The 243,793-nt window shown below is 38.0% G+C and overlaps 3 protein-coding genes across 5 annotated transcripts; 2 read left to right on the top strand and 1 right to left on the bottom strand.

Annotated features, from left to right (window-relative positions):
* Positions 1-6,228: 6,228 nt before the first annotated feature.
* On the bottom strand, positions 6,229-110,815 carry VPS50 (VPS50 subunit of EARP/GARPII complex). 2 transcript variants are annotated; one of them, XM_026098664.2, is made up of 29 exons: positions 110,601-110,815; positions 107,515-107,583; positions 96,920-97,042; positions 96,247-96,318; positions 92,213-92,266; positions 87,852-87,922; positions 87,312-87,429; positions 87,192-87,227; positions 84,366-84,448; positions 78,617-78,659; positions 75,460-75,558; positions 72,712-72,852; positions 67,200-67,335; positions 60,673-60,770; positions 59,517-59,611; positions 58,679-58,777; positions 55,337-55,427; positions 53,624-53,800; positions 46,652-46,770; positions 45,155-45,261; positions 35,341-35,462; positions 34,296-34,352; positions 31,511-31,591; positions 17,872-18,020; positions 16,740-16,836; positions 16,431-16,589; positions 13,863-13,984; positions 10,304-10,493; positions 6,229-6,977 (listed from the first exon to the last, which is right to left on the bottom strand). In XM_026098664.2, exons 1-29 carry the CDS (start codon positions 110,631-110,633, stop codon positions 6,858-6,860), a joined length of 2,961 nt encoding a protein of 986 aa, XP_025954449.2. In that variant the 5' UTR covers positions 110,634-110,815; the 3' UTR covers positions 6,229-6,857. The 2 variants fall into 2 exon arrangements, with proteins under 2 accessions (XP_025954449.2, XP_025954450.2); XM_026098665.2 differs by lacking the exon at positions 34,296-34,352.
* A 264-nt stretch (positions 110,816-111,079) lies between these two features.
* Positions 111,080-141,313, top strand: HEPACAM2 (HEPACAM family member 2). Of its 2 annotated transcripts, XM_064506073.1 has the most exons (10): positions 111,080-114,122; positions 119,569-119,919; positions 121,302-121,586; positions 128,494-128,790; positions 133,361-133,486; positions 133,571-133,595; positions 133,719-133,756; positions 135,153-135,226; positions 137,255-137,367; positions 140,689-141,313. In XM_064506073.1, exons 1-10 carry the CDS (start codon positions 114,044-114,046, stop codon positions 140,696-140,698), a joined length of 1,398 nt encoding a protein of 465 aa, XP_064362143.1. In that variant the 5' UTR covers positions 111,080-114,043; the 3' UTR covers positions 140,699-141,313. The 2 variants fall into 2 exon arrangements, with proteins under 2 accessions (XP_064362143.1, XP_025954335.1); XM_026098550.2 differs by lacking the exon at positions 140,689-141,313 and having other exon boundaries at positions 137,255-137,371.
* Positions 141,314-151,664: 10,351 nt separating this feature from the next.
* On the top strand, positions 151,665-163,035 carry LOC112982286 (sterile alpha motif domain-containing protein 9-like). The gene is made up of 4 exons (XM_026098540.2): positions 151,665-151,734; positions 151,914-152,014; positions 152,924-152,997; positions 155,275-163,035. Exon 4 carries the CDS (start codon positions 155,277-155,279, stop codon positions 160,059-160,061), a length of 4,785 nt encoding a protein of 1,594 aa, XP_025954325.2. The 5' UTR covers positions 151,665-151,734; positions 151,914-152,014; positions 152,924-152,997; positions 155,275-155,276; the 3' UTR covers positions 160,062-163,035.
* Positions 163,036-243,793: the final 80,758 nt, after the last annotated feature.

Below are 243,793 nucleotides of genomic sequence, written 5' to 3'. Positions count from 1 at the left end.
GATGCTTGGAGGGTGCCTATCACCTTAGTATCTAACTACACCCATGACTCACAGGGAAGACAGGAGTTTTTAGCTGCAGTGACAGCCATCAAGAAGCATGTGTGCATGTATTTTTAATAACCTTAGGTATTCTCATTAAAAAAAGATAAATCTCACTTGAATTTTATCCATGATCTTGCTTGTCTAATCTCTCCTGGCTGCCTTGTTACTATTTCTGGCGGTAGCAGACTGCTGCATAGGCAATGCATAGCTAATGCACAGGTTCATCTTAGAAGATTGCTACCCGTACCTCAAGCAACACTTCCTGGTGCATAACCGGATCCCTCACCAGACAGCCAACCACACTGCCTGGTGCAGTTTGTAGTGCAATGTCAAAAGAGAAAACGTACAAGAGATTACTGCCTTCTTTCTTAACGTAAAGGAAACAGTACCTAAATAGTCTAAGAGAAAAGGTAGGCAGTTTCCTTACACGTTTTCTTCTCCACAAAGATTTCATGTTTCTTCCTTCCCTGGGGTAGGGTCACTGACCCCCATTAGAAAGTACAGCATGCCTACATAACCACTGGCTTCTAGCACTTTATAAAACACGGTAAATAACTTTGGTTTACGTGGTAAATTCCCTTTATAGCTAGGGGAACAGAAGTATAGGAAGATAAAACACACTTCCCTACATCACACACTGACACAGAGCAGAATCTAAACCAAGGCCCAAGACCGGTCTGTGATCTGGCCACCACAATATGCAGTTTCTCTGAGTATTACTAAATGTACAATCCACAGCGAGCTGGTTTTCCCTAGAGTCAGGGCAGCAGTTAATAGCAAAAGTTCTAGTGCATACTGAGAAAAATAGATATGCACCCCCCAAAGCACAGTCTCTATTGCAGAAATTCTGAGCAATATAAAGACAGCAGCGGTAAATATCTCACTAAAATTTAACAGCTCTCCTATTGCCAGAATAAAGGCTCTGTGAATACTTGGAAACAAAACCCTTGTCAAATAACACAGAGACACCAGGACAGCTCAGGGTTGTGGTGTGTGAGGCAGGGAACGGAGAGTTTGCAGCATTATAGCCATGAGGCATTACTATCCACAGCAACAATTCTGTGCAGTTTGAAATGCAACACATTATAAAACACCTCCAAACATTCAGCTGGTTGGATCATTGGGGCTGCTTAAATATTCAAACAGCTCTAGAGGAGACAACTGTTGGCAGCTCAGGGCCAGGAAGCAGTTCCTGGTCAAACTCATTTACATCAATGACATTTTCCTACACTTAAAAAAAAAAATGATCACGAAAACTGACAGGTGCTTAGTACTGTGCTAATACTTTATCCAACAATGACAATTCTAACATTTATTGAGGTTTGACATTTGAAGAGATCAGCAATCTGTTCTAGAGTGAGCTGCGTATTAATCATATTGATATGCTGTACCCCTGTTCAGTCTGATTCTGCCTGCCCTCTGACCCCCAAGTTTTATGTGTTTGTAGTGGGTATTTCCCCAAACAGGTAGGCCAGCAAGTGCAGCTATTCGTGAGCTCCACTTAAGAGCATGAACTGTACTATACTCCATCAACAGATACTAGCAATATTTTCAGCAGGTTGGAGCTCCTGTTCGACTGGCTTACACAACAAACTTGACACACAGCACACACGCAAGAGGCATACACATCCAGCAGCAGTGGGAGCAGTATAACAACTCAAATATTAATATGTAAACCAAGCTCTTAATTCAGACCTTGATTATGATCCTGTCATCACTGGACATCAGCTGCTCACACAATGAAACACCTCTGGAGTAACAATGCTGGTTTAAATATCAGTTAATAACTTAAGTGGTCCCAAAGAAACCAGTAATTAGCTGCTTACTGTTAAATGCTACAGTATTTTTCCATGGCCCTCATGTCCAGTGTCAAATTACATCGTACAGTGCTCTGTGCATCTGTATGTATATTTACACTATAATACATGCATGAGTTTCAAATGGAGCAGCTTTTACAGTGCATATTCTATGTTAAACCCTGCAGTATTCAAGAGATCAGCCTGCAGGATAATCCTCTCTCAATGTTGTTCTTATACAAGGATCCATTATATTTTAAGACTGAGGTGAGATTTCTATTTTATTCTTCACTGAAATACAATGCATGTGTTGACTTCTTTATTTATGAATAGTTGTATTTATGAATAGAAATATACATAAATTAAGGACAGGAGATAAATACAAGTATGAACTTTGAATTTACCATAAAAAAGATCTTTAGAAATACCATAAGTCATTTCGCACACCTTATCATTTATTAATTTTGTGCTCAGTGAGAAGAGGTACTTCAACAGCAGAAGAGGTACATCAACTGCATCTCTTCTCCTGGATCTTCAGCTTGCTCATCTATTTTGTTTTTCAAAGCTCAATACAAGTTCAGGCAGATGTTTGCCAGTTTCACATTCTAAAATATTGAAGTCTATGCAAGAAAATCTACAAAGATAGTATATAAATGTCTATATCTCTGCCCTAGAAGTTGTTTTTCTTTCTAGTAGCATTCGCACATGCATACAGATCAAAAGTTTCAGACCAAGCAAGTCCAGCTGAGGGGCTACTGTAGATACTTTGTTTTGTAGGACAATCAAACAGATTCAAGTTTAGCTCACATCTAACTATTTTTAGTTTAGCTTATATACATAAGCCTTAGGGACCGGATAGAATATGCTGCCTAATTAAAATTTAGCCATGTTATCCACCACACAATAAAAAGAGGAGGTTACTCATCTTCTCATTAGCTTCTCAGATGTGTACTTTATCATATGGCATCTACTGATCTAATTTCTATTAAAAAAAAAATTCTCAAAAGTCTTAGGTATAGTTCAGAGACATTGCTCCTCATCGCACTTAGGGATCTCACAGAAGAGCAGGAGGTCTTTAAAAACTGAGTTCCCACTATGATGAGAAACAGCTCTGGCACTGCAAAAACACTACCTTCCAAAATATCCTTAAATAGCCAGCAAGAAGGGAAACATTGTGGTTTGCAAATGGCGTTATTTCCATACTTGCACCATAATCAAAGTGTCTGACGCAATGTTTAGTTTTTATGCTATGCTGTTTCAAACAGTAGTTATAAATATAATAGATACTATCACCCACACACAATAAATCTGCATTTTTTCACCATCTCTGTTTGAATCATTCGTAATGTAACAGGTGCCTGCTGACATCTGGCAAGAGACATTACATTTTGGTAAGAGACAGCAGTATTTATCAATTAATTCCCTCCATCCTGGTTTTATTCCAGGTTCAAGTTACCAAAGTCCAGCTTGCAATACAGAAATTTCATAAACATTAACCATGAGCCAGTTCTTGGAAGTAAAGACCTTAGACTTAACACTTTCACAGGAAGAGAAAAGAATCCTTATACTTTTATTTTTTATGTTCCAAGGCAGGAGATCGAGTCAAGAGGATAAACTATGCCCACCATTTTGCATTAAATAAATCCCATCTTCAGCATCACAATGCATTTGTCATTCACAAATATGAAAAGTGGATGCAAACAGATAGCTTTGAGTCAGCCACTGATCACCCTTCCCCTTTTCTCCCATAAAGGGGCAGGGAAGAAAGAAGGAATAGTCTTCTTATGGGGGGAATCTCCAGCTATAATCTATACCCCAATATGAGGCTTTGCTAAGCAGTTCTGGTCAGGAACTAGTTTTCTCATTCCAGATCAGAAGAAAGTCAAGCAGTTTCCTTCACATGTGAAGACTTTCGCCCACATGGGAGAAACAAGGGACCCCAGAACAGTGAATTACTTGGAAACTTAGCTACTTATCTACAACATGGATGGTTCACCATACTCATATTAGACACTAACTTCAGATATCAAGTGGGTGCTCTACACACTATTGCATCAGCTGAACTAGTGCTGGTCCAAGATGGTCTTTCTTGCCAATGGCTTTCTACTTTAAGTAACTAATAAATAATAATAAATAATAATATTAATAATAATAAATTCACTGGAGCAAGGACTTGAACCTTACATCACAGTCACAATCACTGATCAATAAATTTCATCCTATTTTGTCCCAATAGCTGCTTCTTTGTAGAACAGCAAGACCATGAGATGTGACTGAGAGAAGCTGACTGTAAGAAAGTCAGTTATATACTCATCAGGGCAGGTATACGCTTTGCCTAACCAAGGACTTGAAAATTCAACCATCTCTGCTCCAGCTGAACTTAGTGAATATCAGAGTACTTGTTTTCTGGAGAATAGGATTTTCGAATTCTTTATTAGGCTAAAGAAGGACTGACAGATGAGTGCTGGTCAACCTCCTCAGAGACTGAAGGAGGTATCTTCCCTTATTAGAGTATTTCAGAACACTCATCTAAAATATAAGGAATGTTTTAGGCCATATTCTCTTCATATTTTAGTAAAAGCAGTGAAACAGAGGCCTCTTACTCCACAGAAGAATGAGGAGGTAGAGAAATGGCCAAATCAGTGTGAAGAATTCTCATACCAGAGGATGGAAGCTATCAAATAGACCTTTAGAAAACTCTTAATTTTACATTCAGCCAAAACTTGCTTTTAGTGGTCAGTAAGAACCAAGTAATATAAAGGCCATTTAGCTACACACAGCTTAGTGGGCACCACCAATCCTGGGCAGGGTAGGTTCTTTTGGACAAAAATAATAATTGCTGAGGCATACAAGAAAGGAGTTCAAACAATTGTTGCAGAGGTTCAACACTGCATCTTACATGTTCTTTTATTTGGGGGATGACTTAAAAATATAAAAGTAAAATTACAAATATACTGTAAAAAAAATTCTCCTGGCTACAATTCATGCAAATGCTCATCTCCTTTGACCCTACATTCCAATCAATGCTTATACTCCTACCTTTAAGTAAGTAATTGAATTAGAGCAACCTAAATAGTTAAGGACAGATTAACCATTTACTCATTCACCAGGACTACGGTAAAGACATTTAAATTTGTTACTTAATCCATGAGAATGAAATTGAAACAAATTTTACAGTGATTGTCTCTGACGCATTTCTATTTCTTCCAAGAGTTCTTGTTCAAGATCTGACTTTAGGGCATATGCACTGACGCAAGTGTCCACACTTTCAAAATGAACTACACTTTTCTTTTTTTGAATCACCTTTTTAACTAGGGTAAAAGTGATTCAGCCTTGCCATACACATTAGAAGTCTGCTAAACAAGTTTTAAATGGAACTCTGAATGACAATATGGTCAGTACAGAATGGACTCAAATTTTGTTTTATCTCTTATTTCCTTTCAGATATGGATGAGCAAGGAAACTGAACACTACCCAGGCAGTATTTAAAATGTAAATTTTGCCACTCTTCCAAAAATTGTACATAGGCGTTCACTGAGCTCAAACGTTGATGCTCATTCCTCTTTACTTCTGAAGAAGAAATTAAACTATAGAAAAGAGCAATAATCATGATTCCATGAGGCATTTTTCTGTCACTGGGTACGGCCGTCCTTCAGTAAGTGCTGATGCTCTTGTATTCAAATTAAAGGTTTACCAATAAATACAAACATGAAGCTGAAAATTTCATGTTGTATATATTAATGCATTGTAGCTTATGTAAATTATTTTACCTATTTGCTCATTGCTAGCATGTTCCCTTCTAAATGTTTGAGAACTGCAAAAATTCTATTATGTAATAAGAAAACTGAAACATTACATGACTGAAAAAATATACAGAGATGGAACAGATCTTGAGAGAATTTCAGAAAGTCTTAACAAATATTAAGGTCTTTGCTTTAGTTCGTTCAGACTGCTTTGAGTTTGCCTGGTTCTGCCACCCCAGTATCTGAGCAGTCTCCAAGCACCTTTTGCAAACCAGCTGTAAAGAAAGTAAAAAGGTACTTGAAAGGCAGATTCCTCAGCTGAAGTCAGACCTGAAACTTCAGTGGAGCCAGTGATGCTCTGACAAAACAGTCTTTAGGAGACAAGTCCCCAGCCAAGCAATTTTGATTCACTGAGGCTCATTCACGAAGCCTACAGCAGAGCAGAAAATAGTAAGATTATCTTGGTATCAGTCCAAAATATCAGCCAAAAGTCATCATTCCTATTCACTGGCATTATTGCTTGGGAATAAGGAAGACTGGCCGGGGGTCAAAAAGTAAGTGATACGAAAGAACAGTACTCATTTTCATTGTAAATGACACTTCACGTTGTTGAATTAAGCAAATAAAATCTCACAAATCAAGCCATATTAGTGTACAGTATTTATTACCTTCTTATAATCTGAAGTCAATTATTTTGATTTGACTAAATTAATTCTGAAATAAACATACATTTTAAAATACATACGAAGATGAGAGGCTTTAACATTAGAGTATTTAGCTGAAGCGCACTCTTAATCCACATGCAAGATTCATCATTCAAAGATATTGTACATTTTCTTTCACTTTACATCGGTCCATAATAAAGCACAAATTCTAAGGATGAAAGCAGGAAGGAAAAAAAAAGAATCACATTTTCAAATAGCCCTTTTATTAAAAAGGGCATCAACTATATATTAAGCCAATGTGTTTCTCTGATTTTGATTTACTTACAGTATACAGTTTTGCAAAATATACAGCTCACGAATGATACATGAAGAGCAGCCCTTTACTAAGGGCAAGTAACAAAAGAAACAAGAAATACAACAGAAAAAAATTCTACAGGTTAAAAAGTCATATTTTAGAACGTTATGCCAATTTAGAGCATCTCCAATGCTGGTAAGAAAGGTCATGCACAACATTTTTTAAGAGAAAGTTGTCATTAGTCCATGAGAGATGTGTTTGCATGCTCACAGTAACAGAAAAGGGTTCAAGTCACAAGGAAAGTAACTTTCTCCAGTTATCTTTTAGGTCTGTCTATGTCATCAATAGCAGCTAGCAACTTCTGTCTTGCCTTTTTGTTGATGTGGGATCCCAGACAAACATTCACCAGATTGGTCAGCTGCTTAGTGGAATATTCCTGGCCAAATAAAAGCAGATCATATTATGGCAAACAGAATAAAAGTACCAGACAAAAGTACAAATTTAAAAAACACACACAGGCATACACACTGTAGACTTCTCAACTGATAGAAGTAGTCAGTACACAGATTTAAAATGCTAGTTAAGCCAAGCCTGTATATTTTCATAGTTGAGTCAGGCAGGGACAAAACAGTATTTTGCTGCATGGCAGGTTATAATGGAAAATGCTTACAACTTCAGTAGTGTTGGACTATGTTCATAGAAAGTAATTCTGTGAATACTGGCATATCTAAAACCATTTTTAATGTATTTTCCATTCTTTGGGAGGTATGGTGGGAAATATATATGCAAATGAGGTAAGCGTTCAACACAAAATCATTTTTCTAAACAAACCGTGACAAAAGTTTGGGGTTTTTTTTGAATTCTCATTTCCAATAAGCTTCTAAATACTTCTGTCTACAGGATCTTTGAATAACATTAATTTCACTACATGATAAAGGAAGAAAAAATAGTAAAAATGCTAACAGAAGAACTCTTAACACCTGTAAAAACACCACATTTGCCAGTACTACCACATACTTCACACTGTCCAAAACGTTGCTTCCGCCAATAGGTTTAAACAACAGCTTTTAATGTAGGTCACCAAACAACAGCTTATAATCTCTTTCATGGCTCCAGGTATAACAAGGAAAATGGTACAAAGGAAGCATTTCTTCCATCCATTTCTAGCTATGTTTAAAGTAATCCCAAAATACAGACTTCAAAATGCTCCATTTTAACAGACTTGTCATTTTAACAATGTGCCAGCTCTAACAGCATATGACTATTACTTACAAAGTCTTATAATTACTGTAAGATTATAGTGGCATGAAAGCATGCTAAATGCTTTCAAAACACAAAGTCTTATCTCAGATAGCAATATTGATCCTGAATCAGTATCACTGGATGAAGGAAGTAAAAGCAATGATTCTTTCATCCATTGCGCCTTACAACTTAGTTTAAGCAAACCACTCCTAACAAAGTAATACTTTATGGCCTAACTTCAAACCATACTTCCTGATAAGGTTGTGCACTTTGGCATATTACAAATAGCATGCAAATATTTTCAACTTCACTGAAGGATGGAGGCTCATTATATGAAATTTAGCCCAACTACTTCAGTTTGTTTTTGCAGCTCTAGTTTTAGCAGGATTTGGTGTACTCATTTATATATGTATTCCTTATGCTCATTCCACTCACACATTTTTAAATGCCTCCTGGTATATGAACTAGAGCAAATAACCAGAATGACCCAATTGGCAAATTTCTTTGCTGTATGGTGGAATTACAGAAAGATTTTTCAGTATCTTATAGGAACTTTCTTCATTCGAGTCATATTGTACTAGCTTCATCCTCCAGAGCACATTTGTCTACACTAACACATCTGATGCACTGATGGTGTTTGACTAGAATACTGTATCCACTCACACAGCTCAAACCAGATTACGCATACTCAGTGATGATCTCAGCTTGTTAATTCACCTGAGTACAAGAGCAGCTTTTATGGGGATGGTGTCTGAAGAGCAAGTTGCTAAGTTACTTGAACTAACTCTGAAGATTGTATATGGTTAAGTATCTGACAACAGAAATATCTTCAAGGTCAAAAACAAAGTCTTAAAATACCAGACAGAGGCATTCTGAAGAAATCTTGGATTCTCACTGAAACCGGGATTAAAGATGAGGAAGCCTTAGTAGACCACCAAGCCTGTCCACCTTCCACTGAAGCCCTGGTCTTTAATGCACTGCTCTTAGTGGACTGTCCAGATGCGATTACACTCCCCACAGTACAGACTGGGCATGATCTGTCAGATCTCAAGTTTATCTTCAGCCTATAATTTCCCTGACAATGAAAGTTATCAATTCACTCTCCTTAACAGCTGCATATGCCACTGCAGGCATCTCCTCACCCACTTTACTGTTTTACCCTCAGAGCTAATTTAGGTGCAAGCTTGGGTCTGTGCCTCAGCTATGAAGCAGAGTTTACAGTACACAGCTTTCCAGTGCCTGTGATTTATCGGCCTCCTTTATTGTAGCTGAGCAGACAGCTGTGCCCTAACGAAAGGAAGGAAGAGTTGCCTTTGGCTCTGGCCCTTCGCAGAATATTGGGTAGATGAGCAGTATTCCCACACAGGATTTCCCTGTACAGCAAGTTCCATATGGCCGATTTTCACTAAAGCCAGAAGCTGTATCTATGGTGGATCTTCCTTAGACAAACTCTGTCTTTCACAGACTAAAGGGATATGGCCTGAACCTAGTAATGGTAAATAAATTTAAATTCTCCTTTTTAGTCAAAAGGATGACAACTTTTCCTAAGAAACCACCTGTGAAGCCTGTTCTTAATCCTGAAAAACCTGCTAACTACAGATCCATTTTTAAACCTTTAGGTCTTTATTTAAATAAAGTGAGAAACTATTAGCCTGCTAAAAGCTCAGACTTCCCTGATATCTGTCAGTTAGGTTACAGAGCTGGGCATATGGTAGAAACCACACTGGTAGTATCAGGTTGCAGACAAAGAAACAAAGGTAAAGCTCAAAGCACAAACAGGTGCCAACTGCACTGTCTGCAGCTACGTACAAACAAAAGGCTGTGGACTTACGGCAGACACATGAAAGAATGATAAATTTAGCTCTCATTTGAAGATCAGAAGCATTTGAATTGTAACAGATCAATTCATTCACATAACCTTGGCTTGAGCTGGCTCAAATTGCATTTTTGTCTGCCATTGCCCTAATCATACTGCTACTGCTAAAGGCCTGAAATGGTATTTTACCGGTAAGCAAGGGGTTTCCATTTCTGCTTGTATTTATATATGTGAATTAATAAACAGGACAAGTAGTTTAAAGATTTACAGCAAAAAGTTCCTAGGTTTGAAGACTATATGGAGAAACTTGTTTATTTATATTAAATTATGAGTTTACAGGGGAAAACAAAGTGACATACTACATTGCATCTCAGCCACACAGATGACACATAGCTTTAATTCTCTACATTTTTTGATATAGGAGGTAGATTTGACTTGGCTTGCTCATCCTCCCCATTATCAGATCTTGAATCAGTACATATACATACTAGCTTCAACTGATAATAAATACAACAAACACACAAATATACACAAGCATATATATTCATACTGCACCCCATACAGATTTTATTGTATCATATGAATTTATACATATATATGAATATATTAATTCTTAACACATGTAAGCACTGATCATATAGAGTTATCAGCATGATGGTGAATCTCCCAGATAGAGAGTAAAAGAATGAAACTTCAGCTCCTACCCTATGTTCTTTGATCCAGCGTTCCATGTCATTTTCTGTTAGGTAGTATGCTTTAATGTAGGTCTCCACAAATTCTTTATCTGGAATAGGCCTGATGTCTGTTAACTTTTCTAGTTTCATTAAGAATTGCTGAAAGTCCAGTTGCATCAAGGCACGTCCTTCATTGCTGCATTTCTTAACATTGGCATAACTGAAAAGAGGAATGAATTAGAAAGTAACAAACAGAAGGAAATGATAACGAATCTCACTCTTCAAAGTTGTTTAACTTAGTCTTTCAAACATTCAAGAGGAATATAGTCATGACTTTAAATTAAAAGCTGACAAGAACTCCTCATAGGGTGTCCGCTGCAAGGTTATTAATTCCATCAGTATAACACCTTTTAGACCCACTCATAGAACATGACCCCATCGTAACCAGTGGGGTACTTAAAAAAAAAACAACAAAAAAAAAAAAACACACAAAACCTTACACTGAAGAACTTACAAACTAAAGTGGGTTAAAGGAAACAAAGTCAGTACTGATCAGTACATTAGGCAGTGGCATTAGTGAACCGATCATCATCACAGAAAACTGAAAGGTAACATGGCAGCTTTAGGAATGGTCACCAAGAGCTTGCTGAAACAACAGTGGAAGCACAAGAGAAAGACACAAAGCTATCTGTTCAAAAACACAAACAACCACCAGAGAATAAATGCTGGCAGCACTGGCTAATCACTGACAAAGGATAATGTTTTAATCTACCCCAGCTGAGGGTAGATTGACAGACAGGTAGGTGATAGGTTTGAGTTCAAACGAGAGGAGGCAGAAGCTAAGCTTAGAGCAGGGAGATACCAGGAAGGATTACAGTGGGGTGATAGGCAAAAAATGAGGAAAACAATCTTTGCAGCTTTTGAAATGGGTAAGAGATTGCATTTGTCAAGATCGACAGGCAAAGACACTGCAATAACTCATACGGTACCAATCTCAGCTGTGGCAGAGAATAAAAAGCTTCGGTTTGGGCCACAGTGTCTTGATAGATTTAATCCAGGCCACCCACTGGCTGCTGCCAGAAGTGACAATTCTGTCCCAGCGTTTCCACTCTTCCCGTGCACCAAATCAAGAACAAGATTAGTCTTCCATTTGTTTATGAAGTTGATCCTAATTATTGTACTATCCCACAATTATTAGGCCTGATGCAAAGGACGCAGCAGGAACATGCAGCACACATGCAGGGTGCACAGCAAGATCAGGTTAAGAATACTATGAAATTGCATCCTTACAATTGGTATGCAGAAAAAATTTTTAGACAGGTGCAAAGAATCAGGGAATCTGAAACACTGATTACACTAAGAAGGAAAAGTAGGAGGCAGAAGAACTATATGTTGATATATTACTGCACTAAGAGAGGCTAAGCAGAGGTTTCAAAACTGTCTTTTAACCATATTGATCTGGATATGATAGCAAGAAATCCATTAGGATGCTGATCAGACAGAAATGTTAGTTATGCAAGGTAGTCACAGTGAGATGGATGCTGATTTGGATTTGTAGAAAGCAAAACTTGTAGAATACAGAAATAACACAGGCAAAAAGAGAGGACCACCAAGGGAAGAGCCTTCTGGAGCTCTACAGAAGGCTGGATGATAATCCTCAATAGGACATACTGAAGCAGCACTTCAAGAAGCCAGATTGAAAACAGGGGATAACAGAACAAGGAGAAAAGAGAAGAAAAAAAAATTAAGAAGGATATGGCTGTCTTGAATATGAGTATTCACTCAGGGAAGAGCTTAATGAGACCAATTTCAGTTGACTGTCTGACTGGAGGAGAAATTCCTTATTCATGGCCTATCCATGGAATTAACCATGGCTTCATGGAATTTGGAGATGAAAAGATAGGCGGGTATTTCCTATCAAGTCAAGTGTTCAGAATCCCTTCCCTCCCTTCCCCCATGCTAAAGGAAACTTCACTGTGTGTGAGAAAAATGAACTGTGCAAGAACAAGAAATTACAGGCAGACATTTGGGAGGAGATGATGATGAGTGCTCTTTATACTTTGAGAAAGGGTATAGGACATATCATGTCAGCAAGCTATTCCCAGTCTATTCTTAGCAGTCAGTGAAATGTTCAGGTGAAGGTAAAGCCACATGTTAAGTGCTAAGTGTGAATCAAAACTGCAGGGCAAAAGACGACATGAATGAGGAACCTCACAGCTAAGAATTTAAGTGGTTTGTGAACACTGAAGTCCCAAAAGATGAGTAAGATTGTTAGGTAAGGGAAAGAGAAAGAAGCCCAAAACAGACACAAGGGCTGACGTACAGGAGGTTAGTTGCACCAATTATGCTAGTCCCTCGGGAGGGGGAGGGGGGAGGGGGAGGAGACATGACACAAACGAGAAAACAGATGCCTTGCTATTCAAAAGAAGAGGGAAAAAACGTTGAAAGGGAGATGGAAAGCAGAAACAGACACGTGGCCAACAATTGCTTTTGTTCTAATTCATTTGATTTGGGGCACGACGGAAAAGTGGAAAAGATTTCAAAAAGGCAGGATATTTGTATAGGGCATCTGTCATACTAAGGAATTCAAAAGCTAGCAGGAGGTCATGGTTGGGTCTGATCTCCCCAAACACAAAACTAGTATCTCGGAGACTGCAAGAGGTAGGCAGGAAGAGAAATGGGCCTGAGGTTAAAAATGATGGCTTGACAGAAGCAGTAGAAGCTGGGGGTCCCTAACAGATAGCTAACAGTTGGGGAAGAAGTATGTTGCTGGGTTCCTGGACTTGAACAGGCAGCAGAAAAAGGGACAGAAAGAAGTGAAATAAGGAGTAGGAAGAGCATTGGATAAAGGTAACCAGGAAAGAAATATGGAAATCTGAGTGGGAAGAGTGGAAGACAGTACACATTCTATGATGCAAAAGAAGGTGCAATGAGAGCCAGGACAGGTAGCAAAGGGATAAGAACAGAAAAATATATGCAGTTTTAAAAGGCAGGCTTCAGGCTACAATCTTGACTCTGAAAAGACTGGAACATTGATGAAGAGGGAGCAGTGAGCTAGATGTAGCAGTTCCTGACTAAGGTGCTCAAGTACCTGTTTACCAAACCAACTAGAACATCTCTCTGTTCCTGACCAGACTGGAGAACTCCTGTTCCATGGCTACTCTAATGTAACTGTTAGCTGGCCACTCCATCTTTCTTCCTGGCAAAGACAAAAGGCCTGACCATAGAGATGTCAACAATTACACTTCATCTGTCTTCATTGCTCTGCTGGAAAATGACAGTTTAAAGATAGAAGTTTCTTTGAAATAAAACTATGTTGTTTTGAATGCTTCAATAAAATACTAAGATAACATCAGTCTTCAGCAGCATCTAGGTACAAGACTATTCACTTTAAGGTTCACACTGTACCATACTCAGCGAAACGAACCTCTGATGGCTATCTTAAGTGTTGGTATCATTTGGGCTCCCTGAAAGCTCAAGAGCTTACCAGCATATAGTACATTGCAAAATTAGAAGCTTTAATTCCATGAAATTAACGTTGTCATTAAAGACACATTTACCCAAGATTGAGGCTTCATGAACCACTTACCCTTCTACGAGAGTTCTGTTGGCTAAGCGTATGCAGTGCTCCCACAGAATATTTGAGACTGGCAGTGGAATACGGACTCTCTTAGACACCTCACTCAACCTTCTGTTATATTCTTCAAATTCCTGATGAAATATAAAAGATTATTCCATCAGCATAAAAGGGATCATGCTGTATATGTCCCTAGGGAAAAAAAAGGTGAGAGGGGGAACAAACCAGAAAATGCACATGAAAGAGAGCACTGAAAAACAGGAGCAAAGCAGAGAAGCTTAACAAGCACAGGCTACAGAGACAAGCTTACTGTGTAAAGTAGCAAGCAAAGCACTTTCTGGTATATCATTCACAGTATTACCTCCGTAGTTTTACTTTAAAATACTAATCTATTCCACAGAGATGTAATTCCCAATGAAACTGATGCCTCTGAATATTAACCAAGTATTTAATCCTTCAAATATAGTTTTCATTGCCTCACTCCCTAAACTCATCTTTAACTTTTAGAAAGCCAATATACAGCCACTGAAGAATATCTAGTGATGCTGTCTTTATTCTTCTATGTTCCTGCTCCATCAGCTTTCAAAGAGAAACTCAGAAATACTGTAGCCACTTTTCATTCTTCAACATTTCTCTCCAGACAGTTCCCAGGTGCTTTAAAAGGGGCTAAGAGCACCCTCTGAAAAGAAACCAAATTTAACAGTTTAGCAGGATGCTGCAAAGCTAGATAACGATTCAGTTTGAGGGAGGGCATCTGTTTCCACTTGAAACATCAGTAGACTAGATGAATTTGAACCTTTACCACAAGTGACAACCTAGTCATAACTGCATGTAATTGCCATTGTATCGCTACAATGATTTTGTGACTTATACAAAGTGAAATAGAAGTCTCCTGTCAGCTTCCTTGAATAATGCATCTATCATAAAAAAAAGTATCAAATGAACTGAAAAACAAAGCAGACCTTGATAATGTGCTGCTCTATGTAACTAGCAAAATAAGTTTGCATTGCAGCTGATTAAGACCATACTTGTTCAATATAGTGCTTTCATTCTAAGGCTGTTAATACTGAATTTTTAAAAAAATAAAAAGTGTAAGTGAAAAAGAAAACCACTCAGAATGGAATTTCAGTAGCCAATTTAAACTGGTATCTGACCAAAATAATCAGTGCTTAACACAAATTTTCTGAAAGAGGAATTTGGCAAGAGAAATCAGGATACCAAAATGCCACACTGTAACTGTCATACAATTCACTCTTGTGCGGATGAAATTCTTGAACAATCTCCTTTCCCCAACTTACCCACTTCTATACATACTAGGACTAAGTATGGAATTTTGTGTATGTGTGTATATGGCTAAAATCCATAGGTTATTACATTAAACATTTTGCTTACATCTGATATACCTGGAGTCCCAGGGCATTCAACAAATCACCAATTATTAAGTAAAAATCTAAAACTTCTACATAGCAAATATTATTAGTTGTATAATAGAGGCCAAAAATGGTTTTAAATTGTATTCACTCTTACTGTCCTGAAGCAAATTCATCAGCAGTTGCACATTCACAGAAGAGAAAAAGTTCTGTCACAGAGATCAAATGTCATGAGTACAAACTGCTTTTTAAAAACGACAGCGTAAAGGAGGGTAATTGCAAAGATGCAATAATATATCCTCTATCAGATTCTCCCTTCTTTCCATTTATTTTCTCAAAGCAGAGAACAGCTATAAAGTACAAAAGCATAATCAATTCTGTTATGAAACACACAGATGCATAACTTTTTCTGCGATATGTATTTCTTTAGATTTAGAGAGAGTCCTTTAGATTAAAATTTTCAGCTTCTCTGTAAGCAGTAGTATAATTCTACCACTGCTACAGTTTCCTTCTAAAGACTGTTATAGTCTACAATGATATACATCACTTAGGCATATATGAAATTATATAAGAGGGATTCTCCCAAGAATTGGTTCCCTGTGCAATAAGACACTGCAATTGCATAACCACTTCTCACTTGCATTCAGCAGAAGTTGGGTGCGTAACTATTTTAAGCTTCCCTTTAAAATGCCAACTTCTAAATATACCAACTTCTTGTGTTGTTCTCCCATCTCTGGGATCCTATGCAGAGCATGATCATTAGCAGCGCTGATTTGTCTGACAAGCCCTACGATACACCTCAAAGGCAATCCATATAATTATGCAGAACAGCAAAAGGCCTTTGTTAAAAAAAACCTCAGACCACTGTATTTTCTTCAATGCTACTTCCATTTTCCTGACATTTCCTTGCCATTCAAGGCTTTGACATGAAACTCATTAAACTCATGTGGTCACTTTCATGCAAGTAGTCAAAAAAAATCGGCATTGAAAACAAGCATGGAATTCTCAACAACATATATATCTTGAGGTTTACTGTATTCTCGTAGTAGCAAGAATAAAAGAAAATTCTGAACTGACCTCCTTTTAATAGCTTACTATTTGTTAGGATACTGTATTGCTCTAACCATGCTGGTTTAACAGTTTGAGTGAAGTATTACAGCAATTTAATGTTTATTTAAGCTGAGCACACCATTTCCCAGCAAGTATTCACCTTTAAAAGAGCATCTACATATATATTGTGCTGTGACATGATTTCTTTCACATCCCATTTCACAGTAGCCATGAGAAGTAGCATCTGTTCATAATCAATGGCTTTAGCAGCGACAATCCAATAAACTGGTTTGCGTAGTTCACTGGCAGTTGACACAGTCTGAAACAGAATATAAATAAAATTGAATTCAGTAAATTTCTGGCTAATAATAACAACAATATAAAACAATAGTGTACAAACATTCACACCATACTGTACAAGTTTCAAATCTTCTGTTTAAAAATCAGCTGTGAATTGCACAATTCTGACCTGAGAATAGAACTGCTGAAGAAAAGGTTTCTTGGCAGCTGGCATCACTGCATCAAGATGAGGCTGAAGAAACTCAAACTGTTCAGCCAAAAACACCCTTTGAAAGCAAAGGAAATTCACTGTTAACTAAGTGCAACATTTGGAATGTCTCTATATTTCTTTTCCTCTATGGTTAATGTTTTTGATAGCAATAATGATAGGTAACCCTGGAAAGTTTTATCTTGAAAAGAACTGTACCAGTTTTATGCCAGCATAACAACATGTATTCTCAATTCTGACAATTTTAAAATGTTTATAAACAAAAAAAAATGCTTGAATAAAGAGACTATGGCTTGAATAAAAACAATTAACATTCCTATGCAACTCAAGATATGCTACAGAAATATGATCCAAAGTCTAAGAAAGCCACTGGGAAAGTGTTCCGTAATTTCCATACTGCAGGACAGTCAACACTAATAAACCCATGTCAGGATTCCAGAATAAAATTACTCAATTAGATATTTACTGGTGAATCTTTGAAAGTTAGACTACCAGATCAATTTCTGCCTCAGGGGGCAGGATTTGTTAATAACAAAGTAATGTTATTACTTTGGTAACAACACTGTTAACAAAGATTAGCAGATCCTTTTTAAAAATGTATTTTCAATCCAACTCCTATTGTTATCCTGATCAAATAAAAATCACTTTTGTAAGAGTTCTGCACTTCTTTCAGTATAACCTCTTCCTCACAGGTGAACTTCCACACACTGCAAAGAACATCCCAAACCAGTATGAACTAAGCAGTATTGAGTCTCAGCTGTCATTATTTGAGTACTCACTAAAAGGTTTAATGAACCATGCATATTAAATACTCCCATTAGCTTCTTTATTTTTTTCCCCTGATAGATTTAGCCTTGTACTGCCACTAATTGCTCGCCCAGACACTGTAAAATCTACTTGCAGGTGGTCAGACCAGACGGTCAGGTCCTACAACCTATCGATTAAATAATCACCTCTCTCACTCATTTTTAAAATAACATTCAGAGATAGGAATTTTTGACCTCTCAAGTAGGTTTCAGTTTGTAACCACAATCTCTCAACAATCCATAGCTTCAAGTGACCACAAAAATATGGCGTACAGTAAGTAACCTACAAGGATTCTGTGGCTACCACTCTCTCTGCCAAACCATATAGCGAACTGCCAGATGTCAAAACTACGAGATGACTGAGATGTGGGCTTGGCACCTTCTCCTTTCTCTCTTCAGCAGCTGTGAGAGATCCGGTGGGATCAGCGGAGACCTCCTAAAACAAAGCATTGAACAACCGAATTGAAAAAGCAAGAACAACAACAGCTGAGCAGTTTCAGATGACAAATAAGGTGAAGGAACATTTCTAATTCTAAGATGTGATTTAAATCAAGCCTGTATTAATGGAGACCTCAGCAGTTCCGATCTGAATCCTCTTCGGTGTTCAAACAGGTAAAAAGTTAGTTCAACTAGAACAGTATCTATCTCAGAAAAAGAGACACAGAACAAACTTCTACATCTTAATTGCTCATACAGGCTTTAGCCCAACTGCTGACTGGGAGAGTAACTTTTCGCCTTTGGTGACAGTCTATTCAGTCAGAAGGCAATCATAGCGAGACAAATCAAAGGAATATTACTCATGCATGGGCTTTACTGCTTCTGTGACCTGTGGCTAACTTGGGCTAAATACAGCTTATGTTTTTAAACAACCTTAAGTTGTTATTCTATCCTGCAGATACCTCAGCTGCAGAAAGTAAGAAAACATAATTAATCATACTGTGTTTACTGCTTACACACATGTATATGCATGTATATATGTACACATTAAACACACATATTTATATATAGATGTAATATATAAAACCTGTGGTCTGAACAAGGAGGAATTATTACATCCTCCAGATCAGCACCTTAGAAAAACTAAAGAAAAACATTGTTATTTGGACATAAGCGCCTAAGCTCATGAAACATAAAATACATAATACTATGCGAGCATATAGAGAGCACTCATTGGCCACTCAACACAAATCCATCTGTACTAGTAAATATGAAAGAGTCATCAGCCTCTAGGACAGAATGGAAAAAAGGTCCCAGTGTAGACTTTTTGTGGCAGGACAAGATTTTTTGCTGCAATGCAGCATTGAGCTCATCAGCACTTCCTGCACACTATGCTCCACGGCCTTCTTTCATACCACACAAGCATTCAGTCTGCTTGCAAGGCAGACAACTATCTACTGTTGTACATAAAATCCAATTAAGAAAGCGATTGAGAACTCTAGGTCTGAGGTGTACCAATCTGCAAAAACTTAACACAGCCTATAAAATATGATAAATGCTAGAAAATGAAATTGATAAAACCCGAAACAGATAAAGAAGGTAGGCATGGTATGTCACTGATTTCTTAAATAAGAACCTTCCATCACCTGGAACAGAAATTCTGTGGCTAGTCAGCTGCTAAAACAAGTCATCAGCCTGTTGTATGGAATGGAAATTAATTTGGGCAACAACACAGTGACAAAACAGTGATAAAAATCATTTATTCAAAAGCAAGATCAGGCGCACAGAATGTCTTGTTGTAAAGCAAGGAAAGAACATGTAAACAGTATGACAACAATAACATTTGAACTATTGCATTTACGGTCAGACTATAAAACTACATTAGCAGAATTCTCAAATTGCTGTAAAACGGGACAAAGATGAAGCCAAAAACATGATAATACATAGGGCAGCTTTGTGGTCCCCATCCCCTCCCCCCCCCAGTTAGAGATAGAAATAAATTGAGAGGAAATTGTAGGGATGTAGTTAAAGAGCAGGAGGAGCAGGAAGAAAAACATACTCAAACTGACCATAATGGTCACCAAAAGTTCCTCTAGGCATCACAACAGAGGACGACTGTGAGGAGTAACATGAAAGATAACAATAATTGCAATGCACATTTTTGCCTAAGAAGAAAGGGATAGCACTAAGCATTAGAAACACTAATGGAACTCAATCATTCTAAGTGTTAGGATTTAACTTTAACTATCTTAGCCACTTTAACCACCTTAGATTTTAATTGACAGCTGCCTCCTATGATGCAATTGCTCAAGGCAACAGGGACCTGGATTTGCTAACTCAGAAAGGCTCTTTCAGTTCTATGTCTCCAGAAGACGTCAAACACAAATATGAATATAGGCTGTAGAAGATGGAACAAAGTGTGGACTGGGGAAGCAGAGTTCTGACTTCTGACTAGGAAGCATGAAGAAAGTATCTCCAGACTTCAAAATAATTCTGTAGTAAGTTACAGAAGCAGAAAGCAGATAAAGCAGGGAGCCATGAAGGACCGCCTCTCTGAAATTTTGATATTAAAACAAAGATTGCAGACTGAGCAGCACCATCAACCCGTAATTTGTAGCATTAAAAGAACTAGCAGAAATGGATAAATGAGAAGATAAAACTTCTAAAAGATGATCATGACTAGTGCAATCAGATACAATTGCGCTGAGCATGGGAACGATTATAAAGGCTTTCCACATCTCTATATGTTATTTGAAAAATCAGTTTTCTTTGCTCTGAGCTTTGTTGACGTTCAGTTGGATAACTCTGCAATTAAATTGGACGAGCACTCAATTCAGGGAAGTTGCATTCTGCAAAGTCTACCAGGAAGGCAAAACAATTACATCAAGAGGCCTGAACATTTGCCAAAACAGATGTAATCTCTTTGAGGCAGGAATCCTGCCCAATCAGCTCTGAAGATACCTAGCACATCCACAATGATAGTACAAACAAGCAGAACTATCTAGTCATCTAAGCACAACAATTAATTCTTTAAAAATACTCACTGAGCCAAAGTCATCATTAATGCATTCAAAGTCCACTCCTTATCTGCCTTCTCTTTTTCCCCATTTCATGCCATTATCAAAAAAAGTACTAGAAGACGTGAACTTTTTTTTTTTTTTTTAAACAGAAGATAAAAAAAAAAATCCCAACCCATCAACCAACTCTCTATTCTTAAGAGTAACAGTGAGCCACAGGGCTAGGGAAAGAAAAAAAATCAATGGTAAAGATTGAAGAAACTACATTTCTCTGGAAGATTGCCCAGTAGCATTACGAATTTCAATACACAAGAACTACTATTCAATATTTACACACAAAGTCATTTTGACAACACAGGTCTGTAAATTATATAACAAGTATCTCTGTTTCTTGCCAAGGCCAGATTACAAAATATGTAAAAGCAAATACATTAAGGACTTAATTTTATATTTATCTTGAGTCAACATTACCTGACAATTCAGTATCAAAATACATTTTGAACAAATTTGCTCTATCTGACTGTTTCCATGGATGTAAATATCTTGTGAAACTTTTAAATGCAGAAAGCATACACACGTGTTGTACCTGAGGACACAAAACACTTACCAGACAACTGGCTGTGACAGAGATGTTTGGGTTCAACTAGGGACTCAAACTCTGGTTCAAGTATACTGGCCATACACAGTATGACTTAACTTTTATTCTCCTTACCAAGGAGGCATTGCAGGCAGGCATTACAAAAACACGTTAATAGTAAAAAGTAAAAATAGTAAAGACAGCATGCCAATCCCCAAGGAAAACGGTACAAGATCATACTGAAAAAGTGAAACATGACGCATGCATGTTTTACTCCAGTCTTCAGTAACAAAGGTGATCAGACAACTGACAACGGACAACAATAAAGAAGCAAATATTCAGGCTAGAATAGGAAAAAAGTTACAAGCTATTAAAAAATCCAAAAAGATGGTTTCCAATGGACTGGACTTGCTAAAGTCCAGTAATTTAAGAAGATCTGCAAGGCAATGTCAGAATGTCAGCAGCTACCTCTGGATACCTAAAGAGAACAGGCAAAATTCTAGAAAACCACAGGTGCACAAAATAGTGCCAAGCTCTGGAGGAGGAGGAGGAGATAGCGTACATCAGGAAATTAAATAGCAGTCAGCCCAACTTCAATTTCAAGAAGGCAAAGTCAAATCATGCTAAGAACATATAGTAGTACCTAAGAGCAGATATGCAAGGAGCAACACCAAAGCAGAACAAACTTGCTTTGCTTCTCTCTGCACCAGCATAGTAGGTCCTCCTGATAGATCAGAATTGGGATACATCTCAATTGTATGGCCCACACAACATCCTCATAAACAAACTAAGCCAAATACATTGGCTTATAGATTTGACAAAACCACTGTAAGGTATGTGTGGAACTGATACAAGTTACCAGATACTTTTCTCCTTCCTGGCCATACAAGAAGATATCGTCGTGATCATACAATTTCTAGTTTAAACAATAGATTTCATGAAAAGCACTAAACTTACCTGAACTATAAACAGATCGGCTGTGTCAGCTACAACAGTACAGGTTAAACAACATTCCTTGCAGACACCTTATAGCAGGCCTCATCTCTTCAGCCTTCTCTAGTCTTACTCTAACTCCTTCATATTGTCATGCAAAAAGAATTGAGCTTTCTAATGCTATGTTGGCATACACAATCGGCAATTATAAATATAAACTGTTTTGCTATGAAAGCCTGAAAATAGCAGGATACAGAAAGCTATTAAAGCAAGCATATGACTGTTTTACCTGTTTATGGGTTGCTAACAATAGTGCGAGCAACAGTGTGTGACTTAGGAGATGTATTTATCCTGTGTAACATCTACCTTTGAACTGAATTTCACCTAGAATTGGTTTTTAGTATGGAAGAACATGTATTAGTAAATAGTAGTGTCGGTGTGCTACTGTATGAAATAATTGTTGAAATAATTGCACAGTTTATTTTAATTCAAAGTCGGTCAAGCAGTGTCTTTTCTTAGCAGCTACCAGTATACCCATCAAAATAACAAATACAGACAACTTTCATACTGAAACACTCTGCTTCATAACTGGAAACAAACATATGTATAAATTTTTTTCTCAGGAAAACAGAGCCTCTTAACTCCTGTGCATTGATTTTTAAGAACGCACCCTTCGCCAAAAAACAGCAATATATTAATATGTAAGTTACCATACGGTCATAAGGTTACTATGCAGAAGGTAGTTGTTCAAGTAGGATTGTATCTAGGGCTGAAAGTACATATATACTGGATGCAGCTCTTTGTACAAAGTTGGACAGACCAACATGGATGTCAGTTTGAAGCACTGAAACTCTAGTACAGGAAATACTAGAGATAGATTTAAGTGGCTCATTTAATCCATGCTAAAGCTGCAGCACTGGGGCAAAGCAGTGTTACAGCTCCACACTTTACAGGAGTTTTGGGAAAGAAGTATATCAGGTTCTTCTTCCCCAAATATATTTAGTTTACTTCTTCAAGCCAAACTTAAATTTCAGAGCCTTCTGGAATCAATAATAAATTAAGTTGTCCTTCTGCCATGGCATCATTGCAATTTATTGAGGAAAAGCTTGAGGGTAAAGAAAAAAATGTAATAGTAATAACAGCAGCACCTAAAAGAGTTGCCTCAGTTTGAAATGTCAATGAACAGAGGGCAGCATGGACATATATAATGAAAATAGACTGAAATTAAACTGTAGTACTTATTCTCAAACTGTTATACCAGAAGACTCAAGTAATCTCCACAGAGTCCATTATAAATCTAGACTTTGAACATGGAATAACATCCCCTGGCCTGCTTGCCCTTTTGCTGTCCCAATCTAGTAGTGAGTTGAGACACGTGTGCATGAGCACACACACACTCAAAATCTATCACTTGAAATGGCCAGCTTACATAAATGTTATTTTAGTGAGCATGCTCAGGGAGACTATTGATTTCAAGTTAGTGAATAAACTGGTGGTGTCTGGCAGTATGCCATCCCTGAATCTCTCATTACATAATGGTCTGAAGTACAACATGGGAATGATAATAAAAAAAACATTTTCCAGGCATAGTGAAGGGAGTCACAGGAAAATATTTATTAGTCTATATCCTTCAAAAACATATAGCAAATTATCAGCAAGGGTCTCATATCCAAGTGATGTGGCTTCACTATATATTCACTGTATAGTATATACCAACAATTTGGTCATTTTACTTTAGCATTTAATTTCTTACTCCCGAGAAGAACTTTTGTAATGAATAGAGAAGGGAAAAAAAAAAAAATCTACATAAGGAACAACCCTCTATCTCTCAGCCTCCACCTCCCAAAAAAGTATTTTTTTGGAAGGAAGTTAGATGGAAGCTAGTGCCAAACCTATGTTAAACCTTTCACCTTAACGGGAAGAAAAGACCATGAGGCAATTACCTAAATTAGAAATATAAATTCCTTAAACTAACTATTTAAGTTACAAGTTTGATGTGCAACTTGTAAGAGATTTTTTTTTTTTTTTAATTCTGAACTTAAAGGAATAAATGGAGTTTCAAAATCAGACTATCCTGCAAATGCTCTGGTAACCATCAGTCTACAGCCACACTGGGTGGCTCTGAAGTACCAGCATCTTTAAGAAGAACTTGATGTGCACTGATGGAGGAGGGAAAGCAGACTGACCCCAGATGTTTACCTAAGACAGTTTAGCCTTATGGGATAACTCCATCAGCTCTGTTTATGAAACTGTAATTGATAGTTTCTGTACCATAATGACCAGAGAGAATAACAAGAAAATAAACACTGAGAAAACCGTAACTCTTTACTGCACTCAAAAGCTGTCTGAAAACAGCTGAACTAACTCCAAGTAATTGCTGAAGATAAAATAAAATGATCCTTGATAATAACAAATGTTCTAAAAACATGTCTGTTTTTTTTCTTAAACTTACATACAAGCAATAGTTCTTGAAACGATGCTGAAAGTGACAGGTAAAGCCAATTTTAAGAGCACACTGCATTCAGGATAACATTGCTTTTTGAATATAATGTAAATATGGTAAGGTTTTAAAATTGTACTTTTCAGAACTCCTATTACTTTTTAAATTAGAAGATTAGTATTTTCTTGCTGGCACAAAGCTTTCAAAACAGGTAATCTTGATTCGGCCCTTAAGGAACCTAAATCAAACACTAAACAGCAAATTTTTACATACTACCTTGTCTAACCTAATGGCCTTGTCTAACCTAAAAGGCCTGCATCAGCAATCATTGTGTGCTGTTAGATAACTGAGAAAAGGAACAATTAAATATGTATTTAAAAATAAATATGAAATGATCCTCTGCAAAAAGCATGCCTACTGCTACATCCAGAAGAATCCAAACCAGTTTTACAAAGAGGTAAGCCAATCTACTATGGATGCATGTGTTTTACTGCAGCACTTTTCTTATCTAAAGATAGATTTTCAGTAAGGGCTGCTGCTAGTTCTCATTTGACCATGAGCAACTCTGAAAAGACACCTGTATTCTCCTAGTATTAGAAATCAGCTCAAGTTTTGGGCACCCAGCAAAAAAAAAAGCTTAAAATTAGATGGCTCTGTGACTGCCCAAAGGGAGACAAGCAACCACCAAGAACAAGAAAACTTGTTCAAGGAAATAAGCAGCAAGAGTTCAGGAAATCATTTCAGTCTACTTGGGCAATAAAGTCAAACAAAACATTGTGTGTGAAAAGCTCTAAATGAGTAATGTGAGCAAGCAACGCAGCTGCAGACATTCTATCACATTTTCAAAGTATATGTCACGTTAGAACTTTCCTTTGTATATAGAGAGTTCTGGGCCCTTGACAAGCAATTCACACAACACCTTAAATATTGTCATTATGTATGCTGTACCAAGCTTTTCAAAGATAAAAATATAAAACATGCCTTTCCTTGTTTTCTTCAGGTTTTTTTTTTTTTTTTTTTGAAGGAGCAGGAGACCAAGCAAAGATTGTAGAGTTGTAGAAATTACATTTAGCCAGGCAAAATCTGATTTAAAAAAATCAGAGCAAACAGCTACCATTTCAATAAGGAGCTTAGCTGGAGTTTTTTATTGTTTGCTTGCTTTTAGTTTAATTCTCAGAATGGAAGTTTTAGCTGTACAACTGAAGACTAAATACATACATGCAGAAAATACATGAAGAGAGATTTACTCTACTTTCAAGTCTTCTTAGCCTAGTCACTACCTGTGGACAACAGATCATATTCGACTGTGCAACATCTTCCCCATCTCAGACACTGGTCTTCGCTAGGGTTTTTTTGTTTGTTTGTTTTGTTTTTGTTTTTTTTAGGAGCAACATTCTGTGCTAGGTACTACTAAGGAACAAATTCAACAGCCTTGACTCTCAAGAGCTTACCACTGGTACGTCAAGCAGGACATAGCAGGGTACACGTCCACACTAAGTATGCAGTACTGTGCAGGCACCTTTCAACTATATCTGTCCGTTTCTGGAACTGGAACAACTATAACTGAACCCTGCCATTCAACAGCATAGACATATCTAGCTGGGTTGAAGGCAGGATGGGTTGGAAAGTCAGGCATTAGAAAGAAAAATTACATTACTTGCACTATTCCTTACTGTATCTGTACAGCTGAAAACGTCCTTCATTTTTCATCTCTGTATCATCAATTTCTAACCTACCGTTATTGATAAAAGTATATACTTTATGGGAAAAGAGCCCAAAAGCAAAAGTAAAGACAGAATCTAAAATGCATTAAACAATACTCCTTTATACTAATGATATCTTCCATCTGCTCTTCTATACATTGCATTGCAATGCGCATATACTTTTCTGCAGAGAATTATTTTCTGCTGCTCTAAGATAAAGTAACTCTGGCAAACTTCATTCTAAACCTGCTTTATATGAGCAAGCAGTAGAACATTGCAAGTATGAAATTGCAAGTATGAACATACAATGAAGTATTTCTGAATACTTCCTTTTTATTTGCCTCAAATATTTCACTTTGAAAGTAGAACAATGACTTAAGGCAGGTATTTGCATACACAGGATATTCATGAGCAATATTTAGGTAACAGTACTACCGTGACTAAATCACACTTTGTAAAGAGAAGTTGTGTAGAGATGAATAAAGCAGGGAATTAGAACTAGAAGTTTCCCTTCCAAATCACCAATTATCTTCAACCATAGTCTGATTTACCTCATGTACCTACTGTGGGATAACTTACTTGCCTCAGTGGATTAATATGAACATCATTACTATTGCAAAAATACATTCCTGTTAAAAGTGACTAACACAAGAACTGAATGTGTGTAGATATCTCTACACATCCCAGTCAGGAGAACTGTCAATGAGGAGACATAAGCCGCTCAGAAACAACACTTGTTTCGATGTATTTGGACTAATCAAAACAGCACCTTATAGTGAGGTTGAAGCAATAGGAATTCTTCCTCCCCATTTCACCATTCACCTTTGCTGTGTTCTTCTTTTGCTACTTCCTGCTAGTATGAATGAAACAGTCTATACAGTCTGGACAGTTCTGGATGATCCAAATTATTAGCTCTGTTGCTGTTGCATAGCAGAAATCTGTACTGAAGCTATCCAGTCCTAGCTGCTGAAGGCCTGGATATAAACTTCAGATATACACATAAAGTTCAGAAAATGAAATTGCAACTCAAGCTACTTTAAAACATATACTTAAAGTGCCTGTCTTTTTTATTCTTCTGAGCTTGCCTACAGATATTTCCCTAAAGCAAAGACAACTAGGTTAGATATACAAAATTTGTTATTAAATCACTGTGAGCTCCCAACACACTTCCACATTATTTACTATAAGTAAGGCAAATAAAAATAGTTTTGCTAATATGAAGGCCCTTTTAATGTATTTTTAACTACACCTATTTCATTTAAATATCAAAAAAAAAAAAAAATCCAGATTTCAAATCACACTTACACAAGTATCAATATTAGCAGTACAAGGTTTAACAAAAGCCTAAGCTGGACAGAAACTCATTATAGGTAATTCATAAGACAGTTTGGAATAGCTAGTGAATTTAAAGCAGCAGCACCCAAAGAACATGCTTGCTCAATCCTCTAAAGACCTAAGCAGTACAAACTCTCCAAGTGGTTGATAAAATCATCACACAGCAATCCATCAGATACAGTCCCTTCATTATACAAATTAGGAAGGAAATATATTTGAATGGATCTCTAAGCAAAAAACTCAAATATAAACCATAAAACTCCACAGAATGAAGTTCTGCAATCCTAAATCCCTTGGGATATGCCTGTGTGAGTAGGGACTATATCTGCTCTACCTGTAGTCCAACACATCTAGATGCAAGCCAATGCAATCAAAAGCTCTGCAGTGGCATCACTACTAGTCGGATTTTTTGCTTGAGTTCATACATCTGATTGAAAGTGAGCTTATCAATGTGACACTTTGCATGGGCTCAGTTCTTTTATCAGGGCTTATTAATTGAAGCACAGTGTCAAACTAACACAGCCATACAGCTTCTGAACTGGAGCTGGCTTACAACTGGCTGGCTCCAAGCACAGGTTTCTACCTGAAAACATCTTGAAAATGTCAATGCATCTTTTTTTCTTTTTAAACTTCAAATGCAAATTCTTCTCATTTTCCAAGTCATACAACACTTTACAGCCCAGAGATAAAGACTGCATGAGAAACATAAGGCAGTGACCAGTTACTGTATTAAAAATTGTACTGACTGCTTCACACATGCACGCACGCAGTTTTCTGCAGCTGAAACAATGATGTGCTGAGATCTTCGTTTCCATGTACACGTAAAGACTTTTCAATTTAAATCCAATTTCAAAACACAATATATAAATTCAAGCTTGTGAGACTAATTCAATTTCAAACCTGTAAGCACTTTTGGGGAACTTTTCAGAGAGAACTTTAGTTAAGAGGAAATAATCTTCCTTTCTCCTTTGCTGTAAAGGAGGCTGCATATTGGATGCAGCAGATGGGAGGAAGAATTTCAAGTGCAACTGGTTTGAAAAATATTTTGACAACTCAAAATATAGAAAGCGTAATTTTGATTATATTACATAACATCTCCAAATTAAAAAAAATGCTTGTGTATCAAATGAGGGGTGAGGGTACATTTATTTCCAAATGAAGTGAGGGTGTTTAGGTTTGCTGTTTTTTGAGTTGTTTTTGTTTTGTTTTTTACTTTAATGTTTGTTTCACATCAGTATAGGAGCAGCATACAGACACTGAATATTCTATATCACTATTGCGTTGTCATGTTATTGCCTTGTGGTGAAGTTAGCAGAACTGAACACATGTTCACATCTCCACTGTTTCCTGTTCCCAGTCTACTACATCAATCCAAACTACAGGTGGGCTTGCTGTAGTTTACAGGGTAAAGTTGGCTTCGCTGTAAGGCATTAGACTGTGATATAGAGCAGAAGCGATTCAGATACATTTGAGCACTGCTATAGGGGACGGTAACTTCCAGCAGAAGGCAGGGAGTACGTGATGTGCATGCAGAGATGCAGGGGAGAGGAGAGGAAGCGCATTAAATTGCTACAGCCTTCCTGCTCCGGGGCCACGAGTCAGAACCCCAGCTCTGTTTCTCAGTGCTCAAAAGGAAAATTGAGATAGTTTTCCCCAATTTCACTTTGCTTTTGCCTTCACAAAGAAGTCTTAAAATTCAGCTAGTACTGTAAAGAGGCATCTGGTATAAACTAGATAACAGTAATCCAACCCCAAACAGGAACGACAAAGTTTACAGAATGTTATCCACGCAATTTTATTTTTCTAGGGAGATGTGATCTAAACCCTCCAGCTATTTCTCTTTCACCTGACAATAAACATATAATAAATAGGCCTTCATCCTCTTGGTATCTCAAGAAAGAAATGGGACAAAATTCCAAGAGGAAGGCCAGGATCATGCGCACTCCAGTCTAAATTACCAAAGACTCTTGACATAGACAGTAGAGGCCAACCTTCACAGGGGCTGAGAGATTTGAGGGAATAGTTTGATCCGCATGAAATTCTGCCAGGGCCCATATCTCACACTCAGAATAAAAATTCATTTGGACTATCCATGTGAAAATACAGTATTGAAAGAAGCTGCCATCAGGAACTGAAATATGGCAGAATGGATAGCCCTTAGCAAAGTTACCATGCATAAAAGCAATGCCAAAACCCAAATTCCCAACATGCATGAGACTGAAACAGCCACTGCAAACATGAAGAATATTTTCAGAAAGCAATTTACAATAAGCTAAGAGGGAAATTGAGAGGACTTAAGCGCAATCCACACAATCACGAGATACCCATTTTATGACACAGTAAAAATTAATCTTGACCTTCACAAATTATTAAAAATTAGCAAATCAAAAGAAGTTATCCAGAAGTCTTTCTTCCTCATAAATCAAAGAGAAAAAATATCAACCTCATAAGTTCATATGATGTTAACAGGCCTAATGTAATGCCTTTGAGCTAATAGAAGTTATCTAAGATTTCTTCCTCTTTTCAAGTCTTACTCGACTTACTTACATAACTATTAATTTCAATTGACACTAACACTATCTGCAATAGCACTGTCAAGCAACTGAGGAAGAAAAAGGAATCCTGCTTTTTTCCCCAATTTACTCCTACAAATGATTTTAAAAAATTTCATCTGATAAAAAATTCAAAACATTGTAAAACACTGTCAGGACTATAGAATAAGTTTTAAAAATTAATTCGGTAACTTGCCATTTTTCAATGATCTTAAGCCGATTCATTGCAAGATCTTCCTAGAATTATTTTTGTTTCTGAATATACTGCCCTGAGATGAATATCAAGATGACTTCAGATTTTTTTTTTTTTTTTTTTTTTTATATACGGAAAAGGACCAGGATTATTAGTTATCTCATGCTCCCTCTACTGACTCTAAAAGAAACGGCCCAAAAATCCTTTAAAACGCTTCTCTAAAACAGCCATTTAGAATTTAATTGATCTGAATACTTCAAGGAGTTAAAAAGGCATAAAATACAAATCTGAGGAGTGCCAGCTCCTGGTGGAAGTCAGTAGAGTAATTGTCTCTCACTTTTGCCTTAGAAAATAAATCCTTCCTGTAGAAGCCATGGTATTAATCATTTTAATCACTGAATATATCACTATACAAGCCCTTTATGATACTCCTAGGAAATTTCTTCATAATATCTCTAAGTTTTATATTTAGGTTGAAACAAAAGAACTACCAAATTCAATTTTTGTACTTCTTAACAATATTTCTTTATAAGCTTTCCTCCTCAGCTGAATCCACAAAACCTACCTGAAGTTTTCTGTTTACCTTTTGTAACGTGATTTGAGGGAACAGTAATCTATCAGTATGACACAACCACCGTATTTCCTTCTCCCTTTTTGAAAATAACTCATAAAGAGACCGATGAGATATAATTTGTAAAATACAGCAGGAAGAATTTCGCTCAATTCAGAAACAACTTAAGAAAGAGCTTAACATACTACTATAATCTTAAAAAGTGGATAAGCTTCATGACAACCTACTGTCTTGCTATTCTTTTACCAGAATTTATAGCAAAAAAAAAAAAAAAAAAAAAAAAAAAAAAAGTTCTCTGTTGTAGTTTTCATAAAATGTCTCATTTAATAAGGATAATGTTGGAACATCTCCCTTCTTTTATTACATAAAACATAATACCTTATAAGATTAAAATACAGTAGTTCATTGTTACACATAGTAAAAGCTATTACTGGAGCATAATTATCTTGAGGAAGAAAGCGAGTTTTATATTAGTATTATTGTATATTAGGAACCAGTGATTTCATACAATAACGATGCCCAAAACACACAATGAAATTAAGTCTTTGCCACTGCAGACACTGAGTATGGGGAGAGATAAAAATCAGTAAGCCACAATGAAATATAATTCCTATACTTCCAGCACGGACGTTTATTCTGCTGAGCATTAACAAAACGCAGGTACTTACCAGATCAATCAGGCTCTCCTGGATTCTGTTCAGGGTGGTGCGTAATCTGCTGCTACTGAGGCCCAGTCCTGTTGATTCAAACTGGAAGAAATATATCCTATTTAAGTTTGGAAAGGAAAAAACATTGGTTCAAGCTGCACAGTGACATAGCAAAACTTCAGTTTGTAGACGCTGGTAACAATTTACTTACAGCAAAGTTTCAGCACATAATTGCAACATACAAAATGAAAAGAAAGTCAACAGAGGTCACTGCACTTAACACGGCACCAATGTAAAGAATGACTTGAGTGCATTTCATGAAGATGACAGTTTACCATTCATACCAATAAGCAATCAGTATCCTTTATGGTTATAATTCTGTATTTGGGTGCAGGATTCTTAATTTTTTCATTCTGGAGACCAGCCTGAAAGAGTGCAGTTTCCCACTGGGTCAAACCACACGCAAGTCAAATGTTCTCGGCTTCTCTCTCAAGCTATACAATTATTTGTAAACCCTCATTAAGTATCTAAATCGCATATGCAAAATTATATGTTTATCTTCATATAACAATCATTACTTCATGTTTATAAAGATCTACCTAAGAAATGTGCCATCTTCATGTTCATGGCTCAGAAGTATTATGGGGCAGATGTTCAGCTAGGATAAATCAACATAGCTCCAGTGATTTCCATGTAAATGCAATGACTTATACCAGCTGAGAATCTGATCCAACAGATTTAATTAACATAGCTACTATTTTCTACTTCAAATTACAAAAAACAAGGAACAAACTAACAAAAGAAAGGAAGTGGAAATGGGACAACTAAGAAACACACATTCATGTCCAGACTCTTGAAGTATGGGAATACAGTTCTGGTATGTGATTCACACCAAAAAAATAATTTGCTGAACAATATTTAGAGCACTGTTGTCCATTGAATTAGACTTCCTTTCAGTAAACTGAATTATGGAGGAGAGTGTTCAAGTTTCTTCTCCCCCTCACTCCTTTATAGAAGCAAAATGGAATAATTTAGGTTCCTATTTACTATATCTAACTTCACTGACCTGAGATTGATATCTGCCCTATTTTTCCTCCATATTTAATGAAAATTTATGTCTGAGCTAAATTCCCCTTGGAAGTGCCAGGCTTCCTCCACTGATGATGCAGAAGTCTAAAACCTGATCTAGAAGACATGAATCCCTACCACAGGGTCTATGTTTGACAAAGAAGTGTTCATGCTTTTGTTTTTTCCTGGTGAATTAAGCTATTTTACAAAAATAATTTGCATTTTTCTTCACATTTTTACCATAGAAATATCAGTTCTGAGCTGCCTTTCATTTTTCAGGAGAATGGGTGAAAAAGAGACACTTTTTTCTTTAAAAATCACACCCTTAACTTCCCAAAATTATCTTTTTTTCCTCCTTAAGGTAATGCATCAGTTTTTCAAAATAGGGTCATAAGATTTGTGAATTCAGGATTGGCTATTCCCCTTGTTAGGCATGAACAAGAAGAAAACCTTGCTTAAGAAAGAAATATACAGCATTAAAAGTGTATTTGCAAATTTCAGCCATTAAATTTCATTTTAAAAAGATTCACTTCTGTACCATCAAAACTACATATCTTACATACTCTGCCAGTAATCCTTTCTCTTCACAACTTTCAATTCCTAACTTATAACAGCTATCAATAACTTTCAATTACTTATTTTGACAGATTTTTTTTTAAAAAGGCAATTTGACATTTGAAACATATACAGAAAAGAATGTAAAAGTAAATTTAAATTTCCACAAAACATGACATCTCAAGAACTGCAGATTGATCACATGACCAGTCATAGCCTGAAGTCAAAATCCATGCATCCATGCATATAAGAAATAAAAGTTTGATTGCTCAGTAATGTTTTCCTTTAGGACAGAATCTCCTGACTTCATGCAGAATACCTAAATCATCAGTATTAAACTGTCTTGCTTTCTGGAAGTTTTTGTTACTCCTATAGGCAAAATGATAGATATTTTAATTCTACAAATTGATGACCAAGCCAGCCATACATAATGGGAAAAGCAAAATATCAAAGAATTGACAAAGTAATTTCACTAATCAGTAATTCCACGTGACTCCTTAACTAAAAAAGTGTTTTCTGTAGAGTATGGCCCAATAATTTTATATAATGTCAAAAAAATTAAAATTTAACTCAAATTTATTCTGCTAAGGAAAGACTATTCTGTGGCATGTTCATAAATGTCTTGCACTTCAGTGAGTAGTTATTAAATGTATTATGTTTTCTTATTAAGTTGTTCCATAATTTGAAGTGAGGAGAAAAAAAACAGCCTTAATTTGCATCCCAGAAATGAAAATGGTATTAAACAAGCAATTTTGGTGACAGTGATGTGTAGCGGTTACCAGTGAAGAATGCCAAATACTAAATGCATAGGATAATCATCCTAAAATGTTCTGGAAAGAGCAATGACTTGTCAACATGTAAGTTTTGAATCCTTGCTTTTCACTGAATTGGCATTGAACTATGTACAATTAATCACTTTCCTTATGTGTGCGCTAACACTGGATGCATATTTTAAAAAAAGAACACTGTCAGTGGTCTAAATCACATACCATCAACCATCTCTAATTTTAAAAAGTTTATAAACACTATGGGAGGTGAGGACATTAAAGCAGCGTTACAAGAGGGTTTATTACATTCATAGACCCTTTGTAAGCATTATGTTTCCCATGGAAAAATCATGTGTCAAAACAAAAATTAGGTACGCTACAAAAACATCACAATTTTATCCATCTGCTATGTTTACCTGCCTAGCACTGTGTTGTTCTCTGTTAGAAGTAGAAAGTGAGGAACTCTGTATGGGCTTTAAAAAACAAAACAGGAGGTGCAAAAAAATAAAAATAAATGTAATACAATGTGAATACCAGAACAGCTGATTAAGCCAAAGAAAATCAATTATATATTAAAAAAAAAATAACCACCCAGCTTCTAAACACAAACAAATTGCAAATATATTTGTCCTGCCAAAGAGAACAGCTCAAAACTATTTTGAATCATATGCTGAGAGTCTGAAAATCCATTCTGGTTTGCCAACAGATGATGATGAATTTGGAACCCCATAACATTATTGCTTGTGGAGTAATTTAGGGGTCAAGGGAGGAGAAAGTTTTTACATGCAGCTTTTCATAAATACTTTAAGACATTTCTGTTAAAAGTTGATCTATGTTATGTAGAGACATTGCCAACCAGCATTTATTTCAGCTAGAAGATCACACCCAAAAAGTGAAAACAAAATGTTTTCATTAATGCACTTAGTTTGACAGAAGAATATTATATCTGGAACAGTATATTTCAAACCTCTTAAACCTAAAGTTAGCTACTTAAACCTAAGTTGCTACTTAACACACACACCCCCTCTTCTCCTTCTTCTGCTACTTTTATCTAAGTTAGATAAATACATATAGAAAAATTAAACAACTGTTTAGGCACCAAGCCACCATCCTTTTTCTGCCCACTCTCTTGCTCCCCAGTTTTTGCCACTACTTTTGGGTAGTGTATGTTGTCTTCCGTCCTTTCGAGTACTGCTGGAAGATTACAGAATGTATTCAAAACATAACAGGATTCACATCCCAGTAATAATGATGTTTCCAATACTTATTCCCCTCATTGCTGATCTAATCAGCCTTTTCTTACTCCTGCATTCAAATCCAGGCTGATTCCACAGTTTTTCCTGTGGGAGCATATATTCAATAGTATTCTAATAATGATATATACTATCTAATCTAATAATAATAATAATAGTATCACTGTGCATACAGTGATAATCTGAAACAAATAATATTTCTACCTACCATGTCATTCCGGCCAAAAAACGTATAGACTGCATACAGATAGTAATCAAAAAGCTGAGACATGAAGTGGATCACATCAAATGCAATCGGTTTCAGAATATTCATCATCTGCATGTATTTCCCTTTAAAAAAAATAGAGAAGATCAGTTTTCTCAGCACAAGTGCTACAAAAACAGCGGTGAGCTTGACAAATTCAAAACAAGCTTTACAGAGTTTATTATTTAGCCTTGAATATTCAGTATAGTGACTTAGCAATATTCTAGAAAATACGAGGTTTAAAAACAAAGCCAGATATGATGACTGAGACATCATAAATGACTTCTCCAAAATGTGGATGTTAATATATATCAAAGTGACTTAAACTATCAATGGCGTTCTGGTACCAAAATCAAAAATACATGACCTTCTGGTTCCTTCAAAAGTTTCGGTTTCATTTAGCCAAATAAACAATAATCGCATAAAGTAGTCTATAGTAAATGATACAGAGCCACTGAAGATTTTATGTATTAGAGTGTATGCTCATACATATGTGTGTGTGTATATACATATGTATAATTTTTTTTCCCCACACATTTTTCAAGCAGTTGAAAAGTACAACATAAAAATGATATGCCCCAGATTGGATTTCATCCAAAGATTCTAGGAGTAACACAGTTCACATCTCAGCAACACATCATTCTCCTGCTTGTCTTCTTTTATAACAAGTGTATGTGTGTGTGTGTGGGGGGGGGGGGGGGGGATAAATAAATAAAAAAATAAATCAAAACACTATAAAAGGATGCTTAAAAGGTCCAGTTTCCAAATATGAAGGGATACTCCAGCGTAGATACTTCAGGAAACTGCTACGTGACCTCTCTACCACCACCAAGATAGAACAAGAAAAAAGGGTAACTTCCAGATTGTGCTGCTCCTAAGAGGGCAGCCCCACAAAACCCTGTAACTTTTAACCTTGGGGTTCAAACAAGGCCTTGACAGCTTCTGTAACAGGCTGGAATCAGCAGGCTTTAATAACACTCATAGCATGCTGCAGGCTGAAGTTCAAGCTGTACCTCTTGGACATGTAATACACAACCTTGCTTCTTCCTTAGGGCAAAAGTAAACAAGTACAAAAGCCTTGGTTCAAATGTCTTCACTGCTGCTCTCGAGACCCCCAAATGCCTAGACGCTAGATACATGCATTTTTTTCCTTCCACATCAACATAGCTTTTTGGAGCCAATTCAATTTTAGTATTTTTTGTACAAATTCCTTCCTAACATAGTGAGAAGCTTTCCAGATTTTCATTGTATTCTAACCTTTCTCTTATTTACATTGTTAATGGTGAGACCATGGCCCTATTCAGTACTAAGTAATATCTCAGCACTTTTACTTTGATCTGAGTAAAGCTCATGCCCTCCATCAATAAGCTCTTTTCACCTTATACTTCTTAGAAGCCAGCCTTCTGCACCAGCTACAAATGTTTTCTTTGCACCTGTGGATTTATTCTCAAGTATCTTTTGTTGCCACTAAAGAGCACAAATGATGAATATATAGGCTACGTTATCATTTAGAGAGAATCGGACACCGCGGCTGATAGTAGTCAAAGAAGCAGGCTGAAAAGTAATAGTGAAAAGTTCCCTACTACAGATTCATGCTCTTAGGGATAAACAACAACTTTTGCTATAAATTGAGAACTTATCAGAGATGACTGCGGAGTAAAGAGACTGGGTGAAACTGGAGCATGTCAGTGTCACGGAGCTAGGAAGAGGGCTGATGAGAATTAAGGATGTAGCAGACAAGTTATTTCAGTTGAGAAGAAGGTTCTATTGTACACAGTATTATTGATCAGGAAAATGGAAGAATTCTCAGAAGAGCTTAGCTTATTTTGCCTAGCAAAAGTGACATAGCAAACATCTCCATAAATTTACTTGAGATAAATATTAGGGAGAAGAAAAATTAAAGGATGCTACCACAAAACAGAATGAGCATAAATTTATCAAGAACAAATCAAGACTGAAAATTTGGAAGACAGATGTTCTACAGTAGTTTTACAAAAAAAGGCAGTCAGGATAAGAATCCCAAATAGTTTTAAATGTACACGTGACACATTTCTAGAGGAACAGACTGACAGAACAGGAGACTTACTGACAAAAAAGTTTGTAATAACAGTCCAGCCAGTTTTGAAGGGACCTGGATCACTATTTGTTTACTACTGTTCAACATATTAGTCTTTATTTTAGCATTTGTTACTATATACCGTACAGTAGGGGTTGACACATCCAGGCGGAAGAATAATTCCTTCTCTTCCTTTCTGCTTTCTGTTGCTACCATTTGACTTCTGGAGAGTTCTTCTCCCACATCTCTCCTAACCACAATCACCTATTGTTCCTAGCTGAAGCTCCTACTGGTCGTTAAAAAAAACAAACCCACACCAAATGCCACCACCTACCACCCTCTACACCACCACCCACCACCCGCAGGGCCTTCATCAATAAGCGAGGTTACGCACGAAAAGTCAAACCGATCACAGGATTTGGACTCAGAAAGGAATTTTTCCCCTACAAGTCTAATTTGCAGGGCCTATTTGTTTTGATTATTTTGTTTTCTAGCATACGGCACGGCTTCTTTCATGGGGTCACATGAGAAGTTAACTTAATGAAAATTTTTGTATTGCCGAGACCCAAATTTCCTTCAGGCTTCCTGCTTTCTGTCTCTGTGTCACATACTCCTCTACTGCAGAGCATAACAAGATTACTAAGTGGAGGAGCTCCTCTACACACTATCCAGGCCTAAGTGTCTACCATATGGCTGCCTGCAATTTCAAAGCCCTGAAGTCAACAACCTGAAAGGTCTCTTCTGGACTTAACAGTTTCCTATGTCCAGTAGCAGGGAACATGCTCTGCTGGCTAGCTGAAAACTGACATACCATTTGCCCTATTAGAGTCTAAAAACCAGAAAGAACATATAACAACCTTTGGGTTATTATAGTAACAGATGGCAATTTCTGGACCAAACTGCAAATGCAGTTCCTCCAGTATGTCGGATATAACAGATCATTTACCAAAACGTAACGTTCCAGACACATTTCAAAGTGACAGGTTCGAAAAAAATTGCATGAGGGTGCCAAAATCATTTCTTTGTCCTGTAGTCAGCAACACTGTTTTTCAAAGATAATTCTGTGTCCAGCAAATTAATTTAGTAATTCATACAGATTATGATGTTTTATGCAAAGAAATTGAGTAACAGAGCAACAAAATCAGCCATTGGCAGGTTATTTGTATTTTTTTAAACAATTACTTGTCCAGCTCAGTAAAGGTCTCATGGATTTGATGAATACGTGATATGGCTATCAGCATGGGAAGAATCAAGCAATAACTCGACATTACTACTTTCCAGGTGTCTATATAGCTTAGACCACCTGCTTGAGTATTGTGCATCTGAGACTGGGTTTGCTAGCATGCACAAATACACTTTTTATTTTTAGCATATGTTTTGGGGAGATTTGACTCTGTTACGGTATTAAATATTTGGCAATTTAGCCCAGTTACTAACTGCATGCTTATTAAAGTTTTGATGTACAGGATAGTTATTTACATGTATATCAGCATTACGAGCAAACTGAAAAGCAGATTCAAGAAGTTCTCTTGTCTTCCAAAAGGGAAAAATTAATGCAGCAAATTCCAGCACAGTTCAATGTGGAAATTCAGAGATGTTTGGAAAAGGATGACACCCTACGAAACCAGCTGTCATCTTCATATGCACTGTCCCAATATTCTGTATTACTACATGCTGATTTTTTCCACTTGCTCTTTGTGCTAAACATGTTTTTCAAACTTGCATGCAACCCATACACATAAGGGCAATGTGTCATATTCTGGACAGTCAGATTTCCAAATATGTGTGCAGCTGGCATAAATACTCAAGGTAGTCTCTTGGGCAGAATCCTATGCTTTTCCAAAGGGCTACACACTGTACAATTGCCCAAGTATTGTCCCTGTAAAATCTTTTGATGCCAAGAACATTTCTCTACTACTACATCACTCAGCATCTTGACACGAGTGTTCCAAGAACATTTCCTCCTAGCTTCTTTCTCTAGCGTGCCAACTTTTAACTTCTATACATTGTTCCTTAGCTGCACTGAAGTTCACATTTGGGGTGAAAAAGGGTGTGTGAGAACATTTCCAAACAGGACTAGTAGCCTAAAGCCATGCCATGCCAGAAATTTCCAGAAATATTTGAAAATACCATTCAGAGTTTCAGCAACTCAAAGTAGCTAGACTTTCTGGCGGCTCTCCCTAATAGTGTGGGTTTTTTTTCCTGTAGTCAGTATTCCCTGCACTTCTTTTGCCCTCAAAGAGGGAGAGTACTCTATCAGACTAATGTATATAAAACTGATCACTAAAAACAAAAAGCTCGCACTACCTCCTGAAAAGTAGGTATTTGAATTTTAGTATATGTATGGTCATTATTAAAATCATTTCCCACGGAGTCTCAGAATTCCAAACATGCTACTTCCTATGATAAACAGTAGGAGCTAAAATGCTATTTTGAAGGAGAAAGTGAAAAACCCATAGTAATGATATCATTTTGAAAGACTGCATGATTTTTTTGAAGTCCCATCAAGTTCTGTATTCTGTGATCTCTCACTTCCTTCAGCTACATGTTTTCTGCTGTGAGATCTTTCACAATCATCATCATTTTCGTAAAAGATAATGGATTTTAAAGCAAGCAAAGTGTAAAAGTTTCTTCCCAAATAACCCTTACAGCAAAAGGAAAAACCCCTCCCCCCCAAAACGGGGGGGGGGGGGGGGAGGGCATTAAAACACCTTTCTCAAGTCAGAATTTATGGTTTACTTTTAACTATGTGCAATGAGCTGATGCAGCTCAACCAAAAGTCATGTTGATGCAACATAGGGAAGGTAGGAATATCAGTGACGACAGGTAGCAGGGACGAAAAACGCTCGAGTATGGACATTACTGCCACCAAAACAACTCTGTTAAATCACAGCCTTCTTTTCAAGGAATAGAACTTCTAAGAGAGTACAGGTTTTCTGCTGCATAGGACATATCTATAAAATGCCCTGCAGTTTGGTACAGCCCTGCTTTCTTTTTTTTTTTTTTGTTTTTTGGGGTTTTTTTTGGTTTTTTTGTTTTTTTTTTAAATGACACTCCACACTGCTGGTACTGCATGTGCAATTCACTTTGTCCAACTTTATCTAAAAACTAGACACTTAGCCCAAGCTGGTTGTCTAGATTTCCTGTGCAGAAGGAAATGGCTCCAGAGGACAAGTGTCAAAATATCTATGCTAAGATATGCATAAAAAGATACCTAGGGCAGGTAACAAACTCCATTATCCCCTAGAGTTGCCTAGCTTTCTCCACTGATAATGAAGGGATCTTAGAAAACCAGTTTAGATTATACTCCTCTAGATGGGTGAAATTACGCAGTGCAAGTACCATGCTATTTTCCTAACCAAAATCCTAAGACAGTTCAAGACAAACTGAACCCTTTGTGGCATTCGCAAAAGAGACCGCTGTTAAAAGATGTGGTGCGCATCCTGCTGCATTCTTACCTACAAGGTGAGAATCCAGGGCACTGCAGCAAACCTGGATCTCCTAAAGCTAGCATCACACCTAGGCAAATCTGCCAAGCAGACAACATCCTTATTTTCACGTTTCATAGGGATGAATCAAGAGACAAAAAAAGAAACCTAATAAATCAGATAGTCTGGCTAAATGGTGGTACCTTATTTGTTTCTTGTTCCCGTAACCATTAACATAAAGAACCATTTCTAATGCCTCTGGGGATACAGCCTAGAGGAACTGAATTAAGTATTTGTTTACTAATGTCAATAGTCCTGACACAAGACAGAGACATTTTCAACTTCTGTGGTTGACACTCCTCAGAGAAGACAGAAATGAAAGCAAAAGTGAGGAAGACATCCTTGGGCATTACGAATGTGACAAACTGCAAAGAAACTAAAAGGAAAGAATGACTAGGACAAGGAAAACGGTGGCGGGGGGGGGGGGGGAATACATTCAGAAAGTTACATTAAGAACTAGAACTACCAAAAGTCTTGCTGAAGCTAGATTTTGCAAAGACAGTAAATAAAATATGCAGTTTTCCAATTACATAAGACTAACAAGAGCAAAACAAAACCGGGGACAGAGGTGCAGAAGTTGCAGATAAACAAGACAGAGTCCAAAAGCAAGAATGAATACTTTGCCCTGGTTTTCATTGAGGACTATGATACCGATATTGGAAAAAGAGATGAGAACGGGAACAGGGTGGTAATGGAACTGAACCAGCCACATTCAGTGAAGTTGAATGTGAACTGGAAAAGACCTCAACACAGTCAACTTAAAGGAGTGAAGGAATAAGGACATAACGAAAAATGACCATGAAATGGTAATGGAGGGCCAGGTAATCAGTGTAATGAACTGTATGTGTAATAACCAATCAAGCCATGGGTTGTAACACTGTGACTGAAAAACGGCAAGTAAAAACATATTTAAGAGGGACAATAGTCATCCAGAAAACTATTGATCCATTAGTCCGATCTGTAGAATGTGGACCATTAGATCAAGTTTTGAAGATAACACGGAAGTAACAGAAACAGAAATATGGAGGCAAAATTAGGATAAAACAAATCATGGATCTACCAAAGGTGACCTGTACCAGAGTAAGATGTATTCTTGTTAGAGAAACTATTTGATTATTTAGACAAAGGCAATACAGTACATTTAATCTATCTGGGCTTTAGTCAAAGTATTCATTTTACAATGTTGCACAGTAAAAACTGAAGCTGGAGACGTTTTTGAAATGAGCGAGGGATTAGAGAGCAGAGAATGGAGTGTGCTGAAAAGGGAAATATCTGGAAAAGCTACTAGTGGAGATCCCAACAATTGGCCACCTCTAACATTTTCATGAATATTTCTGGCACAGAAATAACTGTGTGATAATGGAAAAAATAAGGAGGCACCATCAAAACAGAAAAGGACTGACATTATGTACAGGAAGAACTGAAGGACCTTGATGACTGCTGCAATAAAAATTGGATGAAATTCAGTACCACAAAACGTGAAGCCATGCATTTGGGGACCAATTAATAAGAAACACATATTTTTCTGCTATAAACTAGAAGCTCATCACTTGAAATAAAATGGGAAAGTGAAGGACCAGCTGGCTGCACAAGCTCATTACAGAATGCTTGAACTGCCAGTACAATGAAGCTGTGAGAAATCCAAAGAGGTGCAAAAGGGAAGCAACTGTACTTGAGACCAGGAAGCTGTGACACAACCGTGACACAATGCAGTGAGATCTCATCCAAAGCATTGCACACGATTTTGATAAGCTTATAACAAGAACAGAAAAAGAACTAATGAGAAAGTAAGGGACCTTAACACCTTTGAAGGATAAATACAGAGGATACTAAAAAGCTTGGCAGATCTAGATAGGAAAACAAAGAAGAAATAGGATTGCTTTATATAAAAACAGCAGGGTAGTATATATCAAAGAACAAGGAGCTCTGTTAAACTTAAAAGATTATTTTGGCGTAAGAACAAGTGTGTAGAAAACAGCTGGATTTTTTTTTTTAAGCAATTAAGTCGATAAGGCTTTTGGAGTAGGATTCCTATTAGCTAAAAGTGGTGGGAGCAAATCACAACTATTTTTAGGGTAGAGCTCTAAATAAGTATATTTACAGACAGTATTATACGACATGTTTCCCTACAGCAGGGGCTGCAGGAGGTCCCTTTCCAATTCCGTGTTCCAATTATGGCCATCGTCAATCATTATAGAAGTAATATAAAACACCTTCAAAAGTAGAAAACTTGAAAATTAAATGCATTTCCAGGAGGGGGGGGAAAGTATATATATGAGTTTGAAAATTAATCCATAGTAAAACATTACAATAAAGAATCCTCATGTAAAACTGAAAATCAGAACTACGGCTCCATCTATTCTTACACTGTGTTGGGGTGGGGGCAGAGGTTGTGGGAAAGAGAGCAGTATACATAAAGGCAGAACTGCCATCTGCATTCTCTAGGTCCAATTTAAATTTTCTTAGAACAAAACATTATCCTAGGAGATAATAAACAGTCTGCCCAACCTAACTCACAGATCAATACCAGAAAAGATGCAACAGAATACTCAATTCATATTTCAGGTCTGCATGGTAGAATCGCCAAGAGGAAAAAAATGACAAAGAGGTTTGAAAATTAATTTCTGCACAAGATAATTTATGTGCTATCCCCTAAGACAGCAAAAAGGAACTATCCAGGTGGCAGAGTATTCTTTTAAATCAGCTTGTTCTGAAGTACCCATGATCATTTCCAAGCACATAAACACTGCAGACAGACTTCACTAATACAACATATATAGAATTCCTCTCTCTCTTCTCCTGCCCAACCCAATACATTTGGGTGATAGCTTCCAATTCTCTATAAGTAAAATGCTAGTCAGCAGTAGGAAATGACTATGTCACAGTAAGAATTCTCTGGATACCCAAACAGAAGTCACAATCACAAAAATCAAGCCCATTATACTCAACAGTGGCGGGAGAGTGTTTTCATACAAGAATTTTAGTTAGAAGAGACCTCCAGAAGTCATCTAGCCCAAACTCCTGCTCAGAGCAGGTCTAACTAGATGAGGTTGCTCAGGGAATTGTCTTATAGGGTCTTGTCCATAAGCTCCCTGGGCAACCTATTTCTGTATGCGACCACTGTTATGGTTAAGAAAAACCACCAATAAAAAATTTTTAAAAAACACCAATAAAAAACTAAAAAAACCCATTAAAATCCAGATGATCTCTTATCTGAATTTCCCATGCTCCAAACTGTTTGTCGCCTCTCACCTATCATTTCGCACCTCTGAAGAGTCTTCACTCCACTCCCTCCTCAGAACAGTATCAGTACTTGAGAATAAACCAGCTGACAGTTCTGGAAGTATGTACTCAGCCATGGAATAAATAGGAAGGCAGCAAACTTCCCAAGATTGCTGTTAAAAAGTGCCCCAACTCATTTGGAACGTTCTCTCAATGAGAAGGTTATTCACTCTACGGCCTGTACTAAGACTGCCTGCAAAAACATGCCAGTCACTTACATCAATCGAAGATGAGGACCACAGACGGCATTATAGTACAAACTGGATTGGGACCACTGACTCATTTGACTAGTGGTCAACAAAACAGCACATAACAGCGTACCTTATCAGAAAGTTACTGCATGAATTGCTGCATGAACAGCAGCAATAATGAAATACAGCCTGTGTTTGCTCTAGGCAAGTATTAGCTAAAAAAATAGGATACATTTAAGTGACTGAAATTAGCAATCTGGAAGGGCACATCTCTTAGTGGTCTACCATGACACAATAAAAAGTTATTCCCTGTGTATGCATTTGAGTAACAAAAGGAAAAAAGAAATCATTAAGTTTCTACTTTTGTAACCAGCCTGCTTTAAAGTAAATCATTTAATCCACAAGGATACATTAGCAACATAAAACACCAATCTATTCCCTTTCTGTGTTCACCAATTTTATGCATTCAGTATTTTAGATAAATAAACCAACATTATAAAATAAATTCAATATATACAAGCAGATGAATATTCAAAATAATTCACAAGATTTATCCCGATTAGACTATCTAATAAAAAATATTTTGTTTTAGTATTGTATTAATATGTTATTTTATTAACATTTTCAAAGAGTGGAAATAAGATTCCATCTAGAGGGTTTTTTTTTTTTTTTAATATTTTGAAATTCAGTGAACATATTTGCTCTAATGCATAGGTTTGCATTAAATAAAAACCACATATTCCTACAATTCTTCTACTTACCGACAAGTCTTATTACATTCAGCGTAGTATTTGTTAGAATAGGCGCATTCACTTTATTGAGATTATAATCTGATCTCTTTCTGCTCCTCAGGGTTTCTCGAGAAACACTTTAAAGAAAACAAAACAAAATACACCAAATGTGACTGCCTATTATATTCAATTATACACCAATGAAAATTAAGTAACTTAAGAAAAAAGGTACATTCTGCTCTTCCCTTTTCACAAGATGGCATGTCTTTCAGACATTACTTTGATTTATTTGATTTATTATTTGATTTATTTGATTTATTATTGATTATTTATTTATTGATGCCAAAGCATAACTGGGTTAGGATTCAAACATTTAAAGAGAGAAGCCTAACCTAGCTTGCTGAAAATAGTACTAGAGAAAGGAATTTCTGAGCTCTAATACAAAGCTTGAGTTCTGCAGGTCTCTATCTGGCCTCAACAACCACGTTACTCACTCTGCCTCAAGTTCATTGCTTGTGAAGTAAATAAAATGAAAACAGCACAAGCCATCAAGAAAAAGAGGCAGATTAGTGAGCCAGAGCTGAAAAGGGCTATCTGTAAATACAAACAGCTGAGGAAGATGAAGCTAAGATGACATTAATATTTTCATCAGAAAACATTCTACCATACCTCAAAATGTTATTTTTCCAAAAATTCAAAATATATAACAGTTTCACAGAAAATAGTTATGGACAGTGACTGCAGTTTGTTCTGGTTAAGTAATTTATAGCAACACCTCCTCAGCTTCTTTGAAATGAAGTAGCTTGTGATGCATCTTATAAAACCATGTTAACAATATTTTACCCTAAACAGTGATTTTTACCAAAAAAAAGAGTCCTCCTCTTTAAGTGATATTTTCCTAGTTCTCCTACAGTGCTCTACATATAAATGTTTGCTTACTTCAGAAAGTCTGAATGAATATTTAACCAGTACAGTGCCTTACAAAGAAATCTGTAGTTCAGATCCTTTTAAATGCCACAGTTAGCTTTTTTTTTGAGAAAGAAACAGAGAACTTAGAAATTCCAAATGACTGCCTTTGATCTATAGCAGAATTCAAGTTTTTATCTGTAAAACATTGTTTTCTACAAAAGCAGAAGCCCAAGCCCCGCGTCATTCCTTTGCAAACACTTCCCTATGATACAACAAAAATCACGCATATGCACAATAGAGACCTTCACTTAACATCTAATGCCTACTAATCCATTTTCCACTACCTGCTTCACAGAGTCCTTATCATCCTTCAAAATCTTGCCTTCCCAAGTTTTTTTTCCATGCAATAATGATGAACAGTTTAAAGCTTCCTTCCATTCTGGAATCTAACTGCTGGCACTTTCTAACTACCCAGGTAGCATAACAATTATTTGATTGCTATTCCATTATCATAGAATAGAGATTAGACAGAAAATGAAAGAATTAGAGAACAGAGATTAGAAGCATGTAAATAAGTAGTACAAAAAAAGAAGTCAGGTACTCACACAGCCTACTTACCTTTTCACAGGGGCATCTCCTGTCTGCTCATCCACATAATCTCTTTTCAACTCTTCAGGAACATCACTGTCACTATCATACTCCTGATATGCACTTTTTTCTTGTTCATCCGATTCATACTGTAAAAATGAATAAAATGACTGCCATTACTTTCCTTATAATACTGCCACCCCTTTAAAGTAGAATTTTGGTGACTGGTTGGCTTTTACCCCCACTGGAATAGAAATAGCTTTACTGGTTGACAGGTTGCTTACAATGCTCATTATAAAATACAACAGACAAATTATACAAATTATACAAAGCCATTTGTAAGTGTATTTCTAAATGAACTTCTATTCTCAGATGTCATAAGAATAAATATGTGCATCATCCTGCTTCTCCCAGCTATTGATACATTTTTTTGCCTTCTCTCAGTATCAAATACTCTTCAAATATCTTAACTTTCATTATTTGTTTTACAATCTGAAAAAAATAAATAAATAAAAACTCAAAATTGGTCCATATGGTGGCAATAAAAACAAACAAAACCTGACACCACAAAACCCTTAATTTTTAAATGCAAGGAAGGACTACATTATTGTTTTACAAAAATACTTCTTGACAGTGTATGCATTTATTTTTAAAAACTTGCAGCTCTTTTTAAAATTGATCTTAGTACACTCCAAAAGACATCTCTGCCTGAGAGTCTTTCACTCACTTAACCTGCTAGAGACCAATGCTATTCTGCTTTTGCACAGGGCACAAAATAACTGGTCAAGTGTTACTACAAAAACATGAGTATTTCTCATGGCTACTATACAGTAACCACATACTTTTTTTCCTCCACTAATTTTGCTGTATGTACTTTCTTCAACCGTAAGCTGTTCTATCTACATTAACAGTAAGAGTTACATTGCATATGTCTATACATTGTACATACATATATACAGTTTGCACCGCACATGAACCAAACAGAAGTGGCACAGCAAGCAAGGAATAGGCTTCTACAATCCATTTGATGCATCTTTCCTAGCTGTACAAAAAGGAATAATGCATTATATTATTCTAAGAAATTAATGCTGCAACTAAGCTGTATCAGTGGAATAAATGAGTGGGTTTGGGGTGGGACGTAAAACACACTGAGGTTTTTTGTTGTTGGTTGTGGGAGGAATTTTTTTTTGTTTTTAAAAAGAGAGCATCCTTTACCTAGTTAAAGGCACATGATCCTGATACTTGAAACACTTATGTAATTACCAATGAAACAACTATTTCCTCTATGATAGAAGAAAACCTCACGCATCATTTGCTTCAATCATCACAGATCCCACAGAACTTACTTCCAGAATAAGTCTTCTGAAAAATGTGAATGCACAGCTAAATTAACCATGTATACCTGCCTTGAGATGATGTGCTTTCTTCCACTGAGAAACAAGATTTGATGCTAATTACACCATTTGAAAAACTAAGAAGCTTAAGTAGTTACAGACACTTTAACTACTGTCTCAGATCCCTCAGCCACAATTTTAATTTTCTGAAACTGTTTTGCTCTGCTCAATTGTTGAATTGCATTTCATATGCTTCAAGCAACTTTCCGTCTATTTAATGATGAAAGGTTTTAACCTAATATATGATCTCTGGAAAAAATGAGCAACAAAGACTATAGGATATATAATACAATATAGGATTTCCATGGTAGACATGTAATTATCGCTAGACTATCAGTTATGAGAAGAAGTTTTATTCAAACACAGGTAACAAATGTTTCTTTATAATTAAGTAGCCACAGTCCATGTAAAACTGTGCAATTAGGATTATTTTCTGCAAAAAAGCACCTGTAAAATGCTGCAATTAAAAGCAGTATTTAACTTTAGTATCTTTAAAAAGTATTCTTGATTGCTCTGCAGTTTAGGTGCTTGAGAAGCTTTAGAAATAATTGAATAAAGTTTTTCACAAGTTTTATTTGTTAAACCACAAAACTTCACAGGAAAACAAATACTTAATGCTCTATGATAAAAGACAGTTTCCTGAGCTCCTATACAACTATCACTGCATTAAGCATATCCATTCAGCTCCTGAACGCACTTACACTTGGAGACAGACCACAGTGCTTTGTCTTTTAACTTTTCCCTAACTTGCACACTGCTTTGAAGACATTTTGTTAATAAGTGCCTTTCCTGATCCCTTGGACAAAGACAGTCTGGTTCCAGGATCCACAACAGACGGCAGGGTTTTACAGGACTCGACTGATACGAAGTACATTCACCAGAGGGAAAAAACAAGGAAGATGCTTGCACTAAGGTAATGCCAGTCTCTCAATTACACAAAACACACTAGGAAATGCTTTTCTCATCATGCACGACAATTTTCTTTCTTCCTCTCTCCCAGGCTCTGTGGCTTTCTAAAACCTAGCACTCCGAAAGCAGTGTATTATACTATGGACTTCTCACTTTTATAAACAAATCCAAAGCAAAAAGAGCAGGAGTGGAAAAAGAATGCAGGATGAGACAGAGACTAAAAAGAAACGTTCTGATCGTGAATATTCACAGGCAAAGTTTCTACTGTGTGAGTATTTCAGACAAATGAGAACTACCATTAAAGCAGCTAAGGTTATTTCAAAAGGGAACTGTCTTTAGGCTTGATTAGGGACAAAGAAGAGTCTTAGTTCCTTGGATGAAATACTAGCAGAATTACAACCACTTATTCTAAAATAACCTGCTGCGATAAGTTAAAATCCAGCGACAGGGAAATGATAAACTGACTACAAATCGTTAAAAATCTAGTAATTCCTACATATCAGTAATCTTAATCTTGAAAAATGAGTTTTACAGGGAAAAAATTTCTAAGAACCCTAGATCCACTACACTGTATATTTTTGAGATAAAAATACTATATACTTTAAAAAGCAGATAAGTAACTCATAAATATTAAATAGTGACTTCAAACTAAGCGATCTTATAAATTCATTTCTGAATATGCATAGTCTGCAGTACAATTTCAATTCAAAGTGCTAAAAGGAATTCAGTTATCCTGTGGTTAATAATTAGTTCACAAGCATTTAGGTAACCAGCCCAAACAAGTACATTGGACAGTGATAAGAATTATCAAAGCTGAAGTGTTAAAATATTCTAAGTTAGCTGTATCACAAGCAAGATATTTTAGGGAGCTATAGAAAATAGACATGAAATGTCTCACTGAACTTTAAGATATAAAATTAAGGTGGCTGGATCTAGATGTCTATTTTCCGTTCTCCTGAATAGCAATGATTATGCAGTTAAAAAGATTTCCAAATTCTTAAAAAGAAACCCTGCCAATCCTTACCATCGTTTACATCATCACATTTGACATTTATATCAATTGCTTATACACACCCTCGTCATGCCATTTTCAGCATTATTTAGAAACAAATAAAATTATACAATCTTTGCCTGAAATACTGTCGACTTTGAATGCCACACCAGAAATAAATCAGTCAAGAAACTGAAACATAAAACAAGTGTAAAAATTTTATCCCCTGTTACCTGAGCAAATTATCTGTGTTTTTATTTAAAGCATAACCAAACAAATGCAATTATTTTCAAGAGTTCTTTCTACATGCCAGCACTCTGGAACAGCCTGCAAGACGACAGGAGAGGAAAAACATGAGAAAAGGGAATGTGGAACTGTCAGCCTGGACAGCAGACTCACCCAGGTCACAAGAAATCTTGGTTTCAAAACCAGACAGATTAGACTTCCTATACAACTAATGACAAATTATTCAATCTATCCTCAATTCTCAATATAAATGTAGATAATACTTCCCTGGCTCACAAAAATATTGTGAAGGATTTTATCCTTCAAATCCTGTGGGATAGCAGGCAAATACACTGATGAAAACTATGCAAGTGCCTTCTTAGCATAGTTAAACACACTGATCTGCACTTTAAGTATAAATCTTTAGCTTTACTTAACATCTGTCAATATCAGAAGCAGTTAGTTACCCACTATCCAATGCACTAAACTCAAGTCATCATACAGAATTAGTCTCTTTATATGCAGGGCTGCTAGAAACACATGAAGTAAAGGAAATATTTACCTCAAATAATTTCCTTCCCAAGGAGGGAAGAAAAATCAAAAGTATTGTTCTCAATAATCAACTATAAATAACATCATGCACATTGAACGTTATCTCTACAGTTTTGTTTGAAAAACATGTTAGTTATATATACTGTTCTTAAGTTCTTCAAATAATACCACATTTAAGGTTAACGAAAGTGTTTATAACAGGAATGACTATAAATCTAACCTGTGCTTAACAAGACAAGTACACATAAATCCTATCATTGGTATTTTACTCTGTCCATAGAGAACACTCTGTCCTTCCGGTGCCAAAGGAAAACCAGAACTCATTACAGCTCTCCCCCAGGCACAAATTTAGTTTTTATCAATTTATGATATATTAAGGTTTCAGTAATGGAGAACACTAAATTGGCATGCAGCTTTGAAAGAGGATATTGTAGCCAGCCTTGAAAGCTGCTGAAAATGTGCAATACTACTAAATGGGACACTGTTCAAAATTAAAGACAGGGAAACCACAATATTGACTTTGCTGCGTGTGTAACACATGAGCCTACTGCTAATTCATGAGATCATTACCCCTTCCCCCCCCCCCCCCCCCCCAGCCTATTTCACCAAAAACATTGCACACTACCACGGAACTGCTAGGGTGGAAGCCCTTAGCTTGGCAAAGGAGGCTTTGACTTCCTGATATTGAATTATTGGAGTTCAGTCTCCACCATGGTGTTTCCAGTAACTGCAGCACCTATGTACAAAGCATGAGAAAACCCCTTAATAATGAGCAAACAATTATTGTCTTAGTTAGCATCAGCTTTGGCTAGAACTGAGTGTTGTACGTCCTCAAAAAATAGACAGCAGTGAATGACTAGTGTGAAAACAGTAGCCTTTCAATGTTTTAATACAGAGATTTTTTTAAATGGTTTATAAAAGAGGAAGCTTGTGTCCTTTAAATTTTCCTTGAGTCAAGAGAAACAATAAATAGATTCTGAATGGTAAAATGTTGCAATTGAATAGAATGAAGCAATTTTGCTTTAATTTGAGTGCAAAAGTTTTCAGATTTCTCATACCAGCCTACAGACAAAAGAAAAAAAAAATCTCTTAATACAGCCGTAGTCAAACAGTGAAGATAATTACAGCATTCCCAAGTATTCGACTTGCAAGTCAATCAACAAAAATATGGAGATTGTATGCACACAGCGCACACATCCATTTGCTAGTAGTGAATTGCATGAAATCATACGAGATATCAGAATTACAGCCCTTGGTCAAAATCTTGTTCAGCAAATTTGTTTTTGAGATTTTATCCAGTCTAAGTAGCTACGATTAATATCACCTTTAGAAAACAATTTCACATCTTCTTAAATACTCTAAGTGCAAACCGGGGTGGGGGGAAGTCCCCCTACAGTATCTGAGACCTATTTACAGTTTTACACTTTCTTCAGTGGCACTCATAGTGCAGGTCATGATGGTTCCATACATTTGTTTTAGAGTTGAATCTTTTAAAAAAATTGGACTGCAAAACATCACCTTTCCCTTTAAAAAATGTTTTTCTAGTTCTTTTTATTCTGAAAAATCTTTTAAAAAGCAAAGTTGTGCACAAACCTATGCAAAAGTCAGAAATGAACTCTTCAACAGAAGGAATTTTAACTTTGAAACCTCAAAAGCACCATAAGTATCATCATCATTAAGTATTTCACCAAGGGTCATTTTGGTAATTATCTAACAAATGACTATCCAGATTCCAGAAAAGCTTTGTTGCAGAGTTGGCTTCTACAAAGCACTGCAGAATGCTGCTGGTTTTGGCATGCTCTGCAGCACATTCACCTTTGCTTAACTTGCTCATTTGGAGTTATTCTACACAAGTCTGCTAATAGCAGTAACCATGCAACTCTCACCACTCTACTCATATAAGGCAGGACATATGTTCTTCAAAACTACATGACAGGGGAAGAACTACCACCAGGGAACTGGTCCGCTAGCAGGCCCCTTTAAACACAAAGCAGCAGTATTTCATGCCAACGAACCGCACCTCCTCTGCAAGTGATGCAGTAGGGAAGAGGCTACCGCCCTGCCCTCAAGGGTGCAAGATATGGATCAAACTGCTTTGCAACTGAAGTCCCACAGGGAAAAGGAGAAAGACGATGAGTTGAAAACCAGAAAGCCATTAGTGTTACAAGCTGAATAAACTAAGTTCCACACAAGCCTTATCACAGAAAATCCTGAGAAAACATTATTTTTTCAAAGGGGTAAACAGGAACAAAAAGTTTAATGAAAACATGTTAGTATTGAGCTTAAGAGAATGGTACAAAGTTTTATGTTAAAACATATCTCACAACTGCTAGATTTTGAGCAGAATTACGAGAAATAGACTGAAAGTTAATGTTCAGTTTTACAGTGGTGGAACCCATTGTAAAAATGTCCTGAGCATTTAAATTATATATAAAAACTGTTTAACAAAGATCCTTGTGAAATCATGTAACCATGAATAAATACAACAGAAGGAGTAATCCATGAAGATTCTTTCCTAAGGAGCCAGAGCTCCAGTCCTACCAAAGTGACAAAATTACTTTCACAAAGAAAGCTAAATCATTGCATCTAATTGCTTTGTAAAAGAAAGTGTGGGGGTGAAAAAAAAAAAAAAAAACACCACACTAATTTAAGTGGAACACAGTTTGCTAGCCTTCAGGAACATCTGACTTCACTAGAAAAAATACTGATTCTCTGCAAAGCAAACTAAGCTTTTAACAGGAAGCCTGGCTTTCTGGCACGGTTTTTAAAAGCAAAGCAACCTACCTAATCAAAGGAGTAAAGTGACTTGAGATCTCACCTAGCATTGTATTTAACTGATCCTCATATTAAGATATTTTGCCATCATTGATACACAAAATAAACCATTATTTAATGAGAGCTAGATTTGCTTCCTTCTGAAGCATTCCATACCCCATTGGAAGCAAGCACATCTTCAGTCTCATCATCTTTGCTGTCAGCCTGAATTTCAAATGGGTTTCCTCCGTTACAGTACTGCTCAAATAAAGTTGCTGCTGTTGAAATCGCTGAAGCAGGTTGCTTGCTAGGTGACACAGATGGGGAACGTGACTGCTCCATGAACTTAAACTCCTGTTAATATAAATAAAGTACAATTTTAATCACCAACAGTTTCAATATCATTATGACTACAACTCCAAGTTTACAGCTTAACAACAAACTTCTGGACAATTACCCAGATATGAAATCTTTTAGCCAGCAAAACTTGCTTCTTAAGTATACTTTTTGTACGTGCACCACTTAACCTTGAATTTGGCAATTTTACACAGCTTATCTTTCAATTTTTAGCAGTTACCAGCTACAACATGCAATACATCACCTGCATCCTGAAAGCATTCACTTTTGAAAACTGAGTGTTTTTTGTTTTTACAGAAATATAGCATAGCATTTTCATAAGGAATAAAACAAGACCTGAAAAATCTGTCAAAGAATGTAGGTTTCTTTACACAACTTACCTTGTAATTTACTAAAGAAAAAACTTTTTAAAAATTTTTTTAAAGTTCTTTCAGAATTTGTATATTCTTCAAAATATATTACACATCCAGTTTCTAAAGATTAGGTGAGCGCACAAACTTTTGAAAGTATGAGTACTAAGTAGGGCACACAAGGTAGGGCATTTGTTTCTAAAAATCTGAACTTACATTACTCAATTGACAGAGCATTTTTGAGCTATTAAACTCCAATTATTCATCTTCACAAATGGCAAAAATGTGAATTATCACTTATCTAAAGATCTGACGATCAAAATATATGGAACTAAATGGACTGCAACTTTAGGTTTCAGTTTGTTTAAATGAGTCATGTACTTTCTGCAATTTGCTGCTGCTCAAGTCCCATTTCTCTATTAAAAATGTTCTTTCTTTTCCTACTGGATGATAGGTCCTCTTTCCCTCCTTGCTATCACTGCCCCAATAGCTTTTTGCTTGCTTTTACAGTTAACTATACAGAAGCTGCAAAATTATCTTTTGCTTGACATTGCTCAGCTACATCCATTTTTGACTTCAGTGACAGCTCTAGGTATCCCTGTTTCAGGAGGCAAAACAAGTGAAATTCACCCAGCATATGTTAAACTTTACACCTATTACTTGTCCCTTTCGGTGGAACTTCATCACATAAACAGCGAGTTCCAACACTTTTTACAATTCAGCCCATATGACCTACATTTCCAGAAACAGGTGCCAAAACTGGTACAAGCTAGTGAGCACTCATTTAGCTACTTTTAGGAACTCATTTTTCAGCATCTTAGTGTCAGATAAATAATTTAAAATAGCAGAAAATGTGAATTTTCCAATAATACCACTTAAGCTTTTTCCTTGACATACCTGCCATATTAACAGCACATTAAAACATGAAAAGTAATAAAGGCCAGTATTATGCTTACAATTCTAGCATCTTATGTCAACTTCCATCTGCCTAAAACAGGGATGTTACTTTTTTAAAAGCATTTGAATCTTAGGTTTCCAATATCTGAAAATGAAATATAATATTTTTAAATCAGCCACTAAAACATTCATTTAATAGTTCATCCATCTTACTACTTCTCAAAACACCTGCACTCTTAGCTATTAAAACACTAATATATTTGTATGTTTTATTTGTAGAACATACATGAAGCTGCAAAATACTAAAGCTTGATTTAACAGGGCAAAGTTCCCAGGTCTCATTCTCCAAAAACATTCTTAATTCTTCAAGACGGGTTCTGAAATACAACAAACAAATACTTTTAATCAGCAGCACGAGCAAATCAGAAAGTAGACTGATTATTTAACTTATGTAGCAAAAAATGCCTTCAAGAACCACACGTCACACTTGAAAATGGATATTTAACTCATTCTTTCAACTGGCAAACCACCCGAAAGCTGTGGCTACTAATGCAGTGCTATTTTTATGACACCTCTGGAAAAATCCTCAAAGAATGCCAACCTCCAAAACTTGGAAGCAAATTTTTTTCTCAAAACCATTCGTAAGTACAGAGGAATGTTTATGACTGTGCAATACTATGCAACAACAATGGCTGTTAATCCCCTAAACTATATTTTTCTTCATAGCTTAACTTTACTTTGATATTAATACAGAAAAAGCATTGGGAAATCTAATCAAGCCATTGTTTCTCTGCATTGTCTCTGGTATGTTTTTAATCATCAGAACAACCTCCATTTAGCTGTAAGTACAAATACCTTTGTTAAAGAAAATCTTTCTGCCACGTAAGCAGAAATTCATAGGAAAAGACAGCAATGAGGGCTTATTGCTGTCATCTTTTCTTCTTCATATACATTATATTGTTTTCCTTAATGTGTAGCAGTTGATAAAATATGCACTGGGTTTCTAATCAAGCAGTGAAACATTCAAAAAATACTGTTATTTCAATAACAAACTGCAATCACAGAAACGAAGATTTTTGCCTCAACAAGATGTGCAATGTGTTGAATTATGACTACAGTTTGCTGTATGTATTTAAATTTACCAACTAAATGCAAATAAACTTAAAGTCTGACTTTCAGAGGCACAGAGTACACATAGCCCTTAGATCTTCTCCCAATAAAGTCAACAAGAACAATAAGTAAAGTAGCTCTGAAAAAAGAGCTGCAGGTTAAATTCTTTGAGAGGAAGACTAAAGAGAAAGATTCACAGAAAAGCAAACAAATATTTAAAAGCTACATAGTACCGTATTTCATATCATTTCAAAGCTGAAATTTAGCTACTGATGTAACATATTTGAACAGATGCTTTTGATTTTCACCAGCATACAAGTATAGAAAGTGGCACAAGTGGGAGGTCTGATATATTCATTCTCTGACAAGCTTGGCTGCTCAGACACACCTTTTACAAAGGTACCAGCAAATAAAAGTGAATTATGTTCTAAAATCAGCTGGCTGATGTCTTCTGCCAAAAGTCCATTCTAATTTTTCAAAATAATCAACTTCTACCCAACAAAAGGCTGCATGTTTGCTCTTGCATTACACTGTTCTTCTATGCTTTTTGAATGATGTGACCAGTTCCTTTGAATGCCTTCTCTACATTGCCAGTTCTCTGCATTACCACACCACCCAGGAAGCCACATATATCAAGCTACATAATCAAAGAACTGATCCCTCCTGGACTCTAAGCATTTCAACTCTATGAAGCTTTTGTGCACTAATGAATTCTTGAAGGGCTAGCTTTTTTTTCAATTAAATACACAAGGGGAGTGAAAGCCACATTAGCTTGATCAGAAAAGGCAAAATGTTTGCAGCTTTTATATAAATCAACCTGATGGATATAGCTGGGACACAGTTGGGTTTGATACTTTTATTTTTGAGGATGAAAAGATCAGCTAATTAATCTTCAGAATACCCATGCAGAATAAAACAGCTAAAATATTAAGAAGTCAACATATTTGAGTCCATATCAATAATATTTCCTTTTATTTTCACAAGAATGACAAGAAACACTACCTACAAAGAAACACAAATCATAAAATGATTGTTTCTATACATATTCCATCGATGTTCTTATTCTATTCTATTAAAAAAAAAATCAGAAAACTATAATTTCTGACGCCTTACACTGTTAAATAGGTCCTTTAAACATCAGCAGGATCTCATTGGTCAAAAGAGTATTTACTGTAGTGTATTAGATCATAAAGCAGAGGAGTAAAATAGGACTAAGTAGATCAAAATAGCTTTTCCAAGTAGATGAAAGCCACTAGAAAAGAAGCACACAGCAGGCTGGGTGGAGAGGCTGAGAGCGCTTCATTCAGAGGTGTAAGGAACTCTCAAACAGTTTTGGCCATAGGAATGTACAGCTGCACACTCAGTTTCCAGAGCAGTAGAGGTAATTCAGTTCAGGGTTCTGAAATGCTTTTCAAGAAATAAAGGTAAGCAGCATCTCATCTTAACTAACTCATCTCCTGACAAGACACAATATGCACCTGGTTAAGACCCAGCTTTTCAGGCAACTGAAATTGAGATCTTCATCAAGTTTCTGAAAAGAAATCCTAGATGCAAACTGACAGAAGAAATCCCAATCACATCCTTAGCTCTTGAATTTAGAAACTTTCTAATGTACTCTTGTCATATTTTTCATACTTTACAAATTTTAGATAAAAAGTTTCACACCAAATGGGTTTGGATGTACTATTTTGCCTTGGTATGATAGCTCCCATACAATGGAGGAAAACAGCTCGAGACTGGTGATGTAAAAGCTTCTCAGAGCAAGGAACAATGCTATATTTCTTCCTGTATCTTCCTAGTTATTTACACAGAGAAAGAAGATAAATGCTAGACAACTGGAATGAAAGACCTGTCAACCATCCAAACCAAAACATTTGGGAAATCAAGACAATTAAAAAAAGAAAACTTTTGAAGCTGTCACCTGTGCTGTCACAACCATGTATCATATCTGAGGCCAGACACCAGTCCAAAGTAGACCTGACTGAAACATAATCAGACACTGCCAACGAAAGGAGTTATAAAAATGTGACTCAAAAGCATGGACACACTTCTACATAACTTGATATGAGACACAAAACTGCATACTTAAAGTATTTCAGAACCACACGATCGGCTCTTTTTATGTAATGGCACAGAAAAAGAAATTTATAACAATTTTGCAAAAAAATATGGACTTCGGAGGCACTCATCTTCATTAGGAAAGAACTGTATTAGGAATTCCAGAAGACAGCTAAGAAGCAGTCTGAAAAACTACTGAAATCCCACATAAAGGTTTTCATCTTTATCCAGCTTGCTTGCTGCAGAACTGTAGTCTTCCATAAATACAGCAGAAGCAAGGGCTTCTCCACAGAAATAGAGAGTTCAGAGTCCTATTCTCATCATGAAACATATCCCACTGTGTGAACCTAATCTGCAAACCTCAGCGCAAGCATGTTATTCAGTGCCTCTGGAAACCATTTAAAACTAAAAGCAACAAAGAGTCATTAAACTTGTCCAGCTTCACAAATAGTAGTCTCACCTGTGGTATGTTTTGAAATAGTTAACACTTTGTTTTCTGATAGATTCTTGCAAAACTTCAGACTTACTGCCACAAAATTCTTCTCCAACTTGCATCAGCCTATAATGATAAAACATAGTTTAGAATTTATCTATTCAAAGTTACCTGAACAACATTGGAGAAAAGTCTAACATAGTAATACTGTTGTTCCAAGCAGAATCACAAGCCTCAGTTACTACCAGGACAGTACACTCATCTCTATAAAAGCAGAAGACCGAAGTTAAGTTACAAAAACTACACTCATTCCACAAAAGTCTATGTCTCATTTCCCCTCCAAATCCTATCATGATATCCCATACACATAGGAACAGAGAGCCATAAGCAAAGCAAATGTCTGTTTGGGATCCTATTACACAAGTTAAGCCATACAGGTCACAGCTTGAATCCATCATTTTATCATCAAAATTTTCAAAAAGGATATAATACTTTATGGGTTAGCGATACGATAATCTTTTCGCTGCTCTTGACTGAGGAATCCTGTAGAAGCTTTTAGGAACATTAAAACTGTACTGCTGAAATCTTAAAATTGGCCAATACCAAAATGATATCAGAGCCTAACTTGACAAGCAAAGCACTTTGTTTCCTCTCCCTTCCAAATACATCCTTAGAGCAGGTAGCAAAACAGAGATTGACATTCATGCACAGACTCCCACACAAAGAGGAAGCGTTCCTCACACTGTATCAGCAGATATGAACAAAGTTGGTATCATGGTATAAACATCAGCCTTAACCATGCTGTCTTATCAGAGTTCAGGTTTGTCCACAAGTAGTAACTGGCCTTATGACCACATCAGTATACCTGCTGATAATATCGAGTACAAATATGAAGTCATCGTATTTGAAGTTAGACAGGTCTGTTCCCAGAAGATATGTTTTCACTTTCAGTTGAACATCCTACAAAACAAACATTTCAAAATCAGCATTAAATCCTTGTTAAATGTCCATGCAAAAATATGAGGTTTTGTATACTTAATACTCTCAAGACAGAAATTAAGGCAAAAGGCTCAGATACCTGGTTCATCAGTACTTTTTGGTTTGTCTGCACTGTTAACTTCTTTTTGAGAATTAGGGCAGAACTCTGCAAGGTGAATAATTTCCTGTTGACTTCCTTAACTAGTAACATAATCCGTTTCTTTAACACTCTATAATGCAATGTCAGTCCTAGACTCTTTACAGCCACTGGAAAAAATAGACCTTTAGAATATAGTTCTGCTATGAAAAAGGATTACAGCTTTATCATTTGAAATTTGGGGTCTTGCTACATATCAAATTGATCTATCAATCAGACTAGGAATATTACAAAACCAGGCAGGTTCACAAGACTTCAGGTTCTCCCTAGCTCTGGCTATACCAGAATGGCTACAGAAGATCATTCTTTAGCTCTGAACTTCCATGCTTCCATTTTCAGTTTTCTATTTATTCAGGCCTTTTCTTTTTCTTTCCATTTTTCCTTTCCACACCTCCCACAAGCTATCCCAAGCTGTGAGCAGTTCAGAGATGCTATAGCACGTATAGGAGGAGGGGCCTATAAGCTCCTTATGCTCCTTGCAAAAATGTAATGAACATGAGCAATGGGGAACTAAACAGTCTGGAGCCCTCTCCATCTTTATCAGCAAAGCCCAATTCAGATATATCAGGCAGATACAAACTCATTTCAAGAGGCCTTAACCAAGCAGGAAAAACATAAGCAGCATGACTGCACTGAGAGAAGCATACGGGAAGAAAGCAGATTGCTGAGAGTCATATTACTACGTTTTAGTATCTTGACTAGGTTTGTAAGCAGAGCGACCAAGTAGTAACTGAGTCATGGAAATGAAGTTTCCATGGTTTTGACTTACTGAGCTCAAAACAAATCACTTAAAATCCCTTGAGAGATCTCCTTAAAAAGATCAGCATGAAAATAACTCTATTTTATATTGGGGGAAAATAAGGATTTAAGACAGCCAAAAACAAACCTGCCATATTCGTGAAAGCCCATGTTCCAATTTCTTTTTTACATAGCTGCGGTCAAAACTGTTCTCCTCAGTTCCAATCACACTGCTGCCATCTGAAACTGAAGTTGGAAGGTATTATAGATATTTCCAAAGGCCTTGAAATGTATTCTAGTTTTTTAGCCATAATGAAATTTCTGCCTTAGCTATTATCATAATATCCGCTATGCAGTCTCCAAGAGAACTCCATTGCTCTAAAGTTTTGAAAGGAATAAAGCACCTGTAATACAGTATATACTAATGCAAACCAAGAAAACTGATTGTTAGTATGCAAGCAAGATATCCCATTCAATAAGATCAAAATAAGGTGAGAGAGTAATTGATATTAATATCTCAAATAAAAAAGATCAGATCCGTCTTTCCATCTCATTCTGCAACCCTCCAGCTGGTTTTCAGTGCTTGAAGACTACTCACTCCTTTATTCCTAGACAAACTGATCTCATCTCTCCTACCTCCATGCACTTGCTCCCAACTCAAAGCCTCTTCTTTGCCTGACTCCTGATCCCAGCATCTACTCTCAAAAAACCTCCTCACAGTCCCAATCTATCAGTCTGCATTTGAACCAGGCTGTCCTCCCTGTTGTATAGCCATCACATGAACAGGAGGCAAAAACACAAGAGCCTACAGGAGCCCAGAGAGGTAACTGAGAGGGGGGCAGGGGGCTTTAGCCCAGGCTGAAGCACACACTCAGATGTAGATGAAATTTACAGAGTTTTTCCCTTCAAAACTTCAGTGTCTTTCTCTCACTGTTGAAAAACTACAGCTTGCACATGCTCAAAGACAGAAGTAAATGAAAACAGATCCTCACAATATCAAGGAAAAGACAGTTCTGATGATAATCTAGATAGCAAGGCTCTGTCTATAACTTGATCCTATCTGGAGAGCAACAGGACATGTCCAACAGACTAAGCCACGTCTAATCTCCTTGCCTTAGGCTACATTCTTGAGAGGTGGAATCTTTTTTAACCTAAGGGACTTCACAGTCAGGTAGACATGTCACTGCTATAATGTAGACAGGAAAGTAAGGGTGCGGGAACAAAATGTTTAACAGCTCCTCAGCTGGGAGTAGTGTCTTGGCCAGCCCTCGCTCATGGAATACATTACTTGAAAAAGACATTATTCCCAGTATCAACAAGGAATTCAGAAGCAACTCAAGACTGAATGGCCTTAATAGGATTACACGCATCTTCCATCCAGGGAGGCAGCACTGAGGTCATGAAGCGCACTCAACTGTTAAACTGTACAACTGCCAGAAGGCTCAGGTACAGCTCCAGCCAGCAGTTTTCATTCATGAGTTGATCTTATCAGCACAGAGACAAGTTTTTAAGCAGTCGTCCATGATTAGTAAGGACAAGAATGCCCTCTGCATAGCGAACCCCTGTCACAGTAATGTTCCCTACATGGTAACATGCTGCCAGGACCACAGTAAGAGTTAATCCTGACTGCTTGAGTTTTCCACTGCTGTCCTTCATACAGCTTTGTACAGAAACCCTCCTGGCTTAATATCCCTTTCCTCAGGCAAAGTAACAATTTTTCATGTCTAACTGTGCCAACTACTGGAGAAGAGTTCAGAACCATCAAGAACCTACACCTGCCCTCCATCTGCCAGGCCTAAAACATCATTTATCAACAACTAAGTGCTCTTCCCATTTCAAGCCTTGTCCTGAATCCAGATCTTGCAGTCTAGTCAGCTAGATGAGTATCATCCGAATAACTTGAAAGTGAGCCCAGTAAGGAATTACAGAAGGCCCAACACAAGACTTTAATCAACCTTCCCAGATGTGTGCAGAACATACCCCTGCAGCCTCATCCAGACCACTGCAATTAAAAAGGAGGAAGGAAAGAGTCATTCACTGAACAAGACTGTCTATTTTTGTTAAGGCTGGCATCAGCCACTGATAATTCTCTTAGACCAAAAAAGGAAGAGATCAGCACACGGTTTTATGTTTTGACCACATCTTCTTCAGATCATCCAGTGTCAAGTGAACAGTTTCCTTCTGTAAGAATCATTCATCCTAATTAGCACTTATCAGTGACCTGCCTCTTTCTACCAGTCCTAGGCTAGTCTCTCTGCAAGTAGAAAAGGCTAATATAACCCCCTCCTCTCCATCAATTATGTTTTCTGCTTTGGACTTTTTCAAAGTAGGTTCCTCAGAACAAGATCTATTTGCAGTCTCATATAAATATATAAATAAAAATATATTAGAAAAATAAACTTAGAAAAAGCATAATATAGAAGCATATAATACATGAGAAATACAAAAACGAAACCTTCGCTTTTATTACTGCACTTAAAATAAGCAAATGTAGGGAATATGGTTATTGAGAAGGATGCTGGCATCACTTAATTTCAAGTGGAGGTATTCAGTGTGTCTGGAAATGCTGTTAAATTATGATACTTATCAAACACTTAAGGAGTTTCATCTCTGAGCTAGTGATTATGATGGAGAACATCTGAATGCTATCAGGAAGAATCTTCAAGCCAGACAAATTAAAATTTGTCTGTCCATGGGGATAGACATCACAAACATAGAAACAGTGCAATATTATATATATAGCCAGAAGGTTAAAAGCTCTGGTATTTTCCATTGAATAATTCCTCCTCACAGTTAAAAACATAAAAAAGTACATTGTGGAATTTCAGTTTATGTTAGGGATACATATTAAATTTCTTCCAAGCAGCTGAACTGGATTCAACTCTTTCCTGCTTGAAATCACTGGGATTACTTCTACAATTAGACTCTGAGAATTTACCCTAATTACTCAAAATGAGAAAATAAAAGGTACTTGATGCAAAAAAAAAAAAAAGAAAGAAAAAAAAAACCCTCAAACATAATTCTACACTGTATCTATTGTTGCAGGGCACTGGAAAATTTTCCCTATGAAAGAAAAGTCATAAAACAAATATTAGCCACTTCATACACATATTATAATTTAATATCTGTACCTAAATATGCTCTTCTCCTGAAGGCAATAAACCTGACAAATGTATTTTTCCAAGACTGATTTATCATATAAGATTAAACAAAATATAAACAGAGAGAATAACTCAGGCAGAGACACACTAATCAGATTTATCCTTTCTCTGACTATCTGAGGAAACAAAAATAGCAATTTTAGTCACAGCATACTCTTTAGGAGCTTCTGTGACCTCCTTTTCTGTATATTTCTGCAGACTGAAGCCAAGCCTAAACCAGTCAATGTCTTTGACCTATTCTCAAGACTCGGACCATAGTCCTTGCCTCAACTGAAGTGTCATTTATTACCTCACTACCATTTATATGAGAATGGTCTGAAATAAAGATTCACATGGATACTATTGTTCAACAATAATCTCAGCAATATTTTTTTCTAGTAACCTTCTGGCACTCTGGTATTATTGCCAGTCTGGTTAAGGGGTCTTGTTTCCATTCTTTTAATGAACTGTGCTGCAGCTAATTCACACATACACAAATGTATGAATTTAAGACAACTTCCTTCAATATCAAGGATTGGACAAAGGTCCACAAGCATTTCAATTTTTTGCTTTGAGGAATTTTGAACAGATGGCAGATTACATAAATCTTCATGACTTCATGAAAAGATAACAATCAGAAGCATGCAGGAGTTATTCTTCTAGATGTCTGTTCTGAATACAATAATTTTTTAGGTTTCCTAGTATTTCTTTAAAATTAGTAAAGGCAGTCATCAGTCATAACAAAAGTTTTTTGTTTAATCTTTGCTAGACAGAAAAAAAAAAAACATTGTCATCTAAATTCATTCTTTGAATACCAAGCAGGCCTTGCACAGACTACTGTACTATGCAGTATTATAAATGGAATGTTTTGAAGTGGTTGGAATTAAAACTGCATCTTACATCATTTTCTTTTTGCTTTTCAGTTAATCTATTACAGCTATTAATACTGTTATCAACTTTTACCATCAGGATTATACTTGTAAAGTCAGCAGTTTAAAATGCTACAGTAATCATGCTGTTGCATTCACTTTTAAATCTTCTGTTAAATCAGTCTTCGGAAAAGATGCCTATTACACCAATTTCACACATATAATCTAGATGAAGCGCAACATCCTTTCAATAATCCATGTAGGACTTCTTTTGGATACGCTACACTATTTAAATAGACAGAGCTATGTAATTAATGTCTTCTAAGTCCAGTTTCTCACCTCTACAGTCGGTTTTGTGCTCCAGGGTCAAGAGCTGCTTGATCCATTTAAAATGCTTTGTAAAACTGCTGATACTAAATGGCACAATGAGAGAAAAATACTGGGATAGCTTTGAATTTTCAAAATGGTAATAGCCAGATACACATACAATGGTTTGAATCCTTCTTCTGTGGCTCCTATCACAACAGAAGTTTTCAACAGCAACAGGGTTTTATTAAGGGAAGAATTTTAGCAAAATCTTCTAAACTGCTTCCCTGGTTCCTTTGATGTGTCCTCCTTTCCTTAGTTATTTTACTCTTTAGCTTTAGCATATTATCCAGCTGTTAAATCAATCAATACAGAATGATATTTCCACATACAGGTTTGATAGTCACTGCACCACAAGCATTGACTTTTAAAAAGAATAGACACTTTGCAGATATTTATATTCCCTCTGAATTAAATTATACTTGCAAGATTCCCTTCTGTGTGCTTTATCATTGTTGAGGGTTTTTTCAATAGTTTTAAAGTGATACACCAGCTCAAATATGTTCTAGCTGTACAGTACATTACAGCAAAGCCACAAAGTCTCCAGCAACTTAGAAGCTGAGTCACAGAAGATCTAGTGAATTAGTAGTAAACATACCAAAACACTCCAGCATGCATTTAAAAAGGAATGTATTGTATATGCCTCATGATTGAATATCCCACTTTATTGAGCTTAATGGTTCTTTTAAAATGTTTTGCAGTGAGGATGCTATTTCTTCCTTGAAGTGTACAAAAAGTAATCACACTAATGGGAGCTATTATTAAAATTGTATATGCACCTGTGCAAGTGGTCTAGTGCCATAATGTTTTTACATAATAAACTTTTTATGATACAAAGACAACAACAAAAATAAAACAAGAAAAGGAAATACAATTATCTGAAGTTATTTTAAATGTAAAAGTAAATATTACTGAGAGTGGGCAAGTGACTCAGAACTTGCGAACCTTCCTTCACAGGGTGAATCTCAAAAAAATGAAACATTTCAACTCTGAATTTTAATTCTGTAATATTGAAAAAAAACTTTAACCTTAAATAACACTCTGAATAAAAGCACATACAAAAATCTTGTTAAAGCTTCCACACAAATCAGGAAGGACACTGAAGAAAATATTTTCATTATTTTTTTCAAGCTTAAAGTAGGAAGACAACCTTAATTATTGTAAATTTCATATCACAGATTTAAAGTCTTAAAATATAAGTCTGACTTCTGAAAGAAATGATGGATTTCAACTATAATTTAGGAAGTTTAGTGTTCCAAGATCTGTTCTTTACTTCTATTTCCATTTTTTTCCCCCTCATAGACTAATACAAAGAAAAAAAGTTTTACACAAATCAAGAAAGGACTAATTGTAGCAACATTCCTACACTCCTCTTTTGGCAGAGATGCCCCCTTTTGTATAAAGCACATAAAGCATATAAAGTAAAGTGCAATACTAACTGATTAAATAAGAAGGAGTTTTGTATAAATTTTAATATCATGAATTTCACTGTACTCCTACCAACTGCAAGTACCTTGGGTTAATGGGGAAATAGACAAAGTCTGTCTTTAGACATTTGTATTTATATAAAACATATCCAGTAAAATGTACTTCGGAGGACTGAGACAGATTAATGTTTTGTGCCTGGGTCGTAAAGACACAAACTAGAACAATATAAAACAAAGAAAGAATTACATCTAAAGCAAAGCGGTCATGTTGTTTCATTGAAAAGATTTAAGATAAAGATTTTGCCTCTTTCTGAGAAAGGGAAATTGTGGCTATGTCTTATTACAGATCCAGTAGCACAGAAGACAGACAACATTCAGGAGAATGGTTTTCCTCAAAATCATGACTATTATTTGTGACAGAATCATACCTCACTGTTTCAGTCACCTCTCTCAGCATGCAGTCCAGTATCCCAATCTACTAAGCAAAATATGCAGTGAAAGATTCAACATCACTCAGAAAATCTGGTATTTCGCACGGGGTCTTATTTTAAAGGAAAAACTCCTAAGATTTTGTAGTAGCCTACCATAGCTGACTCCTGGGTATTTTAAACAATAAATACTGTTTAAAATAAAACTGCTGTGGTAATGGCACATATACATATTCATTAAAAGAAGGACACTACCCTGAAGACAGCAAACTTTCAGTGAGTATTTAAGGCACTACTGCACATTATAAACAATAATGCTGAAGGCACTCAAGAGTAAAGATCACAAACCCATCTACATATATATTAATGACTTAAGCGCACACAAAAGAAAAAAAAATGTATTTTTTCAAATATCAGAGGTTTTATTTCCAAAATAGTTTCTTACCAGAAGATACAGTTTCTGCCCCATCTTGGTCATGCGTCTCATGCCACTGCATCGTTCGGTAATAGCTGAGCATGACTTCCCAGAGTGCTTTGCAGAGATCAGCAAGGCAAGGAATGTAGCTGTCTGATGTAATATGCTACAGAAAAACAAAACACCACTGTGAAACTATTAGCAATTGCATTCATTTTTTGCAGAGGCCAAATAAACCATACAAAGACTGCCATATCCATACAGCTGAGGTGCTTGATCTACAAGTTTTCTTTTTAAAAGCATTTGAGAGCCGCCCCATCCCTGATGTTAGCCAGCTAATCAAATAGTCTAGAAGTGCAAAGTCTACCTTTTGGCATCTCATTTTGGATTGACCCACATAATTATCCCTCTTATCTCCATGCTACAGCAAAGTAAAAACAGAAACAAAACTGTAATGTTCTAACAGTCAGCATCTCTCACCAGCAAAGAAGGGTGCAGCCACCCCTGGGACATACAGGCACTGCTTCAATTCAAAGATACAAATATTTGTACTTCGGCAGTACATAAAAGTCATCATTGCTTGATGCCCCATTTTACTGAGTGTCAAATAAAAGAAATAGCTTAAAAAAAAGTTTAGATGACACCCGTCCTACCTCTCCGATGCATCCACTGCTCCAAAGAGCCAATTACAAATTACGATATTCATTGGGTGAAGAGAATCAACATTACCAAAGCGACAGACATGCAGTGGAAATTTCTAACATGAGATTATCAGGTAAAGGGATGCATTTGTGGAGGAGTCTTGCTGAGTAAAGAAAAGTATATGAAATACATTGCTCAGTTTCTGAGTGGGAATGATAACACAGTCACCGCTGTCCCACTCACTGTCAAGAAGCATGGCCTCACAGCTTATAAACAAGGACAGACGAAGTCCACTCGGGTCAATGTGACTTCAGTTACATTATTCTTTAAATGATATCAGAGCAGTCTGGAAGTTAACATTTCAAATTAACAGCGCTACAGAAAACAGTTGACTTCTCCAAGGCTAAAGGAGTTAGCTTTTACCGTGTGGACACCTCCAAAAGAAAAGCAAGAACCCTCCAACAAATATTGCCAAATTGCTTTTTCCCTTCATTAATGCTTTCCTGACATTTAAGAACCAATGGTTAAAATCTGGGATGCCTGCGCAGGGGGGCTGGACTAGATGATCTCCAGAGGCCCCTTCCAACCTCAACTACTCTGTGATTCTGTGAAGTTCCCACCAATGAATAGCTCTATAAATTCAAAATAGCGGCACTGCTTGCTGTACCAAGCATACATTTAAGAAGATATGAAAGCATTAGTTACAACACAATACTTCACAAAACAACAGCTTCTTTAACCATGGTGGGGTGAACACAACCACTGCAGTAATCAACCAAAGCAATTTGTACAGGGGGCAAAACCTTATTCAAAGCTATCACCGCTCTGAATCGTTTGCTTATTCACTGATGTCACTCTGGCTTTCTAAGCACTAAGTGTCCTTCCTGACCAAGGAATTGCAACAAAACCTTGATAACTGACTGAATATTAAGTTTAACTGACAATAAACATTAAATCAGAAAGATTTCCTAGTAAATGCAGAGGCACCACCTAAGCCCCTCATATTTTTCAGCTTTTGGGTAAAAAAAATTATAAATCGTACATCTGTATTTTCTGTTTAGTCATACTCTCGTTTCCTAAGCCTAAATAATACTCCTGGCAGTAGTATATGTTGCTCAAGCCATTCATATTCTCCTACACTCTGCTTATAGTTAAGCACTCATGAAAATTGTTTTTTAGCATTAACAGATGTCACTAGCGAAAGTATCTGAAGGCCTCAGGTTAATCATTATGCCTTTCCCAATTCTTTTAAAAGAACTGTTATTCTGGCTCTCTCCCCTATGAAACCAGAGCTGCCTCAAGTATATAAATTAGGCATCCTGGATATACCAAAAGAAAACAAACTAATAAAAAACACCCCCAAAACCCTCTGTGCTATTAAGAAAAAAAAAAAAAAAAAAAAGCACCACACCCCCCGCCCAACTCAGAGTGCCACTTTTTCCTAAAACAAAAATGACACCTTTTATTGGAGAGTTGATCTACATTGACTGCATTATTGAGACACGTGAATCTCAGACACTAAACACCTTTGCTAAGCATGGAACACAATAGGGTAATACGTCTATCATTTAAAAAGTAATTCATCCTGCCATTTCAACAGCTGCTTCAATAATTTCCTTTGCCAACTGGTTAGATAACGTTACTGTTACTTTTTTTTTTTTTTTTTTTAAACTGTAGAAGCACCTCGTTTTCACTAGTAGAGAAAAACAAAAATAGTTTCGACCAATCAACTCTAGGAATACAGTAACAGCCCTTTCAAAGCATGGGATGTTCCTTTACAGTAAGGAAAAATTTCCTAGTTCTTTAAAAATTTTAATACTGCCCCTGAAATACAGAATTACATATTCATGACCAAAAGGATACATAATTTACTTTTCTAGGAGCTGATAGATAAGCTAAAATCTTGTAAATACATCTACCAGATACATCAGTGCTTTTAGTAGGTATAAGATATAAATTCAGGTTCTCCAGATCACTATACTTAAAGATAGATTGACTTCAAGCTGGTTAACAAGCATACCCAAGAAAGGATCACTTACTAGATCCCAAGATAATTCCATTTAGATTAAGGAATCTAACTGTTTATGCTAGAATAAAGAAAAATCAAAGTTTAAAGATGAAACAGCAGAATTCTCCCCAGCTCCAGTACTATTCAAAAGTAGAAAGTACGTAGGACTTAGGGCATGGTATATCTCTAGGAAAAGAGATGCTCAACAAGGAAACAATGACTCAAATGACATAGACATATAAATTACAGAAATGGCTAGGAATTGCTGAAAAAATTGTTCTTTAAAAAAGATTATTAAAAAATCTAGTATCCTAATTTGGGGGAGGCAGGGGGGAGAGGGAGGAAAACAAAAAAATAAATTAAAATAAAAATAAGAAAACCACCTCCCTCCCCCCAAAACACAACCACGCACACACATAACAGACATGAGCTAAATGAGTTTATTTGAAAAGATTTTTAGAAAAACACAAGAGGAAGCCTATCCAAAAAGGAAGGCTAATTTTATATGACTTCTGTTATTTATTGAGACTAAGCACTCCATAGCCACTTATATGTTAAGAGCATCCTGGCTTGACAGTGCATTGATTGTAGAGGGTCCTAACTCAAATTGGATACAGGGAAATAAGGCTGGTATTTTAGTCTTAGACATCTTTTTATCTCACAATTAAACATAAGATATGAAAGGCTAATTTTTTTTCCTACAGGAAGTCAGAAATGGAACTGCTATGATATTCAGCTTATTCAGTGCTTTGATTTTCACAGATGCACTGCAACAGGTAACTGCATTTAAGCCCAGTTGGGCCTGGTTACTGTACTAGTCCCACTTATCTTAAATGAGAAAAATATCGTATGAGCTGTTTCAGGGCAATAATAGCATTTCAGAAGCACTGGACGCTAAGGAATGTATAAATCAGGGGTGTGAAAAAGGAAAAAAAGTTGCTTCAGAAAATCAGATCTGAAAATCTAAGAATACTCAGTCGATTAGGGGAACAGGAAGCCTGAACACACAGCTTACAAACTTGTGTCAAGTCTTTTGTTCTTCGTAAGACTGCAATTATTGCAGTACAGAGTAATCGTTCAAGATCTGTGGCAATTTCTGCACCCAGATGCAGAAGTGAAGAGAAGAATGTAGTTTCCTAGAAGTCCTAGATAACTATAAGGTAGACCAGAGACCAAAAGTTAGCTTTAAGTTTTCCCTTTGCAGCCAGTCCCTGAATATGTAATTGTTACCAACACACTAAAGAAATTTCACCAAGCTTAAAGGAAATTACTACAGTATTCATCTCATGCATCTCATGAGGATTTTGCAGAAGTAAAAACCAAGAAGCAAAAACAATGAGGTAATAATGTTACTGTGTGTAAACACACAGTTAAAGCCACTCTCTTTCCGTGAATTACAAAATGTAAGATTTCTAGTAACCTGAAAAATCCTTCAGCACTCTAAAGAGTAGGCATCACACAATCCATACTTTACAAAGTGTGAGGAGGAGCTCAGTAGCACTGTTCCCAAATCTAAATAAATGGGCTTAGCATCATAAACAACGCAATAAGCAAACTGACATATAATACTAACGGGTTTTTAGAAGTATAAAGCAAAAAACTCATAAGAACTATGCATTAAAAACGGTAAGAAATGAAAATAAAAGAACCTCCTGAAGCTTTAAAGCAGACCATATGAAAGAACTGCAGAATGATGAACAGAAATCAGTTTGCTGCCTTTTTTCAACTAAAATTTGTCTCAGTGAAGTGCAATACCTGGAACCTTACTAATTCTGTTCATTAACAATTATGTCAATTACTTCCAATAAGTGAATTTTTCATAATCCACTTTCTCTCATATGAAGGTTCTTGGATTCTGTAAGCCTTTGAAGTAAGAGGGGACAGCGCCCTTTAAAATAAAATGATTTCCAACGCAGATGTGTCGTTTACTAGCTGAAGCTATGCAATCCCAGGAGATTTAAGAAATGAAAGAACAGAAGATGGATCAGAATATGAACTTTAATCTCCATGTGACTGTACTTCGAATTGATAAACTGTGATTGATGGAGGCAAGAAGTGGAGTTGATAAAGTATGATAGTATTTGACAGCTTAGTCTGTGACTGAAATATGCTTCATAAAGAACTTTCAAGATTCATTTAAAACTTGAAATTTTCTTTCTATGTTAGGACCACCTAAAATATCTCATACTCTTCCCCTTCACCCCCCTCAAAGTTTAAGAAAACCCATCAGGGTGTAGCAGTAAGACCACAAGTGAAGGAAATTAAAGAATGAACAAAAAAATACCAGTCAAAATAGAGTAATTTTTTCTAAGAACAAAACTTTCAAGAAGCAACATTTAAAGTCTACATTAAAGTCATGGTTATACCCAGTCCATAATCTGCCCATCATCAGACTTTTGCATCTTAGTATGATAACTCTCCCTTACTTTGATACCAAGAATGCAATGAACCTAATACAAACTTAGAAGTATTGGGAAGTCTCTAATTAAGTAAATATCATTACATGAAACCTTACTGAAAAGTAATATAAAATATTACAGAAATTGGGAAACCGAGTTTAAATCTACAATAAAGTTCAGAGCTTATACTGATCCCAGTAACTTTCTTCAGTATAGGAGCTGAAGTAATGGCCTCCTATTCGCATCCTATGATCTACTTTACATTTATTTAGAAGGTGTATGCACTAACATCAAAGTGCTAAGAATCAGCTTAACCAAAATTAACATTATGTTGCGAATAACCACTCTTTCACTTAACCTACAAATTGTATTAAGAAACTATAGTAACTGCACCGCTGTTTTAATAACTGAGTACTTAGTGGCATAAAGGACACTTACATTACAGTGGAAAAATTCAGATTCAAAAATATACACGTATGCAAAAATTACATACCGTACAGAGATCTTTGTACTGTAGCTTCTGAAACTTGGTGTCTGTGTTTCCTGCACAGAGCTCCACATATCCAAGGACTACTTGAAACACAGTGTTGTGAATGGCTTGAGTGAAATGCATATGTAGCTGGTCCATTGCTGTCTGAAAGAAAAGGAGGAAAATAAAATCAAATAGTCGGATTCAATTTGTCATATGCCATAGCCTTCTGGTTTATGTTTTTTCCCCCTGCTGGAAATGGGAGATTGTAAGTATGGCCTCCAATCTTCATTTCAGAAATATCTAACATAGGACTTAGCAATATTAAAATACAACAATGCAGAAAGCTCAGGTATTACTAGAAAAATCAGTTTCCCCTGCCCTCCTTCCACTACAATTGACCAGTTTTCTGACTTTATCACTAGTAAAAAGTCATTCATTCATCCTCCCAATCACTGAGGAATGCATCAAAAAGCAATTGGTTGAGATCAATGCTATCCCCCCCCACCCCCCCCCCCCCCGGAAACACTTCAAACTAAAAGAAAAATATTCCCTTTTTACTTAATAAAACTAAAACCACAATTAAAAGTCTTTAATACATTAATCTGGCATACTGACTTTTTCCTTGAAGAACATAATGATTAAGTGTTGCAGAAAGGCATATATATCACACCAATAAATTTCTCCTTACCAAACCTGTATTCGCAATAAAAACTAAACATAAAGTTTGTTTAGCAAAACTTACTTTCTTTCAGAAAAACAAAGAATATTGCTACATGTACTAAAAAGTAATATTATAATCATATAAGCTTTTCCATAATCAAGCCTGAGTTTCAGGTCGGGCTGTTTCCTGAATTTATCCTTTTTAAGAAATTGTACATAACATTAGTCCATTTCAGATACCCTGAATCTTCCATTTCAAAATTTGTTAATAATCAGTATATATAGTAAAAAAAAAAGGATGAAAAATATTTGATATTCTGGAATGTAAGTTATGAGGTCCTGCAGATTTGAAAATGTTCGGTCTGACTACCTGCTATTTGATATTCCTCTCAGCTACCGACAAGACAACTTCATTTCTGCCATAAGAAATGAACAAGCAATTCTGCTTCTATCCAATTCAGAACAGAATTGCAAATAATCATTCTTTTACCCACCAGTCTGAACTTGAATTAGTCAGACAAAGAAAACAGAATGACAAATGAAAACAAGAAGAGATAGAGTACTGAAGTTTCTCGTGAATTTGTTTAATAAGAAGGGGTCAAAATGGGAGAGGCTTCAACAATGACAGAATTAAACTTTTTGCAGAACAAGTTCAAAATGCATCCTTTAGTAACAATTAAAGGAAAGTCAAAAGCAAGTCCTACTACCATGAAGAGAGAGAGCAGCTAAAACTATGCAGTAAAAAAATAATACTGATCTTATGTTTTGTTCAGACACTCAGTTTCTCTCCAACAACAATCTGCCTTTCTCAACATACACACTGGAGTTCAGAGCAGTGCATGCATTACATCTCCTTTTAAAGTTTCTCATTCAATAAATAAAGAGATTGGATAGAAAGTACTAGGTAAAGCAAAAGTCTAATTAATCTTCTTCTTGATGTCAGGTTGCAATCTTCAGGCATTCGAATAATTCTGCACATTTTCAAAGCAAGGAAATAGAAATCAATTTATCTTCTACTGCAAAAGTTACACTGTTATCACAGTCAAGCCACAAAAAATGAGCCCAACTTTGCTAGAAAGGTTCTAATTAGGAAGAAACAGACAAACAAAAAACAAACAAAAATTAAAAAACAAATCCAAAAAAATGCATCCTGGTGTCAACCACACTTCTGAACACCGGCAAACAACATTAAAAAGAAACAGAATAAAGAATGAATGTAATTCTTTTCCTGTCTTCATCAGAGAAAAGGCACCTGCATATGATCTTCAGCAACTAAAACTTTCTGGAAGAATCTGCTCCCTACGCTGGAACATCATCACTACACTGGCACCACCATGCTTAGCCTCACCATCTTGTCAAAAATGGTCACTGGCAAGAACTGCCTCCAGGACTTCCTCCTCTCCCAACCCCACTTGTCTTCACAGCATCCAGGTGGTAGCTCCCCTCCACCTAATACTGCTTCAGAAGGCAAAGGGTTCACCATGTCCCCAGAGAAACCACCCGAAGCCTCAAGATAAGCATACAAAAGAGAACTGCATCCTGTAGGAGAGTTCAGACCTACTGCTATTCACATAAAAGGCTATAAGCTCACAGAGGTGCAACTTCTAGGATATGTCCACACTATATGCCTGACATGCTGTGTTACATCTTACTGCCAAAAAATAAAATAATAAAATAATAAAATCTCCTTTCATCTTTAAAACTCTTGATTCCTGTCATATTCAAGTACAATATAAAATGTGACTGCATACTTCACAAGGTGCAGGCTGTACACAACTCAGTAACGAAGAGCTAGCTAAAAAAGAATGAAAAAGCAAGCATTCACATGCCCAAATACATTACATGTAACATTACAAACATAGCCCAGATATGGATTTGTTACAGATAAACCATGTCTAACAAGCTATATGTTGTAGCATTAAATGGTTTACCTTTAGCAATTACTGTTAAAATAACTGAGCATTATAAAAGCCTTTGTAAATACACTCAGCAAGATTCATCAGCATTAGGAAAACAAATTTCCATCACATTACTTAAAGCTTTGCATTGTTACACCATGACCTATTTATACATGACGTTACATGACTTATACAGAACACGAGTACTAACCTGTGTTTTTCCAAGTAATCTATAGGCCTGCTGAACCTTGGTATAATGACTGATATCAAAGTTCTTGCATATTTTGGAGAGTGCTACATCCAATTGTTCCTATATAAACAAAGACAAAAGTATGTCAAACATTCAGTAAAAACAAGCCAAATAATAAATTAAACACTAGCAACTTAGTAAAGGATGTTTATTTAAGCAATGCTGACAATAACGCTTGTAAAGTAGCCAAGACTGTGTACTATTTTCAGGTGCTCAAATGTTGCTTCTTTCAGACTGAAGTGCTGCAGGCTGCAATTCTATTTTTCCTGTCAGCCAAATGGCTCCACTATTCCCAAGAACAAGGATAGTAAAAAGTGTACTGCTTTGCTGAAGTCAAATTCAAAGTGGCATTTACTTTGAGGAGGTCAAGCACCACAATATGAGAGAGCTTGGACTTGTAACTTGGTGGGAAAAGTTCATTCCTACTCCTAAGGAAAAGCCCCACTGGGCCAAGTTACAAAGCTCTGGGGAAAAAATGAAAATGCTCCATAGGTGTTCCAGCTTAAGCAATTCGTTCATAGACTTCTGAAACCTCAGACTGCTGTCTATAAAATGGGAATAACATTACCTGGCTTACAAGTTCATCATGAGAGAAAAAAAAAAAAAGAAAGAAAATATCACTTACGGAGTAAGGAGGAGGGGGAAGCACACACACATGCACACACACAAAATGACTAGTTTTGTCATCAGAGCAGTGTCTGAACAGAAATACCTAACAGTTTTGCAATAAATGAAGCCCATCCACTGTGTGCGCTGAATGAAAAAACAAAATAGGACCAGGTACTTAACAACTAGCTAATAAGGCTTCTGAGAATTTGCCTGTACAACTCAATAACATAATTTTCACTTTGTCCCTGTAAAATATTCAGAGATAGACAGCCTAACTCTAGTTATTTTCAATAAACAATGCAAGAAAAGAAACCATGAATCAGTAATATATGTAGCTAGCAGATATTCTCTCTCCTTGCTAGCAACTAAAGCCACTTCAATTATTATTAACTAAGGATCTTGCAATGCAATCTTGCTCTTGCAAGCAGAATCCACACGCAAGAAGCTCATTAGTCATTATCTACTTTTAATTTATTCCGCTGAAAAATTTTCATGAAGTGCTTGATTAGCCACAAAATATCTGTGGATTTTTAACCCTAAAGATTTGGTTCTCTAAGAAGTCAGTATTTTCTTTAAGCACAAAAAAGGGGACGAGATTACAATCAGAAACTATGCATTTATTTTTCTAAGCAAAATAGTAAAAGGACAAGCAACCTGAACAGTCAGAACTTCTTTAAAAGATTACCATACACTGATTTCAAAAAATATTTTTTCTTCCCTTATTGCACGCAGAACAGCTGTACAAAAATAGAAAAAAGGCTATCACACTGACCACAAACAGAGTTCTTAATCAGAGTACACTGATCTTTTTCGTTAGATTTTCCTATGATCTTTTCCACTATAGCCATCTTGAATATTATTTGTAACACAATATAAGAGTAATGTCAATTTAAAAAAAGTAAAGTACCTGGAGGAGAAGTGGGGGGGGGGGGGGGGGGGGCGGAAAAAGAATGTAAGCAGAATCATTCAACTATTGAGAAGAGTAATAAAAATACTAATTAGTGGAATATGAGTCTATATGAATTAGAGTATATATTTGCACAGGAACACTCTATGAATGTCAAGATGATCTGACATTAACTTCTCCTGTATGTATGGACATAATCAATTCCAGCAGAAAAAATACTTTTGGGGAAAGGAAAAAATAATTTCTATAAATTCTCAAGTAATAAACATCTCAAGTACAATTATTGAGCTAGCTCTGACTTGCTTGCACCAACCAACACGGTACATTTTACTAGATATTTGTACAGGCAAAATTTGCTCTGCAAAGCTGTTACTCAAAGGAACTAAAGATTCATGTCTCCTCTAAGCAACACCAACGTTTACTCCTAAGGAATAAATGGCAAGTAAATGAAAGTAATGAGAATGAAATCTGAGTGATAAAATAATCTTGGAAAAGACAAGTTTAATGCCTGGCATGGGTGAGACGAGGAGATGAAAGCAGTCATATCATTAACTTTTCTGAACCAGCCACATACTGAATAGAGGCACTTATCAGTGGTACAATAAAAGAAGAATGAGAAGCTTTACAAGAAATTGAAAGGGCAAAAGCAGAAATGAAGGAAACTTAACAAAATTCCAATTGTACAGGGAATTAAATGATGAGGTACAATAATACCTACATTAATCTGACTTTCCAAAGAGCACACAATTAGAGAATCAGAGATCTGCTGGAATAGTTAATCCAGTCTCCTGCTTTATGTTACACTATACATGTATATGCATTACATGCACTACAAACACATTATACACTTTTACATTATTATATTTCTTAGAAAAGCTTGCCAAGCTCAAGCTCAAAATTATTTAGTAATGGAATTAAAAGAACTTCTTCTCAAGAAGTCTATTCCAGGATCCTATTGCTCAAGAAAGATTTCGTTTTTTAAACCATCTATTTCCAGCCAGAAACTTACCATTTTATATTTATTTGTTTTGTGATGATACTATCTACCAACTTTAACTAATCCTATGCCTTTATGGTATTTTCCTAGCTATTCAAGTCTCACTTGCTACACCTTAGCATTGGCCCTATCCAGCAGTTTGCTGACCTCTAAAATCTCAAAAAAAACTCATCGCCTGCATAGCTTATCCAAACCTATCGTCAGTGGATTTGCTGCTCATGGTTACTTTCCACAACTATTTAGACGCAGTATACAGAATTCACAGGACTTCATGCACTGGAAACCACCGCACATCTTCATTATGCAAATAGCGTATCTTTGCTCCAGCATTTCAAATGCTATGTGCCTATTGTATTTGACTGCTTTACCATTAAGCATTGGCACCATATACGAGCTGGCCTCACAAGTTTGATACCGTATTATACAGCATTTAAGTAGATTTCAGCACAAAATGTTGTGTGAATGGCAAAGACTGCAGTATCCCAAAGACAATATTTAAAAGAAACACGTATATACTGTACCTGCTAATAACATCACATTAAAAGGTTTTAATACTAAAGGTTAAAATACTAACATATGCTAAACATCAAATCATTAATTCTTACCTCTATTTGTTCCAAAGTGTCAAGCAGTTTTGAATTCAATTCACTGTTAATGAAAAATAAGTGTTTAAAAACAAACTGCCAATCATATTAAAACTTCACACTAAGTTTCCTGTTTATAAAAAGCACATTTTCCTCCTACCAAGTCACAACATAGTAATTTATCGTGTATCACTAACCTGCCATTATTGTGTCAGACTAGTACCTCTGTACTACTGTTACTGCTGAGTGGCACTTACCTGCATTTGCAGTACTCTTCACACTTGAAATTAAAATATCTGCATTACAGCAGCACATTTTTCCAGGTTTATATTGCAACAGTGTGAAAAAGCCCCACACAGCACCCCATCTTGCTAGGATTTACCCAATTGCTCAAAGACATTCACGACCCCCAAGAAACTTGTGCTCTGAATGTTTTGATTCTGCTCTCTGGTCTAAAGGAAAACATACCCCAAAAGGTCAGGGCTGTCAGGTCTTTGTAAACTACGGTACAGTAATTTTTATCCATTGCTTCAGAACCTTTATAGAAATCATAGGAAAAATGATTATTCAACTTACAAAGAAAAACAAGTCTGAACTTAAACTTACACAACTCTCAGAAAATCTTTTTAAGACCATCACTTCACTTGTCTGAGCTGTATTTGGTATAGAAAGACTAACAAGAATAGCTATCATCGGAGAAGCTATTTTGGACAAACAAGCGCACAACTGTTCCTTTCCAACAATCAGCTTCTAAAATTTTGGAACACCAGTTGGAAAAAGGCACAAAATATTGTTTGGACAGGTAGGAACAACACAGAAACAGTCAGGATATTCTCTTCAGCATGGAAAGGATGAAGGTTTGAAGGGATAATCACATCATCTAGTTTTAGGCAACTCACTTGTGTGCTCTGAACCTTCTCCTAGGGGGCCCTACAGTAACTATAAAGGGATTCTCGCTTTCTAACTTAGTTCTCTCCATTTAAGTGATGCACCCATCATCCTTTTTTTTTTTTTTTTTTTTTTGTTCTGTTAGATATCCTGGACAGAAAACCATGGTTTAAATATGAAAAAACCTTTAATAGGAAGGGCTGCTATTAAACACTAAATCTGGTACCCAAGAATTCTTTGTTGTTCATCCATATGCAACAGACTTGCAAACAGATTATCTCCCATAACAACTTCACATTACTACAATTCCGACTAGATTTCAGGAGCACTTCTGGTTATTCTAGTTCTTTTATCTAGCAGGAAGAGGCTAGAACAAGCATAAGAAAACTGCTCCACACACAGAAACACCCCTTCTTTCCACCTTCAGAATTAGGCAGAACACAGACTATCACCCTCCAGTGTATAAGAATCTAGCCTTACATATTGACAGTAACTAGTCTAAAATACAGAAGCTATTGACGTTAGTGAAAAAATATGTAATTCATAGATAAACCGTGCGTAGACTGAACAAATTAAGCAATTGTGCCAGTATAAATCCTATGAAAATTTACGAAGCCCCAAACAGCAGCTGGTATCACAAAAATACAAGACTACAATTGCTTTCAAATAAATGTCATGAACACGCTGCTGCTAATCTAGCATTTCTTTGTCTTTTCTAGTTCCATTAAAAATACACATGGATTTTTCACCTCCACTGGGCACTTACATGCTTGCACAGATGAAGAACTTGCTCAACTACTGCAACATAGGGCCGAAAAACTTTCTGGGCTCCTGAAACCAAGTCTTCTTTATTGTAAGTGATCCCATCTGACTGATTTCATTTGTACACTAGCACAGGTCATCATGAAAACTAGCTCCTTATTTCCACTACTCTTAGAAACAAGCCTCAGCTTGCAATTATTACAGTAGTACATCACAGTTTCCCTTGGTGCAGCATGCCTATTTAAGTCCTTTTTTAAATTTTGAAGTGTAATTTCAATGCGTGCTGAACATGTTACATGTCATCATTATTATGGTTTTCCATTTGGAAGATCTTAAACATACAATCGATTGGTTTCTTCTTCAGTAAGAAGATTCCAGGGCTTAGTTTTACTCCTAGATATCATATGAAAGAAGCAAAGCTGGGTAAAACAAGGAAAGATATCATTTCTGTTTACAGTGTCCCAGAAAAAAACAAAAATCACCCTGATTCGGGCTGAGCATTGAAACAATCCAACCTGACTCAATGTTTAACTGCATGCAAATGATATGCTAAGAACATCATTGCAAGTTATTTCCATCCCCTGAAGAAAATAAGCCATTAATCAATGCAGTGTAAGATCTATAAATAAGAAGATCCATTTATTAGTAAGTTTATTTATCACAGTCTTCTTTCAGACCTCAATTTAACTTTTTTTTTTTTCTTTTTCCCAATCTATCAAAAATACATGTGAACTTTGAGATAGGAAGGAATACTCAACTACAAACTGATTTAGGACAAAGCACAGGAAGATTAAGTAAATTAAAGAAAAAGGGGGAGGAGAGGGAGACTAATTTTTCGATAGCTTCTGTGCCACTTTGCCACTGTGTCAGACACTACAACTGATTTACTTAAGGACATATTTCACTCTTTCATTGTTAGTATAATACATGCCCAGTACAAATGTTTGCTCTGTGATAAACAGAATAAACATAATGGAGTCCCAAAGATATGAACCCTCGCAGCTAAGATAGAGACCACAAAAATCATATTGAATTCAACAGAGGAGCCTGAAAAAAAAATACTGCTTCCTCTCACCCTTATCTCTTTGAAGCTATAAAAGAAATGGCTTTTTGGCAGGATAAATCACCTGGGAACATGGGAGATGTGGGCAGACTAGAGACTCGAGCCTGCACTGCACAATTCCTAGCAAACGTCCCTCTCCCCAGGATCTTAGCTGCTCTGCAACAGTGCACGTTTCTTTTCTTTCGGGAGAGGAGGAAGAGGAGGAGGAACTCAAATGATCTTATTCCACACAAAACACAACCAAAGTAAAACTGCCACAAGTTTATGTAGACCAAACTGGGAGAGAAAGGTGGGATCACAAAATCTCATAAGAAATGTTGCTTTGATGAAGTATTGAACAGACATGTGGAAATGCAGTGTCCAGCTAAAACAGAATGCATTTTCTCAGCCACAGTTATTCAACTAGTGCTTGGACATAATGGCCACAGGATTATTATGAAAGCCCATTTACCATAATGGAGATTTTAATTCAAGGCATTCATTTAATTCATAAAAAACATATTAGAAGTAATTTTTTGCATCCCCATCCATACAAATCTAAATTATCACATTTTTAGAAGGTACATCTACTGTAATACAACAGAAGGAACATTTAGACCCAAATGCAATAAACAAAGCAGTCCTATTATCTGACATTACATTTTCTTAAGGGTTTTTCAAGGGAGTCTACTCTCACATCAGGACTAATCAACAAGTAGAACAGAAAAGACTTTCTTCCTAAATCAAAATGGATCACATAATGCAAGCAAGAAATGCAGCACCAGTACTGATCTGCCCTAGGAGGAAGACAGTGGAAAACAAAGGTAAATAGGAGAAGTCCAGCCTATCATTTTAGAGGAGGATAAGCAGCCACTCTTAAAACTAAAAAGGTCTTAGGAGGGAAGCTGAAGAACCTGTCTCTTCAAATTATGTTTATATAGGACTAATGAAATCTACAAGCTTGATAGCAAGATTTAAACCCCACGCTGCTGTTCAGTAATAGCTACTCCCAACTCCCACCACCATCTAATAAGAAAAATCTAAAGAGCGACTGTATGAAGGAACGCACTGATTCTTGTCATGTGGACAGTGGACAACCCAAGTGCTATCGTGAAGATTTCATGGTAAGATACAGAGGTGATGGCTCCTAATAACACAGAACTGTATGGAAATCGCATTTTTTAAATGTAAGTACTTGTACGGCTTCTTGGATAACTGTTTTTACTATGAAACCAAACACAAATGCAAGAGACATTTATTCAGTTAGCCCAATACTCTACTAGCAAGACATTATTCCATACAATACATCATCTCACAGACTTCTGGAAGTAAAACAGTGCACAGGGACTGAAATGTATGTAATGAGGCTCGTATTTACAGCTGAAATGTCTTTTTGCTCTCCCAGTACAAACAAAAATAAGCTCAGTAACCTATCCCAAGCAAAGCAGCAGCAAAAGGAGACCTGGATCCATCACCAGAACAAACATTGAACAATAACTCATTCTTTATGACTTCAGCCATGAGAGTTGGAGCTCTCAGAGCAAATCAGTTTAATCAACATACAGAAACAGAATTAAGATGATTAAACCTCTATACAGCTATGAAAGCCAAAGGACAGTTTTACCAGGTACAGCGTATGCACTGATTTTTCTATCATCCTTTCTTTCAAGAAACTGTTTTCTTTGGATACAAGGACATCTTCTTGAGTGCCACAATAAAGTAAATCCTCACAGCTATTTTCCATGAATCTTGTCAGTATGCTATGAGATTTAAAATAGTACAACTTTAAAATACTTTAAAATAGTACAAACAGTGCAATAGTACTTTAAAATAGCACTAACTTTCATATCATTTATATAAAATAAAGTTTAAGTCAAAGAAACTATCTAATTAACCTAAATCTCAAAAGAGCAAGTTTTTCCAAACAAGCACTGTAAAACAGTCTAAGACTTCAAGCTGCCTTTTCAAGGTGAATTAATGTTACAAAAGAAAAAATGCAGGAGATTTGCAGAATAAATTAGATTTATGTTTGCAGCCACAGAACAACTGAAACAATAAACACTGAGGAGAGCTTACAAATGAATGAAGACACTATTGATGAGACCCAGGTATGGAAGACCATAAGGCTCATCTCGCTACAGTAGGTAGACTCAGGCAGAGCAGAAAATTGTTAGAGAGTCATCCTGCTTCTCAACAATTTAATTGTGAAGGACAGAGACACTGCCAAGTCATTTTTTTTCATTCAAATGAATAAAAAATAGTTCTCATTCACTACTATACAGGAAAGCGATTCACATTTTTAATAGAGTGGGAGTTGTTTCAAGTAATTTAGGCACTGTATATTCAATCTACATCCACACACGACTTTTATGGAATTAAAAAGAAAACAAGAAGCAATTTTTAAATCTGATACTTCAAAGTGGCATTTTAACATTTCCAAGTTTCCAAGTTAAAATTTCTAATTTTATACAGTTCTTCTGTTGCAACTTCAGATCCTGAGACAACCATACCTCAAAAGCAAACTGAAATTGAAACCAAAGGTTATGTGTAATTACTTTGAAGTTGCAACAAACTATACATTGTCACAGATTTTAGCCCTGTGAAGTCAAAGAACATTTTGACAGGAGTTCAAATGATGCCAAAACTCACACACAAATTTAAAATTCTAATTAAAAATAAGAAAACAAGAAAATCTAATGGTCATCATAGTCTATGAAACATTAAAATTCCCTTCGTTTTACTCCTTTATTGTTGTATCTATTATGACTTTTAACTTAATGTTTATCCAAACCTCTTATTTCTTTGTAAAAAGCAAGTCTTTCTAGGCTAGAAACTGCAGATATGTGAATTAGTTCCAGTTCTGAAAGCAAATTCTCCACTGCAGCATGAAACTCTGCATAAGCTGATTTCCTTGCCAAGGAGCAGGGTAAATTACCCTTCCCAAACCACCTAGCTATGGTTAGGTTAATTCCAGAGTATAAACTTCTGCTTCAGAAACTGAGAATTAATCATCACTGTTTTATAATATTTGCAAATAAATACCATCCAGAAGCTGAAACCAGCACAATATCACCTTACCTTATACAACTGTAGTGTTTGAAAGTGCTGGCTGCCTTCTGACATTCCAAGCACAGCTGAATAGCTCCTGGATAGTCCTCTTCCTTGGGATAAAATACAATGGAAAGCTAATGTAGCTTTTGAAGCAAAAATTAAAACATTCATTTTTCTTAAGCGTGTATAAATACTAAGAACAAAATAACTCTCCTCTTATACCTAGGCAGTAAAAGGACACTACTGAGGTTTTATTGCAGAACTTAACTCTATACTCAAGCAATTTAAAATTAGAAACAGGCAGCATGTTAAAAACCCTGCATGTATTATGTTATCTTACACCACTGGCTCCATTTTGTTTCATTATGCATTTGTACAAAACATATCAGAAAGTTCTTACTACAAAATAACTAATAATTTCTCAGTTAACTCTCAAACCTTTGTTAATACAATATGATCTATTCATGAGTAAGCAAATAGGCAAGTTCAGGCACAAGCAGTCTGTAGGCATGCTTTACCAAACTAAAAAAAGAGAACAGGGAGAAACTACTTCATTAAACACATTCTATTTAGTAGGACACAATCTAAAGCTAATTAGAAATGAATTTAAGGCAACTGGCTCATAGAAGACTCCAGGAAAAAAGGAACATACTTTAAAAAAAAATGGAAAAATTGCACCAATTTATAAGGAGAATATCCCATATTGCAGACAAATATATCAGGAAGTATATGAAGATGCCAGGACAAAATAAAACAAAACCAAAATGAACAGAAAAACAAAACAGCCTCCCTCACCCAAATACAGAACCACAGAATCTTCCCAACAGAACATAGACAATCACTTGGGTATAATAACTATTTTAGTCTTCTATTGGGCCAGAAAGGCTCTGGGAAGAAGGGAAACCCTCTTTAACAGCTAAGAGAACCCCCCCCTTTTTTTTTTCCTCCTAATTATATCCATTATATTATGTGCTTCAGAGAGCTCAAATGCAAAGCTGTTACGGGAATTTCAAAGTCATTGACTGAAGAGTAAAAATGCAAGGGCAATTTATATTCAGCTACTATCATAAGGGAGTTTCTGAAATGAAGTTGTTTTTAACAGAAACATTCTAATGCAGATCAAGTTTAGCTACAAAAAACATTAGCCATTAGATGAAAACAGAACAGTAAATTGGCCTAAAATGATTGATGCATTTACATGCATCTCTCTTGCATCTCTCTCCGTTGAAGACCTGGCACTTCATCCATTAAGTCTAGTAAAATGGTAAAGTAGCAAGCTTCACAGGCCAGCTCACCACAATGCAGACACATTCTTTCCTTTCCAAGCCAGCTCTATTTAGATTATATCCTCTGAGCATATGGTCTCTTAGTCGAGACAATTAAGAAGTTAATCCACTCACTTTACACCAACTTACTCATCACATATGAATGTGACCTTTAGGATCATACTCACATATCTCCATCTTGCATCAGAAAGCCCATATACATAACACACATTACTAACATATCCCAGATGCAGCTGACCCCTGTAAGCTGTTATAGCTTCCAGTCTGGTCTTTTTTAGTTGGGAACTCTATCAAACCATTCTTTTCTGAACAGCTACTAGCAGGCTTCATGCATAGTCCAAGCTACCTATCTACCTCTTAGAGTAAAGACAATAAATTGGCCAACATATGGGATACCTTATTTGGGAGCAAACATTTAGCTTAGCTCTAAAACTCCACTCCACAGCCCTTAACGTTTGCCAGTGGTTTTTAAATTATAGTAACTTGACCTTAGGGCATGTGTGGATGTAACGCCCACATGTCTGTCTGAAGACAACTTCCACCAGCAGACAGTGAAGAGCTGATTTCCTGCGCAATACACTAAAGCACAGAAATGGCAAGCTCATCATTTCACAGGGCTTCCTGAGCAAAAGACAATGTTTATGCTGTCTTGGCTGAATTAATACGTTCTTTGTTGGTAAAGAATAACTAAGTGTATTGAGACAAGACATATTATCCAAGATAGAATTAGATTCAAAGAAAAGAGTTAAAATTTGTAAAACTCAGTCCCCAGAATGATTAACTAGGGATTATCATAATGATGTTCTATCCAATAACAACCCTAAATATTTGCAAATTAGTAAGTCAGAATTGTTATACTACATGATTAAAATCTAACTGCTAATAAATTCATAAAATTGACTTTTGTACAATCTAATCACCTTAAGACAAGGTCTTATCTTTGTTCTATGCACTCTACTACACTCTTGGGCAGTAGGTATACTACAGAAGTAGAATTTTCAGTGGCATGGTCCAAATGCCACTGAATGCAAGTGTCTTGCAACCGAATATTAAAAAGTCAATCCACTGAATAAGGAAAGAAGCTCCTATACTTAAAAATAAAATACTAACAAGGGACCCTGTATGTAAATTTGTACAGTGTACTAGGAGTATTTTATCCAAACCAAACATATCAACAGTCAGCTAAATCTCAACTTCCTTTTGCTTCCAAATATCAAACCAACACCAGAAGAGAAGTACGTAGGTGTGGGAGCAGGGGGTAGAGGAAAAAAGGAGACTTCACAACACCCTTACTGAACTAACACCAGCCTCAGTACTCAGATCTAAAGGGAGGATTGAGTCTTTGACAGAAAATACTATTCTTCCTATACAGCAGTATTTAGCTTAACACAAAGTATTTTTCACATTTAAAACCTGAACAGCAGAAAAAAAGGTTTTTTAGCCTCACACATACACACACGACATAGCCTATTTCAAACAGGCAGGAAGGCAGGGACAGAATTAAACACACTGACTAAAGTAAACTTAGGTTAGCTTCGAAATATGGCAGGAACTAGCAGGAACTTACCTCCAACATTTCACTTAAACGGACATCAGTTCTTTGCTAAAAAATAAAAAGAAAACGGTGATAACTACATAGAAATTAAAGAAAAGTATTTTACCGTTAAACTAAAACAATTGTACATACCAGTGTTTTTATTGTTCTCAGAGATTTCAGTAGTCCAACAAGTAACTGTCGTTTCCTTTGATTTGCAAGAAGCCCCAAACTAGCTTGTGTAAAGCCTTCCTTTGCAATATTTAAGTGCCTGTAGAAGTTAACAACGAACTTTTGGTAATATGTAAAATAAAGCTTATTTCAAATAAGTTCTCTCAGGTACCTCAAAATACATGCTAGAAAAAATATTGTTGACATTGCTAGGAAAATCCAGAAACTGAAATGGTATCAACAGACAGTTAAGAAGGTATGTTTCCCTTTCTGCAGAATCTGTCTGGGGATCAATGGCCTACCCCAAAAGGTTTCTGTTTAAACAGAATTCAGTTCAGCTCTTCACTGAGAATTGCAAGAAAAGAAGCAACTGATATTTGTTTTAATATCTTTAACTACTATTGTTAATTCCTTTCAGTACACAATCAAGAAATTATCAGCAAACAAATTTCCTGGGTTTATGGACACCTTCTTAAATCCCTTTTTCCCCTTTCAATTTCTGCCATTAATCAAGCAAGATACCTTCTTCCATTTGTGCAAATGACAGCTGCTAACTGAAGGCCAGTCTGCAATGATGTGACACGTTCAAGTTCCTACAGAGAGGCAACAGGTTAAAAATACAAGTTTACAATATATTAGCAAAGACCAGTGATTAGCAGGATTTATCACAAGATGTTTTAATAACTTTGTCTAGTTACTTTATATTGTCATGTTATAGATACTAAACACTGGAATGTAACATTAAATAAATATCTTTTGAAATACAATTCTCTTTTGAAGAAACATACTTGACACCTATTTCAGTGGGACCCTCAATATCTATTTCCTCTACACTAATACACAGTACATTTAGCATAAGAATCTGTATACCATTAACAGAATGCACCATAATGGAATGATCAAAGCTTCAGAGACAGAAGCACAAGCCTTAATTTGCATTAATATGCCACAGAATACTTGAAAAAAAAACAAAAACAAAAAAAAACAAACAAAAAACAGCAATTTCTTTTTTAGAAGCACTTGTGTTCTAGCAATTTAATAGATGTCACTTCATAATGAACCTTAATTGTATCCTGTTGAATTTCAGCTGAAAACTCTTCAGCATAGGCAATATGAATTTAGCTTGATTTTGACTTTGTGAAGAACCTACTATAATTTGAATGCCTTAAAATAATCAAGTTTTTAATATACATACTAGGAGTTCTTTTGTTAGGAACAGCATTGCAGAAAAGTGAGCACTCACTCCATATTAAAGAAAAGCAACCTTTCTATAATACTGCTAGTCATTCTAAAATACATCAAGCACCTTCCACAGTGAGAGAGGCGACTTACTTTGAAAATTAAACTGATTATTTAGAGATATGACAAGCTAAAACCAGTTTAAAGTTTAACTTAGCTTAATATCATCTCCTGCTCAAAGTTTTCAAAAATATAAGCAATTCTGATAAATCACTGAGCTGAATCTTTCAACAAAATATTTTTTCCTTGATGTTAATAACTTTGCTTTTGGAAAAAATAGAGCTTAGTGGCTTATTTGCATAATACCTTAAGAAACCAAATTCAAACATTACTGTCCTCAGCATTTACAATATACTTTTTGTAAAAACATACTTTGAATAGCTGTGACATTTGCAAAAGACTTGTTTCCTCTTTCACGAGGAAACATTCCACTTAAGGCATCATTCCATTTAAATTTTGCCTCTTGCAAAGATTCTGTAACATTTGTCCCTTAAACGTAGCCAGATGGAGAGGCACCAGGAGACAGTGCAGCCTCAGGATCCCCAGAAAACCCTTGAGTCCAGCAGTCAGGGCTGAATAGCTTTTTTCTTTTCTGACAGTCAGACTATTTTCTACCCATTGGCTGTTCCCCTTCCTTTGAAGGGCAGGAGAAAGCTATAAACCTTGTCTCGTGTTTGTGACCTACCTTTCATAGGCCATACAGGTGCCTGCTAGACCAGTACTTCATATTAAAAGTGGGGAGCAAACCATGACTTCCACACACATTTCTTTGCACAGTGGTAACAACATGCCCAGGAGACAGAGAATGAACTGCATCTTTTTTTCTTCTAATAACCTGTTACTGTAATTTGATATTGAATTTGAGTTGCCACAGTGAAGTATCCACAGCACATCATTAAATTCATATCATGAGTTTGTGCGAAGGCCAGTCCTAAGCTGCCTGCCAGAAATCTCTGCTACTTAAGTCCACTGACAAGATGAGCTCTGTATAAGCCCATGTCCATATGTAACACACTTAGCTGTACACAGGATTATTGACTTAATCAGGCAAATATACATCTGAGATCTTTCTTTTCAAGATTCTTATTGGCATGAGCAGAAAGAGCTTTTTAGTATAAACCACACACAGAAACGTGCCTCACTAAGATATTGCTCGCATAAGAAATTAATGTGCGTTGAATGCTCTACCACAGTCCATTTGTTATGTTTGGCATTTTAAAATTACACAGCAAAAATGTGAGACGCACATTCTCCACAAAACTGTTATGGCTTGAGAGGGGACTTTCAAAGTGAAGCTGCTAGGTTCAGAAAAAGCAGCACTCGTCCAAAAAATGCTATTAATTCTGAACATGCACAACAGCAAACTACACCAATGAGGTCTGATGTCATACAATTACCCTAGTACTGCTGCCCTGCTCTACGCTCTCTTAAAAAGACTGGACCACCACAGCACTACCCAGCCTCCTTCTGCAATAGACTCCCACCCAATCCCTTTACCTAAAACCGAAATATTATTCTCCGAGCTTTTTTTTTTCCCTCCAGCTGTCACAGGAAATGAGGCAAGCAGTGCTCACCCCTCCATTCTTCCCTCGACACCAGCTTCCTTCTACCTAACAAACTGACAGAGCACAGATGCTGCACATGCAAGGGCAGTTAGGCAGGACACGTGGGCCACAGGAGACTAAAGAGGAATAGAGCTCCAGCTCCATGACATCTGTCAGAGGTTAATGCCCAGGAGGCACCAGACCCTGCCTGCAGCAAGCACATACCAGCTCAGAAGTAGGAGGCAAGGGAGGAAAGGACATAACAGGAAGGAAGTTAACCAAGGAGGAAAAAGACCTCCATCACCAAAGGCAACCATCATTGCCCTCCCGAGCTCTCTCCAGCTTCTTGAGCAAAATAAGAACTGCAACAATCAGTGCTGTCACAATGCTGTCTTCAGTATCACTGTTGTGAAGAACTCAGAAAGTGTCATCCATCGCAACTGGGAAGATGCAGAACCAGCTTCAAATATTTCCTTTGAAAGGCTGACAATTCTCACGGCTCTTGGCCTTGTATCATTTGCCTAACAGTGCAGAATGCTGCGACCTATAGAGAAGGCCTATGGCGGTCACTCCCCTCACACTATGTTCGAATGTACAGGTTCCCCAAATCTCAAGACAAGACCAAAGGGAATAGCTGAAGCGTTAGCAGCCACAACACAAGACACAAACGTGGTAAGCAGAGAGAATAATTAATTCTGCAAAGTAGCAAAGCAAATTTTTTTCTATGCTCTTCAGCAAGGGTCCTAGCATTGTCATTAAGAGCTGAGGGCATTTCACAAATCATTGCAATGGCAGACTTAATGGGTTCTGCCAGTATTAGAGACAGTAAAAAAAACTAGTTCAGCATTTTGTCTTTGAGATCACCAAACTCAAGTACTGCTGGACTATCACAGGGAGCACACTAAAAAGGCATCATTATGTGAGGAGCTGCAGACACCCAGACCTATCCATCACAGGATGATTCTCAGACTATTTTGATAACAATCCAGAGTTTTCCTCTGCAGAATTCTTACTGTCATTTCCTGGGAAGATTAGATAAAAATCAGGCTGAGCTGACCAAATGTGTAAGGGGCATTATCAGAAATAGATGGGTAGAAAAAACACCTTATTCTCTTTAGAGAATCATTATGGTAGCTGTTCGCCCTATTACGTTTAGCGAGTGAGGAGAGAGAAGCCATACTCATGCTTTATTGCAAGTTTCTAAAGCAGTTACACTTTGTTTGGCTCTCAGACTTCCTGGACACACTGAGACCTCATATCCAGCTCAGTCATCTCTTCAACACTTCCCTCTCACAACTGCCTGAGATTAGTGGCAGGTTTCTGGTTAAGTGTTCTTAAGGAAGATCATTGCTGTTTTCTTTCATGGAAAAAGATCAGAAACCACTCTCAATACAGCTACTAGAGAGGCTCCTGTTCTGTCCATTACAGGTGCCAGTCAAGCCTGTGAATTCATGTTTTCAGAAAGCTTTCTTAAAAACGCTTACATATAAAAGCCTTTAGCATTTTAATGGACCTCCAGCTCAAAACGCGCTTGGTTCTTTTCATTTTACAGATAGAGGCTTACTACACACACAGACAACTGGTTTCAGCCTGGCTGCTAGCATCTCTACTAATCAATTACTAGATTTAATGCTGTCCATCCCCATCCAAACAAGGCCAGCATTAGTACAGCACAAAATGGACTTGTCAGAATTTAGAACTTTCTGCACCAAGCTCTGAAAGCCAGTAATTCCTCGCACTGTGTATGCATTGCACCTGATGTAAAGCAGCCCTTTGAAATCTGTTCTCTTTGCTAGTTCAACAGAACTTGAGTTAAAGACACAATGTGAAATCAAGTCAGATCATTCTAGACACTTAAGCTGTGTATGTATCTAATGTATGTAGAACCACTGATGTTGACAGCCAGTCTGAATTTTAAATAAAACAATCACTAAATACCTACAGATTAAAAAAAAAAACAAAAAACAAAAAAAAAACCCAGCATCTTATTAGTTACCAGAAGTACCAAAACATAAGAAAACTCCCTATAACACATTAGCTAGAGTTATTTTAATTCATGGAAGACATTCACTGTTAAAAAGTGACTATTGGTTGTCTTACCTTAACATATGCAGGCTGCTTTTCAAGAATCAAGTCTGCAACTTTCTTAGATACCTTCGAAAGGAGAATATTAAATGTGATACACAGCAATCTCAATAAAGTAGACAGTCTCTATACTAAAGTTCAACAAGAAGTTTGTGATTCCCTATCATTTACTTCTGTGATCTTCATATTTATTAATAAATATGCTACAAAACAGTAAAAATCCTAAAAATGGCATTCAACTTTCCTTGGGAGCAAGAAAGAAATACATATATATGTTTACAGTTCCCTCTGGGAACTAGTGGGCATTTTTAAATTAATCCCTTAACTCTCTGCTCCTAGCATGTGCTAGAAACAAAAATAGAAATAATATGGAGCACTAAAACTGCTTACATTCTGCTTAGTTTACTGCCAGAGTACAAATTTAAGTTAATCATCTACCCTGGAGATCTAATTTAGCTGTGAGGATGCTTACCTTTCAAACAGGTACTGTATTAAATAAAATCCATGCCAAAATGAATATTCACTCTGCGCACATTATACCCTTTCCTTACCACACACAGCATCCATATTTTAGAATTTTATCCACTCTTCTGAACTACCAGTAGAAGAAATGCTACTGAGAACTGCCATCTGTACTGAATTTAGAAATGGGTATTTTTACCTTGGTCAGTATCTCATTCATAAATGCACAAAATAAAAAAAAAAATCCAACAGTAACAGTTATGTAAAATCAAGGTTGAAAACTGTTTTCTTCCAGCAGGGACCGCAAGCATTTAAGAAGAAAAAGCTCCACACATTTGTATAGCTCTATATTCTTCTCTCAGGGACCAATATTCCCAGGAATGAAAATCAAACAAAACTGGCAGTGGCACTCAGCCAGCCCACACTGCAATAGTGGAAAAGAGAGATGAGGAGGTTTTTATATACAGCAGGATGCAGGTTTGCATCCTGTTTAGTCAACTCCAGCACGAAGTTGGCATCTTCGGTCAGCACTCCTATAGAAAACTTACAGTGGCTCCACCTGGTCAGCTCCCAGTCTTGCTCCCACCTGTAAACAAGTGGCCTTCAAAGTACTAATACCATCAACTGGCAATCTGGACTAGGGGTATATCTCTAGCTAGGCTTTCCTTCTTCCACATTAAAAAAAAAAACGCCAGAATCACCAAATAATTTTGAACTTTCTTAGCTGTTCTACAGATAATGCAGCTTTCTTCTGCAGGATAGCAAAAGAACCAGCCACTGTGCAGAGAAAAAAAGGCAGGAAAGGACATTATTAGGCCAAAAGCCACACAGGCCTGTATCATCCTGGGGTTTTGAAGAAGTTTTCTTCTGTGCACAGTCTATATCCTGTGAAAAATATCACCTTCCCTACCAACATCTCCTCCCACATAGCCTCATACATGCAAGTACATCCTTCTCCTGAAGTTTTAACAAGTCACGTGTTCCCCTAGTTCAAATCTAATAGTTGATTCTTCACTGTAAAAGGGATTCGTCAAGCAGTACACAGGAATAAAAGGAGCTGCATTTTGTATACTGCTTTTTTTGTTTTGCAGGTTCTCAAATGCCCATAAAAAACATCTTCAACTCTATCAAGCATCTGCCACAGACAATTTTTGTTGTTTTGCCAGTCTTACTGATAGTGCCTTTCTGAGCTTCCAAGCTATTCTCTCTTTCTCTTTTGGATAAGCCATCTTACTCCAGATTACTTCCTTTCACTTGCAAATTGTACCACGCCTTTTGGCAGCCTCCATATAATTGTAATGATTGATTTTTTAATTCTTAACATTTGGAATACAGAATTGCAATCGTTAGCAATGAAACTGGCTGCAATTTTCAATCTGTGGAAGATACAATGTTGCATGAGGGGATCTTGAAAACAAGTTTCTCTGCTTTAATCAGATCAGAAAAAATGATTTTATTTCATCTCCTGATGAAAAAAAAATGCAGCTATGGACATCAGCCTATTAATTAAAATGGAGCCAAACAGATGTTCAACTAAAAAAACCCCAATTCAAATTATCTGTATCAAGATGATTACTCAGATTAAAGCCAGGACGATATACACAGCAAAAGAAGTCTTGAGTGGGTCTGAATGCATTCAGTCAAATGGAAATTCACAATGGAAAAAACTACAAGTAAAAACTGAGTCTACAGTTACCCCTAGGACAAAGACATGACCAAGATCAATTGTACGAAAGCATATGGTACAAGGCAGCAAGAAGTGAAAGCTTAGAGCTCTTTTACAAATAACTTACAGTCATTTGAGTACTGTATATTACATAAATTTTAAAGCTGGAATTATCTCTAAATCACTACTGTAAATTCATATGTCAGCAACAAATACACGCACTGAAACTGGGATACAGCTAATGAAAAAGGCAGTATTTATTCTTTTTCAAAAGCATAGATTTCAGAGATACTGTGTGATCTGCAGATGGATTTTTTTAGTCCTGTATCTAATAATCTATTCGCAATCAGGGTCAAAACACTTTTAGGGATAAATTAATAGTGTACAGAATTGTGCAATACAGTCCTGCATGAAGAACACTAATGTCCTTTAAGACACAAAATAATCTAATGGATTTATCACAAGATAAAAAGACAACAGTTGAGATAGGAGAAGAAAACATATCAGTCTCTCACTTTGCCCTGGAAACACTACACGAGGAGTTAATACACAATATGCAAAACACGTTAGTAACTCAGCACATTCCCAAAGAGGAAAATAAACCCAAATCACAATCCTTTCCTACAGCAGAATCATATTTAGACTAGATTAAGGAAAGCACAAAAGAGGCCCAATCGGGGAAAGGATGGGGCGGGGGGGGGGGGGGGGAGTTGCACACATGTTTCTTGTCAGAATTTTTGGCTTTCAGGAAAGAAAAAACAATTTAAAGAAAAACAAGTCTGGGCCATATTTCCCGGAGACCTAACCATCAGTGCTCTCCTCTATTACTCACTAGCTGCATGCACCTTCCAGTTCACATGATTCAGTAGCAGCCATACATTGAAACTACTCCCCTAGCTGCAGCTGTTTCCAGCTGTGTATGTACAACAACCGAGACACTGACAACAGGTACAGGAATTATTCAGCATGTCTCTATGAAGTAGTTTCTGAGTCTTGAGTGTGTTTCCCAGCAAAACTAGGTCACCACCATATACCCTCTAAGACTTTTTTCTGAAAAAAAATAGCTTTTTCAATCTTCTTTCTTTCCTTCTACCTTCTGAAGAAGAGTATCCATTTGCTCAACTTTCTACTGATACTTTAAAAAATTTCATATGCATAGGTTTATTCCAGGAAAAGCTATCTTAGAAGGAACTTGTTCTCCATGTAAGAGGTCCAGTATTTTCCTTCTGCACATTTCCCTCACTTAAAAACATGAACTAGGCTTATTACTTGCAGCTATTCTCCAAATGCTAATATATTAGTTTCCCATACCATGTTATTCACATTTAAAAGTGCAATGAATCAGTAATTAATGTATGAAAAGAAAAAAAAAAGCCTGAAGTGTAATGAGTACCTTTCAGAAACTGCAACTGATTATCCCCCATACATTATAGTTATTACTCATTGTTATACTTCATCAATTTTACTATATAATAATTATATACCAGTATTCAATAGAAACTCTTGAAGAGAGTTAACAAATTGGCAAATGAAAAATAATACAAAATATTTACTCTAAAGTATGAGTTTTAGAAATATTATGTTTTATGTTGCCAAAAATCCTTCAAAACAAGAGATGCTACAGCACTGTTCAGTACTGTGATGAACATTTACTATGTGTCTTCCAGTCCATTGGAAGAGCTGTACATAGAAAGTCAATTTTTTAAAGAAAGAGTCAGCACATGATTCTTCAAAACATACTTATCATCATGATTTAATTATTTTCCATTAAAAAAAGCACATCATTTACAATTAACATGAAGATTGCTCAACATCTTATGTGTTTAAGAAATGAAATTAACTTTTTCAGTTTCACTTCTTGATATGCTTATTGTCAATATAACAAATTACCCGAGGGGACAGAGGAAACAATTTTACTTACAGCAGCTTGCTGTTGCTTTAATTTGTCTCTGTACTCTTCCAGTTCTTGAAGACTAAGTACTGGAGGAAGATTCTGCATGTAAAAAATAAATTAAATTACATGAAAAATAAAATACACATGCATCATTAGCTAACCAATCCATTTCATTAAAGAAACATTCTTTTTGCCTCTGAAATCTAATCTACATTCAATGACGGATACTGAAATAAATCAGTGTTAAGTTATCAAGAAAATATCATGATTATCTCAAAGTCCCCTTATTTTAAGCAATTATTTTAACATACATAGAGACACACACCTCTAGTCATTAAAATTATTATGTCTCAATCTATTAATTCTGGCTGCTAAAAAAGAATGCCCAAAATACAGAACAGGTTTTTTTCCCCAACTATTCTGGCCTTTACACAATGGATAGTTCATATAATGAAGTGTATGTTAGCACAACAGGCCTGATGTTCTACCATGTTAAAAGACTCCATATCGATAACACACAATCACAAGAAGGTCAAAAAAAAAAAGAAAAGAAAAAAGAAAAGAAGAAAAAAAGCTGTTGCAATTTTCGTTTTGTTTCTTATATTCTGCCTTGATACAAAAGGGGATCATTAAAAGAAGCTGACTTTTGACTCTTATCTGTGGTTAAACTACTGCCTACTCTTTTAAGAAGTCAACTTACCTCTAATTCATATTTCACAATATCAAAGGAATCATTGGAAAAATACACTTCTTCAATGCTGTTAATTATTTCTTGCTGAACTTGAGGATCAGTCGGTTCTTCCCGTAGCTCTCGGAGCTCCTCCTTCACAAAACAAAAAAGGATTCCCACAATGTAATATCACATCCTAGCAGGAACGATGCTCTACCAAAGCAAGAAGTTTTTAAAAGCCATTTATCGTTTCAGCACAAGAAGCAATGGAAGAAAACAAAGATCTACCAGCTGCAGCTTGTTCTTCCTGTTACAAGTAGCAAGATAGCCAAAACTTTCAAAAGGACAAAGCGCAGACTTCACTGTCACAGATTATCTAAATACTTCTTAAGCATTATATTTTATCTGTAACATGTGACACAAACGCACAGAGTCCATAGTTTTACTCCTGAAGTCCAGAATGCTGTACAAATTCTTGTAATAAACTAAAAATGGTTTGGCAAGCTGTTTCTACGCCACCAGAGGGTATGCGAGGAAAGGACAGGAGAACACCGCACCAGAAGGTTTTACACCAAAGTTACTAAGCACAATCATGCGTGTATAAATAACATCATTTTTGTTTAGGATACACATGATGAGGGGTAAGGTACATCATAGCAAGCTATTTGTCATATTTTAATTGTTTTAGAGTGATCTCTTATCCTTAATTTATTTGGAAAAACTCAAACATCACTCTCAGCAAATTAGTTTTCTTCATTTAAATATTCAAGAAAAAAACTACAAAAATACAATGAGTTTTTTTAAAAGCCAGAGTGTATTAGGTTTTTGTACAGAAGAACGTTGTTTCTGTGATTCCACAACAAGTTATAATACTCAGAATATAATCGATATGCTAAAGTCATAAATTGGTCATTAACTCTCTAGGGGGTGGTTAAAGTCTAAAATGATAAATGAGCAATGAGCAAATGATAAATGAGCTCCATAAATGAACAAGGCCCAGAAGCTGCAACATCCTTTGCTACACAGCATAGGCCCAGACTCTGTGGACAAAAGGATATCAAAAAAAAAAAAAAAAAAAAAAAAAAAATCACACACACATCCCGCACATCACACACACTGATACATTTCTAACATTTCTGAGACATCTTGTCAACAGCCAAACTTTGCCATGCAAAACATTATTCCGTAGGCCAAAGAGTGTGACCCCGATACGGTATAATGCAAATTCTGACAAACTAGTGTCTATTATTATGAAAGTAATATCACAGAAAAAAAAAGAAAAAAGACATCCAGGAACACATAGCATACAGCTTAACGCACCCTATCCAAAAATCCCTTTCAAATTATTATCAGAACTAATAAAAGGTATCTTTACAAAAAAATACCTTCTTGCTATCCTCTTCACACAGAGGGGTCACTGCTGTGGAAGCAGTGCTTGGTCCTTCATGAATAGGCATGATTCACCCACTACTTCTAAACAAAGGCTCAAACTTAACAAGCACAATGAGAAAACTTGCATTACAAACCTTTAAGTTGCATTTTCAACCTGCAGCTCCCATGCTAAAACAAAACTGGTGACTCGGGGGAAAAAAAAGCATGTTGAAGTTCCACCTTAAACAGCATAAAAGCCATTATTTGATTCAAGATATGGGAGAAATATCTTTCCATCTGCTGCTTTTGAGGAAAAGCAACTCCGGCCCAAGCTTTTTCCATATATAACCAACACAACAAACTTAGTAACATCAAGTCAAATCAAATGTATTTATCATCTCTGGTATAAATCTACTTAAATGCAGTCAAAAAGGATTAATTTGGCACATTATTTCCAGTGTATTTTAATGAGACAATCTTCCCATCACCAAAATCTTCAGAAACTGGGCTAATTCTTCAGTCATTAACTGTAGCCTGTCTCACTGAAACAAGAGCCAAAGAGAGGGACTTGTTACTTTCAAGGTGACATAAAGCAGTAAGTTAACAAATCCAGAGAAGACTTGGCTTCATTGATCCACCAAGCCTGCTGTATTTTTAGGAGAGAACGAACTGTTTCCAGAAGAAAAAAACAACAAATAATAAACCTTGAATTTTTAGATCAGAAGAATCACCTTTGTAAACCCAGGCTGGACAGCATCACTGCAAACGCATAACCTTTCAACTCACCCCTCGTAATTCACATTGCTAAAGCCATGCCACTAAACACTTGCATTTTTACGAGGGGAAACAGCAAGGGTCTACCTTCTTTGCACAAAATTAACAGATTTCAGATTTTTCTTGAACTATTTGGGAAGTCTAAACAAAGACAGAGATACAACTCTGAGAAAATTAAAGATGCGTACAACCCTGCCCTCTGTCACAGCCTCCCACGGAAGGCTTGTCTCCATAACCCAGCACTTTCCACATGTCACAACAGACCAAGAACCTCCCCTGCACTTCTGTATTGGACTTCTCAACCAGCATTGGCACTCCCCCCTTTCCCAGGGGCTGTTCCAATAAAAAGGTAGGGAAAACTTTGGTTAGAGGCCTTAAGTGAAAAATGCCAGGTTAGTCTTTCACAAAAAGACAAGGTAAAACTCTGGTCAAATTCCTCAATGTTGGAACGTGACCCTGATAAACTGAACGAGCAAATTCAAGCATCCCACGACTCCAGGTCGCCTGACAAAGCAGAGGCGTTTCAGAGGGGCAAGGCGTCAGTATTGTCATCACCAAGGGTCCAGGGTTAATTAACTAAACATTCACCGACATCCTTACTTCGTACATCAATCAAAACAAGATAAATGCATCCATGTTATGAACAAGAGCGAGATGCCACGGAGCACGACATCGCTTTTCTACGCAGTCCCGGTAGCCAAGGGGCAACGAGCGAGCACTTGGGGATCTAGCGCCGCTAAAGCACCTCCCACTGGACGGGGGAGGCAGGAAAAGAGAAAAAGCCAAGAGCACCCGCTTGCTCTGACGCGGAGCAGACAGGATTTCAAGCTGGAAGAGGTGCAACGCCGAGCAGCGCGAAGCCGCCAGCGGTGCGAGCTCAAGCAAAGCCGAGGGCGCCGCGGCCTGCGCCCGCTGCCCGCCGGAGACGACGCTTGGGCGGCACCTGGTGGAGCGGGCGCGGCCCTGCAGCCGGAGAGGGGCGCCGCGGGCGCGCGGCTGCAGCCGGCGGGGAGGCGGCCAGCGGCGCCGAGGGCGACGCGGGGAAAGTCCACGGCACTCCCGGCTGCAGCGTCTCCTCCCTCCCTCCGACCGCACCAAGAGCCTCAGCTTTCCACAGGCGGCCAGTCTGCAAGCACTCTTGGTCCAGCCACAGTGCTGACAGCCGCCAGCCGGCCGGCAGGGACGCATGAGGCATGAGACAGCGACCTCGGATCCCGAACCGGACCGAACCACGAGCACGTCGGCAACCCAACAACTACACAAGGCTCCTGGGGGAGGCTAGGCAGAAAGGACCACACCGACAGGAGAGAGAAAAATTCAGAAGTGCGTAACACTGCACAGTTAACAGCTTGCCGAGCACAGGACAACCAGGTCATTAGTTTGTATCCAACTAATAAAGTGAATGAATAAAAATGTTTAGAGCAAGAAGATGCTATTCTTCAAGCTCCTAAAGAATGAGTTTTGAGCCGAGCACAGCTCCTAGCAAGCACATGCCTGTAGCTCCGCAAGGCACAGCCACATGAAGCATCGCTCTGCTCGGAAACAGGCAAAGACTAGTTCAGTTACCCATCACAGATAGTGGATGATACCAAGCAGAGGAGTTTGCAATAAACTGGTATGAAAGAAGAGCCTGTCCCGTCATACTGGCACTGAAGAGAGATGCACAACTCCACACAGCCACACTACTCCACTGGGCACCTAATTCACAGTCAGTTACAAAAGTCAAACCATGAAACTTGGTCAGTCCTTTTCACATCACAGTTCAGCTTTATTAATACGCTTGTGAAAAAGAGGAGAGAAGGCCTTTTCAAGATTCTTGAAAAATAGGCCCTTTGGAGTCTTTTCAGTGGGTTTTTGTTTGTTTGTTTGTTTTAAATCTACTGCTTCGAAGCTTCCATCACACGAGGGTACACATATTGGCAGATGAAGCACATGCTCAGACTCAACTGCATACTGCTCTTGGAACAATTGTGTTTACAAAGGAATGATTCCATAGTCTAACCATACGCATTTGTATCCTTTAAACACAAATATATATATTTTTTTCTTCTTCTTCTTCTTCTTCCTTCTGGGCTCCCTAACAACTGGCAACTGTGCACAGAGCCTCCCTCTGTATATTAGCTTAACATTTCACAGTACATTGAGTTTTATCTGTAAGAACCTAAATTAAAACTTACCCAAGACAGGCAACAGGGTCAGCTTAATCTGTTCACTGAAGCATTGCAAATGGAATAACCTAATTTGTCATCTGGATGTTTGGCTCTAAGTTTGTGGGTGGTTGTTCATTAAAACAGGAAAAAAAAAAAAAAAACTAAAACCAATAAGAAATCTGTAGGACCATGTGAATTTTCAGTCTATTGATACCTGTCATAGGGATGAAATGATACATCAATGCCATAGGTCAATGGTGATTGACATCCCCCGAATGTATACTAAAAAAGCCAACATAGGTACATATTATTATGTGGCTCTACATCCAGAGAAACAACTTGGGGGGTATTTTGTTAACATTTCCATGAAACCTAATCAACAAGCCTTTTACCTGTGTAGAAGACCATAGTTCTCACAAACATAAAGGTGCCAATGACACGATTAGAAAAAGAAACCCCCGTATCTGGCCTAAAAGACATCGTTCACCTCAGTGATTCTTCCAAAAATACTACCTAGGAAAATATTTATTAAATCTATCAGGCTTTATCATGTTCATTCCTTCTAGCAAAGCAGCCCAGAGAGATTGACCCTCCAGGACAATGTAATTTATGCAGCAGCTTGAGTTTATTTTCCACCTGACTTTATACCACAGTAAGTCACAGCCTCCAGTCCATCACACTCCACTAGTTTCAGATAACTAACATGCTCAAGGCCAGTCTATGCACTCACTACTGAAGGAAGTGAGTGACCTTGGCTAAAGTTTGTTTACTGAAATTTAATTTCCTCATCCCTTTAATTAGAGATATAGAAAAATTTAGAAGGTACATATGAAGACCACAGTTTCAGGGGGCCTCAGGAATGGCCAGATTTAACACTATGAAGTTAGTGCTCACACACTTTGCAGAGGCAGAGAGAGGAGCTCTATCAAGCCCCGTAAGGTATGTTCCTACCTCAAAACTTTTCCAACTACTGCTACTTAAAAAACACTTAACAGTAAATCTTATGTAAATTCAACAGTTCCAAGAGGTATTCAGAATAGAAGTAGCTGTAGAAAATTGGGATGGAGTGAATCATATAATGATAATCACGCACAGAATTTCAACACTGCTAAAACAAATCAATTAGCTATGTAAGAGAACAGAAAGCATAATGAGCACATCCGTAAGGTGGAACACACTGTTCTAATTCAATCCACCTGCCCAGGTCAAAACACATGTTCAACAGTAAGAACTCTTCAAGCAATAATGGGCCAACACAATCATCTAAGACGTCAGTTCATGGGTGAGACATTTTTTGCAAGTTTTGTTTCAGTTTTCAGTACTTTTTTTGTTTCAGCTTCAGTATTTCTCCTATGTAATATTTGGCACCACAAGTGATGCAACTGTGCAATTTTTCTTGTGAGTAGTTTGTATCATACTTTCACGGAAAGAGAATTTACCCTGTCAAATTTAGCAACACACACTTTCCTCCAGGTCATGATTAGTGCCACCCAAAGCAGCAGGTCTCTCTTACATAGTGCCACCCAAAACACATTAGTGTAGGTCAAATGGGGGGGGGGGGGAACTATGTTTGACAGCTTTGCCTCTTTGAAGTAGCCATTGCTAAGTAAAGCAGTGTTTGCATCCACACTCTTCTTACATCTTTTTGCCTTCCTGTTTTATGCAACTATAAGTTTACAGGTACAGCAACCTACAGCAGTCACTTGAACTGTATTTTAGAAGAGTCATTTCATTGCAGACACTTCTGAAAGGCAGTTCAGGAAGTTTTAGATGACCTGCCCAGCTATTTTCACAAGCGTCTCACTCCCACTCTCCCTTTTGTTCTACACCGCCTGCAACACCAAAAACAAAATTGCTAATAAAGCAATACTTACACAGAGCTGAAACAAACGACTGCATTCCATTCACAACCAGCCAAAAGATCTGGAAGCAAAGACACTGAAAAAGTTCATGATCAATAAGGCCTTAACATACTTCTCAGAGAGAGAAAAATATACCTAACTAGAAGCTGAAGGTCAGTGTTGGCCTATGCACCTCTACATAGAGGGAGCCAGTGACAAATCCTGCAGAGGGCAAATGTGCTCGGTCCTCATTTGGACACAACTTCCCCATCTTTGTCATCAGCAGAAAGAACACAGACAAACACGGTCTCAATTTATAACCCTCCATTCTGCAGTCTGCTAACATGTGTGTTCAAAGAAAAGCTCATCTTAAACTCCAAGAGGAGGAATCCTGCTTGACAGTTCCCCTCAGCAGATATATTGTAATATCCTACCATAATGAAACAAATAATATATAAAATGAATTTTATATAAATATATATATACATGCTATGTCTCATGATATCATTTATATGTATATTTACTTATACACATGTGTAGATTTATATATGCACATATAAAATAAAAACTCACTCAAGACAAAACTTTTTTTTTCTTTTTGCTGCTGATCCAGAGCTACAGAGTAAAGAGCCACAGGAAGGTTTGTGACAGTCCCTGATCTTTCACATCAAATACCCAGAACATTCCTTTGATCTTTCCTTCTCCAATGCACTACAGAGTACCCATTAAAAAACCTTCACTCTACCAAAACAAACATTACACTATGAAAGCAATTCCCTTCATGAAAAGAGAATAACAAAGGCTGATCCATGCAACAGGTACTAATCACACCACCTAATGCACGCCTGAAAAAGCACTCAACTACTGTTGGGGAAATAGAAACCCACACTTTTATATAGTTTGAAATGCATACTGTCCATAGGAAAAACATTTAAAAAATTGAGCATTGTTTACCACCATAAGCTACACAGGCTCAACTAATATTTGCATACTGAGGATGAGCTGGTTAACATCAAGACAGATACAACCTCAAAGTCATCTCATCATTAACCCCATGACATTGCTTTCAAGAACACAAATTGCCCATCTTACCCTTATGTGACGGTATCTACTAAGCAAAACCTGCTGGCTTGGGAAAGAACAAAGCTGACAACAGCACAGTGTCTTAAAAAGCAATACTGTGGTTCTGTATAATTCTCAATATTCCCTGTTTTCAAAAAACAAAGAGTATGCCAAGAATTAGGACTTCCCAGGACTACGAAGGTACAGATGAAGCAAGGTATCTCAGTCAAAAGATATAAAAATACCCCTCCAGATGAGAAAGTTATCTGCAGGGATCTTTTCTAGAAAGCTTGCCTTTAACTTCAGATTTGCCTTATCCATACACTGTATCACAGACCTAAACAATTATACACTTTTATCTCTGTGTGACTTGAGTTGGCAGCATGATTTGGCGTTACAACATAAAGTAGAACAAGTTAGCAGGTGAATTACTTGTCTTCATATGATTGAGGCAGACTGGAATTTTTCAAGGTAGTTGCAGAACCTGTTAGTGCACTGGCTAATACAAGTGCATACATTCAGAGGCATTCAGTAAAATACCCAGATAACTAATCATTTACTTGTTAAAAGCAAACAAACAACTTCGACATACTCCTTCCCTTATTCTCTAGATTCTCCATCTGACCTTCTAACTAGTTTGTCATTCCCCATTTCAAAAATATATTTTTGTCCCTAGCGTAGCCATTATCTATCAACGGCCCATGCTCCACGCTCTTTTCAGTATTTCATGCAGACTCTGCAGTCTTTCATTCTGTACATCTTTCTATAGCATTAATTCAGCTTTTGAAACTTTAGGTAACACTTGTCCTAAATCATTTTGGAGATTCCACTTCAAATGTGGAAGTGTGATGAAAAAAAGTGCAGCAACATAACCATTCCATAGTCAGAGTATTATTTGACTGGCAAGCTTGAGACTTTTGTTATTCAAGACATGAACAAAAAATGGTATTAAAGTGTAGCAGCAGGGTACAACAGCTCCACACTTTTGCTTTGGAAGAGTTGCCTGCGATATTGTGAAGCTAAGCTTTTACTCATTGCCCTTAAAATTTACAGCTTTTCTTTATTCTCTTTACCTTTGTATTCAAAAGGCAATTCTCTTTACCAATCTTGCCCATTATTATAAAATAATTATTGAGAGGCTTTAGCTTATATCCAGCAAAGCTGCTTGATCCTGTAATTATAACATAATTTTGATTTGCGACATCAGTACGTTGCTATGGCATTGAATGCAGTTTCAGTTCAAAACAAATGTCTAAATCTGAGGGCTCAAGGACTTTCAACCTCTTTGTGTGGTACCGAAACTTCATCTCCGTGACAGTTACTCACACCATAAACACAACCAATAACTCCCCCCACAAAAAAGAAATTCCTGTTTTCAAGATGGGATGTCAGAATTTATGCTCATAGTGACAGAAGACATATTACAGTCTCTCATCTGGTCTGCTGTAATTTGAAAAATAAAATCCTACAGTAAAGGGTTTAAGCAGGCTTAAAGAAGCATTCCTTCCGTTAATGGAAAAGGGCTGGAAGTAAAGTTACTGTGCTAAATGGCTTGGGGCCATAGCCAGGAGCTACCCTGTTCATTACTCAGGATTCTCTTGATCTGTGTTAAGTTAATGTCTCCACTTAGTCAGACAATTGGGAAACTTTACAAGAGTTTCACTGAAGATATTTTTTTGAGCAGGAAAAAATTAAGAGTAAGCAGCTCAGAAAAGTATTCTGAATATACTAGTTAGTTTAAAAGCTACTCACCTAAGACATTTAAGGAAGGGAAAAAACACCTTAGAAGATGGAAAAGTATAAAAATTTCAGATAAAAGCTTTGATGGAAGAGAAGGCAGTTTTCAAGTTTCATAGAGTGGTATGAAAGAGAATAATAATCTAATATGAGTGATGCAAAAGAACTTCTCCTTTTTGGCGGATTTTGCTATATAGCTGGTAATTTTATCAACTTAAAAAAATAAAATCAGGCAACAAGTTTTAGTGTTGATGCAATCTTTTCAGGCACAGAATTTCTAACAACTTTAATGAGATTCTGTTTGCATAACAGTTGCAGATTATGTTCTAGCATTACAAAGGTTTGACAGCATACAACTGCCATAAGCTTATTATTGCTGTCTGCCATAAACATATGAAAAAATGCAAATTAAAATGTACTTGTTCTCCCATTGTTAACTGATACAAGGTATAGGCTTACTAGACACACAACACCAAACTCATAGACTGAAAATCCAAACAATGCTATGCAAAAAGATGTAAGAAGTGTGTGGATGCAAACACTGCTTTACTTAGCAATGAATCCTTCAAAGAGGCAAAGCTGTCAAAATCCAAGCAGTGCTCCAATCCTGTGTCTACTTTTACCTGGATATTCCACTCGGCAAAAAAAACAGCCTGAAATTGGATTTTCAGTGGGTGACAGGAATATGCATTTCTGAAATCTAAGTCATTAGGATGAGACAGTTCTTTCAACATCACTGCAATTTAATACATTCACTCTTTGAAATTATATATTAACCACTGTTTAACAGAACATTATGCCAATTCAGATACTGTTATTTGATTTTTTTAAAACACATGGTAACACTGATTTTCTGGTCTACCTCAGCACAAGCATCATATTACACAGTACTTTTAAAAAAGAATCCTGTGCTGCCTGTAACTACTTGTAGTTGTATATTTGTAACTATTACAAAACAAGGCATCCAAATTCAATTTAACCAATCAATTATTTAAGCTACTGGATAAAAGGTAAAGCCTAAATTACTGAATAATAAACATCATCCATAGCAAGTCTTGTGAATCATCCAGTCAAATCAACAGGATAGAAAGGGCAGTCAAAAATTGTGACAAGCCTCTCCCTTCCCTCCTACCAAAGATAATTCAGCCTGATTTGAGAGGCAAAAGTGGGATGGCATCATGTAAGCCGTGAGACAAAAAAATATATATATTACTATAAAGCTATAATATTTAAAAGTCAACACAAAGTTAACTATATATGCTGCAGGTGAAAACTGTGAACCTAGGAAATGTACATATGGCACCAAATCCATGAAGAGACTGAATACCAAGACTAATACTACTAATATTACACAAGCTACCTGTATAGCATTACTTTCCAGAGTGACAGAAAGTAAAAGGCTATTTCATCTTTTTTCATTACAGAAGAAATCCTAAATAGAATTAAGATCAGGATCCCAGTGAGAACTCCAAAGTTCCAAGAAAGAAATTTTAATGAGTCTTCATTTTGAGTCAGTGCACTGTTTTGCCTCACAACTCTAATCATTTTACAGAAATACTTTGTAAGATTTTTCAGCAAGAAATAAAACTGTCAAAAAGAACAGCAGCAAATTGGTGTTCAAAAAAAGCCCAGTGTCATTTAAATATAAACTAAAAAACTAAAAGGGGGGAAAAAAGACCATGTATCATACCTTACTAGGAATCCGAAAGCTTTCAATAGGACTGAGGTCATGAACACTCTCCTGAGGACTCCTTAGACCCTTTAAAAGAATTTGAATAGTCAGTTAGGATTCATTAGTTTATGTATCTTGTTATCGAACTGCACAAGTCTTAGCTCATGTTGAAGGAAATACACCTACAAGCCCTTTAATAAATTACACTGACATAAGGCTGAAAGACTAAGGCCTTATTCCATAAACATTTAAATGAGATTATTCACGTATAAATTAATCAAACAGCTAAGCATTTGCAACTTTATGGTGCAATATGCACCTTCTCAGTAAAGTTCACTTAATTTAAAAAAAAAAAAAAAAAAACTTGTACTTAACACTTACATCCTCCTGTCAGCTCTCAGATCTATTATTTTATGCTTATGGGTTTTGGACACATTTGCATTTTTAATGTATTCTGCTCCACTGACTTTATGGATTAGTGGAATCACACAAAGTTTCATTCAAGTTAAGTGCCACCTACTCTAGCATAATTATATTTGTATGATGGAAGAGCTCTCTTTTCTATAAACTATTAGGATTGGTTTTCCTTATCCATAACAAAATGGAAAAAGGTGTATAATCCACATCATCTGTTTCATGTAATAATTACTCTTTAAAATACATAAAGTCACATAAATAGAATATGTTCTAGTAAGACTGAAGCTTTCTACGGAAAGCATGAATAAAGTAGAGAGTATGTGTTTATTGGATGTTCAACACACAATTTTATGGAACAGTGCAACAGAACATGCTTCTTAGCATGTTTCCTGCTAGCTTTCCAGAAAAAAAATCAGTAAGCTTTTACTACAATCAGAAACAAGAAGGAAGAAGTGAACTTAAACATTCAAGTTGCAAATATAATTCTGTCTGTAGCTTTCCTTGAGACTTCTGGCAATTCACATGAGCCCTGATTTCTAGACAGACTTACCTCCTATTCTCCCCAACTGATACCTATGATACTGTTTCTAAGTCCTTTCAAAAATTTCAAAAAATCAGGCCTCGGATACCTGTACTTTCTTTGAAATGAAGGGAGCTATGCAGATGTGAGGTAACTTTCAAACAAACACCAGCTTATTAAAAATCAGCTTACAATGAGAGATGTTTCATTTTAAATTGAAGGGGTTAAAACAATGTTTTTTATCTGTTGAAAATGATCAAGTGTTTTGCAAGTTCATCACTTTTGTGGTAACTACTACACTGCAAAATTGTTTCACCTTCCTACTATGCAAAACCTCTTCTTTTTGGTTTTGGATTCTCAGATTTTTCTTGCACATCATTTAAAAACAACCTCCCTTTCCAGCTACCACCAAAGACAACTGACCTCTACGAATCAGAAGTTTATGCTATAAAACAACCCAAAACAACTGCTGCACTTCTCATATTTCACATATATTCCCCTCAAAAAATTGCAGTACTTACAGATTATTTTCAAAATCAATAAAAAGGTTCATTCATTGAATGCTAAGTGGAACTTAAGTCTTCCCAAAGGCTGAAAAAATTACATGTTATATAATTTTCAGACCACAAACTTCAGTTATTCCTCCACCAGACTCCTCCATACAAGGCAGGCTTCCCAAATATCCTTTAGAAAATAATAAGATATCCACATATACACATGTATTTAGAAGTATATTTTTAAATAAATGTTATGTTTTTATATTCAAAAAATATTTTTGGTTGGTGTAAACTCATTTCCCAGAACCTAAACTGCTGGGGCACAGAACGAAAGAACTGGATTCACAGCCATTAGGGTAGGACATAATGATTCGTGCTCCCATTGTTAATTCATTGAGCAAGAGTTGCTTCTGCAGTTAATGCTCAAATTGCTCCACAAATGCCCACAACTCCTTTTAAACAGGCCGAGAACTGATCATTTACCACTGTACTGACCATACTTCCATGTGTGTATTACATTCCACTAGCATTAAGAACTACAGGCACACCAAAGGACCGAGACATAAAAGAAAACTCTAAAAGGCGGCAGGATAAAAAATTCAGAGGAGAGATGCCTAAACTCAGTGAAGTCTGGAGCTAGAAATGAGCAAACCACATTCAAAGCGATGATACAGGAAATCCTTTCAGCAGGAAACAGACTTCAAAGTGATCAGCTGCCTCTTGGCCAAGGAGTGACCTGATAAGGAGCCCTCATTACAGACCTGTAATGCCCTAACAGAAACCTCATTATCTGTTTCAGTAAAATAGTGAGGGGAACATGAAAAATCAGGTTTCCATGCTGATCTCCATTTTTAAACCCTGTCTCCAGTATATGCTTTACACCTCTGAAGATGTAGTTCAGAAAAAAATGAGGTTCAGTTACCGACTCTTCCACCATTATATATATACCTACCACATTTGATGTGGCTGGAGGGAGGGGTGATTTTTAAGCAATTTTTTTAAGGTCTTAAATTTACACACATGGGTAAACATGCTTCATTTGAGACACACTTAGCATGTCTGCATGACTCAAATGCTCTTCTAGAACATCCCTTTAAAAAAGTCAGCAATTGGGAAATTCAGATCCAAACATAAGTTGTCCACCAAGTCTTCTAGCACACATGCCACTTGTGAGCATGTAAGTATTTTCCCCAGCACCTTCAAAACCTGGCTTGCCTTTTGACCATTAACATTTACTGACAGACAAAGCCAAGTTACTGTACCATGGTCTACTGCTCCAAAATTGTGTGCAGGGAAGGAAACTTGCATGACATTTAATGCAATACATACGTTATATATGTAATATGTGTATTCTGGGACTGCATAAACTACATGCCGGCACCTGTGGATGGTTCCAGCTGACAATTAAAAACAGGAAAATGGAGGAAGAAGAGGATGTGTGGACACCAAGGGGGTGCTATTACACAGCAAGGCTCCCCTCCTCCCGGGAGCCGGCCGAGCGCAGCCCCAGCGCCGCCGGACGCGGCGGGGCAGGACCGGGGGCCCGGGCGTGGGGGGCCGCCGCCGCCGCCAGAGCCGGGGCCCTCCCGCCGCCGCCGCAGCCCCCCACGGAGCGCCGGCACCCCCGGCACCGCTCCCAGCTGGGCGCCTCCCCAGCCCCAGCCGCTCACCTGGCGGGTCATGAGCGACTTGATCTTCTGCATGATGATGATGAAGATGATGCCGCCGCCACGACGACGCGAGCGCTCAACAACCCCGCGCGGCCGCAAGCTCCATCCCCCTCTGACACGGGGCAGCCATGTTGCACGGCACGTGACCCGGCCCGCCCGCTGCACCCTGGGACGGGTAGTCCTCGCGCAGCCGCAGCAGCCCTGGCGCAGGGGGCGAGCGGGACTCCGAGAACTACAATCCCCGTCGCCGCCTCCGGCCGCCCCGCCGAAGGGGTCGGAAGGCGCCGTAGGAGAGGGCAGAGCGCGCCCCGCGGGAAGGCGGCCTGGAGGCGCAGCCTTCTCTTGCTGGCGCCCCGGGGGGAACGGCGCCCGTGGTGAATTCTTCCGCGGCCGCGCAGGGGCCGGGCCTGTCCCGCGGGGCGGCGGCGGCGCCTCCCCGCTGCGGGCCGAGCCTCCCGGGTTGCCCGCCCAGGAGAGAGCGGCCCGCCCGGGGAAGGAACCGGCGCCTGCGAGCCGGGAGGGGGGCGAGGTCGCGGAGGCGGTTGCGGCCGTTGGCGCCTACCGGCTCCGCGCGGCGCCGGGAAGGGCGGGCGGGTGGCGGCAGGCTGCTCTGCGGAGGGCAGAGCTCTGGGGAGAAAGGAAGAAGCAGCGATTCGCTTCTGCCGCCGGCCACTTAAAAGCGCTGCGAGGCGCGGTCGCCCGCGGCGGGGAGTTGCCTTGGCCACTTCGTCGTATTTGTATGTTGGTAACACTAGTGCCCAAGAGGCCAAGTATTCCTTCTGGACTTGGGGGACACGTTACAGGGTGTTTGAACATTGACATTCACTTACTCTTTAGACTTTGAAAGCAATTATCTGAAAAGACAAATAAAATTAGACAGTCTGTAGACAGACTGAAAAACACACTTTAACAATGACAATTACCTGTTTGCCTTGCGTGATTTCAGGCATTACACACAGAGATGAGTGCATGAGGCCGGCTCATTGATAATGTGATTACGCATAGCCAAAACAGATTTATGTGTCTGTCTGCTTAGTTTAGTTGTATAGAGCTCAACTATATGTAAAAAAAGGCTGGTAACTTTTTAAACAAAATTATTTTATATTGATATGTGAAAAGGAAAAGTTTTTCCCATGATCTTCGCTTTGCTAGAAATGACATTCAAGAGTAAGGCAACCAGTGTATCCAGTGCAGCATAACTCCAGAGAAGGTTGTCTTCCCCTTTGGAGATACTAGGGGCTGCACATAGATCAGTCTGGCACATATTTCTTAATAGCATTATTTAGGCGCACAGCTGCCCAAGTAGCTGTTGCAGAATATGTTTGATGAGAACGGGTGTATTTCTGTCTGTATCAGAAGGCAGAATGATGAAGTGAATTTCAAAACCAGTGGTCCCTGTTTTATTATTCTTTAACAAGAACTTATTTGTTCTGGCTACCATTGCAAATAACATTCTTAGTTATTTCTGCACAAAACCTCTAATGAGTTTAGCACATAAAAAAGTTATTGGTAACAAAATAACTAAAATCAGCTGAAATATCAAATTATTCAGAATATTATTGCCACAAATAAAGTTGCTTTAATGCAACTTTAATGCAGTTGCTTCTGTTAAAAAAGAAATTTGTGAGGTTTGATTTGCATTTAGTCTAAATGCTGTTTAACAACCAGCACAAACTAGAATCCTATAGAAAAAATAATTGTACCTTCTTACTTACATTTTATTTGTGTGAGTTATTCAGTGTGAAAAATAGCAACCTAACCTATTAATTACATCAGGAGCATATCCAAATGTTGGAAATACGGAGACACATTTATTTAAAAATATAACTATGCTAATCTGTTCTACTTTTCTAAATCTTCTTTGCCCACATAGTAGTTTTAGAACATGCAAATTGATTTTATGCAAGTGTGAAAGCTCCCATTTATTTTAGTTAGACATTAGTTGGAACCTATGACCAATATTTTATTACATTTTGAAACCAAGCAGATAATCATTTGTAACTCAGGTTTTATAAAAAGTTAAAATACGACATGCCTAGCTTACAGTTAAGTGGATTAAACAAAGAGTATAATCAACAGCAGTCAGGAGGAGCAGGAGAGTAGACACTTGAAGCCCTTGAGAGTATATAAAATGTCCTTTTCATCTGCTGGCTCATGTCGGGCAATGACATTATTTCTGCTGGAATCACTGTTACATATGCTTTTCTTAATATGAAATAACCCTCATATTTCTTACATTTGGTTAGATAAAGTTGCTAAAAATTCTGGAAGGTTCTGGAAATTTTCAGCCTCTTTTAACTTTAGTAAAAATTGAGTGTTCAGTCCTTCCAGTGGTTGCTTAGCACCTTGCAGGATCCTTGCTCTTAACACCAGCACAGGCACATAGTGAGAGAGGGAGACGGTTCCTTGCAACCAATCCCTCCTACACAAGGTAGGATACAGTATAGCCTAATATTTGTTAATCCATAATAGTCTGCCTAAGTGCCATATAGCGAAAACTTAAAGTGTGTTTTTCTATGGATAAACCATCTCTGTCGACGCAAATATTTGCTGTTGCAGACTACTATTGCACACGCAACTGTGGGAGGGTTGCCTGGTTTACTGCTGATTAGATTTGTACAGTGAGCGACAGCCTTGGACAATATCCAAAGCATACATTAATTTTAATATTAATTTAAACTGATGTAAGTTACTGCGGAATAAACAGTAATAAGCAGCTAACTCAACAGCTTTAGTAATTTGTCCACTTTCTCTAGAGGATTCTTTGTTAGAAGATTCCTGATATACCCTTCACATTACATACATGTTGTTTAGAGAAAGGGAACAAAATCATCTCTGCGTATGCATGTTAAGGAAAAACCATGAAAAACTTATAGGAAAAAAGCACTAGAGAGAGGGAAGATTTATCATTTTCCTAGCTACTATTTTTTTTTTTCGTTTTAGGCAAGGCTCTGTAATAGCTGTTTAATATTTTTTATAACAGAAAATGAGAGCCTTTCACTGGAAAAGATGTTATCTGAAAAAAAAGTTGTATGAATACTGGGATCTAATTTAATTTAAGTAGAATCATCTAACAGCACAGTGGTTTTTTATGTCACTGTGTAACTATATGACGTTAATACCTATATAACTTGCACATTGTGAACATTCACTTATTTTTATTAAATCAGAGTGCTTCATATTCTGCACCTCATTTATTATATTCTATGTCATATTTGCTGTGTCTGTATGGGGGAAGGGTTATGGTAAAGTCAGAGGCAATGAAGATGGGTACTAATCTAACAGGTGCTCCACTCCCTTTGTTCTTTGTATACACATATTCAAATCACAAAAGGCAGGGGACAGGATAGGGCCTGTTAACTCATTGCTGATTTTCCTAGCAAATAAACCAGCAGCTGCTGGTCCAAGCTCTGACTTAACATTGAGAAGAAGGTGGTATTTGTATGGGACAGGATGCTTTCATGGAGCCCTTTAGCAACTTATTTTGTGACTTACAGTGCAAAATATATTTTCTACTTGTAGGTAAGAAACAGTATGAATTATATTTGATTGTCATTGTGGGAATGTGGCTTACTTTTATACTCCTAAACTTAAAGACATTTCTATTATATTGTCAGATGTTTTATTTTAAGAAAGTAGTCTAAAAGGTTTTAATCAGAAAGTGGCACCATTTTGTGAGTGGAACTAGAAACTTTTATACACTGTCAAAACTTAGCACTATACGTATCTGTAAATAAAACATTGATGTTGACTGTGTGTATATATAGCACCATGTTTTTCTAAGTAATAGATACATGGTGCATTTTTTTAGCAAGTAAGGCTTGACAGGTTCAGAACCAAAGTGTATTATAGATGTCACTCGTCTCTTTAAAAATGCATTATGCTGTAGTGGTGCTGGCTTATTTTTCAGTTCTTCTTATGATGCCTTATTGTTAATATGTAAGATTTAGATTCAATATTTACATGTATTTGGTATTAAAACTAATTTAACCTTTTGTTCAACTGAAAATGTCGTTCCATTAATAGTACTTTAGTTCAGTATCTGGGTGCAGTTTTCATAAGTATACATGTTATTCTTGCATTTGATGAAAAATAGATATATATACATTTTTATAGCAATTTCCTGTGATTAAATGTTACATAAAGTTATATTTCTACAAACTCCTGTAATTCACTTTTGCTATACTTAATTGTTTTGTAAATATCAACAGAAGGAATATATAATTTTTAAAATTTACCACATCCTCTACTAGTTCATGTGTAAGGACAATTTTTCTTTTATCCTTTCTGTGAACTTCATATACAGTAACCTGTTTTCCTTGATTTTGAGCTAAATACTCTGTAAAGACTTTTGGTTTCAAAATAACTACAGTTTTATATGAAGATTATCAGATTTCTTTAAAAATGAAAACTAATTGATAAGAATACAGTGAATATTCACTTCTTTATCTTCATTACATCTTCATTGGACCTTTTCGATTAAAATCCTACAATAGATATTGCTGTGTTCTCCAGGAAGTCTCATCTTGTACTTTCACTCAGAGATACAAGTTTCTTAGTATGCGAAATGTGTAACTTGTATTTTTTATCATGGTAGGAATCAGACTCATTGGGGGCATGATACAAAGTCTGCTGAAGACATTGGTTTCAATGGTTAGAATTAGGGTCAAATAACCAAGCTTAACAGAACCTTCTGTTGGGTAAAAATTCCAGACTCAAAGATTATGCCCCAGTTTCTCCTTCTATAAATGGAGGTGGAAGAATAGCAGATTTCCTGCTTCATTATATCTCTGTTTTTTCATAAATGAACATATTTGCAAAAATTGTAAAAAGTATTGCCACTGATTTAATGGCAATTTACACCAAGTGCAGTGTTCTTGGAAAGAGCTGAATGTGCAAAGGAGTGCAAAGGAGTTGAGAATCCAAACTCACTTTGACAAGGAGATGTGCGTGTTAAATTCAGAGAATGATAAAACCTCGCTAAGCAGGTTTTGGTTTATGCAGTAAACTCAAAAGTTATGTCATAGTTTTTATTTAAACTAAAGCTGTAGCCCTTGTTTTATGTCAACGGTTCTGTTGTGCTTGCTAATACTGGTGATAGCAAAACACAGATCACTGAGTTGCAAAGGAAGGACATTTTGGCACAGCCCACTTCGCTTAGAGTCATTGTAGAAAAACTAGTTTTAGGAATTCCATCCTGATGGAAAAATGTGTGTTATATTTAGAAAGCTATAGAGATAGGTTTAAATAATATGGAATATGTGCCCATGGGAATATTACTGTTTTCACTGAGTTTGGCCCCATTGACTTGATTTCACTATTACATTAATTCAAAGATTACTTATAAGATTCTTCAGTTTTAATTTAATTAAAAGTCAGAATGTATGAAATCACAATCTGATGTTCCAGACTGCAGAAGAATTGCTCTCTATTAAAGCCAGAAGTCACCTGGTGTTCCTCCTATAAAACACAAGCCTTTTACAGTACAGCATTATCTGATGACAACTTCTCCAAACTTCAGTCTCTGTTTCCCCTCGCCCTTCCCAGCCTTGGGGGAGTTCCCAAGTGCTGACTGCACTTCATGAAATCAGCTTAGCAGGCTCCGAGTGAACAGCAAAACCCCCAATCGCTCCTAAGCCACTCCCTAACGGATTACAGCCCACTGGCTGGAAAAGGCGGAAACAGCACTTCTTTTCTGGTCTTTGCTGACGGAATGGCCTTAACTGCAATTCAGAATGTTCTGTTAAATGGAGCCACTTCTCTCCACAAATCACCAGGAACCAAGTTAAAGTTTATTTACTGTTGCTATTCCTACATTTTTTAACTAGAAAGAAGTGAAATTTTCCAGCCACAATTCTCTGTATCTTATTCTATATGAAAAGGTTTGAGATTCAATTTTGGTGATAGCTTTTAGTACCGGTGGTCTCCATTATCCCTGTGCTTACTAGACCTGCTTGTTTTTTTGCCAATTTTCTGTGCACACAAATCTGTGAGAAATATTATGTTATACATATTTTCTGATTAATACGGCAGCTGTCACTAGCTTCTTGTGCACAGTACAATCAGTTATTGGCAGCTACCTAAACTCAAAAATCAATCAATTTCATGCATAAGGAGTAAGATGTGGCCAGATCTTTCGATTGATCATTTAATGATTTCCCAGTATTTGCGATTTACAGGTATTTGACTTGATTTAAAGAGATTTAAAAGTTCAAATGTATTAGGCGGGCTGGGTGAAATATATTTTCAATGTCCAATATTTTGTGAAAGATTTACTGAGAAACTGTGCTCTTTTTCTATTTCTTTCAAATAGGCAACAACAGTTTAAATCTGATTTGTAATATAAAGTTTGCAAGGGGAGAATTCACCTCTGGCAAATGTTAAAAATCAACAAAACTGATCTCCCATTAACTGGAGTTTAGCAAGTCCCTAGGAGCCATGCACTGTTAGAAAATAGTAGAAGAACAAGAGGCCACAAGTACTTTTAAAAAAGGGTAGCTGGAAGGCTTTAACCTGATGTGCTTCAGATGCTTCAGGTTTTTGATCTAGAGAAAGTTAACATGTCAATATATCCCTCCTGTACATCTTCCACTTAAGTCTCTCCATCTCTTTTCTGACACTCTTCCTCCCCTGTGCCATTTTTCCCCCACCTGAGCTGGTCCTACACCTTTCCACACCAGCATCCATGCAATCTGAAATCATCTGCCCTCTTCCTCTTTATTCCTGGAGAAAGTGGGTTTGCCAGTCTTTCGGTCAGGGAATTTCACTGCCTTTACACACGTCACCCCTAGAGTGTTCTACCAAATAACTGCACCAAGCTGTTTGCCTTTGGTTTCCATGCTGAGAAGTATCTTTTGTAGTTGATAAAATATTGCTCAGCTTCATGAAATATGTTCAGGTAGGAGGCAAAAACTAGGAGCCAGCTACAAAGTCATTTTTTGTAGGCTTGCAGCTGGCTTTGTATTGACTATAAATCTTACTAGCTGCTGAACTGACAGAATAAGACCAGAGATTTCTTAGCAAATATGTGTTCTTCCTGAAATAGAGTTAGTATCCCAAAGATTTTTTTTGTGCAGAACCTTCAGACATCGCTAGCCATCCGGGACCAAGCCCTCTCCCACACCCCACCATATCTTTTTGATATGTTCTCTACTGTGCTCCTTTTCATGCCCTCCAAGAGTATCTCTGACATTAATTGCTGGCATTACATATTTCCATGCTGCATCTGTTATCCCCACCCCCTTCTCATGACCCTACCCTAATCCACAGTTACACAGCGCTCTTTTATTTGCCATTAGCTCCAGTGGTAAACAGCTGTGCAGTGAAATGTGAAGTTTCTAGCCCAAAAGACATGACATACAGATGCCATATTATGCTATCAAATTGATTTTTTATATCCTTTTCTGTTATATAACCTAAGAAATTAGACACACATGAACCTTTAACAAACATCTTTTTGTCATAAAGACAAATACTATGAAGCTAGGAAATACAAGAAAAAATCATTATAAATTATATTAATCTTTAATAGCACAGTTGCATACCATTTTTCTCACATAGCTGCCCCCACCCCCCTTTTCTCCAAGAGGCTATGTGTACTTTAGCAGGGGAGTTACTTTACTGCAGATATTGGGAAGCGTGTGAAGAATAAGACATTCGGTAGCAGGAGAATGGATGGTACATGGTGAAAGCGGCTGAATGTTGCCCTGTCAAATGCATTCTCTCTCTCAGTCTCCATCGAGCTCCTATGCAGTGCTGGACAGATTACTGAAATCAAGCTTTTTACATGTAGTTACTAATAAGAGGTTGCCTCTTTCTGGGGTTTTGACTTACTTAGCACTTGCAGTGTGCTTTGCAGAAATGCTGAGTGCTCAAAGCAACAACTGAAGTCAATAGGAGTTGTATCTTGAACATAGTAAATGCTATTTATAATTGGATGTGTTTTGAAAAATCCAGGCCTTAATATCTCAAACTGGAAATCCAAAATCAGTCGATACCTTTGCTGTTAATTTTCTTTATGCTTCAATTCCTTGTCTGCAAAGTGTTATCGATTATACTGGTGTTGTGAAATCAATTCATTAATGTCCGTGCTTCACACCACTGCTATACTTAAGAGCGCTGTGGAAAAGTTCACATAGAAATTGATCACTCAGTCTTAAGAGCAAAATTTTAATAATGTGCTAAAAATCTAAGGTTGACACAATGAAAACTGATTATAAAATAAAACATGGGAAAGCCGACAAGGAACTGAACCAGTGGCCATTTTGCCCCCTAAAGGAGGCAGGATTCTTGGAGAATAGGATTAATCATGAAACACAAAATTTTGCTTTTGTGCATATCAACAGCAAACTTTAATTCTGCGGTTTCCTACAACTGGAATAATTGACTTCTGTGATCTAGTAATGTTTCTGGAATATAGTCTTAAGTGTGCAGTGCATGCAACAATAGTAACTACGTATCATTTTATTTGGACAAATTCATGAAACTGCTACTTGTTACACTCAGTCAGTTTCTCAGTGCAGTTGGCAAAATAATAGTAAGAAATTTCTCCCTAGCTAAATGCACAAAAAAAGTATAAATTGTGTCTGCAGTCCTGGACAGTTAGACAATGTAAGCTCTAGAAACTGGGACAATTTTAAAGGGAAAATATTTAAAACTATAAGGTAAATGCACCTTTTCTCATTTTTGTCAAACTTTTAACAACAGAAAGTCCTCTGCCCAGGGATCACAAATATCTTTTCCAACTTTGGCTTTTCCTAAATTTTAAAGCTGGAGCTGTATAGTTAGATCAAACCTCACTGAAGTGAATGAGAGTTTTCCCCTTTCTTCCCTGAGATCTGAGTCATAGCCATTTAAAAAAGTGTAAGCTTTAATTCTTTTTTTCTATGAGAATTTCTCCTTTGAATTTTCCATTGTTCCCATTTGTGGTTTGGCTTTGTTTATTTTTTGTTGTTTCTTTTTTATGCAGGTGTTTGTTCTGCCTTAAAGTTGACGGTACCACCTCATACTATCCATGGTATTGAGGGGCAACCGCTCCATCTTACTGTTAACTATAATTTCAACACGACAGCTTCTGAAGTCCAGATTATTTGGCTGTTTGAGAGGCCTCAAACTAATCCAAAATACTTGCTTGGCTCTGTAAATCAGACAGTAGTTCCAGACTTGGAATATCAGCACAAATTTACCCTCATACCACCGAATGCATCCTTGATGATCAATCCATTACATATCAGTGATGAGGGCAATTATATTGTAAAAGTCAATGTCCGTGGAAATGGGACAATAGCTGCCAGTCAAAAGATTCAAGTGGCTGTTGATGGTAAGTTAGTAAAATATAGTATCTTCATTTTGCAAATAAAATTGCAATAGTTTTGAAGTGCCAGTTCTTAGGATCCAGCTACAGTAGTATATAATTTAATCCAACTGTGCATGAGTGCACAGTGTGCACTAACAAATAAGTTATGTTATTTTCTACAGCTGCTGGGGGAATGGTACGATATTTCATCTTTAAACAAAATTAGTACATTGACTAATGTTTGTCGTAAGTAAAAAACTGAAGGAGTATAAAAATAAATAATTAATATGAAATTAGACAGACTGAAAAGGCTGTACCGTGCTATCAGTCATGAGGGTGCATTAACGTTCAGATAGTCTTTTTTCCTGAACAACTGTTCCCTGAGGAAATTCTGTAGCCATTTGCCAACTCAGGATTTTATCCTGCCTGCAAGTTAGAGGATTGTGGCAAGGTATCTCTAACTAAGGAAGAACATAAGGGAATTTGGGGGGTGAAAATTTGATCCCACCTCTAGGCTCTTGTAGATCACTGTCTTCAGTCTTTTTATTGAAAGATTTGATTGCACTTCACACTCCCTATGCTGGACAGCCAGAGTCAGATAGAAAAGAGCTGATTAGCCCTTCATTCTCTCTTTTATTAGTTTAGATCTTTACTTGGGCCTACAACGTCTCTTACCTTCTGCAATTATCAAAGGGGAGACAATGACTGTTGCTGGTGACCTTGTGTCTGTAAGAAAAAATGCCAGATGTGAAATCTTAAAATACTGAAGTCCCCTCTTTGTACTCTGTTCTTTCCAGTGGGGATAAGAAAGGAAAATAGAAAAGTGATCTAAAAGAATGAGAAGACACTATTATAATTTATGGATTATATGGATGGACTGCTGTAACCATTGGGCCAGAAATAATTAAATGAATGACATGTTAGCATGATAAAATTGTAGCTGCCACTAAACTCCCATGCCTTTGCCAGTTTGCAGTCATCGTCATGAGCTGATTAACAGTGTACTTCAGTCATTCTCAGTCTTGAGCAAGTCAGGGGCAATAACACTGAGGGAGTCACATACTGTGGGCACTGTCATGCCCTTGCACGCTTTCATTCTTGTGGCTGCAGGTAATGTCTTTTGCTCATGAGGCAGAAGGTAGAGGCAAGGTATACCTGATTTCAGCCTTTGATATATTACCAGTAAAAGAAACTCTAGTTTTATTTAAGTACTTGGAACAATTCTTGCAGTCACTAGCTGAGAATTTGACCCTCTTTTTTCAATCTTTAACCATATTTCGCAAACAGAAACTGAAATATGAGTACTTTCCAGAGATGATGACTGCTATTTGTATCATCCTGGCAGTGAAGACTATAATATACTGGCTAGTCACTTCTATAACTCTTCATATCTGTTTACTTTACAGTTCCTGTCACAAAGCCAATTGTACATACTGAACCGTCTTCAGGGGTAGTGGAGTATGTAGGGAATATGACATTAAAATGCACTGTGGGAAAAGGTACAAGGGTAGTCTACCAGTGGATGAAAAATGGCAAGCGTCTCCATGCTGGCCCTAATTACACCTTCTCATCAAACAATGCTACACTTTTAATTCTTCCTGTTGTAAAAGAAGACATTGGGAATTACAGCTGTTTGGTATCCAACCCTGTCAGTGCAATGGAAAGCGAGATAATTGTACCAACCATATATTGTAAGTATCTTAAATATTCCTAACTACCTTCGTATAAATGCTTTGGCTGGAGAGAGTACCTCTAACTATGGCAAATAGGCAGTTGAGTCAACATTATATGTGGGTTTGCATTCAAAATATTTTTGTTTGTAACAGCTGTAACTTCTTATGATAGTGTAATAAATATTACTCAGTGTTATGTAGTTGTTAAGAAGGTGGATTTTTGAAGGATTGTTACTGGTCGTATTCCTCACGATCATTTTGAGTCAAGACCTGTTTAATACTTTCATTAATGATATCAGTATAAAGACTGGGAATATGTCAATGAGGTTCACATGTGAGGAATACATATAAACTAGGAGGACTGAATGAATTTGAAGAACAGTAATAGAACCGTTATGAAATTCACTAGTGAAAAATACAAGGTTATGCAGCTAGAGAATAAAAGCATGAATTTCTTCTGATAAAATGGAGATTTGTCTGGAAATAACTGAGGCAGAGAACTTGAGGATTAAGCTGATCACAAGATGTTTGTGAACTGGCGGTGAGATTCAGCCACGACAAAGACGCATGTAATTCTAAGGTGTGTTGGCAAAGTATTTCCAATAAATAAGGGGAATACTAATGCCACATACAAGATGAGACCTCATGTATAATACTGTATGCAGTTACAATGACCCACATTTAAGAACAATGAACTAAAAACAAAAAGAAATGGAACAGAATGGAACTGAGACCCTTTCTTACAAGAAGAGACCAAAAGAACTCAGTTTGGTTTAGCAAAATAAAAGCTGAAAGGAGAAGCATTTGCTTTCCACATCAAGCGATAAACATGAGGGAGAAAAAAAAGAGCTGCATAAAGAATGATGTTGGCGGAAGAATAAACCCTGAGCTAGCCATGAATGCATTTTGACCAGAAACTAGATGTTTGTACAGACGTATTGTAGTAATGAGGTTCTGCAAAAGCTCTGCAAACGGCTTTTACAATGGACTTGACAAATTCATGAATGGGATTCTATGATATGATTGTTTACGGTAGTGGAAAATTAAATTCAGTGGTACAAAAAGTCCATTCCTATGTTCCCAAGGTTTTCCTTAACTCCATTATAAGGTTACATGCTGATCCCTACAAAATTCGGAGATGCTCACGGTTTTGCTTCAGAACTATTCATTATTTTACTGTTGTTGTTTTTCACTATCTATTTGCATGGGTCCCTAAAAAGATAGCACTGTGGAAACTGTAATGGTTTAATAATATAAGAGAAACAAGTTTTGTAGGTAGTTTGAACTCAGCAGTTTAGGTAAAATCCAAGAAAGAGTGCCCAACCTCTACCTTGCTTGGAACTGGCTGTTTCTGTTTCCCACATGATGAGAGATTTGTGTGCCCCAAAACCCTTTTTCTCCAACTATATTAGTCTAATGAAAGAAATTAACTCTCTGCAGAAGTACGTTGTTCTTTAACATACTTAAAAAGAAGATTCTCAATTCAGATTTAATTTTGTCTTTATGACAAGGTAACCCTTTGGACAACATTCTTACAGACATTTAATGGTGAGGATAAGAGAAGAATCAGACTGGAGATTCCTGTTATGCAGCTCTAACAACCCAATTTCATGCTCCTGCCAGTACTCACATGCTTACTTTAGGCATGTGAGTAATCCCAGCAGTCAAAAGATGTCATTCAAGTGTCTGTGCCTATAAATAGCATCAGGATGAAGACTAGACCAGTAGCATCACAAAAAAAGTTGTAATAGGCCATGATGAGCAGGCTATGATAGCCTGAAGTAGTGCTAGTATCATTGTCTACAGGACACTGGTGTGACATATTCTGAGAGTTTTTTGTTGGTGTTCTTTTAAGATGTTTGCTTAAATGAGTTCTAAGCAAACTGGTAAGTTTGTATTTAGGTAAAAAGACCATTATTTTTGATTTTTAAGGTCTTGAAAGCATATAAAAAGCACCTGCGAAACTGTAACTATGAATGTAGATTGAGCTCATCGAAGGAGTTAGAGGAAACAAAAGATTGGCTTAATCTCAGACAAAACATCAACAATTATACTTTAAATCTTAGAAAGGGCACTCTCACTTTGTTCCTTATCCCTCCTGTAATGTCAGCTCTCAGTGCCTCCATGCTTTGCAAGTAACACATGCTTTGTATGTGACCTTGTCAGGCTATAATCCTCATGTCTTTAGGGTTCAAAGTGTCCTTTTCAGTGGAGGAGAGCTGAAAGTGGGCAGGTCAGGACTTTGCCATCATACCAGCCTTGTTCAGATATAACCATTTTACCTAATGGCATAGCATGGATGGCACAGTACAAGGAATGGAATGGGACGTGCTGGTGCTTGCTCCTGCTTTTGCCCAGCTCTGTAATATGGCAGCTGATAGACAGCTCATGCCTTACACTTGGTATGAGGTAGCTATACCTCTCACTAAGTCATATTTTCCTTCTCCTTTTTCTCTGATTACCCATTCTGCTATTTATTTATTTTTAATTATAACTTGGAAGAATCTGATGGGGGGTGTCTGGCATCTAGAAGGGGGTCTGTACATTGCACCAGGAGAGGAGAAATAAGTTCTGTCCAAATAATGAAAACTAAGAAAGACTTTGTTAGAAAAAATCTGATCCCTTAGGTGTGGCTTATACAAATGACAGCAGTGCAAACATGAAGATGAAGGAACTTCAGAAAAGAATCTAAATAGATGTGAATTGAGCTTCCATTCACATTAGATGGAGGACTCGTGATAAAATGCTCTACAAGGAAATAACCAGTAGTGTTGGAGTATTAACTTCCCTTTAATAATAACAAAAAAACTAATTCTTTCCTCCAAGGAGCACATTTTAAAATGTCTGTTGTTGTACAATCACAATCTCAACTCACCTAAGTGCTAAAGGTGCTAAGAATGAGAGCTGCATATGTATGAATGTGCTGCCTGTACCGCTTTTCTCCCTTTAATGAAACATGAATGAGCCTTCTATGCCTCTCTCTTCAGAAAATAGCTACACAAAATATTGGGACACTGTATCCAGCACAACTATCTCTTACAATGCAGTAAAATCAGATCAGGCTAAAAAAATGTCTTTCACTGTTGGAACCATTCTGACTTCTCTGTTAATTTGTGGCACAGTCTGTTCAGCATTCAGATTTCTGATTTGTTGCATGCACAGTTGGCTCCAGAGAGCTTCTTGCACTGGTGGGTGTCTGGGATGCTTGCTTTCACAAGCTATGTGCCCTTTAGTCTCAGTTCTTGTACTGCTTCCTCTCTTCTCCCTCATTGAACTACATGTATTTTCCTATGGATTTGAAAAATCATTCTAAGTTCTTAAATGAAAACCTATTTTCAACCTATTGTTTTGCAGAATTTTACAATTCCAAAGTTATTTCAATATTCAAATTTCTGGAACTTTTCTCTGAGTGATTTTGGTATACTAAAATATTTTGAGATTCAGTTTTTCTCCACATATGGAAATATTGTTAAAAGTATTTACATTTCCAGAATGTGTTTTTTCTTTCATCAGAATTGAGGGTTTTCTTTGTGCATAATTTAAAATCTGAAGAAAATATTAAGAGAAAACAAGGCAATACTGAAAGACTGCAATACTTGTAGTACTACCCATGTTCAAATCAGTAATGGGAGTGAGGATCTTGCTTCCTGAGCTATATTAAGTCCCATAATTCAGGTCCACCTCTGCCAGCAGAGGCAGTTTGTCTTCCATCAACCAGTTGTCAATAACAATCCAGAACAGGCCCCAGGATCTCTATGTACCATATGCCATTGCTGCGGGGGAGTTACTGGAAGTGGTAAAAAAAGGTCACTCACAGTAAATACCTGCCATCTGCTTGGAAACTATAACAGTCTCATGGTGATAGGAGCAATTGGAGATATTCCCACAGAGCAGTAAATTGTTACTCAGAACAGGTGATTTATTATTTTACAAGTCATTTAGTTAACTGGCTTTACTGAGACAAGAGACTTGTTGCTGTTGAGAATGATACTGCAAAGGAGAAGTAGAGCTGCATGATCCATGAAGGCAGTTACTCAGCTTTTTCACTGAGAATCAGAAGCGTTTTGTTTTGTTCTTCGTTTCTCGTTGATATTATTCCACTTCTCCATTTACTATAATGATAGTGTACCAGAGAACATTATTATTCCAGTAGTTTGATCCAGAAATAAATTATTTCAAGACTGGAAGAAGCTGCTGTCATAGAGGCTGTAACAGAAACTACTGTATTGTGGTGATGGAGTTGAATTTAATAGATTAAGTGGGATTTCCTTCCTTTAGACTTCCAAAAACCAGAATACATTTAGTCCTAAAGAGGAAACTATCAATCATCTGCTTTTCAGAACCATCCTCAGATTGGGAATGACAGCATCCTTTAATGAAACGAGGGATGCCTCTCAGCTCCCTAATATTTAGGTATTGCAGTGATGTACAGATGTCCAGGAGGAGGCAAAAGTCTGATCCAAGCACAGCAGGAAGGTTACCTGGTGCTTGTCCTAATTTCATCAAAGAATGCTACTTTTCAGACCTTGCCAAGATTTCACTATTTCTTTTTTTGTTTTTTCAAACATATTCCCCAGCCAGTGTGTGTCACAGTGGTTTTGTAATGGTTTCTTTTGATGTGCAGCTTTCATACAGAAGTGTAGTTATGCTGTTAGTGTTGTTTATTTATGCTGCACTGTCATGATATTAATGTAAAAGCAGAAGTCAGTTCTGACTCTTTTGCAGTGAGGGAGCACGGGAGACCAGTCAGATATTCCTACCATTAATTTCTATTCACATATACCAATACTTATATTATCAGTGAAAATAAAAGCTAACAGCAGAAAGAACAGTTGGATGGGAGGAGCCCAAAAAGCAAAAAATGTGTTCCTTCCTATAAAGGATGCATGAGTGGTTTTGCTTTCATTTATGAAAAAGCCACTGCTCAGTACGGCCCCCTCCCTTCCCATCCAAACAAGCAAAATATATCTCTATTATCTGTAAGCCCCAGTGAGAGGCTGGTGTACTGAAAGGCCTCCCTGTGCAGAGAGAAGTTCAGCTGGAGTGAAATCAGCTAGGTGAAAGGTTTAGCAGTGATAGCTTTGCAGTTTCCCAAAGTATTTATTACTGTATGGTGAACCGACTCTTGGGTACAGTAGAGCTAATGATCAGGAACTACAGAGCCTGTGAGCAACAGGGAGCCTTGCATCTCAGCATCGAGATTTTTAAAAATGCCTTGATTCTTCCCAGTGCCCCCTGCAATACAGTTTGGAGCAGTACTGATTCATGAAGCAGTGAATCTCTTCTGCATTTTCCAGCTAAATATTAGGCATGATGTTAGGCTTTCCTTAAAATGAGACTGGAGGAAGCTTGCCACTAAGAAATAAGTAGAGAAAATAGAAAGTTTGACAAGTTTAGATTGTGAAATATGAGCATTTAGTTAAAAAGGAATGAAAATGAGCTTGTGGTGTGATAGCCTACATTCTCTTTTCTAACCCTTCATAAATAGAGAAGAAAAAAAGGCACGCAGAAAATAGCCTGTGTGATGTTTGCCTATGTGTTGTTGAAAAATAAATCAATCTCAAAAATAAGATAAACACAAAATAAATACAATGTGTATGTTTTAAAGGCTAATGTCAGCCTGAACGTCCTGATAAGAAATGAAGTCTGAAACATGCCAGTATTTCAGTTAATACAGCAGGAAATTTCACATTCAAAACCAGCTATCTTATTTTAATGCTTCCAGCCAACCATAGGAAGGTGGAGCATTACTTGATCATGCCATCTAAAATGGACATACTATTGCATTATCAAACTTTTACTATATCATTCTGTGTGAGTCCCTTGGCAGCAGCTTTACCACAAAGATGATTCCTGTTCACTCTGCATATTTTCTTCGGGCTTCTTGTGGCATCTGTTAATATTAGGTTTGTGCATTTTTAATTATGCATGTAAGCCCTTAGGGGATTATCAACATTAAAGTGATCAGTTCTCTGGACTGGAAAAGATAATTTAGTAAAGCACTTTTCAATTATTATAGTCTCTACATTATTTTCTATACTCAGATCCTTGTAAAAGTAGATTTCAAAATGTTAAGATGTAAAAAACAGGATCCTAAATGATCTATTAAAAATAGTATAGGAAATATTATCATACTTGAATATATTATTTCCATTCCCATTTTCCTATGACGATACCCTGAAAATACTTGCCTGCTCAAATTTCTGAGTAACAAACATATGGCCATTGGACAATATGTGCCTCTTCTAATTATATTATCTGCAGAAACCTAGCTTTCTTTAGGCACAAAGGCTTACTCTTCAAAGAAACTGAAATGTTGAAATAATAGAAGCCTACTAAATGGTGGAAAAGCTAAATTTTATTTTGACAGTCATTTATGGAGAACAATTTCTGACATTATCTATGGTCATTTATGGAAAACAGTATCTGAAGTTATCTATGGCATGCCCCACTCTGTCTTATACCTGTAGTATAACTGCACGAATAATTATTACGCTGCAAAGTGTTACAGTAGCTGTTTATATATTTCAAGGTTAATTTGCTCACCTTTAAATGTGCAGAGAAACGAATTGTGCCAATGAGTTTGGCATTTAAGTATAAAGGGTCAAATATGCCCATGGAAAAGAACTGCTCCTTTACTTCATGACTCTTCCAACTGCTCTTCTGTTTTCTTTATTTTTATCATACTAAACAATACATAGACCTGTGCTGTTTCCCTAAATAGCAATTAGATCAATATTAAGTGGGTGTAGTCTGAGATAAACTTAGTACAGATCAAGTTGTTGTACCAAAAGCCTTTTAACTGAAAAAACTGAATCTAATGATAGCCATTTTAAAGACTAACCTAATTAAAAAATTCTAATGAAACTTTAAATATTTACTTTTTTAAAATCTTTCCACTATGATTTTTTTTTCTTCAATGCAGATGGACCTTACGGACTTAGAGTTAAATCAGATAAAGGTCTGAAAATAGGGGCAGTCTTTACAGTTGACATAGGAGAAGCTATACTGTTTGATTGCTCAGCAGATTCAAATCCACCAAATACTTATTCCTGGATTCAAAGGGCTGACAATACCACTCATGTAATCAAATATGGACCCCATCTGGAAGTTTTATCTGATAAAGTGGCCCAGAAGACAATAGATTACATGTGCCGTGCTTTCAACAACGTGACCGGAAAACGAGATGAAACTCACTTCACAGTGATTGTTACTTCTGTAGGTAAGAACGTTAATTAATTGCTAAGCAAATGCAGCATTGAGCATAATGTCAACCCCAGAAGGAGGAAGTAATTCTTAGAGAATATATATGAGAACTGAGTCCTGATAACAACGAAGCAAAAGGGATTTGGGCCATTCAGGGGAGTCGGGGTTTTACCCTGTGTGTGTCATGCCTTGGGATGGCTTAGCCTTGTGTGTCATGGCTAAGATGTTGGAGTTTTGTGGGAGTCTGGCACTAAAACACGTTTGGCCATTTGGAGCTTTATCCCTTGAGTAGAAATACTTTCTCAATAGGCAAACCTCATCAGGACCAATTAACGTAGCAGATTATATATTTCTTACTCTATTTTTATACTCTGTGCCTTTAAAAATTATAAAGATAAATGGAGAAAATGATGTAGAAATCTGTCGAATGCCCAGTTAGGCCTTTCTTACCATGGATAGATTTTGTCCAAGGCTCCCTGTCTCAGTCTTAGGAACTGAGAGTCAGTCCTAGGGCTGCTAGGTGATCAATACATGGGATAGTTTCAAGCACACATCACTGACCAAAGTAAGCAGGCAGAGGCTAACAGCAGTGAGGGTCCTTTAATACTTTTCCAGTGTGATTAGCAATGATAAGAATCTTAGCTTAGTGTATGACAATAATACAAGCTGTATTTGCAGTCCTGCTCAATGGTTTTATTACGATCTGCTTGTAAACACTAACTTTCTTTCATTGTTTAGAATCTATGAGTTTACTGCTAAGTCCTGCTGAATCCATGTCTCCTTTATTTCCCATACATTCCTGCATCAGATTGTGTCTGTATTAAATAGCAACAAACAATTTTTTGGGAAAATCTCCAAGAAGAGCACACAGTAAAGAATTAAAGTTGAGGAAATCTAGTATCTCTTATTATTAAGGATCAACAGAAGTATTTTCAGATAAGGAATGTATGCTGCTGGTGTTCAACAAGATCTAATTCATTGCCTTTTAGAAAATTAAAGCAAGCAGTTTTGCTTGTTGAGAACAAAGAGCTCAGCCATTTGTTAGTGAGATAAAGAAGGAGAGCAGATGTCCATTGTTCAGGCTGCCTTGCGTAACCATCACAAAGCCATGGCCTTAAATATACTGGAAGGAAGACAGGTTACACCTTTACAGTGAGAATACTGCATTTTAAAACTAAACACTGCAGTTGGTGGAGAATGAAAACACAAACAGAGCTGCTATGTGCCATTAGAAATGAAAATGGCATTTCTCCTGAGAGTTAACAATAGTTATGATTTGAACGTGGATATTCATCAATACCGTGATAGTAATAAATTAATCTGAGATTTCCTTTCAAAGCCCAAAAGAAAGCAAAATCTATAGCTTTGTAAGTTCAGTTGCACTTAAAAATGTGCATTTCCTAATTAAAAATATTTCACCTAGATAAAGCTTTTTTCAAACATTTTATTCTGTGTATTTTAATCAAAAAAATCCATAAGTTCTGCTGGAAAACTGCTGTTCATGGATATCTCAGCAAAAAATCTGAGCAAAGGAAAGAAATACTATGAATATATTTGGACCTGAATACACATGAACATAATTTATTAGCTTCTGATGGGATTTGAGCAACAACCAGACTGTCTGTGATCTAAAAATCTTTAGAAAAAAATACAATAGCTCAATTATCCCTTCCTACTATATAGATCTTACAGCTAGGAGGATTTCTCTCCCATCTAGCACAAATTGCTTGAGAGAAGTATGAATATCAATGTGTTTCAAACAAGGAATAAACCCAGAGGGAAGGAGACATGCATACAGCCATACTTACGATAGGGCCGAAGTAGTTCTAGCAGTTAATACTGTTGTCTTAACCTCTATTCCTGTGACCAGCCACTGGAGTGTGCTGTCTTCAGCCTTCAGTTAGCTAGTAATGCCATATTAACAGAAAGAGTCCTGCAGTCTGTGCATTGTACAACCTTAAAGGTGTTCAAACTATGCACATAAGGTTCAAACTATGAACTGTCATAAAGCATTGGATCTGGGCTATTCCAACTATAATCTGCACTGGTTTCTTTTTTCCCAGAAAAAGGCATTCCCTGCTTTCAACTGATGGTTTTCCACCTAGAAATTATTTGCTTGATCACTGTTATTATAATTCTTTATTCTATTGGCAAAGCCAGGATAAAAGCACTGTACTTCACAATCTTAGGCATATGGTTATAATATTAGAGACTATAATCAATCACATTTGCTGCTGTGTTATAGGCTGTATACCACTATCTTTGTGATATTTGCACTTGATGAGGTATTTCATTTTATTTATTTAAGTAAGGGCTGACAATCTGAGAGACAAATTGCATTTGTACCGGTGACCAACAAACTACCTTTTTATGCACGGAGCGGAAAATGTATACAATGCAGGCACTGCTAGTTAGATACAAGGGACCAGCTCCAACCATTCAGGAGACTTAACAACCCATAGGGAGAGGAAGAACCACTTCATTTACATGTAGTTTGCTATGAACAGGGACCTACGCTGAAAGCCAAACACTGAAACAGCGAGGAGAATATTCATTTATAATCCCTGTGAGGAGCTGCAGCACATCTGATAGGAATGTAGAATGCATGCGTGCACGTTCTGTATATTGTTGAGGTGGCTCTAATACATACCCCGAGCGTTAGTCCTTCTGTCATATAATCCACATTAAGCTTACATATTTCTAAAGTTGGAAAAATTGTACCACGTAACTCAGTGCCTATGAGCCATGCTCAGGCAGAACGCTAGCCCTTTCCCTCTAGAAATCAGGGAGCCTGTTGCCTTGTGTCTCCAGTACGTCTGAGGGAGCCCCAGAGTGAGAGGGGAGGATCTACTAACTGAAGATCAGCTATTCCATCAAGGAGTAAAACATAGCACACCAGAGAGACATCTCCAAGGCCACACTGAAACCATGCTGATCTTTTCTGGGTTACTCTATCTCAACAACTCCATCCCAGCTAGATGCAAGCTGAAATCATAATCACTGCCCAATTTCCTATTGAGAAATTAATGGCAGAGTAAACCAGACAAAAAGACATCTTACACTGACACATAAAAGACCAAAGTTCTAGCGAAAACAAAGTTAGGTTTATAAGTGGTTGTGCTTTCGGTACTGTGGCTGGAATGAGAAGGCCCTGTTCTTCTGTTCCCTGAATCTTCTGACAATCAGATCTTGAGAAATATCTTGTAAAATAGAAAAATTGCAGCTATTAAACAAAACACTATATTTTATCTACATCAAGAGTCAATGGATGTAGTTCCCTCAGCAACTAGGCATCAGTAACTGAAATAAAGAAACCACCACTGTACCTACTGAACTTGGGTCACAGATGTGCAAGTGAAGTTTTTATCCTTAAACTAACTCACCAGTTACAATTCAGATAACAGAAGCATATGTTCAGGCCACTGATTTGAAACAATTTTAAATAGCTTTTTTCATATACCATGTTATGACCAAAACAATCTGACTTTTTGTATAATCTTATATGATAGATTGTTGTTTACATCGCCAATCACAAACCTGCTACAGACATCCCAAATGATAATGTCAATGCCAAAGGCTGTGCTGGAGGTTTGTCTGGATAATACTGGTACTCACCTGAGAGTGCATGCCTTTTGACTGCCTTTAGAAATATTCATTTAATGGACCCTATTGGACTTGCTGCCCCATTTAGGCCCATAAGGCTTATGCAGAAAAGGAGCGATCAGGAGTGATTCTCACACTGCTACAAGGTGAGCATTACTGACAATCACTAAGGGAAACCACAACATGAGAGAAACCCTGACTCCTCTGTTCCTACAGGACTTCAGTAAGAGACAGGATGTCATTTACTACATTTTCGAAAGCCAGTTTTAGCAGCTATCAAATTCTAAACTTGGCTTGCAAATATAGTGCTTTGAAAGCCAATTATATTTTTGTTTTAATTAAAGCAGGTCTTTTTTTTTTTTTTGAACTTAGTTGTAACCTTAGAAGAGGAAAAATTTGTTTCACCTCATGATTTGCTTGATATGTCTGCAGATCTCAAGAAGACTGGCACAATGGAACTCCATATACTCTAATGATAACCTACGCAGGAAAGCATTTGTAGTTAATCCACAGTAACGGGATCAAGAAGACCTGATCTCTAATCTCAATTCTACTGTTCATTTCCTTAGTAACTATAGGCTTTGTCACCTACTTTCTTGGTAAAATAAAGCTTCTATGCCTAAGACTAGAATATTCATCTACTTTTTCTGATGCTGTAAGATTAAGTTCAGTAACTCTTGGATTATGTTTACTGACTTTCAGCTAGCTTCAGGTACCAATCCTTTCTGGACTCATTTCTGAAACATATATGATTATTTTTCCAATTTAAGTGCTTTGTAGGAAAAAATCATTACCAATTCAAAATAACCAAAGTTTTATATCTATTTTTTATAAATATATAGTATATATAGAGTGTGTGTATATATATGTATACATACAGTTTTACTAGTTTCAAATGAATTCCAAGATGCATTTTTCTGTGTCATAATAGCACATTATACAGAGCAGGAGACTAAACGCAGTACTCATCTTCTTTGACACAGGATTGGAGAAGCTGGCCCAGAAAGGAAAATCTTTGTCATCTCTTGCAGTAATAACTGGAATTTCATTACTTTTGATCCTAGTTATGGCCTTTCTATTCTTATGGAAAAGATATCAGCCATATAAAGGTATGTAAAGGGTAAGCACCCTGCAGCTATTCTTTTAGAACATTAGAACAAAAAGAATGACTTTTCTTTATCTCTTCTTTTCAGTGATACAACAGAAGCTGCAGAGCAGGTATGAAAATAAGTCATTTGTAGGTCTTGAAGTCCTTTCCACCAACAGAGTTGCATTTTTTCATATTAATTTTCTTTCCTTAGCCAGTGACATCAATCTGAAAATCATGTTTATGTTTTCTAGGCCAGAGACTGATTACAGAAAGGCACAGACATTTGCAGGTAATGCGAATGAAAGAAATGTGAGCAAAAGGTCAAATTCCATTTCTGCAAAAATGAGCATCTCTGGATACAAAAAGAAAGAAGGAAAGGAAGTGTTTTGAACTCAGGTTGTAAACACCTGTGTTAGCTGACTTAAGATAAAACCAAAATCCTGACAGGTCAGCATGGGTGTAGCTCTTGTCTGGAGTTCACAGCAGTATGTACATAGCCTGCTCTTGGCTTGAATTCAAGCTGCTAATGCAAGTTAAAACCGTATTTGCCTGTATTCCTGCTGTTCTGACCAAGATGAAATAAATTAGTATTGTTATGGTATAGCAGCGAGAGACAAATAGAATGGGAGGATCACACTTCTGAATGTTCCTGGCATCAAGCAATGCCAGAATCATGAAATCATAATATGATATTACATTATATATACTTTAGTCTCTACCCCATTCTGTGCTACCCCTCTCTCAGTCAGCTGGTCCCAGTGTGTTTTTGTCACTGCTTCCTTTCCCTTCATAATCCCACGTAATCCTGGAAAGGAAAAGCTGGATATAGGCCATCCTGCGCAGGAGTGGTACTTTTCTTCCCATCCCTTCCCTGACAAAGCATCAGAAAGCACCATAGCTGCTACATGTGAGAAGATAGGGAAGTTTATGGAGCTTAGGAAGGTAAGAAAAATTTACTCTAGCACAGAGGGTCCTTGACACCAGCAAGTGTTACAAGAGGAGAGAATCCCAGTGCTGTCTTTAATGCTGCAGGCTGTACCGTGGAACGAAGTTCCACGAGACTACCAAGAGTCTCAGATCTCCTAGACAGTGACAAGTTAATGAGGGTAGAGAAAGAGACCTCTACCCAAACGACAGATTGTATTTGAAGTCCCAGGTACAATTTGTCAACTGGTTTAATATTGTGACACCTGTAACATGATCCTGTTTATATCTCAGCGTTATAAGAGACTCAGGTGATACTGCCCCACACTAATGTGTAGACATATCTTGAGCTTATGGACTAGGTCCCTTGTCTACGAGGAATGAAAGTAGTTCAGTCTCATGGTCGTGGAACGGGCCTTGGTTAGCTGCACGTTTAGTTCTCCAACAAAGAGAGTCCCAATGGCTCTACCAAAACTGTTAATGAAGTTAGTGAGAGGCCTTGCTGCTCTCTGCTTAGTCTGAGGTGTTGAATACAGCCAAGCACTGTGCTAACTGGCTGTGCAGCTGCCCTGCGTTGTTCCATGGTAGAGACAGTTTAGGATCTCGGCAGTCGAATGGTTTAAAACAGTTCAGAAAAACAACATGCAGATGTTTTAAAAATTAGGCCAAATGAGTTTGCCCAGCCATATTTAAGCTGTCTTTTCTGGATTCATATTACACGTTGATACATTCTTTTAATGTTTTGTTTGTTTTAACTTTAGGACATGAAAGTGCTTCGGATGACTTTGGAATATATGAATTTGTTGCTATTCCTGATCTTGCTGGTGGTTCTAGGGTATGTGATTTTACACCATAAACTGATAGTTAATTTCTTTTTTAATTCCTTAAAGAGTACTTAGTATTCCTTAAAGAGTACTTAGTATCTGTACTAGAATCCTTTTGTCAGTTTGTTCTTGTTGCTCTTTACAGATATTTATAGGGCATCATATTCATAACTAGTGTTTACCCAATACTTACTCTTCCTTAATTATGTTATTAATTCGCTGTTTCTGTCAACATGGTGCAGCAGAGAACTACCCAAGCTCTAAAGGGAGCAATCTCAGTTCAGTTACCCTGTATTAAAAGAACATTGCTAGTGTTGGTTAGATAGTTAACACTGAAGCACTCATGTCAAACAAGCAAATTAATTACTGGGATGCCATTTTCCCCCTTGGCCCTAATATTCTTGCTCACTCAACACACTCTCCATCTTTGACAGTGCAGAAGACTCTCAAGGGGGTATTTAAATTTTTGGCTGTAAAAATATGCCAACTAAATCTCAGTTATATTTGACAGTTTCCTGTATTGCGGGGGAAGAACTAAGCACAGGCATCCTGCTAGCAGAAAAAATCCTGCTACATACGCTACTTCCTCTGCATTGTGGCTCCGCTGACATTACCCTGTGAGCGGTGATTCTTCTGGCGTGATACAAAATGACAAAGGAAAAATGAGAACTATGCCCACTGAATTTAGAGACAACTGACTGAAACTGAAAGGAAGACGAACTAAGTGTTTTCAGGGAAAATTTCTGGGAATACAATGTTGTATATCTGGAGAGCATCAGCGTAGTCAGGTAAGGGATGGCTCTTAAACAGGATCACACAGGGTCACATCAATAGTCATACCTATTTTGTTATTATTATGTGTCAGAATACATGACATTTATTAGCCAAAAACAATCATAGATTAATATAATTAATAATAATTAATATAATTCTCTCTGCTGGTGTTAGGTGATTGAAACAGATGTATATAGGGCTAGAGTGCTATAATAAAGGTTAATGGAGAGGATGGAATTTTACAGCACCAGATAGTGCTGTAAATACAGCAGGCTTTGAGAAAACAGATGAGCCAAACTGTGTCTGTGAATGTTCATGACCACAGGAGGTTTAAATACAGAGTTCAGGCTCTAAATCATCATGGTCTTAAGTACACTGTGATATCCCTAGGGCTGAGCATATCACAAAGTCCCATCCTTTTTTAAATAGCTTGCACAGTCAGGGCCTTAGTGAGTCAAGAAGTAGAGATTGTTGACCAGAACAACAGAATGGATGTAAAATCAATGAAAAACATTCTAATTTCCAGTGACATTTCAAGAAACAGGAGAAACTCCACTGGTTTATGCTGAGTCACTCAGATTTATGGCATTGCAGATAAAGTCAGTAGTTGACCCATTGATTCATTTTAGTTAGTAGAAAAAGGAAAAAATAAGAAAGAGGAGATAAGGAAGAACTGGAGGTTGGGTATAGGCAGAAAGATTGAGAAAATTCCATATGGATGCGGAGTCTGTATGTTGTGTTGACATAAAAACAAAGTTGTATACATAGCTTATTCACCAATATCATTATTACCACATTTATGGAAGTTCCTTGCAGTTCTTCATGTCCTGTATGTTTTTCTGATGGTTCTCTAGCTTTGACATGCTAGAGGGGGTTTTATGCTGAAATCTTCCCCTGAATATTTTCTCCTTTTTCACTATCTATTCTCCTGCTTCTCTCTCACTTTATTAAATATTCCTTCCTTGCCTTGTGGTACATTAATATAAATTACTTGCTATATTAAATGCAACAGCTTCATCCTAAATCTTTTAGGATCCTAACTGAATTTAAGTCTATTGCTCATCTTACTGTAAATGTGATGAAAACTTCTCCCCCAAAGTGAAATGTAAACCAATAGAGATGAACTGTTAAATCCACACACAAAAAATGTTGATGGAGAAAAGAGGATCTGTGGTTAAAAAAAGAGAAGTTACACTATCAGTTTTGTTTCTGTTGAATCTTTTCCTATTTGTAATTACAGCAGAAATACTGTTCGCTTCTTTTAGGTTTCAAGTCAATCTGTTCCTGGCTCTGACTTCATCTCAGGCCAGGATATGCTTAGTACAGTTTATGAAGTTATTCAACATATTCCTGCGCAGCAGCAACAAGACCACCAACAGTAAGTTAAAGCCTGTGTAAACTCATATGGTAACTCAAAGACAAATCCTTCTGGGTATGACAGAACAAGTTACATTTTGGGAGCTGATGTCTGATTCCAGGGAGAAGGGTAAGAAAACCACATCTGCTCCTACATGGTTTCCTACCCAATCCCTCAGTTTTCCTCAGGACTCAAATCTGCTGTTTCATCATGCCAGTCTTCCCTAACTATGAAAAAAGAAAAGCTAAGATCTTCAAACACAGGATTTCAAATGAAAATTTCCAAATCCTTTAAGAGAGTGGCTACAGTTTCATGAGCACTGATACCTCAGCACTTCCCATTGACTAGTTTAAATCTTCCATCCAAATCTGCTAACCATGTGCCAAGTAAAGTTAGAGGTTGCGTTTTTTGGGTTTTGTTTTTTTGCAGTGCTGAAACTGGTCAGCTGATCAACAACCAGTGGTGCTATTCAATGATCAGTGAACTACTAGCAGAAAATGCTTAGTTATCTTAGTAACCAATATATTAAGTTGGATCTCAACTAACAATTTAGAGCTAAAGAGTCTTTGTTTCATTAGTTAGAACTTTGCAATACCCTGGATTGGAACTCCATGAAAACACTTTTGCTGAGTTAAATACCAGACAGACAGCAACATTGGCTTATACAGTTAGTGTTTGGTAGTCATGTTTGTATTCAAATCACCTACTTCCTAGCACCTCTTGGCAAAACAAAGTGAATACCTTGTAAACTTTTTGTAATTGCAGTATAGCTGCCATAAATCTGTTCTGAGTATCAACAATTTTTCTTACAAAGTAAGAACAGCACACAAGACTTCATTTGGTAACAAACCTATTATATCACATTTTCCATGTTTTTATTATGCATGCTGGGTTTTTTATGATTGAAAAGGAAAATACGCACTTCCACAAATATCCTAATCAATTGGCTGAGTAGTCACAAATTTTATGTGACTGAATTAGCATGCAGTACTTATTACTACTAAAAATTTTGTGTACATTACATCTTCAACTGTGTGTCAAAATTATGTATGCAAACATGCAAGCATGCTTCTAAAAGCAAACTGAATAGTGGAAAATAACAATGAATTCCTAATGACATTTTAATTCTGCTTGGAGTTACTGACTTTGTACTTAAACATGAATTTTTAAACCAGATGTAAAAAATAACATTCATAAGGTGCATTTTCTTATTATTCTTCCTCTTATATGTCTCCCATTTCAACTTTCCCACTGGCACATGACCGCACTAAGAAAAGAGTAACTTTGTGGAAGTTCAGATTTCAGCTTAAACTTCACAGAATATTTTTTTTCTGTAGTTGTAAGGATTGGTTTGCATAACCACATTTCTATACTCTGTTCATATAACAAGATTTAAACAGAGAAATGTAGAAACACTCTCACTGACAAAACTAGGATGAGTTCTCCTAAACATTGTAATGGGTAAACCAGTCAGATTAGAAATACTGCTTTCATGATTTTTCCAATTCCTGACCTGCAGTGAAGGAACATCTGTAGTGAATAAATAAGGACAATTAAGTCAGTATTTGTATTTGCAGCCGGATGCTTCCGCATTCAGTAAAAGGAAAGAGCAAAATATCACAAAACAGGGAATGTAGCTGAGAAAGTACTTCCAAACTCCTATAGTGCAAAGTAATGATTGTTTATAAAGGAATTCCATGGGCATGACATGCAGCTACGTGTAGAGTCAGTGATGTGCCTGGGACAAATGACACAGAAATCGCCAGCACTCTGCTTAAGATATGAATTTCTCTTTGTGAGAAACAAACGAGCGGATGTTGTAGCAGCCGAACAGGTTTGTCGGTAAAGTGATCGTTTTGCTCATATTCCTAGTGGTTCTGACTGGAACTGCTGTGATTTCATAAATTTATTACAATTAATATACAAGCAAAAATATGTCCAAAAATTGTTGCATAGTTTAATGCCCAAATTTAGAGTCTGAGAACATTTCAAATCCTCTCTTTGCATTTAACTTCTACAGTGTTAGCTGATAATCCATCTCTTGCTATTAGAAATCCCAGTGACCAGAGTACCGGCAAATTCTCTGATTAGCCGGTGCTTAACACTCTAGCTAAGAAATACGCATATATCAATTTTAAAGTTCATCCTGGGAATATCTTTTCCTAACACTTTTCCTTATGCTCTTATCAGCATTTTCATCCACGCCCACACACATGCATATATACTTCTGATAGCCTAGATGATTACAAAAGGCTTAGGGTGTGCCCTAGCTCTTAAAGCAAAGGGTAAGAATATTGCTGGAAAGTAATTAAACTCTAATTCTCTTGCGTTTGGACTGAAGGAATACAAATCTAATCGCAGTCAATAGATGAGGTGAGATGACAGCTGGGTTTGCACATTTATACTCTCCTGGTGATATGTTTCACTGTTTACGATATTTTTTGCAGCTTCACCTCCCCTGCTCCTCCAAGGATCAAAGGGAAAACATTAAATCAGTTTTTGAGGAAACTGTTCTGTTCCATCTCTGGGCTAGACAGTCATAGGATGTTACATTACTATACCATATTCAAAAATTTTATTATACACACTCTTTAAGCAAAATTTTCATGACCTTTCACATTTTTTAAACTAAATATAAAACTTGTGACATACTGTCACAGATTTCTTTTGCATATAATCGGAAAATGGAAAATGGCAGTAAAAGCTAATGAGGAAGAACTTTAACCAGTCTTCATAGTCACTGACAGTTCATAACTCTTCTGAGAGCAGAAATTGTTTATAACTTCAAGATCATTTTTGCTTCAAATGAAGATAAATTTATAATATCTCCATCTCCTCTCATACATGCTATTTCTCTCAGATCAAGCATTACCATTTCACAAATTTCTGTTCTGTCAAATGCTAAAGTGCAGTGAGGATTCATGCCTTCCCCAGGCATTTCAGCACTGGATTTGTACTGTGTACTACCCTGACTCAGGCTATCATTGCTAGTACGCATTAACAGGTGCTCAAGTACAGTATTGTAGATAATGTACGAATAGCTTGAAATATTTGTAGTGAAAAAAAACAGGAATGTGGTGTGCTATATTAGCCAGGATGGCATAATTTATTTATGGCTCAGACCTCTCTTGCTGCTATTCATATCTTTTCAAAACAGAGATCTTATGTTTAATAAAAATTCATACAAATATCGGTGTATTGCAAATATACTCCCAGAGCTTTCATTCATGCTAAAGAACTGTTTTACTTTTGTTTTTAGAACTCCTTGTTTATTCATATATTTGCTACAGTGCTTTTAATGCAGCATTGCAGACAACAGTTTTCAATTCTGTTCTTTCCTAGATGTATATGAAGACACAGAAACAGGAAATCACAGCATTTGAAAATCCAAATTTGATTTCCTTTTCTCTATTATATATTGAAAGGAAATGCCAACAACTCTACAAACAGCAAAGGCTTATTCCAGCATTTTTTGAAATAGCAACTTATCTTCAGTCTGACAGTCCCTTTTCTTCAGTTGTTCCCAATTGCCTGTCCTTTTTTTTGCTTCTGTTTAATTAATATTTTCTTGAAAAATATATCTTTTTCATTGCTTGTATTTTTCCCCTATTCCTGGGTATAAAAATTACCTGAAAAATTACAATACAACACTTGTATTTTTATTATAATGATGGGTGAGAGAAATCTGAAGAAATCAGGCCCAAGATGCCTCCCATGCTTGTTTTATTTAAAAAATGCGCATGGGATTTTTACAAGAGATGCTCTCCATGTTGGCAAGAAAAGTAATAAATGCAATATGTTAGCACATTTGAGGTTTAAAGTAAAATCAATATTTTAACTTTTTTAAAGTAACATTACTTTTCATTTACCAGTTCATAAACTAATCTGTCAGGCAGTTACAGTTTAAAAATGTACATATATATATTATTCAAAACATTTTTATTAAATTGTTTCCTTTGCATTTGAACTGCTTTTCTATTTGTTGCCCGTAAGCCTGTTTTTCATTGACTAAAAGAGCAAATAATATATGGATAATTTCTGCATGCTACAGAATGTTTAGGCTATCTATACATTTAAGGTCATAATTCTCCAGTGTAAATGAAACCAGTCTTACTCTCTTTAAACAGATGGTATGCTACAAGTGCCTTCACAAATATAGTAATCCTCTTCCCGGACGTGCTGTTGGCGGGTATCTGAATCCTGCAGGAAAATGCAATATTATTTCCACAGAGTCAGCTATTAGATGGCTTCAGTTAGCTTCAACCAGGGAAAAGGAGAATTTCAAGTTGAATTAGAATACTCTAAAGAAAAAAGGATACTTTAGTAAAAGCTATTTATGTGGGAGATCATTGGACTGAGATACATGTTTCACCAGTGGGATTGAGTAGCAAGTGATGAGAAAGCATACAGTACGTCTGCCCTTTAGGACAGCTGGTATGGGAATGTTTAAAGCATTCTAAATGATGAAAAAAAAGATTTCCACTTATTTAAAGTACCTCCCTAATCTGTGTTTACTAAACATTCTTCCCATTCTTCGAAGAAGAGGAAAAATAACACTCCTTTCTGTAAATATTCTGATCTCTTAATCTTGAAAGGAAGGGAAAAGGACAGCTTCACCTTTCCATTTAAGGCAAAGAGCCCTTAGCACTTCATGGTGATAGCTGGTGCTTCCCAGATCCGAGAGAAGCACTGAGGGGATCTCGGAGATAATGTGGTCTCCAGATTCGTTCTCTCAGAAATAACCCTCTGACATGAAGGTGTCAGGCAGAGGCTGAAAAGTAGAAACATTTGTACAGAGCTCTTTGAAGTACTGAGGTTGTCTGAAGGATCAGGAAGCCACGCAGGCCACCCCCACAAATGCCTCCACCTTTCTTTCATTCAAAGCTGACTTCTTCTGTGTGTTTCAAATTGGGACAGAGCTTTGCAATGTACAAACTCTTTGAATTTCCCCCTCTCTTTCCTCTTCCTCTTCTTGCTGGAGTGGACAGAATATTTTAATTGCCTTAAAATCATCATATAGATTTCTGAAGTGCTCGCCACCATTACATCTTGCCACCTTTTGAAATCACTGCAGGACCACAGGGCAAAAAATGCAGATGATTTTAAAGAAATAGCAAAACTGTTTCATCAGTTCTGGAGCCCTCTATTTAAACTGCCGGTACTGTAAATTGTTCAATCTATTTTCCTGACAAACAAAAATAAACCAGTTCAATATCAGTTCCATTCTTCATTTTTTTAAGCTGACTTCAGGCACATTTGGCCCATATCTAAATGTGTTGCAAGGCTCCCGAAGCATTTGATTTCAGAATCTATACTCTTATGTCCTTTCATTATAGATCAGCACACCATTTTAAATTAAGCCATCTGCCAATAATGTGAGATGTCTACAGCAAACTGAAGTAAAAGTCTGCCCTAACAGTCTCTTAAATTTCTGTAAAATACCTGTACAATTTTTTAATAAAATGATTTCAAATATGCAACTTATAATTTCTAATAGTTCTGTGGGTTTGTGTATGGATATGCATTTTGACTGGAAAGGACATATATCATTAGTTTTACAAATAGAGAACAAAAATCTGCCTGGTGCTATGGGGAAGGTCAACTAAAAGCCCTTGTCACACACAACCTGCAGCCCAGCGGCAGAGCACACTCATTCTCGCTCTGCCCTGAGGCTCCACCACTGCCCTCTCTCTCAGTTGCTCTCTGGGCCTTGCTACAACCTCCAGGTAAAAATGTGAATGATTCTGTATGCAGGTCATTGCAGCCAAGCTCCTATTTCCCACTTACAAGCAAAACTGACAAAAAAAAAGCAACAAAATGGAAGGGAAAACCATTTTGCAATAGAAACAGGAAAAGCTCAGTGTTTGCCTTAAAGAATTCTTCTAACTATGACAGCGGAACCAGCTCTGCAAATAAAAGAACATTTTTCATGAGATTAGAGAGCAAACACAGGCAAGTTGCCTTCTGCTTCTATTATATTGTTCTCATTTATTTTTGTTTCACTTGTCTTGTGTGTTACTGGCTCTTAAACAAAAACTCACTACTGGTTCAAATTCCTATGTGTTTATTCTTTACTATTCCATCACAATTTACACAGTGCAACTAGCTACTTTTGGTGCAGAAATCAAATAGGTATAAAAATAATTAACTGTGGTGAAAAATGGTTCTCAAACACCACAGAATTTTAATGGATGAAAAAGAAAATATTTCCACACTGCATTTTGGACCTTTTCTCACAGATACTATCACATTCAAAACAGATTGCTAAGCTTTTATTTATTGCTGTAAGATCCATCCCAAAGCCTATCAAAGCCAATGGAGAGCTTGTCCATTAAACTACATGGGGTATGTGTGAGGCTGTTCAAATGTGAGATGAGGATTATGGGGGGAAAAAAGAGAAAAAGTCCTGTCACATGTTTTTCTCATTCATTCTGGTGGAGGGTTTCGCCATTTCATTTGTCCGCTGATGATGCTGTCTTTGATGAAGGGAGATTTTGGACCTGAGATCAAAGGCAGGGAAAATAAACCATAACTGAAAGCAGAGTATAGGAGAGCAGCTCTGTGCATTTGGACCTCATCACAAGTGTTGCATAGTGCTTCGTGTATTATTACTAAGGTACTGTAGAGCTTAAAGAGGATGCAGAAGAGCATTACAGAATGTTACCTTGGGCTTTCACCATTGCTCACATTAGAACGCTCTGCTCTTATGCCCCATTATGGCTTTGAAACATTAACCTCTCTTTTAGAGCAACAGACGAATATTGCTAATATCGCTGCCTGAGGAACAAAGTTCTCAGCAAAAAAGACAGAGGACCACTTACATCACGATGAGTCCATGTTAACGTAGAGAAGCTGAATACTTCCATTAACTGCAGGGAGATTCTGCCACCCTGAAAAAGCAGCGGAGAGCTGCACACAAAGGCGAAATGCAGGCACAGTACTGTGCCTGTAGTTCCATGCTTTACCTGTTGAAAGGTTAACTACTGGCTGAACTTTAAAAAGGAAAGAGCTCATTGCTTTATAATCTGAAGTAAAAATATATGTCGATTTTAAGTAGCTAAATTCTTTTTTCTTTCTCCAGTAAAATGCAATCACACTTTTTCTACAGGCTTTCTTCAGTGTTAGTATAATTCCATTTGAAATCAGTCCTCACACCACTAGAAAAATGGACTTTGCTATAGATGTACCTGTATCGTATAGCTCTCCTGGAGCAATGGTTTCCCACAGCAGATGGTAGGAGGCTCTGGGTGACTACACATGGTACAGAGAGAAACAGAAAGGGAAGGTAGCCAATACTGACAAACACTTTAACTTCTTCTGACAGAAATGGGAAATGAGCATGTCTCAGATTGCTTCTACATTTGAAGTAATCTGCCATGTAACTGGGGGCTGATTCCTCTCTTCTGTATCCTGTCAGAAGCTTTCTGATTTATCACAGCTAGTTTCTAGGTAACTAAATGGTTGTGTTGAGAATATGTTTGCAATACACTAAAGATTTTTTTTAATGCCACTGTATTAGAATGCTCTTGAACAGTAAGTCATGTTGTCTTTTTCAGTGCGTATTCTCTATTCACAGACGAAAAACTGCAAAATGTTGTTCATATGCATCTCAGTAACATCAGACAATGTGCAGGATCCAATCTTTATCACAATTTAACAGTCCATGTCAATCTCTACAGAAATGTTTGCACAAGAAGTAGTTCTTCACAAGGCTCCGGAGTGTGTGAAATAAGCCTAACTCCTACAGAGGAGAAACCCTGCTTATGTGCTGCCTTTCTATGGAGACTGCTTTCTAGACAGCAACAAAAGCGCAGCAAAAGATTTCAAAAACTACAGATGGATATAACAGGGTCACACCGTAGGCAGTAAAACTGCTGCACCTTTGGGACGGAAAGGGACGGTTTCACTGTGCCAGTTATAAGACCCTTAGAAAAGAAGCAAAGGGTCATTTCTTCACTAGGATCTGTAGTAAATAAAGAATAGACAATAAGTCCAGAAGACAAATAAAGGATTAAACACCTAGGGAGTCCATTCAAGTAAAAATCTACACCAGGATTCAGTTCACCATGCAATGCAAACACCAGGGTGTTGATGGAAATCCTGCTCCACCTAAAAAGATAATATGCATACATCTCTTCTGACTGTGTGCTGCATTCCAGGGCAAAGTACAAAGCCTCAGGTCACAGTGGATCTAATAACTCAAATGCAATTTAATCTAGAAATACAGGACAGAGCTTCTGAACTATAGCACCTCAGTACAATAGCACACCCCCAACTGAAACACATGTTCTTATTTAGAAAAGTACTTTTTAGTGTCAACGCTGAGTTTTCATCATGGTACATTTTTTATGTTTCTTGCAGTTCTAAAAATTATCTTCTATATCATTTTCCCCCACTTTTAAGTCGAAAGCATAACCCCACCTGAGAGAAGACCAAAACTGTGTTGCAATCATTCCTGTTTTCCTTAGAGCTATACGCTCCTCTTTAATTTCACCTTGCTGATTTTGACATTTATCAGACCATATTCAATTCTAAATCTGTTTTTCAAACATTTTCCAAGTCCTTTAAGCCTGTCATGCCTTTAAGCCTGTCCCATCCACAAGCTGTATATAAAAGTATAGAAATTCTGCAAATATATTCAGTTATTGCAGATCATTATTCTAAACAGAAGGCCAGGACAGTTTTTCTACAGGATTCCATTTGAAATTCATTTCAAGTGTGTTAGAAAGATACAAGCAAATAGGAAAAGCCTGTGAGAAGCAACATAAATTAGAAAAAAAGGTTTAGAAAGCCTGGCTGAACAGGGAACATTTGTTTTATCTTGGGGGGGGAAGAGACCAATAGATAATAAAATCAGTCTTCTGGTATGTAGAACAAGTTCTCCTAATAAAAGGGACAGTGATCACTTTTTCTGCATCTCCAAAAAGAAGTAGGACAAAGAAAGACCTGCCAAGTATATAGCAAAGACGATTTATGTTAGATAATAGGAAGTCATCTACCTAGGGATATATACACTGTGCCTCACTGGAGTTTTTCAAAAAGAGAGTAGAAGAATGTCTAGCTGTAATAGATTAAATAGGCTGGATCCTGCTTCTAGGAGTTCTGCATGATCGATCCATTGAGACACCTGCCAGGATGGCTTTCCCCAAGCCTCTGACTCCGTAGCACCTCAGACATTGGTGTTCAGTGTTGGCCACACAACTCAGGGATAGCCAACATGTGTTGGAGTCTAGCCCCTCAGGGGTCCTTGCTGCCTGTCAGTCCTGCTACCAACACCCAAGCTAGCCAATCCAGCTAGGTTTGCACAAGCTATAGTCATAGCAACGTGCCTCTTCATAAAATGCTGCTGAGCGTAAGCATCCAGATGGCCATCGCTCCCCATTCTCCTGCTGGCATGGCAAGGGTACACAAGATGCTGATTGTCAACCCTGCCTATTTAGGAAACCAGGAAAAAAAAGATCTGTCCTTATCCCAAGTCCATAAATCAAGAATATAATATACGCAGGTGTTTCTCTATGAGAAACATGAATAAGGATTGTGATGTATCATTGTTATATATAACAAAAGGCATAAATGAGCAGGGAAATTGTGAGGGTGAGAGAGGAGCTGTGTACTCCCCAGAGAGGCAGCTAACAGGTCATAGCAGCATTTCAGGTCTTGAGCCTGAATGCCCAAGCCTTTTAAGCAGGCAGTTCCCTCACAACAGATAATGGCAAAGAACAAGGGAAGTTAGAAGCCATCAGACCCACTTAGTAACTACCTATTTGAGCCATCCCATACCTCAGCTGACACTGCAGAACACAAAAGGATTTGTGTAGCAATTTCAGTTCTGGTTTGTGTAGATTTTGATAATCTCCAAATGCCCAGGTCCATACAAGTAGTATTTCCACAGCACCTTAAGCCACTCGCAGTGGTAGGGTCTGCCTGCCACTAGCAGGGAGCTCAAGCAACCTTGCAGAAAGCTGACTGGACCTGAGCTGTCTGTGGACTAAGCTGACATATAAAAGAGGTATTGAGCTCCCTGGACCAGCTCACCATACATTCATGCAGTGCAAGAGAAGAGGCCAGAACTTGGGGAAGGATGATACTGCTGCAAACCCAACTTCAGTCAACCCAAGCTGTTGGGGAATGTCATTTTAAGAGCCATCTATTAAATGCAGGAAAGAAATGGTTGCAAAGTCAGCCCATACAAATAGAGCTCAGGGAAATCCAATACAATACAATCAGGAAGCAGCCAGTGATCTGAGAAAATGAAACTAACACCCACAGCGAAGATATCGGACTGAAGTAATAAAAGGAGCATAGCTGCTTTTATCATGAGCACTAAGACTATGTAAATACAGGTTTACGGCAGCAAAGCTTCCCCGAGGCTGTGCTCTCATTAGTGCTCAACTGCACAAGCTTGGTTATGAATCACACTCTAAAGATTAATTCAGCTGGCCAATAAACCAAGGATAATGGGGAAATAATCTATACCAACCTGCTTATTGCTCCTAAAAATCTAGCAGGTTCCACTGCCTCTGGTCCAGTTGCTAAGGCCTGTCCCCAGGGAAAAGGATCAGGTACAGGTCACTAAATATTCTTCATTCAGCAGCGACAAATTTAAGGAAATGCCAGAGTATGTATCTTACTATAAGCCTGTGGCAGAAGGCAGAAAGTCTTCCTGTGCCCTCCTATTCAAGGACTGATAATGCTGAATCAAGCAAGAGAAAGAAATTCACTAATAGTGGGCACCTGGGGTTCTTCATACTCTTGTAATTTTTTAATAGACTCTGTTTTTATGGGGAGGGGGCTGCTGAAAAGAAATGGACTTTCCATAGGAATGTGAAAACGAGGCGGTCATGCCAGAAAAATGCACTGAGAAACTTGAAGACTCCCTTGAAAACAGCCTGTTCAGAAAAACATGTTTCTTTGCAATAAAATAATAATAAGTTAGGCAAGCAGTATGCTATATCCTCACACAGCAGCAGTTAGAGGGTCATTGAGAACTGATAAATTAATGCTGTTGATTTTTATGTTATAATTAGTATGTGCAAAAAGAATGCAGACACAATTAATCAATAAATATTTGGGGAGACTAACGCAGGAAGCAAAATGATGAAAAAAATACAGCAACCTTGTTAGATTCTTGATTATGTTTGACCCTACTTTGAAAAAAGCTAATTCCTATTAGTGCGCTATTACAAATATATATTTGAAACTGTGTTGCTCTAGAGCACGTTGAGGTGTAACACAGTGGTCTGTAAAACCTACTTTGGTCATTGTAGAATTCCACTTTATAAAACTGATATGAACCCTACAATCCACACCACATTTTGGCATTTTTTTTTATTACTCATGTGTCTTATAACAAGACCTCAATTGGAACAGTCAAATGTAGTGGGGTGGAAGTGTGTTCAGAGAGCTATGAATCTGCCGCTCAAAGGATCTGCAGTGTTATTAAACTATTACAACAGTCACATAGTTCTTTATCAGATGACGCACAATATAGGTACCAATATTTAACAAGTTTTCAACTAGGTTTCTTGACTTACCCCAGAAATACATATATTTTAATGAGTTCTATGCCAGGAAAGTAGAATGGAAAAAGTACTGTGGCAAGACACCTGAGGCAAGACACAAGAGAAATATTATGGACTAAATATCTAGAATGCCACCTCACCAGTGTTGGTATGTTGATAAAGATGGTACAAGGTCAGTCAGTCTTCAAGAATGAAAAAGAAAATTTAGATTCCATATAGCAAATTCTGGTCAGCCACTGTCTGATCACTGCAAAGTAAAATTTTTTGAGAAAAAAACATATTAGGAGGAATTAGGAAGAATATTTAGGAGGAATTACAGAGATAACAGAAATACAGTGCAGTAATAATCACGGAATGTAGCTGACAAAAGTTGGAGTAAAGGTAAAAATAGCAAAGCAATATTATATATTAATGATGTGACAAATCATAAAGAAATCAAAGGAAATAGAGATCAGTATCACCCTGGAAACTGTTAGAACTGGGAACTTGACAACTGTTGGGAGTCTGTTTGATCTACAGGTCACATTGGACATGGACAGCGATCTCTGTAATTTTAATAGGTAAAGAAAATGCAGAAGGAATGGTGTCATCATGGGAATTATTAACCTACATTAATGAACAAATCCTGTGAAATATGGTGGGAGACAGGATTTCAATGGTGAATTTCCACACCAGTCACTGAACAACAAGACACTATTTTTGACTCAGTTTTGCTGAATAATGAGACTACAGGGAAAGACCTTATATAGAAAAAGAATTCTGATTTTAATAAATAATTAAGTCATTCCAGAAGAGCTGATTATATGCTGGAGCAGAAAATCAACAGACCTGGGGTGATCAGAAATTTGAATATAAATACAGCCTCATGTCATGCTGAAATGTCTGCAAATTAGATCTGAAGAGAAAATCTTGTAGGAAAATGATGCTGTTGATAGCCAAATAGGCAAGACACATCAGATCATAACAGCGGACATGGTTAATTGGCATCGCTAACAGAAAACACACTTAGTGAGAACTGGAAGAACAACTGGAAGCACAACCCAGTGTAGAGCAGTTAAAGATGAGTCTGGCTCACAAGATTAGTAGGATTGAAGCTGCTTAACAGTAGTGATAGACAGGAAAACATAGCTAGCAAGATGTACTAGCAATGAATCTAGCTAATAGGAAGGAGAAAGGAACAGGAAGGAAATAGCATTTGCACAGCTCCAAATCAGCAACCTAGAACATGGGACAGGTATCCTGGAAACCAGGTATGCTTCCATAACCAGCAGCTGAGCTGTGACAGCATAAATTAGGATTAAGCTGGGGAAATTCAACAGTTCCTACGGGGCAACAGCTCAACTTGCTCACTGCTTGGATTCTTCTGGGTGAGAAGGGATCAACTGCCTCAGCAAGTATACACAGCTAAAGGGAGTAAACTTGAATGGTCTCTAGGGAGGCAGGCTATGTCTGTGTAACTAAAGATACTTGCCCGATAAAGCAGTCACTGTCCCCCAAGTAAAAAGGTGCAGAATGGCTCACATCCATGCTGCTCAAGACTAGCAACCTCTAAAGCAGACTGCCAGCTACCATGTCTCATGGCACTTGGTGTTTTCTGGGCCTCTGGTGCTGAATCAAAGATGGTATTATTATTTTTTATAATTTTTCATATCAGAGTGCTTAAAATAATGTGTGAGCTGCATCACAGCCCAGCAAGGTGATGTTTTTACTGCATCACGTCAAGTATTAGTCCGCATTCCTTAAGGTTGGCATGAAACTATATGCAAGTGTTCAGTGTCTAGCCGTATCACTCCACCTGCTGAGGATACCTTCCTGAAACGTGCAATGGTTAGGGATTCAACACAGTGACACAATTTTTCCCATCAGAATTTATGCAATAGAGGAAGAGTGCAATGCCAGAACTTAAGAAATATGTGTAGCTTAAACACACAGGGACAGTATACATAAATGGAAGATGGAAAGGCAATAGTATTATCATCAGTATTGTCCCCTGGAGGAGATGCTGGCTTCTCCACAGCCGGCTTTGTGGTGGCTGGAGATGCTGTTTGCTTTCTAACACAACTCACTGGCCTAAGGCTTTGATCAGTAGATCTTTTTATAACAAAAGATCACATCTTGCAGTGACCTCATCTAGTTGTTCTCAGAGCAGATATCAGTCTGAAGGATTTTCAACCTCTTCATCCATGAGACCAAATGCACAACATAAATCTGTAAGCGAGAGCACTCTCGCTGCCACCCTTCTGAACAATTACAGTCTAAAGATTGCCATTGTCTTCCTTAGATGCCAGCTGTTTATCATGGCCAACCAAGTCAGTTAAGCGCAATGGATGAAAAAACAGGGTAGTGACAATGGTCAATGGAAGAGAGTACTGCAACATTGCTGATAGCACTGTGAAACACCGGAAGCAGAAGCAACCAATGCCAGGGTATTTCTGCAGAAACCTTTTTCAGATAGTGTTGGAGGATTATGCAGGGTGCCATACAAGCACACTGCCTAAAGGAAAATATCTCTGGAGTAAACTATCGAAGAACTATACCCAAGCTACATTTCAAATGGAATTGTCTGTATGGTCCAGAGAAGGAGCCCAGGAATAGACTAACATACATGCAGCGTGGAAAAGCAAGCAATGAAGACCTAAGAGCAGGTCAGTAAGCCTGGTTATTCAAAAGTGCCTGTACTGTAGAACATTCACATTTCCCAGAAGTGTCTACTGTATTACTTCCCTTTTTTCCTCTCACTCTGGGAAAGTTCTGCTGGTTTAAGCTCCTCCTCTCCTCTGTGCGCTCAGCTTCTGACATGCCCAGTCTAACCTTAGCATCTTCGACACACCGCTGGAAGGGCAGACTAGGAGCACAGGAGGAAAAGGTAGAGAATAACAAATATTCTCCAGCAGGAGTTGTTATTTTTCTCCCCTAGACAGGGGTGTTTACCATTGGGGAAACCTGATCATATGACTGGAGATGCACATTCCCTCCCACTATTTCTGCCGGTCCGACGTCTATTAGAAGTTTCTAAACTAATTTTAGTTTCCTTTCATGGTTTAGAAGAGGAATTCAGCCAAATTTTAGCTGTTTTGTTTCCTGCTTGAACAAAACACATTTATCGAACAGCTACAGGGAAATAACTGCAGAGCAGAACAGTCATGGTAAGTACATGCATCTTTACTTAGGGGCTGGAATATTTTATGCAGAACTGATGGCTTAGTGTGATACCATTTCTTTTTTCTGAGACATTAATTTTATATATGAGATGATCTGTAGCCTACTAAAACAAACTCTTCTCATAATTTATGTCCTCTGAATCTTCTGTTAAACTTTTGCACATGAAATGTAGCTGTTACAAGATTGCAGTGAAATAATCCCAAGGAACATGCCCTCCTTAGAAATTATTCTGCAGAAATAAAGTGGTAGAGTTACTCCACGCTGGAAAAGATCATCTTTAAAATATTTCAGATGGCCAGAATCATTATCTAGCCAGTAAGGTGCAACTGAGAAACATTGCATCAAAACTAGGAAATGAAAGTACCCCATTCGGGAGCTTTCTCTCATTGTGGGGTTTCCAAACAGTTAAACATGTAGTAACTCTTTTAAGGTACATAAAAATATTTGCTTTTTTGTAAGAATAAATTGTGCCTGTATTACAGAGGATAATTTTGGTGGGCATGAAAATCATACTTTTACATGGCTGGACTGAACACAGTCTCCGAATCGAAGAAAGTGCTTTGGTTTCGGTTTCTTTTCTCAGCCTCTTGGTCTCCTGGGCGGGGTTACTGGTGAATAATATAGCAGTTTAAGTTTTGGAATAAAACCAAACAGTAAGTCTATCCCCCCCCCCCCCCAAGTATTATTACACTATGTGTTTACCATGCTATTAATGAATAATTCTAGAGCATGCCATTTTCAGTATGGCATTTTAAAGAACTAGGACCTGGTTTTCCTGTGAGCAAAGCAGAGGGTCTGTGAAGAGTAAAGGCAGCAGTGGCTCAACTGCAAGCTTCGCTGAGGAAGGCATGTTGCTAGCGTAGCTGAGATAACCACGGCTTCTTTTCTTTCAGGAAACCAAATTTCTTCACTGAGAAATCTAAGAAGTCATTTTGTCTCCAGAAGACTCAGTTCCAAATAAGAAAAGGTACATGGAGTAGACTATCACCACTAATGTAGCAACTGTAGCTGGGTGCAATTCCATAACAAAGTAAAAATTTCAGATAAATGAATATAATTCTCCCAAAGGCAGCAGAAGGATAAAGTAAAATTAGAGACATCTAAAGGAAATTTATTATTTTATTGTGCCTCTTTTTTCAAAGCTTTTGCTAAAACCAAGTGGATTGCAAGATGCTCTTCTCCCTGTCTTAGAGATTAAACAGAGTTCTAATTCCGTCTGCTGTGCATTGGACAAGCTTCATTGCAGAGCACATCAAAAACTTCAAGCAATCAGGAAAGATGCTATTTCATAAATTCCTGTCTTTGTGCTTTTCCCCCTATACTGAAGAGTAGGTATGTTAGCTGGGCACCTGTCTAATGTTCACCCGCTGTAGTGAAAAAGCTGAGGTGATTTGCAGTAGAAGAAACCTTCTGCAGATGAGATGATTCTTCCAAGGTGCATTTACCTGTTCTGGTGTTTGAAGACATAGTGCTGCTGCTCTCTTTAACTTGGTGACACAGTACAAGATCTACTTTTCCGCTACTTGATCCCTCAAGCTCCTTAAATATTAGACCCATCACTGCTTCAAAGATTGCATACAAAAAAGGCAAGAGCATGGTTCGTTATTTGGTGGGTTCAGCTATTAATGGGTCATGCCAACATGTATTAGCTCCATATTTTAGAGTTCAGTTTTAGAAAAAGCTGTTTATACTGTCAGTGCTTGTCAATGCAACAGCAGCAATGCCAAGTGCAGCAGCAGCCGCAGGAAAGGAAGCAAGAGCGGGGGTGGTGAGGGGCTATGGAGCCTGAGACAGGACAAGGCTGCTGGTGGAGCAGGTCCCATGTCAGAGAAGCACTTTCATAATTTCTGATAGGGTTGGATACCAAGCATTGGATATTAAGATCTCATCATGGGATATCCTAGAATCTGTATCAATGTAACTTCTCTTGTGCTTTAAGAGGGGGAAAACAGAACAGCTTATTACCAGAATGGTAGGATACTTAGAGTTGGGACGTGGGATTTTCAAAAGAGACTGCAATCATCAGGTAGCTAAACCGCATCATCTTTCAGGTTTTATCCACCTCAATTTTGAAAGTGACACTTCCAGGCAAAAAGGCAGCTGACAACCCCAGCTCGCAGTTATATCAAAGAACATATTGCTGAGGGAAAATGTCATTGATCTCTGAAGTCCATACTTATCACACTCCGTTTCCTAAATGAAACTATCTCTCTGTTTATGCATCTACTAGTCAAGAGTGTGTCTGCATTTTGTAAACTGATGGACGTGAGCTTTGTTAGTTCTCCAACAATGCAATTAGATGATGTAGAGCGCTCACTAAGGTGGCTTGTTAGTAGACAGGAAGCTCTAGTTTGGGCTTGGCTCTACTCTTTCACGTTCCACGGTTTCTGTTTGACTCCAAAAACCAGGCAGAGTTCATTTGCATAGCCTGCAAGTTGCCATGAAAGCAAGCCTTGCAGCACCCTGCAATTGCCCTGCATCTAGTAACCACGTGGGACAATTAACAAGTATTAGTTCTGCTTATGAGTTTATGCTGCTGTAAGTCAGAGTTATGCTACTGAGGTGAAGCAGTTATATCATTGCAAAGCTAAGTTAAGTGGGAATAAACATCTCTGCAAATGTTGCTTCACTACTTGCTTTTGTTTAATTTGAGAAATCTTAATGTATGCGAAAGGTACTGAAATGGTAGTATGGAAAAGATTTTCCTTTCATTTGTAAAATAGCAACAACAAAGTAAGCACAGCAGTATGTTTCCTCTCCTGTGTCTCTTCACAGTATTATTGATATTCAGATTCCATACCTGACCACATCTAAGGGTGAAAAAAAGTTAAGATTTCTGTGTGCATTTGATTTTGCTTTTCCACCAAACTGCAAACCTAATGACCCGCTGTGATGGTGTTTTGTGTCTGACAGACCATATGACAAGTAGGTGTCCAAATGACCACAAATCAGTCTCAATTTTTGTGTAGTGTCAGTTGCAGAACTGGTTTAAAAACAGGATTAAAATAAAATTTTCTTTAAGAAAATTAAAACCTGTATCTTAGAGGTAATTAATGCCTTATATATGATTTAACGTCACATTCTGCCTGTGTTCCCTGGCTCAACCGAACTAGTATATTCCATGTGGCAGATTACACTAATGAAGAAATTAATGGTAGATAACAGCAAGGAAAAAATGTGTTATTCAATTAATAGGCTACTGTAAAACATGTTTTTAGTAATGTTGTGGGTTTTTTTCTTTAAGGAATGGAAAATACTAACACTGAAGAAAATGAGAAATCAAAGTTATATCAAAACGTTGACAACTGGACAAAAGAGCAAGTTAGACAATGGGCTATCAAAGAAGTTAAGATTGACAAGAAGTATGCAGAAATTCTGTTTAACCAAGATATAGCTGGTTCTACTTTGAGACTGTTAACTAAAAATGATCTTGTAGATATGGGCATAACTCATGGGCCTGCTCTTCAAATTATTCATGTCCTGAGACAGAATAATATTCTACCTGACAGTTCAAACCAAGCTGTGAGACAAGAAGACACCAAACATGATCTTGATGGCAAAGGAGAAGACGAAGAAATTGCAAAGAAAGCATGCAAGGAGAAATACAGGTCATTTAATCCCAGTGTATCACAGAATTCTGAGACTGAGCCCCTAGAAGACAAAGTCGCAAAAACGTCAGATGGCAAAAAGGATGTATCAGAGAAATCACTGTCAAGCAACCAGCACCCAGCCAGAAAGACTTGTATGCCACATCCTTTTGATAATTTCAGTGATGGTGCTCGATATACATACCATAATATTCTTAATATCCCTGAAACAGGACCGCTCAATCTCATCGACCCAGCACATGAATTCAAATTACTCACCAACACAGATAAGGCACAAGAAGAAAATATTATGATAAAATTTAGCAATGAAGTCTTTAGATTTGCTTCAGCCTGCATGAACTCTCGCACAAATGGTACTATCCATTTTGGAGTTCGTGATGATCCACATGGGGAAATTGAAGGAATAAAAGTTACCAACAAAGAAGCATATATTGACCATTTTAATAAATACATTGGAAAGTACTTTCCTGAGAAGTACACTGAGATTGCAAAAGCTTGCATTAGACAACCTAGATTTGTAGAAATATTATTACAAAATGGAACTCTATCAGATAACTTTGTCATTGAAATAGATATAGTTCCAAAACACTCCCTCTGTGATACAAAATATTTCTCAACCCACACATATGAATACAAAAGTAAGGGCTGGAACAAGGCTTTCTTCATCCGGGATGGAGCTAGTTCCAAAAATATCATTCAAAATTCAAAAGAACTAGAACTGTTTAAATCTACCTTGACATCTTTAGCAGATTCTCGTAAAAACGCAGAGGCAGAATATATCCTAAAGCAAAAGAAGATAGGGAATGAAGGACTAAAACTAGTTAGTCTGCTTACTGGTAACAGGGACTTGCTAGAAGACTCTTATTATGACTACTATATTTTAGTAACAAACAAGTGCCATTCAAGTCAAATGATGCACTTAGACTTCTTGCAGGAAATAAAATGGTTTGCTGTGCTTGACTTCGATTTTGAATCAGAAATGAACGGCGTATGTAAAACCTACCAAAAAAATCGAAATGCCAAACTTTGCTTCCCAGAACATTATCAAAACAAGGAGGGTTCCATTTCTGAACAAGCTGAAAAGCGAAATCTGCATCAGGAGACCAACTGGATTTTCTGCAATGGCAGATCAGGCTTTGAAGGCAATAAGCACCCACCACTAGATCCTCCCTCATGGCAACGAGACAGGGCTGCTGATGTTAGAAAATTAATTTCATTTCTTTCACACAAAGATGTAAAACAGAGTGGGAAGTTTTTAATAGTGTTTCTTTTGCTTTCCACAGTGGAAGATTCAACGGATCCCCTTACTGAGACATTTATTACATTTTACCAAGAATTAAAGGGACTAGAAGACATGCTCTGCATTTGCACTGGCCCAGGTACATATCAGCGATGGAAAGATCTTCTGCATGCTAGAGGCATTAGTGAGGAAGAGCTTTCAGCCAAATGTGTTTCTAATTTAACCCTAGAAATGGTAAATGGTACTATCACAAAATTAAAATCAGTGACACAATCTTCTGAAAGACTTCTACCCTCTGCTGGTGGTTCTACTGTTCTTCTAAAGAAGGAAGAAGACTCCATGGCAGCATTAGAAATCCTTTGTGAAAATGAATGCAAAGACACAGAGATAGAGAAGGATGAAGAGCAATTTAAAAAATTCCTGAAAGAACGGGAAGAAGATTTTTATCGAGGTGGTAAAGTGTCATGGTGGAATTTTTACTTCTCTTCTGAAAATTATACCTCAGATTTTATCAGAAGGGACGGTTATGAAAAGCTCAAACAGCTAGTTACGTCTTCATCTAACAGTACTAACCAATCACCTGTAAAAATTATCAACCTTTATCACCACCCAGGCTGTGGTGGGACAACATTAGCCATGCACATCCTCTGGGATCTCCGGAAGCAATTCAGATGTGCTGTTCTGAAAAACAAAACAAATGATTTTGAAACACAGCTGACAACTTTAATCACCTATGGAGCAAACAACTCTACAGGCTATACACCAGTGTTACTTCTTGTGGATGATTTTGAAGAGCAAGAAAACATCTATGTTCTGCAGAAAGAAATTCAGAAAGCTATAACAGAAAAACACATTCACTGTGCAAATCCTTTAGTGATCATTCTAAATTGTATGAGATCTCAGAATCCTGATGAAAATTCAACTATCAATTCCTTGAACAGTATTTCTCTAAAACATCTGCTTTCTCAAAAAGAGCAAAGGGCTTTTGATCAGAAACTAAAAGACATTGAAAAGCAGCATTCAAATCCTGACAATTTCTATTCATTTATGATTATGAAGAAAAACTTTGATCCACAGTACATTGAAACAGTGGTAAAAAATACCTTGAATAACTTGGATACTACCACTAAACCAGCACAACTTATTTACTATTTAGCACTGTTAAACTCCTATGTAAGTACATCTACAGTTTCAATATCACTATGTGAAGAATTCTTAGGAATTAATTCTCAAGAGATTGGCTGCAATAAAGATAAACTGATAGAAAAGATGGGAATTTGTTCCAATATTCTAAAATATGCTCAGGTACAGGAATGCATGAGATACAGAGGTCTGCGTATCATTCACCCCTTGATAGCATGTCGCTGTCTAACAGAATTGAAACTAACCTATGACTTGTCTAAAAGTGAAATTGCTTTGCGGTTATTGAAAGAGGATTTATTTTATGAGACTTCATTAAAGAAAGACAAGCTTATTCGTGATATACAAACCATGCTGATTACTAGACAGCGTAAGGAGCATGGTGATGAGTCAGATACATTGTTTGCCCCATTAATTGAAGCCATTCATAAGGAAGAAGACTGTGCTAAAGTGGAATATGTGTTGAAACAAGGATCCTCTAGATTTACGCAAAATAGTCTCATTTGCCAAGCCTTAGCAAGATACTTCTACATTAAAGAAAAGAATTTTGACTCTGCATTGCACTGGGCCAAAGAAGCCAAAGAAAGAGCACCACACAATTCATACATATCAGATACATTAGGTCAAGTCTATAAAAGTAAGCTAAGATACTGGGTAGAACGCAAAACAAAAAGTGCAGACATGACAGCTGAGGAACTGAAATATATGCTGGAACTTGCTCAGAATGCCTCACAAGCTTTCAGAGAATCTCAGCAGCAAGCTGAAAATGCAGACACTGAACCAAATTTGCAGCATCCAAAGCTTAAAAAAAGGTTTCACACATACAATACTGCTGGTTATCAGGGAGAAATAGAAACTTGTCTTTATGTTAGTGATGTACTTCAGCATGTTCCTGTTTTCAGCAAAGACCAATGGTGTAGAAAAAATTTGGCAATGTATCTATCAGGAAATAGTCCTTTGAAGACAGATACCCCTGCCACAGACAATGAAATGTTTGAGGCCCTTACACTTTATTCCAGCTTTTTAAATGTTTTGCAATCACGTTTGAAAAGGGCATTTGACTTTTTTGAAGACTACTTTGTCTTTTTCAAAACACAGACCAATGAAAAAGAAATTTTAGAAGCAAAAATATATGAGAAGGTTCAAGAATGTTTTACCAAATACATAAGATTATTTTGCGATTCCAATTTTGAGCAACTGAAAAATGAACAGGTCTCAAAGTGGCCCTTGCCTCGGCGTAGGAAAGCATACCGTGACAGTCTGGAGGCTTCTAAAGCAGACTCATTTTCTGGACTTTTGGAATACCTCCACAGAAATCGCAGAAATGCTCACACAGAACTAGAAGACATAGTAGCTGCATATGAATTTTTGTGTGAGGAGAATTCAGAAGCAACTCTGAAAGAAAAACAGAATTTGATTTTGGCAAATGTTGTTCTCAAGTGCATTAAACCTAAATCCACCAAGCTGTATCTTTTTCAGGAGCTGAGAAATCAACTTCGAAATATTCTACAGAAAGTGGAACTGACTTCACAGTGTGTAGAGCCTTTCTTCCTAGCCTCCTTGTTATTCTGGCCTGAAAATAGAAAACAACTAAATGAAGATTCCAGGAAAATGGCAAGCTACATTACACATTTACATGACTCTTTCAAAGAGCACTATGGAACCCTGCGTCGTTCCAAGCTACCTCAGGCTCATTTCTATCTTGGGAAAGGCACTGGCCTGAACAGATTTGTTCACAAAGGAAAAATAGATCAGTTCTTTCCTTCACTTTCAGAACAGCAATTGAATTCCCTCTGGCAGAGTGGAAATATCTGGAAGGAAAAGGCTGTTCAAAATCTTTTGCTTCCTCTGGATGGAAGAGCTGAGGGTAAGGTTATCTATGTAGACTATGGCAGTAATGAAATCTTGAGGATACCGGTGCAACCGGTTCCCTCATGCCTGTTGAAAAATGGCCCAAACATAGAAAGAGTGTCTTTTTACCTTGGGTTTTCCATCGCTGGTCTCCTGGCATACAACACTGAAAGTCTGTCATTAAAACAATAGGTATTCCAGTGTTGCTGCCAGAAGGCTTCTTTAGACAGAGCTGTCCTTAACATTTTTTTGTCAACAATTGCAAGTGACAACTTCTCGCTATCCATTATATTTCATTCCTCATTATGTTAGTCTTTCAGTCCCATGAAGAATTGTCTCCCTACTATCATAATCACTGTTTGGACAATCAATCAGACTGAAATATTAGTGCAGTTATTTCTATAAACTTGTCGGTACTGCTCAAAGTTCTTCTTTGGTTGATGTAAACATGAGAAACCATTCAGAAAAGAAAAGAGAATTCTGAAAAATACTTTGAAAATGCAATGATAAGGTGAAATACCATCTCTTTTAAGAACCTTGCTATCTTGCTAGCTTTTTTGCCGCTATTCCTAAGGAAGGATACGTCACTATCCTCATGTTTCTGTGCAAGCAATGGACCTAAATTAATAACCCAGTTGTACATCTTGTGTGAGGACAGAAGCACTAGTCTTTTCCCTTCTCAGGGCATTTCCAAAGGTGTGAGTACCAAAAATACAGCAATTTTCTGCTCTATAGTAAAAACACACATACCAGTTGGCATTTGAAGCCAATATTAAATATATTTTTTTCTTTTTTGGTGGGTCTGCTACTGCTTTATATAAAATTGATTGGGTCTTTCTTTTCATTATAAATTCCATGAGTACCAGCAATAGATTTCTTATCAAGTTTGATCCTTGCAAATGCATGCAATTAAAATCTTTAAAATGGTCATTGATTGCATGCATTAACTTCCTCATGTATAGAATTGCCTGCTGTGTTAAGACAAAATTAATGATCCAAAAAAGTAAAATATATTGGTTTGGAGCACCAGAAACAAGTCAGTACTATCTGGGAGGTCAAAATAACCAGAGGAGTTCAATGCAATAACCTACCTGAGTAGGCAGTATCTTTGATCAGCCCACCAGCCCTCTTAGTTCTTAGACTCAGGCAAGGCGGTAGGCAAAATAAGTGACACATCAGCAGAAGATTAATACAACCAAATTGACAACAAGAAAAAAAAATAAACTTGCAGACCACAGTTTACATCTACAGTCATGTGCATGGAAGAAAATCCTTCATGCAAATGACTGAGATGCATATTGAGTCATGAAAATTCTTTTATCAGTTGAAGTCTGTGCACAGACAGATAACTCCATCTGTATGAGTAACTTCTTTCATTATTTTAGATTCGATTGCTTCAAGTGTTACTTGAGAGTATGCTCTGGGATAGGATTATGCAACATATTTATTCTGCTATAGTGCAGCTCTTTTAGTTGCAAATAAGGAAAAGGAGGTTTATTATATAATCCAGACTGCTCTTTAACTCTAGCCAAAATATATTTCTCTTGGTGACTACCTGTAACAGTGAGTTTCTCTCACTGACTCTACACGTCATGTTATCCTGTATCCACTTTGTTTCTAACTTTGTTTTTATTACATATAGCATATTATATGAACTTTTCATAGTAATTGATTATTTGTTATACTTAGTTCTTAGGATATCGCTGTACAATTTAACAATCACTAAACTATCTATCTTTCCAAACAAAGTTTTACAGCAAGAAATTTGCCATGTCTTCATGGCAAATGAAGACTTTGGTCTCCATTTCAGTCAGTCGCATCTCTTCAGTCACATCTAAGAATTACAAGGGGTTTTTTGTGCTCAAACTCAGATGAGCTGTATAGTATGGACGTTTAGTAATAAACTGTAGGATTTTGCAGAGTGTACTACATGCTAGGCACTTCACTACATGCCTGTGTGAATTTACAGAAGTATAGATTTTATTATTTTTATATATGTTTGTTATAAAATTGTATTTTTATCAGCAGTAGCTCATTAATACAAATATTTGATAACATCTTTAATTGTGCAAATTATGAACTGTATTTGATGATATGTATCACATACAACAGCTGGTACAACTGTTTTTAACTAGTATTTCCTATTACTTTCCTTTACTTTGCAAGACCATTTTCTTCTTGCTTCGTAACTCTGTTAATCTTTGCATTTTGAAAACTAAACTCTCCCATGCCAAATATCTGCCTCAGAATTATTTTGTGTTAATTAAAGCCAAAGGGCTCAGTAACTTCCAAGAGTGAGGTCTGGAAAAAAATACGTCATATTGTCCATGTTAAACAATTCTACCAACTTTTTCCAGCCTACTCAGGCATTCTTTTGAGTAGGGGTTTTACTCTGGTAGGAGAAAAAAGGTAGAGGTGAGGGGAAATATGTCTGCTTGAGCCTACTTTCACCAAGTTGTAAGGCCTGAAAAGACTGCCATTTATATATGGGCATATACAAACTTAGATTTTAACAGCAGAGTTTATACACACAAGGCAGTCCCAGAAGTTGCAGGTCTGGGCTGCAAACGGCCAGGTCCAAACTGAGAGCTCACCCTTGTGCTTTCAGTGCTGAGCCTTGAAACCTGGAGGAAAGAGCTTGATTCAAATGTACAGGAGCCAAAGCCAAGGTCTGCAAGAAGGTGGGAGGAAGGTGGGGAAGACCAAGAAGCTCAATCTGGCTTTTGTGGATCATGGTAACAGTATCTCAGCAGCTCCCTCTGGTGAGCAGCTAGGATCTCCACTGCACCCAAGGAGCATTTGCAGACTCTGAACTCCTATGCTGGGGCAGGAGATCTGAAATCTGCTCCCAGAGGACTGCAAGGCACCCACAGTCTAGGGGCTGGAAGTTGAGGGCACTGAGGCTCCTTCTCTGTCTAAATTCAGAGACAGAAGTACAGAACTTGACGGGACTTCACAACTAGTGACAGAGAGGAAAATTTCTATTAAGGAGAGCTTGAGGGAAACAGACTGGAGCATGGCTGCTGGGATTCAGGACTGGAGCAGTGACAGAGACTATGTAGGTAAGGGGGAACAAGAACTGAGAAATAGGTAGCAGAAGGAGACAGATCAGGTGAACCATGATGCTCAAGGGGAGAGATGGAACAAAAAAGCACACAAAGAATAGGGAAGCAGGAAGGGGGAAAGGTGAAGGGGGAAAGAGATGGGGTGGGATAAGATGGGACAGGAAGGGATGGGACAGGACCAGCTTTTAAGATTATAGAAATTGAGTTTGAAACTGGAACAAGGGTAACACACAGACAAGCAAGCCTATGTGGGGGGCAGGTCCAGTGGCAGTGGCCTTTGCAGTGGGTGTAAAGGTTCAGAGCCCAGTAATGGATCATGTGGGCTCTGGAAGGGCTGCCTTACGCTGAAAGAAGACTTCATAAAAAGGCCCTTCCCATGCTGCCTGTTCCTTTTTTACAGTAGATGAGAAGGGAGGAAGCAGTGAGAGGGGGAACTGAACCCAGTGGCACACAGAAATCCTCTTCCACGTGGAAACCCTGGTTTGGAGAAGGGAGAAAAGAGTTAAGCAGCACACTCTGAACAAGGACAGCTGCTGGCAGACAGACTGCCCCCACACTCGCTGAGAGAGCCAGAGGAAGAGGAATGCACAGTGTGCAAAGTCCCCCAGCTATCTGTCTGCGAGGGGTGATTTCATACAGGAATATTTCCTGGGTTCGAGACTCTCAGTATGTGCTGCCAGAGCAATGACTGTGGGACCTGTGAGGAAAGACAGAACAAACAGAAGTTCCCTAGAAAAGAGAAGGTGAGGGAGGGCATGCTAATTGTCTTCCAGTACATAAAGGCTGCTGCAAAGAAGGTGATAAAAAGGAAGGTAGTAAAAGGTTCTCAAGGCCCAAGGCGGACATAGAGTAAGGACAAGGGTCTGAACTTCCCATTAGAAAGATTCAAGCTATACAGCAGGAAAAAGACTGTATCACTAAAAGTGATGAAGTCCTGAGATAGACTGGGACATCAAGGGAATCTGCCTCTTGAAAAATGGACTAAATTAAGAGAAAAATCAATAAATGATCCATTCTAGAATGGACTAGACAATCTCTTAAGCTCTCTTCCAGACTTACTTTTCCATGATTGTTAGATAAGAAAGACCTGACAGGATCAAAATCCCCTGCCTAGGACTGCCTACTGAGCCTCCCATAAATCTTCTGTGGCTCTAAAGGCCTCAGAGCAAAAGCTTGCATCCCCCCAGCCCTCCCCATTGCAAAGAACTAGGGGCGAAATCTGACCTTAAGGAGACGTCGCAAAAAGTCCTGTTTCCTCATATATCCCCGAGGAACCAAACTGATGTGGAGAGACGGGTTTTGGGGGCAGGGAGCTATCAGCTAAAGACTGTAGAATTAGCCAAGTTCTGCACAACTTTGTATTTGATTACAGCTGAGACTATGTCTGAAATGTGGTTTTATCATTTAAAAGCACCTTTTTGGTTAAAACCGACCTTTCCTACCTGTCAGATATTTTAATGGCTCACAGTGTTGACAAACCTCAAGGGAACCAAAACAAAAAAATAAAATAAAATAAAATAAACCAAACCCCACAAAATCATGAAATCATGACATTTCCTCTCAAATGAGATTCAAAAAAAAACCATTTTTTGTTCTGCCTTTTGGCTTGTAACAACTGTCTGTCCTTTTGCCAGTGTGTGTGTGATAGTTTCAAATAAAAAAGCCAGTCTTAAATGCAACAAAAAAGTGTGCTTCCCTCTGCCCATATGAATGGAGAATCCTAAGAAAGAAATGGAGATTCCTAAGAGACTCCTAAGAGAGGGGAACTGCCAACTGTATATTTCTTATTACTGTATTAACTCTTTTACCTTGTACTTCCCCACCTGATTTCTTTATTTGCTTCCTATGCCAAGGCTATAAAATGCAGCTGGGAAATGAGCATCCAAAAATCACAAAGTAGTTTCTTTATGTATCAGATTTTCCAGTTATTTTTCAATAAAGATTCATGTGAACTCCAAAGATCTTTACACGTAAGAAGATTTTTATAACACTGAAAAGTATAGTAAGAGCTGGAGAAAACCTTAATACAACTACATTTCTTTAATTTATTGCTTTACCTATTTGTACCTATACTTTTATTGCTACTACATATACCAGTCTCAGACATCCAAAACATTTCAAGAATAGTTTTTCATTGATCCCATTTCACTTGCATCAACTATCTGAATTTATTATTATTGAATAATCATAATAGATTTAATATTTAAATAGCTAAGTTTTACGTTTAATCCAGATAGATAGCCAAAAATAAACATTTTCTATATTAAATGTCTTCTCCTGTTGCTGCCTCCAGGACTTACTTTCTTCCTGGGAACCAAGCAGTAATCTCTCTTACTGTTCTCTCTGGACCTTTTTTGTCTGGACTCTTCTCTTCTGTCTAGCTCCCAAGCAGAAGTGAAGGCCCAGGCAGGGAAGGCAGCAGAGACACTTTATGATGTTCAAGTAACTGCCCACATTCCTGTTGTATAGCAAAGTGAAAAGGGAGAGTCCAGATCTAACATAATCTGAGCTATCCTTTTCTCCATAGTGGAAACATTAGCAGCATACAGCATTTCCTTCACAATAGATTTAAGACTGCTCAAAACAAATCCACCAGGTATAAAGTACACAGTTTTTTGAAATTTTTGCACTAAACTTCCTTTGCAGGATATTCAGTATAATTTGCAGTGTGTATATGTGGTATATATACATATAACACATACATATATAGTATACATACTGTGGTATACAGACCACAGCCGTCCTTCCTAGTTTGGATTTTGTTTGGAGCTCCAGACTCTCTCTTGAATTCTTCTCAGAGTGCAGACAGTTCTGAATTAGCTTTTCTCATGCTTAACCTGGAACTGCATGCGTTGGGAAACACGGTGCAAAGATACTGAGCCACCTGTGATTGGGAAGCAGTTTAGCCATATTTACATAATATTGCACCCAATTTTTTCCCAAGGGAACTTGCCAGCCATTGACCAGCCCCACACAAATGTATCTACCCTCACCATAACTACAGATGCAACACAATGGAGTGATCTTACCCTGCATCCATGCACATGAGATGTGATACTGCTCCTGTACTATGGACAGGTACAGAAGAATCATGCTTATTTGGGTGATTATGCCATAGAGGAAACAGCTTGGTCTGGCAAGCACATGAACTGTAGCCGGGCCCCTGGTCCATGCTCAGCAAGCACTACTTTCACTTCCTCCCCTTTAAGTTCTTCTTGGCCTTTCTTCTGTGGCATCTCCCACTATGAAATGACCAAGCGCTTCCTTCCTACTCGTTCTTCCAAAAGGTTGGATCGGTGCCAACCTCCTGCCTGGATGCCACCTGCAGCTGACCCAGTCTCATGAAGAAGGGGAGCTGGTGAACTGAGTCTGTCAAATCACTGTGTGCCAGGTGGCAGCCCCAGAGTCCCGCGGCGGTAATGAACATGCTCAGTTGGTCACATCCCTGGATCTCGGACCCAGGACAAAACCACTTTAGCATCATGCCATCCTAACTGTATTCCCAGGAAAAGCATCCACAGTGGAGATCAGCTAGATTCTAGATATTGGAGATTTCACACACCTCTCAGAGGCAGAGATGAAGACTATTTTGTGGTATTTTCTTCTTTGCAATTCTGCCAGTTCCTGCTAATGTCATAGTCCCATCCCTAGATAGTCAAAGAGGAAGATTAGCTAGCCTTATTGTCACACTCATCTCCTTTACCTATGTAAAGAAAGCGTCTATGAAAATGGAGGATGCTCTACATGCCTACAGTAGCTCTAAGAAACTCAGTGGCATGTGACAAATCTATTGGATTACCACGTAACATGGTAATGAAGTATGTTGCCAAGAGCATGTCTTTCCTCTTCAGAGGCCATGGTGATTATACACTGTGACATTCTTGCTGTCAGCACATCTTTAACTGCAGCTATCCACTTTGAGATGGTTCCGCCCCAGAGTTGAGCGTATCTCTGTAAGAGTATATGATATGAGCCAAAAATATGATGCAGCATTTTTTACTAATCTTTCCTTATAATGAACATCTGCTCCATGGGAGAGAAGGGGGGAGGGGAACTGTTTTTATAAATTTTAAGTGGGCAAATGAGTGTACTAAACTTGTTATCTGGGAATGCCTGAACTGAAATCTTAAGTTTATCATTTATTCTCCCCGTGACATTAGGTAATTAATTTTATTTATTTCTGCCTGTAAAATGAACATATTCATATGCACTTATAGCAGAGATGTTAGAAGGATTCAGTATTTGCATGCTAAAATTTAAAACACTGTTGAAAAATTCATCATATAGTTCATACATTCCATTAAAAAAACAGACCAGCTCCGTGTCACTGAAGCAACTGTAATGCATGATGTGAGCATGCTGAAAAGCTGAAAGCTGACTCAATAAGGCTTCTCTTTCCCACTGCTCTTCTTTTCCACCGCTTGCAATTCATAGTGTTACATTTACTCAGATATCCAGACTAAAGCCACACTCTGGATCTGTGTGTGATTACAGGTATACTGCGGACTAGTAACACTCCAGGTGCCAGTTTGCCCCACTCTCTTCTCCGACCTGTTTGGGGGACACCACTACTTAGCAGGAATCGTTTTCAGTCCTACTCCCGTCTCTAACTGATGGAAAGAACAGTATCTCTATTACTCTAAATTTATACTTTCATATCAATCAGAAACTGTTTGGCTCAAAACCTTCCCTTTAGAAATATGCTTCTATTTATTTCTGGGTGGTGGCTGTTTTCTCACACGAGCATGTATGAGACTTACAAGACTTAAGGCTGAAATAAACTACAGTATCCCCAGAAAGTGAAAATAAGGGGGGAGAAAATTTATCTCAAATGAGAGCTGAGCTTGTTTACAGAGCTGATGAGGCTGAGACATAGCTTTGTATGGCAAGGGCAACCCGGATGATTCACACAAAAATAAGGATAGCGCAGCTCTGCAGAGGACTCCGTGCCAGGCAAACGAGGAGCCACGTGCGGGGGGGGCGAGGAAGGGCCCGGTCCGCAGGGCCGCTTTGAGCCGGACGCCGACACGGTGCCGCGAGCTGCACGGCGCTCAGCGAGGGACGAGCCTGGCGGCTTTTGGTGTGTGCGGCGACCCGCGTCACCGCAAAAAAAGGCCACGTGTATTTGGCTCTCAAAGCCCAGCCCACAGCCCGCCATAAAAGAGAGCGGGAAACGGAAGGCGCGGCCCGCGCCCGGCTCGCTCACAAAATGGCAGCCGGGCGGGAGCCGCCGCGCCCGCCCGCGCCTCGGGGCTCCCCGCGGCGGGTGGCGGGCGGCAGGCGGCGCTGTTGCCCCGCTCACGGCGGCGCCGAGCCGCTCCTCGCGCCGCGGCCGGTCAGCGGCGCGTCCCGACGCTGTGCGCGACGAGAGGGCGGCTGGAGGGAGGCAGTTCTGCCCGTGCGGCCTCTCCCCGCATAAAGTCCTTTCCGCCCGCGCTGAAGCATGAGAGGTGTAAGGAAAATGCCGCCCCGCACATGACTAGGGAACCGGCTTGGGAGCAAATCCGTTAGCGGGGGCGAAACCATCCTGAGCTGCACAAGAATTAGAGCATAACCCAGCCTCTGAGGGCACAAGGCCTGCCACTTGCTGAGACCCGCCATTGCCGTGTCGCTGACCTCCCTAACACGCCCAGCAGGAGCAGGAGCAGGCTGGCGGTGTCCCAGCCTGAAATTCAAAACAAACCTGCCCAGGGGGTGAATGTGACTGCAGGCGGCTGGCACTGTCCGTCGCCGTCGCCTTTCTGGACGGACGCTGAGCAGGACGGGAGACGGCCGGGGCTGCAGTCAACCACTTGCGTCTTTTCAGCGGGAGCGAACACGGCCCCGCGGGCAGGACACCCAAGCCAGGGTGCTTCACCCAGGGCCCCATCCAGAAGGCAGTTCAGCAGGAGTTAGCGTGTCCTGAGCAAAAAGGCCTCTGGCCGCTGTGTGTCTTCTCTGTGGGGGAGGCCAGGGAGCCCCGGGAGGGCCCTGCGCCCCGCTCAGCTGCAGGGATGCAGCTCGCCCAGGGCAGCGCCGCGTGGGCTTCCTTGCTTTGGGCTGGTCCGAGCCAGAAGCACAGCCCGCCCTGCAGCAAGGGCACTGTTGGCTGTGGCAGGTCCTTATTGCTTTAATTTGAGGACTCCTTGCTGCAGAAGGCTTTTTTTCTAGTTTCCCTTTGCCTATCTGAACCACAAACCTTCAGTTTATGTGACCTGTCACAAGACTACTTCTAACTTCCTCTTCATGGGCATTTGCTTGTTCCTTTGCTGTTGCTTAAAAGCTCAAAATGAAAAATGTGCCCTTTCCTACTCTGCAGCTGTACTCCCTGAGAGGAGCTCGGGGCACTACCCGTTCTCCAGGGTCCCGTGTTTTGGAAGCTGTGTCTCGACTGAGATGAAGCCAAACTGTAACACCAACTTCAGTGCAGCTGTAACAGCAGTGCGAGAGGGCTGGCTTAGCAGCGCGTGGGGGACTGTGTGTCAGCAGGGTGCAATAGCGAGGAGTGCAGTGAGACCTGTGAATTAATGAGAATAGTAATAATAATGTTGAGGAGTGAGAAAGAAGGGAAGAAAGAAGATCTGTCCTCTAGGTAGCTTCCTGCCTTCTTCAAAGATAACTCCTGTGTTTCAGTCTTGTAATGTAGGGCAAGGAGAAAAGAGAGGAAACTGGCTATAAATTAAAAAGGTCAGTTTATGAGTGTAATGGGAGGTGTGAGCTCCAGTACAACTGTTGATGCAATAGCTAAGAAGCAAAACGGAGAGTTACAAAGATTATCTCAGACATCCTCAATGCTATGAATGCGATGTTGTGTGAATTACCACCTCATGATAGACTGCTCAGTGAACTGCACAGCACAGGAATATAAAAAACCCACAGCTGAGACCCACAGTAAAATTTCTATAGGCATCAGCAATGAAGATTTCATCCTTTGTGTTTGACTATTGTCTCACTTCAGAACTTATGGTGAGGAAATTTCTTGAGAAATTTCATACATGAAATTTCCCAAATAGAAATTGAAATTTAAAGGTAATGATGGCCAGTGTGGCCACAAGGGTCGTTTAGAAGTTACATGTTGGAATATCAGCTTGCTCTCTGTATAGGCCGATTAGAAGGCAAGAATAAAGCAGCAATAATAGTCTTGTTAAAAGGAGGAAAAAAATGAAGTTTTAAAGTCCAGCCTAGTTGAGCTGTTTGTATCAGGTGTCACAAGTTGAGTTTCCACAAAAGAACAAGGAAAAACAACTTATCTATATGGTGAAATTTGTTCAAACTGCAATCATCACAAAAAGGCAAGTATCACAGAAAGAAGAAACATGAAATGAGTGTAATAGCAAAGAGAAATCAGCTTTCTTGGGAAGGAGCTGAAATGTCAAGAACTTGGGTTCTACAGTGTGCCAGTAGAGCACACTAATGTGTGAACTTTGCATTCCAGAGCCAACCATCTCTGTTATCACTCCCTGGACATGGTCCTGTGTCAACTTTGCATCTGCATCAGTAACTCAGTCTCTTCCACGGACATCATACTGTTAAGAAGCCCCAGTACAACACAATCTATTCCAGTAAGACAGAAAGAGAAAAGAAAAGATTTCATTACCATTTGAATTCACAGGCTTTCCTGTGATACACACAGTATTTCAGATATTGACAGGAACATGATAATTCGGTGAGTAAATACTCTTTTATGATAAAGGCATTAAAATCAGACACTTAATCCATATGCAAGAGCTATGTCCAGAGGCAAAATAATTATCACGTTAAACTGGATTTAAGGTAGTTGCTTTTCATTTTGCAGTCTTTAACTGGGGAAAGAAAGCATTCCTGCTAACTAGGATGATTATTACATCTTGCCTGCTGAAGAGTTCACCAACAATTTATGGGGTGAATGCGATAGGCATTTAAAAGTCAAGATCTCAGAAGAAAATTTTAAGAGCAGATCGTTAACAGATTTCTGGTGTGATTTGAGCTTTCTTGTTTTGTTTTTATTTATTCAAGTTTATATATGATGCAAACTTAGGATTTTTTTCTTTCAATTGACCATGTTGTCTTTCTCAGTATTTTCCACATGCTTATAAAGTTATATCTGCTAAATTCAGTGGCTTTGATTGTTTTTCTAGATTTTTTTTAGCACTACAGAGTTAAGATAATTAGGGGCCAGAGAGCTGGATTCCTTTCTGGCCTGGAAATCCTCAACAGAACTGGTGCTGACATTTCAATAACAAAATCATGATTGTGAATGATGACTGAGCCAGAGAAAACCACTGACTGACATTCAGGTTCCTAGCTGAATTTGTGAAGTGAGAAGATTTGATGGGAAGCCTGCGAGAGGCGTTGAGATAGGAGCTGAGTCTAGCGTTTTCAGAAAGCGCCCCTTCAGAGAAGCGCTGCGCTCCACCTTGCTTGGGGCTTGGGGAAGCAGAGCCTGCAGAATCCTGCTGGAGTAACATGCTCAAGCCCTGTTCAAAGGAAGTGAGGGCTGCGTTTAAAACACTCATCCCTTTGGCTAATTAACACATGATCTGATTGGTAAATTAGCCTGGATGAAACATTATGCTACCACAGCTCAACTATTTTCAGTACCTGAGGGGTTTTATTTTTTAAAGGTAGCTCAGATATTTCTCTGTAGACTTCAGCACTGTCATAGTCTCATGAGACATGCAAGGTTCAGCAGAGTTTGACTCCATGTACTCTTAACACATTATCAAATATAATCACCTGTTGTGACATAGTCCCAAATGAAGACTGCTGGATATGCAGTCTGATACAGTTTGTAACTATGTGACAAGCAGCTATTTGGATGTACTAAACACCCTAAGCCATGTGTTCAATTCTGTAATATTCTAGAGGTTTAATACAACCTTTCTATTTTTACACGATTCTCTGACCTGCTCACATATTAACAGAGTACCATGCCTGTCTTTGGAGCTGAAACTTGCTCAGCCTTGTTGCATATTTTTCATTTTACCTCTATCTTTGTTTTATGTAACTCTCCCTACACTGTCTCTTGGAAAAAAATACACCAGACTTGTGTCCCCCAACAAAGCTGTGGTCTCTAAGGAAACTTGAGAGTTAATTAAGGAATAGTATAACGGGTATCGTTTTGTTTTGTTAACCAGTTAAGGAGCATCGTTTCACTTATATTTTACCCCTTCCCTCCACCAGCAAATATCAGCATATTTCTGTTAGCTGTCATATGGGTATGTTCAAAACAATACTTCCTAGATAAAATTTTGTCTTTTGAAATAGCAAGCAAATTGGCACATAAATACAATTTCTGTAGTAACTTGGCACTGTCTTCTCTGGTTACTGGTTGTTGGCCTCCTCCTCAAAATGTTCTAGTATTGAAGCCAACACCCATAGCCACACACTGGGTGTGCTTGGCAGCTGCAGGACCCAGATGCCAACCACTGGAATGTATTTTATGTACCAGTGTCTCTGCCTGTGGCTTGGCTTCCTGGCCAGCCTTTAGCAGCCAAAGTCTCTTCTCTGGACTCATCTGGCCCCAGCGCTTGCTGCTGTTGCAGCTGTGGAACTGAAGCAAAATCAGTTTATAGATGAGCTGTCTCGCCATTCCAGGAACTGTTTGCCTGCACCGGCTCCTAGCAAGATACATACACTGAGTCCTTTTAGCATGTGAAAGAGAGATTTCCCACTTGTCTATATTGACTTCTGCGGAGAACAGATTGAGGGAATTGAGAGGGGGCTGAAATGGCAGAATGTCCTGCGTAGCCCAAGAGATACCACTGGAAGATACTTCTTGGTGTCAGCCGTGGAAGCCACAGTCCGCTGAGCCCCTCAGAGAGGCGAACCTGTGAGAGACTCCAGTTTCCCTACCAATTGTCTATTTCAAATTCCTTTCAGCTAAGGCCCCTGACAAGAACAGTATCAGCTGAGCACCAGATATGTCACTTACAGGGACTTGCATCGCTGTCTTCATCAGTTAGCTTGGTGATCTAGGCATGGATGTATCTCTACTATTCCACAAGACAAACACACAAAAAAAAAAAAAGAAAGAAAATCGACCTGGCAAGCAAACTGTTGCATTGTCTAACTATGTTTAACATGGAAGAGAGAAAATAAGAGTGTATTTCCAGGGATGGACAGTTAGTTCAGCTTGGAAATGTACTGTTCATTACCATACGTTATTTACCGGGTAGCTCTGTAGTATATTTATTAATGTTTTATATTCTGTAGAGCTTCCAATCTTAACTCTTTTATTGTAGCATTCCACTGTGGTTTCTATGCTCCAGTACCCTCCAGACTTTTACATTTGATTGGAGAGCTGGCACCTCACTAAAGACATACCAAGCAGAACACTGGAGGTGTGTTTTGCTACACACCCGTGATACCATAATTGACATAGCTGCAGTTACATGCATCTAAATCTGCTAGCGAAACGTATCTAGATTCTGTTAAGAAACTGCAGTAAGCAAATGTGAATGTTGTATCAGATAGTGAAACACTCACCAAGTTGAGATTGAATTGCAGCCATTGATTAAACTCCTTTTAAGTGTCTACAGCAATACAAGGCTTGATTTTCCACCCCTTTTACTTTCTCTGGTGCCTAAAAGGGTAAATTCATTGAAGGATAATCTCTCACTTCCCAGGTTGTATTTAAGAATGGCTGTAACCTGATACCTAATACAGTTAGTTAGCCATCTCATCTTCTGAATTATATTTAAGAACAGGTACACTGACAGTTAAAGAGAACATGTCCAGTGCATACAATTTTGGACATTGTGTACCCACAGAGGAATGAAAAAATGTGCAAGATACAACTACTTGCTCATCTGGAAGGCACCCTTTAGGAAACAAGTATGAATTTATGTTTTATTCTTTAAGTAATACTGAGCAGGGCTCTTGTGTGTCTTGAGATGCTGATGGCTGTGAGGTTGCCCAGCCAGTGGGTTGTCTTGATCACAGCACCATTCACTTTCATTTGACATGGTTGGCATTCATTCTGAATCAGAGTAGGCTCAGAATGGGACGTATAAAAAATGCTTGAGAAATAGAATGATCTTTCTCTGTCTATGCCTTCCTATGTATAGAAATTTACATTCATTATCTCCTGGTATTATATTGTTTGAGCACTCCTACTCTGTGCAGATTTTGCAGTAAAGTTTTTCAGCAAGGCATTTTTAGAATAATAAAATTAAAATATAAAATTATATAATATGATAATATTTGGTTAGGATCCTCTGAAATCTTATTTGAAGTGAGAGTTCCTTTCCTAATGCTTAACATGGAAAGAAATGGGAAGTCTTAAGAATCAGCACAAGGGCTGGTAAAAGAGTACAGCAAAATGACACCCTTCACAGACATTCATAATATTATTTAAGGTTATCAAGGCTAAAGAGGCTGGTTAAAAACCTCAAGGGAAGAAAGCAAAATGCAGCAATACGGTGACACATACAATTCAATGTAGATAAGCCAAGGAAATCAAACTGCTCATGCCTATTGGTGTGTTATAAATTAACTGTGAAAACCTATGTATTAACACAGAAAAAAATCTGTTCCATTTTAACACTCATCAGAAAGCAAGCCAGAAACTGTCATACTAAGAAAGGATTAAGAATAATACTGTAAACATTATTGTGCCCCATAGAAATAGTTAATACCTCTCTAACTTGAATGTTAAGGTCACACAAGCTCAAAAATGATATAGCAAATCTCACTTTCTTGCTATTCTCTAACTGATTCTGATGATTCTGATGATGGTGTAGAAAAAGGCATTTAGAGATCTGTATATCTCTTCTTGTATCCCGAAGAGTAGATCCAGCGAAACTACTAATAAAAAATGATTATTTTTGAAAGATATTTTCTGTGCAATGAATGGATAAAGCACACTATTAGAATATCCACTGAGACAAAAACAATGCAGTGTTTTTTAGAAAATAGCTGAGACATTTGCATCATACAGATATTTTCTATGAGGTTAAGCAAGACAAAATCTATAAGACATATCCACCTTTAGTTCGATATCTACCTTTAGTTCATAAGACCCACATAAGCCAGCCATGGGATACATTCATCTGAAAGGCCTGCTATGACACAGTTGTTAATGATGAGTGTTCCCCCTCTACAGAATTTGGTTTGCACTATTGTCAAGCATATGAACTGGCCATCAGTGTGAACCTGTACAGCAAGCTTTACATTCCATGTTTTCTTTTCATTCATTTAAGCAGCTGAAAAGGAAAAATGTGCGTCTGTATGAATATAAGCTTCTTTTCATGGGGTAGAAGTAAGCTCAATAAAAAGGTACTCTTTGAGACATTAAGTCTGTTTGTAGGCCATACCCGGTGATTACCCAGTCATTTTCCTTTGATGGGAAGCAAGGATAAAATAAATAAAAAGCACAATAAAGCACTTAACAATCCTAGGAAACTTTGTTGAATGCCCTCCTAGTGACATAAAAGCCAAACTTCTCATGATACAAGCTTGTTGTGGTTTGACATACTCCTTCTCACCTAGGGATCTCAAACATTCTTTGAGACTGATTTCAGCTTGACTTGCGTAGCACTGTCCTTCACCTGTTTGCTGAGACACCTGTTTTCTTGTTCGCATTAATCCCTAAGAAAAATGAGAAGTTACTTTACTGCTCGTAAATGCTGGGTCTCCAGTTTCCAAGAATGTCATTTGGATTGATTGCATTTGGGTACTGAATGCATTTATTTTTATTATATACTTCATTGGTAGTTACCAGACTTTCTATAAGAACTTTACAGTGGAACTCTCCCTCTGTGCAGACATTAAACACAGTCTTTTTTCCAGCATCAATCTTCTTAACCTTTAGGAGGCAATCCTCCTAATCTTTAGAGGCAACCGATAGTGAGTCTACTACTTTAAGCAAAACATGGGAAATGAAGTCAAGAAGTAAAAAATGTTGGTGAGAAAGAGTAGTTTTAAGTCACAGGTATGTTCTCTTGACCTCTAATATAAAGAGAGCTCATCTCATAAGCAGGCCTAGCCAATTTTTAAAAGAGAAATCTCTGAGGAAATGATTTTCATGTTTCAATGAGTGGTACCCTGACTTCATAACATGAGTGAATTGGAAACTAGTTTCTTCAGTGAACTGCAGTGTTCACTGTGTTATTTTCTGGTTATCCCATAAAGTGAAGGTCTACACTTCTGTAGTAATTTTAACAATAGAGTGGTTCAACCAGTTTAAACAGGCTAATCTCCAATTTAGGTAATGCCTTAACACTTTTTTGCTTACAGTTTCCTATCATTTTGGTAACATGTAGTAGTCCTTGCATTCACACGTTTGAAAGAATAAAACAAAATCCCACCAGGGAGGCATAGCGGAAGGGAGAGTCTGGGGTCTCCTTGCACTAGTTTTACCTTGTGTAGTTCTTCAGTAGACGTAATCTTGGATTCATGCCAGTTATCCTAATTTGAACTGGTAAGACTAGAAGACAGAGACAGTACATTTCAAATGTATATAGCTGCTTTTCAAGTGTGAAGAAGCCATCCTCTTTACATACTATATACAGCTAAAATCAAAGTAGGTGCACATCTATTTTTCATACAAATTAGGGGAGCATACTCTGCTGGACAAATTTGAACATGGTATGTTCATTCTTGTTTATTCTGAGTGGTTATGAAGGATTCCAGGTCACCTTGTGTTGAAGATTTGCACACAATCCCAGCCAAATTCTCCTTCCTTACTATACAGCATTGCTATCCATCAGCTGGTGTATATACATACAATATAGATGTTTATGTTTGTAGATGCTGTGTATATGGTGTATCTACATATACAGTTTTACAATATGTGGATAGATTATGTATGTGCAGTATTCAGAGATGTGTGTACAATATTTTGATGCTGTTGGTGAGCAAAAGCAAAATATGCTCTATAATTTGTGTAATGAAGGGATAATGTTACGTGGCTAATATGAAATCTGCTGGACTTCTGGCAAAGTTAGTTGCACCAGAACAGCTTGCATCTATCTCCTCTCTTTCAGAGGCAGTGACAACAGTGAGAGCAAATTTTCTAACAAATCTCAATAGACAAAGATTTTGTTCCTGTTCTTCATTCCTCGTCCCCACTCCTTTTTCTCCCTGCTACCTAGACAAATTTTTGCTTTTCCCTTTACGTTGTCACTTCATCAAATCCCCGCCTGAACCTTCACAGCTTGTCTTCTCTAATGCTCTCACTCCAGAACTTGCTGCTGAGCATGTGTATGTGTTGTATGTTGCATGTATGTGCATGTGTGTGCACATGTGCAACCATCAGAAATGTTCCTTTATATTTATTACAATGTTGAGCCTTCAAGGTGACTGTTTAAAAGGGGCTTCTTCTAAGTGCAGTCCTTTCAAAGCCCAACATGAGCATTACAGCTCACAGAAACATTCAGTCTGCCCGTATTTTTTCTTATTCGTGAAAGAACATTGCATAGCAATCGATATTTGTGCTTACTGGAGTTCACATCTCAGGAAGCAGTTCAAAACAAAATGCAGAGGAAGCTAATCTGACACTAGAGAGAAGAGTATGAAGAAGTTAAATAGTTAATTCTTAGTAGGCACAAATCACATTTCCATCAAGTGCAAGCAGTCAGCTGTTATTGTAGGTCACTAAGATACAATGAATTATTTTCTGCAGTTCGTGGAAAACATTAGGCAGCTGTAATAAAGTCAATGGTATTTCCTTCCTTACTGAAACATTACTTCAGCAAATCCCCCTGTTTTGTTAAAACACCATTTCATGCTTGATAAAATTTCATTGAGTTCATTTTATATTTTTATTTCTTTTATTGACCTTTGCAGACAGAGAAAACATTGAGGGAAAAATATTAGAAGTGGCTTTTCATGTTTAGATGGATGTTGATTGACCTAAACTAAAAAGGCTATAAACCGAAGGGAGGAGGGACCAGTTTTGTGGCCATTATATAATATAGATGTTCAGTCCAGGAAGCATACCACAACATAAATGTCTTTTTAAGACATTAAAACTAGCTTAAACACAAGTAGAGTATTTCATACCATAGTCCATCACGTTTATTTTTCTTTATGTGTCTATCTGTAGTTATCTGTAGTAACATACTCAATGCTGTTTTCAAAGTTTATCTTGCTCAATAGACATCTATTTAAGTCCTGCAAAAAATAATGAATCTAATAAAACCTGTTAGGTCAAACAGTAATACACCCTTTACTATTGGTTTCTTTTAAGATGAGATGAGAATGCAGAATTTTAGGGTTCCTGGGAGTTCTGGGTGAGTTGACTAAGGGATGGTAAGTTTTCTTTTGGGGCACTAATCAGTGGTAAATCTTTCAGAACCCTGCAAAATGGTAAACAATAGACTTTGATTGTACATATCCAAAATCTGGTCAGCCAGCTGGTCATTCATTATTAGAGTAACACGTTTACTTTCTACAGGGAAACAGCAGCCTCACTGTTTCAAAAATATGCATAGTCCTATGGATTGGCTCACAAACAGTAGCAGCTGGACCTCAAGTTAGGTAGCCACACTTTAGTAAGCAAATTAACATTACAGTAGAAGAATGAAAAAGATGTAAGAATTAGTAAGGGTTAGAGGGGCATGTTTGGATGGGAGATTACAGCATTTTCACTAGCTGGACAAGCATGTAGCTTGGATAGAACCTGCAAAGACTTTTGTAAATGTTGCATGAATATTTGGGAGGCTCACTGGTTTTAACATTGTTACCATTGTATTAATCAGATGGACTTTCCTTCTCCTGCTTCTTTTCAAGCTGTTTTAACTCCTTTAAATATATATTCAACTAAATACGGGTTTGGAGATGACCTATCACAGAACAATTTTTTTCTTCAAATTTCAGGAGCATGATCCTTGATCTAGAGAGCTAGTGATGCTATGTTTGCAAAGATTTTTAAAATCAACATTGCTGGAGTTGCTAGATGCTGGCCCCTTCCATAAGAGGAAGTACTGATAACTCTCTGTAAACAGGTCATATTGGCACCCAGGAAATAACCTGTCCAGTCTAGAAACTGTGCTCTTTCTGACCTATTTACAGCATCCCAACAGAAGTCGTGGTGACTTTCAGGAGAGGGCTGCCTTGACAGAGGGGAGCTCACATTTAAAGAGTCAGTTCAGCTGGTGTTACACTTACCTCTATTTTATAACGAGTGACTGTTATGCTCTGTTGTCCCCAAACAAGTGGAACAAGGCAACTGGTGGAAACTGCAGAAACTATGAGGAGCTCACCTCCTCATACTGGCACCTCCAGACTTCCTGGGTTGCTGCTAGCCTGAAGCTCTGGGCAACTGGCAGATAAGGAGCCCAGCTCCTTGTGCAATTAGCAAGATTTAAGTGCCTAATCAGCTTAAGAATATTTGAAACTCTTACTATAAGTCTACTTACTATCTACAATAGTATTTTTAAATATCAGCCCTCAGCTTCTTACCTCATCCAGTGCACGACCTTCCCTATCACATCACACCTTTTGTCCATCTCTTTTGTCCATTTTATCTATTTAGGTTGTCAGCTCTTTGAGGAAGAGCTTCTCTCTCTTAATGTATTTACAGAGTGTCCAGCGTCCACCCTGGCTAGTGACCTCTGTTATACTCATGATTAGCTCTCCATTTGGCAGCCTTAGCATCTGGAAAGCTAGGTACAGCTCTCATCATCCACATGCAGGAAAAACTCTAAATGAGATAGCTGCAGAAGAGGCCTAACATGATCTTAAGGGGAACAGAGTTAAGCAAAGAGGCTGGCTTACTCAGGCTAGCAAAACAGTGGTTGAGACTTGCTCCACATGAGTAAAGCACAATACTCAGGTCTGGGGGAAAAGCCGCGGGACAGTTTAACTTGCTTTAAGAGACTTATTTCCTATTTTCTGACTAGCTCTTTCATTTATGTTCAGCTGCATATTTTAGAGAGGGATTGGTTAATTTAGAAGTCAAAAACCTGCACTTGTCTTCCTGAAATAATAATACTGTTTGGTCGTCTTAATTTCCACCATTTGTAAATCCTTTTAAAAAGCATTTGTCTATAGCATACTCTACATAGAGTATGAACCAATAATTGTTACTGCTGTTATTCCAGCCACTGGAGCTTTAACGTTTTATAATTTGTGCTGTGAATTCTGAAATAGAGCAGCAATCAGCTAAGTGTAAATCTGTATTTGTCACATTCAGATACGTTTTCTTCTGACCTTGTGCTGAAAAGTTAGTTCCTATTAACAGAGTTCTGCTCAAGTTTCTAGGAAGCTGTAGTGGGGAGTGTCTCGCTATATGTTGAAGCTACTTTCTGTGTGCCGTTCCTAAGCTACTTCATGCTTCACAGGGCCCTGAATGTACGAGTGAGAAAGTTAACAGCCAAGCTGACTACATTTTCTTGCTACTTTATTGAGCATTATGGATATGAATACAACTTCATGCAATTTCGGAGCAAGATCTGATCCTTAGAAGATTCATCTACCAGTAAAGCAACCAACTCACTTAAACTGCCCAATTTTAAGGGTGGGGAACTAACAGGAGCAGACTCAGCCCACTGGGAGGTCTGCATGGACATGCACATACTCTCCGGTGTCACAAGGCAAGCCTGAAAAAGGAGCTCTCTAGGTGCACTTGACAAAGCTGTGCCTTGGTGATACTTTGTTTGATGTCATTAACAGCTCACAAGACTGCCTCTCTCTAACTGAACACTTCCAGAATACACACAGGGGTTTACTAGCCATAACTACTTAGCTAAGACAGACCAACTTTGGAGTTATCAACATTTCATTACTACTTGTCTTCTGCCTGCATTCTACAATGCTTGTATAATCCTTTATTTATATTCTATAAGGCCCCTATCCCATATTAAAGCGATGTTCATCATAACTTTAGCACCAAGCAGACCCACAAAAAGCTGTGAAATTTAACTCTAAAATCTATAGAAAAAACAGCAACTAGTATTAACTAACATGTAATAACCTCTGAATCACATGTTAAAAGCCACTAGCTTGCAGCTTGTCTTAACTAACTTTATTTGCCAAAAAGCACGCCTCCATTCTTATACTGAGAGCATTTCTCCGTGAGAGCCTTATCTGTCTTACAGTTAAACTGAGCAACTCATTGTCTCGTCAAGGTTAAGATCATTAGGGATCTTTAGATCATCCAGTCTAATCAGTATATCACAGATAATCACATTTCACTCATTCACTGCTGTACTCTATCTTGTCTTTAGCTAAAGCACGTATTCTGAGAAAATATCTGATTGTTTTTAGGGCAATAAGAGATTTCCCCATTTCCCCTTGGTAGTTTACTCGATAGTTAGTTACCACTAATTTATGTTTGTATCATCCTGTTTCTTCATTGTCTTAAGCAAGTCATTTTTCAGTCTTCTTTCTGATAAGGTAAACAAATATTGATTCTCCTTGTACTGATTCTTAGGCAGCCTGGAGTGATATTTTTTTGCATACTCTCCAGTTTCTCAATATTTGGTTGAAGTAGCTGACACTACAAATGGGATTCATTTAACCTAAGCAGAAGCACCTATAATGTGCTAGAGACAGCCACCTCTGAGCCAATTTAGGATCCCTTTTATGATGAAAAGAGTGTCAACCTTAAATGCACTCAACTAGAGGATTAACACATGCAGAAGTCTACACTGAGTGTATGGGTAAAAGTGAAATGAATTCTACCGCAGGGCTGTGGATAGTGACATAGTATTGGCAACACCAGCACAATTCACAGAGCTACCATCATCCCTCTGGTCCTGCTCACTACTCCAAATAAACATATATCCAGGAATGTGTGTATGACACTAGGTTTTCATGTTAAGCTTTGTCTCCAGCATGACCTCTAATTTCTTCTTCAGCTGCTTTAATAGGCATTGTAGTTTTGCAGTCCTGATTTAGCTAAGGATATGAGCAAGATAAGACATACAGGGAGAAGTAGTGTCTTTTTATTAGGCCAGCTGAACTAACCTTCACCATATAAAACTTGCTTTGCTATAATAGTTCCCCAGTTAGAAGGTGGTGTCTTAATTTCATATTCTTCCATGTATATCCTCTATTTAGCTGTACTGAAATGTGTCTTGCTTAGATGGGTTCAGTTTATTACTTAATCTGGTTCATCTGCATCATTCTAGCAACCACTGCTTTGCCTGCTAGCTTTAGCACCAGTGGTTTTGTATTTACTCCCAGATTGTTTATAAAAACGTTGAATAGCATGAAGCACAGTACCAACAGAAAGAGTCCACAGGGAAAATGGTTCAGCTTGGACAATTCTTTTTTAAAGCTCTCGTTAAACAAGTTCATAAACTGTTTTAATGTGTGCTGCGCTGGGCAGTGGCAGCGCTGAGCAGAATGCCAGGCAAGATTTAAACATCCTATGAATGATGCTGCTGCACCTGTGTAGTTATCTTTATCAAGCAAACTTGGAATTGTGTTAAAAATGGCAACAGTTTGGTTTAAAATCCCTAACAAATGTGAAGCTATGCAGATCAACACAAATTCCATTCCCGTCCATTCACTCTTATTAGTTGAATTCCATGACAGATTTCCTATTTTTCTGTCTGGGTGTGATGTCTGGAGTACTATAATTGCTGAGGTCACCCTATACATCCTTTTTAATATTGGTTCAATGTTAGCACATTTCTAGTCATACAGAATTTCCTCAGTATTCCAAGATTTATTAAAAAATAACATTGGCATTCCAGATGTTTCTTCAACCAACCCTTTAAGGGACTTTTGGGTGCTACTTATCTAGCTTGCTGATTTAAATGTTTATTTCTGGTAGATGTTGTTTAACATCCTCCATAGTTACTAATGGACTGGAAACTACTCCATCATCAATGCATGAGAAATGTGCAATCCTGCTTCTTTCCAAATACAGGGCAGAAGCATCTATTGAATATTTCTGCATTTTCCACAATGTACATCAATACATTTATTCGCCCTTTAGAACTGAATCATAGCATTAGTCTACTCACAGAGGTGTTCTGCCTTTTCAATAACTCCTTATTGTCACTTTTTATTTAATGGGACATTTCTTAATATATATATAAGTGGTGTCGCTGATCCCACTAAATTGAGAGGTGTGGAAGACATGCATTCTTCTAATAGCTAGCTGTGGTGGTTTTCACAGCAAACATGTTTGGTAGCTGTCTTTATGACTGGGCTTGGTTTTAGCTGTAAGTAAATGGTACATTAGCAAGTACTCTGGAAAGTTAATTTACACCACATTTAGAAATAGCCTGTAATGAATACCATGTTTAGAATCATGGATATAAAACAAGCCTTTGTATAGATCCCGTGGCTACTTTATTTTATATACTTCCTCAGGGAAAAAGAAAAAAAACCACACATGCACAAACACACACAAGCACACCCATGCATCACATTGTGCTCCCATGCCAAATGCTCCATCCTGCTTACTCATATTAGTCTGCCTGAAGTGGTTTCTTCTTCTGTCCCTGTGCCTGCCAGGGGATCTACATCACTACAGTGCTGTTTTACTAATGTGCGAGCAGCTGTAGCTCTAAGTGAAAAAAACCACCTTTAAATTGTTTTTTATAGAAAACTCAGCCACACAAGATCACAATGCATGATCGTGTTGAGTAATTTCTCAGGAGTCCATCCACAGAAATCAGCCAGCAGGAGGGAGGCTTCAGTAGTTCACCTCACCCTTGGTGGGAGAAGATGGATTTTAAATTCTCCAGTTTCAGCTGCTTAGGTACCTGGCTGGTCTCCCAAGGCTCCCTAGCAATTCATGAAGAGATGTGAGCTCCACCAGAGGAGAAGTCAGATCGTATATTTCAGTTAGGCTCCTGCTGTGAATCACCTTCTAAATCCCTTGCTCTCATCTATTGCTTACTTATGACACAGGAAAAACAGATCTGTGGTGAGCAGAAATCTGAGCACTGGCTTTGCCAAGGTCATTGCCTGCCTGTAGGTGAGTCACTCACAACTCAAACACACTTAGTCACATCAGCATGGATCTACTACTTGTGTAGCTGGAAATGGCATGTCCTCTGGAAAGCTCCACAAAGAGGCAGAATAACATATCAGGGTTGGTATTTGTGGTCGATGCTCCCTCAGGCAATCTGTTATCACCAGTATAAGGTCATTGGTCTGACAGGTCATTGTGGTGATTGCTTGAACAAAAGAAAGAAAATATAACATCCCTGGTTAGGAACAACCCATGTAAACAAGGTGTTTTTTTAGAACCAAAGTGCATGTGGGTGCACACACACACACACACCCCTGCAGGCTGCTCTAAGTGCCAGAAGGCCTGTAAGCCGGGATAAATGCATTCAGAGGATGTAAATAGGTGACTGTCATCCAAATGCAAGAAAAAGGACCTAAAATCCTTTGAAGAGCTGGAGAGCCTTTATTATTGCAGAAATTGCTTGCCCTAGAACAGAGTGTTGACTATACAACAAAAGGCTGCAGTAACTTCTTTTTCCTGAGCAAACAAGGTAAAAATTGTGCAACTGGTCAAGCAGCAGAATTTTTTAATATTCCTAAAACTGAAAAGCTCAGACAAACTTTTGAGAGGTGTGTAGTAGCCCAGGTATGTAAATGCTAGTCAAGCTGCATTAGAAACACTAGTTTATACCTGAAAATTATCTCACTTAGATTTTCCTGTTCTTTCACAGTTCCATAATCTGTGCAAATTCTTCCCCCAGCCCCCAAACTCATTTTTTAAAAGTTTCTTTCTGGACATGCAATATAGAGGGAAAACAGGCTCTGATGCATGCAGGTAAAACAAACAGTTCAGTACAATAAACCATACTGATCTCATTAGTCCTAAGAGGGCTCAGGTAAAAAAAAAGGGAACTGTTCACAAAGAGGAGGCTGACATAAGAAAAAATATATATCTCATTAACATTTTTGTGTCACAAAACTAAGAATTAATCATGCCTCTTGGCTGCCAGGCTGAGTGCTTAATCTTGCATATAGGCCCAGCAGATGGTTTAACTTTTGGATACTCTCCGTTTGAGAAAAAATCAGATTTAGCCTGTTGCTAGATGAGATCCTCCACAAATACAGGCAGTTCTTTTCATTTCAGCATTTGTTCCGGAATCTCATAGGCTCACTCACACAGCATGCGCACAGCGTCTGCATAATTTATGGCTCTAGCAAGTAGTGGATCATTTGATACAGTTTTACAGTTGATGTTTGTAGAAATCAAGGCCATTCTTTTCACATGAAGGCAAATTCAAATGAGTTTAGTTTTAAGGTGGTCTTGTAATTCATTTATGGTTGAGTCTCGCAGGCTTCGGCGTGTTTCACAATTAATGTGCAAAGGAGCAAGATGAGTCCTGTGTACCACCATGGGGGAAATACCAATCTGAGGGCAAGGGAATGCTCGCAGTGGTGGATTACGCTTGGTGGTAGATGAGGTGACCGACTGAAGCCAGATAGTTTAAGTGGTTTATCAGTTTTTGTGTGTTGGCGTGTAAAATTCCCCCCTACCCTGTAAATAATCTACAGGCCCCATCGTAGGCATCTTGCAAGCAGATTTTATCCAGCAACTTTACTCCATTGACTTCTTAGACATTTTTCCCCCTTACAGAATGGGCTGGTTATCAAAGGGAATGCAACATGCAGAATGCTTATCGAATTGTGTTCACAAGATTTTCGCCTTTCAGTTCATATTCGTGTGAGAAATAATATATCCCAGACAGCGCTGATTAGCTTCATGTCAAAACCATGCTTCAAGTGGTTCGTCTTCTTCCTGTAACAGTGAGATTGCCCTGAAAGGAGGGTGCCTGAAAAGAATGCACATTTTTGCAGTAAGGTTTTAACTAATGGTGTCTGGGTTACACAAAGCGTACCTCCAACCGGATAGAATGGGCTGTAGCATAGCATAAAGGGAATGGCGTTCCTCAGGAATGGGTGAAGAATCACTTTGGTTCATATAATCAGACTGGCTTTTGCAAGTGTCACTCTAGTGCTTGGATCCTACACTGCTGAAGTCATTGGAAACGTTATTGATTGCACGAGACACAGCATCAAGCCATTACCTTGCAGATCCACTACAGAAGTACTGTCCTAAAATGTATGAAGTCATTTACAGTTGTACAGAGTAAGTGACCAGTGCCAGGTGTGCGCCATGAACTTTACACACATTTTCAATTAGATAGGAGACGCCAGACAGTATGAAATCAGTCTCAAGGCTATGTTTTTTTAAAGATTTTTTTACTTTGACTTAATCAATTTTAGCGTACTTCAAATAAGTTGGTTTTTCTCATGTTTAGCTAGGTTTCTGCCTCCCCAGTGTTTTTCCAGGCTCTTGGGATTTGTGAGTTACCCTAACCTCCCCAAAGAAAAAAACATTTGAAACTTGAAACAAACATCTGCAGAACATATCTCCATAGGCAACTGCATGGCCACTTCCCTGTGCTTTGAACTGCCTGGGGGCAAGCCAGCTCTGATCCAGAAGCCGTGTAAGCACATTTCTCTAGTTTTGATTCCAAGCTTGTGTAACGGGATCTCAGCAGCACCACAATAATTGTTCAGGATCAGAGCTGCTACCTGTCTGGTTGACCTAGAACAACTGCCCAGTTATCTGCTGCTGCTTGCATAGCTATTGAATTCACTGCGCCATGTAACTAGTAGTTAAAAAAAAAGGTTAGGCATAACTCACACAAATATCGTACTGAGATGGTAAGTTTTCTGGGACAGGGTCCATCATTTTGTGCTATGTATGTGTAACAGCACATAGGGTCCTACTCCAGCCATGGGCTCCCGGGTGTTGCCTGGATAAATGAAAATGAATTTTTTAAGCTCTTTTAAGATCTAACTTTCTGAGATGCATTGCATCCTCAGTTAGTGCTGACTTCAGGAAAAGCTGACCCAAGCACCTTGCAGGATCTGGCCATGGGCACAGGCAATTGCCGGAGGCAGCCTGATCACATTTGTGGTCAGTGTGGTGCACAGGGATTTCTCCAGCCAAGCTTGGCTGCCTTTGTGCTCCCTGTGCAGTGGAAGGAAACTTTATGACCAGTTACACATATTGGTCATTATTCAATATTGGCATATATTCAAACTGTCTCTTTTTCTAAATTGGAAATTTAAGCTCTCTTTGTAGCCAATAGTACCTTATAGGGCAATGCCAGCATGCCAGGTGGGACATTATCTTCACTGATCAGCCGTGAGGCCCACATCTTTTTTCTCTTTATGGCTTACTTGAGGACTATATTTGTCATAACCAAACAAGAAGAGTGAATTTTGTTCCATTCTGGTTCTTATGCCAGGTGCCTTTCAGACATACAAGAAGCATTTCAGCTAGCTTTTGTCGTGTGTGAGAAAGTGAAGGTCAAAAGCAGAGAAGGCTTATTTAAAATAATACTAAGTGCATAAGGATGCACTTCTCTCCATTAAACTTTTCATCCTGAAAATTATTTAATCAGTATGTTTTATTTAAGATTTTTGCATAAATGTCAATTTCTGCAAGATTTTAGTTTCCTTGGGAATGTACAATGATATGATGGATTAGCGCTCAAAGAAGGATGATAAGCATCTAATTTATATATTGTATCAGCTCACTTTCAGATACACTTTGTCAGTGATACGTACTTTGTGCATGTTATGGATGCTGTACTTCTGTTTCTAGTGAACTTAATACTGTCAGTGGAAGAAAATTCTATTTTCTGCCTTCTCTCACTAGCTAAACTGCCTTTATGGAGCCCTTTTTGCTGCTGTAGAGCTGGAATAGGATAATGTTCTTTTTTTCTTATGTCACTGGATTCACACTTGGGATCCAAGTACTGTGGGTGTTGCATGCACATAGTAACAGCATGACTAAGTTTTAAATAGATTTTGGCTTTAAAGTGAGACTTCAGAGATTCAATTAAAAGCAAATTTAAATTAAACAAATGCTATGTTACATTCTATTCTGTTCCTTTCTCTTCTGAAGAGAAAGGAACAGATTAGTATGTTCCCTCCCTATTTTCTGACTCAATTTTTCTAAAGATTTTTCTCTTTTTCCTTTTGTTGTTACATCGTCAATTCTTTCTATTCTTCCCATAATTATTTTCTTTTTCTCCTTCTTTGTTTTCTCAATTTGTCCTTCCTTTTTTCTGTTATTAGTTTTATTTCAAATTGAGGATCGAAAAAGTTTGTCAGAAAAAAAACCCTTGCTTTTGCACAGGTCAAAGCAGCAGCACTACCCTAAATAGGCCTGATTTTCATTTCAGTTACAGATTTTATAGAAATGTCACCACTACCACCTTGCACTCTGGTATGATTTCTTCTTTTTGCAAAGGATATGCAGTGAAAGAGTTGCAGTGGTTTTCTCTACACAGGTACCTAGGGGATCCAAAGTAGAGTGGCCAAAAGTGGTAAGGAAACAACATCTGGAAAACATTGGTGTAAATGTGCAGTGTAAGCTACTGTGCTGCTCTGCACAGATACATAGAGCTGTCAAAGTACTTCCGCTGATGCATAAAGTAACTCAACCAGCAAACTAGATCCAAATTGTTGACTAGCTGGACTTTACACTACTTCTTTCAGTAGGTGCTTGAGTTCTTGGAATCCCATCTCTGCAACAGTCCAAGGTAAGGCTTGCTTAAAGTGAAGTGAAAATCCTACATTTGTTCTAGCTCCCATGTAGCTGTAGCAACGTATTTCCTTTTTCGCCTCTGCCTTACGACTTCTGCACAAATCTCACTATCACTATTGCCATGACAATTCATGAGCCATATGCTGCAGGTGGCATGGGCATGGACACATCACACAGATGTATCTTATATTCTGAAACAGTATCTGGTGTGATGACTTTTATTCTATTCAGTTGTATGATGGTGAGATCCGCCATCAATTACAATATACTTCAGCATTTCTCTTTTAAAGCTTGGCTATCCTGTGTGCCTGCTTTTCTTTGCATGTATCTTCAGGCAGTTCTATCTGGACAGTCATGGTCAAGGCAAAAGGTTTTCATGTAAAATTGATGCACCTCAATAGACAAATTCTAGTTTTGTGATGTTTTGCATCTGTATATGGTTCACTAGTGATATAGTAATACACAGCTAGAAAGCACAGAGGTTGCATTCTGCTAGAGCTGTAATACCAGCACTTCCACAAGAGAAGAATTGCACCATTTTATTTTGTACATGAACAGTCTGATACCAAGCTTAAAACAAGGAATCAGTAGAATGGAAGCAGTAAAAAGGGGTCAGATATATCGGGGGCAAACTATAATCAGATTACACAAGGATAAAGACAAAGTAATGTCTCTGAGACTGGAATATAGAATTTAGCTGGCAAAGATCTCTTTGTGAGTATTTATCCTACTCTGTTAGCCTTGTACCTAGCTTAGCGGCTCAGACCTCCTCATGAGGTCAGAGAACATTTTCTGCTTTCTTTCAGAAGAAATGTACTGTTTCTATTTAATAACTTCTGCCCTCATTATTCATCAACAACTGCATATGTTAGCACAGCAGAATGAGAGCAAAGAAGCAGGGAGACTTGTGAATGGGAGGTGTCAGACACAGCTATACCACAAAATAAAACAGGCCTGGGAGCGTTCTCTGGCTCTGAGGCCTAGTTAAGCCAAAAGGTCATGTGTTCATGTATCTGCTTTCTCCTTCATACAGCACAGGGTGCTTACATCCAAGCTGTCTCTTGTGGGTAGTCCTTATCGCAGTCATTCACAGTGCATATCAAATGCTGTTCCCAAGTAATGCTTGGGAAAGTGCTGGTTGGCACAAATCAAAACCATGCCAGGCTGACAATTAAATAGCAGGGACAAGTGGGGATCTTGACCTTGTTTTGTTTGTTAGCATAGAGCCAAAAACATGAAGAACAGGCCATAGGGAAACAAAACCAAGGAGAAGTAGTTCTGAAGACAGAACTATTGAGGGCTATGAAGCACTCGAACAGGTTGCCCAGAGCGACTGTGAAATTTCCATCCTTGGAGATATTCAAAACTTACCTAGAAAAAGCCCCAAGCAACCTAGACTAGTTTTGGTGTTAGCTCTGCTTTGAGCAGAGGTTGAACCAGATGGCCCCCAAAGGTGTTTTCCAATTCACATTATTCTGTAATTCAATGTTAATAGTCCTAGCCCAGAATAAGAGCACTTGTTTCCCAAGAAGTGTTTGAATGCCTTTCTTCAGAGACATGAGGGACTGGTTAGGACAGAAGTCCAGATTAGGTTGAGAGATTGCAGGAAGTCTGTCAGGATAGAAGAGAGCACCTAACTGAGAAGTGGACAAACAAATACAAAATGGACAGTCTGAACAGACACACAAGGGCAAGAAAGCTTAGAACAGGAGAGAGATCCTAGGACAGAAAATATGAGGAAGGGGAACTAGCATGCATATTCTTTTCCTCTCTACTATTCCGGACCAATATTTTAATAAGATACTAGGAAGATCAACCAGACACTACTTAGGACAACAAAGTGTTCTCAGCTCTCTCCAAGGGAAGGTCCTTTACTTCTAGGAATTCACTAGTCTATAAGCCCAGGAGGGAAGACAGGGAAGCAGACACACAATGAATGACAGATATCTTGGGTATCACAGCATGTTATTGAAAGAATGGCCTCTTTTGTGGCTTGCCATTATTAATCAAAACCTGTCAGGCATGGGTACACTGCAGATCTAAAACTGCACTTCACTGTAAACATTTTAATTACTACTTCCAACATTTGGTTTTCATTAAAGCCAGCAAAGTCTTTTATGACTGTTTTTATAGGGCAAATACTGGTAACCTGGCACTCCCAATAAAGACTTTTTTCAGCTTTGCTAACTTTTTTTTCCTTTTAAAGCTTCAGGAAGAGACTTTTTTGCCATACCATTTCTAAAGCTCTGAACCAGTGCCAGGATTGGAGAGGACAGAAGAACTTAGGTTGGAAGGGACATCTGGATTTCATCTAGTACATCTAGATGCCCTCCACCCCTTAAGCACTTCGATCAGTTTGCTCATGCCTTGTCCAGTCGAATTTTGAGTATCTCAAAGGGTGGAGATTCCACAGCATCTCTGGGTGCCTGTTCCAGTATTTGGCTGCTCCTACCTGAGCTAATGCTATCACGATGGATAGAGAATGATGTTTTCAAGATGCTGAAGCATCAGTCTCGGGCAAGATGTGTCTATTTGACTATGGAAATCATCAGTGGTTAAGACTGGATGTGATCTACATAGACATTTTGTTTATTGTTCTGAGTTATTGTACAAGACCATGTGTGAGCATGTGAGTGAGTGTGTGTGTATTTGCTTCTACTTCTCTGTCTTTCTCCAAAGTGAAAGACAAAAGGCAGGAACTGTACTGAGACCAGCCTCTGGCCTCACAATGAATTAACCAACGGATCTGAGTTTGCAGTTCACTTTCGCCAGGTCTACTCTAGACACTACTTTGGTCTATGAAATGAACGGGCTTGGGTGGGATGATCTTTTTAATGAGATTTTTATTTCAACAAAATCCCTAGTATTAAAAAGTACTTCTGTTAGCATAACTGATTTCACCTAGGAAGCTACTGCAAGCAGGTCAACCAAAATATTGCACCTCCATAGAAAGAATTTGCTGTTATACTCCTATCAGCAGCTGTAGTAGTGAATTTTTTTCTAACACAAACTTGATGTAGACTACTCCTGCTGAGCAAAGGTGGGCTATCAGAGCCATCGTTGCTTCTTTCAATCGCGTTTGAAGCGCAGCAGCAAACCCATGTCCTTGAGCTGTGTTCTGGTGTCATACTCCAGCTTTTCGTGTTCAAAGCTGTTTGAAAATCAGCTTTTTTTGAAAAAAAGGAGAAAGACAGTAAAAGTGCAAAATATCCTGACTGGTAGTGAGCTTAAATATTTTTGCTTTTTCTTATTTAAAATATGCTTAATACTCCAGAGACATCTTGCCTGTTATCTGTCATTCTCTGCATGGGCACCAGCCACAGCAGAACAAATTCTTTTTATTGCTTTTCTAATAGCAGGTTGAAATATTGAGCAGGCTTTCTGCAAAAGAGCAAGAATAGAGCAGCAGTTGCTAATGAATATGCACAAATGCAGCATAAACAACAATGCTAAATAATATTTATTTATTTACAATTTCTGCAGCTGGACACTTGAGAATACCTTGAAAAGAGTAAGGGCTTGCAGGGAACTGAGGGCAAAGAGGAACAATGTTAAGCTGAGAAGTTTGTTGAGGACAAAGTTAATCCAAACTGATACTATTTTAGGGATGCATGAGATGAGTGAAAACATCAAACATGCTCCTTCTTGCTTAAATAATCTCACTGTTTTGTGCGGCTAATATAAGTAGTTCATGCATTTCATTCTTCAGAAATATTTCTGAAGTGCAGCTCAGAGGAGTAACATTAAGCTAACATCTGTCTGGGGGAAAATTCATATCCTCATTACTCATCTGAGTTGGGACAAGGAAATGTCTTTAACTGTTCTTTTCACTTCTGATATTACTGTTTGGTTTTGAATACAATATGTTTGTTAGTTGGGGGAAGTCCAACAAACTGATGACAAGTTTAAAAGTACCATGCAAGAGCCAAATAGGGCTGAAAAAATTTTATACCTAATAATTGGAAATGAGGCAAGTATAACAAACAAAGGACCGGGACCTGACTGTACACCACCGAGGGTCAGAAGCAAATCCACTAATATCAAAAAAAATGACAAGTGCAAAGCCTGGGTATGTCAGAGCATAATCAGACCTAGGAGGAGAATGCTTAGACTTGAAAAACTTGATTGGGAGCTATATAAACTGCAGTTAGTAAAAAATAATGACTGTTGTAAATAGATTTTGGAATAGTATGAAAAGGTAAAGGAAATCTGTTGGAATTTATGTAATGCAGAGAAAATCCATAGCTGGGGACTGATTCAGTACAGCTGGGGATTATGCAAGTTCCAAATCCAATAAAGTGCAACAGAAACCACTGTGTTAAATCAGAGAAAATAAACAGAAACGGTAGAGAAACTTGTAAACCATTAGAAAATTTGGAAGAAAAGGAATTGAGAATTATTTCCTTAATTGGAAAAAAAGTGTAAGGAAAAAGTAAAGAAACCGAAGAGATGTAAAGGAAAATAAGTCACCAGATTAGAAGAGAAAATGGCAGGTCAGAAACATACATTTAAATACAAAGAAAATCATTAAAACAAAAAAGGAAAATCATTCTTAAATGAGACTGATTTGTGATAGGATAAATACAATGTCCCAACTCAACATTTATAGGAAGCAGATCAATATCTGTTGAGAAGAGACAGTTTTAGGTGTGTTAGGGGAAAAAAGTATGCAAACCAAAATGCTGTAGGCACTTAAGGTGGAAAATTCATTGAGGGCAAAAATCATATACCTACAAGTTTTAAATGACGTGATTCAGGTAGAATTCTCATAGCAATGACTAAAGTTTCATAACCTGGCTGGTGAAACAAAATCTATCCTCACTCTGACAGGCCTTGAGCAACTTACACAAAGTTAAAAAAATACCAAATACTACTCAGCTGTTGAGGAGAAAGACATATTTTCTGGTCCTTCTTCGATGTGAGAATTGGATATTTTTCCATGAGTATTTGTCATCTGTATTCTGAATGGACAGTGGGGTTTCATAACATACACCATACTCAGATATCACCCTGGACTTAATAAAATAAGCTTCCACTCTGCTGGCCACTGAAGACTCTTTTCCCTTGCTGTTTTCTTGGAATATGGAAGTTTTTCCATTAGATGTCTCCGTAATGGTGTGGAGAACTTCCATACAGGGGTGGTCAGTGGTGATTACCCTTTCACCAATTTGGAAGGTAATTTTATTTTTAGCCTTTGATAGTCATTCTGTCTACAGCCTTCTGCTGAAGAAAGATTTGGGGTCGGTAGGTTAGGTGTTTTTTCCCTTGTACCACACAACATCCCTAGGTGACAGTTCCAACTATCCCAGATGTATGCCAGGATCAATCAGAGTAGAGAAGCAAGTCTTGCATTTAAAGACTGAGGGTCCCACCATTGCAGCGTTGTCCAGCAGCAAGGAAACGGACTATCTAGAGCTAAGGTGTGCACCGAAATGTGCTCAATTACAAAGCATGCATCCCGTCTGCAGCCTGGCACTAAAGCCCTCATTATACAGATTCTCTCTTTCCCCCACCTCTCTTCTACCTCGTACTAAGGCGTGCTGCATGGATTCTCACTTTTTGTCATAAGGATTGCTTGCACCTTTAAACAGAAACTGTTATCTATGTTGTTCTAGCATGGCTTGGCCAACCCATCAACAACTGACTCAGATGTGGTGTTCAGAAATCACTCAGAGCCAGGGAATTTGCCAAAAGCGATGTTTGCGTTCCTCCTGGTCCACACCAAGGAACAAAAGCCTCCCGCCAGCACAGCAGCGGGTCCCCGTTGACTCTTACAGAAGCCAGTTAAGAATGCAGCTCCTCACCCAAGGCCTCATCAGAACTGTGAACATAAAATGCTACAATTTAACTCTTTAACCAGCTAAATGCTACAACTGAAGTTCTGCAGAGGTGAGTTACCACAACTTGTGCCATCATCCCCTGTGGACTGAGGTGAAAGATTTTGATTTTGGGGTTGCACACCCGTTTAAACAACAAGAAATAGAGGGCTTTTGCAAATGTGGGTATTTGCATGCACTACTGAGGTCTTAGTTATGTGTGGGAAATATCAGATTCTCAGATGGTTTAATGGAAAATGGTAGGACTTGTAACTGTACAGAGGTCACTGATTCCTTACCCCAATCAGAGAACAGTTTATACCATTTGATTTAAATACACACTAATCAGAGTTTCTTATGGCTAATACTGAGAGCAAACAGTGATTCCCTTGGACAAAGTGTGTTTTTTTGCCATGGCAATTTAAAAGCTTCCTCGTAAATATTTATCAACCTTCCAATCTGAATCTCTGAAACAACTGCTGCAAACAACTTGTTGGCTTTGCCCATTAAGTCCTCGGTATGTGGACTATTTTGCCTCTTCCTGTGTCACCCCGTCACTCTGTCTGATGCATCAAAGATGCCAGCCTTTGTTTTCCATTTATCTTACTCTCTTAAGTCTGTTTTCCATGCCTTCTTCCCTGGTGTTTCCTATATGTAATTTTCAGAACCTTTATTCCTCCACAGGGTCACAGGACCTGTGTCTTTCTGCACAGTAACTCTGCAAGACCTGTTTGTAGACCAATTTTATCTGCAGTAAACCAGCTGATTGAAAATAGCAAACCTGAGGGACAATTTAAGAGCCTCTTTCCTTTCAGTTTTAGGAAAACATTCTCAAAATCTATGTTGTCAAGATGTGGTCAGTTGCTATATGGCAACTTTACTTGTACTTTTTTTTCTCTCCTTCGATCTACCCAAGCGATTGTTACAAGAGGGCACCTTCTTTGGAATGTGTACTGTACCCAGGAACTGCTCTGCAAACAAATGATAACTATGGTAAATAAAGAAAGTTTCTACTGTGATACAATAACCCTGAAAAATGCAAGTGTAGTCATTTATATGGAAGTCGTAGATAGAAGAGTAATTCAAAGCTTTCAATTCCAGATGTGGTTTTACTGACTTCCTCTATTGCAATTTTTTCTGGAAGAGCCCGGAGCTCCACGCAGGATCAGAACTTTATTTTAAAAGCAATATGTCAAATGTATCTTTGGCCAAATTTTGTGAGTGGAGTTAGGCCAGGGGAGAATTTGGCTCTGTATATGTAGTCCTAGCCTGCCTGGAACAAAAGTTAGACACCATAACAATTTCTGTTAAAGGTCTTGGATTTGTCTTAGACATGTTCAAAAACATCAAGAGGCAGTTGTTTCTCTGAAATAACAAATACTTGAAGTCACCATTAACATTTCGTCCTTCCAAATATAGGCACAGTGTAAGGCTTCATGGGTTTTATGCCAGTTAATTCTGTTGACTTCTATAAATGACATGACTTTAAAAATCACTGCATTCGTTACCACAGTGAAGTTATACTAAACATTCTATTATATTAAAATCTCTTAGAAATACATATATAACTAGTTTACTAACTTCCTATACTATTTGTTGTCAATTATTGAAATGTATAGCAGCAGGTTCAATTATTTTTTCATGATCACATTCAAAACTGTGCACATCTGCTGTCTTTGTCCATATCCCCTAGAGAATTTCCATTTGTTGCCATAGAATCAATATTTTGTCTACGAGATGTGGTGCTAGATTTTCATGCTTGACTTTTTAAAATAAAAATTGATTACACTACTGAAAAAAGAAATAAAAAGGAAGATCTGTTCTGGTTTAAGTTTTATTTTATGAAAGAAGCTGAGAGATATGGCTGCAGCGAGCTCTCTCTAACAGTGCTGGGTTTTCTGTTCTAAGAATATCCTTCAGCCTTACCAGTTTTATTTGCAAATGCAAAGAAAAGCCATCTGACAAAACTGTCTCTAAAAATCTCTTTCTGTAACAGTTGAGTTGCGTTTAAGGAGTCATCCTTTAACCCACTCTAGTGAAACATATTTTACAAAGTTCTATGGGCATCATTCTTCCAATCATAGTCAAATAAATCAAAACATTTTGTTCTGATGTGACTTGATTTGAAAGTGAATATGTATCTTTTGTGGTTGCTGTGAGGCTGTACGTATTACAATTGTGTTGGGATTATTTTTTGTTTGCAGTCATTCACAAGAAATTAATTTTTAAGGCACTTTTAAGTGCATTTTTAAGCAGATGTTTTGCTACAAAACTGTCAGAGTTGTATTGGAATTATTTTATGTAGGATTAGATGATTTCAAATATAGAGTGGACTACATGAGTTTTCTCCATGCTAGCCAGTTTCTTAAAAAAAGAGCAATTTAATTTATTTTTGAACCAAACATTCGGCCAGCATGTCTGTTTGTTAACATAAGAGCTTCTAGAACAGCATTTAGCAGTAGACACTCAGCAGATGTGCAGCATCATGTTTAGGGACCATTCATTCAGTTTATCAGCACTTTGAGTTTTATTCTCCTCTACAGGTTTCACGATATAACCTGGTGTCATGTTTTTGGTTTCTAGTGTCAACACCACCACAGAGGATGAAGAACAAGTGTGTGATCAAAATCTCATGGCACATATCAGTATTTTAAACAATCATTCACAAATCAACACTGAGAAATTAAGCAAGTCCATCCTAGTTCTGATATTGAGAATCTTTTATGTCCACAGTCACCACTGACAGTAGCCACTACTGTGTACCATTTCAAAAGTACTGTGTGCCTTTGGCTTTTTTAGGTGCTGTGCGGTTGGATGGAAACCCAAATTATTTAAAAAACAAATATCATTCAGTTTAGCATAACTTTGTACTACTTCTCTCATACGGTTACTTCACAGAAAATCACACTGATCCTCTACAAATCACCACTACAAATTGTCATCCATGATGTGGAGCAGACACAAGATGGGATGACACACATTATCATGATATTTGTAGACAGGAGAGAGACATTCAGGTTCTGGTGGTCAGTTCCAGGTGCAGGAGGGAAGTGTGGACACACACTGATATCCCTGTTTGCTCAAACTCTGCCTGGTTCTGCCTGGTACTACTTGTTCCTGTGATCAGCTTGTCTCTCCTTGCTCTTTTCTTTGTCCTGTCTTCTTTCCTCATCATTCCTGGTATGAGTCCAGGCTGTCAGTCCCCTACTTGCTGAGCTGGTCCCAGTTTTCCATTATGTTTCCAACATTCCTTGCTCCGAGTCTCAGTGTTAGTTTTCCATCATAGATTACTCCCAAAAGTCATATGATTCATTTTTTCTCCCTGCACACTTCATCCAGGGTGTTCTCATATGGTACGGGCAGTATGTTTGGAGGCTCCTTGCCTTGATGCCTACCTATAGCAGGGAAAGTTTGCCTGTGGGTAAGAACATCTTCAGCCGTGGTCTAATCAGCATCCAGGTAGAAGATTCTTATGATCATTATCATAGGCATAATTGTAAGCATGATCAGATGAGACAGATTATTTCAAGAGTTAACTGGGAAAACCATGGATTTTTCAAAGTCCTATAGTTTGGTCACATTTTATAAGTTTTTTCTAGGCTGATAAAACACATCACTGACACATTCCTGGTGCAAAACATGAGGCTTAGACCTGTTCAAAAAAAGACCTGTAAAAATTTACAATAGAAAAATAATGTATTTTTCTTTTATCTATTTCTTGGAAACATCTGAAATGTTTTTGCTGCAACATGAAGACAAACATGAGGCAGAGAGCATTGGTAATATAATTCCAGAAATTAAATTTTAATAAAATTATAAACCACTAGTAACAGTCTTATAAAGTGTCACAAAACATCAGCTGTATGTGATGTTATTAGTTTTATCTACAATGCTAAGAAATCTTGCTATAGTTCTGTTCCCATTAAATACTGGCTAGATCACATGTTCCTGCTGCACTGTCAGTAAAAATTAAAATATTACCTCCGAAATATTACTTTTCAACTGCAATTGGTTGGTCATATTGATGATTGCTTTTCATCTTTGACAGTTTCTAACTCATCCTTACTTCAATAAAGCCAAGTTATAAATCAAGTAAGCTCCTAATAAAGGATTTCAGGTTCATTGTATGGCATCTAGCTGTATACAATAGTTCTACTGATATACCTAAAGCCAGGTGTAGCACATACCATTCAGGTCTGTAGCATATTTATAATGGTCATTAATCATTTTGTTAGTCTGTATAATCGCTTTATGAATGTTCCCTTTTATACAATATGTGAACAAACTGAAGATTGGATCATGAGAAGGTTTACATTGCCAGTCTGTCATACGTTATGTTTAAAGCATTGGTTGTGACATACAATTTTTAAGATCTTTTTAGTAGAATTTTGCAGTTTTCACCATCTCTTTCTGCTGCTATTTTTTCTCTTTCTCCTCTTTGTTGTTCATTTCACTTGCTTTGCTTTTCATTCCTTTCTCTACATCCCCTTCCCTCTCAGTACTAGATGATGCTAGACAGAGGGACAGTGAAGGAGTGTGGAAAGATGTATGTCAATAGCCAGCCGAGTTTTTGTTCAGATTTTTAATTCTTGGGCCATTCTCTACAAGTTGCCCTTTCAGAATCTCAGAGATACTCTCCCAGATAGTGGCTGTTATTCAAGTGGTTTCCAACATAAACTAGTGGAGAACTAATTCTTTTACTTAAATTAAATATGGAATTTAATTGTGTTCCCTAGCGATGACAGTCATTCTGGAGACAAGCAGCTGGATGTAACTGAGCCAGCACCATCACTGCCCACTTTGCATTTGCTGCGACCTCTCTGTTCCCTTCATAGATCTGTGACCATCCACTTCCTATAATCTGCAGAAAATCAAATCAAGTAAAGCAAAGTGTGCCATAAATGACAGGCTGACTGCTATTTGCTAGCTTGCACAGCAGAAATATGTTAGAGAAAGCTCTCACCTGATGAAAACCAGCAGAACACTTACAGAATGGGTCCCTGTTGCCCTATCAAATACCAAGTCAGATTATTGCCTTAAATATACATTGGAATAACTCAATGAGTCGTACTCAGGATTTGTATCAGGATGACCAAGGTCAGAATCAGGACTTTGCTGACATCTTTGTAGCAATTATTTTCCTACAATCTCAGTCAGTTTCTGGTGGAAAGACCACTTCCTCTCCAAAAACAGCTCCTTCTGCTCAGCTGCACAGAGAGGCCTGCCAACTGAAGTTCACAGGTTTTATTCACATGTGACACAGGGGAATTCGGAGCCCAGTTATGTGATTGGGCCAGTGGTTTAAAATTAGTAATAAAAAAAGTAGTAGGGCACGAGTCAATTACCACTGAGATAGGGACTGGAGAGAAAAAACACTAAGTGATAATAACATTCAAATAGAACTCCAGACCCGCAAAATGGAGAGGTGACACCTTTTTCCTTTCCCATAGAGTCCGCCATCTAGTTTTCAAACTCTGGCCTCTGAAACTTCCAGATCTGATTCTCATGATTTGTTTTTAATAGCAGGGAAAGAGAAAGAATAGGAGTTTATAAATAAAATTGCATTTATGTGCAAATGCATATCTATTATTTTTGTCTAGACTTTGAACCAAAAAGCCCAAATGAACATGTATTTCTACCATATGCAGTCCTGGTCACTGGATTCCTCTTAAATCTCGGAGTGGAAAATTAAGTGGTTATTGTTGGATTCTCCGCAGTACAATGTGTCCAAAACTGCACTGAGATGATGTCAGAAAATGCTACATTTTTTCCCAATTATGAAATGAATTACGGGGAGCTAGCTAACCACAGCCAGAATTGTTAAAACAGCTATTTTGGCTGATACACTGTTGTCCAGACAGAAAACACAGGTGCTTTGTTTTTAAGTATTTTTTTCAAATGCTGCATTTCAAGGTTACATTGACCATCTCTTTCTCACCCTCTTAAGAATTTAAGTAGTAAAAGCCCCATATGTTGAGAAATCTCTGAAGAGTTCAATCTCCTGCTATTTTCTCTTCTAAGAACAGATAAAAGGAAAAGCTACAATGCTCTAACAATCAATGATATCCGTCCGTGGTGGCCAGGATAAATGTCTATCTACCTGTTTAGAAAGACAGCAGTGCTAGTTAATAATTTTTAATTATTCAGCTCTTTTTGGTGGGAGATTTGCTGTGTATTTCATCCAATTCTACTCAACAAACTCCTTAAATGGATGACATTAGTTTTTCTAAGCACCCTCAGCCATGTTCATGCCAGTGTAATTCCAGAGAATAAGAGAGTTGACATTAAAAGAGTTATAGCAGAGATGAATTTTACCTAATCATTTGACTCGCTTTGAACTCAATGCTTATTCAGATGGTTTCATATCAGCAAACTCACCCAAATTCCTAAAAAAGGTTGTGCCTACTTACGCAATCAATTTGGACCCTCAGAATTCCATGTTATTTTTTGTTTTACATTTTTAAAAATCCTATTTTCACTTTTAATTAGCTTTAAATCATCCTTAAACAAGACAGCTGGTTTAGGTTGATCCCCTTCAGGAATTTGGTTATCTCATCCAGCTATGTCATCTTGAATCATGTATTAGTAGAATATTTAGGGAATGAAATTCTTTTGTTTTCAACAGGAAGCCAGTATCTCCTTGTATCTCCCTGGGTTAGGAGCACTGGGCCAAGTCCTCTGCTGGTGTAAATCACTACCGATCAGAGCATATTCTATGTCTCTGATCTGTATTCCTATCTCCTTTCTTATCTTTATCAATCACACCACATATCAGAAGAAAAACCCAGGCAGGGGTTTGGTTACCACTACTGGGCATAAGGTGACTGCTGTGGATGTAGGCTACAGTCTGGGGCACCGTTCTCCAGCTTCACGGGGAATGAGAGGTTCTTACGCCTGTAGATACAATAAAGGAAAGACAAAACCTCCAATTTCAGTGCACTTTTGCCCTTTCTCTATTCTCTATTTAGAGCAACATGTGAAGAACTCTCACAAAAAAAGCTCTATGACCCCCAAGTGCTCCTCCATAGAAAAGCCTACACATATTCCTGAACAATACATAAGATTAAGTTTCACTGCACCGGGAGAGAAGACTATGCCCTGGTCAATTAAGAGATGCTGGGCTGAGATGAGGCTGTTTTTTGGTTGTTGTTTTCCGCAGCGTTGCTTAAAAACAAGTTTAATTAACTGTTTGGTTAGTTTTTACATTTGTTTTTTGTTTTTTAATCTTCCAGTAACTCCAAACTGGCTGCATATTTTCCTAAAACTGTATAATTAATAAAAATAACATAAATAACTTCAGGTCATCATTTCTCCATCTGCCCAAATCTTTCTGATTCCTGGTTTAGTCCATGTAAACAGCAACTCCCTTTGTAGTTGCTTCAACCCTTCCATTCCATTACAGTGAGAAATGAGTCCAGCATCAGCCATGTAGTCAACAAAATTTGGAGGGGAAGATACTTACACGAATTGGACACTAAAAGTGAAATCCTGATCTTAATAAAGTCTGCGAGAGCTCCAAGAGCCATGCAAAACACCTGCAGTCTGAGTTACAAAGCTGTGAATTTGTACAAGCAGTGAAAACTTTTGATTTCAGCTTGTATATCCCTACAGGATATTTTTCATGTTTTCCCCAACCACATGAAAAAGAGCATGTATTTCTTTTAAAATAGGGGCCTACTTATCTTGAATTTTATCTCCTTGTATTTTCCCTGTTGAGAACAGACTATGTCTTGTTCTTTCAAAGACTGACTAATAATACAATCAGTTATGGAATGAACTAAAATTGGAGATACTTCAGATCTCCTCCTGAGCATACGATGGCTCAAATAGATAGTCATTGGCAGTGTTCCTCAAGGGGGCATTCTAATGCATTGTTATTCCTACTGTTCATATAGAGTAAGAGAAGATCATCAAGACATTAGTTCAAACACTCAAAACTCATATTTAAATTCAGAATAATTTATGTTTCTTCCAACAAAGTAAATTAGTAGAAAAAAATATCGAATAAACTGAAAAGTCTTTGAATAAACTACATCCAAACCTATACAATTCATAAAACCAAAGCCCAAATATAGAAATTCTTTTAGCAGAATTGAACCTTTTCCGATTTTGTCAAAAAGATAAACTGGGCAAATTATTGGAACATAGATGTACCCCTAATATGACTGAGTTTTCTTCAAAAAAGAAAACATTAGTATTTAAGACATCTGTGAATTTGTGCAGAAGAATATTGCTAAGGTGCAGAAGGTTACAGTATATGTAGTTTAATTTAGTAGACTATCCATGTTTAAAAGGAGATAAAAAATAAATTCTGATTGAGAACACAGCAAATAAATAAGGGATGAAATTAAGTCCAGGAAAATCAGGAAAACTTCAGACTAGATGGGGTCTCAGAAGTTTTTTATTAGCTGTAGAAATTTGTGCTAATGGCTGTTCTTAGACAAATATACACATCAGCGTTGGATGATGTATCTTTACAAGCTGAAATAAGAATAGTTCTTCTTAAAGTAATTCTAAATACTGGAGAAATATCAGATATTTGCTTAAGCAAATATCCAGTTCCACTAATGAATGCAGCCTCCAACCTACTGGCAAATAATCTGACAGTTTTGAAATGGTCCTCTTGAGCTTTATTCATCTTAACCAAGCAGAATTAATTAATAATACGTTGTTCTGTAATAATGTGAAACAGATGTAAATTAAATTGCTCTAGGCAAAAGTGAAGCAGAACCAATAACTGTTGTCTCTTTAGATCCCAAAGAGGCATTTGAATGAGTCAGCTGAAAGTTTGTCTTCTACGTTTTACAGTGGATACAGCATCTTATGGTGACTAGTTTCTCACAAGAGGTTCTTTCATAGGATTGGACTTCTATATAACAAGCATATTCATGTGTATCTGCATATGGGTTAACACTGAACCTTTTACTCTGTATAAACGAACGTGCCAAAAATACCACTTCCTCATTATCTGATTTTATATAGTCATCTTTTACATAAGCATAAAATTATTGACTACAGGAAGATACCGATACACTTACAGCTTTGGTATAAAAAAGTGACCATTAACATAAAGAGTGAACATTGGCTAAAAACACTTAAAAAGCACAAGTGGTTCCAGCAGCATTGGCTAGTTAAAAATGAATTCGGCTGTATTAGACATTTTAGCAGTCTCCAGTGCTTGGATTTCAGCAGAGCTTGAAGTAGTTTGAGGTATGATTTTCTCAAAAATGATAAAAATTAACTAAACTAAGTTATCTTTAATGGACTGCAGTAAAAACAACAGGAACTGGTGAGGCAAAAGGTATCATGAACAATGGAGGTAAATTCCTGTTACAGAGGTAAACTCTCCCTTTCCGTCCTGTGTGACTGACTCCACTTTGCACTAGATATGCGCGTGACTAATTTATATTATTTTAGGTAAGCTGAAATCAGATCTGTTTTGCTCTTTTCAGACCTCTCTACAAATTCTGGGCAGTTACACGAGGAATGTTACATTGGAGAAAAATTGGCCAGAAGCATTGGATGTGGCAGGTCCACTGTGTATAGAGTGATTATAAAAAGATCCCATGCTAATTTTATAGTAGTTTTGTGCTGGTAAAAGGTTAGAAAATGAAAGTGGACAGGCAGTGCCTTTCATATGTGTTACTTTACATTTACTTTAAGGGTTTTTAGGAAATACTTCACAGAAGCTAGCAATACCCTCAGAAACGCTTCTGGCAACTGAGAAAGAGTCCTCGAATTACCCTTGGATGAACAGATATTACTTGCTACTAAAATTGCCTAATCATTTGGGTGAGGAATGAGCCAGATAGCAGCTGGATCTCCTGCACTACAAATTCCCAGCCATTGGCAGTCAGGCTCAGGGAGGACTCTCTGCTTTGAGGAATACGAGGCCCTGAACAGAACCAAGCTCAGAATTAAGCATATATAATGTGCTTATAATATAATAATAATAATAAAATGGACGTAGCAGAGCATCTTAGTTCATCAGCGCTCGTACTAGCAGCTTTGATATCATACACCTGACAAGAAGCCTGAAACTGCCACTACATAGAAAAAAAGACCAAAACCCAGCTTGTCTTTCACAAAAATCTTAGAGAGATTTAGGAACTTGGGCAGTTATTTCCTGATAACCCTTTGTTACGATTTCAAAAGAAATACCTATTAAATCATTCACAACAGTAGACTTGCAGCAAACACAATCAATATAACAGAGGTCTGAGATCACTACAGTCTTCTGAGAAAGCAGAACTCCTGAAATATAGAACTACACTGCATCAGACAAGCTACAAACCAGGCTCCGTTCATAATTTGTGTTGCTAGAATACCCCAATGAATGCAGTTAAACAGAATAAACGGAAAGAGTTTCATGTGTTTCAACAGTTTCATAAGAAATGCATACCAAGGAACCTTTTTATTCCAACTGGCCTGCTCACATAATCTCTTTACATACAATTATGAACATTTCTTTTTTTAATCACAGTCTTTGCTAATTTTACATATCACTGTTCTTGTGCACACTCTTTCAGTCCCATCCCTGCTGGAACATACCTGGCCTGAGATGATGTTAGCTTCTTATGGTTAATGCAGGTGTGAGGAACTTTATTTTTTCTGAGGCCTTTTGGACACACTTGCCGAACCATGCATCATGAATATAAACTGTAAAGTTACCAGTAATAACGAGTAAAAGAATCACATGGTTGGGAGCTGTATAAAAACAAGCCAGATACAAGACTACAGATTCCTCACCCCTGCTCTAGTCCAATGGGCACACAATTACCTAGCTGGTGAATTGTGGTGGATACTGATTTCCATGAACTCAGTTTGGACCTGCTCTGTTCCTGGTAGCAGAGTTTCTGGGGCTCGTCATAGATGAACCTAAATGGAGGAAGTAGTATAAAATGGTCAAAGCGTCTTTTGTCTTTTTGGGTGCTGTCAGTAGACAGTGCGAATCAAACTTGTGAATGAAACTACATGTGGCTTGCAGGACAGCAGTTCACTCCATCCACTAGCGTAACCGTTTTCCAGATCGGAAATATCAGTGTGTGACTTTGAATCTCAGGAGTTGGAATAATTGCTCTGTTGCCCAAAAACAAATAAAAATTTGTTTTATTTGGGAGTTTTCACTCTAGACACATGTGCCAGAATTTAAAAAGCTGGTATACAACTAGCAATTAGGGAGATTGAAGTTGTATTACTCTTTCTTGGCCTTATTATAAGATACATTGTTTAACATCAACTTTTCAAAAACATAGACAACAAACATCTTTTCATAACTAACAGAGAAGAAATAATACAGTCATCTCTGGCTAGCCACCTCTTCATTTCAAAAGAAAGACCATGTTCAAACTGCGGAGATCCAGTGGTTTAAGATATCCTTGGCTTAGTTCTGTGTGGAAAATGTGTCTCGTCCTGAAAACATAATAACTGCATTCAGCAGAGTTTGCAGGACAAGTGTTGAAAAAGAAATCTAGCATTTAATGAGTGCAGAGAAGACTGAGATGCATTTTCGTTGAAGATATCAAAATATTTGTTGTGTGCTGTGTGTGGTTTTGACAACTCTGCAAAAGTGGCTACTGCTTCAAAATTCACACTGATAAATTTGCTGGTGAGCTCCCTAAAGAAACCACAACATGAAGTAACACTGCATGACATGACTAGGAGCTAAATGCCTTGGACTAATTGCTCAATGCACATGAAAAAAGGTCCAAAACTAGAACACCTACAGAGGTGTGAGTTGAGATATTTGATGCTTTTGCTCTATCTTTCTTTTGCAAATGTGAAGTTACTTAGGACAAAACGTTCTCAGGAAGAATAACCTAGAACTGCTAAGACAGAAGGGAGGTTCAGAAGCAGGATTTTTATGCTAAAGCATCAGACAGAATTGACCTAGTAACGAGACCCAAAGTCATCATAGCCCCATAAACAGACTAACTCATTTACAACTGTCAAGCAGGCAGGCAAGTAGAGCAGGCTACTCAAATGAAAAATGTGACAGTAAAAAGCAGAAATAAAAATGAATGAAGTCTCTATCTAGTATCCCTTTATCTAGTTTACCTCAATTTTTGCAGTTCTGATAGAATACAACAAAGCAATTTATCTCCCTGCCTGTGCTGAGCGAGTTGTTATGAAGACTGAAAGAATTAAAAGAGACGTTAAAAGAAATAAATTCTGAGGGAAAGACACAAGTTAATTTCAGTGTCATGGGATGCTTTCACTTGCCCACAAATCTGTCACCACTGATTTTGTGATTTAGGAACCTAATCAGAGCAAATTGTTACTTCCCTCCTGTCCAAGTGCCGAAGTGTCCTTTGCCTAGAAAGGGATGGCTGGTGCCTGTCTAGGCCTTGCCCTAACAGAGATTTTGCACACAGCTACAACATGCACACGAACTCAGAAGCACTCTAGGATCCTCTGCTGCACATAGCCATAGTTCTGTTTTTGCTTTGGGGAAGTCTGTTGAAATTGAAAAAAGTTTCCCATTTTTCGAATGTCCTCAAACATGTAATTTAGGCTAGTGTTCATTTTATTTAATACTAACCAAACTCAGAATTCATTCGATCTAGTTATCAGGCATGAGTCTCACATGCTGGAGACATCCTACTAGAGTGGGAGGAATTTCCTTCTGGAGGTGATCACTCTTCTCCAAGGAGTCAAAGGGTCCCTCGATGGCTGCCTTGAAACAGGCGCCTCACTTTAGATAGCCAAAAATCAGCTTGAGATTGCTCTTGATGCTTGAGACACAAACCAGTGAAACCAATAGAAGGATTCATGAAAGCCAATGAAGTCAGCAGGACTGCTTAAATTTAAGCATCTGGCATAAGTTTTCAAGGCCAATTTTAAAGGCAAGGCTGTTCAGCCCCTTGCAGAATCATTACTGGTTTTACACCTAAATCATACATAAAATGTAAGTACATGAATATTTATGTGCTGAAGAAAGATCAGGTCATAAAGACTTACGAGAAGAGGTGCTGGAGCCCAGCTGTCAGGAACTCTTGCCGAGCAAACCATCTGTCTATAATCACACATCTATCAATTTTTTGTCTGTAATTACACATGTCTGTCAATGCCCCTCTCATCCTGAATGCACACTTCAAAGCATTTAGGTTTTCTCCTGAAAACTGTCATCTTCCCTCTCCTTCCTCCTTTTTCCCTCCCCTCCCTCCCCAATATATAACTCTGTCTATGTACCTTGATTAGTTCTGCTCTTTTTCTTATTTGGGATGATTACACTGACATCATACAAATAGGGGATTGGTATTCATTCTAAGGAATGGAGAGCCTTTTGAAGATGCCAAGACAGCATTTATTGGTTAAACGATATTTCCATGAATCAAACTGGACTTGCCTTCTGCTTACAAAGAAACTATTATGAATGGAGTTTCTGTAGACTGAACGTCAAATTTTAAGCGATTCTCTAGGATTCTGTTATATTTTATAGTAAATAGCCTCTATATAGTAAATATGTATATATTTAAATATATATATAGTAGATGAATATTTAGTGTATATACATAGAATATAGTAAATATAGTAAATGTAATAAATAGCCTCTCAGATTCATTTAAACAGAGTTGTGAAGGTACCAGATTAGTGCAACACAGAGTTGATCTAGGATGTCTATAGTTGGTAGTAATTCATGTAATATATACCATTGCGGTGCAGACAGGGAGTTATTCCTTGTATAATTAGTTTTAAGGGAAAGCATGGAAAGCAATCAAAATTCTGTGTAGACTGATTTATTGTTTCTTAAAATATGCACCGTTTGGAGACAGGACCTTCCAGAGCCTTTTTCTTTTCCACCTGGTAATCGCCACCCTACTCAGTCAGAGCAGGATGCATGTCTCTCCCATACATCATTAATACAATTGCCAGGACCACAAAAGAGAGCTGAGCTTGCAGCATGTAACATGTTTTCTCAGTCTTTGGCCCAGTTCGGGACTCCATTTCAGGTATCCCATGAAATTTCTATTCAGCTGTCCAACAGGTTCTGGCTCTTTAAAAGATACTGAAATAAACTTAATTTCCTAACAGTTTGTATTGGATTCATGTTGAGAAATCCCATTTCTGTGCCTGCCACTTGGATTGGTTGTAACTTCCAAGAAACATGAAAAATTTCTTTCATTCCTCTGATCTAGATCCACACCCTTCACTAGCTACAGCCCTGTTTTTTAATGAGCTCCATAAGCCCACAAATGAAAAGGTTACAAACCTTATTCGGTCTTCTTCAAGGAATATCCTCACCATGGATTCCTCCTTTTTGTGAAGGTGTATATCAATGTTCCTAGAGATATATGCTAAGTATCCCAAGAACTAAGAAATAAGATAAAAATTTTGAAGAAAAAATCTTCTGAAATAGTTAAATAATTTCTAGTTCATGGGTGGGAGAGCATCTAGCAGTGAAGCATAAGAAGACAAATGAAAACTAGGATGGTAGAATATTTTGTTTACAGTGAAATGCTGGAGGAAGTACAGGTCAGAGTTTTAAAGTGCAGTAATATGCTGAAAAATGATTCTGTCAAAAGGTTATATAGGGTTCATTCACTCTTGGAACTGTACAGTCCTCCTTGGGAGAACTGAGATAGGAATTTGTGCTGTGTACAATTAGAAAAGATTCCTGCCCTTCTATTCATTAATTCTAGGGAGAGAAGATATTATTCCACTCTTTCCTTGGAGTTCCTCTTCAGCTATTTGAACAGGGAGGTGCACATGCTTGTTCCAAGTGACTTTTACATTTATCCCACTGATATGTGAAAGATAAGCTTTTCAGAGCTAGGCATTGAAAAGTCAGTCTGTGGATTGAAAATCTTTCAGCCTCGTGCAGGAGGGACACAACACCTTCTGCAGCTGAATAACACTTTTGTTGCTTCATGATGAAGCTACAAAATCTGTCCCTGATTTTGGTGCAAAAAAGAAGGAAAGGTTGGTGAGAACAGTCTGTATGAGCAACAGCACAGCTGCATCAAGAGCTTCTGGTTCCTGGAGCACACCTTCATCGTCCCAGTACCTCCCCCTCTTATAGGCTCTGCAAATTACACCATGATGTTGCAGGAAATGATTCTCATCTTTAAAAAGAATTTATACATTGAGGCTTTTTTCCAAGAAGACAATGGATCATACCAAAGTCCTATGTATTAAACCTCTCAGAAAGTGGGATTGTCTGGTGGGTGTCATTATTGATTTAGATAAATAAGTCATCCTATTGTGTGTGGCCATGAAATACCTAAGGACAAACTTCAGCATGCTGTCACTCCCCACAGAACAGGGGATTTTAATAACCCTATTTATGAATTGTGTGTATTGACCATCTGACACTTCATCTGTTTGTCAAAATACCAAGCTGATCACCTGGACCCCAGAGTACTGGTTTTGCTTTGGGTTACATGAAACTTCTTTAATCAGAAGGATAATAAATGGAAGATGCTCTTGTTTGAGTGCATTTGCCTGTGCAGAGAGCATTTGCCACATTTAATTTTAGCCACCTAAAAGCTAGGTCTCATCTAAGTTCATCACACTTTCTCCACAGTGAGTGGAGGGAAAGAAGCACTCTAAGACAGGTGTGTAAGGTAGGCTGGATGAACCAGCCTCCAGAGTTAGCCACCTTTTTTATACTGACTGTGGAAGGGGTCTAGATGACTGGCTCAGGCTAGACACAGTTCTGAGAGGGCTAAAGTTAAGTATGATGAATTTCATCAGTGCCTGCATGAGAATTTAATTTCATTACTAGTGTTAGCTGAGAGGAGGCTCGCCTCATGTTTTTCAGTTTTATCTTATGATGATTAGCCATTTTGCCCCCACTCCTCCTTCCCAGAAGAAAAACAAACAGACAAAACCCTCAAAAGTGCCTGAGTAGCAGTGTGAATAAAGAGGTATTCACAACATAAATGGCTGTGCACAAATACTCCTTGCAGTATTCACTGGTCTCTGCTGATGTCTATGTATACATAAACTAGTCAGTAGACTTTTCCACATTATGCTGTTAATGTCCCTCAAGCCTGAAAGGTTGGGCTATCTCTGAGAAGTAAAAGTGTAGCTAAATTTCCATGCCTGTCCAACAGTTCTTGAACCGTTTTTTGAGACAGACAAGATTGCCAGTGAATGTGTGGTACTTGTGGTTTCTGTGATGTGGACACCTGTCCGCTGGGTCCTGGACCGACACTCACCTTTCATCTTGCCATCAAATACTCATTAGGTGGTAATAACATTCAGTCAGCATTGCACTGTTCTACATCCAAACCTGTGACCCGGACAGGAAAGGCTTCATAGTCCATCAGTGATCCCCAGGGTGATGCCATCTCCCAGTCCATGGTCACTTATCATAGAAAAAAAAAGTTGTTCTGGGCACTGAATGCATTTTAAGAGAAAGAAACTGAAAAACTGTATGTGCATATTTGCAAAGTGTGTGTTTCAATTTAATTGCATTCATATTGCTTTGCCATTAAATCAAATTCCTAGTCTTTCTCTGGCCAGCTCTCTGCATTTCTGCCGCAAATGGACACAAAAAGGCAAATCACATAAAAACAAGACTCTGACATCTTTAATCTGCATTTGCAGATTAACCAGAAGAAATGTGCTTTGTCACTTCCAAAATATACTGTAGTTCAGTTTAGGTTAGTGGAGAAACTATTTTTTGTCAAGAGTGAAGGAAGATAACCTAAGCCGCAAAGCATTATATGTTTATTAATTAGACACTTTCTTAAAATAGATAGTTTTTGAGAAGCGTGATGGTCACAAGAAATCTGCTTTGCATGTCACTTCATTCCTTGACCTCTACATCCATGGAAAAATTCAAAGGCTTTAAATGAGTAGGTTCAAATACTCCCTATTCAAACAGTTGGGTGGAGAAAAATTAGCCACTCTAGAGTGCTCTGTGAGCTATTCTCTTCTTGGAGCAGTTGATTTAATATCCGCAGCTGCTGCTAACAAATGCAGAAACAGTCTCCTTTATAACTTGATTTTACTCTGTGTCAAACCTCAGCTGCAAATATTTTTTTTAAAATAATGCACGTGCAATCTGATATGCCTGAAAGGCAGCATTTTATTGCCACTTTATCGGCCAGAGTTCCTTTGAAGGGATGTTTGGACCAAGAAAATTTGCCAGATCAAAATGGTCTTATTTGTTCACTTGTTTAATCAGGTACTAAAACAATGTATGTAATTGTATTACCAATGATATATTATTTACAAAACATTTTGTTGCTATGCAGTTCTTCCTGCCTGGTTCTTTTCTATCTTAAGTTAGCAATAATCCACACAATCGAACCTTACTTGCATGGATCAAGAAATTGAAAATCATTAATTGCCTATTGGCTTTAATAGATGTAGTAAATCTACTAGACATAGACATCTTTGCTTTTATGTATTTCTTGTTGAAAAAAGTGGGAAGGAACAAGGATCTGCCTTCCAATTTATCTCTCCTTTTCAAGTTGACATGTAACTTTTATTAATATTCATAAAGTTGCACAGTTGGGAAAGTAGAGGCCTGTCCAGAACTTAGCGAAATATTAAAATTTTACTTAGAAACATCCACATTTTTTTAATCACCAGATTATCTATAAATGCACTATATTTCAAGCTAAATTTTCTATGTGAACTTAAACTTTGCTGTAATGGGATGCTACAGTGTTTTATTGTTACAAACACCCATAAGTGACTGTGTATTTCACATCTGGAACTTTGAGCTGGAATTGGTGAAAAGTCACAAAGCACTTTGGGTTTTCTAACTGGCTGAGCTTAACAGACTGCTTATGTATGTAAGTTTGCGGAGTCTGCAGAATGTACTTTGACTGACCACCATGCAAATGGGTTTCCTTTTCCTACTTTTTTGAGCTCATTAGAAACAAAACAAAACCCCCCAAAGAGTCCCAAATTTTAGAACATTTTTCCATTTATGATGATTGCAGTAGATTTTCCAGGAAGCTTAGCTGTGGGCTTTTCTTGTCTGCCATTCTGGAGGCTGTTGTCTATACATCTCTTTTAGCAGGAAGCAGAGAGTCTGCTTTGCAAAGGGAGACTTAAGCCTCTTACCTTTTTACTCTAACCCTGAATACTTCTTTCTCAGGTGGAAATGGTAGCCACCTTCTTGGCTGCATTCCCAAGAAAATAGTGTAGGGTAGCTGTTGCCTATGAGAGATTGGAGAAGACCAACAGACCAATTGTCCTTTCACAGAAGAAAAGACCAACTGGGGGAAGTGGAGGACCTCTCGCAGGGCCTTTTCGGAGAGGAATATGTGGTATGGAAAGCCGCAGTTCTTGCAGTGGGTAGGAGTGAGCTAAGCCTCTGGGATTTAGTAGTCAGTATTTAATTCAGACATATTCGGCCTAATCCTGAATTTTTTGTTTTCTTTGTTACTGAATTACTATATAGTTTTGCTAACCCTTAGACTTTTTCAGTGTAGGCCTCTCAGAGTCATCATAATATGCTGCAGGTAGGTCATCACGGGCTTTTGCAGATGATTCCAGACAGCAGTGGACATTGTGCTTTCACTTCCCCCTATGACTGGGCCATCATACTGCAGGTTTTCTATTGTAAGTATGGCAAGAGTGACATTCTGTGAGGTCCCTCAAATATCAGACTATTGATATATTTGAAAGAAAAATCCAACCACCTTGGGTGCAGTTGGAAACCCCCCAAAACACAGTTCAGGCAGCCTCACCTCCAGCAGCCTTGTTCTCCACATTTTCAAATAACATTCCCCAGCCCCTCAGTGAAGGGCAAAGGGGCCCATCACAGTATAAGAAAAATACATATTATTCATTACTCTGTCACTGGAAAGTGACAACAATAACCTAGAGATTTATGGAGAAGGAGAAAATTAGGTCCTTGTCCAGAGCAGCCAGAAGTCTGGAGAAGGCGTTTACAAATACTGGAGATTATATGCGAGCAAGATATGGGAACGTGGAATCACCAAAAGAGGGAGAGTTAAATAGCATAGCTCATTAATTCTGCAGTCTTTAGCTTTACTTTGTTACACTTCACAGCTGTTAATTTTGTCTCCTTGGTTCTTAGTAAGCCTGTCCTGAGGACATGCAGGCTGGCTGTGGTGGGGAACTCTGCTCAAGTTAGGTTTTGGGGAAGGTTTAAGTATGGAGAGCTACTGTTACCTCAGCTCTTTATAGAAAGAGGCCAGAAGACAGAAGTCACAGATAGAAATTAAAGAATAGCTTTCAGATAGAGATCCGAAAAGAAATTCTAACAATGAACTTAGGGAAGCGCTGGTATAGATTGTCCTGGGAAGTGTGGAATCTCTGTTGTTGACAGAAAGAACAGGTTAGACAACATCCAGCAGAGTGACACAGGTCTGTCTAATCCTGCTTTGAGGAATGATTCTTTTTGTCATTCATTAATAAATACTTTCACAATGATAAAGAAGCCTGGATGTGGACTGTCTTCAGCCTGAATCCATCTCAGTCCTGGCTCTGTAAGGTAAAGAGCTAGAGAAGGTTTTGTTGCATTTAATGCAAAAATATTAGTTACTGTAGAACAGGCAAGAGTTGATTGCAAGAGATCAAATATAAATAAGTGATTATTTTGGAGAGTCAGAAGCACACATGATCCAAGAGGTTGCCCACTCTTAAGCACAAATTTGTACAGTGTCCAAATGCTTGTTCATATCCACTTTTGAATCTTCTGTGACTTGCCTTCATATTACTTTGGAAGGGGCATGAGTTAGAAAGTAGGCAAAAATATTTTCCTGAGCTCTCTCTGTATTGCTTTGTTTCTGCCCACATCATCACTGCCTTCATTCTCTCCCATGCCTAGAGAATGGCATTCCCATCCTGAGTGTCTCAAACTCTGTTGGAGTGTTGGGAAAATGGGAAAAACTAGTTCTCTTTCCTGATTCAGATTGCAGTCTGTATGTTCAGTTTTGCCTGTTTATGAGTGTCCCAAATCTGCTTGTGATGCTCATCACTGAATTTTGAAGCCTGTACAAAGGCAGCAAAATAGATGGTCAATAGTTACTATGATTTGTGCCTTTCTAACTGATTAATTCAGTGAAACATGACATGACTGCACTATACTAGACCTATGTCAGCAAAGTGACATTTGTGAAAAAAGCAGGATAGCCCCAGCTTTACCCTGTTTTAGGGGTTTTGTTTTTGGGGTAGGGGGCTGGAGGAGTTTGTCCACTTTCATTAATTTTCTGGTCCTCTTTCTCCAAAATAGGAAGACAATAAAGTTTATCACTGTCACCAAAGTGATGAGTTTAATGAGAAATGGTGATTGCCTGCATATAGCAAATTTGTTTTTAGCTGTCCTTACCTTCTTCTTCAGGCAGGTGCAAGGCATACCTTTTCTCAAAACTAGCTTTGACCAGGGTTAAAAGCAAAGAGGTCCCAGCAGTCTGCTAGGCTTTTCTTCCACATTCGGCTTTCATTCCTGTCCACAGCTCACACAAGGAAGATGCCGAAGGTGACACCTACACCTGTTACTACTGGATTTTGCAGTTAAGTATTTCTAACATAGGTGACTGTCTCTTTCACTTCCAAAGCGGAAAATGTCAATTTGGTTCCAGATTTTCAGGGGTTCAAAACCTCCTGAAACAAGAAGGTAATGGTGTGGGAGAAGAATAATGATGCCTAATTTTTGTTCTTTTTTGTTTGTTTGTTTGTTTGTTTGTTTTACAGTGCAAAGGAACATATATTTCTTTTAAGCACTGGTTTTATTATGATCTGTGGCATGATGGCCTTTGTGTATGGTAGCCATCCATCACAACAAAGCACAAGGGCTGAGCATTTGTTTCCTGAGAGAAAATATGACTAAAGTGTAGGTTTTACTGATAAGAAAAACACCGAATCATCTGGAGTTATTTTGAATCTGTTTTCCATCCTCTTTAGATGTATTTTCAGCTTTTAAAGAGAAAGACAGAGTTTGTTATGAGAACATTAGAAGCAAGCATTTAGGAAAAGAGACACAAGGGGGCAAAGAAGTGTGAGTATTTGAGAAAAATAGGTGTATGAGAGTATTTAAAATAAAATACGCAATAACAAAGTGGGTCTTTGTGTACTGGGTATAAAATTAGAATGAGTATGAACTCCTTTCAAAGTCTCTCAAGGTAAAAGAATCCCATAGTGTAATGCATTCAACCTGCCCACTATTAGAAAGGAAAATATCTCCCCGGGAGCTTGGACAATTCTGAAATAAAAGTTCTCTGATTTCTAGAGGCAACAAGGGCTTCAACAGCTTCCACTCATCAGACTGATAGAAAAACTTCAGTCTAGGCCCTTTGTTTCCTTCGCAGGAAATGCAACGGCACTTGGAGGTTAGGCTATTCAGGGCTGGTCTGTATCACTTCCACTTCTGTATCGCTGGCTTTTAGCCAGCCCGGGAAGGGCAGTGCACAACGAGGAACGAGAACACTGATAATAACCCCTCTCTTCTTGACATCAGACAGGAGGATGGAAATTTAGTTAAGACATTGAGACCCATATTCAAACCATCTAACTTTAGACGCATAACTGAAACACCTGGATAACAAGCTTAATTACTCTTGTTGCCCTGGTTGTTACCTATGAAGGCAGTTCAGTTCACCTAAGGTCTAAATTGCCTTCTGGAGGTGTCTAGGTCTTTCTGTTGTCTACATGGGGAGTTTAGTATGATCTCCTTTTACCTTAAGTCTAAAGTGAGGTCAGAATAGTCCAGTCCACAGCCTGCAGAAATTCAGTTTTCCCCATGGATAATCCAGAAGTTGCAGGTCATTTGCTGTGTTACTGTATGTCAACAGCTATGGAAACAAGGCCTGTTCCTCCTCTCTCCTTCTAAAACTTGGTTTTAAAATATGACCCTTTACAAATAATTGACTCTTATTCATAGTGCTGGCTTTGTTAAGTAAAAAGAACTTTAAAACATTTGACAGTCATTTGTCCTGCGTATGCCAAGAGCAGCAGACCAGTTGTGCTGTACAGCAGTGAACATACTCAGTGCAGTTAGGGTATGAATGTCTGCAATGATTCCTGAACAATTCCTGCTTACCTTGCTGGCATGTAAACCATGTCTAACTTCCTTCAGAGTTTTTCTTTAACAGATACGTGTTCAGTATTTGAGCAAAGAACGTTTGTCCAATCATTTTTATGGTTCTTTCTTTGAAGGTAACTTCCTGAAGATAGAGCCGCTTACAAGGAAGAATTCACAGGGTCTTTGATAATCACTACAAATCAAAGATACTGGCAGAAGATTGATGTGGTCAGAAGATGAAAGAGCTGTTTCTTCATTTCCCTGGGGTCTCCAGGTCCTTTGCTGTTCCTGAAACCCTGAATCCTTGTATTCATGCTTGCATCACAGAATTGCAATTGTGAGATTGAATCATTACTCTTTTCAAAGAACATCTTATTTAAGCAAAAAGGAATACTGGGTGACATTTTCAAAAGCATGTCAGTCACTTTGAAGCCTAAAGGGAAGCTTGTCAAAGGCACAAAAGATGCATGAGTTACAATTCCCAGTAACTTTCAGGGGTAGTCAGGTACCTAACTAATATTTGTGCCTTCAAAAATCTTTCACATTTTTAATGCTCCAAAGGGCAAAAGCAAAAGTCCATTGAGACATTAGCTTTGCACATTCACCTACACAGTGTTCCCTGTTCATGGACACAAGTATTTTCAAGTTAAACTTCTTAGGTGAAACTGTAGTTTGACTACATAGAATCTAAAATTCCCAGTCAGAGACCTATGATTTCAGAATTTTAATCCCTAATTTAGGATATTACTTAGATTAGCTTTGAGTCTGGCATTCAACAGGTTTTAAAATTTATACAAATAAATCTGAACTCTACATTTTAGCTAGTCTTAAGAAGCTTTTGTATTTTAACATTTAATTTTAGGGAGCAATTGTAGAGTTCATGTAGGCTTCAGGTTTGGTCAGATTTTAAAGTATATTGAGACTGCAGAATATAGCGTAGTGAAAAGATAAATTTAAACCCTTTTCTGTTAAGTTTTAATAGATTTTAAAGGCTAGCAGTTGAAGATCATAGTTGAAAAGAAATCCACAGACTTCAAATGCAGGTCTTTTAACTAATTCTAAACCTTACAATACCTAGAAAGCAACTCAATTGATTTCTGCTGAGGTGCTGGACATTGTGGCAGTAGATTAATCTCACCATCAATGCAACAAGGGAAAGCAGAAAACTGAGTTTTAGTGCATGGCAGTGAAAATAGTAAAGGAAAGAAAGGGTTGATTTATGAGGGAGATTTTTTGAATAAATAGAGCAGGAAGGATGAAGCTCATGTAAACCAAAATGGAATTAGGCTGCTGACACTGAAGATAAAAAAGGTCAAATTGAAATTTTTTAAATTAAGATTGAAGGAAAGCTGGCAGGTGAGGAAGAGTTTGGGGTGCTGCATCCTCTAGATGTGAAGTTATAAAACTCTGCATCCTTGAGTAAAATACAGAACAGAAGGTGATAAAATTCAAGAAGGAAACAGTGAAGAACAAGTTCAACAAGTGAAGTCCTGTTTAAGCAGAGGGTATAAAAATAGACAAGCAGGCCAACAAGAAATGCATACGAGCTTCAACATAAATGTTACAAGTCTAAAAATAAATAAGTGAACTGGAATTCTTGATGATAAATGAGGATATTAAAATAGCAGGTAGTAGGCAGAAATTGGTGAAACTGCTGAGACAGTGTAGTATGAAAGATGCAACATAATGTCTACCCCATAAGCCACCCAACCGGAATAGTGACAATGACTGTGACAAGCCAAGGGAGACCAAGCACCATTGGTCAAAAAGCACAGCAATAACAGGAGACTTCATTTATCCCCATGTAGACTGAGTAAATATCAGGAAAAGTTATAGTGCAGAAACTGAATTTTTTGTTGCCTTCTTTGACCAACTAGTTAACAATTTGTAAGAGAAAAGGCAGCTCTTGAAGTAGTCCTGAGCAGTGCAAAGGGCAACAAGGAAGGACTCACAGGACACGAGGGCTAGCAATATTTTTTAATTCAGAATCCTTGTTACAGCAAAAGAGTCAAAATAAGTGACCCTCTTCAGTAGTGTTTCATTTCATTAAAATAAGAGTGCCTGTTAAAATGAAATTTAAACTGAAATCTAAAAGGGTAAAATGTTTGCATTTTGTGACATGGAAATTGTTTACTAGCATTATATTAGAAACTCAAAATGGATGAATAATAGCAATCCAAAGAAATGTTTAAATAGTCACACAAAATAGCCCCTCAAAAAAAAAATTACCCCAGTCATAGTTAAACAGCAGAGGAGAATATTAGAGATTTAAAGAAAGTAAGTAGTCCTTTAAAAAGTAGAAATTTCAGGTAAGAAAAATCTTAAGGTATATAAGCGTCAGCAAGTTAACTCTAAAGCGTTAACTCTAAAAGCAAGTTAACTCTATAAGCAGGCCAAATAATATTATGAGGAGTAACTTGCTGAAGGTATAAAAACTACTAATAAATCCTTTTTCAAACACAGCAGAAGCAGGAAGCCTGTCACAGTCTGCCAAATAGGTGATCACAATGTAAAAGGAGCACTTGAGAAAGATAAAGCCATAGGAAATTGCTGAATGAGTTATTGTATCAATATTCATCACAAAGAGCCTTAGGGAGAATCCACACAGCCTTTCTTTAGAAGAGAAGAGTCTGAGGCATTGCACTGAACTGGCGTGCCAGCAGAAGACGTTTCAAACAAATCTATCCAATAAGCAGGAACAAATCACCAGAAACAGATGTTCTAAAGGAACTCCAGTTTGAAGTTGCTGAACTATGAGATGTGCTATGTAACTTACATTTTACCAGTACCCAAGGAACTAAAGCTGACCAATATAGCTTGATTTTTTTTAAGGGATTTTAGGAAAGATTTGAGCAACTTTTACTTCTATATCAGGCAAATTCGGTAAAGCTATAAAAACATTGAATTAATAGATACATAGAAAATATGATATTAGAGAAGGCATTAACACACCTTTTGCAAGAAAAATCATGCCTCTCCAATCTAGCAAAGATTTTCGCAGGCGTTCATTTTAGGGACGCATTGATGGTAATACTGTACTTTGATGGATTTCCAAAAAAGTCTTTGGCAAATGCTCCTCTACAGAAATTCTTAGACATACCATTAGGGGAAGGTCATTCCATGGATAAAGAAGTGGATAACAGTCAGGGGACAAATGTATGAGAAAATAGTCTTCATTACCTGCAAGGTCTCATAGGTCTGTAGGACTTGCGCAGCAAGAGGAAAAAGAAGGATCTCGTGATATCACTTCATTAAGTGACTGGGCAATAACAATGGCACTATAAAGAGAGATCTTGGACCCCTTTTAGATAGCTCACTGAAGACCTTTGTTCTGTGCCTAAAATTGATTATATATATACATATATATATATATGTTGGGAAAGAAAGCAAGAATAAAGCAGAAAACAACATTATGCTAGTATATTATCTTGTTTTGTGCCAAAATCTTGAGTATTATTTCCAGTACTGAAAAGCCGTTTCTAAAGATACATGAAAGAACCAGGAAAGGTACAGGGATACAATAGTGATGATCAGGTACAGAAAGATTTCTCCACATGGAGAAATTGAGCAGATTAGGACTTTTAGACCTAGAAAAGAGCCAGTATACGGAGGACAGAATAGAAATTCATAAGGTGGTGAAAAGAGAGAATGACTTAAAAATAATTATGCATTCTTGTACACCTATCTCAGGAATGAGGAATCACCAAATAAAATTCTCAGACAGCAGGTTTTTTTTAAAAAAGAGAAATGCAAAGCACACAATTAACATTACGGAACTGATTGCCCCAGGGCATTTTAAGTCCCAAATGTCTAAATGGTTTCAAAAAGCTTTTACAGAAAGTCTTTGATGAAGACACATCACGTGGCTCAGGAAGTCCCCAAAACACAGATTTCCAAAAGCGAAACTGCCATGGACAGTATCTTCCCATATTCATCTATTCTTCTCCTATTTTCCATAGTCATTCACCTTTGGCCATAGGGTTAACAAGACCATTGACTAATTCCTTATGTTTTTATTTAGGGATCTCCACACACTAGAGCTGAGGCATATACTCTGCATTACCTTATGTCCTTCAAGTTCCTGCTGGTGGAACCAGTCTTTCTACTCAACCTGCAGATTGGCAAGTGCTCTGCTATAGCAGCTTGAGTGGAAGGTGAAAGAAAGGTCTCTGAAGTTCCTGGCTGCATTGTCAAGAAGGAAATTAAATGCTTCCATCATGAACTTAACTTCTAAGTTTTTTGGAGCAGTGACCACACATGTTTCTTTAGAAGCCATCAGGTAGGGGGCCCAGCCCGGAGAAACAAGAAAGCGCCAACATATGTCTTCAGTGTTCGGAGGAGACACGCCTCTGTTCCTCCTGCTCCCAAATAACTGCACAGTTGTGAGTACAGCACTCCAGGCCTCTGACCAGCACTGCCTGTGTTCCTGGGTCCTGGCCACACCGCTTAGTGACTCTAGCAGTGCTGTCCTAGATGCAGAGATGTGTAGAGACACAGCTAAAATCAGACACTTGAACATTAGGTTCTGTGAATCTAACATGAGTTTTTCTTCTTTTAACCAATCTAATTTCCCTCCCAGGGAGTATATTTTTATGTTTTACTTCTGGCCTTCTTTGGCTGGCTGACCTCCCCCTAATTAAGCCAAACCATTGGAGGGCTAGCATCTTATGGCCTCCTCGGACGTGCATGGCCAAAAAGTCATGTGTCTTTTCTGCTTGATCTGACCTTAAAATGAGAAAAAGAGGATTAAAAACAAGCAAATGACTCTCCTATGAGAGAAGAGAGAAAATCCAGCTGCTGGCAGGCACAAGCAGCAGCAGAGGGGGAGCACACTCCCCCTTGCCTTCATCCTGGGCCCCAGAGTGAACGGCCAGGGTGGTCCCCAGGGAGCTTGCATGGACACTACAGTCCACCGGGCATGAGCTCGCTGTCACTCCCGTAGGGATGACTGCAGACACAGAGCAACTGGATTGTGATGTTACATAAATAGCTATTACGTTACATAATTGTCATTTTTATGGTTATCTATGTCAAGAAATACTGAAGAGAAACAGTTTAAATAATTGAATTATGTCATGTAGCATTGAGGACAGCTGAAATTACAAGAGAGCAGGTCTCATATTGGCACTTCTTCCAACGTGTGTTAGAGAGATGATATTTTTTGCTACCTCCATACCACAAAAAATCCAAATATAGACACAGTTATGTTGGCTTAAATGTGTCTTTTCTGATAGACTTGTTTAAGTCGAGGAAGTGGCTCTACAAGCCAAAGTGCTATTTTTACTGGAAGGTTTTGACAGCCTCATGGTATGGGCATAGCCCTAATGGCAAGTTTGTTTGACTGTGGACCCAGTCTGAACTTTTTCTGAACTGCCAAATAGGTCTTTGGTATTGTACTTCTACTCCCTTTTTTGAGAAAAGATAGATACAAAAACGCTCAGTTCATTTAATGTGGGTGCACCTGCTTCTGCGAGTGATGATTTTTTTTCTATTATTTTATCTCTACGCTTACCTTTATTGCAACAATGAAATATTTTCTACAGAACAAAGTAAATTCTTAAATTGACTATGTATTTACAGAACATAAAACCACTAAGAAATTTACCTAGTGATTATCCCAAGTACATACTTAAATAATCCTCTAAATACAACAGACAAAGATGCAATATAGCTTTTACTTGAAATAAGACATCCAATGTTTTAGACTGTTTCAAAACTATATTTCTTCTCCAGCAACAACGTGCTTTTGTGCCAACTTCTAAATAACCATAATTTTTTTTTATAAACCATAATGAATACTTGGCCAAGATGCTGTAACTATTGGCTTCTACCTTTGAGCAGAAATGGAAAAAAGTGTACACTGAGTAAAATGGAAAAAAGATCACAGCAAACCCAATGTTGCATTTTGCCTTTAATGTGAAGGGAGCCTTGTTTTCATGGTGTTGCAGTTTTCAGTGTTTTTAATCTTAAAGTGGCTGATCAGTTTAAGGTAAGTGGCAGGCATTTGGCCTAGTTCCCAGGCTCTGCTTTCCTCAAAGAAAAGAAAGGATTCAGTCAGACACACAGACAACGGGCATCATCGGTGGCTCTCACATTCCAGGCATTTTAGCACAGATTAAGTTGGAATGGTTTTACTGTTTACTGAAATCTCCTAGGTGTTGCATTTTATCCCCCTCTGGCTGTGGTTATCCAGGTTGAGCTTCTCAGGTCAGGACCTCCGTAAGAAAAATGGCTTGTAGCGCCTTGAAGGGAAATACGCAGCACAGGTCAAGACTCCTTATTAAAATGTAATTTCAGCAGCTTATTGCAAAATGTAAGTCCCCAGACAACAGGTAATTTAGTATGAACTTTTTGCTAAAGCTTGCAGCAAGGCAAGAGCTGTTTTACATGCATTCCAGAGGAAAAAGCGAAGATAATCTTCTTAACAAGGACAAAACCTCAGCACTTTGTGTGTCTGGAAATAACCAGCAGATAATTAAGTGTTATTTTTAGCCCTTTTTTCCTTTTAGGTACAATAAAGTGTAGACTACAATATCTAATAAATAATTCAAATTTGACTTTACTATATAATTGTGAAAATGTAATAGCTCCATTACAGAGATTGTGTCTTCAAACAAATAACTTCTTATAAATGTAAGTTGTATGTCTAATATAGACAGCAATTTTGTAGACAAGAGCCAGATTTTCAAAGATATTCAGGGTGAAAAATTAGCTTAGGCTTTCTGGAATTGCAGGCGCACACAAGGCGCTGTGCAGGAGCGTCACACTGCTCACTTGCACGGGAGTTATCAGATGTCCGAATGTTGGCAGAACTGGGACCAGAGTGTGAGAATATGACTGTTGTTGGCTCTTTTCTTACTGATAGCTTTGGAGTTGCAAAGGCTTCCTCATCATAACACCTTCCTTTTAGTTAGTCATGAGTTTTAAAATAAATTTGATCACGGGGTTGAAATGTCCTGTGCTTTCTGTCCAAAAGTGAACTGGTGGTTTTGGAAATTTAATCAAAATCAGTTTGACTATTTTCATCAGAACATGAAAAAAAAGGGGAGTGTTGCACTTCTTTTTTTACAAGTTAAGACATTTTTCAGGTATTTACTCTAGATAACTTATAAATGGTTTCCCTTGAAAATGTCAGTCTTTCCACAGCTTGGTTTTTAATGACCCCTAATAACACCTGTGACAATATTCTGTTCCTTGAATGATATATTGAAGAATAATGTTCCAGATGTATACATGAGCATGCATATGTATGTCAGTGATTTGACTGGACTGAGATGACCCTGCCCAGGGCCTCTGGAGTCCCGGCCTCGCAGCAACGCTTTGGGAGGTAACAACACATCGCCTCCAGGTGCCAGTGCCTTTCTTGGAAAGCCTCACAGGTACAGTATATAGTCCAAGACAAGTCCAAGACATGTCCTTACTGCCTTTTTTCCTCAGTTCGGTCTTTTAAAAACAACCTGTAAATTAAATGGGGAAAGCTTAATTAAGCAAGTTAAATTACAAGGGTTCATATTTGCAATCTTTAGCTGAGAGATAGCAAAGTGGTGGTGCAGTGAGAACTTGTGAATGCTCAGGTGGTGTCAGAGAGCAGGGAATTGCTACAGATAAGGTGAGGTTGTGCACACTGAACACAGGGAAGAAGGAGTTAACAGCAGCCCCTAGGAGGGGCAGGAAGCCGACCAGCTGTATGCAATTGCAGCTGCTGCTATAAAAAGGCTTTGCCTTAGAGAATAGGGAGTCACACCAGAAGGGAAGGAAATTCTGCTTGTGAACTTGGTTCAGTTTTGAAGGGAAGGAAGTTGGTTCCTGATGGTTGGGTCTAGGGTCTCTGGAAATTAGAAGAACCTGCAAGTATCTGGCTGATAAAGCTGGGAAAAAGAATTCATCTCTGGCCAGTGGTAGCTGATTGTGGCTGGAGCTGTCTAAGACAGTCCATATTTTAATTTGTTTTTCAAAAGCTGTTTCTGTAAAGCTGTATGTTCATGTTTAGCAGAAGATGATCAACTGCTGTTTAAAAAAAAAAAAAAAAAACCACACAGCAACCCACTACACAAGAAAACTGCATCTCACTGTGCTTTTCTATCTGCCGCTGTGCAGAAGGCTGACACTGGCTCTTCTGCAAGGGGGGATTGTTTTTTTAATGGGCCTGTTCCCATCAGGTCTGTGAAGAGGAGCTTAGTCTAGGTAAGTTTTGACTGAACCACTGTTAAGGTAGGAAAGGGTGCAAGACGCTGACTGGTAAGCCTGTAGCAATATCTCTCCCAGAACAAGGCTACCCTTGACAGAAGAGTTCAGCTGTGAAGGGAAGGAAGCATCTTCCTGAATCCTTGAGGAAATGACTTAACCCTTAAGGGGAAGGGAGCAGAGGAAAAGGGCTGTTTTGTATAGCCCAGTAAATACTCCTGGCCATGCAGTGTAAAGAGGCATTTAAAAAAACAGGTTTTTCACTTGATAGTGATTTATTCTGCCTGTTGCTGTCCTCTTCTTCCTCCTTGCATTTTCTTTATACAACCTCTTATGAGAGAGAACCTCATCTCAGCATCTTCTAATAGTACATATATATTTTACTGGAGTAATAAAAAAACCCTATTAGCATGTTATCAGAAGCAGTAAGTAATATTCTGTTTCTCTGTTACTCAGGTGAAGGCATACAGGCAGGTCAAGCAAAAAGAACAGTAATAGGTAAATAAAAATCGTTTCTAACCCTGAAGCCGCCCTTCAGTTGCTGGAAGACCGTGGGTATAGTACATGGCATACAACCCCCTTAACCATTCTTGGACACTGGCTTTCCTCTGCTGGCTGTACAGAATGGCTGGCTGGCTCTTGCTTTCTTTTGGCTAGTCTGTGGAAAACAGAGAGGGTTTTATTAACCAAGATTGCACTGCTCGGGAATGGCTTGTAGCTTGCCAAACTAATCACAGCAAAGTGTCGCAAGATTAGATTTGTCCTGGCTGACTAATTGAGACTCCTGTGAGACAGAAGGCAAAAAGAAGTGGAAAAGCAGTAGGATAAATAAGATCCAAGTGGGAACTGGGGATTGTTGTGGTGCAGGGTGCAAAAGAGCTGGTGAGGTGACTCTCTTTCCCATTTACGCTTGAGCCTCCCTGATCCTAGTAGAAGAGGGTGTAATGGAGTGGAGCACAAATGAGGCACTGATGTTTGCCTCTTGGGTGGCTTGGGGTGGGAATGATGGTGTCGGACATGGCTTTCCCGGAGGGGGCTAAAGAGGTCCAAGCTCCTTTCTCTCTCCCAGCTATTATTGATCAGTAGGTTATATCTCAAGCGTCATGTGAAATGGCCATGAGTGAACTGGCTCATACCAGGGCTGTCCTGGCCTTGGCCTCTCCTCTGCTAGCATGTCTTCAGGGCTTGGAGAAGAGACAGTGCGATGGTAAACCCAACTCCAGCCTCAGGGTGTGCAGGGGAAGTCCAGCTGTGCATCGGTGCCCTCTGGCGCCAGGCTGCTCTTACCTCCAAGGGCTATCGCTGTAGCTAACTACTTGCACGTGGCTGCTGTCACTGCAGCAGTCACCTCACGCTGCTGCTTTTCTGTTGGCTCATTTCCAACTGTGCCACCCCTCCCTCCCCCCCAGTTTTACAGGCATCATGAACTGCACATGGTACTGTGGCCGTTATTTAAGGAGACAGAAGTCAGCAGTCGACTGGCAGGTTTGGTGCCTTCCTCCTTCCAGCCCAGGTTTCAGACAGGACCCACTCAAAACAGGCTGTTGAAAGCGGCTCACTCCTCTGCTGGTTTGCTCAGGGTTTGTCTGCCCAGAGCTCTGCTATGCCTGAATGACTCTCTGTGGTGACTACTGTGGAGTACAAGCATATAACTAAGATGTCATGGTTTAGCAAGACATGGCTAATCAGTGGAACTGCTACACATCCCACATGAATGCTCTTCACCTACCCCACCTATAAAGTAAAATATGACTTAATATTTTTTCTTAATTTTGTGTTCAGTCATGGAGCTGAATTCCGCGAGTGCAAATGATTGTTTTAGTAAAACTTAATCCTTCACAAATGGTAAGAGTATGAGGAAAAATAATTTTGCTTTCGATTCATATTTTACTTTTATAGAAATTAACATCCAAGTGTGCACACCCTTCCGAATCTGTGCCTGTAGCAAGATATATTGTGGTATAATCACACTTAATAACTGAGGCAGAAAGGGAGGCCTAGACTCTTCTTCAAATGATTTATTTGTGCTTTTTTGTATTTACTCAAGCAGATAATACTGAGGCATCAGGCTGTCTTTTGTATACTGCATGTGAAGTTATAGCCTTGGTGAATGATACCAACAAAACAAACATTAGATCAGACAGATGCTTTAATGTTTTGGTTGACAGAATAGCATAAGAAGAGCAGCCAAAAGACACACATTTAATCCCCAGTTAGGTCATTTATTATTTATTTATTTATTACCAGAACATCATAATTAAAGAGGAGACTCATCATTCAGATTATACAGTTCAGTCAGTCATTTAAAGAAAGACAGAAAATGAGATTGTTGATTGCTAATAACTGAGCTAATCTCCCAGGCTGTTGGCATAGCAGGCAGTATTCTTTTGCCTTCAGCCAAAATTTTCAACAGGGAAATCCTGTGAAAGTACTCTTTCTTCTGAGAACTTGGTAGGAACAATGCTCTGTGGACGCCTGCATCTCAATCAATGAGGCAGAAGGTCACTAACATCTTTACCAAGGCACGGGGCTATTTCAAATTAGTGCTTGGCATCCCTCACTAAGGCAGGGAGTATAATATACAGTGTTTGAAATCTATACCTATGTACTTGTTTAATAACCTAGAAAAAATATTTCAGCAATTGCATTCACTCTCACAAAATCTCTGTGATTGGTCACAAATAATTATATCCATATTTAAGCCTACATTTTGGAACATTGGTACCTCTTATGGGCAGTTTTCCATTAAGTTTGTTTAAGGCTATAAAGCTTGACATTTCTCATTCTCCAGGCCACAATGTACACTTTCATAGGAATCTATAAAATGCATGAATAAGGTTGCTCTTAGAAACATATGTTGCTTTTCTGAGTATATAATGGTCAATTAAAAAAAAAAAAAAAAAAAGCTGCCCTAGTAAAAAGAGCTTTGGATGAATAGCAGGAAGTTCTTCAAATTCTCAGTTCCCTATAAAATAAATGAAGTAGGCCAGGATATTTGTTGATTGACTTCCCCACCAAAAAGCTGAAAGAGTCACTGTGGAATTCAGATATTAGCTCTGCTTTACTATAATCATACCACACCTTGCATCAGCTTTTCCAGACAAAATGTAGAAGCCAAATTTTAAGACTCATGCATTTAGTTGATCCATTCAATAAAAAAATTGAACTAAAATTAAAAAAAAAGTCAAGCAAAGGAGAAAGAATGACAATGAATTTCACTAGAGTATTCGTAATTTCACTAGAGTATTCGTAAAATCTTCTGTAGATCCTGCCTTTGTTTGTCGGTCCTGTCCTCTTTTTTTCCTCTCCTTTTTTAATTTTAAGTGTTTTTACAGGACCTCTACATGTGTTTTACAGGTCATCTTTTACAGTTTTTGGGCCTCTCTAGGTTAATAAAAAAATCTGATAGAGAAGTACTGTCACATGCAATTATTAAGGTATTGCAATTATTAAGGTATTTGATATGATGAGCCCAACTTTTTAATAAATATTTTTATTTCTTGGGTCAAATTCATCCTTGATCTAGTTCAGTTGACAATAGCTTGGAATCTTCCAAGGGATTAAGTTAGTGTAGAGTGCCATAAAATGATCTTGCTAAATTCTTTTACAGGCCAGTTTAATTACATTTTTCTGCTGTACGCCACAAACATAATGTTATCTTCATGTTCACAGTTCTTGAAAGAAGGCAGCTATCTTCTCATTTGTTCTCACATTTATCTATCTGCAGCAAATTACTGATGCATCTGATGGCATTTGTGTATCACTGAGTCAATGGTAGATGACTGAATCTGGAAATTAGATACTTACATTTTTTTCATTTTGGCCCTCCTCTAATAACAGCAAAACTTAGAGGCCATTAAAAAATCTTTTTAATTTTTTATGAATTAGTTAACTTTAAAAGATGAAAAAAGGGTTCTTCATAGCTTGTCCTATCATTACATTTTGCATATTTGTGCAATATAGCCAGACAGTGAACAAAATGAATCATAAATGAAAAATTCAAAATTGTCATGTGCTTTTTTCCTATAAGTTACATTTTACTGAATTTAGGAAAACAGATCATCTGTTGTGCAGTGTTATGATTTATCTTGTTGGTGGATCTTAGTCAGACAGTCCTGAACAGAAATGGCAAAAAAAGCAAAGAAGTCGTGGGTAGCACAGATGAACAAAATCTTCAATTTGTGAATGCAAATAGGAAGCTTTAGGACAGTCTGTGAGCTTAAAGATTCCATAACACTTTTCACAAGAGCGTGGGTTAATCTTAATGCCTCTTATTATTGCATTCTACCTGTTGTCACATCAATTAAATATGTCATTCTTTTCTACGTCCTGTGCTGAAACTTTTATGCAGTGTTGCTGGTATCATTGTAATTGCTGCCTACAGGTGGCTGCCTTTCCCTGGTGCGGGGAGCAATAGCTGTCTGCAGCAAGTTTCTGAACCTTTCAAGAGTCCTAAAGAATGAAATACTACATGCACGTCAAATGCAAAACCTAATCATGGGCTGTAATATATACATTTATTGTTTCAATCATTCCTTGGCACTCTGATAGGAGAAAATAGGTTCTATGCATGAGATAAGGCATGTTTAAAACAAGGCATACATTTTTTACATAGGGATAGTTAACCACTGGAACACACTACCGAAAGAAATAATTGATTCTCCATCACTTGATGTTTCTGAATAAAGAATAGATGTTTTAGTGAAAATCACGCCATAGTGAAGCACCAGCTATTATGTTCAGAACAGGCGGAGTGACATTTAATAGCTTGTGATAGTGGTAATGAGAGTAAAAAGATATGGCTTGTGCTCTGTCAGAGGTCAAACTAAATCACTGTGCCCCCTTAGGTCCTTAAAATCTGTCGTGAAAAATTCTAAAGCCCAGCTTTGCACGAATGGGAACAGAGAATAGTCAGAATATAGGGCAACGGTCCCAACTCGAACTAGACTAAGAAGTCAGGTTGCTATAACCCTACTTCTACACAGTGTCATAGAATTAATGGTCAAGGTATCTATTTCTCTCTTCTTCAAAAGATACAGCGCTTCTGCCTTAGTTACTGGAACATTGGCTCAGTATTAATCACAAAGTTAGAGAAGCTCCAACTGAAATGTTGTGTTTTTCCTTTAGCACCGTAGCTTGCAGTCTTGCACTCCAGTATCATCCTAGCTTAGTTGCAGACCTAGACTATGTCAACAGGTATGAAGTAACAAAAACTGAGAAGTCAGGTCAAATATTTCATACCAATGTCAGAGCAGATAATTCTAAAGATAATACGACTGCAAAGACACATAGACTGATAATCTGAGTACATTTCATCCTGGAAGATATTCTGAAGCAACCTAAAAAATTGAGGTGATATAACTCACCAAGGTAGGTAAAAATGGGAATTCTTAAGAAATAAAATTGTGAAAAAGCTGGGATATTGACAATATAAACAGTATACAATATAAACAATATACAGTTAAGAGTAGGAGTTGGTTCTAGAATCTTTAAAGCTCCTATATTACTTTTATTGTATTAGTATGCCTGTTAAAAAAAAAATCTAAGAAGGATTTTGGAATAACACGACTACTCAGCCTTATCACAGTCCTCGAGAAACTGCAGAGTTCACGTAAACATAATATAACCTGACAGGATTTGGGTAGGTTATGAATGAATTCATAGATAAAGACAACCTGGGAAATGTAACTTACTTGGATTTCAGAAAGTTTTGATAAGAAATTAATAAGGAAGTCAAATAACCATGGATCATTGTGCAAAGGGCTTGTATGGATTAAAAATTTGTTAAATGATAAAATCAAAGTAATAATGAACAGGTGCTCTTCAGAGCAAACAGAAGCAATAATAAAATATGCCAGGTGCAACCATGGGCAACGATGTTATTCGATGCACTTAGAATTCATGACATGAAAGAAGTAGTAAACTTCAGGTCTGAAAAGGTGGTATAGTCAAAGATAAACACCGACTGGAGGAATAAGAGATGTAATCTATTTGGCTTTCAAGAGAGTTTGATAAGAAATGAATAAAGAAATAAAATAAACACGGTTTTCCCAGTCAGATTTTTTGTTAGAATGAATGAAAAATGGAAAAATTGTATTGGAAATTCCAGCTGCAGTTTTTCATTGAATTCTTGTGCCATGGCTGGAAGAGATTGAATACCAGAGATTAAATCTATTTGGGGATTTGCATATGACTAATCATATTTACAAACATCTCATATCTGCTAATAAACTCTTTGCAAAGAATGATATAGAGCCACAATAAAATCTATTTCTTGTCAGCAGCTTAACAATACAGTCATTTGAGTATATAGGGGTATTAAAAGCCACACTGTTTTGCCTATTGGTTGTAACAAAACTTGTCCACTGTCCAAGGCACAGCGCAAACAACTAACAAAGATGCACTCAATTCTGGTAAAGTGTCCTTTGTGTATGAGCTTGCTTTTACGGCCCTATAGTACAGAGTGAAAAGATCTATGACAGAGTTTAAAAGGTCTCAGGTATACTCTGAGCTTGTAAAGAATAATATGATTCTCATCCTAAAAAAAAATAATGAAAGGCAACTGACTGAAATATTCAGAATTATCAGGGATTTCATAGAAACTGGCCAGCCCATCTGCTGTCCCCAGCTGTACAACGGTAGACCAAAACTGAAGAATGTGAAGGCAGTGCATTTCTGACAAAGAAAAGGAAATATTTCTTTCAGCAGTGTGTAGTCAGCCTGGAATCCAACACTGCAGGAGGTAATTGGAAAGCTGCTGCAGTTGGATTTTAAGAAAGGATTGTTCACTGGGTGTTTGTTCATTAACATTTGTAGCTCTACAAGCCAACCCCGTGAGAAGAGAGCTCCAACTTCCTGCTTCAGGGCATAGGAAATCAGGGCTAAATCTCCCCACATACATAGTTTTGGCAGTCACAAGCAATACCTAGTTGGGAAGATTCTTAAACTACTAAGCTTCCTGGTCCTCTGCAAATCTGATACTTTTCTACCTTAAAAACTACACTTGGGACCAGACTGCTGGTGTGAATTGTTGCAGCTTCAGCTCTCAGGGTTCTCCCAGGCTGGTCTTGGTGTGAATCCAGCCTGGACCCACAGACGTAGCTTACTCTTCAGTTCTCAGAGGATCGTCGTAGAGAAGGGGATGTTTCTGCAGATGAATATTACAGAGTACGTAGATGGGAGAGGAAGATCCAACAGTCATCAAACGATGCAATGTCTGCTTCATTTTCCATCAGCTGCTCTAACGTTCAAAGGCTCCTGGAATTATTTTAATACAAATAGTATATATATAGTTATAATATAGCCCAGAATAGCTACTCTAACACTCAAATGTTCCCAAAGTTTTTTGTCACTTTCTATTGTCCAGTCTGAGCTATTCTTCCAGATGCAACTGTAGTCTTTCCCATGACAAAATACATCATCTCTTTCCAGCTTCTAAAATTTCCACCTGTGCCCATGGTGCACAAATCCAGTGCCTGTTTTCATTGGTTGTCATCTCCCCATTTCCAGTGCTTTGTTTTCTGTTCCCATCCTCTTTGTTCTCCATACAAGCTCCCTGCAGTTTATTTTCTTTTTAGTGTTAAACATCATTGCCAAAGGACTTTTTCTGCTTTCTCTGTTCTCCCTGGGCATGAATCTAGTTTTATTTTCCCCTGGCATTCAAAATCAGAAATAAGTGTATACCTGCAGTCGGAAATTGCAGCTAAAACCTAGTCAGCTGGAGTTGAATTAAGTTTGACAGTTCCTACATTCCAGCCCTGTGCTTCCATCATCTCATAATGACTCAGAAAAAGCTATGCCACTCAGTTTACTTTCTGGATAGGAAATTATCCAGGTATGTTTTTGCCTTTTGATCAGTTCCACATCTTTAGGCTTACATTAACCTATTCATTTTCTATTATGAAAATAATTGTATTTGTTTTGAAACTGCCTATCAGGAGTAATTCAAGAGCATTGCTGGGGATCAATGTTAACTCGTTATATTCTCCTGGCTCCTCCTCATTTCCAGCTTTTGAATCATGTTAGCACAGATAAAAGACACCTTTTTTTTAATGTAAACATTACTGGATTTTGAACACAGGGCAACGCATCCATGTGCTAACCTCTCACTTTAGCGATGTCCATAGGAAGACCACCTACACTCCCACATTGAAAAATCAGTTTGTGGCTCTGAAAAACAGCTGAGAAGAACTGAAGGAAAGTGGATCACACTGACTGGGCAGCCCCAGCCGTTTCCAGACCTCGGAGAGGTTCAAGGCTGGAGGAGTCGCAGAACATTGACATCCGTTTAGAGCGTTCTTCTGTGATAACCAAACTGCTTTGCAATTGTTCTGCATAATAATTTACTTCTTTGTGCCTTGTACATTTTAAGCTTTTCATGGCAGGATCTCTGCTCTGCAGTGCTGTGTTAACTTACGGTGCTGCACAACTGATTATGCCTCCTGATAGTATCCAGAGATGGAAAATGAACCAAGGTTTAACAGGGTCCAATCTGGCAGAGCAGAGTAGCTCATACCCAGGAAAAAGTTGTCTCCACGGTCTATATTCATTAAATTCCTTAGAGCTTGCGTGAAACTACAAGTTGGAGGAAGTGATTTTGTGGCAGAGTTGGATGTAAACAATGTCAGCATTGTTAATAATTTATGTGTTCCATATGATTCCACGAGTCTGCAAGCCCATAATATTGCAGTTTTGCCAATTGTTCATTGTGAAAAGTACTAAACTGCACACACATTCACTATGAATGTAAGTGAAGATATAACAAGTAATAGCTGAACCAAGCCAAAAACCCTTTTCTTATCCAGTTCTTTATTTATTGAATGAATTTACTATAATGCTAGGTCTGCAGCAAATTCTATACATTGCCTGGGGGCACATTGTGAAATTGGGGTGAATAGCTCAGATACAACCTTACAGAGCAAACCTGGCTGTTGAACACAGTTGTGCTGGATCATCCTGCAGATGCCTGTAGCAGCAGCAGTGTACTATGGGCTGCATCCCAACTTTAAGAGAGAGAAGAAAATAAGCACAATGTTCTCAGTTTAAACAACAAAGGGTAGTAAATGAAACACTGACATGTGTTAGCAAGGTGCTTGTTAACTGACAGGAGCTCTGCTGTTAGGACAAACCACAGCGGACTTTATCTGTAGGAGCGGCCCCATTCTCTAGGGGCCCCATGCATGTTTCTCAGGTCTGTTCAGAGCCAGCAGCAAAGCCCCTGAGATGGGGTTGGCCATCCGAAGGAACGGGATTCCTTTTCCAGGTTCTGCAGTCCTATTTTAACATGCAACCAGTCATAAAAGTACAATTATTCACCACAGTGAGAACAGAACCAGAATGGATGGTCTCTTGGATCCCAGCGAAGATGATGGCAGGAGGAGAAGGATCTGTTTAGTATCCCCCACCTTGAGTATTTGTTCTGTATGTTGGTAGCAAGGCTGAGGTTGGCCAAGCCAAACAGAGCCAAAACCAAGCTGTGCCATGGAAAAGGCAGAAAAGGTTAGGTTTTGGACATCTTAAAATTTGGCTAGTTTTGAATGGATTTATAGAGTCCCCACAGAAAGCATTTTATTGACTCCAAGACTGTACCACCGCCAAATTTCAAAGCCTACTTGAAAACCATGAAGATACAGAAGCTTTTCAAACAAAGGTAATGATATTTTTATGTGGTAGAAAGCATTAGTCATCCTAAAAATAAGGGGAACTCATAGTGCCCCTGTGATACAGTTCAGCTGTTTATAAAACAACATAGCAGAAATCCTGAGAGAATAAAGTTAGACTTCCTCTTCATAGGCATTATATATCTTTTTTTCAGAGCTATTGTAATCCAGAAATAAGCAATTAGACAACCAAGCAATTGTTACAACACTATTATATGTTATGATAGGTGTTCGGATATGCTTATGTGCTGCAGTGGAAAATACAGATTGAAGAGGGCAGGGTAAAAGGATAGATACTGGTCCAGTGTAAAGCTCAGGGATGAAACTGATTTCAGTCAAGAACACTTTGCTCTTGTATGGTTAACAGCAAGCAAATCGGGCAATGCAAAGCGAATTTGCAGTGAAAAGGATCCTTTTCAGCCTATATTTCATGGCTCTCTTTAACAAGGGGTCCCCTCTTTTTTTTTACTTTTAAATACGTGTCTTTTACAGCAGTCATTGTGCTCCCTGTCCCCGCCCCGCACTGAAACAACAGGATGGGTTGCAGTTTATCCAGGAGGATAAATGCCCCAGCAGTCAGGAAGCCAAGTGATGGGACATCTTAGTAACTGGCAATTTCCATCAGGACAAAACTTCTCCAGCAGGTTAGAAAGGTGGATTCAACTTCTGCAGGGCCAAAACTAATCAACAAACAGTGGCCAAATGAATGCCTAGATCTGAGGTATTTATCCTACTTCAGCATCATAAAAACAAGATGAATCTGGCACCTGATGCCTGGCAGTTCTGTCTCAAAAGAATACTGACCTGATCTGCTGAGGTCCCCACCACTCTTGCTGACTCCTGTGGGAGGTACAATCACCCAGCACGCCTGAAAAGCTGGCCAGTGATTTACTGACAATTTTCTCACAGTATAAGATGCCCTTTAAAATGCTTTCTAGTGCACTTTTTTGTTTCCCTTAAGACTTACCAAATCTAGGAGGAATTTTTGGTGGGAGAAGACTGCAGGCTGTATATGCAGTGATCCTTTGGCTGCTGTGTGAGCTAGAACGAATGGAAAAACAGAAAGTTGTATTATTACTGAAGTCTCTAGTTCACTTTCTGTACACATATCAAATACTTCTTTGAAAAAAAAAAAAGAGGGTGCCACACCCAAAGCTTCATTTTTTTCATCAAGTAACTCCGTTTTCTGGTTTTTACAGTCAGAAACAAAATATGTTTTCATGTCCTGAGTCAAGTATGTACCTGCCACAGCTCCTGTGCCATTCTCTCATTGAAATTACGAGGTCTTTAGTTGTGAGTATATTTGCCAATGAAAATAAATGTATTTATGAAGTCAAAGATCAGATTTGCATCTTTTAGGCCTCCAGGTAGATTGTTATGATCCACTAAGGTCACTGAGGAAAAAGACATATTTAAGCTACAGAAACAGTCCCAGCACCACTGCCATTAAAAAAAAAAAGTCACAGAAGCTGTGGAGAGATATTGGGTTATCCATTTACCGGACCGGAACCAAAATCCTGCATAACAAGTAAAATTTCTCTTTGTCTAACATACGGAAGATTGCACATTTACTAATAGCTAGCAGAGTACTTTTGTGCTTTCAAAACTGCTTTTGTCATCCCATCTTAAAAATGCTAAGCTTTCCTTGTGATACTGATTTAGTTTTTCCCTTGGGCAAGAAAGGAGTTCCTAGTTCCCCAAAATTTCCTCTTTATTTCTTTGTGCATCAAAGTCATCACTGACTTCAGTAGGAATGAATATGATTCCAGGAGCAGTGCTCATTAGAAAACTACTAGTCCAGAGCCAGAAGAGGGAGCCCAGAGAGCAAAACATTGCTATTACTTGTTTGCCACCAAATTCAAGCCTTTTTTTTTTTTTTTTTTTTTTTTTTTTTTTTTTAATAATTGTTCCACAATGGATCTGCATAAGGGCATAGAAACGGGGATAATAAGAATTGTCCTGCTGGAGTTTCACTGTTAGGCAAAATATCATCAAAGAGTAGGATGCATTGACCTTCGATCATTAGACTTTGGAGTAGACACACAGACACCATAATGCAAAGCTCAGACTTTTATCGTGCAGCTCAGTCACTCCACTCATCCTAGTCCCACCTTCTTTTCTAGATGTTGGCAGGGAGTAAAAAGCATTTCTACTTGTAATCTTCATTTCCTCCAGCCTCACCTCCAAACCTTCACTGTTGTTATATATATTTTTTTTCTCTTTTTCACTGTCCTTTCTCCTTTTTCGGCCACTTGAAGGAACTGGGTAAGGTTGTCTCTGATGCAATCTGTTTGCTCAGCTGTCCCTGTTCTGCTTTATATGGGTCACGGGGAGCATAGCAGCAAGTACAGTTCTCCTGCAGTTGACCACGATGTTGAAGAAACCCCTTGGCTCCTCTGAGTACCATCAGAGCCACATCGCCTGCCCTGTATCTGTGGCTCCAGAGCCACACTTTCATTTTGTGTGGTGGGAGCCAATGTTTCCTCATAAGAAAAAAGTATCTTTAGACTAGCTGTGCAGTTCACAAAAATCAGTTTTCCTCATGGCTCAGGGCCAGTAGGACATGAGTATCAATCAAGAATGACAAAGAAGCAGAGAGAAAGAAGCGACTGATGAAATCCATCCTGAACGCTTGGTTCACAGAAGTGAGACTTGCTTCTGTGAATCCCGGTAGGGACCAAGAATCAAGTCTTTCATTCAGTTAGGCATGCACAAATGTCTGCAGACAGAATATAGTAAGAAACAACTTCAGTTTTTAGACATAATTTAAATTTAATAGAAACTGAAAGGCAATGCTTTTTTCGCAGCTATTTTGGTTTATGATTTTTGCTATCTTTAAAAATGCGTTCAGCCTTCTTTTGCTTTTTTGTTTGTTTGTTTTTAGCATCATGCTACTCTGTTTTTTCATTTCCTTAGATATCAGATCTCAAAATGACACAAGAGAGATTCTCCAACAATATTTCTGCCCCAGCTCTTATCTTTTCAGCACTGCAGGGTGATTTCTAGCTTAAAGGAGCTCAAAAGGAGTCGAGCTCAACTGTGTAGCCAGAGTCACCTGGAAAAGAGCTGCTTGCCCAAGCTGATCACAGAATATGACACTGACTTCAACAGTAATTCAGATGCTCAAGGAGACTGCATCACCATTCGGTTTAATACAAATATTTGCATTTCCTAAACTGTGTTTCAAATTATTACAAAACCGTACAATAGCATCAGAGCTTGCAACTTTCCCTCTCATCAGCAACCACTACCCAGTTTGCTTCACTGAAAAGAGCCTGATTGAAGGAATCACTTTCACAGAAGTCTGGTTCCTGCTCCCCTGACAATAGGCTTGAACTATGGAGCCCTACATATTTGACTGCTGTATTGAGTTAGATAAAGCCTGTTCCAACCAAAAATATCAACAGACAAATAAATGATGCAGAACTTAAGTGACATACACTATTATAATTTATACTTACTCTAAAAATAGGTAAAAATATAAAGAAGTTTCATTCTTACATTAAATGGAGCCAGCTTTTGAGCTGTGTTCTTTCCAACTGTTAGCGCAGTCAGTGGGTCTGCCTAATATGTAGGATACAATTTTGCCCATAGAGTGCCCATTTAGCTACCATTTTTGGCACATTATGAGGCAAAGCATTTTTTCCTGTTTTCTAACTTTAATCTCCCACCACTGGATAAAACGAACAAACTTGAAAAGAACGGAGAGTCCTGGGATCCATGTCAAAAGGTAGTTAGTGGAACTGGGAGCTAAAAGCAAGCCTTTGATAAGAAACAAGCTACGCTGATTTAAAAGAATGTTTAATATGATAATATATTCTCTGTTAATTCATCATCTCTACTTCCTTGAGTCTAAAGCATTCCTTTACCTTTTATAATTCACATTCTCTCTTCTGAGGTTCATGAAAGAAGATACCTTGTTTCATCATTTCTCTTTAATTTCAAAAAAAAAAAAAAAACAGCCTGGAATTCTGAGAGTTGCCTAAAAGCGTGAGGGAACTACACACTATGGAAAGATTTGGGCACTAGTTTTAGGCTTTTAAAAAGACTATTTGAGAGCATGCTTGATTATTAGAGATGATCAGAAATAATTTCTTTAAGCTGTGTGTTGTCCCCTATTAAAGATTTTCAAACTGGAGCCATTAGTAACATCCTGTTTGCACTGGGATAATAACGAGTCTCTTCAGTTTTTTAATCTTCTTTAAAATTTGCAGCAATCGAACTTACCCCTAAAGGTGCTAAGCACAGGCTTATTGCCAGTACCTCAAGTATCAGGGTTTTAGGGTCCAGCAGCTGATGACAAGGTTCCAAAGCAGAACTGCTCAGCTCAGTCTCCTGATTTAAATACAGTGCACCCACCCAAAAATGGACTAGCTGATTTTCCTTCCCCGCTTGGAGGTTACCAAGCAGACTTGGTGTTTCTTCAGTGGGCTCAGTTCCCTTCAAGAAGGGCACATTCTGCCAGGCTCCGATGAGGGGATTCATCTCTCCTACATTTGGTGATCTGAAGGATAGGTGTTAAGTCTAGAAAGAGAGAGAGATTCATAGCATGAGTCATCTTGTCTTAAGACAGACAATTAAGAACAGTGTGTCGAATCGTCCTCTGGAAGTGCCTTGTCTCTATCAGCTGTAGAGGGAAAATAGCTAAGTTTATCAGAATAGGTGCCTAACTTTCAGAGGGCTAGAACTGGGGGAGATGAACTTCACTGCAGTATCCGACTATCATATATATCAAATATATCATATATATATCAAAGCAGACAACTCCTATCAGACCATAATCTGCAACTATAGGAAAAATATTTTGAAGATGCCTCTGCCTGATGAAAATAATATCTGTTAGACTGGCAGGGAAGGACCAGCATTTATAAACCTCCTGAGTGTGGTGGTGGTACTTGTGGGGAGCCAAGACACATCCATTGCTAACTTGTGTATCTGCGGTGCTAGAATATATCTTACAGATATGTTCTTATTCTTTTCGGTATCAAAAATCCTCCTTTACTTCATAATGGCATTTATTTGTATTGAATTTTTAATCCAGGCATCTTAAAGCATAGATGGGGAAACTGAGGTTTGAAGAAGATAAGTCCCTATTTTTTTCCTGTTTCAATTAGTTCTGTGCACTTCCAAAGCCTATTTCAGTTAATGCGTACAGCTACATATGTCTGAGGCAACAGGAGAGGTCCAGCCGATTTAAACTGCCTTTGACTTCAGTGGACTTCAACAGTGCTATTTATCCCCAGAGATCTAGCAATCCATTTTTTTCTCATATGTTTCCCCATGGATCCAGCTTTGACAGTTACAGCCTTTCAGCTCAGCTTTGACAGTTACAGCCTTTCAGCTATGATACAGGTCTCCAATTTGGAAACAGATAAGGATTTACTCATCTTTTGTATTCCAAATGCTTGAGGTGGTATGGATGTACTGCAGCAGCAGTTTATAGGCTTCTTTGGCTGCCAAGGAAAATGCTGAATTCACAGTAACCTTGATCACTACCTTTACAGTCCTAATTTTACAGATTCACTGCAGTGGGTAAACTTAGCAGCAGCTAATATAAACTCTGTCTTGTTCAAGAACAATGTACATTTTTTCTTTCTGCTAAATGGGTTGAACAATTAAGAAAAAAAAATCAGTTTCCAAATATCCCAAGTCCAGTGCCTGCGAAGGCAAAGGTATTTCACATCAGCAATTTTTACTGACCTTTTAGTACCATGATGGATGTTCAGAAAAAAAACACTTTATAGTTTCATTTTAGGTTAGTGCATTGGTTACGACCCTGTAGCTAAAGGCAGTTGTATGCTTAATATGTTGTGCGCGGCACTGACAGCTTACTTTGCTGAGTCAAACTTCTTGTTGTGTAGCTGATAAGCCATAACCACAGTTATTGGTTTCATTCCTATGTTTTTTCTGTGCTGAATCATTAGGTTAAAAAGTTGATACAGTGCTACTGAACAATAACTCTGTTGCAGCACTACTAAATTTCAGTGTCTGTTTTATATGTTTTTGGATGATGAGCACCAAAAATTCCCTTGATGAATAGTAAGTGAAATTAGTCAGGAATTTTTATCCTCAGATCTCTTTCTTTTGGTGCATGAATAAGTCCCCAACTCATTATGGAGATATAAAACATGACTTCAGAAGCAGGAGCCTCAAGTTAGACATCTAAATAATAGACTTGATTTTTAAAATCTTTAGAGTCTTGAAAAGCTTCTGAGTTCCCAGCAGCTCCCCTGGAAGCTCATGCAAGCTGCTGGATGGACTTTTGAAAACCAGGCCTCCCATTTGCATGCTTTTCTCCCTAGAACTTTAAATAGGTTTTTTTTTTTTTAGAGAAGCTGTCACATCCCATACAAAAAGCTGTCGCTTTTGATGCATCCTGATGTCTGTGGATTTCCAGCTTCTGTGCCTTCCTCTCTAGTTATGGTCGTTCCTACTCAAAAATAAAAAATGAACTTTTAAAACATCATAACCACTAAATGCAAATAGCCCTATGAACTAAAAAAGCCTAGCCTAACTGTTGGTTCAGTCTAAAAAAGTGCTGAGCCTCTTCTGGAGGTGCAAGACCCTTGAACTTTCTTCGCCTTTCGTGCATGGGAATTCGGCCCCTCCTCACAGTGTGACTCTCCCCAGAGCACGGTTTCGTGGCAGGCTGAGCCCAAACTCTTCAAGGATGATTCCTTTTACTCTAGTGCATCAATGCTGGGTCCCATATAAAGTGAAAGAGTCTGTGATCTGGGTCAAGGTGGCAAAATTCAATTTTTCCTGCATTGTCTCTGCCATGGACTACTCTTTTTGTTTCCATTTTCCTATCCATAAATTTTATAATGTGTCTTTACAGAGTTTAGCAGTTTCTCAGGGCTTAGCAGCATCTTTATAGAGTGCACTGGGGTTAGGTACGGTATGTCATTGCCTCACCCTCCGAATTCCCTGCATCTTCACCTAAAACCCCAAATCCAATTGCTTTCAGGCATTTTCCAGTTTTCCTTAACTCAGGGCTCTGTCTCAAATGTTTATTAACAATATGGGGGAAACACTGATTTTCTACTGCTTCCTCAGCTGAAGCATGGCCAAGAGGTTGTTGCTAAGGGGATGCATGCTTTGGCGACGCAGTGCATGGTAAGGAAAATGCAGTAAGAAAAATATCCACCATCTGACCCCAGCCTTTTACACTGTATTTAGAACAGCAAAGAAAAGGAGGATTCAGATTTTCATAAGGAGACTAATGCTAGTGAAAGGAACCTCAACAGGAGCAATATTTTCTGTGGTGCTGCATGACTTTTTTCCCTTTCGGCATGGTTTCAAGAGAAAAGGCAGTTCTACGCAGCGTGTTTGTATTTTAGCCACTGCATGCTCACCCAATAAAAAAGTGAGACTTGCAATAAGATTCTTATCTTGCAATAAAAGCCTTTGGATAATTAGTCTCTGATAACCACTGTTTTAAGTATGGGAAAGTATGCCGGCTATACAATAAATGTAAGAACACCTTTAGATTTTAACTGCAACAATCTGGTTTTCTCTGAATGACAGGTGTTACGGCAAAGCTGTTACTCGTAACCGTTAAGAGCTTTCAAGGACTGTGGAAACAATATGTAAACATATACTTGGAAGGAAACCAGTCTAACTTCTGCCTTCAGATAGACTCATGAGAAGCCTATTGTTCTTAGTAGATTTTTTAAATTACTATTTTAATGACTTTTGTACTGTGTTGTGCTATTGGATAGTTCTGGAAATATCTGGTATTCGAACCGTATCCCCAAATGCAGAAACCTGAATTACTGAATTAAGTGTATCTATGCTTAGGCAGTACATGAGCGGGAGTTTTCAGGACTGCGATTATGAATCTGGACATCTAAATTCCTCGTGAGTCACATTTTGATGCATTAGTCTTCGCTGGAATCTCGCCGTATATAAGAATAAACCAAAACGTTCAGTCATAGCGTCAGTATGCAGAGGGTCACTTCTGAACTCTGCCAAAGGAGATATTTTCAGTTGTGACATAAAAACAGATTAGTGAAATTTAATCGGTAAAGCAGAGAGAGTTACGAGGACTTCAGTAAGAGGGGCTCTTACACCAACAGCGGAGGGGCTGGATGAGACACTCTTGTCCACACGTGTTTTTTTTATTGCCTTCTCTTCTTGCTTCCAGTGTGTTTGGTTTTTTTTTTTTTTTTCCCCGAGCATTTACAAAATAGGTGCAGTAAGTTTTGACATGGTGAAACTTTTAGAGAAAAAAAAAAAAAAGCAGCCTAGTTTCGATGTTACCAGGGTGTTCCCTGCCGCAGGAGGACGCCTAGCCCGCTCTGCAGGGCGAACCTCCGGGGACGCGCCGCCGGCGGGGTCCGGCCCAAGGGAGCGCTCCTTGCTGCGGGACGCGGGGCACGGCGGGGGGGAAGCAGGGCGAGAGGCAGCTGCACACCCCGGTCTTGCCCTGACACGGCGCTCCAGCCCTCCCCGCTCTCAGCTCGCCCGTAGCCTGGGCGTTCAGCGCCGTTCGCTTTGGACCTTTGCCGTTTGTTAAACCTGACTTCCATATATTTAAGTTGTCACAAAATACCCAGGGATGCAATTCAACCCTCAGGCAATCGTTTTGCCTCTTAACGCCGTCGCTTTTGAATACCTCGTGAGGTTTTGTCCGTGATGTTAGATCTCGTTCGGAGCAAAACGCTTTGGCTGCGTGTGTACGCGCATGTGCGCCTATGTACACCCACGCTGGTAAGCTGATGCAATTTCCCATTAAAGTTTGGGATATTCTTAGCTAGGGAAAGATAAATAATGACAGCGCTTCGCGCTGGTGCAGGACCTGTCGCAATCTTCCAGCCCGTGCAGTGGGCACGGTGGGGTTAGCGGAGCAGCGGCCGCGCTGGTGCACGCCGTGTTTCTGGCTTGCTCGGCTTGAGGCACTCATCGCAGGTGGAGGCCCGGCCGGGATCCTGAGGCCAGGGTTTCCAATCTCTTCCTTTATTTGGAAAAAGTAATAGTAGAACAAGGAGCCAATAACACCATGTTTAAACTCTTCTCCTAGGCATACATTATTAACCACCATTAAAGGAAAAAACTACTGGGCTCCAGAGACAGCTGTTCATACGTTTTCAAAAAGTCGGCTGTTGCAGCTAACTGGTACTCGAAATCCCATTTTTATCTCCTCCGCTTGGTACAGAAATCACAAATATGACGTCCTGACATCAAATGTCGGCTTTTTACTAACTGCTGCCCATTGTTTGCAGCAGGCATGAAAGCAAAATAGTAATTTTCTGGAGCAGTTTAAGGAGAGTCTCTCTTGACGATGGCCAGATTGCACGCTCAGAACTGGCCATGCGATAACAGTGGTCGTACTGGTAGGGGAATACTGGCAGCCGTCCACTGTACATAATCTACTGCGTAATTATATTTGATAGAAGCTTTCTGGTATGTGTGGATAATAAACAGCTCATGTATTTGTGAAGCTGGAATGTTCCTAAAATGAGTTACTGCACGCTCAACATTAGTTTCCCAAGTCTTTTTCATACTGCTGTATTACATTACATTTACGAAACAGATTAGAATATATTGCAGCCTTAAGGGATACATTATTCCTGTGGACAAGCAAGGGCTTTTATGCAACTAACTTGATTGATTTTAATAGGAGTTATGCATGTAAATCCATGTGCAATGGATTCACATTATACTCTACAGAACACTGGCAGAAGTGTTTTTATCCTGAAAACACACCTGCCCACTACTTGCAAAGCCTGATTTTCATTCTGCACAGTGGACAGCAACATTTTATAGCCACCATTATCTCCACGA

This window comes from Dromaius novaehollandiae, chromosome 2 (genome assembly GCF_036370855.1).
Source record: "Dromaius novaehollandiae isolate bDroNov1 chromosome 2, bDroNov1.hap1, whole genome shotgun sequence".
NCBI lineage: Eukaryota > Metazoa > Chordata > Aves > Casuariiformes > Dromaiidae > Dromaius > Dromaius novaehollandiae.
Note: the sequence above shows the minus strand (reverse complement) of the source record. Positions and strands in the feature narration are given on the sequence as shown.

What these genes read in the sequence shown, in the direction of transcription:
- VPS50 (XM_026098664.2), bottom strand. Translation starts at nt 110,633, where the DNA reads ATGCAGAAGATCAAGTCGCTCATGACCCGCCAG. An exon ending in AGGAGAGCCTGATTGATCTG is followed by an intron (nt 18,021 to 31,510) that starts GTAAGTACCTGC and finishes GCTTTGTTTTAG; the next exon opens with GAGGTCTCCGCTGATCCCAC. An exon ending in AACAGAACTCTCGTAGAAGG is followed by an intron (nt 10,494 to 13,862) that starts GTAAGTGGTTCA and finishes TCCTCTTTTCAG; the next exon opens with TTATGCCAATGTTAAGAAAT.
- LOC112982286 (XM_026098540.2), top strand. Translation starts at nt 155,277, where the DNA reads ATGGAAAATACTAACACTGAAGAAAATGAGAAATCAAAGTTATATCAA.
- HEPACAM2 (XM_064506073.1), top strand. Translation starts at nt 114,044, where the DNA reads ATGGGACAGGATGCTTTCATGGAGCCCTTTAGCAACTTATTTTGTGAC. An exon ending in GATTCAAGTGGCTGTTGATG is followed by an intron (nt 119,920 to 121,301) that starts GTAAGTTAGTAA and finishes TTTACTTTACAG; the next exon opens with TTCCTGTCACAAAGCCAATT. An exon ending in AAAGGCACAGACATTTGCAG is followed by an intron (nt 133,757 to 135,152) that starts GTAATGCGAATG and finishes TTTTAACTTTAG; the next exon opens with GACATGAAAGTGCTTCGGAT.